The sequence below is a fragment of the Sparus aurata genome, chromosome 13, assembly GCF_900880675.1.
Source record: "Sparus aurata chromosome 13, fSpaAur1.1, whole genome shotgun sequence".
Classification (NCBI taxonomy): domain Eukaryota; kingdom Metazoa; phylum Chordata; class Actinopteri; order Spariformes; family Sparidae; genus Sparus; species Sparus aurata.
The window spans coordinates 33,346,485-33,634,102 of record NC_044199.1 but is presented as its reverse complement, the minus strand read 5'-3'; the positions used below and the strand labels follow the sequence as shown (position 1 = coordinate 33,634,102).

The window sequence follows — 287,618 nt, the reverse complement described above, 5'->3', positions numbered from 1 at the left end:
TCTCTGAAGTACAGTGAGAGACAAGTTTGTGTAGTTCAGAATAGATCTAGTGTACAGTCAATGTACATGTCAAAAGGTCATGTGTGCAGTATGCAGCATCACAGTGCTACAGTAAAGTCAACAATACATACCTCCACATATTCATGCCGCAACCGTTTGACCCTCTCTGAATTCCGCTCAAAAGGCACTTGATACAGTTTTTTCGTTTAGACCTGATTTCTTTTCAGGATGAATGCCAGTGTTGACAGAGAAACCTGATGGACATTATTGAAAATGGCTTGGTCACCAATAATGTTGGCTTGAATTTCTCTGGGCCTGATGACATTATTGGCCAAAACCATGTTTATTACAGTTTTTCTCAATTGTTTTCACACAAAAACTGGTACTTGAGACACAATGACCACAACATGTAACTCATGCACCAACCCCCTGAACCAATTATGCTAAACTACAAGCACAATTCCTGCTTTACACTCAAACTGCAGTTCTAAAACACACTTTTTTCAAAACACTACACACAATTCTCTGCATTTGGCACAACTTTCATGAAGAAAATCTCTTGTTTTCACAAGGATCACTCTGTCATTCAACATTCTAAAGTGAATTACCCTACTATGCACACTGACTCATCACATGGGCAAACACCTGGACACCCTACACAACAGACTCATTCCACCAGAGCAGCTCAGGTACGTTGTCATTTGGGACAATGTAAGTTTCCACTGGGCTGCTCTGGTTCGTAGCTGGTTCACTGCCCACCCACGGTTTTTAGTTGTTTATCTCCCTCCATATTCTCCATTCCTCAATCCTATTGAGAAATGTTTTTCTGCCTGGAGATGGAAAGTGTATGACTGAAATCCACAAATGCGCATACCCCTTCTCCAAGCTATGGAAGACGCATGTGAAGAAATAGCAGTTGATACTTTTCATGGCTGGATTTGCCATGCTAGATGATATTTCCCCCGCTGCTTGGCCGGGAAAACATTGCTTGTGAGGTGAATGAGCTGCTGCGGCCAGACCAGAACAGAGGAGAGCATGCTGCACAGTTTTTTGATTTTATTTTTTTTTTTACTGTAACTGTGTACAGTAAATTCTTCTGTTTTGTATGTAGACCACTGTATGTGCAACGTTGTGTTGGTTGGGATGTACACTATGTACATTGTTTTTGTGGGAAAAATAAAATATATTTGTTACCATGTATTTGTGTGTTCTGAGTATAAAAACAATATTCTCAAATATTTTACAACACACTTGTATGTACTGACTGTAGTAAGTGTAACACTGAACAAAAAAAAGGCCTAAGTCATTATGATGAATGGAGAAGAAGTGTTTTCCATTCATCATAGTGTCTTACATTGTGCACATCAGTGTTCAACTGGTTCTTATAAATGTCTATTCATATGACGGTTTGTGTGTGTCATTTGAAAACAAAATACCATTTTGAGAAGAAATAACATTGTTTTGAATGTAAAGTTTCATTTTGCAGGAGAATTGAGGGGTTTTGCCCATTGTGTGTGTGATTTTTTGATTTGTGTGTAGAGTTCTGAGAGTATGAGGCATGCTTTCAGAAAAGGTGTGTAAACAATCGAGAAAAACTGTATCTCTCTCTCTTGTTCTTGTGTGAATATGTGCCCCCCTCCTCCTTGCCGTTCTCCAGCCTCAATCCTATGTAGATGTAACCTACAGTAAAATGTCACAGGAAGGTGTATCCAAAGTGCTGATATGGTGCATACAATAAGCAGCTGATTACTGTAACTTTAGACATTTTTTTTGTTAGAAACGTCCTTATAACAGATGCCACTGTTTATCTGCTAAGATTTGGCTGAACTCATAGTCCAGCCTCCCTTAGTGTGAATTCATAGTTCTGTCTCTTCTAATTGTATTTTTTATTTTTTTTAGGGACTACGGATGCAAATTAGCAGCTCTGCTATAATCCAGCATGTTTACAGAGACATTTTCGATGTTCATTAATGGGCATTGTCCCTATCCAAAAAAAAAGTATTTATAATAATAACAATAATTATTATTATTATTCACACACTTGGACCTGTGATAACTATCCTTCACACACTTGGGGTGTATCAGTCTGTCGCTGAAGAGCTGCCCAGTGCTGTGATAGTGACCTTTAATTGACTAAGTATAGGTCTAAAGACTGTTGCTCCAAGGTCCAGTGGCTTCTGACCGTTTCGTTAAGTTTCTATTCAAACAGCCAATCAAATTTGCCATTCCTAATGTCACTGATTAACTATTAATATTCATAATTTTCGTTTTATATGCAAAACAGAATTTATCTGGTCTTGAAAATATGATCAAACTTACATTTCTCAATACAAAATTATTCTTAACTACAATATAGAAACAGAACAATCACGTCCATAGAAATGGCTACAACAACTAATTAAAGATGAAATCTCCTTCACAGATCAACACATTTTAATCTTGATTTAAACCTATTAACCTTTTTATAACCTACATGTGTACCACTGTTTATAACTACTCCCAAAGTTCTTCTTTTGGCACAGATAAGCCACGCTCCGACTGATGTTTGACCAGTTTTATTTTCTGCCTTTAACTGGCAAACACCGTGAAAAACTGAAATAAAATGAATATCACAAACATAAAATATTATTAGTACCAGGGTGAATATTACAAAAACAAATATTATTAGTGTAAAATAAAATACAACCACATACCGTGTGCGCCTTCTGTCGAAAAAAATTCGGGGGTGGTTACCATCTTTTTTATTATTGCACTGCTGCTCTTCAGTACCAACTCTTTTCTGTATGTAGCTTGCAACTGAACACACACACTTTCTCTCTAATTGGTAATTGAGCATGTGAACACAGCACGCTGCCCACTCAGTCCTGTTCATTGGCTTGGCCAGTCGGTGTCACCACAAACAAAGGAACCTATATACATTTTCAAAATACCATTTACAATATAAAAAGGGAAACAAAACAAAGGCAATAAAGACATTTAGATGTGTTGAGAGCATATTTTCTGCGACAGCTACACTGTTCTTGAATACTATCTCTTGTTAGTATGACTGCTCATTTTTAGTATCTCAGGCTAACATCTCTCTGGAATTGAAATCAGAGAATAATTGAAGTTACTTATACATATTTTTTACGAAATCAAAACTTGTGTTTTTCACCTATACTGATTTGTATAGATCATAACTGCCTGAGGACATATTAGAGACAAACAGAAATAATAAACCACCATTACATTATGCAAGAAGAACACGTGTTAAATGAATAATTGGGAGACATGTAACAAAGCCAATAACACGAAATCTTTCCATACAATCATCACTTTTGTAAATGTTGAACAAGCACAGATGATTGTTTCTATTATTATTATTACTATTATTATTATTATTATTATTATTATTGTTGTTGTTGGTGGTGTTGTTATTATTATTATTGTCCTTTTTCAACATTTAGAGACATGGTGTCACATGGTAAAAGCAGAGTGTGTATTGAAAAAACATTCCCGTGAAATTGTTACTGGCTCTTTTTTCAGAAAAGTGAGCATCTCCATCTACAGCACAGATTTTGCATGAGGGCAGGCCTGATGGTTTGATCCCTGAGCCCATAGATGAGAGCACTCAGACATCTTGGAAGGATAGTCAGGGACACAAAGCATACAATGTAAATACGTATGAGGGTTAATCTCCTTACTCTTCTAGCAATAGATGTTACAATGGTGGAGCTCAAGGCCCTCTGGCCCGTGTGTAATGTCTGCATCGGTCTCAACAGGACTCGACGCGACACGCGCTGAGGGCAAAGTTTCACGGTACCGAAAAAAAGGTTCTTATCGGTTCTAGTGACAACCTTCAATCAGCAGCAGTGAGCGAGCGGCACGCGTTCCGCAGGAGCGAGCGAGCGAGCTGTGTACACTGCAGTTGCTTGCAGGTGGTGTGCTGCAAGCCCCACCGGGCCAGTGCTTGGAGCGTTCTGGTGGCCCTGACAGTTTTAAAAGTACATCCGGGCCACCGGGCCATTTATATTGTCGACCCCTGGACTTTTTTTGCTGCTATTACTAAAAAAAAAACACAAAATATCCTTTACATATCAATAGACTGCAGCCAAGAACAGCTTCATGAAAACACAAACTGACTGTTAAACCTACAGTGCTGCCCTTGTGTTTTCTTTTTCCTTCTATAACAGTACTGTATATAATGATAGTTATAATTATTATTATAACAATTATAATTGTCATTGTGATTAACTGATATTATACATTATTACATAAAACAATAGTATTTCACATGATACAGTACATTGGATAATGGAAAACAATTCAGTCACCAATGCAATACTTGGGGAACTGGACAGGTTGTTTTTATTGTAATTTTTACTGTATACTGACACAAAGCATGTTGGTACATAGAGATAGACTGGCAAGTGTTATACATACATACTTCCATGTATTCATCCATGCATATATTAATGTAATGTCAGTACATTTGATTACTTGAATACAAGTACTGTACTTGAGTACAATTTTAAGAATCTTGTGCTTGAGTATTTTTTTTGTCAGTTACTTTGCTGCTTATATCAGCATCAGAGCTAAAGAAAACATTTTTTAAAAATAATTTTGCAACTTTATGATGGGAAAAAAACAGATTCTGAAAAGGAAAATGGTATACATGGGATTAGTTTACTTTTAATTACTTCTGACACTTAAGTACACTTACTACCATAATGTTACTAGGTAATTATATTTAGTATGTTTCCCATGCGTAGGTGACTTAGGTGGGCTGACCAGGTATATCAATGGCTGCCCAAGTATATTTTGTGACCCAAATACCTGTACATACTTCTTACACAATTTTACAATTTGTATTTTCATCTATACAGAGTCTACTCTCTGAGGATAGCTCACAGACAAACAGAAATTATGAACGTATGTGACATTATAAGAGCACTTACTAGTCATCACTTTTATGAATGGTAGGCTGCATAAACACAGATTGTTATTATTATTGTTATTGTTGTTATTTTCATTGTCATTTTGAATATGCAGTAGCAGTTGAGTGTGTATTGAAAAAGCATTGTAAATTGTTACTGGCTCTTGTTTCGGAAAAGTGAGCATCTCCATCGACAGCACAGATTTTGCATGAGGGCAGGCCTGATGGTTTGATCTCTGAGCCCATAGATGAGAGCACTCAGGCACCTTGGAAAGATATTCAGGCACACAAAGCATACAATGTAAATACGTATGAGGGTTAATCTCCCTACTCTTCTAGCAATAGATGTTACAATGGTGGAGCTCAAGGCGGAGGTAAGAATCAGGCTCAGCTGAATCAGGTGAAGCAGAAGTGTTTGAAGAGCCTTTCTAGCTGAGGCTTTGTCTGTTGAGGCAGTCCTGGCTACCAGAGCTACACCAATGTAGGAGGCAAAGATTACTACACCAACTGACAGAAAGAGAATGCTGACATAAGCATCTTCAAAATCATTAAAGATTGGTGCAGAAAACATTGCTTCCCTACTGCAAAAGTCATTCATATGCAGATCAAGGGAGATTGTTGTGAACACATATAACAGCATAAAAACTCGAATGAGGATGTGAATAAAACTGAAGGACCACACCAGAGCAATGATGATGCTCAGGGTTCTCATGGTAAAGATGGCAGCATGCCTCAGAGGATAGCACACAGCCACAAATCTCTCAAATGACATCACAGCCAAGGTGAGAGGGGAGATGGTGACAGTTAAAACTGAGAGCAGAACGAGGGGACCACATACATAATATGACATATTTATCCGTAAAGAAGCCAGAATGTAGAGCAGAATGTTCGACACCAGTGTAACAGTATCTGCAAAGAGCAGGTTGAACAGCAGGATGTAACGGGATGTCTCACAAAACACCTGCTTTGACCTCAGGGTGAAAAGCAAAACACTGTTAATGTAGAAGAAAGAGCAGCTTGATCCCACAGATAACGTGCTGAACAACATTATCTCATGTGATGGTAGATACTGCAAATAAGTGGTGATATTAGCCTTTGGCTGCAACACAGACAACATTACAGAACGATATGTGAAGAAAAAAAGACTCTTTTGGCTTGTTGTACCAGTAAACTGCAACATATACAAAGTAAAGTTAATCATGTCAAAGAAGCTCAAAATGATCACCACAAACACCTGTTGAGTTCAGAACGACAAATTATTTATCAAATTGAGCAGTCAAGTTAGCAAGTTAGAGGACATGTTAGTTTGCAGAGACAGCAGAAGTGGTGTGTTGCTGGTGTTTCCTGCAACACAAGGTATATATGCTTTGTCCTCAGGTCAACCCCACATGATGTCATTACATCAGCATCTTGTTCACATCAGAATTTAGTAATGTAACTCCTTACCACTGTCTCTTTCACACTCAACTCATTTTCTCCCACTGCTTACAAGGTCGCGGTCATCTTTATCATACATTTTGTTTCACCATCAGCAGTAATAAAGTCATTACACTAAACTGCAGACTAACAAATCAAAAAACAATCAAACATATTTTATAATGCCATAACATTGGCACAGTGTATCCTCCACATCATGTTGATAAAGCCAGTTTTTTTTATTTTTTTTATTGTTTTAAAGGTCTTTTTTGTAAGAAAAGTTGATTTTTGAGATGTATTCCACACTCATCAATTACTGAAGCTTTGGGGTTGTGACGGACTCCATCGACCATTCCAAAGGGGGGGTATTTGACGAGTTGTTAATGACACAGAAAAATGTACTTTTCTAAAACATGGGACCTTTAAACTAAAATTCTGTCCATATCTCAAAAGTGGCACCTGAGCAACACAAAATGATATACCTCTACCTGCGGGTCGTGACACTGCCAGACAAATTCAAATAATTAGATGTAGTCGATATTGTGATGGAGTGAACGAAATACATTTACTGGATTACTGAACTTATTTTGAAGAACTTGTACTTTACTTTAGTATTTCCCTTTTTTGCTACTTTATACTTCCATTCCTCTACATTTTGGAGGCAAATAAACATCAAGCTTTAATAAACATATTTTATCTATATTGAGGTAAAAATAACAAACGAACAAAACAAAAAATTGCTGCTTCAGATAACCAGAAAAATGCTGACAATAGCACCTGATTATTGGCCAAGATAATAATTAGTCAACCTATAATATACAACACTACATGCATTTAAACATATGTATAATTTACTTTTAGTGGTAGTTTTGATATTTAAGTACATTTAATATCACCACATAGTCAATCAACACTGAGTAAATGAAGCTGTAAGACTTGCAGGCCTCTTTTGAGGACATACATGAGACTAAAGATACATGACAGATCTAGCATAAACAAAGTCTTACCTATTTCTTGTGTCAACAAATGGCTGTAACAGAAAATAACTGTTATCACCAATTAAAGACACAATCTCCTTCACAGATCAACAGATTCTAATCATGATCTCTTGCTCGCCTATTGTATCTCAGACTAATCTTGACACTTTGACACAAGTTGAATGATTTTGTTCTGTCCAAAAATGTCAAATTGAAGAAAACAAACTCTTGAAAAACATGCTGGTGTTTATTGATTAAAAATAGTAAGATCTGTACTATCTCACAACTCAGCACACCATGAAGTTACTTATTTTTACACTTTTTACGTAAATTGAACAATAAGATGAAGACTTTCATGTGATCAAATTATAGTGAGTCTTTTTAAGTTTAGTTCTGGAATAATTTCCTTTTTGAAAACCAAACTATTGATTTCTTGACAAAAATAAAAAGTATTTATTTGGTACTTGTACATAATATCCCTCAGAATACAGCAAAAAAACAAAAAAACATTGAGCCAAGAAAGAATGAAAGAGTAGATGCACTTTATTTTTATTGAAACGTTTTTTACATTCAGCTCATGAAAGAGTCATTTTGCCAGTTTGCTAAATTCGTTAACATCTTTCTTGTTTTGAAGTCAGAGAATATTTTAAGTTACTTGGACGTACTTCTTACAAAATTTAACATTTGGGTTTTTCATTTATACTATTTTGTTTCTGTGTGATTGTCATGATCATAACTGTCTGAGGACATTCACAGACAAACAGAAATAATAAACCACTGTTACATTTTGCAAGAAAAAAATATGTATTGTATAATTAAGACACATGTATTGAAGGCCAATAACACAAAACCTTTCCATACAATCATCTCTTTTTTAAATAACCACAGATTATTGTTTGTGTGATTACTATAACTATTATTCTTATTATTATTGTCATTTTGAAATTGTTAATGGCACTTGTTTCAGAAAATTGAGCATCTCCATTGACAGCACAGATTTTGCCTGAGGGCAGGCCTGATGGTTTGATCCCTGAGCCCATAGATGAGAGCACTCAGACACTTCGGAAAGATATTCAGGCACACAAAGCATACATTGTAAATCCGTATGAGGGTTAATCTCCCTACTCTTCTTGCAATGGATGTTAAAATTATGGAGCTCAAGGTGAAGGTAAGACTCAGACTTAGCTGAATCAGGTGAAGCAGAAGTGTTTGAAGAGCCTTTCTAGCTGAGGCTTTGTCTGTTGAGGCAGTCCTGGCTACCAGAGCTACACCAATGTAGGAGGCAAAGATTACTACACCAACTGACAGAAAGAGAATGCTGACATATGCATCTTCAAAATCATTAAAGATTGGTGCGAAAAACATTGCCTCCATACTGCAAAAGTCATTCATATGCAGATCAAGGGAGGTTGTTGTGAACACATAACAGCATAAAAACTCAAATGAGGATGTGAATAAAACTGAAGGCCCACACCAGAGCAATGATGATGCTCAGGCTTCTCATGGTAAAGATGGCAGCATGCCTCAGAGGATAGCACACAGCCACAAATCTCTCAAATGACATCACAGCCAAGGTGAGAGGGGAGATGGTGATAGTTAATACTGAGAGCAGAATGAGGGGACCACATACATAATATGACATATTTATCCGTAAAGAAGCCAGAATGTAGAGCAGAAGGTTCGATACCAGTGTAGCAGTATCTGCAAAGAGCAGGTTGAACAGCAGGATGTAACGGGATGTCTCACAAAACACCTGCTTTGACCTCAGGGTGAAAAGCAAAACACTGTTAATGTAGAAGAAAGAACAGCTTGATCCCACAGATAACGTCCTGAACAACATTATCTCATGTGATGGTAGATACTGCAAATAAGTGGTGATATTAGCCTTTGGCTGCAACACAGACAACATTACAGAATGATATGTGAAGAAAAAAAGACTATTGGCTTGTTGTACCAGTAAACTGCAACACAAACAAAGTAAAGTTCATCTTGTCCAAAAAGCTCACAGTTATCACCACAAACACCTGTTGAGTTCAGAACGACAAATTATTTATCAAATCGAGCAGTCAAGTCAGAAAGATAGAGGACATGTTAGTTTGCACAGACAGCAGAAGTGGTGTGTTGCTGGTGTTTCCTGCAACACAAGGTATATATGCTTTGTCCTCTAACAGGGGGAAGAGGGAGGGACGGCAGCGAAGATTGACAGCAGCAGTCACAGAGATAGATACAGTGACAGAGACAGCGACAGAGACAGCGAGTTTTGAGAGTTGAGAGATTTGTGACATATAGTGTGTTTGGAGTGTATAGTAAGTGTGTTATGTAGTGTTTGGTGTAGTGTGTTGAGTGTGTAGTGTAGTATTTTTTTTGTTTAATGAGTCAAAACAATGAGGAGACTGCTGAATGTGGAGCAGGCAGGAAGGAGCTGAGGGAGCCCTGAGCCTGAGGCATTACCTGCATTTAAATGTAAATAGTTACATATAACTTTGTACATTTCAAAAACTTGGCCACAAATTTAGCAAACAACAATTTATATTTGCATTATAAGTAATAAAAACGGTTCATTAAACATATCTGTGGTACATCATGATCTCTTTTCTGATTAACAACATATACAGTAGCATAGATTCTGTAAGGACTGGGGCAGTGATTAATGTTTGCATGTGAACATTGTGTGGTTGAGCAAGAGAGAGCAAGCGGCCGACCGCTGCCATTGACTCAGACACATTTTTTCTTAGTGAGGTTTGCTGTCCTTTAAGGAGCCAGAAACACCTTTCATCCTGTGAGGACAGCACCAGTGAATGTAGTGGAGCCTGAAAAGACAGCAAGCCTTACCAGAAACACCTTAGCTTCACTTCCATTAAGGCCATTTTAAGAGTGAAAATCCAAGATGGACCCAAGAGTAATATGATATTACTTGGCTAGGAAATTATGCTTTATTCTCCCATTTTCATGTTTGCATATGATGTATAGACCACTATCAAATAATATGTGCAATGTATTGACTTTAAAGAGAAAACATTTTAAAAAAAAACAACAACAAAAAAATGTTCAGTACGTACAAGAACTCATCTATAACTTTGAAAGAGTAGTTAATCGATGAAATGTTTATGTGAGCAGAGATAACGCCTTACATTGGGACACAACTCACTGACATAATGTTATGCCAATGTTAGCATTAGCATTAGTGAACTTAGACTCAATATGATATGCTGATTATGATGTTGCCTAAGTTAAGGTAAACCTCCCCCTCGTGCACCCCCCACACAAATGTATAAATAGGCCTATTGATAATATTACTTAAATTGGACTACTCTGATGACTGGAAACACGCAATTAACGACTGGAAACACGCAATTGTGATTCCTGTCTTCAAATCTGTAGACTGCCATGTAGTCAGTAATTACACACCCATAAGCATACTCCCAGTAGTCTCTAAGGTTGCTGAGAAAGTGGTGATCAACAACTAACTGACCACATTAACAGCTGCAACCCTGGCCTTCACCCTGCCCAGTTTGGCTTTAGAAAAAACTACTCTACAGAAACAGCCATCTTACACCTAACAGAGCAAATTAGATCAGATCTTGACAAAGGTGGAGTTGTTGGAGCTGTATTCCCAGACTTGCGCGAAGCCTTTTGATACAGTTAACCACAACGTTCTTATATCTAAACTCACCAACTTCAATACAACAGACAGAGAGACAGACACAAAAACAAAACACACCAAGCACACCAAAAGGAGCAAAGTAAAATAAAAACTACATTCACACACATACTGAGCCGGAGGTCAGAGTCACGACCCGCCAGACAAATTCAAATAATTAGATGTAGTCAATATTGTGATGGAGTGAACGAAATACATTGACTGGATTACTGAACTTATTTTGAAGAACTTGTACTTTACTTTAGTATTTCCCTTTTTTGCTACTTTATACTTCCATTCCTCTACATTTTGGAGGCAAATAAACATCAAGCTTTAATAAACATATTTTATCTATATTGAGGTAAAAATAACAAACGAACAAAACAAAAAATTGCTGCTTCAGATAACCAGAAAAATGCTGACAATAGCACCTGATTATTGGCCAAGATAATAATTAGTCAACCTATAATATACAACACTACATGCATTTAAACATATGTATAATTTACTTTTTGTGGTAGTTTTGATATTTAAGTACATTTAATATCACCACATAGTCAATCAACACTGAGTAAATGAAGCTGTAAGACTTGCAGGCCTCTTTTGAGGACATACATGAGACTAAAGATACATGACAGATCTAGCATAAACAAAGTCTTACCTATTTCTTGTGTCAACAAATGGCTGTAACAGAAAATAACTGTTATCACCAATTAAAGACACAATCTCCTTCACAGATCAACAGATTCTAATCATGATCTCTTGCTCGCCTATTGTATCTCAGACTAATCTTGACACTTTGACACAAGTTGAATGATTTTGTTCTGTCCAAAAATGTCAAATTGAAGAAAACAAACTCTTGAAAAACATGCTGGTGTTTATTGATTAAAAATAGTAAGATCTGTACTATCTCACAACTCAGCACACCATGAAGTTACTTATTTTTACACTTTTTACGTAAATTGAACAATAAGATGAAGACTTTCATGTGATCAAATTATAGTGAGTCTTTTTAAGTTTAGTTCTGGAATAATTTCCTTTTTGAAAACCAAACTATTGATTTCTTGACAAAAATAAAAAGTATTTATTTGGTACTTGTACATAATATCCCTCAGAATACAGCAAAAAAACAAAAAAACATTGAGCCAAGAAAGAATGAAAGAGTAGATGCACTTTATTTTTATTGAAACGTTTTTTACATTCAGCTCATGAAAGAGTCATTTTGCCAGTTTGCTAAATTCGTCAACATCTTTCTTGTTTTGAAGTCAGAGAATATTTTAAGTTACTTGGACGTACTTCTTACAAAATTTAACATTTGGGTTTTTTCATTTATACTATTTTGTTTCTGTGTGATTGTCATGATCATAACTGTCTGAGGACATTCACAGACAAACATAAATAATAAACCACTGTTACATTTTGCAAGAAAAAAAATATGTATTGTATAATTAAGACACATGTATTGAAGGCCAATAACACAAAACCTTTCCATACAATCATCTCTTTTTTAAATCGTAAATAACCACAGATTATTGTTTGTGTGATTACTATAACTATTATTCTTATTATTATTGTCATTTTGAAATTGTTAATGGCACTTGTTTCAGAAAATTGAGCATCTCCATTGACAGCACAGATTTTGCCTGAGGGCAGGCCTGATGGTTTGATCCCTGAGCCCATAGATGAGAGCACTCAGACACTTCGGAAAGATATTCAGGCACACAAAGCATACATTGTAAATCCGTATGAGGGTTAATCTCCCTACTCTTCTTGCAATGGATGTTAAAATTATGGAGCTCAAGGTGAAGGTAAGACTCAGACTTAGCTGAATCAGGTGAAGCAGAAGTGTTTGAAGAGCCTTTCCAGCTGAGGCTTTGTCTGTTGAGGCAGACCTGGCTACCAGAGCTACACCAATGTAGGAGGCAAAGATTACTACACCAACTGACAGAAAGAGAATGCTGACATATGCATCTTCAAAATCATTAAAGATTGGTGCGAAAAACATTGCCTCCATACTGCAAAAGTCATTCATATGCAGATCAAGGGAGATTGTTGTGAACACATATAACAGCATAAAACCTCGAATGAGGATGTGAATAAAACTGAAGGCCCACACCAGAGCAATGATGATGCTCAGGCTTCTCATGGTAAAGATGGCAGCATGCCTCAGAGGATAGCACACAGCCACAAATCTCTCAAATGACATCACAGCCAAGGTGAGAGGGGAGATGCTGACAGTTAATACTGAGAGCAGAATGAGGGGACCACATACATAATATGACATATTTATCTGTAAAGAAGCCAGAGTGTAGAGCATGAGGTTCGATACCAGTGTAGCAGTATCTGCAAAGAGCAGGTTGAACAGCAGGATGTAACGGGATGTCTCACAAAACACCTGCTTTGACCTCAGGGTGAACAGCAAAACACTGTTTATGTAGAAGAAAGAACAGCTTGATCCAACAGATAACGTCCTGAACAACATTATCTCATGTGATGGTAGATACTGCAAATAAGTGGTGATATTAGCCTTTGGCTGCAACACAGACAACATTACAGAATGATATGTGAAGAAAAAAAGACTATTGGCTTGTTGTACCAGTAAACTGCAACACAAACAAAGTAAAGTTCATCATGTCAAAAAAGGCCAAAGTTATCACCACAAACACCTGTTGAGTTCAGAACGACAAATTATTTATCAAATCGAGCAGTCAAGTCAGAAAGATAGAGGACATGTTAGTTTGCACAGACAGCAGAAGTGGTGTGTTGCTGGTGTTTCCTGCAACACAAGGTATATATGCTTTGTCCTCTAACAGGGGGAAGAGGGAGGGACGGCAGCGAAGATTGACAGCAGCAGTCACAGAGATAGATACAGTGACAGAGACAGCGACAGAGACAGCGAGTTTTGAGAGTTGAGAGATTTGTGACATATAGTGTGTTTGGAGTGTATAGTAAGTGTGTTATGTAGTGTTTGGTGTAGTGTGTTGAGTGTGTAGTGTAGTATTTTTTTTGTTTAATGAGTCAAAACAATGAGGAGACTGCTGAATGTGGAGCAGGCAGGAAGGAGCTGAGGGAGCCCTGAGCCTGAGGCATTACCTGCATTTAAATGTAAATAGTTACATATAACTTTGTACATTTCAAAAACTTGGCCACAAATTTAGCAAACAACAATTTATATTTGCATTATAAGTTATAAAAACGGTTCATTAAACATATCTGTGGTATATCATGATCTCTTTTCTGATTAACAACATATACAGTAGCATAGATTCTGTAAGGACTGGGGCAGTGATTAATGTTTGCATGTGAACATTGTGTGGTTGAGCAAGAGAGAGCAAGCGGCCGACCGCTGCCATTGACTCAGATACATTTTTTCTTAGTGAGGTTTGCTGTCCTTTAAGGAGCCAGAAACACCTTTCATCCTGTGAGGACAGCACCAGTGAATGTAGTGGAGCATGAAAAGACAGCAAGCCTTACCAGAAACACCTTAGCTTCACTTCCATTAAGGCCATTTTAAGAGTGAAAATCCAAGATGGACCCAAGAGTAATATGATATTACTTGGCTAGGAAATTATGCTTTATTCTCCCATTTTCATGTTTGCATATGATGTATAGACCACTATCAAATAATATGTGCAATGTATTGACTTTAAAGAGAAAAAAATGGTAAAAAAAACAACAACAAAAAAATGTTCAGTACGTACAAGAACTCATCTATAACTTTGAAAGAGTAGTTAATCAATGAAATGTTTATGTGAGCAGAGATAACGCCTTACATTGGGACACAACTCACTGACATAATGTTATGCCAATGTTAGCATTAGCTTTAGTGAACTTAGACTCAATATGATATGCTGATAATGATGTTGCCTAAGTTAAGGTAAACCTCCCCCTCGTGCACCCCCCACACATATGTATAAATAGGCCTATTGATAATATTACTTAAATTGGACTACTCTGATGACTGGAAACACGCAATTAACGACTGGAAACACGCAATTGTGATTCCTGTCTTCAAATCTGTAGACTGCCATGTAGTCAGTAATTACACACCCATAAGCATACTCCCAGTAGTCTCTAAGGTTGCTGAGAAAGTGGTCATCAACAACTAACTGACCACATTAACAGCTGCAACCCTGGCCTTCACCCTGCCCAGTTTGGCTTTAGAAAAAACTACTCTACAGAAACAGCCATCTTACACCTAACAGAGCAAATTAGATCAGATAATGACAAAGGTGGAGTTGTTGGAGCTGTATTCCTAGACTTGCGCGAAGCCTTTTGATACAGTTAACCACAACGTTCTTATATCTAAACTCACCAACTTCAATACAACAGACAGAGAGACAGACACAAAAACAAAACACACCAAGCACACCAAAAGGAACAAAGTAAAATAAAAACTACATTCACACACATACTGAGCCGGAGGTCAGAGTCACGACCTGCGGGTCGTGACACTGCCAGATAAATTCAAATAATTAGATGTAGTCAATATTGTGATGGAGTGAACGAAATACATTGACTGGATTACTGAACTTATTTTGAAGAACTTGTACTTTACTTTAGTATTTCCCTTTTTTGCTACTTTATACTTCCATTCCTCTACATTTTGGAGGCAAATAAACATCAAGCTTTAATAAACATATTTTATCTATATTGAGGTAAAAATAACAAACGAACAAAACAAAAAATTGCTGCTTCAGATAACCAGAAAAATGCTGACAATAGCACCTGATTATTGGCCAAGATAATAATTAGTCAACCTATAATATACAACACTACATGCATTTAAACATATGTATAATTTACTTTTAGTGGTAGTTTTGATATTTAAGTACATTTAATATCACCACAAAGTCAATCAACACTGAGTAAATGAAGCTGTAAGACTTGCAGGCCTCTTTTGAGGACATACATGAGACTAAAGATACATGACAGATCTAGCATAAACAAAGTCTTACCTATTTCTTGTGTCAACAAATGGCTGTAACAGAAAATAACTGTTATCACCAATTAAAGACACAATCTCCTTCACAGATCAACAGATTCTAATCATGATCTCTTGCTCGCCTATTGTATCTCAGACTAATCTTGACACTTTGACACAAGTTGAATGATTTTGTTCTGTCCAAAAATGTCAAATTGAAGAAAACAAACTCTTGAAAAACATGCTGGTGTTTATTGATTAAAAATAGTAAGATCTGTACTATCTAACAACTCAGCACACCATGAAGTAACTTATTTTTACACTTTTTACATAAATTGAACAATAAGATGAAGACTTTCATGTGATCAAATTATAGTGAGTCTTTTTAAGTTTAGTTCTGGAATAATTTCCTTTTTGAAAAACCAAACTATTGATTTCTTGACAAAAATAAAAAGTATTTTATTTGGTACTTGTACTTAATATCCCTCAGAATACAGCAAAAAAACAAAAAAAACAAAAAAACATTGAGCCAAGAAAGAATGAAAGAGTAGATGCACTTTATTTTTATTGAAACGTTTTTTACATTCAGCTCATGAAAGAGTCATTTTGCCAGTTTGCTAAATTCGTCAACATCTTTCTTGTTTTGAAGTCAGAGAATATTTTAAGTTACTTGGACGTACTTCTTACAAAAATTAAACATTTGGGTTTTTCATTCATACTATTTTGTTTCTGTGTGATTGTCATGATCATAACTGTCTGAGGACATTCACAAACAAACAGAAATAATAAACCACTGTTACATTTTGCAAGAAAAAAAATATGTATTGTATAATTAAGACACATGTATTGAAGGCCAATAACACAAAACCTTTCCATACAATCATCTCTTTTTTAAATCGTAAATAACCACAGATTATTGTTTGTGTGATAACTATAACTATTATTCTTATTATTATTGTCATTTCGAAATTATTAATGGCTCTTGTTTCAGAAAATTGAGCATCTCCATTGACAGCACAGATTTTGCCTGAGGGCAGGCCTGATGGTTTGATCCCTGAGCCCATAGATGAGAGCACTCAGACACTTCGGAAAGATATTCAGGCACACAAAGCATACATTGTAAATCCGTATGAGGGTTAATCTCCCTACTCTTCTTGCAACAGATGTTAAAATTATGGAGCTCAAGGTGAAGGTAAGACTCAGACTTAGCTGAATCAGGTGAAGCAGAAGTGTTTGAAGAGCCTTTCCAGCTGAGGCTTTGTCTGTTGAGGCAGACCTGGCTACCAGAGCTACACCAATGTAGGAGGCAAAGATTACTACACCAACTGACAGAAAGAGAATGCTGACATATGCATCTTCAAAATCATTAAAGATTGGTGCGAAAAACATTGCCTCCATACTGCAAAAGTCATTCATATGCAGATCAAGGGAGGTTGTTGTGAACACATATAACAGCATAAAAACTCGAATGAGGATGTGAATAAAACTGAAGGCCCACACCAGAGCAATGATGATGCTCAGGGTTCTCATGGTAAAGATGGCAGCATGCCTCAGAGGATAGCACACAGCCACAAATCTCTCAAATGACATCACAGCCAAGGTGAGAGGGGAGATGCTGACAGTTAATACTGAGAGCAGAATGAGGGTACCACATACATAATATGACATTCTTATCCCTAAAAAAGCCAGAATGTAGAGCAGAAGGTTCGATACCAGTGTAGCAGTATCTGCAAAGAGCAGGTTGAACAGCAGGATGTAACGGGATGTCTCACAAAACACCTGCTTTGACCTCAGGGTGAACAGCAAAACACTGTTAATGTAGAAGAAAGAACAGCTCGATCCCACAGATAACGTCCTGAACAACATTATCTCATGTGATGGTAGATACTGCAAATAAGTGGTGATATTAGCCTTTGGCTGCAACACAGACAACATTACAGAATGATATGTGAAGAAAAAAAGACTCTTTTGGCTTATTGTACCAGTAAACTGCAACACAAACAAAGTAAAGTTCATCATGTCAAAAAAGCTCAAAATGATCACCACAAGCACCTGTTGAGTTCAGAAAGACAAATTATTCATAAGTTGAGCAGTCAAGTCAGAAAGATAGAGGACATGTTAGTTTGCAAAGACAGCAGAAGTGGTGTGTTGCTGTTGTTTCCTGCAACACAAGGTATATATGCTTTGTCCTCAGGTCAACCCCACATGATATCATTACATCATATCATTACAGATGCTTTCATCGTGCTTTCAAGTGTGAATCACTATCGGCAAGTTGTGATCAGCCCTCCTAAGCGAATCTTCAGAAACGTTAAGTACGACATTTGCAGTAACTTTATAGTGCTGATTTGACATGTGGCGTTAGCATGCTAATACTAGTTAGTTAGCCCTGTATTCAGCTTGTCATGCATTTTGCAGCCTGGTGTTATCGACACTGCTGACTGCCAATCACATCCAGGTACGTTATGATCTCTTTTCTTATCAACAACATACTCACTGATCAGGCCTAACATTACCATTGACGGGTGAAGTTAATAACACTGATTATCTCTTCATCATGGAGCCTGTAAGCTGGTGGGATATTTTAGGCAGCAAGCTAACATGTTGTCCTCAAAGTTGATGTATTAGAAACATAAAAATGGGTCAGCATAAGTATTTTAGTGAGTTTACAAGAGCCAAATTGTGATGGCTAGACTACCTGGCCAGAGCATCTCCAAAACTGCAGCTCTCGTGGGGTGTTCCTATCAGGGGCGGTTCTAGGGGGGGGGCCAACAGGGGCCAGTGCCCCCGTAACTCTGAGTCTGGACCCCCCTGACAAGGAGTCTGCATTAATAATACAATGACAGATTTCTTGCAATAACTTTGTTCTGAATGGAAAGGCAGAAATAAGGTGTCTCAGCAGTTTACTACCCAATCAAAATTGTTGAAATTGTAAACACTGCATTGTCTGAATGAGGGATTTATCCTTTTTTCCGGGTTGTATGTGCCCCCTAACAAAAAAACAGGCCCCAACCTGCCCCCCCTATCAAAACTGGTCTAGAACCGCCGCTGGTTCCTATTCTGCAGTGGTCAGTATCCATCAAAAGTGGTCAGAGGAAGGAACAGTGGTAAATGGCGACAGGGTCATGGGCGGCCAAGGCTCACTGATGCACATGTGGAGTGAAGGCTGGCCAGTGTGGTCCGATCCAACAGACGAGCTACTGTTGCTCATATCATATCAAGTTGCTGAAGAAGTTAATGCTGGTTCTGATAGAAACTTGTCAGAATACACAGTGCATCACAGTTTGTTGTGTATGGGGCTGCAGGTGCTTTGCTTGCCTGGGGAATACATGTCACCAGGATGCACTATGGGAAGAAGACAAGCTGGTGGAGGCAGTTTGATGCGTTGGGCAACATTTTGTGGTATCTGGCAGCAAGATGTTAGCAGCAGATCCTTTAAATCCTGTAAGGTGCAAGGTGGGTCCTCAATTGATCAAACTTGTTTGGCTTAAATGTTATTTCGTTTTCCCCCTAAAGTTGAAATCAGATCTTCCACCTGATAATGCATTCATTTTGTAGGTCATTTGTTTATTTCCACAAAAGGGCACGGTCTCCTCAGTCGTCCAGAAGTACTTCAGTTTCACATCATCTGACTTCAAACAAACCACCCTCCACTGTAATATGATAGCCAATCTTCTATCTATCTGTAGTTCATATAGAGCCACCAGATTTAAATTGAGACTGTTTCATGACCAGTTAACAGTTACATGTAGAATGTTTAAATTCTGATTTAAAAAAATTCAAAACTTGTCACAATTAATGTCACGTTTAAACACACTGCCAAACAAATTAAAACAAGTAAATGTTGTAAATACTGTGATGGACTGTAACTAATTACATTACTGAAGTACTTTACTTATTTTGTGGAACTTGTACTTTACTTAAGTATTTATATTGTCTGCTACTTTATGCTTTCCTTCCTCTACATTTTGGAGGCAAATATCGTACTTTTTAATCATTAGATTAATTAAAACAGTAAAGTAACTGGTAACTTTTCTGATTGCATGCTGCACCAGAAAAATGTTGACTATCGCACCTGATAATTGGCCAGGTCCATAATTGATGAACATATAACCTTCACACACTTGGACCTGTGATAACTATCCTTCACACACTTGTGGTGTATCAGTCTGTCACTGAAGGAGCTGCCCAGTGCTGTGATAGTGAGCTGCAGGGGGCGGGACTCCTTCACCAGCAGCGATGACAGCTTCTCCATCATCCTGCTCTCTCCCAACAACTGCACTGGGTCAAGAGGGCGTCCCAGGATGGAGCTGACCTTGATATGTTCATCAAGTCTCTTCCTACCTGCTGTTGAGATGCGCTGCTCCAGCAGACTGCTCTGTAGAAAATGGCTGATGCCACCACAGAGTCATACAACACCGAGTAAATGAAGCTGTAAGACTTGCAGGCCTCTTTTGAGGACATATATTTGATTAGACTAAAAATACCTGGCAGATCTAGCATGAACAAAGCCTTACCAATATTTCTTGTGACAACAAAGGGCTGTAATAGAAAACAACTGTTATCACCAATTAAAGATGAAATCTCCTTCACAGATCAACACATTTTAATCTTGATTTAAACCGATTAACCTTTTTTAAACCTACATGTGTACTACTGTTCTTGAATACTATCTCTTGTTAGTATGACTGCTCATTAATAGAATCTCAGACTAACATCTCTCTTATTTGAAATCAGAGAGTGTTTGAAGTTACTTGTGCACATTTTTTTTTTAACCTACATTCTTTTTATTGTTTTCACAACATTACAAAGAAATTCAAAGAAATACAACTGAAGTAATCTTTGGTGGGCATCTTGAGAACCTGACTGGAAGTATTCATCTTCTAATTTCTTTATTTTGGTTTCTAATGATTTTGTCTTCTTGTAGGTTTCTTTGGCTTAAGAGCTAGTAATGTTCATTATTTGTCCCATAATAAAGGCCTTAAATGATTCCCATATGATACTCCCTCAAGTTTCTATCGTATTTGTTTCATAATAGTATTTAATCTGTTCATCTAAGAAAGTTACAAAGCCAGTATCTGCCAACCATGTTGTTTTAAATCTCCAATTGGGAATATCACTAGACAAATTGGGATCATAATAGACTGAGGAGTTTGGTCGTGGTCTGACAGGAGTATGGCGTCATAGAAACCCCCTTTATTTAACATTTTAGTAGTGTTGAAATCAGAAAGAAATCTATGCAAGAATACGACTGGTGTGTACCAGAGAAACACAAATATTGTTTCCCATTGGGATTATCTTCCCTCAAAACATCAATTAGACTAATTTCTTTCATGAAATGATGAATTACACCCCTGCTTCTCGGATGTGACTGGTCAACTCCCGAACTTTTGTCCTCCTGTGGATCTAAGGTGCAATTAAAATCACCTGCCATAATACAAGCACCAGATAAAGAAGCAATAGTAAGAAATATGTTTTGGAAAAAGTTGGGTTCATCTGCGTTTGGAGCATATACATTTATCCGAGTAACTTGTTCCCTGAGAATCCTCCCCTGAATAATCAAGTATCGCCCTGCCTTACCTTTGATAACGTTATGAATTTGTAGTGGAATAGAGTCATGGATCAAAGTCATGACACCCCTTGCCTGAGAGGGAAAGGGAGCTGACAGAATTTTACCGTTTCACCCCCTCCTCATTTTAAGCTCATCCTCATGTGCCAGGTGGGTTTCTTGAAGGAATACTATATTGGATTGTAATGTTTTAATCCTGTTTATAACTTACTTGACCTTTTTTCATAGCCCTCTGCAGTTCCAGGATGTAATTCTAACCTTAAGATCAACAGACACATTACATAACTGTTTTGAATCTTCCCAACACTTTCAGTAATTTCAGACCAAACAGAGAAGAAAAGAACAAAAAACTAAATTATTCCCCTCGGCCATCATTAATCCACCTGAATGTTACCATCCTATATTGGACTAGAATCCAGAAACTGTCGTATGCACAAAAGAAATCTGATGTATCAAAGTGTGCGTACGCATGGACCCAAGCACTTTTCCTTTGTACATCCCAATCAACGTTGAACTGAGCACACATGTAGAAGTGCTAAACTCCTCCCTGTCCACGCCCCAATTTAAATATGCAAATCAATTGAAATAGGGCCTGCACCGGGGATTCCCTCTCTGCACCATCAGATTTACACGATGAGTAAAGGGAAGAAGCGCAACTTCAACGAGTCTTAGCTCAAAATTCTATTAAATGAAGTGGAGACCCGAGGAGCTGTGTTTTTTGGTAGCCTCTCTTCAGGGATAAACACAAAAAAAAAGAGAAAGTTGAGTGGGAGCGTGTGTGTGAGGCAGTGAACGCTGTGGGGTCAGAGCAGCGCACACCCACTGAAATAAAAAAAACAAAGGTCCGACGTGAAGGTGGAGGTGAAGCGGAGGATTTCGGCCCACCGCTGAAGCGTGACTGTAACGGGCGGGGGGACAGGAGGGGAGGAACTGACCCCCTTTGATCAGAGAGTGGCAGCTATTGTGGGTGACACAGCTCTAACTGGAGTTGTGGGGGCCCATGAAGGCGACACAGATCATCCCCAAGGTACTGTGTTCAACTCAGAAATGTTGTCATTATACTGGTCGTACAATAGGCTGCTCACATTACACATGCTCGTGCATAAAGTTGCCAGGATATAAACACATTGACCTCATGTTTAATTACTTCATTTTTTATTATTATTTCTGAATAGATGATGAGCCAGGAGAGGGCTCCTCCATCTGCACCGCGCGCCCTGGCGTCTCTACCAGCACCTCCACCGGCCCTTTACACCCTGGTGTCTCCCCCGGCTCCTCCACCAGCACCTCCACCGGCACCTCGCACCCTGGCGTCTCCACCGGCTCCTCCACCAGCACCTCCACCGGCACCTCGCACCCTGGCGTCTCCACCGGCTCCTCCACCAGCACCTCCATCTCCATCTGCACCATGCTCCCCGGCGTCTCCACTGGCTCCTCCAGCACCACGTGCCCTGGCCAGCTGCTGACGTCCGCCCGACTGGCCGTGTCCTCACACAGGATGTGCTTGAATCACAGGAGGAAATAGTGAGAGCAATCCGTGGCGTCAGTGATTGTCTAGATCAAATTGTAAATGTCCTGGGAGATATTTGCAATGCAATAAATGCACTTAAAAACTAAATTGTGTCCTTGCCTCTTTACATCGTTGAAAGCAGATGCTGCCAGGCCCGTATCGCTTCCCGGGGTTGGTCGAGGTTGACAGGTCTGGCGTCCGGTTCCTCTGGTGGGGGGATGTGTTCTGGCAGTGGTATGCCATGGCGGTGTGCCACGTTGTGCAGGACACCACAGGCCAGCACAATGCAGCACACCCTCTCAGGTGTGAACAGCAGCATCCCCCCTGACCTGTCTAGACAGCGCCAGCACCCCTTCAATAAGCCAATTGCCCTCTCCACCACTGCCCGAGTTCGAGAATGGCGGTTGTTGTATCTCCTCTCTTGGTCGGTGTCGGGGTTAGTGAGAGGGGTCAACAGCCACGTTCTCAGGGGGGTAACCACTGTCCCCTGGAGGCAAATGAAGGTAGAATACAACATGTGAAATAGATTTAGTTTCCTTTGTTCATGCACCACTTGATTGAATCACTATTACTTTTTTAAAGATTTTTTTTTTATATATAAATAATCACACACACTACCGTTCATGGGAAACAAACAGAAGGACAAAACAACTTCATTACAAGGATTGACAAGACTGATCACACTTATATTAATGAGTGCAGAAGTGCGCCGTGGCTACTGCAGTGTGACATTTCCAACTTTATGCACGCGTTTATTGACACAAATACTGAACACAAGGAGACAAAAAAGGGCTTGTTAGATAGCTCTGCCACTCTATGTTCACCAGGGAAAAACAAATACACATACTTGAATGCACGTGCCCAAATGGGCATTGTGCTGGTTTAAATTTGGGGCACAATTAAACGGATAAATTATTTACTCACTGAGAAGCCACCCACCGTGCACGTGCCAGCCTCCAGCCTGTTACCAACCATGCTATTGGTATGAATGAACGAGTCATGCGTTGAACCAGGCCACCTTGCCACAATGTTGGTGAGCTGCATTTGCGCATCACATATTATTTGAACATTTATTGAATGAAAATGTTTCCTGTTCACAAAAACAAATTCATCCTGTGATGGTGCTTTTATAGCAACATGTGTGCAGTCAATAGCTCCCATTATGTTAGGGAAACCAGCTCTTGCTGCAAATTGCACTTTAATGTTGGCCTGTTCAACAGCATTGTATGGGAATTTGATGTACCTGGATGACATTCTTATGATCCCGTCCCACACAGCTGGCATGGCTCGGCTCAGAGTGGACTGGCACACTCCTGACCGGTCAGTCAGTTCCCTCTGGAAGGCTCCTGTTGCCAGAAACCCAAGAGTGGTCAGCACCTGTGTGGGCACGGACAACCCCGGGCTCCTGGCTGCGTTTCGTTCTAGGGCCGACCGCAGCTCTGCGCACAGCTCCAGTAACACTGGCCTCGGCAACCTAAAACAACTCATGAGCCAGTTGTCGTCATTTGCCAACAGATCTTCCCGTTCTCTAAACACCCTCTCGCATCTGATATAACCATTTGCGATGTCTTCTAACAAGGCCAAGGCTGCCATTGTTAATGCCATTTTTTCGTCACTTTGCAGATGCTTTTATATCCATCCATATGATTGCAAACACATGTGTGTTAATTGTCCATTAATGTGTCTCTGATGTGCACATTAACAGTTTCCCAGCATCACCTCTAAGTGTCGCCAAAGGAACAATAGCTGTAGAAACGTGCTATGTTGATGTAAAAAAAAAAAAAAAAAAACAGAATAAGTGTAACTACTCTGCTACTGCGAAATAAATTTCTTTTAAAGCAACCCAGCAATGAAAAGGGCTTCCACATTTGCTTAATTAAACAGTGCATATTAAACCAGAGTATTATTATTATTATTATTATTATTATTATTAATATTAATATTATTATTTATGATAATAATAATAATAATAATACATTTAATTTTTATAGCGCCTTTCAGGGTACCCAAGGACACTTAATAAAATGGAACAAACAAAACAAAGAATAAATGGATAAACAAAAAATACATATAAGATTAAAAAAATTGAAAAGTTGATTGATTTGGCTGGATCTAGAGCTGATAGGCTTGATTAAAAAGATGGGTTTTTAAGTCTTTTTTGAAAGTCTTCAGAGAAATCTGTTAGCGGATTTCAGCTGTGTGTGCCTGATGAGTGCAGCGTCCGGGACTGGGTGTAGGGGTGGAGGAGGTCAGACAGATATTGGGGGGCGAGGGAATGGAGAGATTTATAGGTCAGGAAGAGAATTTTGTAGGTGATGCGTGATTTAACTGGGAGCCAGTGAAGGCGGATGAGAGTGGGGGTGATGTGTTGCCAGGGCTTGGTGCGGGTGACGACCCTGGCAGCAGAGTTCTGCACATACTGGAGCCTATCCAGGGTTTTGGAAGGGAGCCTGGACAGGACTCCATTGCAGTAGTCCAGGCGGGAGGTGATGAAGGCATGGATGAGGGTCTCAGCCACAGGTTCAGAGAGAGAGGGCCGGAGTCTGGAGATGTTTTTGAGATGGTAAAAAGCTGATTTTGTAATGGATTTTATGTGTGATTGGAAAGATAGTGTGGAATCAAGGATGACACCCAGGTTGCGGACTTCCGTGGATGGGGATATAGAGCAGCTGCCCATCATCCAGGAGAAGATCTCCAACCTTCTGGAGCAGCGCCTTGGAGGCCACAACCATGAGCTCTGTTTTATTGGTGTTTAATTTGAGTAGATTTGATGTCATCCAGAGTTTTAAATCATGTAGGCAGTTGACGAGTGACTGTGGGGGTAGCTGGGTGAATGGTTTGGTGCAGAGATATAATTGAGTATCATCAGCATAAGAATGGAAGTTGAGACCGTGTACGCGAATTATCTGACCAAGGGGAAGCATGTAGATAGTGAAGAGGAGGGGTCCAAGCACAGAGCCTTGAGGCACGTCCTTGTTGACTGCAGCTGAGGTGAACTGGAGTTTCCAATGGTGACAAACTTTTTCTTGTTTGTTAAATATGACTGGAACCAGGAGAGTGCTGTACCGGTGAGACCAAGGTAGTCAGATAGGCGGGTAAGGAGGATGGTGTGGGAGATTGTGTCGAAGGCTCAGTCCAGGAGGATCAGAATACTGATGTGGCCAGAATCTGCAGCGATGAGGAGGTCGTTGGTGATCTTGATGAGGGCAGTTTCTGTGCTATGCCGTGCCCTGAAGCCAGACTGAAGGGGTTCATAGAGCTCATGGTTGGACATGTGCTGCTGGAGTTGGGCGGCAACTGCTCTTTCCAGGATTTTGCTTAGGAAAGGAAGGTTGGAGATTGGCCGGTAGTTATGTAAGTCATCTGGGTCCAGACCTGGCTTCTTGAGGATGGGGGTGACTGAAGCTGTTTTGAAGGTGGACGGTACAATGCCAGATTCTAGGGATGAGTTGATAATTTCCATTATGAGGGGGCATAGGGCAGGCAGTGAAGATTTCACTAGAGTTGTTGGCTCGGGGTCCAGAGAGCAGGTGGAGGCTTTTGCCTGGGAGACCAACTTAGCTACAAAAAATAGAGTCCACAGGAGAGAAGGAGGAGAAAGAGCACTGGGGCAAGCAAACAGTGGGAGGATCAGCTATCTGTGTCAGAGGTGCATGTGGTAGGGTGGTGGCAGATGCTAGGAGTCGCTGGTGAATGGTAGCCACCTTTTCCTGGAAGAAGTCCAGGAACTTGAAACAGAGGTCAGGGGCACCAGAAAGCTGGGGCACATCGAGAGGGCTAAGGAGCCGGTTAATGGTGGGGAATAACATTCTGGGGTTATTTTGCTGGTCTCCAATGAGAGTGGTGTAGTAGTTTGTTTTAGCCTTGGAGAGAGCTTCTTTATAAGACCTAACACGGTCTTTGTAGGCTTCATGGTGGACGGTGAGGCCAGATCTTTTATAGAGCCTCTCCAGGCGGCGACCAGTAGTCTTAAGGGTGCGGAGTTCAATGGTGAACCAGGGGGCAGAATGGGTAAATGACACAGTCCGGGTTTTAAGAGGGGCAAGGGAGTCAAGACCCCAGGAGACAGCAGTATTATAGTGGGCCACCAGCCCATCCAATGAGGAGTCGAGGGGATCAGAGGCCAGGTGGGTTTCCAGGATGTTGGTCAGGGCCAGAGTGTTCACTGTCTTGATGTTCCTGAATGTAATGTTTCGACTTATGCGCTGCTTGGGCACAGGGACAGGAACAGTGAAGAGGACAGCATAGTGGTCAGAAACAGCGAGGTCCAGGCATTGTAGATGGGAGGGAGCTGTGCCAGTGGAGCACACCAGATCCAGTGTGTGGCCTTTGACATGGGTGGGACCTTTAACATGCTGTGTGATGTTGAAACAATCCAGGAGTGACAGGAATTCAGAGGCAAAGGGGCAGCTGGTGGAGTCCACATGGATGTTGAAATCACCAAGCAGGAGTGTAGATGTAGACATAGAGCAGATGGAGGTGAGTAGCTCAGACAGCTCAGACAGGAAAGTGGAGGAGGCTTTTGGAGGGCGGTAGATGAGGACAACCTGTAGCTGTGTATGCCCAGCCACAGAGAAGGCTGCACATTCAAATGAGGTGACACTCAGCACTGGAAGTCGTTTAACCAGGATGTTGGCTCGATGTATGTGCCCACCACCACGGCCCTTAGAGCGGGGCTTCTGAATGTAAACATAGCCTGGGGAGTGGCTTGATTCAGAGTTAAGAAGTCCTGCTGATGCTGCCATGTCTCCGTTAGGCAGAGAAAGTTAATTTTCCTGTCTGTGATGATGTCATGGATGAGTAGTCCTTTTGTTGTTTAGTGAACGTGGATTTAGCAGCATGAAAGCTGCAGTGTTGTTCTCAAAGAGCATTGTTCCTTATCATAGACCGGGGATGGAGAGTGATCAGAACTCAGTGTAACTTAAACTCTTTTAGCTTCTTTTAGCTTAACTCTAACTATTGTGCGCCTCTGCTGTCATGTCTTGGTAGAACCTCGCCGGCTGATTCTTGTAGAGGACCTGCCTTTTCGCCCACACTGCTCTCATAGTGCTTATTTGTCTTTGTAATTAAAAAAACTTCATTATGAGGGTTCTGGGTGCGTAATTTTCTCCCGGAGCAGCACCAGCTCCAGTGCCTCCAGTATCCAGCTCTCCAGGAATCCACAGGTGTCTTCACCCTCCGCGCCCTCAGGTAGATTAACCAGCCTTACATTGGAGCGACGTGAACAAGTTTCTTCCAAGTCTTAATTTTTCCCCACTAGATTTTTCACCTTCCCTTGGAGCACAGTCACATCGTCTTCTGTTGTTGAGGTTCTCGTCTCCGGCTGTGTGATTCTTTTCGAGCAGTCTGTAATGTCTCTCCTTACATTTTCAATTGCGGACATGATGTCATCAAATTTGGGCAAGAACTCAGTCTTCATGGTGTTAATAGCTGCCAGTATTGTTGTCAAGGAGGTACTGGACTCTTCCCTGGCAGTAGTAGTGTCTCCCTCCAGCTGTTTTTGGAGGCTAGCGCTAGGGGCGGGGCGAGTGCTAGCAGTGGGGCTAACGCTAGCTTCGATGGTCTCGTTGTTAGCGGTGAGCTTAGCCTTGGCAGTTGAAATTGTGTAGTTAGTCAGGTCGGTTTGTTGTGTACAGTCGCAATTTGTCCTCCTTTGTTTCATCTGTATTTTCTTGAACCTTAATGTTGCGTTGGGCTGCATGACACATAGAATTAAGCTTTTAGAAAGGATTTGAAGGGTTGAGTATCTGAGCAGTCTTACACGCATCTACTCAGCAAGCCGCCATAAGTCTCCTTGTACATACTTTTTACCCAATTTAACATTTGTGTTTTTCATCTATACAGTTTTATGTCAGTGTGATTGTCATTATCATAACTGTCTGAGGACATTTCAGAGACAAACAGAAATAATAAATCACCATTACATTATGCAAGTAGGACAAATTTGTTAAATTAATAATTAAGAGACATGTAATAAAGCCAATAACAAAACATTTTTCCATACAATTATCACTTTTGTAAATGATGAATAACCGAGGATTATAGTTTTTTTTATTATTGTTATTATTATTGTCCTTTTTAAACATTTAGCAACCAGGGAGTCACATGATCATGGCTGGCTGAAGACGTGTTTTCGCTGAGCTCCCGCTCCCACATGATTTTATTAAATTTGTCTGTAAGTTAGTGCTCCTTTCTGGACCTATCACATCAATATAGTGCTGAAAGATCTAGTGACAAGAAGAAAGGTGACGGTTTGATAATTTACAATGTCGAAACAAACGAAAATTCAGTCACGAAAATGGGCTAATCCTGCAGCTGCTGATGCTAGCCAAGCAACAAACTCTCCACCGCGAGTTGACAAGGCTTCACCAACTACGGAAACCACTGCTTTGATTCACGAGGTAACTCAAAGTTTCAGCGACTTTATGGAGGAGAAACTTTCAAAATTTTCTGAGGCACTGGAAAAAATTTCCACAACTTTAGAGAGCCAGTCCAAACGCATCTCTGCCACAGAGCAGCAAGTCTCGGACGTGGTGGCTGACCTGGAGACCAGGCTCGCCGAAGCAGAAAATAAAATGAAGCAAATGGCTGATAGCATGTATGGCATGGTGAACCGAAGCAGACGAGACAATGTTTGTGTCCTTAATCTAGAAGAGGGTACGGAGGGGAAACGTCTGATACAGTTTTTTTAATCCTGGCTGCCTATAGTACTCGGCCTGACGGCGAGCCCCGAGACTAAAAGCCGCATTAAAATTGACAGCGCTCACCGCAGCCTGGGACCGCGGGGAGCACGTCCCCGGCCAGTGGTTATCAAACTCCACCACCCCAGGGACAAACTGAGGATAATGGCAGCGGTAAGGGGGCAAATTAACTTGGAATATGAAGGAAAGCGGATCTTCATCCATCAGGATCTGTCTCCTGCGGTTCGAGAGAAGCGTTGCGCTTTTAATGGAGTGTACCAAGCCTGAATAGACAAGGGAGTCCATTTCAACATGCGCTACATGGCTAAACTCACCATCAACCACAACGGCACGGAGCATAGGTATGAAATGCAGAGATGCAGAGAACTTTCTTAATAAACTGGAATAATCTGAAGGAGGGCTCTGGACTGTGACTTGTCTACTGTGGGATGACATGACCACACACCAATAGTGACTGAGTAAGTTTACTTGTATTCATACTGAAGTAGCCTATTCTGTTTAACAGAATATCAGTGTTATATAATAAAGAAACGGCACACTCAGTCTGTTTAATACTGTAAAAGGTTTCATAGTAGAAATGACTCAGTTAAAGGAATAGTTCGTGTTTTTTGAAGTGGGGTCATATAAAGTACATATCTATAGTCGATCTGTTTCCTACCGTAATCACCAATCAGCGCAGCCTCAGTTTGGAGAAGTAGAGAGCCGCTCCAGCCCAGAGGCTCAGCTTTGTACTGCAGCGAACAGGGTCCAGGGAAAAAGTGAAATTTAACTACCTAAAACAAGGCTCACGAAGTTTAATCCATTCGAAAAATCTATAAAAGGTGTATGTTTTATAGAGAAAATTCACACCGCTTTACATCGCCGTCAGACTGGCCTTTCTTTTGGCACTACATTTTCTCAACCATAGAGCCTCCGTATCCCTTTATGAGCATCATTTTCCTTTATCACCAGGCAAGTAATCTACACTATGACTAACATAAAAATTGTTACACTGAACCTCAAAGGTATCAATCACGTGGTGAAGAGACGTAAAATACTTTCTATGCTCAAAAAAGATAACGTACAAGTGGCATTATTTCAAGAGAAAATGTGATTGGGTTGGCCAAACAGACTCTTCTTCTTTTAACTCTAAGAGTAGGGGGGTAGCAATACTTATCAATAAACATGTGGCATTTAAACTAGATAAAGTCATACACCATACAGAGGGAAGGTTCCTGGTCATTACTGGGTGTCTGTATGGTGAACATATTCTTATAGGAAGCATCTATGCCCCCAACACCTTTGACTGTTCTTTTTACTCTCAGTTATCGGCCAATATCTCTTCTATTTGTCCTTCACTAGTAATAATTGGAGAGGATTTTAATTGTGTTTTGGCCCCAGAAATCAATCATAGTCCACCTAGTGCCCTACCTCTCTCCAAGATGGCTAGGGCCACGAGGAAGCTCTGTTTTGATCTCGGCCTGTTTGATGCATGGAGGATTATTAATCCACACGAGAAAAATTTTACTTTTTTCTCCTATCCTCATCAGTCCTTCTTAAGAATTGATTATATATTTGTTTCACGATTAGCTCTCGACAGAACCAATGCTCTATTAGCGTATGTGCCCTATCAGCCCATTCATCAGTCACTATCGATTTTATACCACCTTATTATGACCCCACATCCAGACACCAGCATCTAAATCCATATCTCCTGAGTAATCTTACATTTTTAAGATATTTAGAATCACGATGGGATCTTTTTATTTTTTACAAACGTTACACGTGACGTCTCTGCTTCAACCTTATGGGAAACAGGTAAAGCCTTCCTGAGGGGTGCCATAATATCGTATTCAGCTGCAAAGAAAAAAAGGACATCAGGAAAACAAATAGAACTCGAACAGCACATTACATCACTTGATAGAGAGTTCAAAGCTACCTCTTCAATATCTGTTTTTAAAAGATTAGAAGCGGCACGACCTGCTTTTGATCAACTGCTAACCCAAAAAGCAGAATCAGCAACATTCTTTGCTAAACATGGATTATTTTAATCTGTAATAAACCTGGTAGGAAAGTCCCTGGCCCCGACGGATTCAGCCCCGAATTTTATAAGAAGATGGCAAAGTCAGTGGTGGGACCTTTGACCAACATGTTTATTGAATCATTTGAAAGAGGCACGCTTCCACCAACTCTAAATCAGGCCCACATCTCTTTGATTTTAAAGAAAGATAAGTCCCCGGACCGATGTGCTTCCTGCAGACCGATAAGCTTACTCGGGGTTGACGGCAAGTTACTATCAAAACTCCTGGCTAGAAGATTGGTGGAGGTGCTACCTGTTTTAGTTAAACCAGACGAGACAGGGTTTGTTAAAAATAGATATTCTTATTCAAATTTTTGCAGGCTCCTGAACGTAATACAGTTTCCACATAGTCAGCGCCGTCGTATAGGGGGAAAAAGGTGATGACAATTCTAAGGGCCCACAGCCCGCTATAGGGCCCACACACAGCCCCCAGTAGCCTCTATGACAAAATGGTTATGCATACACTTAACTAATATATATTCATACAAATGAATCCGAATTAAAACAAAGCCACAAGTCATACAATATTCTAATTTTAATCATTTCAATAACCCCCTTAGCCCCTTCTTAAAAAATGGTTTGGTCCACACCGTGGTTCATTCTTCCCATGGTTCTTCCTCATCAGAATTAAGTGAGCGTGAGCGAACTCCAGCAGGGTTAGGATACCCACCAAAAAGCACAAGTCCGGACACCAGAAGAGAGTTGAGAAGGAGGCCAGGAGTAGGAGCAGCAGAGCAGGAGCAGCAGAGCAGGGGCCCAGGACATCAACAACTTATTTTCTAAGAATGGTGAGAGTAAAACTACCGAGGGCGGCTGAAACAATTAACCTACTTGTTCATTACTTTAATGTCTGTAACAATACCTTTGACGGGGCGCAGGCTGGAGCCTACGTTAGCTGTCATCTGGCCGCGCTACACTCTGGACAAGTCGCCAGTTCATTGTAGAGCAACGGTTCCTAGAGTAGCTATAACTGAGCGTGACTAATTTAGGGGCTACTACAGTGACTGTGTGTTTCACACATATCACTGTCGGACAGTGCTCCAGTATGCGCCCATTCAGAGGCTGCATTGAATTGTATTATGACGCATTCAAGTTCTACTCAGTGATTATGAGCATCTGACGAAGGTCAGTTACGTTATCATGATGTGTTCAATGTCGTCTTGTAAAATGTGTTATTAGTGGGACACTTGAATAGCCTAAATACAAAAAAGTTAAATGTTCAAAGATTTGTTTGTTTTCATAGCAGTATAAAATAAAAGACACCATAATAGCTGACAACAACAAAGTAAACAAGACTATTTAGAATTCTGGACAGTTTACACCGACTTTTGAATGGTCTAAAAATATTTTTTGCCTGGTAAAGTGAAGCTGTCCACCTAGAGCTATGGTACTAAGAAGCCCATTTAGATTTTGTCCAAGAATAGGTTAGTTCTGCATCAGTTTTTCCATTAAAAATAACATATAATGTTTACAATATATATAATGGAACAATAAACCTTTATGCTCTGCTGCTCCGGAATCAGCAGTAGCTGCTTCATCTGAGTTTGACCCCACAGCAGACGGTCAGCCCAGCAGTCCAATGATGCCTTTGATGGTGTGTGAGTGATGTGATGGGGTTTTATTGGGAGACAATGATAAGAATTTCACTCTAAGCTAATGATGTGTTGCTGTTTATTACTAACCCAGAGAGTTCTATCCCCATCTTGTTATCAAGCATTGGTCAGTTTGTTCAGATTTCAGGGTACAGAGTTAATTATAGCAAGTTGGAAGCTATGCCATTGGGCAACTTTGAAGACCGGGCAACCCTGGCTGTTTTTCCATTAAAAATAACATATAATGTTTACAATATATATAATGGAACAATAAACCTTTATGCCCTGCTGCTCCAGAATCAGCAGTAGCTGCTTCATCTAAGTTTGACCCCACAGCAGACGCTCAGCCCAGCAGTCCAATGATGCCTTTGATGGTGTGTGAGTGATGTGATGGGGTTTTATTGGGAGACAATGATAAGAATTTCACTCTAAGCTAATGATGTGTTGCTGTTTATTACTAACCCAGAGAGTTCTATCCCCATCTTGTTATCAAGCATTGGTCAGTTTGTTCAGATTTCAGGGTACAGAGTTAATTATAGCAAGTTGGAAGCTATGCCATTGGGCAACTTTGAAGACCGGGCAACCCTGGCTGTTTTTCCATTAAAAATAACATATAATGTTTACAATATATAATGGAACAATAAACCTTTATGCCCTGCTGCTCCAGAATCAGCAGTAGCTGCTTCATCTAAGTTTGACCCCACAGCAGACGCTCAGCCCAGCAGTCCAATGATGCCTTTGATGGTGTGTGAGTGATGTGATGGGGTTTTATTGGGAGACAATGATAAGAATTTCACTCTAAGCTAATGATGTGTTGCTGTTTATTACTAACCCAGAGAGTTCTATCCCCATCTTGTTATCAAGCATTGGTCAGTTTGTTCAGATTTCAGGGTACAGAGTTAATTATAGCAAGTTGGAAGCTATGCCATTGGGCAACTTTGAAGACCGGGCAACCCTGGCTGTTTTTCCATTAAAAATAACATATAATGTTTACAATATATATAATGGAACAATAAACCTTTATGCCCTGCTGCTCCAGAATCAGCAGTAGCTGCTTCATCTGAGTTTGACCCCACAGCAGACGCTCAGCCCAGCAGTCCAATGATGCCTTTGATGGTGTGTGAGTGATGTGATGGGGTTTTATTGGGAGACAATGATAAGAATTTCACTCTAAGCTAATGATGTGTTGCTGTTTATTACTAACCCAGAGAGTTCTATCCCCATCTTGTTATCAAGCATTGGTCAGTTTGTTCAGATTTCAGGGTACAGAGTTAATTATAGCAAGTTGGAAGCTATGCCATTGGGCAACTTTGAAGACCGGGCAACCCTGGTTAATTTCCCTTTCAGATAGTCACCTTTGGGCTTCACTTACCTGGGCATCAGAGTATCAGCAAATATTAAAGAGCTGTATAAATTAAACTTAACACCAACCCTGGCAGCAGCAAATAGTGATCTCAACAGATGGTTTGATGTCCCTCTGTCATGGATGGTAGGATTAGACTGGTACAGATGAATGTGCTCCCCAGAATATTATATCCAATGCAAATGTTACCACTAAGGATTACTAGGAGAACTAATTTAGATATCGAAAGATCTCTCTCAAATTTTCTATGGCATGGGAAGAAACCCAGACTAAAGATGAAGACCCTACAATTACCAATAGAAAAGGGGGGTCAGGCCCTTCCCACTTTCTTTATTTTAATTGGGCTTGTCATGCTAGGATAATATCAGGCTGGCTCAAACATTTTATTCATCAGGAGACACACATGGATGCTTGGTGTTGTGCCCCTTTCTCCTCCCTCTGCTTTATTTTAACTGAAATGAGTAAACTTCCTACTGAGGTTAAAGATAATGTCATCATGCTAAGTACGCTTAAGATCTGGTGTGATGTCGCATACTGGCAGGGGAGGTTTCTCAACAGCTTTACAACCTTTAACTCAAAATAAGGCCTTTCCTCCTGGTGAAGGAAAAAGTATTTTCGGTGACTGGTACTCAAGGGACCTGAGATTTATAGCAGACTTATTTGAAAATGGTAATTTTTCATCATTCATACAGCTTCAGACTAAATACAGAATACCACAAAATCACTTTTTTGGTTTCCTCCAGGTGAGACACTTTGTAAAAACTAATCTTATACTCCCAACAGACCAACCAATAGCCTAGTTGATATCTTCCGTATTAATTTTAATTTAACTGCCATGAACAGTAAAAAATTTATTTCCCTGTTTTATGCAAAACTATATTCTGTTAATGTTAATTTCCTGTCATTGTCAGCAGGTATATGGAGCACAACGCACCCCTCACTTTCTCACCAAAATAAATCTCCAGATTTCCCCCATATGTGTGAAGTGTAAAAAAGATGTAGGAACATACTATCACTGTATTTGGCAGTGTCCCTTGATAGCCAGATACTGGAAAAATATCACTAAGAAGCTCAGCTCAATCTTCCACAAAACAGTAAAGCTGGAACCAGACTTATTCCTTCTGAATGTGCCTATGGGGCAGCTTTTATTATCTGCAGGACAGCGAACATTAATGGGTAAACTTCTCCTTTTGGCGAGGAGATGTGTTCTGTTTCAATGGATAAAAGAAAAAACCCCTTCGGTCACACAGTGGTACAGGGAAATATTCAAGGTTTTTCATATGGTGCTATGCCTCAGTGCTACGTTAAAGGGCAATGACAATTTGTTTTATAGTGTATGGCAACCTTTCCTGAATTACCTTCCCGGTGTCCCCATGTAAACTTTTTCTTTGTACGTTGTATAATGTGCAAGTCATGTATGTGAATTAGTGTATTTTTGTTTTGCAGGCTGGCTGTATCTGTGCTGTATGGTTCATTGTTTGTCTTTTTGTAAAATCAATAAAATGTATTACAAAAAAACCAAAAATGTTTAGCAACATGTTGTAAAATTCTGAAAAGCGGAGTGTGTATTGAAAAAGCATCAACTTGAAATTGTTACTGGCTCTTGTTTCAGAAAAGTGAGCATCCCCATCGACAGCCCAGATTTTGCCTGAGGGCAGGCCTGATGGTTTTATCCCTGAGCCCATAGATGAGAGCGCTCAGACATCTTGGAAGGATAGTCAGGGACACAAAGCATACATTGTAAATTCGCATCAGAGCTAATCTCCCGACTTCTCTAGCACTGGCAGTTATAATGGTTGATCCAAAGGTGGAGGTAAGAATCAGGCTCAGTTGAATCAGGTGAAGCAGAAGTGTTTGAAGAGCCTTTCTAGCTGAGGCTTTGTCTGTTGAGGCAGACCTGGCTACCAGAGCTACACCAATGTAGGAGGCAAAGATTACTACACCAACTGACAGAAAGAGAATGCTGACATACGCTTCCTCAAAATTATAAAAGATTGGTGCGAAAAACATTGCTTCCTGACTGCAAAAGTCATTCATATGAAGATCAAGGGAGGTTGTTGTGAACACATATAACAGCATAAAACCTCGAATGAGGATGTAAATAAAACTGAAGGACCACACCAGAGCAATGATGATGCTCAGGCTTCTCATGGTAAAGATGGCAGCATGCCTCAGAGGATAGCACACAGCCACAAATCTCTCAAATGACATCACAGCCAAGGTGAGAGGGGAGATGGTGATAGTTAAAACTGAGAGCAGAATGAGGGAACCACATGCATAATAGGACATTTTTATCCGTAAAGAAGCCAGAATGTAGAGCAGAATGTTCGACACCAGTGTAGCAGTATCTGCAAAGAGCATGTTGAACAGCAGGATGTAACGGGATGTCTCACAAAACACCTGCCTTGACCTCAGGGTGAAAAGCAAAACACTGTTAATGTAGAAGAAAGAACAGCTTGATCCCACAGATAACATGCCGAACAACATTATCTCATGTGATACTTGATACTGCAAATAAGTGGTGATATTAGCCTTTGGCTGCAACACAGACAACATTACAGAATGATATGTGAAGAAAAAAAGACTCTTTTGGCTTATTGTACCAGTAAACTGCAACACATACAAAGTAAAATTAATCATGTCAAAGAAGCTCAAAATTATCACCACAAACACCTGTTGAGTTCAGAAAGACAAATTATTCATCAGTTGAGCAGTCAAGTCAGAAAGATAGAGGACATGTTAGTTTGCAAAGACAGCAGAAAGGATGTGCTGCTGGTGTTTCCTGCAACACAAGGTATATATGCTTTGTCCTCAGGTCAACCCCACATGATGTCATTACATCAGCATCTTGTTCACATCAGAATTTAGTAATGTAACTCTTTACCACTAATAACAGTTACAGACGCTTTCAAGTGTGAATCACTATCGGCAAGCATTGATCAGCCCACCTTAGCAAATCTTCAGAGAAGTTAAATAAGACTTTATAGTGCTGATTTTACATGTGGTGTTAGCATGCTAATACTAGTTAGTTAGCCCCGTATTCATCTTGTCATGCATTTTGGTGCTTGGTGCTATCGACACTGCTGATTGCCAATCAAATCCAGGTACATTATTATTTCTTTTCTCAATAACAACATAGTCACTGACCGTAATCATTATTACCACTGACAGGTGAAGTGAATAAAACTGATGATCTCTTCATCATGGAGCCTGTAAGTGGGCGTGATATATATTAGGAAGCAAGTGAATATGTTGTCCTCAAAGTTGATGTGTTAGAAACATAAAAATGGGTTAGCATAAGTTTGACAAGTGCCAAATGTGATGGCTAGACGACTGGGTCAGAGCATCTACAAAACTGCAGCTCTCGTGGGGGGTTCTAAGAAGGGGTGTCACGATACCAAAAATTCAGTAGTCGGTGCCAATACCAGTAAAATTGCACAAATCCGATGCCAATTTCGAATTTTCTAAGATTCCATGTGCTTGAACTTGAAACATGAATCCCTTTATAAAATATTTGAAAAATATCAAAGAAAGAGGACAGGTATAAAGCACAAGCACTTGCCTGCCCTGCCCTGCACATTGGCTCCAGCCCGCACACACACACACACACACACACACACCTAATATTAGATGCAGTCATTTGAAGTCACAGACAGGTGGTGACAGGTAGTTCATTTTAAAACATTAACATAAAAATCTGGGCTGTCCAACGATTTAAAAAAAAAGCCAGGAATGGGACAGCAGCGCAGCACTTGTTTTCAATTGCAAATTTATCTCCAAACGTACTATCCAATTATCAATTCACTAACACAGACCACGCCACATAATGATATGGATTTAGAATGGTTTATTGTACAATATGAATGTGGTAGAACCGACGTTGTGTAGGAGGGATGGATCGAGGGTCCGGAGAGAGGGATGAACAGTTGGAGGGATAAGAGGTAAGGGTCGAGAGTAGAGGGATGAAAGGATGGGGGTCGAGGGATGGAGGGATGAAGGGAAGAAGGGGGGAGTCAGGGTTGTAGGCGGTTGGATGCGGGAGAAGGTTTATAGACCAGTGTCGGTTGGTGGTGATGGGACGGGAGTTAATCGGGGAGGTCGAGACTCTGAGTGGGAGAGCCGTCTCTCTGCTTCCTCTTAAGGGAATGATCCCCAAGAGAACTTCAGGCAGAAAGGTGTGCGTGGGCATTTCTGATGTCATTTAGGTTGTGGTGAATGTTTGTGAGGTACGTGGGTACCACAGAGCCCCTGAGGATAGTTAAGTGAAGAAGTTAATGCCACTGACATAGACCTTGATTGTAGATGATTTTATCTTGAGGATGGAATGTGCGAATGTGATAAAGTTAGAGAGAGTCAGGATGTCGAATGAAGGGAACGAGAGGCTGTATGAGGCATGGAAAGTTTTGAAGCAATTTCATCTGGTCAGGTACGATGAGAGTGTTCACAGAGCGACGCTATTGAGGATGGCATCTTGGGAAGTGGTAACTAGATGTTCCAATTGTGGGGTCAGTAGAAGATGGTGGCTGAAAATGCCGGGACTGGGGTTGGAATAGGGTCGGAGGCTGGTGCAGATTGTCTGAATCTCTGAAACGAGAAACGAGATAGTGAGTTGGCGACTGAGTTTTTATGGCCTGGATGATGAGAGCCACCTGCCGACATAGTAGCTGCCAAAGCCGGCGGAAGGGGCTGCATCTGTGAACAGCTGGATATCTTTTGGTGACGTGGTCATCATAAAAGAACGAGATGCTGTTCCAGGATGAGAGGAACTGGTGCCACAGTTTTAGCTTCATCTTGCATGCTTTGTCCTGTGGAATGTGGGTATGGCTTGGACAGCCAGGCTCCTTGGCCGGCTAGGTGGAAGAGGGAGATGGCGTGATCGATTGTAGCGTACTGTATGGAGAAGTCTGGGCTGGGAATTAAGCTATTAATGCTTGGGACAGTCGAGCCATGGGGGGATGAGAGGTCTATGATTAGTCTCTTTTTTCCTGAATATTTCCCGGTGGCTATGCCGATCGGACTGATTCTGAATGTCGGGAAAGGTGGACTGGAAAAAGGGCAGATCATGATTGATTCTCTGACTTCCTTATCCAGGAGTTTATTGATTATGTCGGGCTTGGTGATAGCTGACTGTAATTGTGGCATGTGTAGGAGGAATCTAGCATGACCTGCAAACCTGGGTGGAAGCCGTGTGTAAAACCCTAGATGAGGAAGTTAACGAACTGGCGGTCTGGGTGGATCTTTAAGGCGGTCACAAGGGCATTGATTTTAATTGAGGTATTGAGATACGTACACAAGATGTGCTTGGTGGGGTTATGAGGGCAGGTTGGTCTGGAGTGGGCTCCGAGGTATCGGCAACTTGAAGCGCTGCATCATAGATCATTGTAGTTGTTACAGACCATCCTCCGGTCCTGGCAGAGGATTGGTCTTCCTCGCTTATCCACGCCTTTGGGAAGAGGGCTGAGAGGGGTTGGCTGGGTGTTTGCTGGTTTTGGGGTGATAGACGGTGGGAGGGCTGCTGTTGGCAGGCTGCAGAAAACGGCGGGGTTCTGTTTATTTGGAGCTGAGGAGCGAGGCAAAAGAGCGGAGAGGGTGCATGCTGTGGCTGGGTGGGATGGTGCGCCGCACAGGTCACAATGTCTAATGTTCCCCAGTATGTTCCCTGATTAAGTTGCTGCAGGCGTCCGTCAGCTTGAGATGCAAAGAGGATGTGATATGTGTAAAAACCATGACCGCCGAACCACAAGGCTAGGTCTAGGATCAGCAACAAGTAGTTGTCCAGTTCTGACCTGCGGTCGAGGACAACGGAACAGATGATGTCACGGTTAAATGAGAATGTGAATGAGAATTCGGGGAAGGTGGAAAATGAGAAACAGGAGGAAATGGAGGATTTTGGCGAGCAGCACCGGCGTAAATCGCTGTTGAGGGTGCGGTCTGTCTGAGTGACAGTGGTGGCCTGTATCGAAGTCGAAGGAGCTGAGGTGGTCAGGGAAGTTGGGATAGGAAAGGTAAAAGCAAGAGAAGAGGAAAGGATGCTGGGATGGAGGGATGCATGTGCTCGGGTTGTTTGTGAAGTCTGAGGAAAAAAGGAGGAGGGTTGATATAACTCTGGGACAGGAAGAGCTTGTGCAGAGTTTGATTCGACCTGGCCCTTTGGGAGGGCTGATTTGGAAGGCTGAGCATCTTGGGCCGTGTGGCGCACTGTGACGTTGCCGGTGTTGCTGCGGACGCGGCGCTGCGAACCCAAAAGTGCTCGGAAAGCTCGGCGAGGGAGAATGGTGTGTTGCTGTGAGTCCGTGAGGAGCTGGAAAAGTTTTGCCTTCTTGTCAGAGCGATGGAAGGGGATGCTACGTCGGCTGAGTGTGTGTCTGAGACAAGCAACTGTCCAGTCGGATAAGATGTCGGAGAGATGGCGGGGTAAATTCGGGCCAGAGTTGCTTTGCCTGTTGCTTGAGCGCCTGGATGTAGAGCAGGTTGGTGATAGCCTGTGTAGAACGGCCGACATCCCTCAGACGCCGAAGACGGGATCTTCCCCTTAGCCTGCTTGAAGGCGAAGGTCCGACGATGTCGGAGATGTCGGAGGATGAAAGCCGAGAACACCAGGGAATGTGGATAACGGAGCTCCTGGTCCATTTCTGAGGTGAGTTTGTCTCTGCCAGTCTTGTCATGATCAGGGAAGACTGAGTCAAACGAGAAAGAAACGGATGTGGTGTGCTTAAATGCTTCTGGTGCGGAAATGGGACGCATTCAAGGCGTGGTCTTAGTTACGCGAATCTACTTTATCAAACTTCACTTAGGAAGCAACGTTCAGTGTGGTTGCAGCGAAATTGCAGCTCTCTCACTAGGAAATTGACGTTTACGTCGTAAAAAAATTTTTGGGGGGGTAATCATGTTTTGACAAACCAATTGCATATTCATTTGTAACTATGTTCAACTAAGATATTCTGTGAATTTCGCTAGTTTTGAGAAGATACTTGCAAGAGACATGCTCTCGTTCTCTCTCTCCTTCTGAGGCCGCATTACTGCGAGGTAGCTAGTGCTATAACGTTTGTGCTAGGCTAATGTTAAAACTACAGCATAAGCTACGTACATAACATAAACCATAACATATGTGCCCACCATCCCAAACATCATGTAGCGTGTATTTCAGAATGACAGATTAAAAAAAAACAAAAAAACAGTTAAGGTTCATTCTTTGGATGTTGTTAATATGAATCAGAACTCACCCTGAATTCTGTAAACAAATCTGGATGACAGGTGCTTTGCTAAATTGGAAGTATTACTTCCCTTGGTCTGAAGACCACAGTAGCATCGTTTGCATAATGCTTCTGCGGATTAATGAAAATGCCACGTTCATCTGCCTCATGTGCAAAGTACTTCCATAAACAACACAAGTCGAGGTGGGGCTATTGCTGGAGCTGCAGTTGCCATCTTCCACATGTGGATTTTGTTATGCCATGTGTAGTTCCACTTGTTCGTGACCTACTACTTCTGAATGTAAGTATCGACTGGAACACTCTGTTCCAGTCTCTCTCCCCATCAGTACCAGAGGGGGCGCGGCACCGATTCTGACACTGGAATCAGTGCAAGTGGTACTTCGAAAAATGGGCATTGTCTGTTTTGACATTTTAGAATTGAAAGGTATCGCAAGTATCGGTTCTTATGACATCCCTACTTCCCAGTCTGCAATGGTCAATATCTATCAAAAGAGGTCCAAGGAAGGAACAGTGGTAAACGGTGACAGGGTCATTGGCGGCCAAGGCTCATTGATGCAAATGTTGAATAAAGGCTGGCCTGTGTGGTCCACTCCAAAAGATAAGCTACTGTTGCTCAATTGCTTAAGTTAATGTTGGTTCTGATAGAAACTTGTCAGAATACACAGTGCATCACAGTTTGTTGTGTATGGGGCTGCAGAGCCACAAACCAGTCAGGGTGCCCATGCTGACCCTTGTCCACCGCCTAAAGCGCCAACAGTGGCCACATGAGCATCAGAACTGGACCACAGAGCAATGGAAAAATGTGGACTGGGTTTGATGAATCACGTATTCTTTTACATCATGTGGATGGCTAGGTGCTTTGCTTACCTAGGGAACACATGTCACCAGGATGCACTATGAGAAGAAGACAAGCTGGTGGAGGCAGGTTGATGCTTTGGGCAACATTCTGTGGTATCTGGCAGCAAGATGTTAGCAGCAGATCCTTTAAACCTGTAAGGTGCAAGGTGGGTCCTCCATTGATCAAACTTGTTTGGCTTAAATTTCATGTCATTTTATTTATCTATTTTTATTATTTTAAATCTTATGTCGTTTTCCCCCTAAAGTTGAAATCAGATCTTCCACCTGATGATGCATTCATTTTGTAGGTCATTATTTATTTCCACAAAAGGGCACGGTCTGCTCAGTCGTCCAGAAGTACTTCAGTTTCACATCATCTGACTTCAAATAAACCACCCTCCAATTTAGTATGATAGCCAATCTTCTTGCTAATATTTTGGTTCCTTATCTGTAGTTCATATAGAGCCACCAGAGTTAAATTGAGGCTGTTTCATAGCCAGTTATATGTAGAATGTTTAAATTCTGATTTAAAAAAATTAAAAACTCATTAATGTCACGTTTAAACACACTGCCAGACAAATTAAAACAAGTAAATGTATTAAATACTGTGATGGAGTGTAACTTATTACATTTACTGAAGTACTTTACTTATTTTGAGTAACTTGAACTTTACTTAAGTATTTATATTATCTGCTACTTTACGATTTCCATCCTCTACATTTTGGAGGCAAACATTGTACTTTTTTAGTCATTAGATTAATTGAAAGAGTAAAGTAACTCATAACTTTTCTGATTGCATGCTGCACCAGAAAAATGTTGACTATCACACCTGATATTTGGCCAGGTCCATAATTGATGAACATATAACCTTCACACACTTGGGCCTGTGATAACTATCCTTCACACACTTGGACCTGTGATAACTATCCTTCACACACTTGGGATGTATCAGTCTGTCACTGAAGGAGCTGCCCAGTGCTGTGATAGTGAGCTGCAGGGGGCGGGACTCCTTCACCAGCAGCGATGACAGCTTCTCCATCATCCTGCTCTCTCCCAAAACTTGCACTGGGTCAAGAGGGTCTTAGGATGGAGCTGACCTTCTTTATAACTTCATCAAGTCTTTTCCTAACTATTGCCGAGATGCGCTGCTCCAGCAGACTACTCTATAGAAAATGGCTGATGCCACCAAAGAGTCATACAACACTGAGTAAATGAAGCTGTAAGACTTGCAGGCCTCTTTTAAGGACATACATTTGATTAGACTAAAAATACCTGGCAGATCTAGCATAAACAAAGCCTTACCCATATTTCTTGTGACAACAAAGTGCTGTAGTAGAAAACAACTGTTATCACCAATTACAGATGAAATCTCCTTCTCAGATCAACAAATTTTAATCTTGATTTAAACCTATTAACCTTTTTAAAACCTACATGTGTACTACTATTCTTGAATACTATCTCTTGTTAGTATGACTGCTCATTTTCTCTCTGGATTTGAAATCAGAGAATGTTTTAAGTTAGTTGTACATACTTTTTACAGAATTTAACATTTGTGTTTTTCGTCTATACAGTTTTGTTTCACTGTCTGATTGTCATGATCATAACTGTCTGAGACATTCACAGACAAACAGAAATAATAAACCACCGTTACATTATCCAAGAAGGACACATTTGTTAAATGAACATCTAAGAGACATGTAATAAAGCCAATTACACAAAATCTTTCCATACAATCATCACTTTTGTAAATGGTAAACAACCACAGATCATTGTTTATATTATTATTATTATTATTATTATTATTATCATTATTGTTATCATTATTATTATTATTATTATTGTCCTTTTTCTACATTTAGCAACATGTTGTAAAATGCTGAAAAGCAGAGTGTGTATTGAAAAAGCATTCACTTGAAGTTGTTTCTGGCCCTTGTTTCAGAGAAGTGAGCATCTCCATCGACAGCACAGATTTTGCGTGAGGGCAGGCCTGATGGTTTGATCCCTGAGCCCATAGATGAGAGCACTGAGACACCTTGGAAGGATAGTCAGGCACACAAAGCATACATTGTAAATCCGTATGAGGGTTAATCTCCCTACTCTTCTAGCAATGGATGTTATGATGGTGGAACTCAAGGTGGAGGTAAGAATCAGGCTCAGCTGAATCAGGTGAAGCAGAAGTGTTTGAAGAGCCTTTCTAGCTGAGGCTTTGTCTGTTGAGGCAGACCTTGCTACCAGAGCTACACCAATGTAGGAGGCAAAGATTACTACACCAACTGACAGAAAGAGAATGCTGACATACGCTTCCTCAAAATTATAAAAGATTGGTGCGAAAAACATTGCTTCCTTACTGCAAAAGTCATTAATATGAAGATCAAGGGAGGTTGTTGTGAACACATATAACAGCATAAAACCTCGAATGAGGATGTGAATAAAACTGAAGGACCACACCAGAGCAATGATGATGCTCAGGCTTCTCATGGTAAAGATGGCAGCATGCCTCAGAGGATAGCACACAGCCACAAATCTCTCAAATGACATCACAGCCAAGGTGAGAGGGGAGATGGTGATAGTGAATACTGAGAGCAGAATGAGGGGACCACATACATAATATGACATTCTTATCCCTAAAAAAGCCAGAAAGTAGAGCAGAAGGTTCAACACCAGTGTAGCAGTATCTGCAAAGAGCAGGTTGAACAGCAGGATGTAACGGGATGTCTCACAAAACACCTGCTTTGACCTCAGGGTGAACAGCAAAACACTGTTAATGTAGAAGGAAGAACAGCTTGATCCAACAGATAACGTGCTAAACAACATTATCTCATCTGATACTTGATACTGCAAATAAGTGGTGATATTAGCCTTTGGCTGCAACACAGACAACATTACAGAATGATATGTGAAGAAAAAAAGACTCTTTTGGCTCGTTGTACCAGTAAACTGCAACACATACGAAGTAAAATTAATCATGTCAAAGAAGCTCAAAATGATCACCACAAACACCTGTTGAGTTCAGAACGACAAATTATTCATCAGTTGAGCAGTCAAGTCAGAAAGATAGAGGACATGTTAGTTTGCACAGACAGCAGAAGTGGTGTGTTGCTGGTGTTTCCTGCAACACAAGGTATATATGCTTTGTCCTCAGGTCAACCCCACATGATGTCATTACATCAGCATCTTGTTCACATCAGAATTTAGTAATGTAACTCCTTACCACTGTCTCTTTCACACTCAACTCATTTTCTCCCACTGCTTACAAGGTCGCGGTCATCTTTATTATACATTTTGTTTCACCATCAGCAGTAATAAAGTCATTACACTAAACTGCAGACTAACAAATCAAAAAACAATCAAACATATTTTATAATGCCATAACATTGGCACAGTGTATCCTCCACATCATGTTGATAAAGCCAGTTTTTTTTTTTTTTTTATTGTTTTAAAGGTCTTTTTTGTAAGAAAAGTTGATTTTTGAGATGTATTCCAAACTCATCAATTACTGAAGCTTTGGGGTTGTGACGGACTCCATCGACCATTCCAAAGGGGGGGTATTTGACGAGTTGTTAATGACACAGAAAAATGTACTTTTCTAACACATGGGACCTTTAAACTAAAATTCTGTCCATATCTCAAAAGTGGCACCTGAGCAACACAAAATGATATACCTCTACCTGCGGGTTGTGACACTGCCAGACAAATTCAAATAATTAGATGTAGTCAATATTGTGATGGAGTGAACGAAATACATTGACTGGATTACTGAACTTATTTTGAAGAACTTGTACTTTACTTTAGTATTTCCCTTTTTTGCTACTTTATACTTCCATTCCTCTACATTTTGGAGGCAAATAAACATCAAGCTTTAATAAACATATTTTATCTATATTGAGGTAAAAATAACAAACAAACAAAACAAAAAATTGCTGCTTCAGATAACCAGAAAAATGCTGACAATAGCACCTGATTATTGGCCAAGATAATAATTAGTCAACCTATAATATACAACACTACATGCATTTAAACATATGTATAATTTACTTTTAGTGGTAGTTTTGATATTTAAGTACATTTAATATCACCACATAGTCAATCAACACTGAGTAAATGAAGCTGTAAGACTTGCAGGCCTCTTTTGAGGACATACATGAGACTAAAGATACATGACAGATCTAGCATAAACAAAGTCTTACCTATTTCTTGTGTCAACAAATGGCTGTAACAGAAAATAACTGTTATCACCAATTAAAGACACAATCTCCTTCACAGATCAACAGATTCTAATCATGATCTCTTGCTCGCCTATTGTATCTCAGACTAATCTTGACACTTTGACACAAGTTGAATGATTTTGTTCTGTCCAAAAATGTCAAATTGAAGAAAACAAACTCTTGAAAAACATGCTGGTGTTTATTGATTAAAAATAGTAAGATCTGTACTATCTAACAACTCAGCACACCATGAAGTAACTTATTTTTACACTTTTTACATAAATTGAACAATAAGATGAAGACTTTCATGTGATCAAATTATAGTGAGTCTTTTTAAGTTTAGTTCTGGAATAATTTCCTTTTTGAAAAACCAAACTATTGATTTCTTGACAAAAATAAAAAGTATTTTATTTGGTACTTGTACTTAATATCCCTCAGAATACAGCAAAAAAACAAAAAAAACAAAAAAACATTGAGCCAAGAAAGAATGAAAGAGTAGATGCACTTTATTTTTATTGAAACGTTTTTTACATTCAGCTCATGAAAGAGTCATTTTGCCAGTTTGCTAAATTCGTAAACATCTTTCTTGTTTTGAAGTCAGAGAATATTTTAAGTTACTTGGACGTACTTCTTACAAAATTTAACATTTGGGTTTTTCATTTATACTATTTTGTTTCTGTGTGATTGTCATGATCATAACTGTCTGAGGACATTCACAGACAAACAGAAATAATAAACCACTGTTACATTTTGCAAGAAAAAAAATATGTATTGTATAATTAAGACACATGTATTGAAGGCCAATAACACAAAACCTTTCCATACAATCATCTCTTTTTTAAATAACCACAGATTATTGTTTGTGTGATTACTATAACTATTATTCTTATTATTATTGTCATTTCGAAATTGTTAATGGCACTTGTTTCAGAAAATTGAGCATCTCCACTGACAGCACAGATTTTGCCTGAGGGCAGGCCTGATGGTTTGATCCCTGAGCCCATAGATGAGAGCACTCAGACACTTCGGAAAGATATTCAGGCACACAAAGCATACATTGTAAATCCGTATGAGGGTTAATCTCCCTACTCTTCTTGCAACAGATGTTAAAATTATGGAGCTCAAGGTGAAGGTAAGACTCAGACTTAGCTGAATCAGGTGAAGCAGAAGTGTTTGAAGAGCCTTTCTAGCTGAGGCTTTGTCTGTTGAGGCAGACCTTGCTACCAGAGCGACACCAATGTAGGAGGCAAAGATTACTACACCAACTGACAGAAAGAGAATGCTGACATATGCATCTTCAAAATCATTAAAGATTGGTGCGAAAAACATTGCCTCCATACTGCAAAAGTCATTCATATGCAGATCAAGGGAGATTGTTGTGAACACATATAACAGCATAAAACCTCGAATGAGGATGTGAATAAAACTGAAGGCCCACACCAGAGCAATGATGATGCTCAGGCTTCTCATGGTAAAGATGGCAGCATGCCTCAGAGGATAGCACACAGCCACAAATCTCTCAAATGACATCACAGCCAAGGTGAGAGGGGAGATGCTGACAGTTAATACTGAGAGCAGAATGAGGGGACCACATACATAATATGACATTCTTATCCCTAAAAAAGCCAGAATGTAGAGCAGAAGGTTCGATACCAGTGTAGCAGTATCTGCAAAGAGCAGGTTGAACAGCAGGATGTAACGGGATGTCTCACAAAACACCTGCTTTGACCTCAGGGTGAACAGCAAAACACTGTTAATGTAGAAGAAAGAACAGCTCGATCCCACAGATAACGTCCTGAACAACATTATCTCATGTGATGGTAGATACTGCAAATAAGTGGTGATATTAGCCTTTGGCTGCAACACAGACAACATTACAGAATGATATGTGAAGAAAAAAAGACTCTTTTGGCTTGTTGTACCAGTAAACTGCAACACATACAAAGTTAAGTTCATCATGTCAAAAAAGCTCAAAATGATCACCACAAGCACCTGTTGAGTTCAGAACGACAAATTATTCATCAGTTGAGCAGTCAAGTCAGAAAGTTAGAGGACATGTTAGTTTGCACAGACAGCAGAAGTGGTGTGCTGCTGGTGTTTCCTGCAACACAAGGTATATATGCTTTGTCCTCAGGTCAACCCCACATGATATCATTACATCATATCATTACAGATGCTTTCATCGTGCTTTCAAGTGTGAATCACTATCGGCAAGTTGTGTTCAGCCCTCCTAAGCGAATCTTCAGAAACGTTAAGTACGACATTTGCAGTAACTTTACAGTGCTGATTTGACATGTGGCGTTAGCATGCTAATACTAGTTAGTTAGCCCTGTATTCATCTTGTCATGCATTTTGCAGCCTGGTGTTATCGACACTGCTGACTGCCAATCACATCCAGGTACGTTATGATCTCTTTTCTTATCAACAACATAGTCACTGATCAGGCCTAACATTACCATTGACGGGTGAAGTTAATAACACTGATTATCTCTTCATCATGGAGCCTGTAAGCTGGTGGGATATTTTAGGCAGCAAGCTAACATGTTGTCCTCAAAGTTGATGTATTAGAAACATAAAAATGGGTTAGCATAAGTATTTTAGTGAGTTTACAAGAGCCAAATTGTGATGGCTAGACTACCTGGTCAGAGCATCTCCAAAACTGCAGCTCTCGTGGGGTGTTCCTATCAGGGGCGGTTCTGGGGGGGGGGGGGGGGGGGGGGGGCCAACAGGGGCCAGTGCCCCCGTAACTCTGAGTCTGGACCCCCCTGACAAGGAGTCTGCATTAATAATACAATGACAGATTTCTTGCAATAATTTTGTTCTGAATGGAAAGGCAGAAATAAGGTGTCTCAGCAGTTTACTACCCAATCAAAATTGTTGAAATTGTAAACACTGCATTGTCTGAATGAGGGATTTATCCTTTTTTCCGGGTTGTATGTGCCCCCTAACAAAAAGACAGGCCCCAACCTGCCCCCCCTATTAAAACTGGTCTAGAACCGCCGCTGGTTCCTATTCTGCAGTGGTCAGTATCCATCAAAAGTGGTCAGAGGAAGGAACAGTGGTAAATGGCGACAGGGTCATGGGCGGCCAAGGCTCACTGATGCACATGTGGAGTGAAGGCTGGCCAGTGTGGTCCGATCCAACAGACGAGCTACTGTTGCTCATATCATATCAAGTTGCTGAAGAAGTTAATGCTGGTTCTGATAGAAACTTGTCAGAATACACAGTGCATCACAGTTTGTTGTGTATGGGGCTGCAGGTGCTTCGCTTGCCTGGGGAATACATGTCACCAGGATGCACTATGGGAAGAAGACAAGCTGGTGGAGGCAGTTTGATGCGTTGGGCAACATTTTGTGGTATCTGGCAGCAAGATGTTAGCAGCAGATCCTTTAAATCCTGTAAGGTGCAAGGTGGGTCCTCAATTGATCAAACTTGTTTGGCTTAAATGTTATGTCGTTTTCCCCCTGAAGTTGAAATCAGATCTTCCACCTGATAATGCATTCATTTTGTAGGTCATTTGTTTATTTCCACAAAAGGGCACGGTCTCCTCAGTCGTCCAGAAGTACTTCAGTTTCACATCATCTGACTTCAAACAAACCCCCCTCCACTGTAATATGATAGCCAATCTTCTTGCTAATAGCGTTGTTTCCTTATCTGTAGTTCATATAGAGCCACCAGATTTAAATTTAGACTGTTTCATGACCAGTTAACAGTTACATGTAGAATGTTTAAATTCTGATTTAAAAAAATTCAAAACTTGTCACAATTAATGTCACGTTTAAACACACTGCCAAACAAATTAAAACAAGTAAATGTTGTAAATACTGTGATGGACTGTAACTAATTACATTACTGAAGTACTTTACTTATTTTGTGGAACTTGTACTTTACTTAAGTATTTATATTATCTGCTACTTTATGCTTTCCTTCCTCTACATTTTGGAGGCAAATATCGTACTTTTTAATCATTAGATTAATTAAAACAGTAAAGTAACTGGTGACTTTTCTGATTGCATGCTGCACCAGAAAAATGTTGACTATCGCACCTGATATTTGGCCAGGTCCATAATTGATGAACATATAACCTTCACACACTTGGACCTGTGATAACTATCCTTCACACACTTGGACCTGTGATAACTATCCTTCACACACTTGGACCTGTGATAACTATCCTTCACACACTTGGGGTGTATCAGTCTGTCACTGAAGGAGCTGCCCAGTGCTGTGATAGTGAGCTGCAGGGGGCGGGACTCCTTCACCAGCAGCGATGACAGCTTCTCCATCATCCTGCTCTCTCCCAACAACTGCACTGGGTCAAGAGGGCGTCCCAGGATGGAGCTGACCTTGATATGTTCATCAAGTCTCTACCTACCTGCTGTTGAGATGCGCTGCTCCAGCAGACTGCTCTGTAGAAAATGGCTGATGCCACCACAGAGTCATACAACACTGAGTAATTGAAGCTGTAAAACTTGCAGGCCTCTTTTGAGGACATATATTTGATTAGACTAAAAATACCTGGCAGATCTAGCATAAACAAAGCCTTACCAATATTTCTTGTGACAACAAAGTGCTGTAGTAGAAAACAACTGTTATCACCAATTAAAGATGAAATCTCCTTCACAGATCAACAAATTTTAATCTTGATTTAAACCGATTAACCTTTTTTAAACCTACATGTGTACTAATGTTCTTGAATACTATCTCTTGTTAGTATGACTGCTCATTAATAGAATCTCAGACTAACATCTCTCTTATTTGAAATCAGAGAATGTTTGAAATTACTTGTGCACATTTTTTTTTTAACCTACATTCTTTTTATTGTTTTCACAACATAACAAAGAAATTCAAAGAAATACAACTGAAGTAATCTTTGGTGGGCATCTTGAGAACCTGACTGGAAGTATTCATATTCTAATTTCTTTATTTTGGTTTCTAATGATTTTGTCTTCTTGTAGGTTTCTTTGGCTTAAGAGCTAGTAATGTTCATTATTTGTCCCATAATAAAGGCCTTAAATGATTCCCATCTGATACTCCCTCAAGTTTCTATCGTATTTGTTTCATAATAGTATTTAATCTGTTCATCTAAGAAAGTTACAAAGCCAGTATCTGCCAACCATGTTGTTTTAAATCTCCAATTGGGAATATCACTAGACAAATTGGGATCATAATAGACTGAGGAGTTTGGTCGTGGTCTGACAGGAGTATGGCGTCATAGAAACCCCCTTTATTTAACATTTTAGTAGTGTTGAAATCAGAAAGAAATCTATGCAAGAATACGACTGGTGTGTACCAGAGAAACACAAATATTGTTTCCCATTGGGATTATCTTCCCTCAAAACATCAATTAGACTAATTTCTTTCATGAAATGATGAATTACACCCCTGCTTCTCAGATGTGACTGGTCAACTCCCGAACTTTTGTCCTCCTGTGGATCTAAGGTGCAATTAAAATCACCTGCCATAGTACAAGCACCAGATAAAGAAGCAATAGTAAGAAATATGTTTTGGAAAAGGTTGGGTTCATCTGCGTTTGGAGCATATACATTTATCAGAGTAAATTGTTCCCTGAGAATCCTCCCCTGAATAATCAAGTATCGCCCTGCCTTACCTTTGATAACGTTTTGAATTTGTAGTGGAATAGAGTCATGGATCAAAGTCATGACACCCCTTGCCTGAGAGGGAAAGGGAGCTGACAGAATTTTACCGTTTCACCCCCTCCTCATTTTAAGCTCATCCTCATGTGCCAGGTGGGTTTCTTGAAGGAATACTATATTGGATTGTAATGTTTTAATCCTGTTTATAACTTACTTGACCTTTTTTCATAGCCCTCTGCAGTTCCAGGATGTAATTCTAACCTTAAGATCAACAGACACATTACATAACTGTTTGGAATCTTCCCAACACTTTCAGTAATTTCAGACCAAACAAAGAAGAAAAGAACAAAAAACTAAATTATTCCCCTTGGCCATCATTAATCCACCTGAATGTTACCATCCTATATTGGACCTCCAAAAAGCAAAGAACTGGGGCCTCTACTAAGACTTGCATGGATTTCCTACTGAAACATGGCGTACGCTAGAATCCAGAAACTGTCGTATGCACAAAAGAAATCTGATGTATCAAAGTGTGCGTACGCATGGACCCAAGCACTTTTCCTTTGTACATCCCAATCAACGTGGAACTGAGCACACATGTAGAAGTGCTAAACTCCTCCCTGTCCACGCCACCATTTAAATATGCAAATCAATTGAAATAGGGCCTGCACCGGGGATTCCCTCTCTGCACCATCAGATTTACACGATGAGTAAAGGGAAGAAGCGCAACTTCAACGAGTCTTAGCTCGAAATTCTATTAAATGAAGTGGAGACCCGAGGAGCTGTGTTTTTTGGTAGCCTCTCTTCAGGGATAAACACAAAAAAAAAGAGAAATTTGAGTGGGAGCGTGTGTGTGAGGCAGTGAACGCTGTGGGGTCAGAGCAGCGCACACCCACTGAAATAAAAAAAAACAAAGGTCCGACGTGAAGGTGGAGGTGAAGCGGAGGATTTCGGCCCACCGCTGAAGCGTGACTGCAACGGGCGGGGGGACAGGAGGGGAGGAACTGACCCCCTTTGATCAGAGAGTGGCAGCTATTGTGGGTGACACAGCTCTAACTGGAGTTGTGGGGGCCCATGAAGGCGACACAGATCATCCCCAAGGTACTGTGTTCAACTCAGAAATGTTGTCATTATACTGGTCTTACAATAGGCTGCTCACATTACACATGCTCGTGCATAAAGTTGCCAGGATATAAACACATTGACTCATGTTTAATTACTTCATTTTTTATTATTATTTCTGAATAGATGATGAGCCAGGAGAGGGCTCCTCCATCTGCACCGCGCGCCCTGGCGTCTCTACCAGCACCTCCACCGGCCCTTTACACCCTGGCGTCTCCCCCGGCTCCTCCACCAGCACCTCCACCGGCACCTCGCACCCTGGCGTCTCCACCGGCTCCTCCACCAGCACCTCCACCGGCACCTCGCACCCTGGCGTCTCCACCGGCTCCTCCACCAGCACCTCCATCTCCATCTGCACCATGCTCCCCGGCGTCTCCACTGGCTCCTCCAGCACCACGTGCCCTGGCCAGCTGCTGACGTCCGCCCGACTGGCCGTGTCCTCACACAGGATGTGCTTGAATCACAGGAGGAAATAGTGAGAGCAATCCGTGGCGTCAGTGATCGTCTCGATCAAATTGTAAATGTCCTGGGAGATATTTGCAATGCAATAAATGCACTTAAAAAGTAAATTGTGTCCTTGCCTCTTTACATCGTTGAAAGCAGATGCTGCCAGGCCCGTATCGCTTCCCGGGGTTGGTCGAGGTTGACAGGTCTGGCGTCCGGTTCCTCTGGTGGGGGGATGTGTTCTGGCAGTGGTATGCCATGGCGGTGTGCCACGTTGTGCAGGACACCACAGGCCAGCACAATGCAGCACACCTTCTCAGGTGTGAACAGCAGCATCCCCCCTGACCTGTCTAGACAGCGCCAGCACCCCTTCAATAAGCCAATTGCCCTCTCCACCACTGCCCGAGTTCGAGAATGGCGGTCGTTGTATCTCCTCTCTTGGTCGGTGCCGGGGTTAGTGAGAGGGGTCAACAGCCACGTTCTCAGGGGGGTAACCACTGTCCCCTGGAGGCAAATGAAGGTAGAATACAACATGTGAAATAGATTTAGTTTCCTTTGTTCATGCACCACTTGATTGAATCACTATTACTTTTTTAAAGATTTTTTTTATATATATAAATAATCACACACACTACCGTTCGTGGGAAACAAACAGAAGGACAAAACAACTTCATTACAAGGATTGACAAGACTGATCACACTTATATTAATGAGTGCAGAAGTGCGCCGTGGCTACTGCAGTGTGACATTTCCAACTTTATGCACGCGTTTATTGACACAAATACTGAACACAAGGAGACAAAAAAGGGCTTGTTAGATAGCTCTGCCACTCTATATTCACCAGGGAAAAACAAATACACATACTTGAATGCACGTGCCCAAATGGGCATTGTGCTGGTTTAAATTCGGGGCACAATTAAACGGATAAATTATTTACTCACTGAGAAGCCACCCACCGTGCACGTGCCAGCCTCCAGCCTGTTACCAACCATGCTATTGGTATGAATGAACGAGTCATGCGTTGAACCAGGCCACCTTGCCACAATGTTGGTGAGCTGCATTTGCGCATCACATATTATTTGAACATTTATTGAATGAAAATGTTTCCTGTTCACAAAAACAAATTCATCCTGTGATGGTGCTTTTATAGCAACATGTGTGCAGTCAATAGCTCCCATTATGTTAGGGAAACCAGCTCTTGCTGCAAATTGCACTTTAATGTTGGCCTGTTCAACAGCATTGTATGGGAATTTGATGTACCTGGATGACATTCTTATGATCCCGTCCCACAGAGCTGGCATGGCTCGGCTCAGAGTGGACTGGCACACTCCTGACCGGTCAGTCAGTTCCCTCTGGAAGGCTCCTGTTGCCAGAAACCCAAGAGTGGTCAGCACCTGTGTGGGCACGGACAACCCCGGGCTCCTGGCTGCGTTTCGTTCTAGGGCCGGCCGCAGCTCTGTGCACAGCTCCAGTAACACTGGCCTCGGCAACCTAAAACAACTCATGAGCCAGTTGTCGTCATTTGCCAACAGATCTTCCCGTTCTCTAAACACCCTCTCGCATCTGATATAACCATTTGCGATGTCTTCTAACAAGGCCAAGGCTGCCATTGTTAATGCCATTTTTTCATCACTTTGCGGATGCTTTTATATCCATCCATATGATTGCAAACACATGTGTGTTAATTGTCCATTAATGTGTCTCTGATGTGCACATTAACAGTTTCCCAGCATCACCTCTAAGTGTCGCCAAAGGAACAATAGCTGTAGAAACGTGCTATGTTGATGTAAAAATAAAAAACAAACAAACAGATTAAGTGTAACTACTCTGCTACTGTGAAATAAATTTCTTTTAAAGCAACCCAGCAATGAAAAGGGCTTCCACATTTGCTTAATTAAACAGTGCATATTAAACCAGAGTATTATTATTATAATAATGATAATACATTTAATTTTTATAGCGCCTTTCAGGGTACCCAAGGACACTTAATAAAATGGAACAAACAAAACAAAGAATAAATGGACAAACAAAAAATATATATAAGATTAAAAAAATTGATTGTTGAAGTTGATTGATTTGGCTGGATCTAGAGCTGATAGGCTTGATTAAAAAGATGGGTTTTTAAGTCTTTTTTGAAAGTCTCAAGAGAAGTCTGTTAGCGGATTTCAGCTGTGTGTGCCTGATGAGTGCAGCGTCCGGGACTGGGTGTAGGGGTGGAGGAGGTCAGACAGATATTGGGGGGCGAGGGAATGGAGAGATTTATAGGTCAGGAAGAGAATTTTGTAGGTGATGCGTGATTTAACTGGGAGCCAGTGAAGGCGGATGAGAGTGGGGGTGATGTGTTGCCAGGGCTTGGTGCGGGTGACGACCCTGGCAGCAGAGTTCTGCACATACTGGAGCCTATCCAGGGTTTTGGAAGGGAGCCTGGACAGGACTCCATTGCAGTAGTCCAGGCGGGAGGTGATGAAGGCATGGATGAGGGTCTCAGCCACAGGTTCAGAGAGAGAGGGCCGGAGTCTGGAGATGTTTTTGAGATGGTAAAAAGCTGATTTTGTAATGGATTTTATGTGTGATTGGAAAGATAGTGTGGAATCAAGGATGACACCCAGGTTGCGGACTTCCGTGGATGGGGATATAGAGCAGCTGCCCATCATCCAGGAGAAGATCTCCAACCTTCTGGAGCAGCGCCTTGGAGGCCACAACCATGAGCTCTGTTTTATTGGTGTTTAATTTGAGTAGATTTGATGTCATCCAGAGTTTTAAATCATGTAGGCAGTTGACGAGTGACTGTGGGGGTAGCTGGGTGAATGGTTTGGTGCAGAGATATAATTGAGTATCATCAGCATAAGAATGGAAGTTGAGACCATGTACGCGAATTATCTGACCAAGGGGAAGCATGTAGATAGTGAAGAGGAGGGGTCCAAGCACAGAGCCTTGAGGCACGTCCTTGTTGACTGCAGCTGAGGTGAACTGGAGTCTCCAATGGTGACAAACTGTTTCCTGTTTGTTAAATAGGACTGGAACCAGGAGAGTGCTGTACCGGTGAGACCAAGGAAGTCAGATAGGCGGGTAAGGAGGATGGTGTGGGAGATTGTGTCGAAGGCTCAGTCCAGGAGGATCAGAATACTGATGTGGCCAGAATCTGCAGCGATGAGGAGGTCGTTGGTGATCTTGATGAGGGCAGTTTCTGTGCTATGGAGTTGTTGGCTCGGGGTCCAGAGAGCAGGTGGAGGCTTTTGCCTGGGAGACCAACTTAGCTACAAAAAATAGAGTCCACAGGAGAGAAGGAGGAGAAAGAGCACTGGGGCAAGCAAACAGTGGGAGGATCAGCTATCTGTGTCAGAGGTGCATGTGGTAGGGTGGTGGCAGATGCTAGGAGTCGCTGGTGAATGGTAGCCACCTTTTCCTGGAAGAAGTCCAGGAACTTGAAACAGAGGTCAGGGGCACCAGAAAGCTGGGGCACATCGAGAGGGCTAAGGAGCCGGTTAATGGTGGGGAATAACATTCTGGGGTTATTTTGCTGGTCTCCAATGAGAGTGGTGTAGTAGTTTGTTTTAGCCTTGGAGAGAGCTTCTTTATAAGACCTAACACGGTCTTTGTAGGCATCATGGTGGACGGTGAGGCCAGATCTTTTATAGAGCCTCTCCAGGTGGCGACCAGTGGTCTTAAGGGTGCGGAGTTCAATGGTGAACCAGGGGGCAGAATGGGTAAATGACACAGTCCGGGTTTTAAGAGGGGCAAGGGAGTCAAGACCCCAGGAGACAGCAGTATTATAGTGGGCCACCAGCCCATCCAATGAGGAGTCGAGGGGATCAGAGACCAGGTGGGTTTCCAGGATGTTGGTCAGGGCCAGAGTGTTCACTGTCTTGATGTTCCTGAATGTGATGTTTCGACTTATGCGCTGCTTGGGCACAGGGACAGAAACAGTGAAGAGGACAGCATAGTGGTCAGAAACAGCGAGGTCCAGGCATTGTAGATGGGAGGGAGCTGTGCCAGTGGAGCACACCAGATCCAGTGTGTGGCCTTTGACATGGGTGGGACCTTTAACATGCTGTGTGATGTTGAAACAATCCAGGAGTGACAGGAATTCAGAGGCAAAGGGGCAGCTGGTGGAGTCCACATGGATGTTGAAATCACCAAGCAGGAGTGTAGATGTAGACAAAGAGCAGATGGAGGTGAGTAGCTCAGACAGCTCAGACAGGAAAGTGGAGGAGGCTTTTGGAGGGCGGTAGATGAGGACAACCTGTAGCTGTGTATGCCCAGCCACAGAGAAGGCTGCACATTCAAATGAGGTGACACTCAGCACTGGAAGTCGTTTAACCAGGATGTTGGCTCGATGTATGTGCCCACCACCACGGCCCTTAGAGCGGGGCTTCTGAATGTAAACATAGCCTGGGGAGTGGCTTGATTCAGAGTTAAGAAGTCCTGCTGATGCTGCCATGTCTCCGTTAGGCAGAGAAAGTTAATTTTCCTGTCTGTGATGATGTCATGGATGAGTAGTCCTTTTGTTGTTTAGTGAACGTGGATTTAGCAGCATGAAAGCTGCAGTGTTGTTCTCAAAGAGCATTGTTCCTTATCATAGACCGGGGATGGAGAGTGATCAGAACTCAGTGTAACTTAAACTCTTTTAGCTTCTTTTAGCTTAACTCTAACTATTGTGCGCCTCTGCTGTCATGTCTTGGTAGAACCTCGCCGGCTGATTCTTGTAGAGGACCTGCCTTTTCGCCCACACTGCTCTCATAGCGCTTATTTGTCTTTGTAATTAAAAAAACTTCATTATGAGGGTTCTGGGTGCGTAATTTTCTCCCGGAGCAGCACCAGCTCCAGTGCCTCCAGTATCCAGCTCTCCAGGAATCCACAGGTGTCTTCACCCTCCGCGCCCTCAGGTAGATTAACCAGCCTTACATTGGAGCGACGTGAACAAGTTTCTTCCAAGTCTTAATTTTTCCCCTCTAGATTTTTCACCTTCCCTTGGAGCACAGTCACATCGTCTTCTGTTGTTGAGGTTCTCGTCTCCGGCTGTGTGAGTCTTTTCGAGCAGTCTGTAATGTCTCTCCTTACATTTTCAATTGCGGACATGATGTCATCAAATTTGGGCAAGAACTCAGTCTTCATGGTGTTAATAGCTGCCAGTATTGTTGTCAAGGAGGTACTGGACTCTTCCCTGGCAGTAGTAGTGTCTCCCTCCAGCTGTTTTTGGAGGCTAGCGCTAGGGGCGGGGCGAGTGCTAGCAGTGGGGCTAACGCTAGCTTCGATGGTCTCGTTGTTAGCGGTGAGCTTAGCCTTGGCAGTTGAAATTGTGTAGTTAGTCAGGTCGGTTTGTTGTGTACAGTCGCAATTTGTCCTCCTTTGTTTCATCGGTATTTTCTTGAACCTTAATGTTGCGTTGGGCTGCATGACACATAGAATTAAGCTTTTAGAAAGGATTTGAAGGGTTGAGTATCTGAGCAGTCTTACACGCATCTACTCAGCAAGCCGCCATAAGTCTCCTTGTACATACTTTTTACCCAATTTATGGGTGACAATTTATGTCAGTGTGATTGTCATTATCATAACTGTCTGAGGACATTTCAGAGACAAACAGAAATAATAAATCACCATTACATTATGCAAGTAGGACAAATTTGTTAAATTAATAATTAAGAGACATGTAATAAAGCCAATAACAAAACATTTTTCCATACAATCATCACTTTTGTAAATGATGAATAACCGAGGATTATAGTTTTTTTTATTATTGTTATTATTATTGTCCTTTTTAAACTTTTAGCAACCAGGGAGTCACGTGATCATGACTGGCTGAAGACGTGTTTTCGCTGAGCTCCCGCTCCCACATGATTTTATTAAATTTGTCTGTAAGTTAGTGCTCCTTTCTGGACCTATCACATCAATATAGTGCTGAAAGATCTAGTGACAAGAAGAAAGGTGACGGTTTGATAATTTACAATGTCGAAACAAACGAAAATTCAGTCACGAAAATGGGCTAATCCTGCAGCTGCTGATGCTAGCCAAGCAACAAACTCTCCACCGCGAGTTGACAAGGCTTCACCAACTACGGAAACCACTGCTTTGATTCATGAGGTAACTCAAAGTTTCAGCGACTTTATGGAGGAGAAACTTTCAAAATTTTCTGAGGCGCTGGAAAAAATTTCCACAACTTTAGAGAGCCAGTCCAAACGCATCTCTGCCACAGAGCAGCAAGTCTCGGACGTGGTGGCTGACCTGGAGACCAGGCTCGCCGAAGCAGAAAATAAAATGAAGCAAATGGCTGATAGCATGTATGGCATGGTGAACTGAAGCAGACGGGACAATGTTTGTGTCCTTAATCTAGAAGAGGGTACGGAGGGGAAACGTCTGATACAGTTTTTTTAATCCTGGCTGCCTATAGTACTCGGCCTGACGGCGAGCCCCGAGACTAAAAGCCGCATTAAAATTGACAGCGCTCACCGCAGCCTGGGACCGCGGGGAGCACGTCCCCGGCCAGTGGTTATCAAACTCCACCACCCCAGGGACAAACTGAGGATAATGGCAGCGGTAAGGGGGCAAATTAACTTGGAATATGAAGGAAAGCGGATCTTCATCCATCAGGATCTGTCTCCTGCGGTTCGAGAGAAGCGTTGCGCTTTTAATGGAGTGTACCAAGCCTGAATAGACAAGGGAGTCCATTTCAACATGCGCTACACGGCTAAACTCACCATCAACCACAACGGCACGGAGCATAGGTATGAAATGCAGAGATGCAGAGAACTTTCTTAATAAACTGGAATAATCTGAAGGAGGGCTCTGGACTGTGACTTGTCTACTGTGGGATGACATGACCACACACCAATAGTGACTGAGTAAGTTTACTTGTATTCATACTGAAGTAGCCTATTCTGTTTAACAGAATATCAGTGTTATATAATAAAGAAACGGCACACTCAGTCTGTTTAATACTGTAAAAGGTTTCATAGTAGAAATGACTCAGTTAAAGGAATAGTTCGTGTTTTTTGAAGTGGGGTCATATAAAGTACATATCTATAGTCGATCTGTTTCCTACCGTAATCACCAATCAGCGCAGCCTCAGTTTGGAGAAGTAGAGAGCCGCTCCAGCCCAGAGGCTCAGCTTTGTACTGCAGCGAACAGGGTCCAGGGAAAAAGTGAAATTTAACTACCTAAAACAAGGCTCACAAAGTTTAATCCATTCGAAAAATCTATAAAAGGTGTATGTTTTATAGAGAAAATTCACACCGCTTTACATCGCCGTCAGACTGGCCTTTCTTTTGGCACTACATTTTCTCAACCATAGAGCCTCCGTATCCCTTTATGAGCATCATTTTCCTTTATCACCAGGCAAGTAATCTACACTATGACTAACATAAAAATTGTTACACTGAACCTCAAAGGTATCAATCACGTGGTGAAGAGACGTAAAATACTTTCTATGCTCAAAAAAGATAACGTACAAGTGGCATTATTTCAAGAGAAAATGTGATTGGGTTGGCCAAACAGACTCTTCTTCTTTTAACTCTAAGAGTAGGGGGGTAGCAATACTTATCAATAAACATGTGGCATTTAAACTAGATAAAGTCATACACCATACAGAGGGAAGGTTCCTGGTCATTACTGGGTGTCTGTATGGTGAACATATTCTTATAGGAAGCATCTATGCCCCCAACACCTTTGACTGTTCTTTTTACTCTCAGTTATCGGCCAATATCTCTTCTATTTGTCCTTCACTGGTAATAATTGGAGAGGATTTTAATTGTGTTTTGGCCCCAGAAATCAATCATAGTCCACCTAGTGCCCTACCTCTCTCCAAGATGGCTAGGGCCACGAGGGAGCTCTGTTTTGATCTCGGCCTGTTTGATGCATGGAGGATTATTAATCCACACGAGAAAAATTTTACTTTTTTCTCCTATCCTCATCAGTCCTTCTTAAGAATTGATTATATATTTGTTTCACGATTAGCTCTCGACAGAACCAATGCTCTATTAGCGTATGTGCCCTATCAGCCCATTCATCAGTCACTATCGATTTTATACCACCTTATTATGACCCCACATCCAGACACCAGCATCTAAATCCATATCTCCTGAGCAATCTTACATTTTTAAGATATTTAGAATCACGATGGGATCTTTTTATATTTTACAAACGTTACACGTGACGTCTCTGCTTCAACCTTATGGGAAACAGGTAAAGCCTTCCTGAGGGGTGCCATAATATCGTACTCAGCTGCAAAGAAAAAAAGGACATTAGGAAAACAAATAGAACTCGAACAGCACATTACATCACTTGATAGAGAGTTCAAAGCTACCTCTTCAATATCTGTTTTTAAAAGATTAGAAGCGGCACGACCTGCTTTTGATCAACTGCTAACCCAAAAAGCAGAATCAGCAACATTCTTTGCTAAACATGGATTATTTGAATCTGGTAATAAACCTGGTAGGAAAGTCCCTGGCCCTGACGGATTCAGCCCCGAATTTTATAAGAAGATGGCAAAGTCAGTGGTGGGACCTTTGACCAACATGTTTATTGAATCATTTGAAAGAGGCACGCTTCCACCAACTCTAAATCAGGCCCACATCTCTTTGATTTTAAAGAAAGATAAGTCCCCGGACCTATGTGCTTCCTACAGACCGATAAGCTTACTCGGGGTTGACGGCAAGTTACTATCAAAACTCCTGGCTAGAAGATTGGTGGAGGTGCTACCTGTTTTAGTTAAACCAGACGAGACAGGGTTTGTTAAAAATAGATATTCTTATTCTAATTTTTGCAGGCTCCTGAACGTAATACAGTTTCCACATAGTCAGCGCCGTCGTATAGGGGGAAAAAGGTGATGACAATTCTAAGGGCCCACAGCCCGCTATAGGGCCCACACACAGCCCCCAGTAGCCTCTATGACAAAATGGTTATGCATACACTTAACTAATATATATTCATACGAATGAATCCGAATTAAAACAAAGCCACAAGTCATACAATATTCTAATTTTAATCATTTCAATAACCCCCTTAGCCCCTTCTTAAAAAATGGTTTGGTCCACACCGTGGTTCATTCTTCCCATGGTTCTTCCTCATCAGAATTAAGTGAGCGTGAGCGAACTCCAGCAGGGTTAGGATACCCACCAAAAAGCACAAGTCCGGACACCAGAAGAGAGTTGAGAAGGAGGCCAGGAGCAGGAGCAGCAGAGTAGGAGCAGCAGAGCAGGGGCCCAGGACATCAACAACTTATTTTCTAAGAATGGTGAGAGTAAAACTACCGAGGGCAGCTGAAACAATTAACCTACTTGTTCATTACTTTAATGTCTGTAACATTACCTTTGACGGGGCGCAGGCTGGAGCCTACGTTAGCTGTCATCTGGCCGCGCTACACTCTGGACAAGTCGCCAGTTCATTGTAGAGCAACGGTTCCTAGAGTAGCTATAACTGAGCGTGACTAATTTAGGGGCTACTACAGTGACTGTGTGTTTCACACATATCACTGTCGGACAGTGCTCCAGTATGCGCCCATTCAGAGGCTGCATTGAATTGTATTATGACGCATTCAAGTTCTACTCAGTGATTATGAGCATCTGACGAAGGTCAGTTACGTTATCATGATGTGTTCAATGTCGTCTTGTAAAATGTGTTATTAGTGGGACACTTGAATAGCCTAAATACAAAAAAGTTAAATGTTCAAAGATTTGTTTGTTTTCATAGCAGTATAAAATAAAAGACACCATAATAGCTGACAACAACAAAGTAAACAAGACTATTTAGAATTCTGGACAGTTTACACCGACTTTTGAATGGTCTAAAAATATTTTTTGCCTGGTAAAGTGAAGCTGTCCACCTAGAGCTATGGTACTAAGAAGCCCATTTAGATTTGTCCAAGAATAGGTTAGTTCTGCATCAGTTTTTCCATTAAAAATAACATATAATGTTTACAATATATATAATGGAACAATAAACCTTTATGCTCTGCTGCTCCGGAATCAGCAGTAGCTGCTTCATCTGAGTTTGACCCCACAGCAGACGGTCAGCCCAGCAGTCCAATGATGCCTTTGATGGTGTGTGAGTGATGTGATGGGGTTTTATTGGGAGACAATGATAAGAATTTCACTCTAAGCTAATGATGTGTTGCTGTTTATTACTAACCCAGAGAGTTCTATCCCCATCTTGTTATCAAGCATTGGTCAGTTTGTTCAGATTTCAGGGTACAGAGTTAATTATAGCAAGTTGGAAGCTATGCCATTGGGCAACTTTGAAGACCGGGCAACCCTGGCTGTTTTTCCATTAAAAATAACATATAATGTTTACAATATATATAATGGAACAATAAACCTTTATGCCCTGCTGCTCCAGAATCAGCAGTAGCTGCTTCATCTGAGTTTGACCCCACAGCAGACGCTCAGCCCAGCAGTCCAATGATGCCTTTGATGGTGTGTGAGTGATGTGATGGGGTTTTATTGGGAGACAATGATAAGAATTTCACTCTAAGCTAATGATGTGTTGCTGTTTATTACTAACCCAGAGAGTTCTATCCCCATCTTGTTATCAAGCATTGGTCAGTTTGTTCAGATTTCAGGGTACAGAGTTAATTATAGCAAGTTGGAAGCTATGCCATTGGGCAACTTTGAAGACCGGGCAACCCTGGCTGTTTTTCCATTAAAAATAACATATAATGTTTACAATATATATAATGGAACAATAAACCTTTATGCCCTGCTGCTCCAGAATCAGCAGTAGCTGCTTCATCTAAGTTTGACCCCACAGCAGACGCTCAGCCCAGCAGTCCAATGATGCCTTTGATGGTGAGTGAGTAATGTACACACTGGTTGGCTGTTTTGGTTTATTAGTGACCCACTACCTATTTGTTGAGTGGTTAATTGAAAATGTATTTGCAATCAGAGGTGTAATAACGTGTTGCAAATCAGTGAAATGAGAATAAGACAACTAATAATACATCATTTACATAATCATACTCTGACTTGTTAAGTCGTTAATTGTAAAAATGGAAACAAATTGGGTGTATTACACCAGGCAATGTCAAGAATACTGAAAAACAAGAAAATTGAAGGTGGCAATGAATGGGGTAGAGGGGCCCACACCGATATTCTTTCAGGGGGCCCAGAATTCCTAGCAACTGCCCTGCACATAGTACAAAGGAAAAGGTCCTCGCCGTTTAATTAGATGCTGAAAAAGCATTTGATTACGTAGAGTGGGAGTATCTTTTCAATGTTCTTTATAGGTTTGGCTTGCGCTTGAGTTTCGTTGAATGGATTAAACTTCTATATAAATCTCCTACTGCTAGAGTTCATGTGAATGGCTCCATCTCTCATATTTTTGACTTGAGTAGAGGCACACGACAAGGCTGCCCCCTCTCACCACTATTATTTGCACTTGCACTGGAGCCATTGGCCGAAACTATTAGGAGCCACCATGGTATTTCTGGGGTTTTATTGGGAGACAATGATAAGAATTTCACTCTAAGCTAATGATGTGTTGCTATTTATTACTAACCCAGAGAGTTCTATCCCCATCTTGTTATCAAGCATTGGTCAGTTTGTTCAGATTTCAGGGTACAGAGTTAATTATAGCAAGTTGGAAGCTATGCCATTGGGCAACTTTGAAGACCGGGCAACCCTGGTTAATTTCCCTTTCAGATAGTCACCTTTGGGCCTCACTTACCTGGGCATCAGAGTATCAGCAAATATTAAAGAGCTGTATAAATTAAACTTAACACCAACCCTGGCAGCAGCAAATAGTGATCTCAACAGATGGTTTGATGTCCCTCTGTCATGGATGGTAGGATTAGACTGGTACAGATGAATGTGCTCCCCAGAATATTATATCCAATGCAAATGTTACCACTAAGGATTACTAGGAGAACTAATTTAGATATCGAAAGATCTCTCTCAAATTTTCTATGGCATGGGAAGAAACCCAGACTAAAGATGAAGACCCTACAATTACCAATAGAAAAGGGGGGTCAGGCCCTTCCCACTTTCTTTATTTTAATTGGGCTTGTCATGCTAGGATAATATCAGGCTGGCTCAAACATTTTATTCATCAGGAGACACACATGGATGCTTGGTGTTGTGCCCCTTTCTCCTCCCTCTGCTTTATTTTAACTGAAATGAGTAAACTTCCTACTGAGGTTAAAGATAATGTCATCATGCTAAGTACGCTTAAGATCTGGTGTGATGTCGCATACTGGCAGGGGAGGTTTCTCAACAGCTTTACAACCTTTAACTCAAAATAAGACCTTTCCTCCTGGTGAAGGAAAAAGTATTTTCGGTGACTGGTACTCAAGGGACCTGAGATTTATAGCAGACTTATTTGAAAATGGTCATTTTTCATCATTCATACAGCTTCAGACTAAATACAGAATACCACAAAATCACTTTTTTGGTTTCCTCCAGGTGAGACACTTTGTAAAAACTAATCTTATACTCCCAACAGACCAACCAATAGTTAGCCCAGTTGATATCTTCCGTATTAATTTTAATTTAACTGCCATGAACAGTAAAAAATGTATTTCCCTGTTTTATGCAAAACTATATTCTGTTAATGTTAATTTCCTGTCATTGTCAGCAGGTATATGGAGCACAACGCACCCCTCACTTTCTCACCAAAATAAATCCCCAGATTTCCCCCATATGTGTGAAGTGTAAAAAAGATGTAGGAACATACTATCACTGTATTTGGCAGTGTCCCTTGATAGCCAGATACTGGAAAAACATCACTAAGAAGCTCAGCTCAATCTTCCACAAAACAGTAAGCTGGAACCAGACTTATTCCTTCTGAATGTGCCTATGGGGCAGCTTTTATTATCTGCAGGACAGCGAACATTAATGGGTAAACTTCTCCTTTTGGCGAGGAGATGTGTTCTGTTTCAATGGATAAAAGAAAAAACCCCTTCGGTCACACAGTGGTACAGGGAAATATTCAAGGTTTTTCATATGGTGCTATGCCTCAGTGCTACGTTAAAGGGCAATGACAATTTGTTTTATAGTGTATGGCAACCTTTCCTGAATTACCTTCCTGGTGTCCCCATGTAACCTTTTTCTTTGTACGTTGTATAATGTGCAAGTCATGTATGTGAATTAGTGTATTTTTGTTTTGCAGGCTGGCTGTATCTGTGCTGTATGGTTCATTGTTTGTCTTTTTGTAAAATCAATAAAATGTATTACAAAAAAACCAAAAATGTTTAGCAACATGTTGTAAAATTCTGAAAAGCGGAGTGTGTATTGAAAAAGCATCAACTTGAAATTGTTACTGGCTCTTGTTTCAGAAAAGTGAGCATCCCCATCGACAGCCCAGATTTTGCCTGAGGGCAGGCCTGATGGTTTTATCCCTGAGCCCATAGATGAGAGCGCTCAGACATCTTGGAAGGATAGTCAGGGACACAAAGCATACATTGTAAATTCGCATCAGGGCTAATCTCCCTACTTTTCTAGCACTGGCAGTTATAATGGTTGATCCAAAGGTGGAGGTAAGAATCAGGCTCAGTTGAATCAGGTGAAGCAGAAGTGTTTGAAGAGCCTTTCTAGCTGAGGCTTTGTCTGTTGAGGCAGACCTGGCTACCAGAGCGACACCAATGTAGGAGGCAAAGATTACTACACCAACTGACAGAAAGAGAATGCTGACATACGCTTCCTCAAAATTATAAAAGATTGGTGCGAAAAACATTGCTTCCTTACTGCAAAAGTCATTCATATGAAGATCAAGTGAGGTTGTTGTGAACACATATAACAGCATAAAACCTCGAATGAGGATGTGAATAAAACTGAAGGACCACACCAGAGCAATGATGATGCTCAGGCTTCTCATGGTAAAGATGGCAGCATGCCTCAGAGGATAGCACACAGCCACAAATCTCTCAAATGACATCACAGCCAAGGTGAGAGGGGAGATGGTGATAGTTAAAACTGAGAGCAGAATGAGGGATCCACATACATAATATGACATTTTTATCCGTAAAGAAGCCAGAATGTAGAGCAGAATGTTCGACACCAGTGTAGCAGTATCTGCAAAGAGCAGGTTGAACAGCAGGATGTAACGGGATGTCTCACAAAACACCTGCTTTGACCTCAGGGTGAAAAGCAAAACACTGTTAATGTAGAAGAAAGAACAGCTTGATCCCACAGATAACATGCCGAACAACATTATCTCATGTGATACTTGATACTGCAAATAAGTGGTGATATTAGCCTTTGGCTGCAACACAGACAACATTACAGAATGATATGTGAAGAAAAAAAGACTCTTTTGGCTTATTGTACCAGTAAACTGCAACACATACAAAGTAAAATTAATCATGTCAAAGAAGCTCAAAATTATCACCACAAACACCTGTTGGGTTCAGAACGACAAATTATTCATCAGTTGAGCAGTCAAGTCAGAAAGATAGAGGACATGTTAGTTTGCAAAGACAGCAGAAAGGGTGTGCTGCTGGTGTTTCCTGCAACACAAGGTATATATGCTTTGTCCTCAGGTCAACCCCACATGATGTCATTACATCAGCATCTTGTTCACATCAGAATTTAGCAATGTAACTCTTTACCACTAATAACAGTTATAGACGCTTTCAAGTGTGAATCACTATCGGCAAGCATTGATCAGCCCACCTTAGCAAATCTTCAGAGAAGTTAAATAAGACTTTATAGTGCTGATTTTACATGTGGCGTTAGCATGCTAATACTAGTTAGTTAGCCCCGTATTCATCTTGCCATGCATTTTGGTGCTTGGTGCTATCGACACTGCTGACTGCCAATCAAATCCAGGTACATTATTATTTCTTTTCTCAATAACAACATAGTCACTGACCGTAATCATTATTACCACTGACAGGTGAAGTGAATAAAACTGATGATCTCTTCATCATGGAGCCTGTAAGTGGGCGTGATATATATTAGGAAGCAAGTGAATATGTTGTCCTCAAAGTTGATGTGTTAGAAACATAAAATGGGTTAGCATAAGTTTGACAAGTGCCAAATGTGATGGCTAGACGACTGGGTCAGAGCATCTACAAAACTGCAGCTCTCGTGGGGGGTTCTAAGTAGGGGTGTCACGATACCAAAAATTCAGTAGTCGGTGCCAATACCAGTAAAATTACACAAATCCGATGCCAATTTCGAATTTTCTAAGATTCCATGTGCTTGAACTTGAAACATGAATCCCTTTATAAAATATTTGAAAAATATCAAAGAAAGAGGACAGGTATAAAGCACAAGCACTTGCCTGCCCTGCCCTGCACATTGGCTCCAGCCCGCACACACACACACACACACACACACCTAATATTAGATGCAGTCATTTGAAGTCACAGACAGGTGGTGACAGGTAGTTCATTTTAAAACATTAACATAAAAATCTGGGCTGTCCAACGATTTAAAAAAAAAAGCCAGGAATGGGACAGCAGCGCAGCACTTGTTTTCAATTGCAAATTTATCTCCAAACGTACTATCCAATTATCAATTCACTAACACAGACCACGCCACATAATGATATGGATTTAGAATGGTTTATTGTACAATATGAATGTGGTAGAACCGACGTTGTGTAGGAGAGAGGGATGAACAGTTGGAGGGATAAGAGGTAAGGGTCGAGAGTAGAGGGATGAAAGGATGGGGGTCGAGGGATGGAGGGATGAAGGGAAGAAGGGGGGAGTCAGGGTTGTAGGCGGTTGGATGCGGGAGAAGGTTTATAGACCAGTGTCGGTTGGTGGTGATGGGACGGGAGTTAATCGGGGAGGTCGAGACTCTGAGTGGGAGAGCCGTCTCTCTGCTTCCTCTTAAGGGAATGATCCCCAAGAGAACTTCAGGCAGAAAGGTGTGCGTGGGCATTTCTGATGTCATTTAGGTTGTGGTGAATGTTTGTGAGGTACGTGGGTACCACAGAGCCCCTGAGGATAGTTAAGTGAAGAAGTTAATGCCACTGACATATACCTTGATTGTAGATGATTTTATCTTGAGGATGGAATGTGCGAATGTGATAAAGTTAGAGAGAGTCAGGATGTCGAATGAAGGGAACGAGAGGCTGTATGCGGCATGGAAAGTTTTGAAGCAATTTCATCTGGTCAGGTACGATGAGAGTGTTCACAGAGCGACGCTATTGAGGATGGCATCTTGGGAAGTGGTAACTAGATGTTCCAATTGTGGGGTCAGTAGAAGATGGTGGCTGAAAATGCCGGGACTGGGGTTGGAATAGGGTCGGAGGCTGGTGCAGATTGTCTGAATCTCTGAAACGAGAAACGAGATAGTGAGTTGGCGACTGAGTTTTTATGGCCTGGATGATGAGAGCCACCTGCCGCCATAGTAGCTGCCAAAGCCGGCGGAAGGGGCTGCATCTGTGAACAGCTGGATATCTTTTGGTGACGTGGTCATCATAAAAGAACGAGATGCTGTTCCAGGATGAGAGGAACTGGTGCCACAGTTTTAGCTTCATCTTGCATGCTTTGTCCTGTGGAATGTGGGTATGGCTTGGACAGCCAGGCTCCTTGGCCGGCTAGGTGGAAGAGGGAGATGGCGTGATCGATTGTAGCGTACTGTATGGAGAAGTCTGGGCTGGGAATTAAGCTATTAATGCTTGGGACAGTCGAGCCATGGGGGGATGAGAGGTCTATGATTAGTCTCTTTTTTCCTGAATATTTCCCGGTGGCTATGCCGATCGGACTGATTCTGAATGTCGGGAAAGGTGGACTGGAAAAAGGGCAGATCATGATTGATTCTCTGACTTCCTTATCCAGGAGTTTATTGATTATGTCGGGCTTGGTGATAGCTGACTGTAATTGTGGCATGTGTAGGAGGAATCTAGCATGACCTGCAAACCTGGGTGGAAGCCGTGTGTAAAACCCTGGATGAGGAAGTTAACGAACTGGCGGTCTGGGTGGCTCTTTAAGGCGGTCACAAGAGCATTGATTTTAATTGAGGTATTGAGATACGTACACAAGATGTGCTTGGTGGGGTTATGAGGGCAGGTTGGTCTGGAGTGGGCTCCGAGGTATCGGCAACTTGAAGCGCTGCATCATAGATCATTGTAGTTGTTACAGACCACCCCCCCGGTCCTGGCAGAGGATTGGTCTTCCTCGCTTATCCACGCCTTTGGGAAGAGGGCTGAGAGGGGTTGGCTGGGTGTTTGCTGGTTTTAGGGTGATAGACGGTGGGAGGGCTGCTGTTGGCAGGCTGCAGAAAATGGCGAGGTTCTGTTTATTTGGAGCTGAGAAGCGAGGCAAAAGAGCGGAGAGGGTGCATGCTGTGGCTGGGTGGGATGGTGCGCCGCACAGGTCACAATGTCTAATGTTCCCCAGTATGTTCCCTGATTAAGTTGCTGCAGGCGTCCGTCAGCTTGAGATGCAAAGAGGATGTGATATGTGTAAAAACCATGACCGCCGAACCACAAGGCTAGGTCTAGGATCAACAACAAGTAGTTGTCCAGTTCTGACCTGCGGTCGAGGACAACGGAACAGATGATGTCACGGTTAAATGAGAATGTGAATGAGAATTCGGGGAAGGTGGAAAATGAGAAACAGGAGGAAATGGAGGATTTTGGCGAGCAGCACCGGCGTAAATCGCTGTTGAGGGTGCGGTCTGTCTGAGTGACAGTGGTGGCCTGTATCGAAGTCGAAGGAGCTGAGGTGGTCAGGGAAGTTGGGATAGGAAAGGTAAAAGCAAGAGAAGAGGAAAGGATGCTGGGATGGAGGGATGCATGTGCTCGGGTTGTTTGTGAAGTCTGAGGAAAAAAGGAGGAGGGTTGATATAACTCTGGGACAGGAAGAGCTTGTGCAGAGTTTGATTCGACCTGGCCCTTTGGGAGGGCTGATTTGGAAGGCTGAGCATCTTGGGCCGTGTGGCGCACTGTGACGTTGCCGGTGTTGCTGCGGACGCGGCGCTGCGAACCCAAAAGTGCTCGGAAAGCTCGGCGAGGGAGAATGGTGTGTTGCTGTGAGTCCGTGAGGAGCTGGAAAAGTTTTGCCTTCTTGTCGGAGCGATGGAAGGGGATGCTACGTCGGCTGAGTGTGTGTCTGAGACAAGCAACTGTCCAGTCGGATAAGATGTCGGAGAGATGGCGGGGTAAATTTGGGCCAGAGTTGCTTTGCCTGTTGCTTGAGCGCCTGGATGTAGAGCAGGTTGGTGATAGCCTGTGTAGAACGGCCGACATCCCTCAGACGCCGAAGACGGGATCTTCCCCTTAGCCTACTTGAAGGCGATGGTCCGACGATGTCGGAGATGTCGGAGGATGAAAGCCGAGAACACCAGGGAATGTGGATAACGGAGCTCCTGGTCCATTTCTGAGGTGAGTTTGTCTCTGCCAGTCTTGTCACGATCAGGGAAGACTGAGTCAAACGAGAAAGAAACGGATGTGGTGTGCTTAAATGCTTCTGGTGCGGAAATGGGACGCATTCAAGGCGTGGTCTTAGTTACGCGAATCTACTTTATCAAACTTCATTTAGGAAGCAACGTTCAGTGTGGTTGCAGCGAAATTGCAGCTCTCTCACTAGCAAATTGACGTTTACGTCGTAAAAAATTTTTTTGGGGGGTAATCATGTTTTGACAAACCAATTGCATATTCATTTGTAACTATGTTCAACTAAGATATTCTGTGAATTTCGCTAGTTTTGAGAAGATACTTGCAAGAGACATGCTCTCGTTCTCTCTCTCCTTCTGAGGCGCATTACTGCTAGGTGCTAGTGCTAAACGTTTGTGCTAGGCTAATGTTAAAACTACAGCATAAGCTACGTACATAACATAAACCATAACATATGTGCCCACCATCCCAAACATCATGTAGCGTGTATTTCAGAATGACAGATTAAAAAAAAAACAAAAAAAAACAGTTAAGGTTCATTCTTTGGATGTTGTTAATATGAATCAGAACTCACCCTGAATTCTGTAAACAAATCTGGATGACAGGTGCTTTGCTAAATTGGAAGTATTACTTCCCTTGGTCTGAAGACCACAGTAGCATCGTTTGCATAATGCTTCTGCGGATTAATGAAAATGCCACGTTCATCTGCCTCATGTGCAAAGTACTTCCATAAACAACACAAGTCGAGGTGGGGCTATTGCTGGAGCTGCAGTTGCCATCTTCCACATGTGGATTTTGTTATGCCATGTGTAGTTCCACTTGTTCGTGACCTACTACTTCTGAATGTAAGTATCGACTGGAACACTCTGTTCCAGTCTCTCTCCCCATCAGTACCAGAGGGGGCGCGGCACCGATTCTAACACTGGAATCAGTGCAAGTGGTACTTCGAAAAATGGGCATTGTCTGTTTTGACATTTTAGAATTGAAAGGTATCGCAAGTATCGGTTCTTATGACATCCCTACTTCCCAGTCTGCAATGGTCAATATCTATCAAAAGAGGTCCAAGGAAGGAACAGTGGTAAACAGTGACAGGGTCATTGGCGGCCAAGGCTCATTGATGCAAATGTCGAATAAAGGCTGGCCTGTGTGGTCCACTCCAAAAGATAAGCTACTGTTGCTCAATTGCTTAAGTTAATGTTGGTTCTGATAGAAACTTGTCAGAATACACAGTGCATCACAGTTTGTTGTGTATGGGGCTGCAGAGCCACAAACCAGTCAGGGTGCCCATGCTGACCCTTGTCCACCGCCTAAAGCGCCAACAGTGGCCACATGAGCATCAGAACTGGACCACAGAGCATTGGAAAAATGTGGACTGGGTTTGATGAATCACGTATTCTTTTACATCATGTGGATGGCTAGGTGCTTTGCTTACCTAGGGAACACATGTCACCAGGATGCACTATGAGAAGAAGACAAGCTGGTGGAGGCAGGTTGATGCTTTGGGCAACATTCTGTGGTATCTGGCAGCAAGATGTTAGCAGCAGATCCATTAAACCTGTAAGGTGCAAGGTGGGTCCTCCATTGATCAAACTTGTTTGGCTTAAATTTCATGTCATTTTATTTATCTATTTTTATTATTTTAAATCTTATGTCGTTTTCCCCCTAAAGTTGAAATCAGATCTTCCACCTGATGATGCATTCATTTTGTAGGTCATTATTTATTTCCACAAAAAGGCACGGTCTGCTCAGTCGTCCAGAAGTACTTCAGTTTCACATCATCTGACTTCAAACAAACCACCCTCCAATTTAGTATGATAGCCAATCTTCTTGCTAATATTTTGGTTCCTTATCTGTAGTTCATATAGAGCCACCAGAGTTAAATTGAGACTGTTTCATAGCCAGTTATATGTAGAATGTTTAAATTCTGATTTAAAAAAATTAAAAACTCATTAATGTCACGTTTAAACACACTGCCAGACAAATTAAAACAAGTAAATGTATTAAATACTGTGATGGAGTGTAACTTATTACATTTACTGAAGTACTTTACTTATTTTGAGTAACTTGTACTTTACTTAAGTAATTATATTATCTGCTACTTTACGATTTCCATCCTCTACATTTTGGAGGCAAACATTGTACTTTTTTAGTCATTAGATTAATTGAAAGAGTAAAGTAACTCATAACTTTTCTGATTGCATGCTGCACCAGAAAAATGTTGACTATCACACCTGATATTTGGCCAGGTCCATAATTGATGAACATATAACCTTCACACACTTGGACCTGTGATAACTATCCTTCACACACTTGGACCTGTGATAACTATCCTTCACACACTTGGACCTGTGATAACTATCCTTCACACACTTGGGATGTATCAGTCTGTCACTGAAGGAGCTGCCCAGTGCTGTGATAGTGAGCTGCAGGGGGCGGGACTCCTTCACCAGCAGCGATGACAGCTTCTCCATCATCCTGCTCTCTCCCAAAACTTGCACTGGGTCAAGAGGGTCTTAGGATGGAGCTGACCTTCTTTATAACTTCATCAAGTCTTTTCCTAACTATTGCCGAGATGCTCTGCTCCAGCAGACTACTCTATAGAAAATGGCTGATGCCACCAAAGAGTCATACAACACTGAGTAAATGAAGCTGTAAGACTTGCAGGCCTCTTTTAAGGACATACATTTGATTAGACTAAAAATACCTGGCAGATCTAGCATAAACAAAGCCTTACCCATATTTCTTGTGACAACAAAGTGCTGTAGTAGAAAACAACTGTTATCACCAATTACAGATGAAATCTCCTTCACAGATCAACAAATTTTAATCTTGATTTAAACCTATTAACCTTTTTAAAACCTACATGTGTACTACTATTCTTGAATACTATCTCTTGTTAGTATGACTGCTCATTTTCTCTCTGGATTTGAAATCAGAGAATGTTTTAAGTTAGTTGTACATACTTTTTACAGAATTTAACATTTGTGTTTTTCGTCTATACAGTTTTGTTTCACTGTCTGATTGTCATGATCATAACTGTCTGAGACATTCACAGACAAACAGAAATAATAAACCACCGTTACATTATCCAAGAAGGACACATTTGTTAAATGAACATCTAAGAGACATGTAATAAAGCCAATTACACAAAATCTTTCCATACAATCATCACTTTTGTAAATGGTAAACAACCACAGATCATTGTTTATATTATTATTATTATTATTATTATTATTATTATTATTATTATTATCATTATTGTTATCATTATTATTATTATTATTATTGTCCTTTTTCTACATTTAGCAACATGTTGTAAAATGCTGAAAAGCAGAGTGTGTGTTGAAAAAGCATTCACTTGAAGTTGTTTCTGGCCCTTGTTTCAGAGAAGTGAGCATCTCCATCGACAGCACAGATTTTGCGTGAGGGCAGGCCTGATGGTTTGATCCCTGAGCCCATAGATGAGAGCACTGAGACACCTTGGAAGGATAGTCAGGCACACAAAGCATACATTGTAAATCCGTATGAGGGTTAATCTCCCTACTCTTCTAGCAATGGATGTTATGATGGTGGAACTCAAGGTGGAGGTAAGAATCAGGCTCAGCTGAATCAGGTGAAGCAGAAGTGTTTGAAGAGCCTTTCTAGCTGAGGCTTTGTCTGTTGAGGCAGACCTTGCTACCAGAGCTACACCAATGTAGGAGGCAAAGATTACTACACCAACTGACAGAAAGAGAATGCTGACATACGCTTCCTCAAAATTATAAAAGATTGGTGCGAAAAACATTGCTTCCTTACTGCAAAAGTCATTAATATGAAGATCAAGGGAGATTGTTGTGAACACATATAACAGCATAAAACCTCGAATGAGGATGTGAATAAAACTGAAGGACCACACCAGAGCAATGATGATGCTCAGGCTTCTCATGGTAAAGATGGCAGCATGCCTCAGAGGATAGCACACAGCCACAAATCTCTCAAATGACATCACAGCCAAGGTGAGAGGGGAGATGGTGATAGTTAAAACTGAGAGCAGAATGAGGGGACCACATACATAATATGACATTCTTATCCCTAAAAAAGCCAGAAAGTAGAGCAGAAGGTTCGACACCAGTGTAGCAGTATCTGCAAAGAGCAGGTTGAACAGCAGGATGTAACGGGATGTCTCACAAAACACCTGCTTTGACCTCAGGGTGAACAGCAAAACACTGTTAATGTAGAAGGAAGAACAGCTTGATCCAACAGATAACGTGCTAAACAACATTATCTCATCTGATACTTGATACTGCAAATAAGTGGTGATATTAGCCTTTGGCTGCAACACAGACAACATTACAGAATGATATGTGAAGAAAAAAAGACTCTTTTGGCTCGTTGTACCAGTAAACTGCAACACATACAAAGTAAAATTAATCATGTCAAAGAAGCTCAAAATTATCACCACAAACACCTGTTGGGTTCAGAACGACAAATTATTCATCAGTTGAGCAGTCAAGTCAGAAAGATAGAGGACATGTTAGTTTGCAAAGACAGCAGAAGTGGTGTGCTGCTGGTGTTTCCTGCAACACAAGGTATATATGCTTTGTCCTCAGGTCAACCCCACATGATGTCATTACATCAGCATCTTGTTCACATCAGAATTTAGTAATGTAACTCTTTACCACTAATAACAGTTACAGACGCTTTCAAGTGTGAATCACTATCGGCAAGCATTGATCAGCCCACCTTAGCAAATCTTCAGAGAAGTTAAATAAGACTTTATAGTGCTGATTTTACATGTGGTGTTAGCATGCTAATACTAGTTAGTTAGCCCCGTATTCATCTTGTCATGCATTTTGGTGCCTGGTGCTATCGACACTGCTGACTGCCAATCAAATCCAGGTACATTATTATTTCTTTTCTCAATAACAACATAGTCACTGACCGTAATCATTATTACCACTGACAGGTGAAGTGAATAAAACTGCTGATCTCTTCATAATGGAGCCTGTAAGTGGGCGTGATATATATTAGGAAGCAAGTGAATATGTTGTCCTCAAAGTTGATGTGTTAGAAACATAAAAATGGGTTAGCATAAGTTTGACAAGTGCCAAATGTGATGGCTAGACGACTGGGTCAGAGCATCTACAAAACTGCAGCTCTCGTGGGGGGTTCTAAGAAGGGGTGTCACGATACCAAAAATTCAGTAGTCGGTGCCAATACCAGTAAAATTACACAAATAAACGAATTTTCTAAGATTCCATGTGCTTGAACTTGAAACATGAATCCCTTTATAAAATATTTGAAAAATATCAAAGAAAGAGGACAGGTATAAAGCACAAGCACTTGCCTGCCCTGCCCTGCACATTGGCTCCAGCCCGCACACACACACACACACACACACACACACACACACACACACACACACACACACACACCTAATATTAGATGCAGTCATTTGAAGTCACAGACAGGTGGTGACAGGTAGTTCATTTTAAAACATTAACATAAAAATCTGGGCTGTCCAACGATTTAAAAAAAAAGCCAGGAATGGGACAGCAGCGCAGCACTTGTTTTCAATTGCAAATTTATTTCCAAACGTACTATCCAATTATCAATTCACTAACACAGACCACGCCACATAATGATATGGATTTAGAATGGTTTATTGTACAATATGAATGTGGTAGAACCGACGTTGTGTAGGAGGGATGGATCGGGGGTCCGGAGAGAGGGATGAACAGTTGGAGGGATAAGAGGTAAGGGTCGAGAGTAGAGGGATGAAAGGATGGGGGTCGAGGGATGGAGCGATGAAGGGAAGAAGGGGGAGTCAGGGTTGTAGGCGGTTGGATGCGGGAGAAGGTTTATAGACCAGTGTCGGTTGGTGGTGATGGGACGGGAGTTAATCGGGGAGGTTGAGACTCTGAGTGGGAGAGCCGTCTCTCTGCTTCCTCTTAAGGGAATGATCCCCAAGAGAACTTCAGGCAGAAAGGTGTGCGTGGGCATTTCTGATGTCGTTTAGGTTGTGGTGAATGTTTGTGAGGTACGTGGGTACCACAGAGCCCCTGAGGATAGTTAAGTGAAGAAGTTAATGCCACTGACATAGACCTTGATTGTAGATGATTTTATCTTGAGGATGGAATGTGCGAATGTGATAAAGTTAGAAAGAGTCAGGATGTCGAATGAAGGGAACGAGAGGCTGTATGCGGCATGGAAAGTTTTGAAGCAATTTCATCTGGTCAGGTACGATGAGAGTGTTCACAGAGCGACGCTATTGAGGATGGCATCTTGGGAAGTGGTAACTAGATGTTCCAATTGCGGGGTCAGTAGAAGATGGTGGCTGAAAACGCCGGGACTGGGGTTGGAAGAGGGTCGGAGGCTGGTGCAGATTGTCTGAATCTCTGAAACGAGAAACGAGATAGTGAGTTGGCGACTGAGTTTTTATGGCCTGGATGATGAGAGCCACCTGCCGCCATAGTAGCTGCCAAAGCCGGCGGAAGGGGCTGCATCTGTGAACAGCTGGATATCTTTTGGTGACGTGGTCATCATAAAAGAACGAGATGCTGTTCCAGGATGAGAGGAACTGGTGCCACAGTTTTAGCTTCATCTTGCATGCTTTGTCCTGTGGAATGTGGGTATGGCTTGGACAGCCAGGCTCCTTGGCCGGCTAGGTGGAAGAGGGAGATGGCGTGATCGATTGTAGCGTACTGTATGGAGAAGTCTGGGCTGGGAATTAAGCTATTAATGCTTGGGACAGTCGAGCCATGGGGGGATGAGAGGTCTATGATTAGTCTCTTTTTTCCTGAATATTTCCCGGTGGCTATGCCGATCGGACTGATTCTGAATGTTGGGAAAGGTGGACTGGAAAAAGGGCAGATCATGATTGATTCTCTGACTTCCTTATCCAGGAGTTTATTGATTATGTCGGGCTTGGTGATAGCTGACTGTAATTGTGGCATGTGTAGGAGGAATCTAGCATGACCTGCAAACCTGGGTGGAAGCCGTGTGTAAAACCCTGGATGAGGAAGTTAACGAACTGGCGGTCTGGGTGGCTCTTTAAGGCGGTCACAAGAGCATTGATTTTAATTGAGGTATTGAGATACGTACACAAGATGTGCTTGGTGGGGTTATGAGGGCAGGTTGGTCTGGAGTGGGCTCCGAGGTATCGGCAACTTGAAGCGCTGCATCATAGATCATTGTAGTTGTTACAGACCACCCCCCGGTCCTGGCAGAGGATTGGTCTTCCTCGCTTATCCACGCCTTTGGGAAGAGGGCTGAGAGGGGTTGGCTGGGTGTTTGCTGGTTTTGGGGTGATAGACGGTGGGAGGGCTGCTGTTGGCAGGCTGCAGAAAACGGCGGGGTTCTGTTTATTTGGAGCTGAGAAGCGAGGCAAAAGAGCGGAGAGGGTGCATGCTGTGGCTGGGTGGGATGGTGCGCCGCACAGGTCACAATGTCTAATGTTCCCCAGTATGTTCCCTGATTAAGTTGCTGCAGGCGTCCGTCAGCTTGAGATGCAAAGAGGATGTGATATGTGTAAAAACCATGACCGCCGAACCACAAGGCTAGGTCTAGGATCAACAACAAGTAGTTGTCCAGTTCTGACCTGCGGTCGAGGACAACGGAACAGATGATGTCACGGTTAAATGAGAATGTGAATGAGAATTCGGGGAAGGTGGAAAATGAGAAACAGGAGGAAATGGAGGATTTTGGCGAGCAGCACCGGCGTAAATCGCTGTTGAGGGTGCGGTCTGTCTGAGTGACAGTGGTGGCCTGTATCGAAGTCGAAGGAGCTGAGGTGGTCAGGGAAGTTGGGATAGGAAAGGTAAAAGCAAGAGAAGAGGAAAGGATGCTGGGATGGAGGGATGCATGTGCTCGGGTTGTTTGTGAAGTCTGAGGAAAAAAGGAGGAGGGTTGATATAACTCTGGGACAGGAAGAGCTTGTGCAGAGTTTGATTCGACCTGGCCCTTTGGGAGGGCTGATTTGGAAGGCTGAGCATCTTGGGCCGTGTGGCGCACTGTGACGTTGCCGGTGTTGCTGCGGACGCGGCGCTGCGAACCCAAAAGTGCTCGGAAAGCTCGGCGAGGGAGAATGGTGTGTTGCTGTGAGTCCGTGAGGAACTGGAAAAGTTTTGCCTTCTTGTCGGAGCGATGGAAGGGGATGCTACGTCGGCTGAGTGTGTGTCTGAGACAAGCAACTGTCCAGTCGGATAAGATGTCGGAGAGATGGCGGGGTAAATTCGGGCCAGAGTTGCTTTGCCTGTTGCTTGAGCGCCTGGATGTAGAGCAGGTTGGTGATAGCCTGTGTAGAACGGCCGACATCCCTCAGACGCCGAAGACGGGATCTTCCCCTTAGCCTGCTTGAAGGCGAAGGTCCGACGATGTCGGAGATGTCGGAGGATGAAAGCCGAGAACACCAGGGAATGTGGATAACGGAGCTCCTGGTCCATTTCTGAGGTGAGTTTGTCTCTGCCAGTCTTGTCACGATCAGGGAAGACTGAGTCAAACGAGAAAGAAACGGATGTGGTGTGCTTAAATGCTTCTGGCGCGGAAATGGGACGCATTCAAGGCGTGGTCTGAGTTACGCAAATCTACTTCATCAAACTTCATTTAGGAAGCAACGTTCAGTGTGGTTGCAGGGAAATTGCAGCTCTCTCACTAGCAAATTGACGTTTACGTCGTAAAAAAATTTCTTGGGGGGTAATCATGTTTTGACAAACCAATTGCATATTCATTTGTAACTATGTTCAACTAAGATATTCTGTGAATTTCGCTAGTTTTGAGAAGATACTTGCAAGAGACATGCTCTCTTTCTCTCTCTCCTTCTGAGGCTAGCTAGTGCTATAACGTTTGTGCTAGGCTAATGTTAAAACTACAGCATAAGCTACGTACATAACATAAACCATAACATATGTGCCCACCATCCCAAACATCATGTAGCGTGTATTTCAGAATGACAGATTAAAAAAAAAACAAAAAAACTGTTAAGGTTCATTCTTTGAATGTTGTTAATATGAATCAGAACTCACCCTGAATTCTGTAAACAAATCTGGATGACAGGTGCTTTGCTAAATTGGAAGTATTACTTCCCTTGGTCTGAAGACCACAGTAGCATCGTTTGCATAATGCTTCTGCGGATTAATGAAAATGCCACGTTCATCTGCCTCATGTGCAAAGTACTTCCATAAACAACACAAGTCGAGGTGGGGCTATTGCTGGAGCTGCAGTTGCCATCTTCCACATGTGGATTTTGTTATGCCATGTGTAGTTCCACTTGTTCGTGACCTACTACTTCTGAATGTAAGTATCGACTGGAACACTCTGTTCCAGTCTCTCTCCCCATCAGTACCAGAGGGGGCGCGGCACCGATTCTAACACTGGAATCAGTGCAAGTGGTACTTCGAAAAATGGGCATTGTCTGTTTTGACATTTTAGAATTGAAAGGTATCGCAAGTATCGGTTCTTGTGACATCCCTACTTCCCAGTCTGCAATGGTCAATATCTATCAAAAGAGGTCCAAGGAAGGAACAGTGGTAAACGGTGACAGGGTCATTGGCGGCCAAGGCTCATTGATGCAAATGTCGAATAAAGGCTGGCCTGTGTGGTCCACTCCAAAAGATAAGCTACTGTTGCTCAATTGCTTAAGTTAATGTTGGTTCTGATAGAAACTTGTCAGAATACACAGTGCATCACAGTTTGTTGTGTATGGGGCTGCAGAGCCACAAACCAGTCAGGGTGCCCATGCTGACCCTTGTCCACCGCCTAAAGCGCCAACAGTGGCGACATGAGCATCAGAACTGGACCACAGAGCATTGGAAAAATGTGGACTGGGTTTGATGAATCACGTATTCTTTTACATCATGTGGATGGCTAGGTGCTTTGCTTACCTAGGGAACACATGTCACCAGGATGCACTATGAGAAGAAGACAAGCTGGTGGAGGCAGGTTGATGCTTTGGGCAACATTCTGTGGTATCTGGCAGCAAGATGTTAGCAGCAGATCCTTTAAACCTGTAAGGTGCAAGGTGGGTCCTCCATTGATCAAACTTGTTTGGCTTAAATTTCATGTCATTTTATTTATCTATTTTTATTATTTTAAATCTTATGTCGTTTTCCCCCTAAAGTTGAAATCAGATCTTCCACCTGATAATGCATTCATTTTGTAGGTCATTATTTATTTCCACAAAAGGGCACGGTCTGCTCAGTCGTCCAGAAGTACTTCAGTTTCACATCATCTGACTTCAAACAAACCACCCTCCAATTTAGTATGATAGCCAATCTTCTTGCTAATATTTTGGTTCCTTATCTGTAGTTCATATAGAGCCACCAGAGTTAAATTGAGACTGTTTCATAGCCAGTTATATGTAGAATGTTTAAATTCTGATTTAAAAAAATTAAAAACTCATTAATGTCACGTTTAAACACACTGCCAGACAAATTAAAACAAGTAAATGTAGTAAATACTGTGATGGAGTGTAACTTATTACATTTACTGAAGTACTTTACTTATTTTGAGTAACTTGTACTTTACTTAAGTATTTATATTATCTGCTACTTTACGATTTCCATCCTCTACATTTTGGAGGCAAACATTGTACTTTTTTAGTCATTAGATTAATTGAAAGAGTAAATTAACTCATAACTTTTCGGATTGCATGCTGCACCAGAAAAATGTTGACTATCACACCTGATATTTGGCCAGGTCCATAATTGATGAACATATAACCTTCACACACTTGGGCCTGTGATAACTATCCTTCACACACTTGGACCTGTGATAACTATCCTTCACACACTTGGGGTGTATCAGTCTGTCACTGAAGGAGCTGCCCAGTGCTGTGATAGTGAGCTGCAGGGGGCGGGACTCCTTCACCAGCAGCGATGACAGCTTCTCCATCATCCTGCTCTCTCCCAAAACTTGCACTGGGTCAAGAGGGTCTTAGGATGGAGCTGACCTTCTTTATAACTTCATCAAGTCTTTTCCTAACTATTACCGAGATGCGCTGCTCCAGCAGACTACTCTATAGAAAATGGCTGATGCCACCAAAGAGTCATACAACACTGAGTAAATGAAGCTGTAAGACTTGCAGGCCTCTTTTAAGGACATACATTTGATTAGACTAAAAATACCTGGCAGATCTAGCATAAACAAAGCCTTACCCATATTTCTTGTGACAACAAAGTGCTGTAGTAGAAAACAACTGTTATCACCAATTACAGATGAAATCTCCTTCACAGATCAACAAATTTTAATCTTGATTTAAACCTATTAACCTTTTTAAAACCTACATGTGTACTACTATTCTTGAATACTATCTCTTGTTAGTATGACTGCTCATTTTCTCTCTGGATTTGAAATCAGAGAATGTTTTAAGTTAGTTGTACATACTTTTTACAGAATTTAACATTTGTGTTTTTCGTCTATACAGTTTTGTTTCACTGTCTGATTGTCATGATCATAACTGTCTGAGACATTCACAGACAAACAGAAATAATAAACCACCGTTACATTATCCAAGAAGGACACATTTGTTAAATGAACATCTAAGAGACATGTAATAAAGCCAATTACACAAAATCTTTCCATACAATCATCACTTTTGTAAATGGTAAACAACCACAGATTATTGTTTATATTATTATTATTATTATTATTATTATTATTATTATTATTATTATTATTATTATTATTATTGTCCTTTTTCTACATTTAGCAACATGTTGTAAAATGCTGAAAAGCAGAGTGTGTATTGAAAAAGCATTCACTTGAAGTTGTTTCTGGCCCTTGTTTCAGAGAAGTGAGCATCTCCATCGACAGCACAGATTTTGCGTGAGGGCAGGCCTGATGGTTTGATCCCTGAGCCCATAGATGAGAGCACTGAGACACCTTGGAAGGATAGTCAGGCACACAAAGCATACATTGTAAATCCGTATGAGGGTTAATCTCCCTACTCTTCTAGCAATGGATGTTATGATGGTGGAACTCAAGGTGGAGGTAAGAATCAGGCTCAGCTGAATCAGGTGAAGCAGAAGTGTTTGAAGAGCCTTTCTAGCTGAGGCTTTGCCTGTTGAGGCAGACCTTGCTACCAGAGCTACACCAATGTAGGAGGCAAAGATTACTACACCAACTGACAGAAAGAGAATGCTGGAATGCGCTTCCTCAAAATCATTAAAGATTGGTGTGAAAAACATTGCTTCCATACTGCAAAAGTCATTCATATGAAGATCTAGGGAGATTGTTGTGAATACATATAACAGCATAAAAACTCGAATGAGGATGTGAATAAAACTGAAGGACCACACCAGAGCAATGATGATGGTCAGGCTTCTCATGGTAAAGATGGCAGCATGCCTCAGAGGATAGCACACAGCCACAAATCTCTCAAATGACATCACAGCCAAGGTGAGAGGGGAGATGGTGATAGTGAATACTGAGAGCAGAATGAGGGGACCACATACATAATATGACATTCTTATTCCTAAAAAAGCCAGAAAGTAGAGCAGAAGGTTCGACACCAGTGTAGCAGTATCTGCAAAGAGCAGGTTGAACAGCAGGATGTAACGGGATGTCTCACAAAACACCTGCTTTGACCTCAGGGTGAACAGCAAAACACTGTTAATGTAGAAGAAAGAACAGCTCGATCCCACAGATAACGTGCTAAACAACATTATCTCATCTGATACTTGATACTGCAAATAAGTGGTGATATTAGCCTTTGGCTGCAACACAGACAACATTACAGAATGATATGTGAAGAAAAAAAGACTCTTTTGGCTTGTTGTACCAGTAAACTGCAACACATACAAAGTTAAGTTAATCATGTCAAAAAAGCTCAAAGTTATCACCACAAACACCTGTTGAGTTCAGAAAGACAAATTATTCATCAGTTGAGCAGTCAAGTCAGAAAGATAGAGGACATGTTAGTTTGCAAAGACAGCAGAAGTGGTGTGCTGCTGGTGTTTCCTGCAACACAAGGTATATATGCTTTGTCCTCAGGTCAACCCCACATGATGTCATTACATCAGCATCTTGTTCATGTCAGAATTTAGTAATGTAACTGTTTACCACTAGTAAAAGTAACAGATGCTTTCAAGTGTAAATCACTATCGGCAAACTTTGATCAGCCCACCTTAGCAAATCTTCAGAGAAGTTAAATAAGACTTTATAGTGCTGATTTTACATGTGGCGTTATACTAGTTAGTTAGCCCTGTATTCATCTTGTCATGCATTTTGCAGCCTGGGGCTATTGATACTGCTGACTGCCAATCAAATCCAGGTACATCATGATCTCTTTTCTTATCAACAACGTACTCACGGATCAGACGTAACATTATTACCACTGACAGGTAAAGTGAATAACGCTGATTATCTCTTCATCATGGAGCCTGTATGTGGGTGTAATATATTAGACAGCAAGTGAATATGTTGTCCTCAAAGTTGATGTATTAGAAACATAAAAATGGGCTAGCATAGGTTTGACAAGAGCCAAATTGTGATGGCTAGACGACTGGGTCAGAGCATCTCCAAAACTGCAGCTCCCGTGGGGGGTTCTAAGTAGGGGTGTCACGATACCAAAAATTCAGTAGTCGTGTCATTACCGTAGCACCTGCCTGCCCTGCACATTGGCTCCAGCCCGCACGCACACACACACACCAAATAGTAGATGCAGTCATTTGAAGTCACAGACAGGTGGTGGCAGGTAGTTCATTTTAAATCATTAACATAAAAATCAGGGCTGTCTAACTATTTTTTTAAAAAGCCAGGAATGGGACAGCAGCGCAGCACTTGTTTTCAATTGCAAATTTAACTCCAAATGTACTATCCAATTGTCAATACAGAAGCAACGTTCAATGTGGTCGCGCTAAATTGCAGCTCTCTCACTCGCAAATCGTCTTTTACATCATAAAAAATGGGGGGGGTAACCATCTTTTGACAAACCAATTGCATATTCATTTGTAACTATATTAAACTAAGATGTTCTGTGAATTTCGCTAGTTTTGACAAGATACTTGCAAGAGACATGCTCTCTTTCTCTCTCTCCCTCTGAGGCCGCATTACTACAAGGTAGCTAATGCTATAACATTCGTGCTAGGCTAATGTTAAAACTATAGCATAAGCTACCTACGTAACATAAGCAATAACAAATGTGCCCACCACCCCAAACATCATGTAACGTGTATTTTAGTATGACAGATTACAAAAAACAGAAAAGGTTCATTCTTTGGATGTTGTTAATATGAATCAGAACTCACCCTGAATTCTGTAAACAAATTTGGATGACGGTCTTTCAGGTGCTTTGCTAAATTGGAGGTATTTCCTCACTTGGTCTGAAGACCAAAGTAGCATCGTTTGCATAATGCTTCTGCGGATTAATGATAACGCCACGTTCATCTGCCTCATATGCAAAGTACTTCCATAAACAACTCTTTGTGCCTTTTTTATCATCAAGTCGAGGTGGGGCTATTGCTGGAGCTGCAGTTGCCATCTTCCACATGTGGTTTTTGTTTTGTCATGTGTAGTTCCACTTGTTCGTGACCTACTACTTCTGAATGTAAGTATCGACTGGAACACTCTGAGGCGTATACTGCCCCCATCAGTACCAGAGGGGGTGCGGCACCGATTCTAACACTGGAAACGGTGCGAGTGGTACTGTCTGTGTTTTGACATTTTAAAACTGAAAGGTATCGCAAGTATCTTGTGACATCCCTACTTCCCAGTCTGCAGTGGGCAATATCTATCAAAAGAGGTCCAAGGAAGGAACAGTGATAAACGGTGACAGGGTCATGGGCAGCCCAGGCTCATTGATGCAAATGTGGAATGAAGGTTGGCCTGTGTGGTCCGATCCAACAGATTGTTCTGTTGCTCAAGTTGCTGAAGAAGTTAATGTTGGTTCTGATAGAAACTTGTCATAATACACAGTGCATCACAGTTTGTTGTGTATGGGGCTGCAGAGCTACAAACCAGTCAGGGTGCCCATGCTGACCCTTGTCCACTGCCTAAAGCGCCAACAGTGGCCACATGAGCATCAGAACTGGACCACGGAGCAATGGAAGAAGGTGGTCTGGGCTGATGAATCACGTTTTCTTTTACATCACGTTGATGGCCACGTGCCTCCCTTACCTAGGGAACACATGTCACCAGGATGCACTATGAGAAGAAGACAAGCTGGTGGAGGCAGGTTGATGCTTTGGGCAACATTCTGTGGTATCTGGCAGCAAGATGTTAGCAGCAGATCCTTTAAATCCTGTAAGGTGCAAGGTGGGTCTTTAATTTATCAAACTTGTTTGGCTTAAATTTCATGTCATGTTATCCCCAAAGTTGAAATAAGATCTTCCACCTGATGATGCATTCATTTTGTTAGATCACGTGTTTATCCCACAAAAGGGCACGGCCTCGTCAGTCGTCCAGAAGTACTTCAGTTTCACATCATCTGACTTCAAACAAACCACCCTCCACTGTAATATGATTAGGGATGGGAATCAAGGACCGGTTCTTCTTCAAAACCGGTGCCCAGTGAGTCAATTCCTCGGAATCGTTAGCATGCCCGCTTAACAATTCCGCTTATTGGTTCCGCTCGTAGCAAATGCATCATGACGTCATGACGCATGACGCTGCGTTGTTTTGGTTAAGAGCGCAGCAAACATGGCTTCGAGGCAGAGGTGCTTTAGAGTTTGGTTGTATTTCACACGAAAAGACGACAATTCAGTCACTTGCAACACTTGTAAAGTTTCCATTTCATCAAAGGGGGGAACTACCTCTAGTATGCATAACCATTTTTCCACGCAGCAATTCATTTGCAGGACTGTCGCGTCCTGATACACTACTACTTAGCGACGCAAGTGAGACAAGCAGCAGCAGAGCTAACGAGATGCCATCTGTTATTAATGCCGAAGGTAACTTTAAACTCTCCAGGCAGACTGGGCTCTGTCTACTTATTTATAATGTGAGTGCCATTTCAATGTGTAAACTTCTACTACACGAATAATCTCCATTGTCATTGTCCGTCAAATTTAGATGATGTTGACGGCCAGAGTCTGGCTGGCTCAGAGGCTGCAGCAGCTCTCGTGCACTTCTAGCTTCTCCGTTCACAGAGGCAGGGTTACTTAGGTAAGGCACTCTTGATCATCTGTCAAGGCACACCCTAGCGTAGAGTTTAGATTCTCTGCCCGAGCCCAACCCTACCCGAACCTCGGGCTTGTTTGTGTTTGTGTTGCTGCGTGGGGTAAACGTGAGTTTTCCTCATGCTGAAAACGTGACTTGTGGCATACGTCACATCACTCCCCGAGACGTGAGAAGAAAGCGAAAATATACATTTATACTTCGAAAAATAACAAAAATAATAGTAACGCACAGTGATTTGAATAAGTAACTTCAATCTGATCACTGTTTTGGAAGTATAAGCGCTTTAGATTACTCGTTACTGAAAAAAGTGGTCAGATTAGTAATGCCGTACCAGCACTACTGATTGTCTAGCTTAACTGCAACATGGAGCTTGAAGATGTAAAGAAAAAAATTAAAACAGGAGAATTAACTTTTAACAAGGTTGGAGGAAAGTCGGAGGTATGGAACCATTTTGAACAAGTCGTGGGCCGTGACAACAACTCATAATTACAGTTGATGCGTTGGGCTGGCCGGGCTCGGGTCGGGCTTGATTTTTTGGGCCTGATCTAAGCTCTACACTAGCATGCCATGGCATACTGGTTCAGAAACACTGCCCTAAGCTATGAGTCCCTGCACTTTACTTTGAGAAGTAGCTCACCTACTTTTAGGTTTGTTCTGAGGTTGCTACACATAATTTTTGTATACTCTGTGCTGTGTCTTCTGATCAGATATTAAAGGGAGTTAATACAAACAAACAAATTCATACTTATTCCCTCACCCAATGAGAATCGATAAGAGAATTGATAAGGAATCGGATCGATAAACAATATCAATAATGGAATCGGAATCGTTAAACTCTTATCAATTCCCATCCCTAAATATGATAGCCAAACTTCTTGCTAATAGTGTCATTTCCTTATCTGTAGTTCATATAGAGCCGCCAGTGACTGTTTCATAACCAGTTACATGTAGAATGTTTAAATTCTGACTTTAAAAAATGTAAAACTTTTTAATGTCACATTTAAACACATTGCCAGACAGATTAAAACAAGTAAATGTAGTAAATACTGTGATGGACTGTTACTAATTACATTTACTGAAGTACTTTACTTATTTTGAGTAACTTGTACTTTAGGTGTGACAACAAAGGGCTGTAGTAGAAACTAACTGCTATCACCAATTAAAGATGAAATCTCCTTCGCAGATCAACAAATTTTAATCTTGATTTAAACCCATTTACCTTTTTAAACCTACATGTGTACTACTGTTCTTGAAAACTATCTTTTGTTAGTTTGTCTGCTCATTTTTAGTATCTCAGACTAACATCTCTCTGGATTTGAAATAGAGAATATTTACTTGTTACTTGTACGTACTTTTTACACAATTTAATACAAGGGCGGAGTGGGGCACCAAAATCCACCGGGGAATTTCTGACCGCACTGGCCCATCACCGGCCCTCCCATATATCAACAAGACAAACTCATAAACAAAAATGTATGTCAGTTTAAAATATTAAATCTATTTTTTTAATCTGGATGAAAACCCAGATTAGGTCATGTTTCCTTGAGTGGAATTCCTCCATCTGATCTAACGCCAGCCAAGTCTTCGTATTTGGGAAGGACTTAACGGATATTGAAATCTGACCACAACATGGCACTAGGCAAACGCACAATATTGACAAAAAAGTGTAGGTTTAAAGCTTTTATGGGTTTTCTGTTAATAAATAGATGCTGAAATATTACATCAAAATGAAATAATAGAACTACATTGTATGACAGACCTATATCAACAACAGAACTTATAATCTGTAATTTTCGATCACTTTGATGCATCCCCCTCCAGCATCCGTTCCATCTTCATTATGGCCTTTTCGGCCCCTCCTTTCTCCTTTCTCTTTTGCCTTCCATGTGTAAAACAACAATCATCTACTCCTCAAATCATCAAATCCTTCAACTGTCAAAAATCTTGTACTTTCTTCGAACTTGCTTGCTTTCTCTCTGTCTGAAGAATGTCATTATCTTGTAGGATCATGCCATTAGACGAGGGGCTGCTCATTTATTCCCCTACATTTCTGTAAATAGACTTGACCTGCAATCGGTTCATTGGATAAATGCATTTCCAATTCCCAGGAGGCTTTGCCCCATTCTATGTTAATTTAAGAACAAACAAACAAATTAAATTGCAGGTTGTTTTTTTTTTATTTTCAATAACAATAATAATAATACATTTTATTTGATGGCGCCTTTCAAGTCACCCAAGGTCACTTTACATGGAGTAAAAGCGTAAATTACAACACCACAGATTATTAAAACCAAACATTGACCCTAAAAAAAAGAATTAAAGAAAATAAATGATAAGTTTGTGACCATGAAAGTTCTGTTACACCTGAATAAGAAGAATTAAATTAAGAAGGCTACACGAAAACAAGTAGATTGATGGGAGAGATCAGAGATGAGTGTGCAGGGTAACCATGACTGAGATATAGAGAATGAGCAAGTGGTATATATATTGGTTGGACTGTTACTTCATCATTAATATAGTAGATATTAGATATTTTCACAGAGAATTTAAACAACATCAGTAATTTTGATGAGCCCAAGGGGCAGCCATGTATGTTTCACTCAGAATGATCTGTGGACCGTTTTGCGGGAATTCATCAGCTGGCCAGCGGACCTGGAAAACTCCTGATCATCCTGATTGCCACTCCGCCCCTGATTTAACACTCGTGTTTTTCATCTATATTGTTTTGTTTCATCGTCTGATTGTCATGTTCATAACTGTCTAAAGACATTCACAGACAAACAGAAATGATAAACCATCATTATGTAAGAAGAACAAATTTGTTAAATGAATAATTAAGAGACATGTAATAAAGCCAATACCACAAAATCTTTCTATACAGTCATCACTTTTGTAAATGGTGAATAACCACAGATGTTTTTATTATTATTATGTTATTATTATTATTATTATTATTATTATTATTATTATTGTCCTTTTTCTATATTTAGCAACATGGTGTAACATGCTGTATTGAAAAAGCATTCACTTGAAGTTGTTACTGGCTCTTTTTTCAGAGAAGTGAGCATCTCAATCTACAGCACAGATTTTGCCTGAGGGCAGGCCTGATGGTTTGATCCCTGAGCCCATAGATGAGAGCACTGAGACACCTTGGAAGGATAGTCAGGCACACAAAGCATACATTGTAAATCCGTATGAGGGTTAATCTCCCTACTCCTCTAGCACTGGCAGTTATAATGGTGGAGCTCAAAGTGGAGGTAAGAATCAGACTTAGCTGAATCAGGTGAAGCAGAAGTGTTTGAAGAGCCTTTCTAGCTGAGGCTTTGTCTGTTGAGGCAGACCTGGCTACCAGAGCTACACCAATGTAGGAGGCAAAGATTACTACACCAACTGACAGAAAGAGAATGCTGGAATACGCTTCCTCAAAATCATTAAAGATTGGTGTGAAAAACATTGCTTCCATACTGCAAAAGTCATTCATATGCAGATCAAGGGAGATTGTTGTGAACACATATAACAGCATAAAAACTCGAATGAGGATGTGAATAAAACTGAAAGACCACACCAGAGCAATGATGATGCTCAGGCTTCTCATGGTAAAGATGGCAGCATGCCTCAAAGGATAGCACACAGCCACAAATCTCTCAAAGGACATCACAGCCAAGGTGAGAGGGGAGATAGTGATAGTGAATACTGAGAGCAGAATGAGGGGACCACATACATAATATGAAATTCGTAGCCCTAAAAAAGCCAGAAAGTAGAGCAGAAGGTTCGACACCAGTGTAGCAGTATCTGCAAAGAGCAGGTTGAACAGCAGGATGCAACAGATGTAATGTAAATGTAAGTCTTTACCACTGTCGATTCACACTTGCCCCATTTTCTCCATCTGCTTATAAGGTCAAGGTCATTTTTATGATCCTTGACTGGTGATCTATTCAGCCTTCATTTTCATGAAAGATTTTGTGGCATATAGAATAGTTAAGTGAAAGTGAGGTTCTATGGTATGATAGATGGTAGATGATAGGGAGAAAAGGGTACTGGCAGCTTATTTGAAGTGCTGGTACACAAACAAGGTTTGTGAAGGAGCAAAATGCAAAAGTGCTGGTCCACTTCAAGAACTTGCAGGGACCCATCACTGTTAAAAACTATTTGTTCTGCATCTCAGCAGATTATATCTGCAACAAGACAAAAGCAACTTAGACTCACAGAACAATGGTTTACAAGGGTCAGCCAGGACTGACTGATGTTTCCTCGACGTGGCCTGAATAACGTATTGCGTCAATACCTAAAATTCAGGTCATTGCTAGGGTAGGCCATGGCTTGTTGAAAATATTCAACTTTTAGGAAAAATCTGTATGTGTTGTGTGTGGAGGACCAGGAAGTGGCATCTTCTGCTCAGCTGCTCGAAGCTGTCTGGCTCTGCAGGGTTCCAGTGCAGAGCCAGATCTTCTGGAGGAGTAAACATCAGTGTACATACAACCGCAATGCGAAAATTCAAGTTTGTCGGTTTTAATTGTGTTTTCTGCTGTTATTTACCACTTTGTTGTGCTGTAAATCCCAAGTCTGCATAGGGTCTTTTACTTTGAAAATTTACCAAATGCTCTATATCATTTTTTTCATTGCATCTGCCGACCTGGCTCTACTTGGTTTGACTCCGTGTGGCTTGAAGGTGTGTATCAAACCAATGATGTGCTTGTCTCGATCCCCGTCGTACTATCAAAAAATCACCACTAACAAAGTTGCTCCACTAATTCAGTTACAATAATGTTTGATTTACTATAACTTCTTCACATTAAAAGTCATTTAAAAGATTTCATGATGAACGTCATGTTTTCACCAGCAGTAACTGAGCAATATACATGACTCCTCAAACAGATTTAGCTTCAGTTAGAACCTACACAAGTATTGAAAGCTGAACACAAAATTTATTTTTCTTGTAGGTGTCCTGCACAGACACGAGGTGACTATGCATTATTATATCAATGTTAGGGAGAGACGGTGTATGTTAAGAGTTGCAGTAGCCAGACATCACCGCAGCCCACTTACAGACAGGGTGACCACAGCTTGGCCCTTCTCCGGATCAGGTCCATTAGGGGCGTGGCTCAACTCAACTGGGTGCAGTCAAACTGGTGTGGCAAAAGGAAATCAGCGTGGCTTGTTTTGACTCTGACTTCCTGCTTGGCTCAATCTGCTTTTGCTGCATGATGCAGCTATTGTCTGTTTCTCTCAAAAATACACCTAGCGAGTCTTCTCCACAGAGCAGAGTGGAGAGCCGCTTCTGGAATGCTTCTGAAACGTACTGTTGCAGGTATGGTGGAAACACAAGCATCAACAACAATTGACGTGCTCTGTTGTGAATATTATATTCCATTCCTGCTAAAGATCACCCTTAATCCTGCAGGATGGTCCTTTAAACGCATGTACTTGATTGACAGATGCCTCAGCAAAACCATTTCATTTTCTTCTGTAAAGGCCAAATTTGGATATGATATCTGATGGCCATGTGCTGTTTCTTCACCAGTCTTTAAAACTGTATGCTACTATATATTAGATGAATACATTAGGTTTTATTGTATTCTACTTTAACTTCTGACCATCCAGAACAAACCAGAAAACAGCCTGAGATGCAAGATAGTAAAAGTTAAACTTTGGTGAACTAGAATGATGAGGAGTGTTTTTGTTGCTATGGAAATATTGTTTTTGTTTGTTGAAATACTCTGAGGTACAACAGAGAGAAATCCCCACATCTCAACCAATCCCCTGATAACTCATTTAGAGGCATTAAACATTCAGACCTGTACACATAAATGTTTTCATTAAATATTGATATAATTAGTGCCTCTTGTGTTTGTCTTTCAGTAATCTCAGTGGAAAGAGGCTGATGTGTGTGGCAAAGTTCAACAAACATTAACAAGTCCAAAGGTAATAGAGGAAACTTCCACCATCATGTCTGTCTTACGAAAGCTAACATGAATCTTAAATGTTTGCACTCGTAAATACGTATAACTATGATTAACTCATTTATATTACTTAAATAATTTTTCACATTTCAAGCTGCCCTTCATTAGACTATTGTTGAAAAATAAAAACTGTCCTCTAAACTAGTGGTTCCCAACCTTTTTTTGTTTCCTGAAGCCCCCCTTGCCTGTGTCCAAGACAAGCCAGGCCCCCCCGACCCCAACCTGCATACACTAAAAGAATAACGTGATTAATTACAGACTTTTATTTGAAAAAATAAACAACAGTTGTAGGTTTTTGCTCTTATTCTCCTTGTCTTACAATGTATATAGGTACTTTCTTCCTTTTTTGTGTCATCGGGTGTATCACACACAAACACACACACACACACACACACAGTTTAATTTTTGACCAGAATAGGCTTACCTCATCGGGGTGTTGTTGATAAATAGCTTAATGAATTAAAATGTGGACCAAAAATACGTTCAATTTGGATTATACAGAGTTTTGTCTATCCGGTTGGGTCTGTTATTGGGATTTTATAAATTTAATGTGCACAAATACAATTTTGGTAAACTCACAACCTCAGAGCAGACAAAGTTGTGCGCACCCCCTGCGATCTCTGGCGCCCCCCTAGGTTGGGCCCGGACCCCAGGTTGGGAACCACTGCTCTAAACCCTGAGCAGGGCTTGGACAGTGACAAACATTGGCTGGTACTTACTTAGACTGTTCATTGTTCATTTGCCAGCCCAGTTCTCTGTAGTGCACTATTTGGTAAACTTTACAAAGTAATGAAAGCAAAGTATGTGTTATTTGGAGTAAGTAGGGTACAGTATTTATGAATGTAACAGTGGCTGCATAGTTTTTTGCTTAGTTAGGGTGATACAACAAAGATCTCAAAGTCTTCTGAGCTGTTCCACCTTCAAGTCAGATCCAGTAAGAACGGGAATACCCAAAGAAAATGAGACGCAAAAGTCTAATCCTTGGCTTCATTGGCATCTGGCTTTGATGTACACTCCTGGTCTCACCCTCTCCCACATTGACCACTAAAACATGAAAAGGCCTTCTAGTGTCAGTCTCAGTTTGTGGATTTACTTTCACTCTTCACTTAGCTAGGTTGGTAGCTTCCTGTTGAGTCGAGCTTGGTAATAAGCTAGGCTTGCTTTGGCTCAAACATCCATCCACAAGTTTGCCCATTTTGATTAGCTGGTATTTAGGTGGTGTCAGGCCCTGCCAAGATGGTGACGGCTGCTACTACCGACTTTGAGCTTCATTTTGGCTGTTAAAAAACCTGTGGGTGATGTCGCGGTGACTCTGTCCACTATTTGTACAAAGCCACAATGATTTTCTGTCATTTATATATCGGCACTTAATTCCACCTGCTCGCGTTAAACTGTTAAAATACAGTTTATTGTGTTATTTGGATTAGCATTTTTTTGTAATATTCATATCAGAGTTTACAACAAACAGGACTACATGTGCATTTTAAAGGGAAAAAAAGGAATGTAATGACTCTTTAATGACTTTAATGACTGTATTACCTCTAATGTTCCTACAAAATATCTACAACTGCAAATGACTGTTGAAACCACTGCTGTAAAGCTGTAGATCCTCTTATGGTCAATGGGCACTTTAATCAATCAAAAGATCCTTTGAATTATATCTTGAAATACAAAATAAACAAATAAATGGAAGGTGAAGGTATCTGTTGTTGATTTCACCTCTGCCCATGTGGATTTTTTTCCCTAAGTTTAGAATTGCTGGTCTTCATGCTCTGGGACATGTTTCTTTAATTGACTGGAGCCCTGTCATAAATCTCAGTGTAACTGTTGTAGCAGCAATGTTGTTTTTCAGCCTCTGAAAACACTCTGAGGTGATAAATCCTCCCATCTGACCTAGTCTCCTGATAACTCATTTAGACACATTAAATATTCAAACCCTACTCATTAATGTTTTCAGTAAATATTGACATGATTAATGGTTCCTGTGGGTGTTTATTAGGACTCTTCTTGGAGACATGATGACGTACCTCTGCGGAGACAAATGATGGCAAAGTTTACCAAGTTAATCAAGTCCAAAGTAAATAGAGAAAACTTAACTTCTGTCTTCAATACATGGACATAACACCTTTTTGTTTAAAATTGTACACCAAGCTGCACTTTACCAAAAATAAGGCAAAAAAGAAACTACTTAAAAATGAAATAAATACCCCCACCAAATCTCATATTACATTATGGTTTCTCAGTTTTTGATAGGTTTGAAAGTAATGAAATAGAGAGACAGTGACATCAATTGTACCAAAAGTAAAGTAGTCCTCCTCTTGCTGGGGTACAGAAAAACCACTGTGACAAATCATATGTATAACTGCATAAAAAAAACAATATACCAGGAACACTATCAGGAACTCCTAAATCCAATCATACCTTTACTAGGGAAGCTGAGCTGGAAGAAATCTGTCTGGGATCATTAAAGTAATTCTATTCTATTCTATTCTATTCTAAATAGGGGAATGGTAGCCAGTCTCTCAGAAATAGGTCAGTGAGGCAGTCAAAAAGCACCTTGCCAGTATTATAATCAGTGCATTTACATGCACAGCTTAGTCAGATTACAGCCATAGTTCGACTATGCTACTCAACCAGACATCTGCAATTATCCGAGTATACATGCCGTTGAGAAAATCTGATTATTGGGCCGCCGTCGTCTATCTACTTCTGGCTCACGGCCCCGAGGAAAAAAATCTCACGCCTGCACAGATTGCAAAATCCGATCCGATCTGATGGAACGTATACATGCAGGAGTAATGCGACTATTAATCGAATAATCTGGGTGCTTTAATTCGACTATGAGAAATCCAATTCGGTCTGATTTTAGTCAGACTAAGGTGTATACAAGCATCTTAAAGAGCTGTTCCTAGGGGCATGCAGGTGGTCGAGTGGTTAGAGTGCATGCCATAATCACAGCCAACCCCGGTTCGATTCCGGCCGGAGGTCCTTTGCTGCATGTCACATCCCCCTCTCTCTCCCTTATTTCCTATCTGTCTACTTAATAAAGGTGTCTATACCAGAAAAAAATCTCTAAAAAAAACTGACCCGTTCATAGTCAGACTAACCCAGTAATTCAGTTTTCTTGAGTAAACGCACTGATTGTCATCAGTACATAGTGGAGAGACTTCCTTGCTGTGTGGCAGTTAGTAGGCTCATTTCTAAAGAAGCCTCTTGGATGAGAGGTGAAACATCATTCAAGAAACTGAAACAAGTCCAGTTGCCTACAATACAGCACTTAGATTCACCATGGCCTGGATGACTGAGAACCTTCATCAACATCCACCATAGTGATAACTCTCACCATCCTGGAGAAGGACGTTCACAGACTGTTCAAGAGACAGAACCCCTGTAAACTGAGTCACTATGATGAACAGCTACGCCCAGGGGGTTCAACATAACTCTGCATCAGGTTCACTTACTGACCTACACACTAACCATATAAGGTTCCTTATAAGGTTCATATAAGGCTTCCCCTCATAGGAGAACCCTTTTTGGCTCCAGATAGAACCTTTTATAAAGGTTCCACCTGGAACCCTTTTGGAGGGTTCTACAAAGAACCCATACTGGGGGTTCCACCAAGAACCCTTTCGTTTTCCAAGGGTTTCATCTAGAACCCACACAGGGAGTTCGACCCAGAACCCCTCATTAGAGATTCTACAAAGAACCCATGCAGGGAGTTCCACTAAGATCCCTTTCGTTTTTCAAGGGTTACGTCTAGAACCCACACAGGGAGTTCCACTAAGAACCCTTTCGTTTGTCAAGGGTTTCATCTAGAACCCACAAAAGGAGTTTCACTAAGAACCCTTTCGTATTTCAAGGGTTTAACTAGAACCCACACAGGGAGTTCCACTAAGAACCCTTTCGTTTGTCAAGGGTTTCATCTAGAACCCACACAGGGAGTTCCACCAAGAACCCTTTCATGTTTCAAGGGTTTCATCTAGAACCCACACAAGGAGTTCCTCTAAGAACCCTTTCATTTGTCAAGGGTTTCATCTAGAACCCACACAAGGAGTTCCACCAAGAACCCTTTTATGTTTCAAGGGTTTCATCTAGACCTCACACAGGGGGTTCTAAAAACTAAAAACAAACAAGGTTTTCACCAATAACCGTCTTGTCTTCTGAGGGTTCTATAAAGAACCATATTGTATTCTACAGATCAGTTTAGTTCATATTATATTGTGGTCATTTATCATGTTGACATTGAACAAACATTCAAAACATTTTAATGAGAAAAACATTTATTTAAAGATAGTCCAACAGAACAGGAGAGGCTGTGTAGGTCCCAGGGGAGAACAGGTCAAAAGTCAGCATAGGTCCAGTGGAATCAGCAACATGACAGGCCAGACACATCATGCTGTCCTCAATAGGTGAATTTGTGTAATCTCCAACAATGGTGACATGGCAGAAAGGGGAGACAAAAAAAGAGTTTTAGTTCCACCAATCCAAGGTGCACTTACTGCATTCACTGCACCTTATTGTAAGCCATCTACAAACAATAAAATAATGCATGGTCCAATGAAAGGAATCAGAGTACATACTGTATGTACTAATTGTGACAGTGGAACAGAATCATGAGAAAGTCAGGGAACCCCACAAAGTTTTCACATTGATTTAAATAATGTTGAAATACTTTTCAGTGTTATGTAACAAGTACTCAAAATGTTACGTATTGTAACAGGAAATAATGGAAATCTAGAGACGTCAGTATGCCAACATCAAACAAAATTTATTGATCCAAAATATGTATTAAATAAGGGATATTTATTATCAATATGTACTAACATAAAGGGCAGCAGCAGGAATTTGACCATTAACAAGAACATAAAGCATGAAATCCCATGCTGCAACACATCTACTCACTACTCCCCACTTCCCACACAGTTGTATAGTCTCTTCACTGAAATGGGTACAACACTGTGGTCCTTGATCCCCAACACAAATCTTTCAATGAAAATCTGAGTTTTTCACAGTTCTTTTGGGTACTGGACAGCAAAAACAAAATAGAGTGACATAAATGCACTCATAGCACATGATATGTCCTTGCTGCTGTCCTCAGTCAAAACCTGTATACCATCCAGGTATAGGGTTATCCTTTGTGCCTGCAAAGGGTTCCCCTCTTGTGTGTTATGGAGCATGATTGCTGGAGTAGGCACGTTTGGCTCCTATGCAATAAAAACAGATACATATCAGTAAATAAAACCTGCTGTGAAAACAGCAAAATGACACAATGTTAACATAATATGGATAATGCTAATTCCTAATTGTTGACCTTAAATACAGTATTTACCTCCTGTAGAGTGTATAGAAAGGATGAGTCCTCTCTGAAGATGGAAGGCAGCAGTAAAATTGCTGCATCCCTAATGAGTCCTGAGGAAATAAAATTATTCTGTAATATTTTTTGTTTTCAGAAATACAGATTGTAGCTCCTATAGATACACATATAGGCCTAGATACCTCGTCTTACTGAATCATCTAGGCAGTCATTGATTTCCCTCTGGCAGCAGTCCTTTAGGTCACACATGGATGCTCTTTGAACAATCTTGCCATTCGATCCAGCTCTGTGACCATTCTGCGATCAGCTTCTACAAGGAATTGCTCCTTCAGTGTCATCTCAAAGTGTCATCTCAAAATACTTGATGATCATAAATGAAATAATACACATAAACTTAAATATGGTCAATTCAATGCTTGAAGATACCAACTATTTTAGGAAGCTTCAGTGCGGGAAACCTTTCTTCAGGAAAGGGTTTTTCAGAAGCAAATGGTTCCAGGTAGAACTTCAGCCCTGGTAGAAGAACCCTTTTGGAGCCCTTATTTCTAAGAGTGTATAGAGGATCCCTAGATAGAGGATTTCTAACAGTTCAACTTGCTCTGGTGGATCAACATAAGACGTTTTAAGCCTGTTCCACTTAAAATGAAACAGATTGTTGCATCCTCATGGATAAGCTAAAAAGGTTAGGAATCTATCCATCCTAGTTTTACATAATAGGGGCCCAAAAACAGCATATTGGATAGGGCCCTCAAAAAGACAGAAACGGTCCTGGGTGGAGCTATTCCTTGCATGTCGAGCTCAGAGCCCTGACTCACCAGTCCAACGGTCTCTGTTGGCACAGTCAGCCCTTTAGACCAATTGAGCATGCTGGATCAGGACGGAGCCAGATAGTGAGAAAATAGCTGACTGTTCAGTCTGCAAAAGGTGAAATGGAAAGAAATCATTGAAAGCCTGAGCCTGGCGCTACAGTAACCATTGATTTCACTCATTTAGTTTCTTTATTGTTTGTCTCAACCTCTACCAGTGCCATTTCCAACTCTGTATCAGACACAATTAATATACTGTGTACAGAATATGGTTAACAATAGATGAATAGATAGATATATACTTAATTTATCCCAAGGGAAATTCAAGTATCCAGTAGCATACAAAATACAAAACGTACATTAAACATACATTTAACTAAAATTAAAAACCCTAACCTTAAGAATAGAATTGAAAATAAAATAAAATATCAAATATAAAGCATTTTATATTTATATAATAGATAAAATTAACAGTAGCTACAGGAAACAGTGCAAATGTAGTGGAGTGTAAATGGAAGTAAAACAGTGCAAATGGATGTGCAAATAGAGGTAAAAATTGGCCATTGTCTATTATCTATTGTCCTCCCTGCCTTGACTGAGAGCTGTTTGAGTCTGATGGCCACAGGGACGAAAGAGTTTTTGAGTCTGTTGGAGCTGGACTGGGACAGCAGTCTGCCACTGAACACACTCCTATGCCTAGTGAAGGAGTTGTGCAGAAGGTGGTGGGTGTCCGTTTGTCCGGGGTCCTTCTTTCTGCCACTGTCACCAGAGAGTCCAGCTCTGTGCCCACTACTGAGCCAGCTTTCCTCACCAGTCTGTCTAGTCTCTCTTCCTGCTGCTTCCTCCCCAGCAAACCACAGCATCAAAGAGGACATCGGCAACCACAGACTGTTAAAACATCTGCAGCAGTTTTTTGTAGAAGTTGAAGGACCCCAGCCTTCTCAGGAAGCCCATACGACTCTGCCCTTTCCTGTGTAAAGGTGGTATGGAGAGTTTTTCATTTCACATTGATGCAGAACATACAAGCTGGTTGGCTGTATTGGCTCTAGTCTTTGCAGTGTGTTCAAGTGGCACATGGGATGCGAGAAGATGAATTAGACGGCAACACACACTGGCTCTGTTTACTACAGTGTAACATTGTTTTTGGACGGTAAAAACTGCAGGGGATCAAAACGACCTTTTGAAAAAGTGCAGGGGACATGTCCCCTGTGTCCCCCCCCCAAATTATGTCCGTGCACGCACACACACACACACACACACACACACAGTGTGTACATCATGTATTTCATTTAAGACAACTCAGGAACTGCTTAGTCTGATTCTGCATTTATATTTATCTTTACAGGCCATTTAACAAAGTAGGCTTACAATGCATTACACATGCGTTTTATTAACTGTTTTTACTAACTAACCCTCTCTCTATCTCCAGGAAGTAGACTCACAATATGGAAGCAGCGAGGAAACAAAAAAAAAACACTCACTGCTTCCTCATTATTTCTCACAGGTCTCTTATGACGTGATTGTGTCACGTGGACTTGGTGTGAGGACAGGGATCATAAACAATACATGAGGTATGGGAAACCTTGTAGAACAGCTCTGCCTGTTCATGGCCTCTAACCTGCTACCTCTCTGCACAGGAAAGTGTGTTTGTGGATGTGTTTGGATCTTCAATCTTTCACCAAAATAAACTGGACAGAAATCATTGTGCTTTTAATGCTCCTTAAGTAAGTATCACTCGAAGATGTCATATATAGATCAGTCTCAGATGAACTTCACTGCTGGAGTGCAGTATCAGGGGTTCCTGGGATTTCTGTTTGTTTCCACTGTGACTATGACAGCATGTTGTTCATTCCTCTTTATTAATTGGACTTTAATTTTCACCTTGAGGAGTAAATCTGTGTTTCGTGAGACTTCCTGTTACATTCTTCTGTTTAATCTCCTTTTTGCAGACACTGTACAGATGGAAACGAGTCAGGTACTGTTTATACTAGCTTGTTGTAGCATAACACTAACATATCCTGTGTGTGGTGTCCTTATCGTGCTCGTCAGTGTTGCAAGTGGAGTCTCTCCTCTCACATTGGTGGTGATGTCTCTAGAAAGATATGTAGCTGTGTGTTACCCACTGAGGCATGCTTCTATCATCACCATCAAAAACACAAGGGTGGCTATCAGTGTGGTTTGGACCTTCAGTTCACTAAATGTCCTCGCTCGACTTCTTCTGCTGATACATTTTCCATTTGAGGACCTGCAGATGAAAGATTTCTGTTCTATAGTAGCTATGTTTCCTGGGCCAATGTCTGATCTTTATGATAAAGCCTACACTTGTTTCTTGTTTATATCAGCTGGTATGGCAGTCATTTCCTCCTATATTGCTGTGATGGTAGCAGCCAGGTCAGCTTCCACAGACAAAGTTTCAGCCCATAAGGCTCGAAACACACTGCTGCTGCATCTGGTGCAGCTGGGCCTCAGTCTCTCCTCAACTATATACAGGCCAATACTCACAGCTATCTCAATAAATGCAACAATGATGAAACGTGCGGAAAACCAGGTTATTTTGTATGTGTTTGTTTCGCTCTTCCCCAGATGTTTGAGTTCTCTCATTTATGGAATAAGAGATCGAACCATCCGACCGGTCCTCATGTACAATCTCTGTTGTCGAATAAAACAATCCCCCATCTCAGCAAAGGCTAAAATATAAAGCTTTGTCCAGTCTTCATGGAGGTCTTTTTGTTGGCTATTGTGATTGAGCAGGACAGAAACTGGACTGCTTGAAATTCACTGAGGTTGCATTCAGCTGTCTAAATACATGTACTGCATTGTGTGTGGTAATCAGTTTTAATTTATCACATTTTATAGTTCAATGTGGCATGACAGATTTATTATTTTCAAATTAAAGTTGTTTTGCTACACCAAACAGGTTTATGTGTCAGTTTAAATTATTTGTGATTAAAGGAAACAACAATACAAAAAAAGCACTTATATCCTCAAAGAACATAAAACTACATTTATTGGTGATACTTTTTTATTTGAAGGGGATGTGCATAAGGCTGACATGACACCGGTCATAGACATAAAAGATTCTTAACAATGTTTCTATTGATTATTCTCATGATTTATTTGGTAAGTTATGTTGTTTCATAATGCAAAGTTAACATTGTTGGAGATGTGTTTTTTTGACACCCTGACATTAACTAAGACAACATAAGCTGTCATAGCAGGCCTAACTATAGTTGTATATCATGAGACAATTGTAAATGAGTCCTAAATAATTTTCTTGACTTCATGTAGTTTGACAGTTTAGACTTGCCAAGAAGAAGTCGTCAAGTGTTACACACAAATTGTTATGTATGTTATATGCATAGTTGTGATTTCTAACATTTGTTACTGTGGGATGCTTTAGTAGGAGGAAACTTGGAGCCTCACTAGATATTTAATCGAAAAGAAACTGAGGAAGAGAACTTGTACTGTTGTATAATGATAACATATAGTAAAATCACATGGTATAAGTGTAACAGGTTATTAAATGGATAATTTACATAAAATTGTCACTGCAGCATTCATTTGTTGATGTAATGAGAGCCTGGCCAACTTAGGCTGCCCCCACTTTGCTATAGGTGCAGCTGGAATGAATGACACTGTACAGGGCAGGAAATGACACATTCAGATTATATACTGTAAAGTTTAAACACTTTGCTGTCAAGAATAATTTAAGACAGTTGAATGCAAAAGAGATGTTATAGAAAGAAATAGATATCTTAAAGATAAGCCTGCAAACTCCTGAGACTTGCGGAATAATAAAATCAGAAACTAAAACAAACAATAACAGAACAACAGTTAACCCTAGCCCTCTATCCCAATAAGAATTGAGACACCTGAACTCTAGGCATGAACAGGCAAAATGGAGGGGTAGGTCCAAGTGGTGGAGGCAAGGAGTGTATTGGGATTGGGCCTTGGACTCGGGGATGAATTGATCGAATTTGAGTGGTCAAATATTAAGGTCGCTGTGACCATACAATGATTATGATAAACATTTCAAAGAAATCTCTAGCAGGATGAAATAGTGAAGTGACTCTATCCATATAAGGTCAAAGGTCAACTTGACTGTGACATCACAACGTTCTGCACAAACACTTTTCTCTGCCGGAAAACAGTGGATTGATCCCTCTTAGTATGCTGCCCTGGCATTCACGGTGTGTCCACTGGCACAATCTGATGAGAAAATCACTTTGGCTGCCCCGTATATAAGAAGTGAAATGGAAAGAAAAGACTGGAAGTTCTGAGCTTGTTGTTGTGGTTTCCATTATTTCACCCATTTAGCACTTTTCTTGTTTGCAACTACCTCTGCCAGTGCCATTTACAACCCACTATCAGACACCGTTATTATAGTGTGTACATACATCAATCAAACATAACATTATGACCACCTGCCTAATATTGTGTTGGTCCCCCTTTTGCTGCCAAAACAGCCCACACCCATCGAGGCATGGACTCCACTAGACCCCTGAAGGTGTGCTGTGGTATCTGGCACCAAGATGTTAGCAGCAGATCCTTTATAAGTTGTGAGGTGGGACCCCATGGATAGGATGTATTTAATTAACACAGATACATACACATACGTCCTTTTTACCCAACACAAACATATTTCAACTAATAATAATACTATAAAGAAAGAAAAAGAAAAAAAAAGCAGAAAGCAAAACTCAAGCAGACAAAGAAATAGCACGCTTCCAGTCCATTCCAAAAAAAAAACACCCCCCCACCCCTAAATGGTCTCAGGCACTATAACTACAAACTTCATGAGCAAACTCAAAAGAAATATCGAGAGGACAAAAACTTGTACATCACAACGACATCAAATAATTTTCCATTGGAGCCCAAATTTCAACATAGCCCACATCATTATTTTCCAAACTAAAGGCTACTTTCTCTAAATTCACTGCCTCCATTGCCTCAGTGACCCACTCCCTCTCCGATGGAGTTTTGGCACAGATCCAGTTATTGATGATCACCTTTTTTGTGATCATGCATAAAGAGAGGAACACTTTCTTGTCCTTTGGTGGAACTTTATTAAAATTATGTAGATCTTCTAATATACATGACTCTGGTGTTAGTGGAATAGTTATGTTAATGTGGTTCATAGCGTGTTTTCTTATACCAAACCAAATGTATTTTATTTTATGGCAATCCCAGAGTAAATGAAACAAAGTTCCATCAGTATTGCCACATTTTAGACATTTACCGTCTTCTTGTAAGCCCATTGTAAATAGTTTTGACGGTGTGTTGTATAATCTGTTGAGTATTTTGAATTGTCTTAGTTTATTTTTTATACATCGAAAAGGTTGCCTTGCATCTTTCCATATACCATTCCAGGACAGCTCTTCCTCTCGTTTATGCAGATCTCTGGCCCATTTTTTTTTGTACAAACATCAAATTGATCACCAATGCTGTCATTCAGAGTTGAATACCATAATTTAACTGCATTTTTATTTGGCAGGTTATTACTGTAAAGAATTTTTTCAAATGTGTGTACGCAAATTCTCAGCTTTTCTATCGACACACCTTTTTCAATAGAGTGTTGTAAGGTAATAAAGTTCAAATACTCACTCTTTGGAATATTATAATTAGTGATTAACTCATCAAAGTTTTTAAAACAATTGCAATTATTATTGTTAGAAAATATGTGACAAAGCCTAGTCACTCCACTTTTTCCAATTAATAATCTTTTTGTACACTGTTATATTTGGATTCTGCCATATTGGCTGATTTATATGGAGGACCAAACCTGACATAAGTATAAATAAAGAAATAAATGCATAAATGCATAAATAAATACATAAATAAATAAATACATAAATAAATGCTGAAATAAATAAATAAATGTATAAATAAATAAATGCATAAATAAATAAATAAATGCATAAATAAATGAATAAATAAATAAATGCTGAAATAAATGTATACATAAATAAATAAAAGTATAAATAAAAGAATAAATGCTTTTTATTTATTTCTACATTTCTGTTCACCTACATGTATTTATTTCTGTATTTCTGTTCACCTACATTCATTTATTTCTGTATTTCTGTATTTCTGTTCACCTACATTTATTTATTTCTGTAAATGAGGAGGTAGTAGGTCCTAACCTCAGTCAAGAGCATGATTGGTCAAATCGGAGAGCCAGACAAAAGCAAACGATTCCTGATCTCAAGCCTCACTCTCTGTAACATTGTAAAACAGCTCCAGTTAGCTTAATGGCCTCGACCAGTGTGACAGGTTAACTGGCGTTCATTTTAACTTGCGAGGGTCCCAGATGTGCTGGTGGTGTGGTTTGAGAATCCTGTCTGGAGAGCCATGTCCGCTAACCAGGAAAAACATTTTGCTCATCGCTCCAAGTCATGTATACGTGTATTCGTTTTGATGTGGCTTGAACACTTCTATCCACACGGAGAAGCCGGGGCTGCGACTAGCAAACCACTGCTAGACGAGCGCTACAGAGCACAAATCGTCCAAAAGTGCATGTTGTCGGTCTCATATCTTTGTCGTGAATCTCTGTACTCTCAAACAACTCATGTGTGGAACAGTATTAAGCATTTGCGGCGTGGACACCACTGTTAGCAGTTAGCTGCTAGTTAGCTTTTAGCTGCTCGCTGTAGCGCTGAGAGCGTAGCGTCCAGGTTAACTGTTGACACATTTTACCACGAGAGTGAGATACATGTCTGGGCTTTCCTATGAACCATTGTCGCTACTGGTGTTTGTATCACAGGTTGATCTGGACGTCTCACGATTTGCCACAGCTGATTGACCTCACGCTGAGCTCGGGCTGGATGTCAACGTACTCTGCAGACTGTTTGACCAGCAGGCTGTATGACAGTGTACAGTTTTAGCACTGACTTAGCTTCAGCTTAATAACGATGTATGCGGCTCGGAACGATGGCTTTAAGCGACCATTTGAACAGTGCGGAATGAAAAATACCCGATGGTAACCGGTGTCACAAGGTAGCCTGGACGCTGCGCTACAGGGAGCAGCTAACAGCTAACATAAGAGCTAAAAGGGGTCTCCACTCCGCTCTCGAGCTGCTCGGCGTGAACTAATGCCTCGGCCTGTTCCACACATGAGTTCTTTGAGAGTACAGACATTCACAACAAAGATATGAGACCGACAACATGCACTTTTGGACGATTTGTGCTCTGTAGCGCTCGTCTAGAATACACATATACTTGAGTGATGAGCAGAATGTTTTTCCTGGTTAGCGGACATGGCTGAGGACCCCTCTCTCTCCAGACGGGATTCACAAACCACACCACCAGCACACCTGGGACCCTCGCAAGTTAAAATGAACGCCAGTCAAATTCATAACTAAACCAGAGCTACATGAACAAATGTCAACAACTGCAGCTAACAGTTAGCTGAGCGGGCTTGCTGGTAGCCAGCAATATTCCTGTACAGTGTACAGGAATCAGCGCTGCTAGTAAGGCAGAAGTAGTAGACCCTCATCGAGCACACTCCTGTAACCAATCATGCTCTTGACTGAGGTTAGGACCTCCTACCTCCTCATTTACATATGGACACAGAAATACAGAAATAAATATATGTAGGTGAACAGAAATACAGAAATAAATAAATGTAGGTGAACAGAAATACAGAAATAAATAAATGTAGGTGAACAGAAATGTAGAAATAAATAAAAAGCATTTATTCTTTTATTTATACTTTTATTTATTTATTTATACATTTATTTCTGCATTTATTTATTTATTCATTTATTTATGCATTTATTTATTTGTGCATTTATGAATTTATTTAATTATTTCAGGGTTCGTACGGGTGCTTGAAATCCTTGAAAGTGCTTGAATTTCAATGTTGTGTTTTCAAGGTCTGAAAAGTGCTTGGATTTTAGTTTAAGTGCTTGAAAGTGCTTGACATTATAACTCTGTGTCTTTTACAAAATTGGGATCAGACTGGATAATCAATTTCTGAAGTTTTTGCTATTATAGAATACAATTTTAGATGTTTACAGCATAATACAATGTACATAATCGTGATAAAAAGTGAAGAAAAAAATCACAAGTATATATATTCCTTTAGATACGTATTTTACCCCAGCAGTAAGGTGCTGGAAAATCTTAAAAATTACCCTTAAATGTGCTTGAAAAAGTGCTTGAATTTGACCTCGAAAAATGTGTACGAACCCTGTTATTTATACTTATGTCAAGTTTGGTCCTCCATAGATTTATTGAAGTATCTGTGTCAATTCTTAAAACCTTTGCACATGACTTTAAAATGTTGAATGACACTTCAATGGGAGTTCAAATCAGTACCATAGGAAGTGTTTTCATACAATAAAGACATCCTGAGTCAATATTCAAGCTTTGTAAGATATTCTCCTCAATGGTTTTCCAGTCTTTAATCACACCAGGATCCAAAAACATATTTACTTGCTGACAACCAAATGATAAATAATAATAAAGAAAGTTAGGGTGCTGCAGACCGCCTTTTTTGTATGGATCAATATTTGCTCTTATTTTGTTATAGGTTTGAGTGAGATTAATATCTCTTGTTTGATTAATAATTTTTAGTCCCAGATATGTTAATTCTGTTTGTTTCCATTTTATTTTGGTATTCCATACACATGTGATAGTACAAGTTTTATTCAAGGCATCAATTCACATTTCTCCCAATTCACTATTTACTATATCTACTAATGATCTGTGTGAGATGAAGAAGAAGGATTCTACATCTATTAGATACAAAATTATGTCATCACAGTACAATGATATGTTATATGTTTGACTTCCAATATATATGCCTTTAATATAATTTTCAGATCTTATTTTCTCAGGTAATGGCTCAATAACCAAATTAAATAGGAGACCTTAAATTGGGCACCCTTGTTTTGTGCCTCGATGTAAAGTGAATGGTTTTGAAAAGAAGTCATTCGTTCTTACTGAAGCCGTAGGATTGTGGTAAAGCATTTTGATCCACTGTATAAAGTTGGTGCCGAACCCATATTTCTGTAGAACACTAAACAAGAACGACCATTCAATGCAGTCAAACGCTTTTTCATCATCAATAGCACACATTGCAGCTGACAGAGGAAGCTTTTTTGAATGTTGTATGACATTAAATAATTTCCTTGTAATATCAGACAAGTATCGTTTCTTCATGAAACCAGTTCATGAAACCACCTTTTTTATGGATTAATGTAATATGTGAATGATTAAATAACGGTGAGAAACTTACATTTTCATATGATGCTTGCTTCATCTGCAAAAGGAGGGGTGATAGATCCCCACTGAATTCTTGATAGAACTCTGCATTATAGCCATCAGGCCCCAGAGATTTATTTTTAGCAAAAGAATTTATGGCCTGATTTATTTCAGATAGAGTAATGGGTTGTTCTAATGTGTGTTTTTCCTCTTCTATTAAGGAGGGAAGCTTTACATTATTAAAAAACTTTTCTAGTGACTCAGGGTTATCATCACCTTCAGACTCATAAAGGTTTTTATAAAATTCAGTGAAAGTTTTGTTTATTTGATCTGGATCAGAGGATATTCAATCATTTAGTAATCTGATACTAGAAATTTTATTTTTTGTCATTTGTTTTTTCAGTCTTGAGGCTAACAGCTTTCCTGCCTTTTCCCTACTTTCATAATCATTTCATTTTGCTCTCTTTAGTTTATATTCAATTTTTTTTCCTATAATGTCATCATAAGTCCTTTTTAGTTTGCACAGTTCCGTCCATATTTCAATCCATCAGTAGGACTTGTTTGTCCAGCACATCCCACAGATGCTTGATTGGATTGAGATCTGGGGAATTTGGAGGCCAGGTAGAGACCTCAAACCCGTTTTGAAGAATCTAAAATATAAAACATGTTTTGAGTTATTTCACACCTTTTTGCTTACTACATAATTCCATATGTGTTCATTCATGGTTTTGATGCCTTCAGTGAGAATCTACAATGTATATAGTCATGAAAATAAAGAGAAAACATTAAATGAGAAGGTGTGTCCAAACGTTTGACTGGTCGTGTATATCTATCAGTGTTTCCTCTACATTCATTTAGGAGTGGCGGGCCGCCATTCCTAAATCCTAGGCGCTGCTCATTCAAATTTCTTTTTTTTTTTCCTTTTTTTAAAATTGTAGCATATACACCACCGCCGCATCATATCTCCAGCTTCACAGCAGAGTCCTGCACTGGGTCAGGTGTCGCGAGTGCTGAGGTAGATAACTATCTTGCTCAGTAACTACTCCCCCCCAAGAACTTACTGGTGGTAATTACTCGCGAGAGTGTGGCCTTGAAAGTGACATCACATCAAGCACCCATCATCACCCGTCATTAGCCATTTACTGACTCAAATGATGATGGTTAGGTTAAAAATTGTGTTCACACTTGTAATGTGTAGTGATGTGAGTGTAAATTATCTAACGTTAATGTTTTATGTAATCGTATAAGACAAGTAACATTAGACAGGGAGGAGCAGTGGAACAAAGTGAAGGAGAGCAGAGTACAGCAGGGGGAGAGCCGAGTGAAGGAGCAGGAGAGAGAGATGAGAGTAGAAAAGAAAAACCTGAAGGGAAGCACGGGCAGTCAGGCTGGGACCCTAAATTAAATTAAATTTAAATTTAATACTTTTTTTTTATTGTTGTTTTTTTTTTTGTTATTATTTTCTATTTTTACATTCAGCCTTTAAAAAGCCATTTTCCATGCCAGCCATTCAATAAAAAGGGGGATTATGCTGGGCATACAAGTAAAATCTGCAGTCAAGTGTCATTTGTTTACGCTGCCACGGCTCCCCGGAGAGCCTGCCCCCGCTGCTGAAAAAAATCCTAGAGGAAACACTGTATATATATATCTATTAGGGGTGGAACGGTACATCAAAAAAATCCGTTCCGTCCGGTACCCTTGTCATGGTTCGGGGCCCGTGTGTACCATTTGGTTCATAGGCATGTGCAACTTCTTTTTCTCATTTACTAACGAGGCGAAGCGTGTACATTCCAGAGCAGCAGGTGGTGGTACTGAGCTGGATGCCAACCGCCAGTAAACAAGAAGAAGAGGCTCGCAAGCTACAGCATCGAGGCTTGCAAGCTAGCCCGCGAAACACAGCAGACTTGTCATAGCACTAGCTCGCGAGCCGCAATGCTAGAAACCGCCACGACTCAAGTCAGAGCAGGATAGCGCAAACAGCCGGCTACGTTCTGAATCAGTAGCAGACAAGCGAGTGAAGTCTCTGGGATAGACTTCCTCGAGTCAGCATGAAAAACACATCCCTGTCATAGAACAGCAGAAGCCATTCTTCCACCTCTGAAATAACATAATGTTACGCAATGTTCGGCTGGTAGCCTAGGCTACTGTAGGTTTGGTGTATAGATGTAGCATAATAAAATAAAATTAGGTCAGCGATCTTAGCAAAAAAAAATATCTTATATATAGATATTATATATAAATATTAAGAAGTATATTGTAAGGAGGCTATTATTATCTGTATTTGGGAACTTTATCCATTTGCACCATTCCTACCTCAGTACTCTATTATTTATTTGTTTTATTTTATTTTATTCTATTTAAGTATCTCTTTTATTTTTCCAATCATGTATATAATGTTTTATTGCACTGTACTTTTTACTACATTAGTGGTTAAGGGACAATGAGCTAGGACTGAGTTTCCATGGTGATTAGGCAATACTGCCTCAAGTGACTCGCACAACCTGGTTCAATCTAGTGAGTGACTCATAATGACTCGAATCCTTAAAAGGAACCGTATTTACCAGCTCTACTCCAGGGCTTTTCAAAGTTTCCTGACTGTGATGGCCCATTGCATTAGCATTTATTAAAGATAACTTTCTCTGCCAATTAAATTATATATATATATATGTATATATATATATATATTGGCTCCCCCGTGCGCATTGGCTCCCCATGCTCCCTGTGCGCTTCAGGATCGATTTTAAGGTTCTTTTACTGGTTTTTAAATGTCTTAACGGCCTTGCGCCTTCCTACTTATCTGACCTGCTTTTACCATATCAACCCTCGCGGACCCTGAGGTCCTCCAGCTCTGGCCTTTTATCCCTACCAAAACCAAGAACTAAAACCCACGGTGAGGCAGCATTTAGCCACTATGGCCCCCGCTTGTGGAACAGCCTGCCGGAGAACCTCAGGTCTGCAGAGACTGTTGATATTTTTAAGGGAAGGTTAAAGACACACCTTTTTAATCAGGCTTTTAACTAATATTTTAAATTCTTATTCCATTCTTATGTGGTTCTATCGTATTTTAGTTGTTGTTCCTATCTTGTTTTTTTTTTCCTTTTTTTTAAACTATTTTCATCTTAAATTTTTTTTTTTTTTTTTTTTTTTTTATTATTATTATTCATCTTCGATACTATTTTATTTTATCTATTATTATTTTATGCATTTTATCCTTTTAACTGTTCACTTCATTTAACTATCTTTTGTCAGGGTTTTTATCCTATCTTATGTTTTTAGTTTTTAAGGGTTAACTCCAGAGTTTCCTCAGGGGGGTCCTCCACACTGGGAGCTGTGTCTGGGATGCTGCTGGGGGTGCTGTCCCTGTGTCCCTTTGGCCCAGCCAGTTGTTGTCTGTGAGGGTCGGGGGGCCTGGGCACTGGTGCCCCCCGTGGCACAGCCTGTGACTCCTCCCAGTGTGGACGGCCCCAAAGGTGGCGTTTCCTCAATCCTCAGTGCCTTGCCATGCCTCCTTATTTCCTGTAGTAAGAGTGTGTGTGTGTGTGTGTGTGTGTGTGTGTGTGTGTGTGTGTGTGTGTGTATGTGTGTGTACATATGTGTGCATGTATATAGTACGGAGGGTGGGAGGGAGGGGCTTTCTTTATTATTGTTTTATGTTTCCTGTGTAAAGCACTTTGTGCTACATACTCATGTATGAAAAGTGCTTTATAAATAAAGTTGATTGATTGATTGATTGATACATATATATATATATATATATATATATATATATATATATATATATATATATATATATATATGTATATATATATTGTCAAAATAGTTGAGATCCATTTACTCCTGTCTAATATAAATACCAGTATGTACACACACACGGAGACAGTGTCAAGAAAGTTGAGAGTCATACACTCCTGTCAGACACAAATACAATAAAGGGACATTATACTTAGTCCTGAAATGATTCTGCAGTTTATCAAAACTTTGCGTGCTGCATTGTCTTTGCCATAAATTCATTGGAAAGTGTTAAAACATTACATTAAAGGTGTGTTGAAATAGGAAGTGAAGAGGAAAGGGCAACACGGGGTGTCTGTGAAAAAGAGGAAGTGTTACACTCAAGGCTCTGTCTGTCATTCTGTCTCTGATGATCATTTTTGACTTAGTATTAACTTTGCAAAGTTAAAGGAGGTGTAAGGTGTAACCATGATGTATTGAAGTTTAGAGATCTAATGAAAATCAGTAAAGAAACAGTGCTGAGCATAGGTCATGAGAAAGTGTTAAAGAACTGGTCAGGTCAACGTGAGGCCAAAAGGAAGTGTCGAAATCTGATCACGCTTTGGACACGGGCACAGACCGTGACCGAGGCATGTTGGATCATTATGAAATCGTCAGCCGTCATTAAGGGACTATTAGTCATTGAACGGAGAGATAGTGGGAAAATGTCCTAATAAGGACATAAAACCGTGCCACCGTCCAAAGCAAGAGAGAAGCATTATGAAATCTTAGTCAAGGGGTTATCAACCAGTGAATGGAGAGATGCTGAAAACATGTCCTACTAAGGACACAAAACCAAGCCAGTGTCCGAAGCAAGAGTGTATATAACCTGAGGAGCACGGACTAAAGTTCGTTCTTCCACTCGCTCAAGCCTTGAAGAAACACCTAAGACGGAGAATGTGAGCAGCCTAAACATCGCAGAAAGGACTTCAAGAAATCTTCAGCAGAAACAGACAAAGGAATTAAGAGCACAACGGATGAATCATTTTTGCCAACATGCTGTGGATTACAATTTGGATATTGGAGTACTTTTGTTCACGCTGCTGGCGTGAAGTTTGGACTTTGAGGAAGTTACGAGACCTCCGGCCGGGTTGGTGATTTGCCTCAAGGACTTGGACTTTCAGCAGGAAGGGAAAGGCAAGCCACTGGATAGACCTGACCCTCTCCATCTCACCTAAATTTAAGTATTTCTAACCAAGCCTCAGCTCTTTTAGATTAATTTGTTATTTGAAGTATTGTGATTTATCAAGAAGTATTTTTGATAATGAGTGATAGTAATTGAAATAAGTATTGCGCTGTATGCTTTGCCCTTGCTAAAATCTATGCAATAAAACCTACATAATATAGTTAAAGTTAAAGTTGTGGACATTGATTTTATGTCTCTTTGATTGGAAGTAAAAGTCAGGTGTTAAGTGTGCATAATATCTTAAAGGTTCTTAAAGGTTACTCTAGCCTACCAAATTGAAATATAGGCCCTTAGGGTTTACCAAAAGCCCTTAAAATCAAACCTAGCACCATACCAAGAGCCCAGATCGTTTAGAGGAGAGCTGCCATTAATGGGCGTGGCTGGTGGCTGTATCTGACTCAAGGGCTATTCATGTCAGGTGCCCAACCAGAGGAAGCAGGGAAGGCGTTCGGATTCAGGCAGTTAGAAGCTAGGCGAGTCTCCTCATTACCAGCTTAAAATCCCTATTTAAAATTCCCACTTTTTAGCAACCTTTTATAGGTTATAGGGATCTAACCCTTTATAACGGAGAGCTGGTCGAGTAAATCCTGGACAGGGGTAAAGCTCGGGATCTAACTATATATATATATATATATACATATACATATACATATATATATATACACATATAGATATGTGTATATATATATATATATATATATATTAGGGCTGTCAAACGATTAATTTTTTTAATCACGATTAATCGCATTTTGTCCATAGTTAACTCGCGATTAATCGCAAATTAATCGCAATTTTTTTGGCACATTTTTTTCTGTTCTAAATGTACCTTGATGTATTTTTTAATGTTCTTAATACTTTTAACAACATAAGAAAGGGCAAATATGCTTGCATTATGAACATTTTTGGCGGGGGGGGGGGGGCTCTCTGCATCTGCCCTGTGTTTGGCTTGCAAGTGATATTTGAGACTCAATGTACTTCGATGGTAAGTCATTTCATGTCGATAGTACATGCAGATAACTTTTGTCCTATCGACCGAACCATCTGGCAGTGTTTCGAAAGTAGTTTGCCGTTCATACCGTAAATGACCAAATAATACGGGTTTCAATTATCCACAGGGTCCCTTTAAACGCCGGTGCAGATGTATATTTTGGTAAATAACCGCCGGTTCCAAATAAATGTCGGGTCTAATTTTTTATTTTTTTAAAAATTAAGGAAGAAGAGGTGTCCACTGACACTGCACGTTTTTCTTCTTCGCCTTTTTCACGCAGTGTGCTGCTTTCTGTCAGTCAGTATCACACTGATGATCGCCATGGCTCCGGTGCAGCAAAACAATAAAAAGTACCACTTGAAATTCAAACTTTCTGTTAAAATATGCAGAGGAAAACTCGGGAGAAGCAGCCGCTAGATGTTTCTCTGTCGACCAGAAGAGAGTGAGAGAAACGGAGCTTGAGCGTCTGTCCGAGGAGGACATCAACAGGGCCAGGCTGCCTGCTGGAGGGAGGAAGAAGGCTAGAGAGGAGCCTGAGATAAACATGCGGGGATGAGTTATCAGCAAACGGGCACGCCACGAGAGAGTGTCCCGCAGAATGATCAGGACGATGGAGAAACAAATGTCCGCCACCGTGAGTGACAGCAGAGATGAGGAGTTTGCAGCGAGTGCTGGTTGGCTGAATCGTTTCCTCCGCCGCAACAACTTCACTTACAGGAGGATGCCAGAGAATTCACAGAGAAGCTGGAGAAGTTTGTAATGTTTTCATCCAGGATTATTGTGAGGAAGGAATTAAACGCCTGTCCCAAATTGCCTTTTGGTCTGTTAAGTGATTGAAACAACTAAACCCCCCGGCTATTATTTGGTATTTTACGGTAAGTCCTTTCTCCATTTCCTCACTTTTCAGTCCACCGTGTTTTTCCCGAACCGCCAACCCTGCTGCATCTTCTTCTGATTCCCTTTCTGCCACCCTCTGGATCAAGACTACAGGTGCCACTGACGGCCGTAAATCTTTCAATGCGCGTTTTGTTTTTTGTTTTTTTATACCGAGCGTTAATCGCGCGTTAAAAAAATTAACGGCATTAAGAGGATGTTGCGTTAACGCGTTATTAACGCGCGTTAACGCGTTATTAACGCGTTAACTTTGACAGCCCTAATATATATATATATATATATATATATATATATATATATATATATATATATATATATATTTATACACACACACACACACACACACAGTATATCTTTAACAACTCACCATCTACTTAGTCTGTTCATGCATTTATATTTATCTTCACAGGAAATTTAACAAAGTCGGCTAACAATTCATCACACATTTGTTTTATTCAAAGTATGATCAGTAATGTTTCCTACAGTGGTCAAGTCAATGTAAAGAGGACAGAAGGTTTGGACCAAATTCAGACTCCCTCTCTCTATCTCCAGGAAGTAGACTCACAATATGGAAGCAGCGAGGAAACAAAACAAAAAAACACTAACTGCTTCCTCATTATTTCTCACAGGTCTCTGGACTTGGTGTGAGGACAGGGATCATAAACAATACATGAGGTTTGGGAAACCTTGTAGAACAGCTCTGCCTGTTCATGGCCTCTAACCTGCTACCTCTCTGCACAGGAAAGTGTGTTTGTGGATGTGTTTGGATCTTCAATCTTTCACCAAAATAAACTGGACAGAAATCATTGTGCTTTTAATGCTCCTTAAGTAAGTATCGCTTGAAGATGTCATATACAGATCAGTCTCAGATGAACTTCACTGTTGGAGTGCAGTATCAGGGGTTCCTGGGATTACTGCTTTTATCCACTATGACTATAGTACCATGTTGCACATTCCTCTTTATAAATGGGACTTTAATTTTCACTTTGTGGAGTAAATCTGTGTTTTGTGAGACTTCCCGTTACATTCTTCTGTTTAACCTCCTTTTTGCAGACACTGTAGTATTGGCACTGAGTCAGGTACTGTTTATACTAGCTTGTTGTAGCATAACACTAACATATCCTGTGTGTGGTGTCCTTGTCATGCTCGTCAGTGATGCAAGTGGAGTCTCTCCTCTCACATTGGTGGTGATGTCTCTGGAAAGATATGTAGCTGTGTGTTACCCACTGAGGCATGCTTCTATCATCACCATCAGAAACACAAGGGTGAAAACACAACCCATCAGGGGGGCGCCGTGACATTCCGACACCTCTCCATTGCGAACACCACCCTTCCGAAACACCCCCACTCCGAAACACCGCTGTTCCGACCCTCCCCTCAAAACACCGCCGTTCCGAAATTAAATACCGCTGTTCCGAAATTGATTTTCAAGTTTACATTACTTCCTACATCAAACACTGCCGTCCGCTCACCGGCTGCACTCACACATCTCATTGCTTTTTATTGCTAATAGGCCTATGTCACTATCTTCATTTATTATATAGTATATTTTCGCTTGCAGCAAACACATTTAAACGTTTGTCTAATCTTTTTACACGCACTATCCGTGGTGCTGAAATCCCCACTTCCAGCCGCACTCGCACAATTCTGAAATAAACTGTGGCCCATGGGTGCGATCTGCCGGGGAATGACCCCTCTGCTCGTTCGTTTTAACATAACTTGTCTTTGTGGAAGGTTAAAAATGTATGAGTGGATTGAGCACTGCTGCTAAGTTTGTCTTTGAAAAAAAAAAAGCAATTCAAAAAAGCATTCAATAAACATTACATGAAATTGATTGTGTATCCATCTCTTATAGCCATAGACGGATTATCATGACCACGGGCCTACACACGCAAACTGTGCGCACGCAAAGGTGCTGTAAGGCAAGGGCGCAAAGGCTGTTACATAATTACATTGAATGTAATAATGTCCGCAAACGTAATAAACCTCAAACACCTACTAATAATACTGACCGTGCGTGCAAAATTCAACTGCTGACCCTCCGCTCTGCTGTCACACTACGGATCCCCCGTCCGCGCTCCCTCTCTCTTGCCCGAAAAATAATTTCCATGAAGAAAACATCGCCTGACATTTAAATTTAAATTCCCATTGAAAGTACAAATCTCAAGAAATCTGGATGTATTGCTCATTTGTAAACACAACACTTGTCAGTCTATAGGCAAGAATCTAAAGGTTTATTAATGCAATTCATTTCAAATTCGCTTTATTGGCATGAATGCCACAACAACAATATTGCTCCAAGCACCAAGAACCACGAAAAGAATACCTAGCACAGTAAATAATAATAATAATAATAATAATAATAATAATAATAACTTTGAACATTATCACAATTAAGTTATCAATCTGCGATGTAAACAAAATGCAAACATTACAGACTTCTAACCATTTTTCTACAAGTGTCTGTATTTTAATTGAGAATAGTTTTTATATAAATTACACAAAAGGAAAAGAAAATATGATTTGTTTTACCTATTTCAGCCATAAGCGGTCATATTGACCGCACATCATTTCGCGGGATTTCATACATTGTCTCTCTTGTCTCTAACTTTGTTAGCGGTCTCCAGCTGTGCGACTGTAACACAACTTTATATGAAGAAGGACTAACACTAATAGCCTAATTGATTGTTATTTCTTACACTTACAGAACTGTTTACGACTCGAAACAATGTTATTATATATGACGTTTCTGACCAAATGTCGCGGCTTCAAATGCATCAAATTCCCACATCCAGTTACGCAGGCAGCTGTCCAGGGTGCTGAACCAGGTGACAGACAAAGGCTGCACTCTGCGTTCTGATGTTTGCTGGGCAGATCTGTCCCCCTTGGTTTCTCATCCACTCTGTTGTGGGAGATCTCCCACAGAGCAAAAGTAATACACATTTTTTCTCTCCCCGCTCGGCTCGAGCCCGGCTGAACTCTGGCTTGAGCCCACTTCACCCAGGCGCGAGCCTGCAGCCCCGCTCCTGCTGACAACAGACCGGGGGAGAAAACAGACATTCCTTTGCTCAGAACCCATATCAGGCTGTGTCTGAATATGTCCGAACATCGGTATAACACATTGGAGCAATTTTCATACAATTTCGGATATTTAGCATGATAAAGTAATATCAATTCAACATAGCCATTTTTCCAGCTGAAGCATAATGAGCATTATGTCATTTATATGAAGTAGGCTTGTTTTGCGGTTAATCAGCCACCTGATCCGTTTGAACCCACAAAGAAAAAAAGGATAAATGCGCAGCCTCCGTTTCCTTTCTGATTGAGTCCGTTCGGAGTGGGGGGGTTTCGGAATGGAGGGGTTTCCCCAATAGACTTTTCGGAATAGCGGGGTCTTTGAAAAAAAGGGAAACCCCGCCATTACGATGAATTGAAGTCTATGTTCGGAACACCGGCTTTTAACACAAAGAAAGCGACAGAATGGATACAAATCGGAGGTGGATACGCAGTACATATGTTTTAATAAGTCGTGAGGACAGTTCTCACAGTGCCTCGCCCGTCAGTTCTCACGGAGTGGGCAGATGACATGAAGCATTAGCCCGACGTTAGCTACATCGACATCGATGTAGCTAACGTCGGGCTAATGCTTATCTTATATTTTCTGAAGGTGTTGACGGCGGAGAATTACGCAGTTACAAACGCACAGAAGCATACAACTACCTGCACAGTGACAAAATAGGGAAAGTACTGTTGAAGAAACACAGCAAGTTTATATTTCTGAAGGCAGCAGTAGCACCCAGCCAGAGTGTCAAACAAGCTAAACATACAGCGTGGATAATGCTGAAGGAAAGTGGAGTCGTGGAGACAGGCGGCTGCTCGGACATTGCCAGGTTAGGGACGTCATACAGTCATGCAGCAGCTACACTGTGGAAGATATTCATAAACCCAAGTATTTATTTTAATGTCAAAGCCGCGAGCCACGCTACTATCCGTTCCTCCTTCCTCAGCATGGCGTGTAGGGCGCAGGGCACGGATAAGTTTGTCTAAGTGGTTGATGTACTACACAAGACATTTCTGAAAAAAACTTCAATTTTCATGAATTGTTGTGGCAACCAACAACAGCACATGTTGTACCTGAGCTCATTTTAAAAACAATTTAGCACTTATGACCTAACGCTAGTTGTTTAGGGCTAGCTTAGCGGCAGCGGTCAGTCATGCAGTTGCAAGGCAACCGGAAACAAAAAAACGCCTGCGGAAGTAGTTATCTGTCATGGCAGCACCCATAGGCTTCTGAGGAAACAGGTGGATATATATAAATATACATATATATAGTGATGTAGTGAAAATTACTAGGCTTCAGTGCTGCAATTAAGTAGGGTCTTGTTGTAATTGTGTTGAGTATTTCCTTTTTCTGCTGTTTCATACTTCCACTCAAATACATTTCGGGGTTGTGGACAGGAATCAACAGGAATCTGTCTAAAAACTTTCTTTTTTAGTAAACTCTGTGTACATAAACAATGTTCTCAATGCTGTCTTCTTGTAAAATCTCTGCTTTCAGAGGAAGTGCTCACTTTGTCTCAGTTGTCCTGACAATTACTAAAATCAGCAGCAATTAATCGAGGTGATTTCTTAACAAATCTCCATTTAAAATAGCCTCTACACCCTTAGTTGTTTACTCATACTTAATCAAACATTAAGTTGAATCAGTGCAGTAGTTTCAGTAATTGAAAAACCACAGCAGCACACTTTAGCATTTGACTCAGGGATGAACTGATAAGATTTAGGTGGTTTAAAGGTCCCATATTATGGTCATTTCTGCTTCTTGACATGGTTCCTTGAAGTCAAAATGGAATGTTAATAACATGCTTTGGTCGAAATAAGCTGAAGGATTGAGCACAGCAGGGTTCTTGAAACACCAGTTTCACAGCCCTGCTCCAGGTGGCTGGTTTCAGTGCCTTTCCCTTTAAATGCTAATGAGCTACTGCGTGCGCCGCCCACGGTGCTGCCCACCTCTTCCTGCCTGCGGAAGACGCGAGGACGGCATCATGTGACCATGGCAACAGCGGAGTTTCCGGAAGTAATGGCCCCCGGACATCAGACTGCGGTCCGACCCAGAACAAGAGGCTCCAGAAGAAAGCAAGCTGCCAAGAATGAACATGTATGTTTCTCAGTGGTTAGTAGTTAAGTTTGTTACCTCCACATTACTTTTATGTTACTGCAGACTAACAAAAGTTTTACGGGCTTACTGGCCGTCTGCCCCGCGTTGTTACAGATAACAGCCCCCTTCTTCTGCCTCGAGTGTTTACATCATAAAGCTTAGCCAAACCTCAGCTGGTGTTTACTGCTGTTCAGTTGCAGTAACGCGGATGCAATTTAGCAATGGCCGTTACAAGACAAAAGCGTAACCCCATATTATCATTCACCTTTATGTAGCCAGGTAAGTTGATTGAGAACCTGTTCTTATTTGCAGTGACGACCTGTAATGAGCTACTGCCAGCAATTTTCAACAACTAATTTTCAATAAGCCACAGTTGCCTCCCATCACCTCTCTACCAGCAGAATAGTTTTTTAACCAGTTACAACGGTTTATAAACTTTAGATATATTACCAAAGACACAACGTGACATGATTAGTGATCATAGTTTCCAATGAATAATAAAAATTCTGCATAAAAGCAGGTGTTCCTGTGACAATTGTAAACAAATGCCTACAGAACCTGAGAATATCTGCTGTATGGAAATACCACAATTAAGTGTGAACACTGGGCAAACATGGTTGTTATTTTGCAGTCTATCTTTTCTCTCATCTATTGTCACTCACTTACCTTTCATCATTTCTAGGTTACACGAAGACTACAGCAGCATCCTGAGCCACCATCATGCATGGTGGACCCTCCTGGCCTGTAACCTGTCTGCCTGAATGTATCTGCACTGCAGAATGCACTGAACATTTATCAGACAGACTATGGAGCTTTACGTCTGAGGGGAATAGTGCAGTAAGCTTTTAGTCACATAAATACTATTCATTTATCGCAAAAGTGTTATGATGAAAAGTACATTACTGATTCCTCTATCTTACATTGCTTATAGTTTATCTTTTACTTACTACCATGAAAATTACATATCAAACAATAAAAACACAGAACAGTTAGGAAAGATGTTTTATTGTAAGAAACATTTGTAAACATGTGTTGACATGAATTAAATAATAACAAGAACAAGAAAATAAATATCTGAAGTGAAACATTTTGACTTTATATATTAACTTCAATATTAATATGAAAATAATAACAAAAAAAGTATCTAGTTGCCATGGGTGTAAACATTCAGTGCTGACTTTATATTGAATTGTGTTCAGTCAATATAGCCTACAGAAGCTTTGTAAGCTGGTGCTGGGGCCCCCTGGGGTGGAGAGTGAGAGTTGTGCTGCCTGTCTGTGTGGTCCGAGAGGTCTTCAGGGATTATGAGTTTCAGCACCTCGTTCACATATGGGGCAGGGTCCTGGAAAACCTTCTCGAGATCAGGTCCAACAGTGCATCACCTCAGTCTGCAGTGCAATAAACAAAAATGAATGTTTACAGGAAAATTGCAGTAGAACCAAAAAGCCTTGTGCTGCAGTGTTGTAAAGTTTCTCTTACTTCTCCTAATTACTTCATATTTATACATTCTTCTTATTATTTATTTTGAAAACCAACTTAAAAGAATTCAGATTTTAAGTGCTTGTGTTTTTTTTTCAACCTTTTGTGTGATGCCTGTGTGTCCATGTTTATTATAATTTGAGAAGTTCAAATAAAAGATTGTAAAACTTACAGAATGTCATGCCTGGATGGATGACTGTTTTAGCTCTGCACTCTCCCTTCCTGGACTTTGGAAAGCTCAGCTTGAAAAGAGGATCTCCTGATGATGTGGTGGCTTGTCCTCTATCAGCCTTCTCACTGTAATGCAGTGCAGCCAGGTAGAGTCTTGAACAGTAAAAAGACAATCAAACATGAAAACAATTTCAAGAAATGGGCAAATGTTCTCAAAAAGTAATCATAGTTTAATTATTCTGCACAACATTCCCAGATATGGATAGGAGTAACACATGACAGCACTGTTACAGTATAGTTCAAGCACTAAAGGCTGCAACGCATTATGTTACTGTAACCTGACCTCTTTATTTCAGTAACGAGTAATCTAATGCATTAACATTAACAAACAAGTGATCAGATTAAAGTAATTTATTCAAGTCAGTGTGCATTACAATTATTTTTGTCATTTTCCTTAGTAATAAAATATATTCTTGCTTTCTTCTTGCGTCTCGGGGAGTGATGTCACGTACGTCTGAAATCACGTTTTAGCCATGAGGATAACTCACGTGTAACACCATGCAGCAACACAAAAACGTTTTCAAATGCATTATTTCACAAAATCCTGAAAATTTAGACCCGGGGGAGGGTGTGTGTATGTACCGCTTGACCGACCGGGTCTCTGGATTTGCATGTGGAGGCCGCGTTGATCGCTAACTAGAAGCGCGCGGTTAGCGTTAGCTAGTACTATGTGACACTGCTTGGTTAGTTTGTGTAAAATTACTAAATAAACACAGCTAAATACTTGCACATGCAGACATTTCCCTAGGACATCGACGTCGACAGCCGCAGCAAATTTGACTCGTGTATCTGGAAACTGCAGGCAAGACCCCTTCAGAAATCTGTATCTCACTCAAAAAAGCACGGACAGTCTTTTTTCAAAGTTTCTAGGTGTGTGGCAGCACCATAGACCCACAATAACACCCCAAATCCCAGAAAAAGTCAGTTTTTCATAATATGGGACCTTTAAAGGTAAAGGTCGTTTCGACCATACAATGATTACAACAAAAAATTCAAAGAAAATGTCTAACAGGTTAAATAAATGAGGAGTAATTAAGTTTTACTTCTGTCTATATAGGGTCAAAGGTCAACTTGACTGTGGCATCATAACGTTCTGCATAAACACTTTTCTCTGACGGAAAACAGTGGATTGCCCTCTCCTGTTGGAGGGTGACCTCCCACCCCATGTGTATGAGTATAATGTCATTTATCCACTAGGACTTTTGGTTGCACTGAGTCAAGCCGAGCCACGCTGATTTCCTTTTGCATCAGCAGTTTTACTGGTGCCACACCAATGAAAGACGTTCCTCGGAGTAGCCCCAAGTTGTGGCTGCCAAGAGGGCCGCGGTGATGTTGCTTCTAACCGAACCTCTTCAGTTTCTCTCATCCTGTTCTTTCTTTCAAACATCTGCTGTGTTTTACATTTTTCATTACACACTTTCAGCACTTTCAGCTGTTTCAGGAGTCAATTCAGTTCCTGCTACTAAAACCACAACATTTTCTGTATTACTGATGACTGGGGGCCTTTATTGTCAAGAAGTTAGAGTAAATGAAATGTGTTTGTAACTGAATTAGTGGATGCACTTTGTCAGTGGTGATTCTTCGATACTCCAGTAGGCTCACCATCCACAGGAGGGTTCAGAGGGGAACGGTGCAGTGTGATTTGGGTGGCAGTCAATGGCAGGGGCCCCGATGACCCAATCCTCGGACAGTGACTCTAGCCATGGGGACATGGAATTTCATCTCGCTGAAGGGGAAAGAGCCTGAGCTAGTGCGGGAGGTTGAGCAGTACTGGCTAGAGATAGTTGGGCTCACCTCCACGGACAGTCTGGGCTCTGGAACCAATTCCTTGAGAGGAGCTGAACTCTCTTCTATTCTGGAGTTGCCATCGGTGAGAGGCGGCGAGCTGGTGTGGGCTTGCATATAGCTCCCCAGCTAGATAGGTCTAGATAGGTCTCTCACTGTTGTTTCGGCTTATGGGCCGAACAGCAGTGCAGAGTACCCGACCTTCTTAAAGGCCCTGGGAGGGGTACTGGAAAGTGCTCCAACCGGGTACTCTGTCATTCTACTGGGGGACGTAAATGCTCACGTAGGCAGCAACAGTGTTACCTGGAGGGGTGTGATTGGGAGGAACGGCCTCCCCGATCTGAACCCGAGTGGTGTTTTGTTACTGGACTTCTGTGCCAGTCACAGTTTGTCCATAACAAACACCATGTTCAAGCATAAGGGTGTTCATATGTGCACTTGGCACCAGGATGCCCTAGGACGGAGGTCAATGATCGACTTTATAGTCGTATCATCTGACCTCCGGCCGTATGTCTTGGACACTCAGGTGAAGAGAGGGGCTGAGCTGTCAACTGATCACCACCTGGGGGTGAGTTGGATCCGCTGGCAGGGGAGGAAGCTGGACAGACCTGGCAGACTCAAATGCATCATGAGGGTCTGCTGGGAACGTCTGGCGGAACTATCTGTCAGGGAGGTCTTCAACTCCCACCTCCAGGAGAGCTTTGACCAGATCCCGATGGAGCCTGGGGACATTGAGTCCGAATGGACCATGTTCTCCACTTCCATTGTTGACGTGGCTGTGCGGAGCTGTGGCCGTATCCCGGTGGTGGACACTGGGAGTAAGGGATACTGTCAAGCTGAAGAAGGAATACTATCAGGCCTGGTTGGCTCGGGGAACTCCTGAGGCAGCTGACGAGTACCGACAGGCCAAGCGTGCAGCAGCACGGGCGGTCACGGAAGCAATAACTCTGGTCTGGGAAAAGTTCGGGGAGGCCATGGAGGAGGGCTATCGGTCAGCCGCGAAGAAATTCTGGCAAACCATCTGGTGCCTCAGGAGGGGGAAGCAGTCCTCCACCAACACTGTTTACAGTGGAGGTGGGGACCTGTTGACCTCGACTTGGGACATTGTCGGGCGGTGGAAGGAATACTTTGAGGATCTCCTCAATCCCACTGACACGCCTTCCATAGAGGAAGCAGAGGCTGGGGACTCAGAAGTTGACTCATTCATAACTCGAGCCAAAGTCACTGAGGTAGTCCAGAAGCTCCTCAGTGCCAAGGCACTGGGGAAGGATGAGATCCGCCTTGAGTACCTCAAGTCTCTGGATGTTGTGGGGTTGTCTTGGCTGACACGTCTCTGCAGTATCGCGTGGCAGTCGGGGATAGTGTCTCTGTAATGGCAGACTGGGGTGGTGGTCCCCCTATCCAAAAAGGGGGACTGGGGAGTGTGTTCCAACTATCGTGGGATCACACTCCTCAGCCTCCCTGGGAAAGTCTTTTCCAGGGTACTGGAGAGGAGAATTTCGGCCTATAGTCGAACCTCGGATTCAGGAGGAACAATGCAGATTTCGTCCTGGCTGCGGAACACTGGACCAGCTCTATATCCCCGCAGGGTGCTCGAGGGTTCATGGGAGTTTGCCCAACCAGGCCACATGTGTTTTGTGGACTTGGAGAAAGCATTCGACCGTGTCCCTCGTGGCATTCTGTGGGAGGTGCTCTGGGAGTACAGGGTCGGAGGCCCTCTATTAAGGGCTGTACGGTCCCTGTACGTACAGAGCAGAAGCTTGGTTCGCATTGCCGGCAGTCAGTCAGACCTGTTCCCAGTGCATGTTGGACTCCGGCAGGGCTGCCCTTTGTCACCGGTTCTGTTCATTATTTTTATGGACAGAATTTCTAGGCGCAGCCACAGGCCGGAGGGGCTCTGGTGCGGGAGCCACTGGATCTCATCTCTGTTTTTCGCAGATGATGTGGTCTTGTTGGCTCCTTCGAGCCAGGGCCTCCAGCATGTCCTGGGGCGGTTTGCAGCCGAGTGTGAAGCGGCTGGTATGAGAATCAGCACCTCTGAGTCCGAGGCCATGGTTCTCGACCGGAAAAAGGTGGCTTGCTCCCTCCGGGTTGGGGAAGAGCTCCTGCCTGAAGTGGAGGAGTTTAAGTATCTTGGGGTCTTGTTCACAAGTGAGGGAAGGATGGAGTGTGAGATTGACAGCTGGATCGGTGCAGCGGCCGCAGTAATGCGGTCGTTGTATCGGTCTGTCGTGGTGAAGAGAGAGCTGAGCCAAAAGGCAAAGCTCTCAATTTACCGGTCGATCTACGTTCCTAGCCTCACCAATGGCCATGAACTTTGGGTCATGACCGAAAGAATAAGATCCTGGAGCTGGAGGAAGTGTTCGGGGAGAGGGAAGTCTGGGTGTCCCTGCTCAGGCAGCTGCCCCTGCGACCCAGCCCCGGACAACGCGGAAGAAGGATGGATGAATTTTTCGATAATACTACGGTGATAAGGACAAGCACATCATTGGTTTAAGACGCACCTCCAAGCAAGTAGGCAAGTTGTGGTGGAAATGCAAATCACTGCTGTGCAGTACTTGCACAAGCTCGATTGGACTTTGGGGGTGTAAATAAGACCTTTTCAAATCTGTTTTGAGCTCTTGGGGCTTCCAGAGACTAGGATTACTAAAGCCTTCAAATCAGACTAAGATAAAGAAATATTTTTTTATTTCATGAAAAGAAATCATTCTATGTAAATGTGGACCGAAGGCTACGCTGTGCAAACTAAGAGTCTATCATGTATCTACCTGTCATTGACATGATAGAAGATTTGTTTGTTTGTGAAAATCTGTTCCCCAGTCAAATGATGTTGGCATGCTGCAAGAATTGTGTTTCCTGCAAAGCCACCAAGCACTGCAAGTTGGGGTCGGTGAATGATACACATATCAGTGGGCAAACAAACAGCAGGTAGAAATAGAGGCAGATAAATGAAGAATAAAATGTAATTTAGCTCTGTTGTTTAATCAATTCTGACTCAGATAGATAGATAGATAGATAGATAGATAGATAGATAGATAGATAAACTGTATTTATGTACGTCATCATCGCAGCAGGTACATTCAATTATAAATACAATCAAAATATAAGGCCAAATATAGAAAGAATATTAAATTATAAAGTACTATATAAAGTACTATAAACAATAAAATGCTTATGCAGTTAAAAGAGAACATACTGAGGTATTGTGGAGTTAAAGGTAAGTGGAAAATAAGGTATAAGAGAAACAGACAACAGATTACATCATGTATTGCTGTTAACCATGCTGACATGTGATGGTGTGACGTGTTGTGTTGTTGTAGGGCAAAGCTGATATACAATGAGTGACACCGGTTAGATCTGCTGTGATCACACTGATAACAGGCAGAGACTCTAATCTGACAGTAAGGGAGGATGTTTGTGGACAATTTGGTGTTGTGGACAGAAATCAACAGAAATCTGTGCTTAAATGACTTTTTCATTTTCTTTTCACTGTTCTTTGAAAACAAACAGGAGGGTATTTATTGGGTTTTTGTGTTTCAATAACATCAACAGGTTCATATTGTCATTTCTGTTTGTCTGAGATGTCCTATGCAACTCCATCTCAGAACAATATCACTGTTGGCCCGGGATTCCTGGAGAGGGTGATGCTTTCTACTCTGATGACAGTAACCTGCTGTATATTTCTCTTCATTAATGGCACCATGTTGTTCATCTTGAGGAGTAAATCTGTGTTTTGTGAGACCTCCCGTTACATTCTTCTGTATAACCTCCTTTTTGCAGACACTGTACAGATTGCACTGAGTCAGTTACTGTACATACTGTCTTCTTCTAGAATAAGACTAACGTATCCTGTGTGTGGACTTCTAGTCATGCTCGCCAATCTCACAAATGAAGTCTCTCCTCTCACGCTGGTGGTGATGTCTCTGGAGAGATATGTAGCTGTGTGTTACCCACTGAGGCATGCTACCATCATAACCATCAGAAACACAGGGGTGGCTATTGTTGTGGTTTGGACCTTTTGTTCACTAAATGTCTTCACTCGGGTTCTCTTACTGTTAAATTTTCCATTTGAAAACTTGGAGAGCCTGCAGATGAAACAATAGTGTAACGCCCCTGGTGGACTGTGGCACAAGGACTTGTGGGTATTCTGTTGTTGTCATTGTTTATGGTTAATTATGGTTCATGAATGTGTTCTGGAATTAGATGATGTTTAAGACGCTTGCAGGTTAATGCACACTGGTTGTTCTGTGGGTAAATTGTGATGAGTAACAAAGATGATAAAATGTGGCACCGTGAATGAGGGGATGTTTGCCAGGAGAGACTCTCCGTCTGTTAAGATGTTGGTGTGAGAGTTAAATAAATGGCTGAAATCTGACCAGAGCTTGCCAAACTGAACACGGCTGACTTCTTATTGCTGGCCCATTACATTGGTGTCAGAAGTGGGATAAGTCATGATGACTTCCTGTAATGAAATCGACGCCCTTATCGCCCAGATGGAAGAGAATGGACTGATACGAGAGAGAAGCAGGGTGAAGAGTTATGGCGAGCGGCCAGACGGTCAGAGTGATCTCCGGAGTGAGCGACGTGTGATAAGGCTGCTACGGGATGCCGGAGCCGATGTGATCTTATGGGTCGCCCACCGCGGGACACGATCCTCGCCAGTGACACTCGCCGGCAGCCCAGCCTCGGCAAGGCCGGCATCGCCCCGCCCCCAGCAGCGATCCCCGGGACCACCTCCGCTGGCGTCATCGAAGCATCCAGGATGGTGGAGCAGCCTGAGAATCTCCGGCGGGCGGCACTGAAAGAGCCAGCAGACACCTATCTGATCCAGGTTCAGCTAGCAGCACAGATTAATGCCTGGACAGCGAAAGAAGTTACCGGTCATGTTGCTCTCTCCCTGGAGGGAAAGGCTTTACAGCTGCTCGCTGACCTCAGACCGGAAGAGCTAAGAGACTGGATGGTGCTGAAGACAGCAATTCAACGTCGATTTGGATGTCACATCCACGCCGACAACGCCAGAGATCTACTCTCCAAGCGCAGGAGGGGAGTTGGTGAAAGCCTGGGCACCTATGCTGCAGATCTACGCACCTACGCCCGGCGTGGACACCCCAGCTTTAGTGAGGCTGTTTAGGAGGAGCTTACCGTCCAGGCCTTATCAGAGGCCTCCAGCCTGAATGTCTGAAGGAACATCTCCGACTGCATGCCCCCAGCACACTGACAGTAGCCCTGTAAGAGGCCGAGCGAGTGGAGCACATCATATGCCCCGAAGGACATCGACGCAGTGATGCCTTCAGAGTGAGCCAGACCACCTGCGAGAACAGCGACGAGGAGGAAGTTGTGCGTCAAGTCATCCCCTCTACGGCAGCGCCGCCAGAGGGGGTTTGACGAAGGCTGCTACAGGTGCGGGGTTCCTGGCCACATCGCCCGAAACTGCCCAGCTCCAACACCGAGGAACCAGCTATCGGCGGGGTTGTCAAACTAGACCGGGGTAGCAGTGCGGGGGAACTGTTGCCCACTAGAGTTGTTTCTACCCCCAACTCCTTTTCACCACGAGTTGGACGCCTGGGTCGGTCACATGGACTATATCTGGACTGTGCCCTTGAGGGAGTCCCCTGCTGAGCCCTGGTGGACACTGGGTCCACTATCTCTCTGGTCCGCCCAGGGATCCTGCCGAACTCCAGCATATCACCGCCCCAGGGGTGGAGCCCCACAATGCAGAGCATCACTACTGTCACTGGTGACCGTGCCAAGATGATAGGAACCAGATCGCTTCGAGTGATGGTGGGCGGCCAGCAGAGACAGCACCAGTTCTGGTTGGCTAACATCCAGGATCCCTGCATTGTCGTCCTCGACCTCCTGGGCAAGTGGGGGGCTGTGGTGGACGTGTCCAGGGCAACACTCTCCCTGGGCACTGAAACCATGGTCCTTCATGAGTCCAGCGACTGTGACACCCCAACCCCAGCATCTGAGCCACCAGTGAGGACCGCTTCAGCAGAGAGGACTACACCACCGTGGCCTCGAGTGTTAGCAGACCCCCCTTTCACCACCCAGTCGCGGACCACGGAGGTCAAGGGGGCTATCGACGACCTTTTCAAAAGAAGCTGTCAGGATTTGAACAGAGAGCAGCAGCAAAAGCTTAAGGACTTACTACAGACCGTCAGCGACTTTTTTGCTGTTAGGGACGAGGACTGCACCCACACCAACCTGGTCCTTCACGATATAGACACGGGGGAAGCCCGCCCCATCCGCCTCCGCCCACGGCACCTCCCCCTTGCCAAGCGGGAGGCTGCCCAGCAAAAGGTCAAAGAGATGCATCAGGCAGGTATCATCGAGCCCTAGAACAGCCCCTGGGCAGCCCCAGCAGTCCTGGTACGTAAGAAAGATGGCACCTGGCGGTTTTGTGTGGACTACAGGCGCTTAAATGATGTCACACGCAAGGACTCTTATCCTCTGCCACAAATTGATGATGCCCTGATTACATTGCTGGCTCCTCCTGGTTCAGCTCCCTCGATTTACGCAGTGGTTATTGGCAAGTGGAGCTGACACCAGAGTCCCGCCTTAAGACAGCTTTCTCGATCGGCCAGGGGCTGTGGCAGTTTAAGGTGATGCCATTTGGACTGTGCAACGCCCCTGCAACCTTCGAACGCTTAATGGAGAGAGTCCTGGCCGACATACCCCGAAACCGCTGTGTGGTGTACCTCGATGACCTCCTAGCCCATGCTGCAGACTTCCAGGGGGCACTACAGAACCTCCATGATGTCCTCCAAGCCATCCGCCGAGCTAGACTTCGTCTCAACCCCAAGAAATGCCACTTATTCCGCCGGAAGGTCTCCTTCTTGGGCCATGTCATCAGTGGAGAAGGTGTCGCCACTGACCCGACCAAAGTGGCTGCAGTTCGAGAGTGGCCAGCTTCAAGTAACTTGGCAGAGCTTCGCAGCTTTCGGGGTCTAGCATCGTACTACAGGAGGTTCATCAAAGGTTTTGCCACCATCGCTGCCCCCCTGCATCAGCTGACTCAGAAAGGCCGGGATTTCCAGTGGAGCAAAGACTGTGCTACAGCATTCTCCCAACTTCGCTCTGCTTTGACGGAAGCTCCAGTGCTGGCTTTCCCAGACCCAGAGAGGATCTTCATTGTCGACACAGATGCCAGCAACACGGGTGTGGGCGCTGTGCTGTCCCAGGAGGGGGAGCACGGTGAACAGGTCATCGCCTACTTTAGCCGCACACTCAGCAAACCAGAGAAGAACACTGTGTCACTCGCCGAGAGCTGCTGGCTGTTGTCCTGGGCCTTCGCCACTTCCGACCATACCTGTATGGGCAGCGGTTCATCCTGCGGACTGATCACGCTTCACTCACCTGGCTGCTGAACTCAAGGAGCCAGAGGGCCAACTGGCCAGGTGGGTGGAGATCCTCCAGGACTACGACTTTGACATCCGGCACCGGGCTGGCAGACTCCACAACAACGCAGATGCGCTGTCCCGGCGGCCATGTGAGGGGGAGAGGTGTGGGTTCTGCCAACGTGTGGAGGATCGTCACCTACCAGGCCCCAGGGTGGCTGCTTCACAAGTTGCGGGGGCATCCGACAATGGCGACTGTGAGACCATCGATCCCCAGCAGCTCCAGAGGGACCAGCAGCAAGATCCTGTCCTCTCCAAGGTTCATGCCTGGATTGGGGGCCGGGCAACGACCAGAGTGGGCAGCAGAGTATCGGCGCTAGACCCGGAGGCCAAGGCGCTGCATTCCCAGTGTGCCCTGCATCATAGCCCAGGACGGCATCCTATACCGTCGCTGGGATCTCCGGCAGGCCCATCGTGAGGTTCTGCAGCTTCTGGTTCCTCGCAGCCTGAGGAGCCACGTCCTCAAGCTGGTCCATGGTTCAGCGGGGCAGGACATTTTGGTGTAGCCAAGACCCTACACCGGCTGAGGGGGCGATTCTATTGGCCAGGCTGCCGTCATGATGTAGAGCAGTTTGTCCCCGGCTGTGATGCCTGTACCGCCAAAAAGGTCCCACAAGGCAGTCACACGCCCCCTTGCACCAGTATCGGTGGGGGCACCGTCGAGAGGGTGGGCGTGGACATCCTGGGCCATTTCCCACGACCGACCAGGGGAACCACTACGTCCTTGTGGTTTTAGACTATTTTACAAAATGGCCAGAGGCGTACGCGGTCCCTGACCAGAGTGCCACCACCACTGCAGAGAAACTAGTCGACGAGATGTTCTGCCGGTTTGGAGTTCCCGAGGAGCTGCACAGTGACCAGGGGCGGAACTTTGAGGCCAGTGTCTTTCAGGAGGTGGTGGCTGTCCCCTGGGGTTGAAGAAGACTCGGACTACCCCCCTGCACCCCCAGAGTGATGGCTTGGTGGAGCGATTTAACCGGACTCTGGGTTACACAGTTTGCTATTCTAACTGAAACCGCCACCAGCGAGACTAGGACCGTCATCTGCCCCTGGTCCTGTGGTCTTATCGACAGGCAGTGCAGGAATCAGCCAAGTGCACCCCCGCAGCCTTGATGTTTGGGCGTGAACTGCGAACCCAGTGGACCTGGTGTTTTGGGCCCCCCTCCGGAACAGGAAGTGAGGGGAGAACCGGGGCTGGACTATTACTACCACCTCTGTGAGCGACTGAGAGTGGTACATGAACTTGCCAGGCAGTCATTGGCGGAGGCCGGGGTGCAGCAGAAACGAGCCTATGATCTCCGCACAAAAGGGGAGACTTTGTGGCTGGTGCGCTTCATGTGGGTCTACAACCCAGTGCGGAAAAAGGGACGTTCCCCTAAGCTAGACAGTCACTGGGAGGGGCCCTGCACCGTCCTGAAGAGGCTGTCCGATGTTGTGTATCGGGTGCAGTTGCAGCGGAGGGGCCGGGTGGTGGTGTCCTTCACAGGGACCGCCTGGCACCTTACCGACCATTGGCCTCGGCCACAGAACATCCGAGGAGGGGGAACAGCTAGTCTCACCACCCAGTCCCCCACAGGTGACTGGAGGTTGCCCTCGACGTACAACACGTCGGCGGTGTCAGCTTCCACAGCACCTTCAGGACTTTGGTTGTTTATACATGGCTTGCTGAGGACAGCTAATCCAGTGTAACGCCCCTGGTGGACTGTGGCAAAAGGACTTGTGGGTATTCTGTTGTTGTCATTGTTTATGGTTAATTATGGTTCATGAATGTGTTCTGGAATAAGATGAGTTTAGACGCTTGCAGGTTAATGCACACTGGTTGTTCTGTGGGTAAATTGTGATGAGTAACAAGATGATAAAATGTGGCCACCGTGAATGAGGGGATGTTTGCCAGGAGAGACTCTCCGTCTGTTAAGATGTTGGTGTGAGAGTTAAATAAATGGCTGAGTCTGACCAGAGCTTGCCAAACTGAACACGGCTGACTTCTTATTGCTGGGTCCATTACAATATTGTAATACACTTATCATGTTTCTTGATACAATATCTGATCTTTATGATAAAGCCTACATTTGTGTTCTTTTGTATCGCTGGTATGGCAGTCATTTCCTCCTACGTTGGTGGTGATTGTAGCAGCCAGGTCAGCCTCCACAGACAAAGCTTTAGCCCGTAAGGCTCATAAACACTGCTGCTGCATCTGGTGCAGCTGGGCCTCAGTCTCTCCTCAACTATACATAACCCAATGCTCATAGCTGTCTCAAAAGTTGTAGAGTGTAGATCTTGTGCGCATACAGAATATTTCTATGTGTGTATCATCCTTTTACCCAGATGTCTGAGTGCTCTCATCTATGGACTCAGAGACCAGACTATCACGTCCTTGTGCACTATTTATGCTGTCGACTGACACGTCCCAGTTAAGGCTGAGGCCTAAAATACATGAATTGAATGAATACGTCCATATATTGTTCAACTCGTGCTGTCCTCAGACAGGGCTTCGGCATATCCAACATTGTTAATAGAGCAGGAAAGACATTTAAATCAATTGGCCAAAAGATTTGTCTTTTGATATTCAATGGTAGTTCTGGTCAGTATTTATCCAAGTCAACTTATAGAAGCCTGTCAAAATAATCATTCTGACAACCATCAGAAGCTGATTATATAAATATATACAGTGGTGTGAAAAAGTGTCGCCCCCTTCCTGATTTATTGTTTTTTTTGCATGTTTGTCACATTTAAATGTTCGGATCATCGCACAAATTAAATATTAGTCAAAGATAACACAGGTCAACACAAAATGCGGTTTTTAAATAAAGGTAAGGGGGAAAATATAATATTAAAGGGTCGGTGTAATACGCTCAGCGTGCTTTGTTGTCTGTTTTGTTTTTCTGAAGCTAGAAGAATTAAGTAAATTTATGTCAATCATCATATCTACCAGTGTATTGCATTTTTACAGGCTGGAAAATGATCGAAATAAACTAAATAAGTGTACATGAAGGTACTATTGACCTACACTGCATGTATACACCAGAAGGTGGAGCAAGAGAGCCATTATGGTTATGAGAATAGCTTCCATGTAAGAGGAGACCTGACAGCCAACACAGAAGACATTAATATAATATATAGATAGAGTATATATATAGAATAGATATAGATATATATATTATAGATACATACACACAGCACACACACACACATATCCACCTTATTCCTGACTTCATGAGTTTACCCATGGTTCATAGCGGTAATCGGTTATGCTCTTCCGGTTGAACTGGCTGACCTCTGTGTTTACGCTAACGTAGCTGTCATGCTCGCCCTATAAACCGGCTTTTAACGCAAAGAAAGTGACAGAATGGATAAAATCGGAGGTGGATACACAGTACATATGTTTTAATAAGTTGTGAGTGTTAGGGATTTGTGTTGGATCAGGACCCAAATGCACGACTCGACTCTGGTTCAAAGTGCAACAATCAGTTTTTTAATGTTCAAAAGGAGCAAGAATAGGTGCGAGGTGGAGGGGTGGTGCGAGGTCCCAGGATCCTGATGTGGGTGGTGAAGTCACCGGGGAGTGCGTGGGTGACGTGCGTGACGTTAGCTACATCGTCGATGTAGCTAACGTCGGGCTAATGCTTATCTTATATTTTCTGAAGGTGTTGACGGCGGAGAATTACGCAGTTACAAACGCACAGAAGCATACAACTACCTGCACAGTGACAAAATAGGGAAAGTACTGTTGAAGAAACACAGCAAGTTTATATTTCTGAAGGCAGCAGTAGCACCCAGCCAGAGTGTAAAACAAGCTAAACATACAGCGTGGATAATGCTGAAGGAAAGTGAAGTCGTGGAGACAGGCGGCTGCTCGGACATTGCCAGGTTAGGGAAGTCATGCAGTCATGCAGCAGCTATACTGTGGAAGATATTCATGAACCCTAATATTTATTTTAGTGTCAAAGCCGCGAGCCCGCACTATCCGTTCCTCCTTCCTCAGCATGGCGTGTAGGGCGCAGGGCACGGTCAAGTTTGTCTAAGTGGTTGATGTACTACACATGACATTTCTGAAAAAAACTTCAAATTTCATGAATTGTTGTGGCAACCAACAACGGCACATGTTGTACCTGAGCTCATTTTAAAAACAATTTAGCACTTATGACCTAACGCTAGTTGTTTAGGGCTAGCTTAGCGGCAGCGGTCAGTCATGCAGTTGCAAGGCAACCGGAAACAAAAAAACGCCTGCGGAAGTAGTTTCTGTCATGGCAGCACCCATAGGCTTCTGAGGAAACAGGTGGATATATATAATATACATATTATAGTGATGTAGTGAAAATTACTAGGCTTCAGTGCTGCAATTAAGTAGGGTCTTGTTGTAATTGCGTTGAGTTTTTCCTTTTTCTGCTGCTTCATACTTCCACTCAAATACATTTTGGGGTTGTGGACAGGAATCAACAGGAATCTGTCTAAAAACGTTCTTTTTTAGTAAACTCTGTGTACATAAACAATGTTCTCAATGCTGTCTTCTTGTAAAATCTCTGCTTTCAGAGGAAGTGCTCACTTTGTCTCAGTTGTCCTGACAATTACTAAAATCAGCAAGCAATTAATCGAGGTGATTTCTTAACAAATCTCCATTTAAAATAGCCTCTACACCCTTAGATGTTTACTCATACTTAATCAAACATTAAGTTGAATCAGTGCAGTTGTTTCAGTAATTGAAAAACCACAGCAGAACACTTTAGCATTTGACTCAGGGATGAACTGATAAGATTTAGGTGGTTTAAAGGTCCCACATTATGGTCATTTCTGCTTCTTGACATGGTTCCTTGAAGTCTAAATGGAATGTTAATAACATGCTTTGGTCGAAATAAGCTGAAGGATTGAGCACAGCAGGGTTCTTGAAACACCAGTTTCACAGCCCTGCTCCAGGTGGCCTGTTTCAGTGCCTTTCCCTTTAAATGCTAATGAGCTACTGCGTGCGCCGCCCACGGTGCTGCCCACCTCTTCCTGCCTGCGGAAGACGTGAGGACGGCATCATGTGACCATGGCAACAGCGGAGTTTCCGGAAGTAATGGCCCCCGGACATCAGACTGCGGTCCGACCCAGAACAAGAGGCTCCAGAAGAAAGCAAGCTGCCAAGAATGAACATGTATGTTTCTCAGTGGTTAGTAGTTAAGTTTGTTACCTCCACATTACTTTTATGTTACTGCAGACTAACAAAAGTTTTACGGGCTTACTGGCCGTCTGCCCCGCGTTGTTACAGATAACAGCCCCCTTCTTCTGCCTCGAGTGTTTACATCATAAAGCTTAGCCAAACCTCAGCTGGTTTTACTGCTGTTCAGTTGCAGTAACGCGGATGCAATTTAGCAATGGCCGTTACAAGACAAAAGCGTAACCCCATATTATCATTCACCTTTATGTAGCCAGGTAAGTTGATTGAGAACCTGTTCTTATTTGCAGTGACGACCTGTAATGAGCTACTGCCAGCAATTTTCAACAACTAATTTTCAATAAGCCACAGTTGCCTCCCATCACCTCTCTACCAGCAGAATAGTTTTTTAACCAGTTACAACGGTTTATAAACTTTAGATATATTACCAAAGACACAACGTGACATGATTAGTGATCATAGTTTCCAATGAATAATAAAATTCTGCATAAAAGCAGGTGTTCCTGTGACAATTGTAAACAAATGCCTACAGAACCTGAGAATATCTGCTGTATGGAAATACCACAATTAAGTGTGAACACTGGGCAAACATGGTTGTTATTTTGCAGTCTATCTTTTCTCTCATCTATTGTCACTCACTTACCTTTCATCATTTCTAGGTTACACGAAGACTACAGCAGCATCCTGAGCCACCATCATGCATGGTGGACCCTCCTGGCCTGTAACCTGTCTGCCTGAATGTATCTGCACTGCAGAATGCACTGAACATTTATCAGACAGACTATGGAGCTTTACGTCTGAGGGGAATAGTGCAGTAAGCTTTTAGTCACATAAATACTATTCATTTATCGCAAAAGTGTTATGATGAAAAGTACATTACTGATTCCTCTATCTTACATTGCTTATAGTTTATCTTTTACTTACTACCATGAAAATTACATATCAAACAATAAAAACACAGAACAGTTAGGAAAGATGTTTTATTGTAAGAAATTTGTAAACATGTGTTGACATGAATTAAATAATAACAAGAACAAGAAAATAAATATCTGAAGTGAAACATTTTGACTTTATATATTAACTTCAATATTAATATGAAAATAATAACAAAAAAGTATCTAGTTGCCATGGGTGTAAACATTCAGTGCTGACTTTATATTGAATTGTTTCAGTCAATATAGCCTACAGAAGCTTTGTAAGCTGGTGCTGGGGCCCCCTGGGGTGGAGAGTGAGAGTTGTGCTGCCTGTCTGTGTGGTCTGAGAGGTCTTCAGGGATTATGAGTTTCAGCACCTCGTTCACATATGGGGCAGGGTCCTGGAAAACCTTCTCGAGATCAGGTCCAACAGTGCATCACCTCAGTCTGCAGTGCAATAAACAAAAATGAATGTTTACAGGAAAATTGCAGTAGAACCAAAAAGCCTTGTGCTGCAGTGTTGTAAAGTTTCTCTTACTTCTCCTAATTACTTCATATTTATACATTCTTCTTATTATTTATTTTGAAAACCAACTTAAAAGAATTCAGATTTTAAGTGCTTGTGTTTTTTTTCAACCTTTTGTGTGATGCCTGTGTGTCCATGTTTATTATAATTTGAGAAGTTCAAATAAAAGATTGTAAAACTTACAGAATGTCATGCCTGGATGGATGACTGTTTTGGCTCTGCACTCTCCCTTCCTGGACTTTGGAAAGCTCAGCTTGAAAAGAGGATCTCCTGATGATGTGGTGGCTTGTCCTCTATCAGCCTTCTCACTGTAATGCAGTGCAGCCAGGTAGAGTCTTGAACAGTAAAAAGACAATCAAACATGAAAACAATTTCAAGAAATGGGCAAATGTTCTCAACAAGTAATCATAGTTTAATTATTCTGCACAACATTCCCAGATATGGATAGGAGTAACACATGACAGCACTGTTACAGTATAGTTCAAGCACTAAAGGCTGCAACGCATTATGTTACTGTAACCTGACCTCTTTATTTCAGTAACGAGTAATCTAATGCATTAACATTAACAAACAAGTGATCAGATTAAAGTAATTTATTCAAGTCAGTGTGCATTACAATTATTTTTGTCATTTTCCTTAGTAATAAAATATATTCTTGCTTTCTTCTTGCGTCTCGGGGAGTGATGTCACGTACGTCTGAAATCACGTTTTAGCCATGAGGATAACTCACGTGTAACACCATGCAGCAACACAAAAACGTTTTCAAATGCATTATTTCACAAAATCCTGAAAATTTAGACCCGGGGGGGGTGTGTGTATGTACCGCTTGACCGACCGGGTCTCTGGATTTGCATGTGGAGGCCGCGTTGATCGCTAACTAGAAGCGCGCGGTTAGCGTTAGCTAGTACTATGTGACACTGCTTGGTTAGTTTGTGTAAAATTACTAAATAAACACAGCTAAATACTTGCACATGCAGACATTTCCCTAGGACATCGACGTCGACAGCCGCAGCAAATTTGACTCGTGTATCTGGAAACTGCAGGCAAGACCCCTTCAGAAATCTGTATCTCACTCAAAAAAGCACGGACAGTCTTTTTTCAAAGTTTCTAGGTGTGGGCAGCACCATAGACCCACAATAACACCCCAAATCCCAGAAAAAGTCAGTTTTTCATAATATGGGACCTTTAAAGGTAAAGGTCGTTTCGACCATACAATGATTACAACAAAAAATTCAAAGAAAATGTCTAACAGGTTAAATAAATGAGGAGTAATTAAGTTTTACTTCTGTCTATATAGGGTCAAAGGTCAACTTGACTCTGGCATCATAACGTTCTGCATAAACACTTTTCTCTGACGGAAAACAGTGGATTGCCCTCTCCTGTTGGAGGGTGACCTCCCACCCCATGTGTGAGTATAATGTCATTTATCCACTAGGACTTTTGGTTGCACTGAGTCAAGCCGAGCCACGCTGTTTCCTTTTGCATCAGCAGTTTTACTGGTGCCACACAATGAAAGACGTTCCTCGGAGTAGCCCCAATTGTGGCTGCCAAGAGGGCCGCGGTGATGTTGCTTCTAACCGAACCTCTTCAGTTTCTCTCATCCTGTTCTTTCTTTCAAACATCTGCTGTGTTTTACATTTTTCATTACACACTTTCAGCACTTTCAGCTGTTTCAGGAGTCAATTCAGTTCCTGCTACTAAAACCACAACATTTTCTGTATTACTGATGACTGGGGGCCTTATTGTCAAGAAGTTAGAGTAAATGAAATGTGTTTGTAACTGAATTAGTGGATGCACTTTGTCAGTGGTGATTCTTCGATACTCCAGTAGGCTCACCATCCGCAGGAGGGTTCAGAGGGGAACGGTGCAGTGTGATTTGGGTGGCAGTCAATGGCAGGGGCCCCGATGACCCAATCCTCGGACAGTGACTCTAGCCATGGGGACATGGAATTTCATCTCGCTGGAGGGGAAAGAGCCTGAGCTAGTGCGGGAGGTTGAGCAGTACTGGCTAGAGATAGTTGGGCTCACCTCCACGGACAGTCTGGGCTCTGGAACCAATTCCTTGAGAGGAGCTGAACTCTCTTCTATTCTGGAGTTGCCATCGGTGAGAGGCGGCGAGCTGGTGTGGGCTTGCATATAGCTCCCCAGCTAGATAGGTCTAGATAGGTCTCTCACTGTTGTTTCGGCTTATGGGCCGAACAGCAGTGCAGAGTACCCGACCTTCTTAAAGGCCCTGGGAGGGGTACTGGAAAGTGCTCAACCGGGTACTTTGTCATTCTACTGGGGGACGTAAATGCTCACGTAGGCAGCAACAAGTGTTACCTGGAGGGGTGTGATTGGGAGGAACGGCCTCCCCCGATCTGAACCCGAGTGGTGTTTTGTTACTGGACTTCTGTGCCAGTCACAGTTTGTCCATAACAAACACCATGTTCAAGCATAAGGGTGTTCATATGTGCACTTGGCACCAGGATGCCCTAGGACGGAGGGTCAATGATCGACTTTATAGTCGTATCATCTGACCTCGGCCGTATGTCTTGGACACTCAGGTGAAGAGAGGGGCTGAGCTGTCAACTGATCACCACCTGGGGGTGAGTTGGATCCGCTGGCAGGGGAGGAAGCTGGACAGACCTGGCAGACTCAAATGCATCATGAGGGTCTGCTGGGAACGTCTGGCGGAAACTATCTGTCCAGGAGGGTCTTCAACTCCACCTCCAGGAGAGCTTTGACCAGATCCCGATGGAGCCTGGGGACATTGAGTCCGAATGGACCATGTTCTCCACTTCCATTGTTGACGTGGCTGTGCGGAGCTGTGGCCGTATCCCGGTGGTGGACACTGGGAGTAAGGGATACTGTCAAGCTGAAGAAGGAATACTATCAGGCCTGGTTGGCTCGGGGAACTCCTGAGGCAGCTGACGAGTACCGACAGGCCAAGCGTGCAGCAGCACGGGCGGGTCACGGAAGCAATAACTCTGGTCTGGGAAAAGTTTCGGGGAGGCCATGGAGGGGCTACGGTCAGCCGCGAAGAAATTCTGGCAAACCATCTGGTGCCTCAGGGGGAAGCAGTCCTCCACAACACTGTTTACGTGGAGGTGGGGACCTGTTGACCTCGACTTGGGACATTGTCGGGCGGTGGAAGGAATACTTTGAGGATCTCCTCAATCCCACTGACACGCCTTCCATAGAGGAAGCAGAGGCTGGGGACTCAGAAGTTGACTCATTCATAACTCGAGCCAAAGTCACTGAGGTAGTCCAGAAGCTCCTCAGTGCCAAGGCACTGGGGAAGGATGAGATCCGCCTGAGTACCTCAAGTCTCTGGATGTTGTGGGGTTGTCTTGGCTGACACGTCTCTGCAGTATCGCGTGGCAGTCGGGGATAGTGTCTCTGTAATGGCAGACTGGGGTGGTGGTCCCCCTATCCAAAAAGGGGGACTGGGGAGTGTGTTCCAACTATCGTGGGATCACACTCCTCAGCCTCCCTGGGAAAGTCTTTTCCAGGGTACTGGAGAGGAGAATTTCGGCCTATAGTCGAACCTCGGATTCAGGAGGAACAATGCAGATTTCGTCCTGGCTGCGGAACACTGGACCAGCTCTATATCCCCGCAGGGTGCTCGAGGGTTCATGGGAGTTTGCCCAACCAGGCCACATGTGTTTTGTGGACTTGGAGAAAGCATTCGACCGTGTCCCTCGTGGCATTCTGTGGGAGGTGCTCTGGGAGTACAGGGTCGGAGGCCCTCTATTAAGGGCTGTACGGTCCCTGTACGTACAGAGCAGAAGCTTGGTTCGCATTGCCGGCAGTCAGTCAGACCTGTTCCCAGTGCATGTTGGACTCCGGCAGGGCTGCCCTTTGTCACCGGTTCTGTTCATTATTTTTATGGACAGAATTTCTAGGCGCAGCCACAGGCCGGAGGGGCTCTGGTGCGGGAGCCACTGGATCTCATCTCTGTTTTTCGCAGATGATGTGGTCTTGTTGGCTCCTTCGAGCCAGGGCCTCCAGCATGTCCTGGGGCGGTTTGCAGCCGAGTGTGAAGCGGCTGGTATGAGAATCAGCACCTCTGAGTCCGAGGCCATGGTTCTCGACCGGAAAAAGGTGGCTTGCTCCCTCCGGGTTGGGGAAGAGCTCCTGCCTGAAGTGGAGGAGTTTAAGTATCTTGGGGTCTTGTTCACAAGTGAGGGAAGGATGGAGTGTGAGATTGACAGCTGGATCGGTGCAGCGGCCGCAGTAATGCGGTCGTTGTATCGGTCTGTCGTGGTGAAGAGAGAGCTGAGCCAAAAGGCAAAGCTCTCATTTACCGGTCGATCTACGTTCCTAGCCTCACAATGGCCATGAACTTTGGGTCATGACCGAAAGAATAAGATCCTGGAGCTGGAGGAAGTGTTCGGGGAGAGGGAAGTCTGGGTGTCCCTGCTCAGGCAGCTGCCCCTGCGACCCAGCCCCGGACAACGCGGAAGAAGGATGGATGAATTTTTCGATAATACTACGGTGATACGGACAAGCACATCATTGGTTTAAGACGCACCTCCAAGCAAGTAGAGCAGTTGTGGTGGAAATGCAAATCACTGCTGTGCAGTACTTGCACAAGCTCGATCGGACATTGAGGGATAGTAAATAATACCTTTTCAAATCATGTTTTGAGGCTCTTGGGGCTTCCAGAGACTAGGATTACTAAAGCCTTCAAATCAGACTAAGATAAAGAAATATTCAAATGTGGGCCTAGGGCTATGCTGTGCAAACTAAGAGTCTATCATGTCATATTACTGACGCAATAGAAGATTGTTATAATACTGTGTGAACATCTGTTCCCAGTCAAATGATGTTGGCATTTTGCAAAAATTGTGTTTCCTGCAAAGCCGCCAAGCGCTGCAGTTTGGGTCGGTGTAAATGTTACACATATCAGTGGGAAAACAAATTCTGGACAAAAGCAGATAGAAATAGAGTCAGATAAATGAAGAATAAAATGTAATTTAGCTCTGATGTTTAATCAATTCTGATTCAGATAGATAGATAGATAGATAGATAGATAGATAGACTGTATTTATATAGGTCATGATAGCAAGAGGTACATTCATTTACAAATACATTGAAAATATAAGATCAAATGCAGAAAGAATATGAAATGATAAAGTACTATATACAATATGCAAAAAACAATAAAGTACTATAAACAATAAAATGCTTATGCAGTTAAAAGACAAAATACTGAGGTATTGTGGAGTTAAAGGTAAGTGGAAAGTAAGGTATAAGAGAAACAGACAACAGATTACATCATGTATTGCTGTTAACCATGCTGACATGTGATGGTGTGACGTGTTGTGTTGTTGTAGGGCAAAGCTGATATACAATGAGTGACACCGGTTAGATCTGCTGTGATCACACTGATAACAGGCAGAGACTCTAATCTGACAATAAGGGAGGATGTTTGTGAATGATTTCGGGTCGTGGACAGGAATCAACACAAACTTTTTAATTTTCTTTTCACTGTTCTCAGAATACAAACAGGAAGTATTTATTGGGTTTTTGTGTTTCAGTAACATCGACAGGTTCATATTGTCATTTCTTAATGTTTGTCTGAGATGTCCTATGCAACTCCATCTCAGAACAATATCACTGTTGGCCTGGGATTCCTGGAGAGGGTGATGCTTTCTACTCTGACGACAGTAACCTGCTGTATATTTCTCTTCATTAATGGCACCATGTTGTTCATCTTGAGGAGTAAATCTGTGTTTTGTGAGACCTCCCGTTACATTCTTCTGTATAACCTCCTTTTTGCAGACACTGTACAGATTGCACTGAGTCAGTTACTGTACATACTGTCTTCTTCTAGAATAAGACTAACGTATCCTGTGTGTGGACTTCTAGTCATGCTCGCCAATCTCACAAATGAAGTCTCTCCTCTCACGCTGGTGGTGATGTCTCTGGAGAGATATGTAGCTGTGTGTTACCCACTGAGGCATGCTACCATCATAACCATCAGAAACACAGGGGTGGCTATTGTTGTGGTTTGGACCTTTTGTTCACTAAATGTCCTTCACTCGGGTTCTCTTACTGTTAAATTTTCCATTTGAAAACTTGGAGAGCCTGCAGATGAAACAATAGTGTAACGCCCCTGGTGGACTGTGGCACAAGGACTTGTGGGTATTCTGTTGTTGTCATTGTTTATGGTTAATTATGGTTCATGAATGTGTTCTGGAATTAGATGATGTTTAAGACGCTTGCAGGTTAATGCACACTGGTTGTTCTGTGGGTAAATTGTGATGAGTAACAAAGATGATAAAATGTGGCACCGTGAATGAGGGGATGTTTGCCAGGAGAGACCCTCCGTCTGTTAAGTTGTTGAACTGTGTGTTAAATAAACAGCTGAACTCTGACCACAGCTTGCCAAACTATATACTGCCTGCTCCTTATTGCTGATCCATTCCATTGGTGTCAGAAGTGGGATAAATCATGATGACATCCTGGAATGATATCGATGCCCTAATTGCCCAGATGGAAGAGAATGGACTGATAAGAGAGAGCGGCAGAGTGAAGAGTTACAGCAAGCGGCCAGACGGGCGGAGTGATCTCCGGAGCGAGCGACGTGTGATAAGGCTGCTACGGGATGCCGGAGCCGATGTGATCTTATGGGTCGCCCACCGCGGGACACGATCCTCGCCAGTGACACTCGCCGGCAGCCCAGCCTCGGCAAGGCCGGCATCGCCCCGCCCCCAGCAGCGATCCCCGGGACCACCTCCGCTGGCGTCATCGAAGCATCCAGGATGGTGGAGCAGCCTGAGAATCTCCGGCGGGCGGCACTGAAAGAGCCAGCAGACACCTATCTGATCCAGGTTCAGCTAGCAGCACAGATTAATGCCTGGACAGCGGAAAGAAGTTACCGGTCATGTTGCTCTCTCCCTGGAGGGAAAGGCTTTACAGCTGCTCGCTGACCTCAGACCGGAAGAGCTAAGAGACTGGATGGTGCTGAAGACAGCAATTCAACGTCGATTTGGATGTCACATCCACGCCGACAACGCCAGAGATCTACTCTCCAAGCGCAGGAGGGGAGTTGGTGAAAGCCTGGGCACCTATGCTGCAGATCTACGCACCTACGCCCGGCGTGGACACCCCAGCTTTAGTGAGGCTGTTTAGGAGGAGCTTACCGTCCAGGCCTTTATCAGAGGCCTCCAGCCTGAATGTCTGAAGGAACATCTCCGACTGCATGCCCCCAGCACACTGACAGTAGCCCTGTAAGAGGCCGAGCGAGTGGAGCACATCATATGCCCCGAAGGACATCGACGCAGTGATGCCTTCAGAGTGAGCCCAGACCACCTGCGAGAACAGCGACGAGGAGGAAGTTGTGCGTCAAGTCATCCCCTCTACGGCAGCGCCGCCAGAGGGGGTTTGACGAAGGCTGCTACAGGTGCGGGGTTCCTGGCCACATCGCCCGAAACTGCCCAGCTCCAACACCGAGGAACCAGCTATCGGCGGGGTTGTCAAACTAGACCGGGGTAGCAGTGCGGGGGAACTGTTGCCCACTAGAGTTGTTTCTACCCCCAACTCCTTTTCACCACGAGTTGGACGCCTGGGTCGGTCACATGGACTATATCTTGACTGTGCCCTTGAGGGAGTCCCCTGCCGAGCCCTGGTGGACACTGGGTCCACTATCTCTCTGGTACGCCCAGGGATCCTGCCGAACTCCAGCAGATCACCGGCCCAGGGGTGGAGCCCCATAATGCAGAGCATCACTACTGTCACTGGTGACCGTGCCAAGATGATAGGAACCAGATCGCTTCGAGTGATGGTGGGCGGCCAGCAGAGACAGCACCAGTTCTGGTTGGCTAACATCCAGGATCCCTGCATTGTCGTCCTCGACCTCCTGGGCAAGTGGGGGGCTGTGGTGGACGTGTCCAGGGCAACGCTCTCCCTGGGCACTGAAACCATGGTCCTTCATGAGTCCAGCGACTGTGACACCCCAACCCAAGCATCTGAGCCGCCAGTGAGGACCGCTTCAGCAGAGAGGACTACACCACCGTGGCCTCGAGTGTTAGCAGACCCCCCTTTCACCACCCAGTCGCGGACCACGGAGGTCAAGGGGGCTATCGACGACCTTTTCAAAAGAAGCTGTCAGGATTTGAACAGAGAGCAGCAGCAAAAGCTTAAGGACTTACTACAGACCGTCAGCGACTTTTTTGCTGTTAGGGACGAGGACTGCACCCACACCAACCTGGTCCTTCACGATATAGACACGGGGGAAGCCCGCCCCATCCGCCTCCGCCCACGGCACCTCCCCCTTGCCAAGCGGGAGGCTGCCCAGCAAAAGGTCAAAGAGATGCATCAGGCAGGTATCATCGAGCCCTAGAACAGCCCCTGGGCAGCCCCAGCAGTCCTGGTACGTAAGAAAGATGGCACCTGGCGGTTTTGTGTGGACTACAGGCGCTTAAATGATGTCACACGCAAGGACTCTTATCCTCTGCCACAAATTGATGATGCCCTGATTACATTGCTGGCTCCTCCTGGTTCAGCTCCCTCGATTTACGCAGTGGTTATTGGCAAGTGGAGCTGACACCAGAGTCCCGCCTTAAGACAGCTTTCTCGATCGGCCAGGGGCTGTGGCAGTTTAAGGTGATGCCATTTGGACTGTGCAACGCCCCTGCAACCTTCGAACGCTTAATGGAGAGAGTCCTGGCCGACATACCCCGAAACCGCTGTGTGGTGTACCTCGATGACCTCCTAGCCCATGCTGCAGACTTCCAGGGGGCACTACAGAACCTCCATGATGTCCTCCAAGCCATCCGCCGAGCTAGACTTCGTCTCAACCCCAAGAAATGCCACTTATTCCGCCGGAAGGTCTCCTTCTTGGGCCATGTCATCAGTGGAGAAGGTGTCGCCACTGACCCGACCAAAGTGGCTGCAGTTCGAGAGTGGCCAGCTTCAAGTAACTTGGCAGAGCTTCGCAGCTTTCGGGGTCTAGCATCGTACTACAGGAGGTTCATCAAAGGTTTTGCCACCATCGCTGCCCCCCTGCATCAGCTGACTCAGAAAGGCCGGGATTTCCAGTGGAGCAAAGACTGTGCTACAGCATTCTCCCAACTTCGCTCTGCTTTGACGGAAGCTCCAGTGCTGGCTTTCCCAGACCCAGAGAGGATCTTCATTGTCGACACAGATGCCAGCAACACGGGTGTGGGCGCTGTGCTGTCCCAGGAGGGGGAGCACGGTGAACAGGTCATCGCCTACTTTAGCCGCACACTCAGCAAACCAGAGAAGAACTACTGTGTCACTCGCCGAGAGCTGCTGGCTGTTGTCCTGGGCCTTCGCCACTTCCGACCATACCTGTATGGGCAGCGGTTCATCCTGCGGACTGATCACGCTTCACTCACCTGGCTGCTGAACTTCAAGGAGCCAGAGGGCCAACTGGCCAGGTGGGTGGAGATCCTCCAGGACTACGACTTTGACATCCGGCACCGGGCTGGCAGACTCCACAACAACGCAGATGCGCTGTCCCGGCGGCCATGTGAGGGGGAGAGGTGTGGGTTCTGCCAACGTGTGGAGGATCGTCACCTACCAGTCCCCAGGGTGGCTGCTTCACAAGTTGCGGGGGCATCCGACAATGGCGACTGTGAGACCATCGATCCCCAGCAGCTCCAGAGGGACCAGCAGCAAGATCCTGTCCTCTCCAAGGTTCATGCCTGGATGGGGGCCGGGCAACGACCAGAGTGGGCAGCAGTATCGGCGCTAGACCCGGAGGCCAAGGCGCTGCATTCCCAGTGGCCCTGCATCATAGCCCAGGACGGCATCCTATACCGTCGCTGGGAATCTCCGGCAGGCCATCGTGAGGTTCTGCAGCTTCTGGTTCCTCGCAGCCTGAGGAGCCACGTCCTCAAGCTGGTCCATGGTTCAGCGGGGGCAGGACATTTTGGTGTAGCCAAGACCCTACACCGGCTGAGGGGGCGATTCTATTGGCCAGGCTGCCGTCATGATGTAGAGCAGTTTGTCCCCGGCTGTGATGCCTGTACCGCCAAAAAGGGTCCCACAAGGCAGTCACACGCCCCCTTGCACCAGTATCGGGTGGGGGCACCGTTCGAGAGGGTGGGCGTGGACATCCTGGGCCCATTTCCCACGACCGACCAGGGGAACCACTACGTCCTTGTGGTTTTAGACTATTTTACAAAATGGCCAGAGGCGTACGCGGTCCCTGACCAGAGTGCCACCACCACTGCAGAGAAACTAGTCGACGAGATGTTCTGCCGGTTTGGAGTTCCCGAGGAGCTGCACAGTGACCAGGGGCGGAACTTTGAGGCCAGTGTCTTTCAGGAGGTGTGCTGTCCCCTGGGGTTGAAGAAGACTCGGACTACCCCCCTGCACCCCCAGAGTGATGGCTTGGTGGAGCGATTTAACCGGACTCTGGTTACACAGTTTGCTATTCTAACTGACCGCCACCAGCGAGACTAGGACCGTCATCTGCCCCTGGTCCTGTGGTCTTATCGGACAGCAGTGCAGGAATCAGCCAAGTGCACCCCCGCAGCCTTGATGTTTGGGCGTGAACTGCGAACCCCAGTGGACCTGGTGTTTGGGCCCCCTCCGGAACAGGAAGTGAGGGGAGAACCGGGGCTGGACTATTACTACCACCTCTGTGAGCGACTGAGAGTGGTACATGAACTTGCCAGGCAGTCATTGGCGGAGGCCGGGGTGCAGCAGAAACGAGCCTATGATCTCCGCACAAAAGGGGAGGACTTTGTGGCTGGTGCTCTCATGTGGGTCTACAACCCAGTGCGGAAAAAGGGACGTTCCCCTAAGCTAGACAGTCACTGGGAGGGGCCCTGCACCGTCCTGAAGAGGCTGTCCGATGTTGTGTATCGGGTGCAGTTGCAGCGGAGGGGCCGGGTGGTGGTCCTTCACAGGGACCGCCTGGCACCTTACCGACCATTGGCCTCGGCCACAGAACATCCTGAGGAGGGGGAACAGCTAGTCTCACCACCCAGTCCCCCACAGGTGACTGGAGGTTGCCCTCGACGTACAACACGTCGGCGGTGTCAGCTTCCACAGCACCTTCAGGACTTTGTTGTTGATACATGGCTTGCTGAGGACAGCTAATCCAGTGTAACGCCCCTGGTGGACTGTGGCAAAAGGACTTGTGGGTATTCTGTTGTTGTCATTGTTTATGGTTAATTATGGTTCATGAATGTGTTCTGGAATAAGATGATGTTTAAGACGCTTGCAGGTTAATGCACACTGGTTGTTCTGTGGGTAAATTGTGATGAGTAACAAAGATGATAAAATGTGGCACCGTGAATGAGGGGATGTTTGCCAGGAGAGACTCTCCGTCTGTTAAGATGTTGGTGTGAGAGTTAAATAAATGGCTGAAGTCTGACCAGAGCTTGCCAAACTGAACACGGCTGACTTCTTATTGCTGGTCCATTACAATATTGTAATACACTTATCATGTTTCTTGATACAATATCTGATCTTTATGATAAAGCCTACATTTGTGTTCTTTTTGTATCAGCTGGTATGGCAGTCATTTCCTCCTACGTTGGTGTGATTGTAGCAGCCAGGTCAGCCTCCACAGACAAAGCTTTAGCCCGTAAGGCTCATAAAACACTGCTGCTGCATCTGGTGCAGCTGGGCCTCAGTCTCTCCTCAACTATACATAACCCAATGCTCATAGCTGTCTCAAAAGTTGTAGAGTGTAGATCTTGTGCGCATACAGAATATTTTCTATGTGTGTATCATCCTTTTACCCAGATGTCTGAGTGCTCTCATCTATGGACTCAGAGACCAGACTATCAGTCCTTGTGCACTATTTATGCTGTCGACTGACACGTCCCAGTTAAGGCTGAGGCCTAAAATACATGAATTGAATGAATACGTCCATATATTTGTTCAACTCGTGCTGTCCTCAGACAGGGCTTCGGCATATCCAACATTGTTAATAGAGCAGGAAAGACATTTAAATCAATTGGCCAAAAGATTTGTCTTTTTGATATTCAATGGTAGTTCTGTCAGTATTTATCAAGTCAACTTATAGAAGCCTGTCAAAATAATCATTCTGACAACCATCAGAAGCTGATTTATATAAATATATACAGTGGTGTGAAAAAGTGTCGCCCCCCTTCCTGATTTATTGTTTTTTTTGCATGTTTGTCACATTTAAATGTTTCGGATCATCGCACAAATTTAAATATTAGTCAAAGATAACACAGGTCAACACAAAATGCGGTTTTTAAATAAAGGTAAGGGGGAAAATATAATATTAAAAGGGTCGGTGTAATACGCTCAGCGTGCTTTGTTTGTCTGTTTTGTTTTTCTGAAGCTAGAAGAATTAAGTAAATTTATGTCAATCATCATATCTACCAGTGTATTTGCATTTTTACAGGCTGGAAAATGATCGAAATAAACTAAAATAAGTGTACATGAAGGTACTATTGACCTACACTGCATGTATACACCAGAAGGTGGAGCAAGAGAGCCATTATGGTTATGAGAATAGCTTCCATGTTAAGAGGAAGACATACAGCCAACACAGAATACATTAATATAAATATATATATATATATATATATATATATATATATATATATATATATATATATATACATACACACATACACACACACACACATATCCACCTTATTCCTGACTTCATGAGTTTACCCATGGTTCATAGCGGTAATCGGTTATGCTCTTCCGGTTGAACTGGCTGACCTCTGTGTTTACGCTAACGTAGCTGTCATGCTCGCCCTATAAACCGGCTTTTAACGCAAAGAAAGTGACAGAATGGATAAAAATCGGAGGTGGATACACAGTACATATGTTTTAATAAGTTGTGAGTGTTAGGGATTTGTGTTGGATCAGGACCCAAATGCACGACTCGACTCTGGTTCAAAGTGCAACAATCAGTTTTTAATGTTCAAAAGGAGCAAGAATAGGTGCGAGGTGGAGGGGTGGTGCGAGGTCCCAGGATCCTGATGTGGGTGGTGAAGTCACCGGGGAGTGCGTGGGTGACGTGCGTGACGTTAGCTACATCGTCGATGTAGCTAACGTCGGGCTAATGCTTATCTTATATTTTCTGAAGGTGTTGACGGCGGAGAATTACGCAGTTACAAACGCACAGAAGCATACAACTACCTGCACAGTGACAAAATAGGGAAAGTACTGTTGAAGAAACACAGCAAGTTTATATTTCTGAAGGCAGCAGTAGCACCCAGCCAGAGTGTAAAACAAGCTAAACATACAGCGTGGATAATGCTGAAGGAAAGTGAAGTCGTGGAGACAGGCGGCTGCTCGGACATTGCCAGGTTAGGGAAGTCATGCAGTCATGCAGCAGCTATACTGTGGAAGATATTCATGAACCCTAATATTTATTTTAGTGTCAAAGCCGCGAGCCACGCAACTATCCGTTCCTCCTTCCTCAGCATGGCGTGTAGGGCGCAGGGCACGGTCAAGTTTGTCTAAGTGGTTGATGTACTACACATGACATTTCTGAAAAAAACTTCAAATTTCATGAATTGTTGTGGCAACCAACAACGGCACATGTTGTACCTGAGCTCATTTTAAAAACAATTTAGCACTTATGACCTAACGCTAGTTGTTTAGGGCTAGCTTAGCGGCAGCGGTCAGTCATGCAGTTGCAAGGCAACCGGAAACAAAAAAACGCCTGCGGAAGTAGTTATCTGTCATGGCAGCACCCATAGGCTTCTGAGGAAACAGGTGGATATATATAAATATACATATATATAGTGATGTAGTGAAAATTACTAGGCTTCAGTGCTGCAATTAAGTAGGGTCTTGTTGTAATTGCGTTGAGTTTTTCCTTTTTCTGCTGCTTCATACTTCCACTCAAATACATTTTGGGGTTGTGGACAGGAATCAACAGGAATCTGTCTAAAAACGTTCTTTTTTAGTAAACTCTGTGTACATAAACAATGTTCTCAATGCTGTCTTCTTGTAAAATCTCTGCTTTCAGAGGAAGTGCTCACTTTGTCTCAGTTGTCCTGACAATTACTAAAATCAGCAAGCAATTAATCGAGGTGATTTCTTAACAAATCTCCATTTAAAATAGCCTCTACACCCTTAGATGTTTACTCATACTTAATCAAACATTAAGTTGAATCAGTGCAGTTGTTTCAGTAATTGAAAAACCACAGCAGAACACTTTAGCATTTGACTCAGGGATGAACTGATAAGATTTAGGTGGTTTAAAGGTCCCATATTATGGTCATTTCTGCTTCTTGACATGGTTCCTTGAAGTCTAAATGGAATGTTAATAACATGCTTTGGTCGAAATAAACTTAAGGATTGAGCACAGCAGGGTTCTTGAAACACCAGTTTCACAGCCCTGCTCCAGGTGGCCTGTTTCAGTGCCTTTCCCTTTAAATGCTAATGAGCTACTGCGTGCGCCGCCCACGGTGCTGCCCACCTCTTCCTGCCTGCGGAAGACGTGAGGACGGCATCATGTGACCATGGCAACAGCGGAGTTTCCGGAAGTAATGGCCCCCGGACATCAGACTGCGGTCCGACCCAGAACAAGAGGCTCCAGAAGAAAGCAAGCTGCCAAGAATGAACATGTATGTTTCTCAGTGGTTAGTAGTTAAGTTTGTTACCTCCACATTACTTTTATGTTACTGCAGACTAACAAAAGTTTTACGGGCTTACTGGCCGTCTGCCCCGCGTTGTTACAGATAACAGCCCCCTTCTTCTGCCTCGAGTGTTTACATCATAAAGCTTAGCCAAACCTCAGCTGGTGTTTACTGCTGTTCAGTTGCAGTAACGCGGATGCAATTTAGCAATGGCCGTTACAAGACAAAAGCGTAACCCCATATTATCATTCACCTTTATGTAGCCAGGTAAGTTGATTGAGAACCTGTTCTTATTTGCAGTGACGACCTGTAATGAGCTACTGCCAGCAATTTTCAACAACTAATTTTCAATAAGCCACAGTTGCCTCCCATCACCTCTCTACCAGCAGAATAGTTTTTTAACCAGTTACAACGGTTTATAAACTTTAGATATATTACCAAAGACACAACGTGACATGATTAGTGATCATAGTTTCCAATGAATAATAAAAATTCTGCATAAAAGCAGGTGTTCCTGTGACAATTGTAAACAAATGCCTACAGAACCTGAGAATATCTGCTGTATGGAAATACCACAATTAAGTGTGAACACTGGGCAAACATGGTTGTTATTTTGCAGTCTATCTTTTCTCTCATCTATTGTCACTCACTTACCTTTCATCATTTCTAGGTTACACGAAGACTACAGCAGCATCCTGAGCCACCATCATGCATGGTGGACCCTCCTGGCCTGTAACCTGTCTGCCTGAATGTATCTGCACTGCAGAATGCACTGAACATTTATCAGACAGACTATGGAGCTTTACGTCTGAGGGGAATAGTGCAGTAAGCTTTTAGTCACATAAATACTATTCATTTATCGCAAAAGTGTTATGATGAAAAGTACATTACTGATTCCTCTATCTTACATTGCTTATAGTTTATCTTTTACTTACTACCATGAAAATTACATATCAAACAATAAAAACACAGAACAGTTAGGAAAGATGTTTTATTGTAAGAAACATTTGTAAACATGTGTTGACATGAATTAAATAATAACAAGAACAAGAAAATAAATATCTGAAGTGAAACATTTTGACTTTATATATTAACTTCAATATTAATATGAAAATAATAACAAAAAAAGTATCTAGTTGCCATGGGTGTAAACATTCAGTGCTGACTTTATATTGAATTGTGTTCAGTCAATATAGCCTACAGAAGCTTTGTAAGCTGGTGCTGGGGCCCCCTGGGGTGGAGAGTGAGAGTTGTGCTGCCTGTCTGTGTGGTCTGAGAGGTCTTCAGGGATTATGAGTTTCAGCACCTCGTTCACATATGGGGCAGGGTCCTGGAAAACCTTCTCGAGATCAGGTCCAACAGTGCATCACCTCAGTCTGCAGTGCAATAAACAAAAATGAATGTTTACAGGAAAATTGCAGTAGAACCAAAAAGCCTTGTGCTGCAGTGTTGTAAAGTTTCTCTTACTTCTCCTAATTACTTCATATTTATACATTCTTCTTATTATTTATTTTGAAAACCAACTTAAAAGAATTCAGATTTTAAGTGCTTGTGTTTTTTTTTCAACCTTTTGTGTGATGCCTGTGTGTCCATGTTTATTATAATTTGAGAAGTTCAAATAAAAGATTGTAAAACTTACAGAATGTCATGCCTGGATGGATGACTGTTTTGGCTCTGCACTCTCCCTTCCTGGACTTTGGAAAGCTCAGCTTGAAAAGAGGATCTCCTGATGATGTGGTGGCTTGTCCTCTATCAGCCTTCTCACTGTAATGCAGTGCAGCCAGGTAGAGTCTTGAACAGTAAAAAGACAATCAAACATGAAAACAATTTCAAGAAATGGGCAAATGTTCTCAACAAGTAATCATAGTTTAATTATTCTGCACAACATTCCCAGATATGGATAGGAGTAACACATGACAGCACTGTTACAGTATAGTTCAAGCACTAAAGGCTGCAACGCATTATGTTACTGTAACCTGACCTCTTTATTTCAGTAACGAGTAATCTAATGCATTAACATTAACAAACAAGTGATCAGATTAAAGTAATTTATTCAAGTCAGTGTGCATTACAATTATTTTTGTCATTTTCCTTAGTAATAAAATATATTCTTGCTTTCTTCTTGCGTCTCGGGGAGTGATGTCACGTACGTCTGAAATCACGTTTTAGCCATGAGGATAACTCACGTGTAACACCATGCAGCAACACAAAAACGTTTTCAAATGCATTATTTCACAAAATCCTGAAAATTTAGACCCGGGGGAGGGTGTGTGTATGTACCGCTTGACCGACCGGGTCTCTGGATTTGCATGTGGAGGCCGCGTTGATCGCTAACTAGAAGCGCGCGGTTAGCGTTAGCTAGTACTATGTGACACTGCTTGGTTAGTTTGTGTAAAATTACTAAATAAACACAGCTAAATACTTGCACATGCAGACATTTCCCTAGGACATCGACGTCGACAGCCGCAGCAAATTTGACTCGTGTATCTGGAAACTGCAGGCAAGACCCCTTCAGAAATCTGTATCTCACTCAAAAAAGCACGGACAGTCTTTTTTCAAAGTTTCTAGGTGTGTGGCAGCACCATAGACCCACAATAACACCCCAAATCCCAGAAAAAGTCAGTTTTTCATAATATGGGACCTTTAAAGGTAAAGGTCGTTTCGACCATACAATGATTACAACAAAAAATTCAAAGAAAATGTCTAACAGGTTAAATAAATGAGGAGTAATTAAGTTTTACTTCTGTCTATATAGGGTCAAAGGTCAACTTGACTCTGGCATCATAACGTTCTGCATAAACACTTTTCTCTGACGGAAAACAGTGGATTGCCCTCTCCTGTTGGAGGGTGACCTCCCACCCCATGTGTATGAGTATAATGTCATTTATCCACTAGGACTTTTGGTTGCACTGAGTCAAGCCGAGCCACGCTGTTTCCTTTTGCATCAGCAGTTTTACTGGTGCCACACCAATGAAAGACGTTCCTCGGAGTAGCCCCAAGTTGTGGCTGCCAAGAGGGCCGCGGTGATGTTGCTTCTAACCGAACCTCTTCAGTTTCTCTCATCCTGTTCTTTCTTTCAAACATCTGCTGTGTTTTACATTTTCATTACACACTTTCAGCACTTTCAGCTGTTTCAGGAGTCAATTCAGTTCCTGCTACTAAAACCACAACATTTTCTGTATTACTGATGACTGGGGGCCTTTATTGTCAAGAAGTTAGAGTAAATGAAATGTGTTTGTAACTGAATTAGTGGATGCACTTTGTCAGTGGTGATTCTTCGATACTCCAGTAGGCTCACCATCCGCAGGAGGGTTCAGAGGGGAACGGTGCAGTGTGATTTGGGTGGCAGTCAATGGCAGGGGCCCCGATGACCCAATCCTCGGACAGTGACTCTAGCCATGGGGACATGGAATTTCATCTCGCTGGAGGGGAAAGAGCCTGAGCTAGTGCGGGAGGTTGAGCAGTACTGGCTAGAGATAGTTGGGCTCACCTCCACGGACAGTCTGGGCTCTGGAACCAATTCCTTGAGAGGAGCTGAACTCTCTTCTATTCTGGAGTTGCCATCGGTGAGAGGCGGCGAGCTGGTGTGGGCTTGCATATAGCTCCCCAGCTAGATAGGTCTAGATAGGTCTCTCACTGTTGTTTCGGCTTATGGGCCGAACAGCAGTGCAGAGTACCCGACCTTCTTAAAGGCCCTGGGAGGGGTACTGGAAAGTGCTCCAACCGGGTACTTTGTCATTCTACTGGGGGACGTAAATGCTCACGTAGGCAGCAACAGTGTTACCTGGAGGGGTGTGATTGGGAGGAACGGCCTCCCCGATCTGAACCCGAGTGGTGTTTTGTTACTGGACTTCTGTGCCAGTCACAGTTTGTCCATAACAAACACCATGTTCAAGCATAAGGGTGTTCATATGTGCACTTGGCACCAGGATGCCCTAGGACGGAGGTCAATGATCGACTTTATAGTCGTATCATCTGACCTCCGGCCGTATGTCTTGGACACTCAGGTGAAGAGAGGGGCTGAGCTGTCAACTGATCACCACCTGGGGGTGAGTTGGATCCGCTGGCAGGGGAGGAAGCTGGACAGACCTGGCAGACTCAAATGCATCATGAGGGTCTGCTGGGAACGTCTGGCGGAACTATCTGTCAGGGAGGTCTTCAACTCCCACCTCCGGGAGAGCTTTGACCAGATCCCGATGGAGCCTGGGGACATTGAGTCCGAATGGACCATGTTCTCCACTTCCATTGTTGACGTGGCTGTGCGGAGCTGTGGCCGTATCCCGGTGGTGGACACTGGGAGTAAGGGATACTGTCAAGCTGAAGAAGGAATACTATCAGGCCTGGTTGGCTCGGGGAACTCCTGAGGCAGCTGACGAGTACCGACAGGCCAAGCGTGCAGCAGCACGGGCGGTCACGGAAGCAATAACTCTGGTCTGGGAAAAGTTCGGGGAGGCCATGGAGGAGGGCTATCGGTCAGCCGCGAAGAAATTCTGGCAAACCATCTGGTGCCTCAGGAGGGGGAAGCAGTCCTCCACCAACACTGTTTACAGTGGAGGTGGGGACCTGTTGACCTCGACTTGGGACATTGTCGGGCGGTGGAAGGAATACTTTGAGGATCTCCTCAATCCCACTGACACGCCTTCCATAGAGGAAGCAGAGGCTGGGGACTCAGAAGGTTGACTCATTCATAACTCGAGCCAAAGTCACTGAGGTAGTCCAGAAGCTCCTCAGTGCCAAGGCACTGGGGAATGGATGAGATCCGCCCTGAGTACCTCAAGTCTCTGGATGTTGTGGGGTTGTCTTGGCTGACACGTCTCTGCAGTATCGCGTGGCAGTCGGGGATAGTGTCTCTGTAATGGCAGACCGGGGTGGTGGTCCCCCTATTCAAAAAGGGGGACTGGGGAGTGTGTTCCAACTATCGTGGGATCACACTCCTCAGCCTCCCTGGGAAAGTCTTTTCCAGGGTACTGGAGAGGAGAATTTCGGCCTATAGTCGAACCTCGGATTCAGGAGGAACAATGCAGATTTCGTCCTGGCTGCGGAACACTGGACCAGCTCTATATCCCCCGCAGGGTGCTCGAGGGTTCATGGGAGTTTGCCCAACCAGGCCACATGTGTTTTGTGGACTTGGAGAAAGCATTCGACCGTGTCCCTCGTGGCATTCTGTGGGAGGTGCTCTGGGAGTACAGGGTCGGAGGCCCTCTATTAAGGGCTGTACGGTCCCTGTACGTACAGAGCAGAAGCTTGGTTCGCATTGCCGGCAGTCAGTCAGACCTGTTCCCAGTGCATGTTGGACTCCGGCAGGGCTGCCCTTTGTCACCGGTTCTGTTCATTATTTTTATGGACAGAATTTCTAGGCGCAGCCACAGGCCGGAGGGGCTCTGGTGCGGGAGCCACTGGATCTCATCTCTGTTTTTCGCAGATGATGTGGTCTTGTTGGCTCCTTCGAGCCAGGGCCTCCAGCATGTCCTGGGGCGGTTTGCAGCCGAGTGTGAAGCGGCTGGTATGAGAATCAGCACCTCTGAGTCCGAGGCCATGGTTCTCGACCGGAAAAAGGTGGCTTGCTCCCTCCGGGTTGGGGAAGAGCTCCTGCCTGAAGTGGAGGAGTTTAAGTATCTTGGGGTCTTGTTCACAAGTGAGGGAAGGATGGAGTGTGAGATTGACAGCTGGATCGGTGCAGCGGCCGCAGTAATGCGGTCGTTGTATCGGTCTGTCGTGGTGAAGAGAGAGCTGAGCCAAAAGGCAAAGCTCTCAATTTACCGGTCGATCTACGTTCCTAGCCTCACCAATGGCCATGAACTTTGGGTCATGACCGAAAGAATAAGATCCTGGAGCTGGAGGAAGTGTTCGGGGAGAGGGAAGTCTGGGTGTCCCTGCTCAGGCAGCTGCCCCTGCGACCCAGCCCCGGACAACGCGGAAGAAGGATGGATGAATTTTTCGATAATACTACGGTGATAAGGACAAGCACATCATTGGTTTAAGACGCACCTCCAAGCAAGTAGGCAAGTTGTGGTGGAAATGCAAATCACTGCTGTGCAGTACTTGCACAAGCTCGATTGGACTTTGGGGGTGTAAATAAGACCTTTTCAAATCTGTTTTGAGCTCTTGGGGTTTCCAGAGACTAGGATTACTAAAGCCTTCAAATCAGACTAAGATAAAGAAATATTTTTTTTATTTCATGAAAAGAAATCATTCTATGTAAATGTGGACCGAAGGCTACGCTGTGCAAACTAAGAGTCTATCATGTATCTACCTGTCATTGACATGATAGAAGATTTGTTTGTTTGTGAAAATCTGTTCCCCAGTCAAATGATGTTGGCATGCTGCAAGAATTGTGTTTCCTGCAAAGCCACCAAGCACTGCAAGTTGGGGTCGGTGAATGATACACATATCAGTGGGCAAACAAACAGCAGGTAGAAATAGAGGCAGATAAATGAAGAATAAAATGTAATTTAGCTCTGTTGTTTAATCAATTCTGACTCAGATAGATAGATAGATAGATAGATAGATAAACTGTATTTATGTACGTCATCATCGCAGCAGGTACATTCAATCATAAATACAATCAAAATATAAGGCCAAATATAGAAAGAATATTAAATTATAAAGTACTATAAACAATAAAATGCTTATGCAGTTAAAAGAGAACATACTGAGGTATTGTGGAGTTAAAGGTAAGTGGAAAATAAGGTATAAGAGAAACAGACAACAGATTACATCATGTATTGCTGTTAACCATGCTGACATGTGATGGTGTGACGTGTTGTGTTGTTGTAGGGCAAAGCTGATATACAATGAGTGACACCGGTTAGATCTGCTGTGATCACACTGATAACAGGCAGCGACTCTAATCTGACAATAAGGGAGGATGTTTGTGGACAATTTGGGGTTGTGGACAGAAATCAACAGGAATCTGTGCTTAAACGACTTTTTCATTTTCTTTTCACTGTTCTCAGAATACAAACAGGAAAGTATTTATTGGGTTTTTGTGTTTCAGTAACATCGACAGGTTCATATTGTCATTTCTTAAATGTTTGTCTGAGATGTCCTATGCAACTCCATCTCAGAACAATACCACTGTTGGCCTGGGATTCCTGGAGAGGGTGATGCTCTCTACTCTGACGACAGTACCCTGCTGCATATTTCTCTTCATTAATGGCACCATGTTGTTCACCTTGAGGAGTAAATCTGTGTTTTGTGAGACCTCCCGTTACATTCTTCTGTATAACCTCCTTTTTGCAGACACTGTACAGATGGCACTGAGTCAGTTACTGTACATACTGTCTTCTTGTAAAATAAGACTAACGTATCCTGTGTGTGGACTTCTAGTCATGCTTGCCAATCTCACAAATGAAGTCTCTCCTCTCACGCTGGTGGTGATGTCTCTGGAGAGATATGTAGCTGTGTGTTACCCACTGAGGCATGCTACCATCATAACCATCAGAAACACAGGGGTGGCTATTTTTGTGGTTTGGACCTTTTGTTCACTAAATGTCCTCACTCGGGTTCTCTTACTGTTAAATTTTCCATTTGAAAACTTGGAGAGCCTGCAGATGAAACAATTTTGTAGTACACTTATCATGTTTCTTGATACAATATCTGATCTTTATGATAAAGCCTACATTTGTTTTCTGTTTATATCAGCTGGTATGGCAGTCATTTCCTCCTACGTTGGTGTGATTGTAGCAGCCAGGTCAGCCTCCACAGACAAAGCTTTAGCCCGTAAGGCTCATAAAACACTGTTGCTGCATCTGGTGCAGCTGGGCCTCAGTCTCTCCTCAACTATACATAACCCAATGCTCATAGCTGTCTCAAAAGTAGTAAAGTGGATAAATCTTGTGCGCATACAGAATATTTTTTATGTGTGTATCATCCTTTTACCCAGATGTCTGAGTGCTCTCATCTATGGACTCAGAGACCAGACTATCAGACCCGTCCTTGTGCACTATTTATGCTGTCGACTGACACGTCCCAGTTAAGGTTGAGGCCTAAAATACATGAATTGAATGAATACGTCCATATATTTGTTCAACTCGTGCTGTCCTCAGACATGGCTTCGGCATATCCAACATTGTTAATAGAGCAGGAAAGACATTTAAATTAATTGGCCAAAAGATTTGTCTTTTTGATGTTCAGTTGTAGTTCTGTCAGTATTTATTAAGTCGACTTACAGAAGCCTGTCAAAATAATCATTCTGACAACCATCAGAAGTTGATAATCACAGTGGTTTGAAAACAGTTACTAAGTTTCATTTCACATTGAATTCTGGCCTAAAATTTGTGGTGTGGTTGCAACCCCTCTATTTCCTTGAAATAGAGGGGTTGCATGCGTCCGCGGCCATCATCAAAAACATCCATGCTAAGTTAGATTTCAGAGGGAAATCATGTACTTACTACATTTGTTTGATGATTTAAGTTACTTGGTATTTCCCAGATTAAAATTATAAGTACTAAAATCTAATCAAGCAAATTATAATGTACTATTATAATTGAAGTACCTAGCAGTATATAACATAAATTAAAATCAACTCGGCCATCACCATCTTATAATTCTTATAAGGCGTATACTTTTTTACTTTGAAAGGAAACACGGTACTTTCTTTTGAATTCATGACTTCTACTTAAAAACAGAGTATTTCTACACTGTTGTATGTCTAGTTATAATGTCTAAGTAGCTCCTTCACTGCTCACCTGCCTGGAGGAGATTAGAGTCTGGATTATAGAGGCAGCCCCGTCTCTGGCCACCGATATTCACCAGCACTTGCTGAATCCAAAAGGCACTGACCTCCCCTTACATAAGAACTGCTTTTTACTTGACACTGTATAATTTTCTTGGAGAGAAAATATGTTGTATTATAAAGGTTTGGTCCACAGTGGCTACTCACCAATGAACAATACTTATACTTATACTAATAATACTTTAAATAATTTCCCAGTCTGGGATCATTAAAGTAATTCTATCTATCTAAACATAATTTACACATAATTGATAAAAGTATAATTCAGTGAAGTTGTAGATCTCAAATAGCATCACTGATGTACAAATTATACAATAACATGTTGTCAGACTGTATCCAGAGGTTGTTCCAAATAACAAAATGTCCAAATGAGCTGAGGGTGAACTGTTTGTTCACAAAAAAAAAAAAGAAAAGAAAAGAGACCAAAGCTAATGTAAAACAAAGATGTGTCTCAGTATATGGAGTTCATTTGTGGAATGATTTTGAAAGGAAACTGAAAGTGTGTAATACACACAACAGATTAAAAATATGATTTAAACACAAAATGATTAACAAATATAAAACAGAAGTATAAACCCCAGAGTGTGCATAAAATCACTTTGGATTGAAAAATGTGTATATTCTTAATTGCTGTTAATTTCTTTTATTACTCTGTAGTTTAAAGGTGGCTGACAACATATAATTAATGTTAAAAGAGTCGCTGTAATAAGTTTAGCCTGTTTTGTTTTTTTGGTTTTTTTGTTTGTTTGTTTGACTTGTTTTTCTGAAGATAGACAGAATGAAGTAAATGTACATAAATCATCACATCTACCAGTGTATTTGCATTTTTAAACGAGGGTACTATTGACCTACACTGCACGTATACACCAGAGGGTGGAGCAAGAGAGCCATGTTATGAAAAAGGCTTCTATGTTTAGGGAAAGACCTGCATCCAACACAGATATCTGTACATACACACATACACACACACACACACAAACACACACACACATATATAGTGATGTAGTGAAAATAAGTACACTTCAGTGCTGTAATTAAATACGGTCTTGTGTTATTACATTGAGTATTTCCACTTTCTGCTGCTTCATACTTTCATTTACATTTTGAAAGCAAATATCGTAGAGTTTGCTTTTAAAATGTAGTTGAATTAAAGAGTTTTACTACATTCATTTGATAACTTTGGTTATCTGATTGTATCAGTGCATTTTTGAATGATCCTTTTTTTCCGACAGTCAGATAAAAAGAAAACACTGATTATTAAGATAATCTGAAAAAATGCTGAATTTCGGATTCAGGCCGATAATCAGTCAACTCATTGTATACAATATTAACATACGTGTAAATATATGTATGAATAACTTTTGCTTGTACTTTTGATACTTAAGCAAATTTAATATGAGATACTTAAAGACTTTTATATTCATATGATTTTCACTTTTACCAAAGTAATATTTTAACACGATATTTTTGCTTTTACCCAAGTAGGAGTTTGGGGTACTTTAAACATCACTATACATAAAATGCTGCTATGAACAACATCGTACCTATCCGGCCCAGTTCTAAACTGGTTCAGAACCTACCTACAGGACAGGCAGTTCTTCGTGTCCATTGGAGACTTTGTCTCAGACAAAATGGGTGTTATGTGTGGAGTACCCCAAGGCTCGATTCTTGGTCCGTTACTATTTAATCTGTATATGCTCCCACTCACACATGTTATAAAGAAACACAACATAAAGTACCACAATTATGCAGATGACTCTCAACTGTACTTATCTCTATCTCCGGATGACCTACATCCCATTCACTCCCTAACTCAGTGTATTAATGATATCAATCTGTGGATGTCACAGAACTTTCTACAACTGAACAAAGATAAAACAGAAATACTCATCCTTGGTGCAAAGGCTCAGAGACAGAGAACTGCAGCTTATCTCAGTTCTCTGTCCCTGGAGAGCAAAAGCGAAGCTAGAAATCTGGGTGTAATCATAGACAGTGATCTAAACTTTAAGAGCCATATCAATCACATCACAAAATCAGCTTTTTATCATCTGAAAAATATTTCAAAATTAAGAGGCTTCCTGTCAAAGCAGACTCTGAAAAATTAATCCACGCATTCATAACAAGTAGACTAGACTACTGTAATGGTCTATTCACTGGCCTCCCAAAATCTGCTGTACAGCGATTACAGTTAATACAAAATGCGGCTGCACGCGTTCTTACTGGAACAAAAAAATGTGAACACATTACACCTGTTCTTAGATCTCTACATTGGCTCCCTGTCAAAAATAGAATTGATTTTAAGATTCTGCTACTTGTCTACAAAGCTCTAAACGGCTTTGCACCTCAGTATATAAAAGACATGCTCATTAGATATGAGCCAGCAAGAACCCTCAGGTCCACCGGCGGTGGTCTTTTAACCATCCCTCGCACTAACTCTAGAGCAGGGGAGGCTGCCCTCTGTATCTATGCCCTGGAACACCCTGCCTGAGGACTTGAGAGACTCTCCTACACTGAGCACTTTTAAAAGCAGGCTAAAAACCTTAATTTTTTCTTAAGTTTATGACTGAGTGTGTGTGTGTGTGTGTGTGTGTGTGTGTGTGTGTGCGCGTGTCTGTTCTGTGTATTGTAAGATTTGTATAGGCTGCTTGAGCTGGTTCTTTGTATAGTTGCACAAACTTTTTGCACTTCTCCTTTAATCATATTGTTGTTTATGTGTAAAGCACATTGTGTTACATTGATTTGTATGAAATGTGCTATAGAAATAAAGTTTGATTGATTGATTGATTGATACAATGTCCATCTACGAGTAAACTGATGCTGTAAATTGTAAACAGTTACAGCTAGTGCGTTACGTAATAATCTAATCTTTGAAATACAGACGAAGATGTCTTCTTTAGGATAATAATGATCAAATTCACGTTGATACAATATTATTAAAACTGAAAGAAATTAAGCGATAATTAATAAAATAAAGGTTTTGGTTTTCAAATGCAGCACTCGTAACGTCGCCGTCATGACGTAAGACGTTCGAAAGTGCGTAGTGACGACTGAGACGTTAGTCGACAGTTTTCCCTCCTCGCTGACAAAGCTATCCGGCTATGCCGACGTTTAGCTAAAGATACTTTTATCGCTGAATATTTTTGACTCTTTACCTTTAACATAGTAGGAGGAAGGTCGACAAAGAAACCGAACATCCATAGCAAAGTAGTTAAAGGTAAACGTTTGTAATATCGAGTATTCTTTATCTGTCTTGCTTTTTGTTTTGCTAACGTTTACGTAGCAACGCTAAGTAGTTAGCTGGAGAGCTAACGTTTGCTGCTAACTTAACATTAGCCACACGAAATTTCTAACTAGTAACTGCGATTCAAATAATAACTGCCACATAGCAGGATGTTTGTATAATGATTAAAAGCGTGTTTTGTCCATTAGGAAAGAGGAGTGGACTCGTCGATAGCTCGCTGTGCGATGAAACCGTAACGCTAACGTTGTCATGTTGTTAGCTGACGCGGACATTATGCTACGGGTATGTCAGTGTTAGCTGTCTCTGCGTGTGTTGATTTGCGGTTCATAACTGGTTTTGTCTGGCTTTGACTTGCTAATGAACGGGTTTGATTTCCATGTAGATTAAACTCACCTACCAGGGCCTATCGTTAGGGGTGTGTTTTGGATTAACGGCTATAACTGATGGCAAACCGGTTAGCTGCACGTGGAGTCGGGGGTCAGCGAGGGTCGGCTGGGGTTGTTCTCCGCGATAACTTTACTTTGCGCTTCCAGAGTTTAGACCATGGCACCCTGCTTTGATTTTGAAACAGTTCACCTGATCCAGTCACCATCATACAGCCACACCTTCTACATCTCAGTTCAAAGTTGGTCTTAAGCAGATCCAGCCGGACGTGTTTGACAGTGAAGACACAGAGCTAGCAGTTCCTAAAAACCTTACTTTTTACTATTGGAATACAGTTCTATAGTGTTTGGAGTAATATATGTGGAGGGAGGTGTGGGCATAGCATCAGTTGTGAAAGAAAGATTTGCAAAATACCAACCAGCATTAATTGAATTTCGTATTCAAGTGTTGTATTTCAGCCCACAGCAGCACTTCAGATGTGTGGTCCAACTTAGAAATCCCACTTCAGTAGAGAGAAGGTGATACATTCTACAAATCTAAACTTGATCTACTCGGTACAGACGCAGGTGGTGTTTACTCTCTCCCCACATCTACAAGACAAGATCCCCTGCTCTTGAAATATTGTGATTTTGTTGCCCAAAACTTCATGTAATCCTCTAGCTGTAATAATTCTTGGCCTTTTCCAAACACATCATTTTTACATTAAAGAAGAAACTGTAATTGCCTCCAATTAATTTCTCACCATGGAACTGTTTTGATTTGAGCTCAGTTTGTGGTTGAGAATGTAAAACGGGTTAAAGAAATTGTGAAATTTGGGGATTCTGTCTACTATTCTGGGTTGTATAAAACATGATTATGATTACGGTTGTCAAATTTTACAGTGCTCATAATCTAAGATGATGTATAATCTAGTACTATAATTGTCAGTTTGGCTGAATGTAAACTATTCTGATGACACATTTTGCCTGTTGATTTAATTATCTTGCCATTTTGGACTGCAGAATATAAACAGAGCAGACGTTGCTATAGAAATGCACTTGTTTAACTTGCTATTTATATTGTTTGTCTTCAAACAGAAGACATATGCGGTCCTGCTAGCAGGGCAAGATGTTCAACAAGTCATTTGGTACTCCCTTCGGTGGAGGAACAGGGGGGTTTGGCACCTCATCGACCTTTGGAGCACAAAGTAAGTCATCTAATTTATTTGTTTAACTTTAAAATCTGTGAATTACTGACCAAATTATCCAATTGTGGACCTAAATGTACTAATTTTGTGTCTTTCACAAAATTCACTATCTGAATATCATTATGCATTTCCTCAAGGAAAACTCTTGTGCAAAGGCAGTTTAAACGTTGCTTTAACATGCACTTTGGTGATCTTGAGTTGATATTTTATGTCATACAGTGATACCCTGAATTTAACACAACACCACAACAAGCAGTGATATCTGGCCAGACGTATGACAGGTGTCCAGAGACTTAAACTGTCCATGCTGACATTAACCAGTAAAAGCAGTCATTCTTGAAATGATCCAGAATGGGGCAGGGCCATTAATTATTAATGAACCCGATCACGAACAAATTTATGTACATTTTGGTGATAAGCCTTATACATTTTTACTCAATATGGATAGATCTAAGAGCCTTTCACTTGGCAAAAATAAACGCCACCACAGCCAGGGACCAGTCGGGTTAAATTCGAGTCTAGCGCCCAGCTATCTTGAATTGAGGTAAATCTATGTAATCAGGCTGTTCTTCTACACTTTCCAAATTTTATTGGAGCAAATGTCTGAAATTCTGCCACTAAAACTGGTCATTTCACAGGGGTTGTGAGGCTCAAAAACAACTGTTTTACAGACACTTCTTTCACAATGTTAGCTTGTGGGAAAAAGTCTTTTTGGGCCTGACTGCATCACACAACGATGTAATTACACTGTTTGACAAATAAGAAAACAGGCTCCAATGCCGACACCCTACCTGAGATTTGATCTCGATGATGGGGCCAGCTGTCATCTTTGCAGAGGAAGTTCTGGTCAAGCCAGCAATGTTTGTTGCTACTCCTCTTCTTCTTTGGTTTTACCAGAGGACTAAAAACCACACCGCTGTCCACTGTATCGGAGTATATAACATCAATGGGAATCCCAGCTTCAAAAGTAGAAAATCAATTATGTGGTGGCAAATGTAGATATTGTGGCGGACCACCAGAAGAGATTAGATTTTTTTGCCATACCACCTGGTCCTAAGACAGAATGAGGAAAGCAATAATGTACTACTACTTCTCCTATTTTATTATTTCTGATGTGAATTTGACATTTTTCTATGATGTAGATTTAAGGTTTCAGTATTCTAGGTTTTTATTCCTGGTGAATGAAGTTGCAACATTGAGTCAGTCTGTCATGTTGCCTCTCCTCACGTGAACTCACGTGCCACTACAGATGCAGGTTTTGGGGCGGCAGGAGGCTTTGGGACGTCTGCGTTCGGGGCCACCACCAACGCTGGAGGACTGTTTGGCACCACACAGAATAAGCCTGGTTAAGTTTTGTTAATAAAACAATCCAATGTCTGTATTTCAATGTCTGGGTAAAGTTTCACCTGCTGAGATGACATCAGCCTGCAGCTTGTCTCAATCCAGTTCTGCAGTGAGGTTTAGATTGATCAAACCTTCTGTTCTGTATTCAAGCGTTGAGTAGTTATTTAAAAGTCTGTTCAGTTTTGTTATGCAGAAAAATATATATTAATATAGAAAATAACCTTCTCAAGATTTATAAATAAATGTTTTCCAATCTGTCCCTGCTCTTTCCAGCGGGCGGTCTGTTTGGAACCAGTACATTCAGTCAACCAGCAACTTCCTCCACCAGCACCGGTTTTGGTTTTGGTGCAGCGAGCGGCACTTCAACAAGCCTGTTTGGCAGCAATGCGACGGGCACCACTGGGGGACTCTTTTCCCAACAGAACAATGCTTTTGGAGCCAACAAACCCACCTCTTTCGGAAGTGAGAACCCTCTTTATGTCTCTGTTTTTCTGCACAGATTGCAACTTTAGACGCATTAGAGAAAAATGTATTAACTCAGTTTGGTTCATCACAATATCCATGAACAGAGGTGAATATCAGAAAGCTAAAAGCACCAGAGAAATTAAGCAAATGTGTAAATATGTCATAGTATAAGTAGTGTATAGTACAAAATAAAACCACAAAAAGCAACATCTTTTTGCTTGAAATATGTCTGTCTAGATAAACGATGTTCTGTAACTACAGATTTGTTTCCAGACTGCTCAGTTGAGTTGTCACATTGCTTTGTTGATCTAATGAAAGTCTTTTTCACTTTGTGTCCTTCAGGCTTTGGGACGAGCACCAGCAGCGGCGGGCTGTTTGGGGCGACCAACACCGCCTCCAACCCTTTCGGTGGAGCAACCTCCCTGTTTGGAGGCTCTGGGTTCTCCGCTGCACAGCAGCCAGGAACGACCGTAAAATTCAACGTGAGTACTTTGTGGACAGGGTATAGAAGCATGCTTCCATCCTGCTGTAAAGTGACTTATTGTCTGTAGCCGTGACCCAGTCAAACTACAGACTGATCAGTATTTATCCCAAAAATATGTAAGGTGATTTTTTTTTTATGTTATATTTTTGAATTGTATATAAACCTTGGGAGTGGAGGTGCTGCTCATAGCTGGACAGCATTATGTCTGAACATAAAAAGTTTTGTGAAAACATTTTGCAGGGTCTTTGTAAACATTAATTGGCAGCCGTGATCTGAAGTTACAGTTCGACTTCTGACACTTTTTGTATTTTTATAACTTCCCGTCAGTAACAAAGCATTAGCATCTTGATCTAGGGTGCACAATGCAAAAACACTGTACTGTAAAGAAGATGGTATAAATCACAGAAGGAATACAGTGACTATGTAGGGAGCTTTTTTTAATTGAAAATGGGCAGACACAAGTGTGTTTGTGTTTTGAACTTTTTACTTTTCTTTCCCCATCAGCCTCCCACAGGAAGTGACACAATGGTGAAAGCAGGCGTGACCACAAGCATCAACACCAAGCACCAGTGCATCACAGCCATGAAGGAGTACGAGAATAAATCTCTGGAGGTGAGTTTGGTGCTGCACCTGACCAAAATCCTCCTCTGAGCTTTGCAAACTGCTGTTTGTTTTTTAATAGTGCTTTAGTTTCTCTTTGTCACTATTTATGGAAGAATGACACTCGATTTATATCTAAATATGCTTAATACTTAAGATATCACAAACAACTTTTTCCTAATAGTTGAAGCAGAAACAGACAACAACATTTTTAACTGCACTTGCTCAAAGTGTTTCTCCGTGTCGCAAAGACAATGTTAACAACATGGCTACTGTTAGCAGTCCAGAAACTCTCGAAAACAAAAAGCTAAGAGGAAACGCATATCAATGAAGAATTTCAGCCAAAAAACCTGCAGAGCTCCAAGCTAGCAAGAGATGAGCAGGCAGGTGTTTCGGTCCCTAATGGTTGTCGGCATGCTGCTCATTAAGTTAATAGTGAAAATTTAGTACAGTTGAGTCAAAGTGAAATTGATTTCAAAAAGTGGAGACGTGTGGAATAAACGTTATGTTTTTTCAAAAGTTGAAGATTATTGTTGGAGCAGCTGAGAACAGATCAGTTTTACCCATCTGTTGATCTGCACTACCTTTTGTTGAAATAAAGCATATTTGTCTGTTGATCGTTGTTTGTTTTTTGGTTGCGTTCTCTCAGTTTTTCCATTTCTCTTCGTGTCTGTCTGCAGGAGTTGAGGCTGGAGGACTACCAGGCAGGCAGGAAAGGCCCGACCAACCCAATGGCTGCAGCAACAGGCAGTTTGTTCGGGTCAGCTCCAGCCACATCCAGCACCGCTACCGGCCTGTTCGGTGCCGCTGCCCCCAACAGCAGCTTCTCCTTCGGACAGACCAAGAGCACCTTTGGAGCAGCACGTACGTGGTGACAAAACAAAAAAAGACAAAAACAACAGTAAGTGCTAACCGGAGTGAATGAAGCAACATGCTGTGTGTTTGTCTCTAGCTGCAGCCGCTGGCGGGTTCGGTACAGCCACGGGCGGTCTGTTTGGTCAGGCTGCGCAGCCACAAGCCGCCAGCCTCTTCAAGCCCTTCGGTCAGGCCACCACCACACAGAGCACCGGCTTCTCCTTTGGCAACACCAACACGATGGGACAGGCTAACACTAGCAGCATGGTGGGTTGTTTTGTTTCTCTACACAGCTTCGCTCACAAACACTTAGAAGGTTTAACTGTCTTTGAATAAGTCCTTGGAGAATAAGTATATATCTTAAATTCAGTTTCAGAGGACACTATATATTTAAACCTCAACACTAGATCTGTCCCATAGATATCCATTAATGAACTTTGAGTCCATTTCTAGAACTATGCACCTTTTCAAGCTGCATACAGAACAGTGAATGCATTAATGAATTTGATTCTGCGGGAGTGGAAGAAAAAAGATGAAACTGTCTTTAAATCTGCAGTTTTAATGCAGTATGAATCAAAAAGCACTGACTGAGTTTTGAGGATGTTTTACGATTCCCTCGTCCTCTCCTGTGATTCAGGGTCTGTTTGGTAACACGGCAGCGCCTCAGGCGAGTGGGTTGTTCGGCGCCGCTCAGACGAGCACCGCCACTGGCTTTGGGACGGGTACCGGGCTGTTCGGACAAACCAACACTGGATTTGGAAATGTCGGCACTCAGGTATGAAACGCAATACTGTTGCAAATAAGATGAGCGATAACCCATCACATACACCAACAAGACGGGGCATTTTATAACCTGTATAAAGTAACAGACGATCAGGTTTACTGTGGCTGTTTTCTTACAATATCATGGAAAAACACAGCTTCATAAAATGGACAAGATAAACTCATAAAGATGTTCTTGGATCTCTGAAAGCAGGGAACTAAACAATACACTCAAATGTCAACAACAAAAACATTTCCAATTCAATTTTCACAGAGAGCAGAACAATATAGAGTTGAATGCTTATTTTAGAAAACATAACCGCCACAAAACAAGCAGCAATTTCAGTTTTATTTCTCTTTTTTAAATGTACTTTGTTCTCTCATTGCCGCTCTATCTCATTGTGGTCATGAATTCATAAGCTCGCACCATTGCAGCTTCTGTTCTTCTTCGGGTTTTAATGTTATGAATCACGTGTCCTGACAGTAAAACCAGCTGGTCGCAACACTTCACACTCCCCCTGAGCTTGTCCTGTTTTTACACCGGGGGTGACACTGCTGTCAGTGTGTGTGAACATCATTGTAATGTTACGCTGTGTCTTTGTCTATTACAGCAGAGTTTATTTAATAAGACAGCTGGGTTCGGCACCACCACCACCAGCGCTCCATCCTTTGGCACCGGCACCGGGCTGTTTGGCAACAAGCCCACCCTCACTCTTGGGACTGGAACCAACACATCCACCTTTGGTGAGTCTGCTGGTGTTCTGAGTGCAGATGGGTGTAAACCAGCCAAGTGAAACACCTGATGAAAGCAATTAGTTAAAGTGTACAGATGCTTCAGGCTACTTTAGTGTTAAACTTGATTTATTTTGATTATTGATGAGTGTTTTTCTGTTTCGCAGGTTTTGGTGCAAACCCTGCTGCAGGGAGTCTGTTCGGGAACAAGCCAGCCACTGGAGGACTGGGGACTGGACTGGGAACCAGCTTTGGAACAGGTACTGGAGCCTCAGTGATATCAGGAAGGGTTAAATCATGAGCAGACTAAAAGCAAGATGTTAAAATGTGAAAAATAAACTGTACTTATGACTTCCTCCATGGTATTGCATGACTGCTTTCACATCTGAAGGATGATTAGAAACAGTGACAATAAGGAGTTGAACTTTTTGGAATTTGGAACAAACCCAAACTTGGCCTGAATGGATTTTGCCGGTCAAAGGTTACTGCAGCCTCACTTTTTGTGAACACTACATCTCAAGACTGCCTAAAGGGAATTTCTCCATATTTATTACATAGGTCCACTTCGACTAAAGGATGAAATGATTCCATTTTGGTTGTCAAAGGTCAAGCTAACTAAGGCGTTGTGTATCAAGAAAGCAGAATCTCATTGAATGCCCTTCGACTCGAGGGTGAGCTGATAACATTTTGGAGGTCAAAGGTCACTGCAACCTCTCATATTGTGAGTTCACAGTGCCCATATTGTACCTTCTTAGGAGCTTTACCTTATATTGAGCAGAGGCATATAACCACCAGGCTGCAATTTTTGTTTCTTTTTCTTTCTTTTTTTGCCTCACTCTCGATATTATTTTTCCAAGATAAATCCCCTTTAACATGATCAATCAATTAACTGCTTACAATGTGCAGCAGACCTGTCAATCAGGGAGGTTACAGCTGAGGAGAGACTGTTAACATGCAAAGAGAGTCCTCACAAAAATATTGATACAAGATTTTGTGTGATCAGCAGTGGGCACAGGGCAGGCGACTCTGTTTGGGAACAACCAGAACAAACTGGGATCCACACTGGGAGCAATTGGAACGTTTGGAGCAACCGGATTCAACAGTGGAGCCGGCACGCTGGGCTTCGGAGCTCCACAGCAGCCCGTTGGTGAGCAGCTGGAAACTGACTGTCTGATCCAATCAGAGAGGCTGAAAGGCTTTCATAGCTACACTTGCATGATATTAATTTGTGGGAGTTTATGATGATTCCTGTGCAGTTTTTACATGTTTATCAGCACTCAGAGCAATGAGGAAGACTTTCCTCAACGGGTCTTTTTCTTTGTTCTCCAAACATTTTTCTCTGCAGCATCAGGAACAAACTTCACTTTCATGTCACAGAGGATCTAATTGTACTTTTAACCTTCTTTAGCTACTCCCACTGAGCACACCTTACACCTGCATAACTGTTCAATCTCAATTATGTGACAACTATTCCTTCTCCTGTCTGCTGAACCAGCTGGTGGGAATTTAAACTTCCGACCAATAAAACAAGCCAGAATTGAAAATCTCCCTTGTTCTCCTGTCAAATCAAACGATATCTCTTTGATTGATTTCGCCTGACACCATCAGTGATGGTGCTACATTTGACCTCTCCCACGACAGGTGGAGCAGCTTTAAACAGTTTTCCATATTTGTTCTGCAGCTCTCACAGATCCAAGTGCAGCTGCTGCCCAACAGGCCGTGCTTCAGCAGCAGCTCAGTATTCTGGCGTACTCGCCGTATGGAGATTCGCCACTGTTCAGAAACCAGCTATCAGACCCCAAGAAGAAAGAGGAGGTGAGACAACTCCAGTCTAAGTTTGTCTTTAGTAACTGAAGCAGCTGCGCTTGTATGTACTTTCTTGACACGTGTTTGTTTTCAGAATGATGACCTTCACATACACAAACAAAACATTTCAATAACATTTCATCAAAGATGTAAAAATACATTTCTGATGATTCAGTATTCAATCACAACTTCTGTGCTCTAACAGCGTTTGAAACCAACAAATCCCACGGCCCAGAAGGCTCTGACCACACCCACTCACTACAAGCTGACCCCTAGACCTGCGACCAGAGTCCGGCCCAAAGCGCTGTCGTCGTCAGGTGCCTCCAAGTCGCAGCTGTTTGACGGCCTTGATGATGACGAACCGTCTCTGACAAACGGAGCCTTCGTACCCAGGTAACCATTTAGTTACCATGGTGACAGTATCTGAATGTGCTTTGTGACATCATCTGGTATCAAACTCATTTATTCATTGTACGGTCATATTAAAACATGTTCAATGAAAAGACTTTACTTGGATAATGCGTGAAAGAATGTTGCCAACATGAGGATGGAGTAACTCGCAGGTTTTCCCACCATTATAACACTGATGAGTTTTTACATATTTCAGTTATTGTTTTGATTGTGTTGTTTGATTCATTTATGATTTATTGTATTTTGGATGATTTGTTTTTTCACATTTTCAGATTCTAATGTCTGAATTTAAAACATTTAGAGTTAAATGGTGGTTGACGAGTGCAATTGCGTTATACTGTTAAACTGACAGTTACATTGTTGTTCGTAGTTATTTCTGGGACAATAAAACAAAAAAATGTAGGAAAATTTAAATCAGCAAATTAAAAACTAACAAAACAAAGTACAATCAGTTGTAATAAAATAAAATCCTACACAACCAGTGTATGATACACCAGATCCAGCCAGTATGTTGTGGTGACTGAGTTTGTGTTTCGTTCACAGGAAGAGCATCAAGAAACTGGTGCTGAAGAACCTGAACAGCAGTCAGTACAACAGTCCAATCAACAAAGAGACAGACGACCTCGCCTCCCCATCAGAGTACCCACAGAATGGACACAGGTCTGAACACACACACACACACACACACACACAGCCTCTGACGCTTCAGGCTCAGCAGAACAGTCACAGCTGCTCTTTTGTAAAAGGTATTGCGTTGCTTGAAGACCTTTCTCATTCAGCATTTTGCAATAAGATAATTCATTTCTTGTTAAAGAGTCTAGGTTGGAGCTTATCAACTGGCATCCTGTGAACTGAAAAAAAAAGAAGAAAGAAATGGAAAGCACGTTGTTTTAACATATTTAAATTCTGAGCTTTACAGGTCAGACATGGAGAATGTAGAAGTCCGACCCTTTGGTGCTGTACTACAAGTAGTTGAGTAGGCCTGGTCGAGGTGTATATAGTATACAGGTATAGACTTGTTGCCTATAATTTAGCGGGTGGGTGGAAATGTTCCCTCGTTGTTTTCTTAATTTCGATAGAGGTCGACTTCACCAGAGAGAAACAATCCTTCACTTTCTTAACAAACTGATGACAAACACACTTTGAAATATGCAGGATGATTCAAATAGCGCTTTTCTATTCTGCAGTCATATGATGGAGGAGGAGGAGCTGAGGGAGGAGCCGGGTCCCGGCCGTGCAGATGACGACCCGGAGGTCACCCAGTTCTACGTCAACCCTATCGCCAAGCCCATCCCACAGGGCCGAGTCCAGACCAGCCTGCAGGACACCATCAGTGACCTCAACATGCACAAACAGGCCAGGAATGGACTCGAGGTCAGAAGCAAGAGATTCTGATGTTCATGTGTCAGTTCAAAAAGCACTTGGCCTGTAACAGTTTGATGAGCAGAGGAAGCTGAGAGGGCAGAGTTGCAGCAGTTGACATCCTTATAAATTTGTCTGTGTTTATTTCAGGAGAATGTTTAAATATCTTGAATGAGAACAGAATACAAGTATCAGCATAGAAAGCCCCCAGAAGTTTTCACATATGGTAGATTTTTATTGAGTCAGAAACATTAAGAGTCCAGAAGGTTTGACTGTTCTGAAACCTCAAACTTTAGTGCATTTGTTCAGTGTTCTGATTTTTTCTTGAATTATGATTTTTCCATAGCTGAGCAGTGAAGATGTGTCGGCGTCCCTGGGGGAGGAGTCCCTGCAGGAGGACAGAGAAGAGGAGCAGCAGGAGACCCAACAGGCTCCTCACCCAGCAGGTCAGAAACACTTTGGCACTCCTGTTAGACTCCACAAACTTCAGACTTATTTTACCCGAACAAGACCATGATTTTCTGCTGAGTGGCTGCTGAATAAATGAGATGTTGTTGTTTCTGTTTTTTCAGGCATCGTTCTGAACCGTGTTGGTTATTACACCATCCCCTCGATGGAGGATCTTGCTGACATGGTGGATGAAAATGGAGACTGTGTGGTGGAAAACTTCTCTATTGGCAGGAAAGGTAACGCAAAACTGTTCAGATGTTTCCGCTTTAAGTTCAATCCAAACAGGACAGCTCAAAATGTTATGAAAAATGCAGACAAGAAAAATGTCCAGTTCAGCTGCTGGGCCATAAACTGAGCTGCTTGTTGCCATGCAACTCTTAATTGGGCAAACATGTTCTGATTGGTCCTAACAGGCTACGGCTCCATCTTCTTCCCTGGCGAGGTGAACGTGACAGGACTGAACCTCGACGAGATCGTCCACTTCAGACGCAAGGAGGTCATTGTGTACCCAGACGACAAAAACAAGCCAGTGGAGGGGGAGGGGCTTAATAGGTGAGCAACAGGAGAGCAGGTGAAGTCAGCGACTGTAACGCAAAACATTTGTGATGGTTGACTTGTCGTTGGGTTGTCTGTAGGATAAAAGGATTTATCTCAAGCTGGCCAGTTACATGTTGCTAATCTAGTCCCCGATCCTATCGTAGGCGGGCCGAGGTGACGCTGGACGGCGTGTGGCCGAACGACAAAACAACCTGCACTCAGATCAGGAGCCCCGAGCGTCTGACTGAGATGAACTACGAGGGTCGGCTGGAGAAAGCCTCACGCAAACAGGGAGCTCGATTCCTGGAGTACAGACCTGAGACCGGATCCTGGGTGTTTGAGGTCAGTTACACACACACCTTTCAGAAAAAAGAAAACCTCAGCTTATTTACTTCCAGTAAACCTAAAAGTCCCCTGAAGTTGTGTTTTAAAGCTGAGAACACTTTGAATATGGATGTTATTTAAAGTAAGATCAATCACCAACTCCTCCCCCTCTCTCTCTCAGGTGGCCCACTTCTCCAAATATGGCCTCCAGGACTCTGACGAAGACGAGGACGTCCCGCTAAAAACCGACCCAAAGAAGCTGAAGACGATGTCACTTCCTCCCTCCAGGCTGCAGCAGCAACTGCCCCCCTCCCAGCAGCAGGTGGCGCCACAGGCTCAGGTAGAGCAGCCTGCCACCATCTACACTAATCATCATCATCATCATCCTCACTGACACGTCTGATGATTAAAGGAGCCTTTCACTCAAACTTGTGCTTATATTCAGCTGTTTGGTCGTAGCGGAGTGATTCAGCTGCAGCTGCAAAAACATAAAAAGGATTCATCTGCTTTCCTCTCCAGTGACGGCACTTTCTATCCTTAAATATTTTCCTGGTTATATCATTTTTATGCACAATGCTAATCCAAAAGCAAGTGTCTTGAGTTTTCCCACAAAAGCTTCACACTTTTCAGTGTGTGAAGTCATTATAACGCCGTGTTTTTTGTGATAAGGAGCTTTTTTTTTGTGCAGCGAAGCAATAATGATCCGTTTGAATCGATTACTCAACCAGCTTGAAAAGATGAGACAAAAGTTATATTCTGATGCAGTTCAGTTTATGAGTCTTTTTGAAAGTTAAACAGGTGTCAGAATGTCGTCGGCATACAGAACAGTGAACAGAGTGAGAGCTGTAAATGATCTGAGGTCAGACAGGGTTTTACTGATGCACTTTATCACAGGTGTCTGTTTCCAGCAGGTGTACAGGAGCCTCTCTTCTGATGTCTTTTGGGTAGGGCTGAACAATCAGTTGGAATTGTGCAATATACAAATCAGCAGAGCTACATGTTTTTATAATTGTAAAATGTGTCACAACATACTAAAGTTCTCAGTCCAGACAAGAAGGGAGCATTCTGGTTTGTTACAGACCTCAGTAAAGAAAAAAGATTTGAATATTTTTTTTTGAATGGGAAACGATGCTGCAAAAGTTACCTTTCCTGCTACAATATATCATTATAATCACCATAAGACTAAAAAATATTTGCGTTGTTTTTATATTGCCTTACTTTGAGTCAAGTGTTAATGTCATGAAAGTAAAAACAAATCTGTGTTTGAACAGAGATTGTAGAAAGATGGACAGCAAAGAAAACTGCAACAGAAACTATAGAAGGTGTTTCTGTGATATGAGATCAATCATTCCGCCTCAACAGTCGGACTGATGTCTGTACTGCTGCAGTATAATAATCCAAAACGGATTACTTTACAGAACACATTGTGGTTGTTCCTTCGGGTTAAAACCCACGGCTGCAAGGAGAGATTAGTTCTCCGTACCAATTAAAGGACCAGATTAATCATTAGCATTGAAGTGAACAGGGCTCCTTCAAATGCCATGATTGGAAGAATTCAAGGATAATCAGTTTACTGTGATAAAAAACAGAGAATCTTCACATTTAACAGGATGGAGAATGTAAATTTCACGTTACGTTGATCAAAAATGCCTTAAAGTCATCGATTACTGGACCACCAGTTTCATCTTAAATTGGAACCACACATCCATCTGTTACATCACACATCAGTTCTGGTTTCTGCAGTTGGACCACAACGAGATTTCAGTCTTTGAGTCACTTCAGTGATGTGAAGGAGAGGAGAGGAAAATTAACTGTTGTTGTTTAGCAGACAGAATTTACAGTTTTCTCTCGTCATAGTTCTGAATTCTGTCTACACATCTGACGCTGTGTTGCTGCCAGCTGTTCTGTTGCAGATCTGATGCTGTTGAATTATCCTAACATGAATATTGAATATTAAGGGAATTAATGTTATCAAATGGGTGAAAGTCTCTTACGTTATTGTAAAACTAACAGTTTAGCTTTGCGTCTCTGCAGAATGAACAGAGGAAACAGTTTATAACTGCATCCGTTTTTATCGTTCAGCAGCTCTGATTTCACCGCTGCTTCAGCTTTAAGTCGAACAGAGAAAAGAGGAAAATATTTTTTACTATTTAGGAAACTAATGAGACGTTTTATAATGAGGTTTGTGCATGAGTTCATACAAAGAATGGCTGTGTTGGTGTTATTTTATTAGTACATTTTAATGAGCTTATATCCTGTTCAAAGTTGGTGAATTATATTAGACTCTAACATGCTTCTAGATTTGTGACGTAAGCTGTACTTAATTTCATTTTTCGAGAAAAACTAATAAAGTTAATGAAGATGATAATTTAATCTTTGGTCTGTTAAGTTTCTGTTAAGAGCTTTGTGGTTGATAACAGGATGAAATCTGAGCTGGTGGGAGAGTTTCAGCATGAACAGTTTCTTGCTGAACTTTTAAATTATTAGTTCTTTAAAGTGTGAAATGTGAGTTTTTAATCTGGATCAGATGATGTATCTAAACATGCATCCAGAGATCAGAAGAGGGTTTATACACCGACCTCCATCAGCCGTCAGCAAACATTCACACTGAGAAGACTCCTGTAGCCCTGAACACAGTCAAAGCATCTGTGGGTTGATGCAGGTCAAGCAGCAATTAATTTAATGTGTGTTACGTATTAAATAAAGTTATTCTTCTGCAAAGAACAAGCCAGAAAGAGATGACATATAAATGAAAGAATGAGTCATTGATGATAGATAGATAGAATTACTTTAGTGATCCCAGACTGGGAAATTATGTAAATAAATAAACTCTCAGGTTAATTTTTCTCTGAAAAAAAATAATTGATGTGACTCAAAATGAAGCAGATTGTTCGTCACTCACTCTGAGTGTGTGTGTGTGTGTGTGTGTGTGTGTGTGTGTGTGTGTGTGGTGTGTGTGTGTGTGTGTGTGTGTGTGTGTGTGTGTGTGTGTGTGTTCAGTCCACCGTTGTCGTGGATCTTCCGGGTGGTATGGCGGAGCTGGACAGCGACATGGCCGACATCACCCAGAGCTTCCCGACAGAGAGCATGCTGGGAGGAGAGGAGGACGGTGACCTGCTGGCGGGGGAGATGGACACGTCAGGCGGGAAGCTCGGAGGTTTGCTCTCTGCGGAGCACGACGGCATCTCTGCGTCCAGCCACATCGCGTCCTCGCTGGGGATCAACCCGCACACCCTCCAGGTAGAGCCGCGGCCCTCGACCACAGACAGGAAGTGCATCACTTCGTCACACTGCCGTCGGAATAAAACCATCAAATCTTCTCCCATTCTGTCGGCAGATCATGAAGGCGTCTTTGTTTGCGGAGGATGAGGAGGAGAGCGAGATGTTTCAGGATCATGGAGCAATGAAGGTCGCCCCGGATGTCTCGTCCCCCCGCATCATTCTGCCAGGAACCCAGAGCCGATCGTCCGGTAGGAAACACAAGCCTCCTTTATTCCCCACCCAGAATCATCCTGCAGGTCCGAATCAACAACCCATAAAAGTCAACCTGTGTTTTGCCAGTTAAACACTATAATTGTTAAGATGCAGCAGTAGGAAATGTTTAGTTTTCATTATGTAAATTGATAAAGTGCTCGACAGATGATGCAGTGAGCGTCCTGTTAAAATGTCCGCCAATGTTTATAAACTGGTGGGAAAATGTCCTCAGAGTGCATTCCCTCCCCGTTACTGTTGTGGTAAATCCACTAACATCAGCGATTCCAACCAACAATCAAAAACAGAAAGATATGAAATTATTCCTGTATTCTAAAATAATTATGGATCAGCAATGATGCTGATAGATTGATTTTGATAGAATTCAGTCCTTCAGTTTGTTGTATTTGTGCAGATGAGAATGAGAACATGACCTACAGTTCGTCTCTTCGACAACAACTCCAGCACAAATGTTTGATTTATTCAGCAAAGTTAAACCACATGAAAAGTAATCAGGATGAGCACGTTTTTCCCTGGAACCAAAAGAAAAATGTATTTGCAAGCAAACACATTATTAACGTGTTATATTATTGTAAAGAAACGTTATGACAGAATGTCTCTCTCTCTCTTTTAGTGGGAGGTCTCCTTCAGGCTCGTTTTACCTCTGGACTCCTTTCTCAGCTGTCAGATTCTCCTCGCCCTCCTCCGTCTCGGGGGTCTCCAGCAGCTGTTGAAACCCCTCGTCAGTTACACTGGGCTGGGCCGGGCCCATCATCCTTTGTGTTGCCCCCTCGAGCTCCAGAGCCTTCGATCAGGACGGTTGGCGTCCGGCGACTGGGTGGCCCTGTCCCCCTCAAAGAGTCGGTGACTCAGGGGAAGGTTGGTACTGATTTAGTTTCATCTGATGTCTGAATGGGCCTCAGATGTTTCTCTGGGCAGTTTACTCTGACCTTAAACATGACACAAAACGAAAAAGAAACCGAGATAATTCATTTTGTGTTGTTGTTGTTTTGTAGGGGAGTTTGTTGATGGACGCTGGACTGTTTGTGGGTCGTTCCTTTCGGGTCGGGTGGGGTCCCGGCTGGACACTGGCCCACTGTGGCCAGCGGCTGACCGCGCCGATGGGCAAACAGCTCGAGCAACAAGAGCTGATGGCCAAAACTGACTTCAGCTTCCCACCAAAACCTGCCAGGAGCAAACCGTAAGATACAGACCTGGCCTTAAAAAAAAACAGAATCCAACAGTTCTTCTGAGCAACTTACTGTAAATATGAAGCATGAAAAAAGTTCTGTAAAAACATAAAGCCAAAAAACATCAATTGCAGTGAACAAAATGGGCTGAAAGTTCATGTTAAGTTGTCTCCTCCTGCAGACTGATGGATAGCTCCTATAAGGTGACGTTGGAGCAGCTGGTGGGCCTGGAGGCTCCAGCAGTGAAGACCAGTGAGGAAGAGGAGGAGGACGAGAGCCAGGAGGTGCTGCAGCGCCCCCTGGAGATCTGCCTGAAGCACAGCACTGTCGACACAACAGAAGCCTCCGCCTGCCCTCTGGTTCGACCACAGACCGGCGTGGCGGCGCTGCACGAATACGCTGAGTGGATCACCGAACTGAACGACAAGCAGGGCGAGGCAGACTGTAAGAGACAAATGTACAGCGATCACGATAATTGGTTTGGAGTTCATGTTAAAATGTTTCTTCAGAATTTCTGAATATTTTTTTTGTACAGTATTGTGTGTGGTGGACTTATTTGGGTAAAACTCTTAAGTTAACACTTAAATAACTCTGTCAGCTTCTTCTGATCCTCCATCCTGAAACATATTCTGTTAATGTTTAATTTTAATAGTTAAAATTAGTCTTGACTCGAGGTTACCCTGTATACTATCAGTTCTTTACAGACACACGGCCAAACACATGCTAAACAATGAACCAGCAGGTCTTTTCTTGGGAATTGGGAGCAGATTTTGACTCATCTCTCTCTCATCAGGCTTACTGGGTTACTGGTCTGAGGTCTGGACCTTGTGTGAGGCCTTATGGGGCCGGTTGGGCCCAGCAGACCAGGAGGACGATGTCGAGACGCCCAGCGAGTATGAGCAGCAGCTGGAGAGGAGGCAGACCTTCTCGGCCTGGCTGTCCCGCGGAGCCACCTCCAGGGTGGAGGAGGAGGTGGCGCTGGCGGGGAAGGGCAGCCACACAGAGGCCATCTTCAGCTACCTGACTGGCAACTGTATCAGTGAGGCATGTCGACTGGCACAGAAGGAAGGTGAGATTTATAACGAGACAAGACAGAGGAGCTGCTTCATACATTTTTTTTTTAATATAAATTCAGCACAAGGAAATGTCAAAGCTAGACAGTGGATAGTCCAGATACAAGATTAAACTAATACAAAATAAGTAAATGGATTAACTGACCGATAACAGTATAAGCTGCTGTCACAGTACATTTTTTCAACTTCACTGGATGCTTTAAGAAGTGGAACAAGTTGGAGATGCTACATGTTAAACAGACAAACATGAGGCGGTCAGTTAATAAAATGTTTCATTGAATGTCTGTTAAAACTACCAGCCCGGCTAACATCCAGCTGTCTGTCCTCAGGAGACCACCGTCTGTCCCTGCTGCTGTCTCAGGCCGTCGGCTCTCAGTACTGCCGAGATCTGCTCGCGCTTCAGCTCGCCGACTGGAACCGCATGCAGACCGACTGCTACCTGCCCGAGGAGCGACTGCGCATCTTCTCGCTGCTCGCCGGGAAACCTGTAAGACAACTTGTCCAGAAGAAACGCTTTTACTGGCTCAGAGAGATTCAGTTTGTTGAGATTCACAACACAAGTTTGTTGTAGTTTGATGGTGATGGTGTTTCCTGTCCTTTCCTGCAGGTGTGGCAGTCGTCAGACTCTGTGGTGAACGTCTGCTCCGAGTTGGACTGGAAACGCTCCGTGGCCGTCCATCTCTGGTTCATGTTGCCTCCGACTGCCTCGGTGGCCGACGCTCTCGCCAAATATGAAGCTGCCTTCCAAGTGAGCTGCTGCCTGTCAAACTGCAGTCACATGATGGTTTTACTGTGTTGTTTCACTCTGTTGACCATCTGGTCGCCCACTGAACATCATTATTTCTGTCCTGCAGGGCTCATGTGAGGGGGGAAAGTATGCCTGCCCCCCCCTGCCTCCGTACATGGAGGCGGAGCAGCTCGACATGGAGGAAGAGGAGGAGGAGGAGTCTAAACGGCCACTGCATGACCTCTGCTTTCACCTGCTCAAACTCTACAGTGACAGGTAAACCAGCCCCATCATCACTCACCTGCAGCAGGAACAATGTTCATATGAATGAGGACATAAGACGCATCAATATTATTATTGTTATTATTATTGTTAACAACAGACTTGTGTTTTCCTGAACTGGATAAAAAATTCTGAATGATGAAGAAACCCAACATGAATTTCTAACAGATGTTCGTCTCGTCTGGTCCATCTGTGCAGCATCAGATTTAAATTCTCCTCTTTCAGCCTCAACTTGGTTGAAGGTTCAGGTCAGCACATAAAATGTCAGTACATTTCAAAATCTGATGGGTGGGCACGAAAGATCACCAGCATGTGAAAACATCTCAGAAATATTCTAAGAAAGACAAAAATACAACTCCAGCATTTTTGAAATGAGCTCGATACAGCTTCTTACAAGACTTCTAACAGCAGCCATGGTGGAAAATCTGATCCCAGAGTTGCTCAAACTGCAGAACGTCCGACCATCAACTGATCTGACTGAAGTTTTTATCAAGTTTTACCCATGATAGTCAGCCTCAGCAGAGGCCGACAAAATATGTGCTTTTAGTCCCTGATATGATTGAAAACTGAATGAAATATACTGGATGGATTAGCCGCTAAAATGTAACAAATCTCAAGATCACATTTTTCAATCTAAACTTCTAAAATAAGTCAATAAGTATTCCTGATTCCCTGAAATGTGTTTCCTGCTTCTCTTTGTCTCATTTGATTTAAAAGTGACCGTTGGTCCAACAAAACAAGACGTTTGAAGACATGGTGGAACCTTTTTTTTTAACGTTTTATAGACAAAAAAAGAATCAATTAATCAAAAAAATATCCAGCAAATTAATTGATAATGAATTTGCATCTCCTACATTTTGCCTTAATGCTGCTTAAAGTTTATCTCACAACGTCAGATTTGTAACGCAGGCCTGCTGTTAAACATTGTTAGTTTCAACACCAAAGATGACTGAGGACATCTCTCAGACTTCATCAGGGTTACGATGATGAGTGATAAACAGATCTCTGATGCTCCAGTTGTTCCTGTTTCCTCATGCAGACATTACAGCCTGCCGCAGCTGTTGGACCCGCTGACCGTCACCTGGGAGCGGCTGGATTACCGTCTGAGCTGGCACCTGTGGGGCGTCCTGCAGGCGTTGAACTACAGCCACCTGAGCGCCTCGCGGCAGGGACTCATCCACACCAGCTACGCTGCACAGCTCGAGAGCGCCGGGCTGTGGCACATGGCCATCTTCATCCTGCTGCACATCCCTGAACACTCGTACGTTTTAAATCTTCAAACTCGATTTAACAGTTTGTTCTGTTTTTTTTCACCTTTCAACACCGGTCCCTTCTACATTTGTTAGATTGTAATTTGGATTAAATCCTAAATGTATCTGCTGATGTGTGAAGAATATTGATCACTTGATTATCAAATTGTAAAGAGGAGTGATTGTGAAGTTTACAGACTGTAACTAGAAGAATGTCGGTTTAATTTCAGCATCAGTGAGATTTTGTCTCTTTTCGTCATGTCTCGTCTTCTTCACGTCCTTCTTTTTCTGATTCTTCATAATAAGTTTGTTTAGTAGGATAAACCCCTTGAGATGTACCATCTCGTTTTCAAGGGGGTCCCAACATGTAACACAATCACTACATTACAGAGACGTGACAGAAAAATAAAATAGTAGCTAGATAAAGATAGAAATAATAATAGTAATAAAGTAAATAAAAATAATATGCAGAAACAAAACAAAACAACAAAAAACACACATACAGTAAATTCATCAAAACAATAGAACAGTACAACTATACAACCAGTAGGTGGCCAAAATGACCAGTAATAATTCACAGGTGTGAGTGGATCAACAAATACGATCAAGTATAAACAGCAAGTATAGGCAGTGACAGCTTCACTGATAACAGGAGCAGTCTATCTTAAAGTGAGAAGACAGGGCATGCTTAAACATACCAAGTAATGAAATGGATCTAATTTCAATAGGTAAATTATTCCAATCTGCAGAGGCTTTAAACTTAAAGGCTCTTTTGCCAATTGTTTTTTTAGCACGAGGGACATAAAAATAGAGCTGAGCCGAGTGCCGAACTTGGTAATTTAAAGTAAAATGTACAAGATGCTGTTGTAAATAAGGAGGATAGTTGAAATAGATACATTTGAATATAAGTTGAAGCCAGTGAGTGTGTCTTCTTACGTTTAAAGATGGCCATTTAAGTCTCTCATACATTGTACAATGAGTGAAAAAAGGACATCCAAGGACAAACCTGCAGAGTCTATTTTGGTACTTGTTTCATCGTCTTTAACTTTTATTGTCCTCTGGTGTCTCCACTCGTCCTCTCTGACCGTAAAATAATCTTCATTCTTCTTCACTGTGATGTTTTTGTGTCTTCAGTCAGCGGGAGAGAGCGGTGAGGGAGATGCTGACCCTCCACTGCCCCCTGCAGGAGACAGACGAGTCGGTCCGGAGGGAGCGCTTCCTGACCGAGAGGCTGCTGATCCCGGAGCAGTGGATCCACGAGGCCAAGGCTACCCGAGCCCGCCGCGATGGCGACAGACACCAGGAAGCGCTGCACCTCTACCGGGCCGGATACTGGAGCCAGTGTCACCGGCTGCTGATCACACACCTGGCCTCAGGTCCGCACACTCTGAGGGACTCTGTGTACCCTGTTTTAATGAACAATACAAAAAAACTGATCAGTTTCGACTGGTTTTCAGTTTCATGCTCATATGGATCAGTGTCGTGTTTCTAACTGTCAGGAGACGCACTTGAACTCAGTTTGCAGGAATCAAGTTTTTCTTGTGATGAAAATAATTTGTGTTAAATAAAAAAGTGTCTGTTTCTGCAGGAAAAAAGTGTGTTTTTCTAATTTAATTATATTTATGGACTCTATCATCTGGATAATCCCTCTGTAGACTGCATCATCAACGACAACCATGACTACCTGCTGGAGTTCCTGGAGGGGCTGGCGATCCCCGAACACAGCGCCACCATCCAGGACTGGGACACTGCAGGGAGGGTTTACCTGGACTACATCCGAGTCATCAAGACTCTGCAGGACATCCAACAGGTACGCCCACGGTCTCTGTTTCTAAATGGCTTCAAATATAAACGTTATGTGACACTTTGACAACTCAAGTAAAGAATAAGTCCGTCGCTGGCCAACGTGTTGGCATGCTGCTAATGCAACACTTCCTGAAGCTGCCCTCAAGCTAAGGAAATCTAAAGCTAAGTTGATGGCTTTTATTATTATTTTTTGATTGTTATTAAAATGAACAGAAATAAAAGTTAGAATATGACAAGATGGATGTACGCTTCAAATTAATTACTTGAATAAAGGTGACAAAACAAAACAATGGAAATAAGTAGTTCCTTCAAAAAGGTGTTCAAAAGTGTTGACAGCAAAATGTACTTTAACAACAAAGCTACTTTTACATAAAGCAGAATGAATACTGTAGAAGATATCAAGTGATCTTGTGTTTTATATGGAAAACTGTTATCTGTAAACTAACTAGCTGTAAAATAAACATAGGACTATGAAAAGTATAATGTGCCATAAAATGAAAATACTTAGTTAAAGTCAGAGTAACTGAGTAAATGAACTTGGTTACATTCCACATCATCAACATAAATAGGGATGTTTGGATGTTGGATGTTGGAACTCTGATGTTTGTGTCCTCGCTGACAGATGGACAACGCCGGTTATGAGCTGGAGCGTCTTCACACCGACGTGATGTCTCTCTGCAGCAGAATCGAGCTGCTGCCCTGCAGCACCGCCAGAGACCGCCTCGCCCAATCAGGTAACAGCACGACTGCTTCATGTTCATCAAGTTCAACCAGCGACGACACGCTGACGTCCAGAAACAACAACAGCAGCTGGATTCACTCACACATCTGTCCTGATTGGCTGACGTCAGATTTAAGACTCATGTCAGTGTGAGATTATGTTGAACTCTGTCCTCAGTTGATCTGATGGCTTTTTGAAAACAGACCAGAAGTAGATCATCTGAAAAAAGTGCCACAACGTGAGGCTGCAGTGTCTGAAGTGATGAAATGTGAGTTTATAGATGAGAAGGAGATATGACGGCGAGTATTTACCCTCAGGAGGTTCTGCAGGTCTAGTGAGATTTTTGAAGACAGGAAAAGTTTCAGCTGACTGAATCGAGTTCACTCACTTGAGGGAACACAGAAGAAGAGTTGGTGTTGAGACTTCCTGCCTCACAGTGACGGCAGGAAGTCGTCATTTGTTTGCAGATCGTAGTAAACAAGAAGTTCAGGTAGGTGAGTGAAGTCAGCTCTTGTTTTTGGATGAGAATGAAAACCTGCAGACGTTTCCACGACACACCACCTAACCAAGCTCCACCCCCACCCCCGGCCCCCCTCCCTCCTTGCAGAAATGGCGAAGCGTGTGGCCAACATCCTGCGCGTGGTGCTGAGCCTGCAGCAGGGCGACGCAGCATCCGACTCCCTCAGCATCCCGCTCACCCAGCTGGCGCCGCACATCACCCGCCTGCCAATGCCGGAGGACTACACGCTGGAGGAGCTGCGAGGCCTCACGCAGTCGTACCTGCTCCAGCTCATCGTCAGCCAATAAGAGCGCACGTTGTCAGGTGTTCGAGACTTCAGATGCTCAAACATCCCAAAACTCTGATGCAGAAAAAGGAGCGAAAAGAAAGTCTGCCGTCTTTAACTGAGGAGAAGAACAGTTTGAGAACTTCATCCTGGAGTTTATTCACTTTGAGCTTCTGCAGCGCCTTCAGATTGTCCAGAAAACAGCAGAGCTTCGATACGTCATTCCTCATTATGTGTTTGTGTGCGTGCGTGCGTGTGTATGCGCGCGTGTGTGTGTCTTCAGAGGAGCATTTTAAAATGAAGCAACAGTCAATGTAATGACTCTTAATTTGAACCTCCTGACCACCAGTGAAGTTTTATTTACAACAGTCTACAAATCTCACATTCTGAACGTCAAACGTTTAAAAACACGTTTTACTGGTTTCGGCCAGCGGTTCCCAACCTCAGGGTCCAGACGCCAAGAAGACACCTGTATGGTGTAAATTAAAAACATTCAGAGAAACTGCACGTTGTAGCGAAAAATCAAATCACTCAAACTTGAACAGATCATAACTGACTGGTTTCATCTTAAAGGGGTCACAAGATATTTAACAAGATAGTTGCAGCTGCAACTCAAGATTATTTCATTGTCTGTTATTCTGTCGACCATTTTCTGGATTCATCGATTACTCTGGGGAAAAAATCACAAAATGGTAAAAAATGTCAATCAGTGATTTGTCCAGAAATGTCTCGTTCTGTCCACAACTCAGATATTCACTTTTACTATCACAGGGGAAAGAAACCAGAAAGTATATCTGTCAGACTCACCAATCAACTATCTTCCTCCAGAATCACCGTCCCTACCTTTTTTAAATAGTTGGCAACTAATCGATAAACCGGATGAGCATTGCAGCTCCAGTTTCTCCTCATTTCTGTTCAGTATGAAAATCAGTCACTGTGTTTATAGGGTCCATTATTTATATCTATGTAAAAAAAACACTGACATCGTAATCATTTAACTGTAAACATGTGAGATGAAACAAAAAGAGAATCAAGACAGATCAAAGTCTTCACAGCAGATCTTATGGTCACACCTGAGCTTTATTTATTTTCAGACAGATTGGAACAAAGATTCAGGAGCAGAACTTAAAGGAAACCAAAGGCTGACGTCAGACGGCAGGAAGAACATCTAAAATATGAAACATGTAGAGTTTGTAGACACACTGGTGCGGTCGGACCGAAAGTATATTAACACTGAGTCATTTCTGTTCCGTGGTTGTTGATTATTCTGAAATGCTCCCTGAAAACAGAATTATTTCCATCTTTAGCAGTTTCTTTCTGTTTGAATAGCGTCTTTGACACTGTGCATGTGAGTGTGTTAATGTGACCCTCAGTCACTCGTTTGATCTCCGACCCCAAAGAAAGCTCCAAGATGTTGATGAGCTCTGACATAAAGAGGTTGGAGGGCAAAAATCCTCTCCGACTGCTTGTTTTTCATTTAAAGATTTGGATTTAATAAGCAAATAAAAGCAGCTGTTAGCTTAGCGTAGTGTGACTGTAGCATCTGTTCATCTGTCGATATGTGAATAAAGACGATTATCTTAATATTAAAGACGAGCGGTGATGTCGTACAAACGGGTTCGATGTGCACAAAGTTTAATTTTTGGAGACGACTCAGAGGAAAGCTCAACATGCAAAGTGTAAAATGCCTAATGGTCTATTTTTGTAGGTTTCTTGTTTTTCTGTTTGGTTTGAATGTTAAATCAGAAGTGTGTGTGTGTGTGTGTATGTGTGTGCACGTAAACCAGATATAAATGACAAACAAGCGTGTTATTTTTTATTAGCACTTCATCAGAGTTAGTGAAGAGTTTCCTTCCAAAACGAGCTGCCAACCAGAGATTTCGCTGCATGTAATTATATAAATATTGTATATTTTTGGAAAATCAAACAGGGAATATCAGGTCGTTTTTATCCTCCACCTTTAATTATTCATAAATTGGATGCAAAGAGTTTTGGAATGAAACTCTTCACTGATCGATCGATGGATCATCTTTCTTTTGTCCTGTAGAGTAACTGTCCGCTTGCCAAGAATGTTTTTTTTTTTTCCCTTCAAAATAAAATCAGTTTAGTTGTTTTTCGACAAACAGGAAGCTCTATATGATGTCTGTTTTTTCTGCTGTCGAACAGAAACTATGTGTGTGTGTGCGAGCGTGTATGTGTGTTTGTGTGCATGTTTCTGGATGATTTTGTTGATATTTTTTAATAAAGTCAAGTAGAAATAAAGTTGTTTTTTCATGTCTTTTCTTTTCAGCTAGAAAAGATGATTTTCTTAATAACTATTAAACTTTCTGTGCTGCTTCATTTAGGAAACATGGAAGTTCAGCTTGTTAGTAGAATTCGTATTGGGACAAGAGGTGAACATTTATTGTTCTTTCTAAACTTAGTAGAGTGTAAACCTGCGCCAAGGCTCAACAGTCTCCCCTTTAATTCAATGAAGCCTAATCTATCATTAATAAAACATTTTTGAATCCGCTAGATCCAAACTCAGTCGCTCCAAGTCACGTCGTACTCACTCAGAGATTCCAGCCACCTAGACACACCTGATTTTCTTCCTGAAGATCCAATGCGTCCTGGATCACTCAGCCTGTCACCTGTTGTGGAAACTGAAGTTTCCAGCAAGGTCCCAAAATTTAAAGAAAATCTGAAAAGCAATCTCAATCTCCGTCATTGTTCTCTGGGTTCTTTAGATGCCGCAGGAACAAAAAGTTCCTGTTTTAGTTCCTCTGGTTCCTCAGTTCCACGAGCCTCGATCAAAAAAAGGCCTCAACAATCAGAACAGGTTACCCGCCACAGATCGCTTTTTATTCAGTGATAAGTCAAACAAGAGAAATGGAGAGGACACACAGTCGAGACAACACCCAACAAACACATGTATGCTTTTTCTACAGTTTTTCACAATCGCTTAAACACGTTTCCTGAAACTAAAACTCAGCTTCTCTTAACTTTATTACAAAAAACTAAACAGACAGCAGTTAAATGTTCTTTCAAGCCTGATTCGATCCACTGAAACAGAGTCTCTCCTACCATTGACCAAAATATTTCTACTGTGCACCTTTTTTAATGTAACTTTTATTCCTTTTTACTACAGTTGATATCAGTTAAACAGTCTGAGCGAAAATCTTTGAAAAGATTTGTCCCACTGCTTTTTATGACAGCATGGACTCCTCAAGTTGGCACAGAACCTGATGAATGATTGGCTTACTCCGTCTTCAGGTGCCGCTATAAATGTTCACTGTTACACATATCACAGCACCACTCACTTATTTTTAAATAATGCAGTGAAATCTTTAGTTTAATCTTTATGACGGAGGAATTGTGCAGAGAGTACATCAGTCTGGAGTTATTTTGATAGATGGGCTTTGGTTTCCAGTTTTTGAGCGTTCACAATGGAGAAAATCTGAGATGTTTGTAACTTTGTTTGATTAAAACCTCCAGGCGAGCGCTCTTCTAACTGGCCTTCTTGATTCCTGCAGTTTTCTTTGTCCCGGGCTGGACAGCAGCACTCTGAGCCTGCAGGAGGACAGATTGAGACTCATAGTGAGACCAGCTGAGAGGTACAGAACACAACTCCCTCAGATAAAATGGTGGAATTGTCCACTGGTCTCAGAGTGGGTGTGTTAAGGACGGGCAACAGGAGGTTTTACAACATTTTCATACAGGAAATAAGCGATAAAAAGTTCCATCACAGTGAAAATGTGCTGATGGATGAGATGAGTCCATCTCAGCCCTGAAAACAGTCTGAGACGTGCAAACCTCAAAATATATACAGCTCAACACTTTGGGTCGGCGCGTTTGATGATCAATTGACTGTCTTTTTACAGAAAGTTACATTTTCTTGCTTTATAAAATAAGAGATTTAATGTCTCTTTAACAGAGTCATTATGGAATATAGACTCAATGTTTTTATTTAACAGGTATTTATTTAAAATGTTTTGGTCAACTCTGTTGGTTGATAAATTTTTTAAATTAAAACATATTTCAGCTTCAGTACAACAGAGACGACCTGCAGCTACCTTGGAGGTTTTGATGGATCCGTTCGAATCTTTCTTCTCGGGCTTCTTCGGTTTGGGCTTCACAGATCCAACAGGATCAGCCTGAACAAACCAGAAACACAACATTTTAAAATAATCAGATATATCGTGTTCATTGATGATGACCTTTAAACAACACAGTTCATCAGTGGAGGATTTTACTTTTAAAGTACTGACGGACATCCTGTTGTAGAAAATGGGACACCTCAGGGAAGTGTGTTCGGTCCTCAAATCTTCTGATTAAGACTGATGTTAACGATAGAAAAGTGTTTGATCTCCTCTCCAGTCAGCTTTGTTTGTTTACTAACATGTTGGCTCCAGTAGAATCTTCCTACCGTGGAGGTTTTGGTGGATCCAGCAGGTTTCTGGGACAAATCTTGCTTCTCTGTCATCTTCCGTTTGAGCTTCACAGGTCCAACAGGATCAGCCTGAACAAACCAAAGAGCTGTTAAGACTCACAGATGGATAAAGCTACATCTGTCACTCACTTCAGGTGTCACGCCTTGTTGCTGTTCTTCCCGAAACCAATCACATTTGTGTAATCTTGTAGCTTTGTGGTTTGGGAGAATGACCGGGAAAAATTGGGAGAAGTTATCACGTGGATAAATTTTAGCCACATCCATCGACTCCTAAGTTTTCAACAGACGACTCAAAAAGAAACTGGAGGAAAGTGTTTCTATTCTCTTGTCAGGTGTTCTCTCTTCATCGGATTCACATTTCAGGTTGTTCGACCTCAGGTGTGATTAAACTATGTTGACTTTAAAGGCGGGTTCTGAGTTACTGTATATGTTTATCTTTATTTTATGAGACTTACTCTTGTGCTGCTACTTATTTCCCTTTGTACTGCTGTGTGACCTGCAAGCAGCGGGGGAACATTACTTTATTTATCTTTATCTTTCACTGCCGCCTCTCAGATTTCCTTCTGGATACAAAAGGAGAAGGTAAAGAAACGATAATAATTCTAATTAGTATAAAAATAATAGATGAATACGACTGTGTGTCAAGTGTTTTTTAATAATCTCATCTGGTTTCTTTCACTCACCTTTTCAAGTTTGCAGCTCTTCTTTTGACCTTTAAGAGAAGAAACAAACGTCGCTGTGTTGATGGTCTTCAGATGAAACTGTTTCTGTGCATCGTGTTTAATGTAAAAGATTTTAGTGTTCAGCTGATGAGTCGTGATTACAGAACAGACTGCAGGTATGACTACTGTAAAAACAACTTTATTCTCAGTGACGACCTTCTTTCCTCAGTGTGTCCTTAATACTGTCACAGTAATACTGAACAGACACACCCATGATGTGTTCACTGCCCTGTCAAAGTATTTGATATCTGAAGTGGTTCAGCGTGTTTTGACTCACCAGCTGCATCTTTGCTCGCCGCCTCTGAAAAAGATGTTTTAAAAGGTAAAACAGAAATTTAAAGAGCCTTACATGTCGAGTGTAAATAAAACCAGTCTGCACTTTGATCGTAAAGTTTCTGGCCCTGATGAAACAAACTCACCTTTTTTTTTCTGCTGCTGTTTCTTCAGTTTGTCCACAAACGGACGCAGCTTGTCCTGGACTGCAGCGTCCATCCTCGGTATCTGCTTCATTTCTTTTTCCACCACAGTGATTGACCCTTCAGTCCCGAAGTACTGGATGATGATCTGAGGGATCTCCTCTCTCACCTTACCGCTCTTCACACCCTGGGGGATTTTGTCCAGATCAAACAGCATCTTTTTGAACTCTGACTCGGTCAGTTGCTCCAGAATGGAGGTCAGGGCTGTTTTCCACCTGGTCTCTAAAGCCTTTAATGACATCTGCAACACAAATTAAACACAGAAATCCGACAGAGTGAAGAAACACTGGTGGATTAACCAGATCAATACATAAGTAAAGTCTTTAAAAAACACTTACCGTCACTTTCTTTGCAGATCTTTTGTTCCTCTCTGTCCTCAGGAGTGTTTTTCTTTTTATGGCGGGAGGATTTAGTCATCTTCCAGGGTGGAGGACAGGTAACAGACTCCAACTTGAAACATCTCACCGACATGTTTGCAGCTCTCTTTATCTTGATTACATGTTTTTTGTAATATGTGGACAGATTTTTCATCATCAAACATTTATGTATTTTTTTACCTTTGATTGTTAATCATCTTAATATCCAGTTTCACAGTTCAGTCACCCCTCCTTTCAACAATGGTTTAGCCCGCTCTGAATTCCAACAAGTCAACACAACAATGAACCACAGTTGGTTTCAGTTTCAGTTATTGTGAAGTCATTATGAGAGCAGACTGTCTTCTGGACCGTACTGTAAAAATACACTGTTAATAGTACTTAATTAAAAATTGAGTTTTTTATACATATTGCCCTATTGTACACACTATAAAGGAGCCACACTCGGCTCTTTATATATTTTATTTACATTACTGAATTATTTTTTACTGATGCATTCACATGTATGCAGGCAGCAGCATGTTGATGTGGCTCGTCTCTTTTCTTTCACTTTATTTCACACAGAACAGTCACAGTGAAGAGAACGACTCGCTCTCTTATGATGACAGATGGACAAAAGAGAATATCATTTTAAAAGAATTATATTTCATATTCATCATGTAGATATGAAAAATGACAACTATAAACAAACTTAAACACATACACACCCATCAAAAGCAACATGACAATAGTTCCCAAAAAGTTATAAACCAACGATGTTTTAGCCCAAATAAAGTGTGAAGAATAACAAGAATGTCACTTCAATGTGCACTGTGTATTGTTTAAGCAGATAAATTTGGTCTGTGAAGAATTTTCTCTTATTAAAATCACTTCAACAAAACAACAGAGAGGACAAAAGTTCCCAAACCAGCTAGAAATACAAAGAGCAGCGGTGGCCTTTCTTTCCTGTACAGTTATTCTCTGTGCCACTAAAATCAGGTGGCCCAGGGGTAGAACCAGCACCTTGTTATTGAAAGGTTGCTGGTTCTATTCCCCCAGTCTACTGAAGATACTGAACCCCAAACTGCTGCTGACGTGCTGGTCAGCACCATCCGTGTATGAATGTATGTGTGAATTACTGTAAATCGCTTTGGACAAAAATGTGAAGGTAGTCGAGTCTCCTGTGCTGTCTGAAGAACCACATGAGGGATTCAATCTGTAAATCATTCATACAGGTGAAATGTAAAGTTATGGATAATATCAGATACATCAAGACACACAACGCAGAACTTTGAACTGAAGGGAACATCATTTACAAAAACAAAGAAAAAGAACATTATTTATAAAAAACTATCAACACTAGGGGGCAACAAAGCTCGGTACTGAAGTTCTTATCACAGGACGAGATGTGAAAGTTTTAAATGCTTTTTGTTTCTGAGTGTTAATTGAACAAATGTGTTTGAACTGTTTGCTGTAACCACACGTTTCTGTAGATTTAACAACAACCTTCACTTGTTGCTCAACTTTATGGAGCTTCTGCCTCCACTTTAGTTAAAAACTGTTTTCAGTCTCACGATCAATAAAGTAGCACAAAGAAAAACAGAAGAATCAACAAGTCCCACATTTTTTTCAAAAAGTTAACAAAATAAAAAGTATAAAGTATGTTGATTTCAACACGTTTACATGTAAAAATACTTAACATAATTCTGCACGGACATTTTTATTAACATTAATGTGAATCTTGCATCCCTATGTTTGACACAACGACACTGAAAAAACATTAATGCATCTCAAAACAGTAAAAACAAGAAGAGAAGACAACAGAAGATGTGTCACAGTACTTTGCACTGAAACACACACAGTTACATTATCAGCATCATTAATTATTTCACTGGAGCGGCTGTGAGTTCTTTTATTTGACCTCCTTGTATTACTGCGTCTGCAGACATTGGAATGATTTCCAGGAGCTTTTCTTTTATATCACCCTCCAGTTTGAAGCCAAAAGCCTTTGCCAGAAGTGGAGAAGCCACAACACACCTGTGCATCTCGTCTCTGAAAAATGCGTCCAGGTGAGTCTCCTTCTTTGTGGCTTTTGCGATTCCTTCAATTTCAATTCTCTCACTCTGGCTGCCACTTTGAACCTGTGTACAGATCAACATCCACGGTTCAGGAGACGCTTAACAACACTTTTAAAGTCACTGAAATGATTTAACAGTTGCCAGCTCAGAAACTTTGCAGTGAGGAGGTCGTTTAAAGACCATCAGAGACATTGTTGGTGCCTGACAGATGAGTAACATGTTGTTTTCTTCCTTTTCAACTCATTTTTTACGGGTTTAGGATACTCAAAACCTTCCCCAAAATGACATGTGTGTCAAAAGCGTTGCAAATTAAAATATCTGATTATGGGTCCTATGATTGGGTTTCGCAAGATGGCTCAACAGCGTCCCCCCAAAAAGATTTCACTGTAGTAACCACAACGGTACATTTCTACCAGATACACAAAATTCTAAAGCGCCTCACATTTAGATTCACAAAAAGCCTCTTGCTGCCACTCTCACCAAACAGGAAGTCAGCCATTTTGTTGCCAGTTACCTCGTGGAGTATTAGATTGATGAGCTTTACATTGAGTTGGCTCATTGTAAACACTTAAACGATGTAAAGTTATTCAACTTTTGTGTTGGCTGTGTGCTGAATAATGATTTTTCACTATGAAACAGGACATTGTTGCAACTTAAATACACAATGTTGAAGTGAAACTCTCGCCAAAATGCAACCTGGGGTCTTTTTGTGAATGTAAATGTTGGTTTAAAAGCCACTTTTAAGATTGACCTTATTTTCGTTTTCAGGTCAAAATCATTTCATGTGTAGAGACCCTGGTGATACTACAAGCAAAGTTTCATGTTGTGTCGAGCCTTCTCATTGTTTTAAAAATAGAGATTTTGATGCTAACATAGAATTTGCCCCGTAGCACTCCCATTGAAAATGAGCTTGACCTGAAAACGAAAATACGGCAAATCTTTAAAGTGCCTCTTTTGTCGTAATTATTCTTTTACACGCAGGTTTGACTCATATACATTCACAAAAAAGGCTAGGTTGCATTTTTGCGAGAGTTTCACTTTAAGAATGTTAACGATATTAAACAAAGAAAGCTGGATGGAGAGGAAATCAAACACTTCTCTAACATGTTGGCTCCAGTAGAATCTTCCTACCGTGGAGGTTTTGGTGGATCCAGCTGGATTCTGGGACAAATCTAGCTTCTGTGTCCTCCTCTGTTTGGGCTTCACAGGTTCAACAGGATCAGCCTGAACAAACCAGAGATAAAAGATTTTAACACTATTAGAAAGAGCATTTCTAAGTGATTTATTATTCAAATATTGGAAACAGTTTAAGACCATATAATTCTTTTCTACAAAAACATCACAACCTTGATGATGACAGAACTTATCAAACTTTTGATTATTTAATTCTGGTAACTGGAGTTTGAGTTAATTTTTAAATCTTTGTTTTTATATACTTTGATTAAATTAATAGGCATATTGATATTATATCATAATTGTTATATGAGACTACAGATCAGGATGTACCGACTATCAGGGCTGATGTTCAGCATCTTTTTGCTTCTTGGTGTCAGTGATTTTTCTGTCAGATTGCAGATAAAATAAACAACTTTAAAAATGTGCTGTTTGATTACTCAAGTCATTGAATGAATGCAGTGGAGAAGAAGTATAGAGTATCAGAAAAATAAACATATTCAAGTAAAGTATCTAAAAATGTAATTGTGTAAATTGAGTTTTGACAAATATTTAATTTTTACTGCAAATCAATATTGGCTCTACATATCAGTCATCTGTCTCCTTGGTTCCTCACAGTCGGCGTCAGTGATGAAAAATTACTGTCTGTTGACCCCCAATACTTTTAACCACTTAGTAATGATATCCAGATTATTAATGATGATGATCAAAAATCTCATTGTGTTCATATTTTGTGAATGCGTCAGTAGTACAGTATAATAGGAAATCAAACACTTTTCTAACATGTTGGCTCCAGTAGAATCTTCCTACCGTGGAGGTTTTGGAGGATCCAGCTGGTTTCTGGGACAAATCTTGCTTCTGTGTCTTCGTCTGTTTGGGCTTCACAGATTCAACTGGATCAGGTTCTAACATGTTGGCTCCAGTAGAATCTTCCTACCGTGGAGGTTTTGGTGGATCCAGCTGGTTTCTGGGACAAATCTTGCTTCTGTGTCTTCGTCTGTTTGGGCTTCACAGATTCAACTGGATCAGGTTCAACAGGATCAGCCTGAACAAACCAGAAACAACATTAAAAATAATGAGATATATCGTGTTCATTGATGATGACCTTTAAATAACACAGTTCGTCTATGGAGGATTTTACTTTTAAAGTACTGACGGAGATCCTGATGTAGAAAATGGGACACCTCAGGGAAGTGTGTTCGGTCCTCAAATCTTCTGATTAAGACTGATGTTAACGATAGTAAACAAACAAAGCTGGATGGAGAGGAAATCATACACTTCTCTAACATGTTGGCTCCAGTAGAATCTTCCTACCGTGGAGGTTTTGGTGGATCCAGCTGGATTCTGGGACAAATCTTGCTTCTGTGTCCTCCTCTGTTTGGGCTTCACAGGTTCAACAGGATCAGGTTCAACAGGATCAGCCTGAACAAACCAGAGATGAAAGATTTAAACACTATAAGAAGGAGCATTTCTAAGTGATTTATTATTCAAATATTGGAAACAGTTTAAGACCATATAATTCTTTTCTACAAAAACATCACAACCTTGATGATGACAGAACTTATCACACTTTTGATTATTTAATTCTGGTAACTGGAGTTTGAGTTAATTTTTAAATCTTTGTTTTTATATACTTTGATTAAATTAATAGGCATATTGATATTATATCATAATTGTTATATGAGACTACAGATCAGGATGGACCGACTATCAGGGCTGATGTTCAGCATCTTTTTGCTTCTTGGTGTCAGTGATTTTTCTGTCAGATTGCAGATAAAATAAACAACTTTAAAAATGTGCTGTTTGATTACTCAAGTCATTGAATAAATGCAGTGGAGAAGAAGTATAGAGTATCAGAAAAATAAACATATTCAAGTAAAGTATCTAAAAATGTAATTGTGTAAAATGAGTTTTGACAAATATTTAATTTTTACTGCAAATCAATATTGGCTCTACATATCAGTCATCCGTCTCCTTGGTTCCTCACAGTCGGCGTCAGTGATGAAAAATTACTGTCTGTTGACCCCCAATACTTTTAACCACTTAGTAATGATATCCAGATTATTAATGATGATGATCAAAAATCTCATTGTGTTCATATTTTGTGAATGCGTCAGTAGTACAGTATAATAGGAAATCAAACACTTTTCTAACATGTTGGCTCCAGTAGAATCTTCCTACCGTGGAGGTTTTGGTGGATCCAGCTGGTTTCTGGGACAAATCTTGCTTCTGTGTCTTCGTCTGTTTGGGCTTCACAGATTCAACTGGATCAGGTTCAACAGGATCAGCCTGAACAAACCAGAAACAACATTAAAAATAATGAGATATATCAAGTTCATTGATGATGACCTTTAAATAACACAGTTCGTCAATGGAGGATTTTACTTTTAAAGTACTGACGGAGATCCTGATGTAGAAAATGGGACACCTCAGGGAAGTGTGTTCGGTCCTCAAATCTTCTGATTAAGACTGATGTTAACGATAGTAAACAAACAAAGCTGGATGGAGAGGAAATCATACACTTCTCTAACATGTTGGCTCAAGTAGAATCTTCCTACCGTGGAGGTTTTGGTGGATCCAGCTGGATTCTGGGACAAATCTAGCTTCTGTGTCTTCCTCTGTTTGGGCTTCACAGATTCAACTGGATCAGGTTCAACAGGATCAGCCTGAACAAACCAGAAACAACATTAAAAATAATGAGATGTATCAAGTTCATTGATGATGACCTTTAAATAACACAGTTCGTCAATGGAGGATTTTACTTTTAAAGTACTGACGGAGATCCTGATGTAGAAAATGGGACACCTCAGGGAAGTGTGTTCGGTCCTCAAATCTTCTGATTAACACTGATGTTAACGATAGTAAACAAACAAAGCTGGATGGAGAGGAAATCATACACTTCTCTAACATGTTGGCTCAAGTAGAATCTTCCTACCGTGGAGGTTTTGGTGGATCCAGCTGGATTCTGGGACAAATCTAGCTTCTGTGTCCTCCTCTGTTTGGGCTTCACAGGTTCAACAGGATCAGGTTCAACAGGATCAGCCTGAACAAACCAGAAACAACATTAAAAATAATGAGATATATCGTGTTCATTGATGATGACCAACTTCGGTGTATTGAAACCGTAAGAAGCACTACCACGGAAGAGCCTGGAGTGTCGGCTCCTACCTCCCCCTATTCCCAACGGAACAGCGAATATATGTAAATATATGTTCATTTTGAAAAATCAGCAAACTCTTTTTGAAAAATCAGCGAACTCTTTTTACATGAGTGTGTGAGTTTGTGCAGTAAAGATAGCTAGCAAGAAGCTAGCTACTTGACAGCCATGGCTTCCGACAACACCACCCTCATAAAAGCAAATAAACAAATATCTGACCTCAAAGATGACATCCGTCGACTCTCCCAGGAGTTGCAGAAGAAACAGGCCCTGTTGACCTCCTGTCTGGACATTGCCCATGAACAATCCATGCAAATAGTCTCACTCAAAGCGGCCCTCCAGGATACTGCTCCATGGGATACCTCCACCTGTCCGCGGCCTTTCACTTCCTCAACCCCCAGCCTCCAGTCATCCTGGGCTGAAGTTGTGATCCGCGGCAGAAAGGGAGCCCAGGATACGACTGTCTCTCCTCCTCGCCTGAGCCTCTCCAACCGCTTCGACGCCCTGGCCGACAATCCAGATCTCCGCCCGGTCCCGGGAGGCCCCGCCACCTGCTCTCTACACACGGCTGCTGGCTCCGGGGGCTGCCTGCTTCAGGGAGCCGCTGGCCCCTCTCCGCCTGCGACCGCTGGTGCTCCGGACTCGGTCTCAGGCGGCTCCACGTCCAGGATGGCTGGCCCTACACCTGCGGTGAGGGAGGTTAGCTCCCCCGAGGCTAGCTCCTCCCTGCCGTTACCCGCCGGTGACCGGAGCCGCTGTGCTTCGGTCACGGATCGCCAGCTGTCTTCCAGGACAACCATCTCTACTTCTCGCCGCAAATTCCTGAAGGAAGCCGTTCTCCGACGCTCTGGAGGCGTGCGCCACCCGACGTCGCTGGCGGACTCTCTTCCTCCTGGGGCCGGGGCGGCCGACCCACCGCAACACCTGTCCTGCCGGGCACCGTCGCCGCAGACGCTGGATCACCACTATCCCTCCCGGCTCAACCTCATCCTCGCCCACTCTTTCCACCAACCACCCTGATCATTGGGGACTCCATTACACGAAATATCCGCTTTTTCAACGCCACCACCTGTTGTCTCCCCGGTGCCACAGTCCTGGATATCCTGGAAAAACTTCCTCGGCTGCTGCAGTCTCTCCCGTCCTCCATTACCCGACTAGTTATGCATGTAGGGACCAACGACACGGCTCGGGGTGCCTCTGAATTGACAAAACGTGCTTTTATCTCCCTCCTGGACTTCCTTCGCACTTGTGGAAAATCTGTTTTTATTTCTGGCCCCATTCCCACATTTGGTCGCGGCGACGTGCGCTTCTCCAGATTATTAATGCTCAACACCTGGCTCAAACCTGCCTGCTACATCCGAGGTCTTAACTTTACGGACAATTTTAATCTCTTCTGGAACCGCCCCTCCTTTTTTAAATCCGAAGGCATCCATCCTAGCACCACAGGTGCTCGCATGCTTGCAGCCAATATCCAGTATTCCGTACATCATGCTCCACGTGACTGACTATTTACACCACACACCCCCTCCTTTGACATTCTTCCTCACCCCATGCCAGCAGCAGTACAAAGCACAGTCCAGCTCTCTAGCGCCCCCGTCCCTCCCACTCAGCCCATAAAATCCATCTGGTCCAACTCCCGTCCCCCTTCACGCAACACTGGCCGGGCCGTTGACCACAGTGTCCTAGCCTCCCTGCCCCGGTCGGCTAGTAGCACTGCCAATTGTGAAAGCACCACTGTCAACTTCGGTTTACTCAATATCCGTTCACTCACGAGCAAGGGCCATCTTATCCAGGATCTCATCACTGACCATAAGTTTGACTTTTTCTGTTTAACTGAAACCTGGCAACAATCCAACGACTTCTCCCAACTCAACGAATCTACTCCTCCGGCATTTACTTACACCTGTCAACCCCGTGGCACCGGCCGGGGAGGGGGTCTCGCAGTAATCCAACACGAGAAGTGGAAAGTCTCGCCGGTGCCTACCCCTGCTTTCACCTCCTTCGAATCCACTGTTTGTCAGCTCTCTGGACCGACTCCCACCATCATTGCTACTGTTTACCGGCCCCCAAAACCAAATATTGACTTTCTACATGACTTTGCTGCTCTGCTCACCCACCTATCCACCCTTTCACCAAACAACATAGTACTGGGAGATTTTAACATTCACATGGACAATACCAACAACCCACTTACCAAAGACTTTACATCCTGCCTCGACAGTTTTGGATTTCAACAGCACACCGATACCCCCACTCACTCCAAGGGTCACATTCTGGACTTAATCTGCTGCTCTGGTGTTTCCCCTTCCGATCTAACTGCAGTTGAACTCCCCATAACCGACCACTTCCTCCTCTCATTTAATGTAAAACTCTCTCTCTCCACTACCAAGCTCCCCCGTCTCATTTCTTTTCGCAATATTAAGGATATTAACTTAGATTCCCTCTCCTCCAGCATTGACTCCCTCATGGCCACTCAGAACTCACTCACCCTCGAACAGCTGGTTTCACACTACAACACTGGACTCCAACAGATACTCAACTCCCTTGCTCCGCTAAAAACCAGATCTGTCTCCTTCTCCCTTTCCGCTCCCTGGTTTACCCCCGAACTTCGACTTATGAAAGCTAAAGGACGACAACTCGAGCGGCTATACAGGAAAACTGGACTTCATATTCACAAAGACATTTACAAAAATCATATGTTACATTACAAGAACTGCATTACCCAAACCAAATCCAATTATTACACTGCTATAATCTGTTCCAACAAAGGTAACACTAAATCACTATTCTCACTGTACAAGAATATTACCCAAGCCCAAGAATCTCTACCATCTCACCTCTGTTCAACTGCTTTCTGTAACTCCATCATGTCATTCCTCAGTCAGAAAATCCAGATGATCCACCAACATCTCAGCTCACAAACCACCCTCAATGTCATATCCGAACTTCCTCCTCCTACCCACTTTTTCTCCTGCTTCCAGCTCCCCACCTCCGCAGAAATTTCAGATCTTATCCGCAAGACCAAGCCATCCACCTGTCAGCTAGACCCTCTCCCCACGGTTCTGGTCAAAGCCTGCCTCCCTTCCCTGGTCCCTCTCATCTCTGCCATTATCCACTCCTCTCTCTCCACTGGAACTGTTCCTACACCATTCAAGACTGCTGCAATTACCCCAATTTTGAAAAAACCCGGTGCAGATCCCACGGACTTCAATAACCTACGTCCAATCTCTAATCTCCCCTTCATTTCCAAGATTCTTGAAAAAACAGTAGCAACTCAACTCCATTCTCATTTATTCAACAACAACCTGTACGAACAGTTCCAGTCTGGTTTCTGCCCTCTCCATAGCACAGAAACTGCACTCTTAAAAATAACCAACGACCTCCTCATGGCAGCTGATACTGGTTTACTCTCCATTCTCATCCTCCTCGATCTCAGTGCAGCCTTCGACACCATCTGTCACACCACCCTCCTCAAGAGACTGTCCTCCCTCGGTATCACTCATACTCCTCTAAACTGGTTCAAATCATATCTCTCCTGCCGTACTCAGTTCATCCAGCTCAAAACCTTCACATCCCAACCTTCCCTTGTCACCTCTGGTGTGCCTCAGGGCTCTGTCCTGGGGCCCCTCCTCTTTATCATTTATCTCCTTCCCCTTGGCAATATCTTCCGCAAACATAACATCACTTTTCACTGTTACGCAGATGACACCCAGCTCTACCTCGCCAGCAAACCCACTTCCAACTTCCCTCCCTCCTCCCTTACCGACTGCTTAACTGAAATAAAATCCTGGTTCACTTCAAATCTACGAAAACTCAACTCTGACAAAACTGAGATCCTTCTCATTGGCACACAGTCAACACTTTCCAAAACCGACAGTTTCCCCCTCATCATTGATAACTGCTCCGTTTCCCCCTCCCCACAGGTTAAGAGTCTGGGTGTCACCCTCGACAGTACACTCTCCTTCCAATCTCACATCAATAACATCACCCGGTCTGCTTACTTCCACCTTCGTAACATCAACCGCCTCCGCCCCTCCCTTACTATCCATACCACTGCTATCCTCGTCCATAGTCTCATCACTTCCCGTCTGGATTACTGCAACTCCCTCCTCTCCGGTCTCACCCACAAATCCCTGCACAAACTTCAACTGGTCCAGAATTCAGCTGCCCGTGTCATCACCAGAACCCCCTCCATCCACCACATCACTCCCGTCCTACAGCAGCTCCACTGGCTCCCGGTCAAGTCCCGCATTTACTTCAAAATCCTTTTGCTAACATTCAAGGCCATTCACAATCTTGCCCCCCCATATCTTTCCAATCTTCTCCATATCGCCACTCCCTCTCGCACCCTCCGTTCATCCTCCTCCATTCTGCTGACTGTCCCCCCTGCCCGTCTCACCACCATGGGGAGCAGAGCTTTCAGCCGCTCTGCTCCCCGGCTCTGGAACTCTCTGCCACCCGAAATAAGGAACATCACTACACTATCTGATTTCAAGTCCAAACTCAAAACACACCTGTTTAAGATCACCTTTCTTAGTTAAATGAATTTTCTGTCAATTTTTACTGTTTTCTTTTCTTGTGTACTTTGTGGCTTAAATTGTCTTTGTTTACTGTAAGGTGTCCTTGAGTGACAGAAAGGCGCCTATGAAATAAAATGTATTATTATTATTATTATTATAAATAACGCAGTTCGTCAATGGAGGATTTTACTTTTAAAGAACTGACGGAGATCCTGTTGTAGAAAATGGGACACCTCAGGGAAGTGTGTTCGGCCCTCAAATCCTTTGATTAAGACTGATGTTAACGATAGTAAACAAACAAAGCTGACTGGAGAGGAAATCAAACACTTTTCTAACATGTTGGCTCCAGTAGAATCTTCCTACCGTGGAGGTTTTGGTGGATCCAGCTGGTTTCTTAGACAAATCTTGCTTCTGTGTCTTCCTCTGTTTGGGCTTCACGGGTTCAACAGGATCAGCCTGAACAAACCACAGACAACATTTAAAAATAATGAGATATATCGTGTTCATTGATGATGACCTTTAAACAACGCAGTTCATCAGTGGAGGGTTTTACTTTTAAAGTACTGACGGAGATCCTGATGTAGAAAATGGGACACCTCAGGGAAGTGTCTTTAGTCCTCAAATCTTCTGATTAAGACTGATGTTAACGATAATAAACAAACAAAGCTGACTGGAGAGGAAATAAAACACTTTTCCAACATGTTGGCTCCTGTAGAAAAATTACTGTCTGTAACAGTTGATCTGTAAAGTATCTATTTTATTAACTGATGACCTTTCACACTCACTTCCAACTGGAGGGTTTTAAAGTATTGACAGAGATCCTGTCCAGAGCAGAGGCCGTCTGCTGTGACCTTGGAGGATCCAGCTGGTTTCTGGGACGAATCTTGCTTCTGTTTCTTCGTCTGTTTGGGCTTCATAGGTTCAACAGGATCAGGTTCAACAGGATCAGCCTGAACAAATCAAAGAGCTGTTAACACTCACAGATGGATAAAGCTACATCTGTCTCTCACTTCTGGTGCTAGCCTTGTTGCTGTTCTACCTGGAACCAATCACATTTGTGTAATGTTGTAGCTTTGTGGTTTGGGAGAAAGACCGGAAATATTGGGAGAAAATAATGATGTATCGTGTTTAGGGGTGTCACGATTCTCCATATCCTCAATTCAATTACATTTTCTATTCTAAGGTCATGGTTCGGTTTGATTCGATTCTCGATTTCTACATTTAGTATGGCATTTTTAGACTAGACTTTTATGCAATACAATATCTGACCTTTGTTCGCAATGTACCACACTACATTGTCAAATTTTAAACATTTATTAACAACATAATATAACAATAACTTATGTCTTCAGTCAATTGGACACTTAAACAAAATAACCTGCCATCTAGTTTCTTTAGAGCTTGCAAACTGTGGCTTTTTCGTCGACAACACAAACGTTGTCAACATAACTCACTGGAAATCCAAAATACTTCCACACCGGCGACTTCATTGAGAGAGGAGGGGGCTCAAGTTCTGTCGATGGGTCTCCTGCATCTGCAGTTGCCATTGTTGTAAGAGTTGCGTAGCCCCTTTCAGGAATAGGGCGGTGCGTGAGGTGTGTGTGCGTAAGGTGTGTGAGGGCAAGCGAGAGTGAGGGAGCGTGCGTACGTACGGACAGTGAATAAATGGCAGAGGAAGGAGAAGCGAAAGGAGTAGCAGTAGTAGCGATGGCAATAAATTGTACAATATAGGCTGCAGTTTGGCTGTGAATAAAGGCGACGGCTTGATACAGCAAAGCTCCCTGGTATTATTTCCTGACCAGCTTAACACGTGAAAGGGAGTTCACCCCGAAGGTAAACATAAACTTCGGCCCTGAAGAAAATCATCTCTCCTGTGCTTCCCGACCACGGTCCGGGAGCTGAACAGGAATGGTGTAACACCATGCTATCGTTTGGCTGGCTGGAGCTAATAGCTACTGGCTTAGCTAGTAGTTAATTTAGAGGAGGTTGACTCGCAGCACTTCAACACGTGTGTGTTTTTTTCCACTTGGCCAGCCGACTGGATGTGACATGGGGGTGTGGCTGCATTGACGATTCCTTTTTTTAATTCCAAGTTCGAGATTGTGACTTAATTTCGGTCGATTTCAATTTAAAATCAAAATCGTGACACCCTTAATCCTGTTCATTGATGATGACCTTGAAACAATGCAGGTTTGTCAAAAGTAAAAGGGTTTTACTTTTAATGTACTGACGGAGATCCTGTTGTAAAAAATGGGACACCTCAGGGAAGTGTGTTCAGTCCTCAAATCTTCTGATTAACACTGATGTTAACGATAATAAACAAACAAAGCTGACTGGAGAGGAAATCAAACACTATTCTAACATGTTGGCTCCAGTAGAATCTTCCTACCGTGGAAGTTTTGGTGGATCCAGCTGGTTTCTGGGACAAATCTTGCTTCTGTGCCCTCCTCTGTTTGGGCTTCAAAGGTTCAACAGGATCAGGTTCAACAGGATCAGCCTGAACAAACCAGAAACAACATTTAAAAATAATGAGATATATCGTGTTTATTGATATTGACCTTTAAACAGCGCAGTTTGTCAACGGATGGTTTTACTTTTAAGGTACTGATGGAGATCCTGTTGTAGAAAATGGGACACCTCAGGGAAGTGTGTTCGGTCCTCAAATCTTCTGATTAAGACGGACAAATTGGGAGAAGTTATTACGTGGAAGAATTTTAGCCATATCCATCTACTCCTAGGTGTGTTTTAATTCTCTTGTCAGGTGTCCTGTTTTCGTGAGTTAAACGACCTCAGGTGTGATTAAACCGGACATGTTGACTTTAAAATAGAGTTCTGAGTTACTGTATATAGTATGTTAATCTTTATTCTAATAGTTTTATTTTGAGACTTACTCTTGTGCTGCTACTTATTTCCCTCTGTACTGCTGTGTTACCTGCAAATTCCTCCCCAGGTTGATCAATAAAGGAACATCTTTATTAGGGCCCCAGTTGGGAAACCTGCAAGGTCCCTATTATTTTTGTAGTGATGACTTTTTGGTCCCAAATGATCACATTTTTCACTGCCTGAACATGCACCAAAACTCACCAAACTTGGAATATACTTCACACCTGCCGAAAGATTTCATAATCTTTTGTCGTCCTGAATTTCCACCACTAGGTGGCACTGTAATCAAGGAAAGTACGTTTTGGCTTATAACGCCCATATACTTTGTCGCACATTCAATATCCACACGTTCAGTGAATTTTGCTGAATCTCATGATATAGGCCACGCCCATTTCCGCCTCAGTTTTTTTTTAAGTAATTCGCCAAATGTCGCAAACCTACTTTTTCGAACTCCTTCCAGGCAATTTCAATGATTTGCAAAAGAATTTTGATAATCCAAAGAATACTGAAGTTATTAAATAACAACTTCCTGTACATTTCTGCTCAAAGTGTTGCATATCTCCACATTGGTCTGTCCGAATGACATGAAACTCAGGTTACTACTTCCCCATGAGCCCCTGAGGCTCTGCAAAATTTTGGCCAATGACCACAAGGTGTTGCTGTTTGAATTGAATTATTTTATATCTCCGCATCGGTTGGTCAGATTAAGACAAAACATGGTACAATTTTGCCAATGCCCTCTGGAGAACAACTGACTAAACTGTTACCAATCCGCCACTAGGTGGCGCTCTGGTGGAAGTCTAATTGAATATTAGGCACTGTGCCCAAACCATAATTATTATGGCAATGAAATTCATAGGGCTGGTACAGACTGGCCCCTGTAACTCACACAATAAAAATGACCAGCAGGTGGCGCTATTATCAAGGCGAAGCGTTTTTGCCCAATAACGTTTTTAAACCTCATGTCTATGTGTTCCCTAAATTCAGCTGAATTGCGTGATGTAGGCCACGCCAACTTTCTATTCACAGAATTGCCTAAAATGAAAAACGTACTTTTTCCAACTCATCCTAGGCCATTTCACCGATTTGTACCACACTTTGCAAACAGCATCTGTGGACAAAACTTATCAAAAGCTTTCACCTACGTCGCATCTGGTGGCTGTGGTGGTGCGTTCCATTTTGATGCTTTGCCATAAAACCATCAAGTCATTGTAACTTCCACAATTTGCCATCTACTCCAATTTGCTCAAACATGTAGAGGGTGTTGCCCAGAATACGTCAATGCTGCACACACCGACGGCAGCATGCCCGACACGCGTGGACTGCGAGGGTCGGTTCATCGCTGCTTGCAGCTTTAATTTATCTTTATCTTTCACTGCCGCCTCTCAGATTACAGATGTTTTACCTCTGGATATAAAAGGAGAAGGCAAATAAACGTAAATTCTAATAATATAATAATAATAATAATAATAATAATAATAATGATAGAGAAAAGAATAAGACTGTGTGTCAAGTGTTTTTTAATAATCTCATTTGGTTTCTTTCACTCACCTTTTCAGGTTTGCAGCTCTTCTGATGACCTTTAAGATAAGAAACAAATGTGGGTGTGTTGATGGTCTTCAGGTGAAACTGTTTCTGTGCGTCTTGTTTAATATAAAAGATTTTCTGATTTTGCTGATGAGTCATATTGTTCATTTGTCAGTTTTGCAGATGAAAGAACAGACTGCAGGAATGACTACTGTAAAAACGACTTTATTCTCAGAATGACGACCTTCTTTTCTCAGTGTGTCCTTAATACTGTAACAGTAATACTGAACAGACACACTCATGATGTGTTCACTGCCCTGTCAGAGTATTTGATATCTGAAGTGGTTCAGCGTGTTTTGACTCACCAGCTGCATCTTTGCTCGCCGCCTCTGAAAAAGATGTTTTAAAAGGTTAAACACAGGAATTTAAAGTGTATTTGCAATCTAACCACAAAACTGCCACTTGAGGGAATTTGAAAATGTTGAAGTCATTTCCAACACGTCGTCGTGCACAAAATGAGGTCTGCCATGGTGTGTGCATTGTACCATTTATGTTATGCAGAGAAAAAATATTTAGATAAAACTGGCTGTGTGAATGACTAAATTGAAACCAATATGTAAATATGACGGAAAACCAAAAACACTAATGTTATATAACAGATAAAACAGAAAAACATCTCAGACGAACACACACACATACGTACACAACACAACACAGGGTTTCCACAGGGTCTTAAAAAGTCTTAAATTTGACAATTTCAATTTTAGGCCTTAAAAAGTCTTAAATACGTCCATATTTTGCATATAGGTCTTAAATTACATTTAGTTAGATCTTAAATATGTACGTTCATTTACTGCCTCACCGTCGCTTTTTTTTGTTTTTGTTTTGGGGAAATGTGGGAAAGTTCCATGTGTTGTACTTTCTGAAGTATCCTGGAATGTAAGAGGCATTTTTTCAACAGCCTGGTCGGAAGGTTTCACCGTGCAATTCGCATTTCCGGAAGGACTTCGGCAGCGAAATCTGCTACAAATACTGGAAAGTGTAAATTTAACAAGTGTTGGCTTAAACAACCAGAAGTCAACTGTGGATTAAAGGTCGTACCGCATACTGAATCTGAAGCCCAGTGTACGCTCTGCAGGAGGGGCCTCAGCTTGGGCAAACTCGGTGTGGAAACGCTGGTGTCACACACAAAATCGTAAAAACACCAGTTAGCTCCTAAAAGTCTCCAGCGAAGTCACACTGTCACACACCTCTGTACGCCTTTGTCCCCAGTTCCCAGTCCAAGGTCAGCCAGTTCTGCTCGACCAGAACTTTGCACCGCCTCTGCTGTCTCGCAGCCAAGTGACATTCAAACCATCTTTGGCTCGATGTTGAAAGGGGAGGGGCTTAGGATTTTGAACACCATTGCAAAACATTTTGGCAACAGATTTGCTTGTAAAAACTTGTGCCCCTCTCTGCTCCAGTTTGATGTGAGGAGCGGCATGTGACAGCCCGTCCTGTCCTTTGCTTTCCTGCAGCCTCTCGTCTTCCACTGTTGAATAAACTGAGTGGAACTTGTCTCACACACACGAGGGTTATTATAGTTAACTACAATTCATTAAGTTCCCAGATAAATCACTTGTTAAACTAATTAAAACTAAACTGAAATTAAAAAAAATAATAAATTAAGATAAAACTAATGAAATATAATAAGCAAAATGAAATGAAAACTAATGAAACTATAATAACACTGACACACACTCACTCACTCACTCCATTCTTCATTATTTTGAGTTCTGTGAATGGCAATAAATTTGGTTATTTTGAAAGTAATTCTGGGACTGCATTTTTCCATACTTTTTCGTACTAAATTTAGTTCTTAAATTTCACTTGTTCAAACCTGAAGAAACCCTGTAACATATTCACACGTCAAAATTGGCTCCAACAGAAAGTGTCGACATGTCGAGTGTAAATAAAACCAGTCTGCACTTTGATCGTGAAGTTTCTGGCCCTGATGAAACACACTCACCTTTTTTTTTCTGCTGCTGTTTCTTCAGTTTGTCCACAAATGGACGCAGCTTGTCCTGGACTGCAGCGTCCATCCTCGGTATCTGCTTCATTTCTTTTTCCACCACAGTGATTGACCCTTCAGTCCCGAAGTACTGGATGATGATCTGAGGGATCTCCTCTCTCACCTTACCGCTCTTCACACCCTGGGGGATTTTGTCCAGATCGAACATCATCTTCTTGAACTCTGACTCGGTCAGTTGCTCCAGAATGGAGGTCAGTGCTGTTTTCCACCTGGTCTCTAAAGCCTTTAATGACATCTGCAACACAAATTAAACACAGAAATCTGACAGAGTGAAGAAACACTGGTGGATTGACCAGATAAAAACGTATGCAAAGTCTTTAAAAAACACTTACCGTCACTTTCTTTGCAGATCTTTTGTTCCTCTCTGTCCTCAGGAGTGTTTTTCTTTTTATGGCGGGACGATTTAGTCATCTTCCGGGTTGGAGGACGGGTAACAGACTCCAACTTGAAACATCTCACCGACATGTTTGCAGCATGGTTTTGCCCACTTAGCTCACCACAAGGCAACAGATCAATGAATCACAGTTCAGTTTCAGTTATTGTGAAGTCATTATGAGAGCAGACTGTCTTCTGTACCGTACTGTAAAAATACACTGTTAAAAGTACTTCATTAAAAATAGAGAAGTGTTTTTTTTTTATTGTACACACTACAAAGGAGCCACACTCGGCTCTTTATATATTTAATTTATATTACTGAATTATTTTTTACTGATGCATTCACATGTACGCAGGCAGCAGCATGTTGATGTGGCTCGTCTCTTTTCTTTCACTTTATTTCACACAGAACAGTCACAGTGAAGAGAACGACTCGCTCTCTTATGATGACAGATGGACAAAAGAAAATGTCATTTTAAAGAATTATATTTAATATTCATCATGTAGATATAAAAAAATGACAACTACAAACAAACTTAAACACATACACACCCATCAAAAGCAACGTGACAATAGTTCCCCCCAAAAGATATAAACCAACAATGTTTTAATCCAAATAAAGTCACTTTAATGTGCACTGTGTATTGTTTAAGCAGAAAAAAAATCTCTTATTAAAATCAGTTCAACAAACCACAAGCACAAAAAACCCAAGACACACAACGCAGAAAATTGAACTGAAGGGAACATTGTCTCTCTATAAAAGCAAGGAATCTCTGTCGCGGACAACAAAGTGGAATCGGAATCTGTGGATGTTCGTGTGTAGCTAGCTGCTAGCCGTTAGCTACACGGCCCACCTCCCAAGTCAACGGACCGGACGCACCGGCACGTCCAAAACCGGACCTAGGGTAAATAATGTCGGCCGCGCTTTTTCGCGAACATCGCCGTCACGTTGGCTTTGTGTCTGGTGCAGGAAGAAACGGAAAAAAAGGGCTTTTGTCACGAAAGCAACCAAAAAGGGATTTTAGGTCCATTGTGTTAATACAGTATGTCAAAATAAGGTTTGTCAAAAAAAGGTCTAAAATATGTATGTTCATTTACCGCTTCCGTTGTCGCCTTTTTTGTTTTTTTAATTCGGGGAAATGTGTTGGTGAGATTCACAGTCAGCTCCGTGTGTTGTACTTCTGTCTGAAGGATCAGGAACTTAAGTGGCATTTTGCCAACAGCCCGGTCGGAATTTATCGCCGCACACTTCACCAGTTCCGGAAAGACTTTGACTGCGGAATCTGCTACAACTACAGCTACAATTCAGCTGGTTAAAAGACCGTACTTAATAATGAATCTGAAGCGCAGTGCACGCTCTGCAAGAGAACCTCAAATTGGGCACACTCGGTGTGAAAGCACTGGTGTTACACATAAATCGGAAAAACTCTGGTTAGCTTCTAAAAGTCTCCAGTGAAGTCATGCTATCACACACTTCTGTATGCCTTTGTCACCAGTTACCGGTCTAAGTTCGTCCAGTTCTGCTCGACCCGAACTCTCGTAGTCAAGCAACATTCAAAGCTTCTTCATCTCAACTCGGACGTTGAAATGGATTTTGAACACCGTGTGTGTGTGTAGTTTTTGTGTGTGTGTGTGTGTGTGTGTGTGTGTGTGTCCTGGTGTATCTGTACAAAATAAATAAATAAATATATAAAGAAAAAGGGTTACTATAGTTAATAAATTAAATTCCCAGATATAAACTAAAGCTACTTAATCACTTGTTAAATTAATTCAAACTAAACTGAAATAAAAAGCAAACTGAAAAAAAAAATTAAAATAAAAACTAATGAAGTTTTAGAACTTTAATAACTCTGACACACTCACTCCTCTCTTAATTGCTTGAGTTGCTCTGTTAATAGCAATAAATTGTTATTTTTTAAAGTGATTTGGGGACTTTATTTTTCCTTGCTTTTTCGTAGTTCGTGTAGGTCTTAAATTTTGTTGAAAGTGGTTTTAAAAAGTCTTAAATTTGACTTGTTCAAGCCTGCAGAAACCCTGTACTTAACCTCCCACTTTTCTACAGGAATACATATTTCCTACAGGCACTGCACTAGTCATTTACAAAAACAAAGAAAAAGAACATTATTTATAAAAAACTATCAACACTAGGGGGCGACAAAGATCCGTACAAAAGTTCTTATCACAGGACGAGATGTGAAAGTTTTAAATGCTTTTTGTTTCTGAGTGTTAATTGAACAAATGTGTTTGAACTGGTTGCTACAACCACACGTTTCTGTAGATTTAACAACAACCTTCACTTGTTGCTTCACTTTAGTTAAAAACTGTTTTCAGTCTCATGAAGGTCGATAAAGACACGTTTTACATGTAAAAGTACTTTAACATAAATCTGCACAGACATTTCGTTAACATTCATGTGAAACGACACAAAAAAAAACATTAATGCACTTTCAAAACAGTAAAAACAAGAAGAGAAGACAACAGAAGATGTGTCACAGTACTTTGCACTGAAACACAAACAGTTACATTATCAGCATCATTAATTATTTCACTGGAGCGGCTGTGAGTTCTTTTATTTGACCTCCTTGTATTACTGCGTCTGCTGACATTGGAATGATGTCAAGGAGCTTTTCTTTTATATCACCCTCCAGTTTGAAGCCAAAAGCCTTTGCCAGAAGTGGAGAAGCCACAACACACCTGTGCATCTCGTCTCTGAAAAATGCGTCCAGGTGAGTCTCCTTCTTTGTGGCTTTTGCGATTCCTTCAATTTCAATTCTCTCACTCTGGCTGCCACTTTGAACCTGTGTAAAGAACAGTCATGATTTAGGGGATGATTAAGAATACCTTTACAGTCTCTTCTCTCATCTCATCTCATTATCAACCGCTTATCCGTGAGGGTCGCGGGGATGTGATCACTTCGACCCCTTTTACTAGGGGACGCGGATGTTACTGGAGCCAATCCCAGTTATCTCTCTGGGCGAAGGCAGGGTTCAGCCTGGATGAGTCGCCGGCTCATCGCAGGGTCACCTTTATCGTCATTTAGAAAGTTTGGCTGGGTGAGGAACATCTTGTTTTCTTCCTTTACACACATTTTACGGACTTAGGATACTCAAAAAACCCAAAACAACATACGTGTCAAAAGCGTTGCAAATTAAAATATCTGATTATGAGCAAACCCCCCCCCCCCCCCAAAAAAAATAAATAAATAAACATTTACTGTAGTAACCACAACGGTACATTTCTACCAGATATACAAAATTCTAAAGCGCCTCACATTTAGATTGACAAAAAGCCTCTTACTGCCACTCTCACCAAACAGGAAGTCGGCCATTTTGTTGCCAGTTACCTCGTGGAGTATTAGTTTGATGAGCTTCACGTTGGGTTTGCTCATTGTAAACACTTAAACAATATAAAGTTATTCAACTTTTGTGTTGGCTGTGTGCTGAATAATGATGTTTCACTATGAAACAGGACATTGTTGCAACTTAAATACACAATGTTGAAGTGAAACTCTCGCCAAAATGCAACCTGGGGTCTTCATAGTGTGATTGGCAAAGGACAAAAAAGCAGGAAAATATACGGCACATTTCGCTAACAACAAAACAAATTATCCTGCATTTATATGGAACTAAGCTTTAGGAGCGTTCCACCTTAACTGTCCTCCAGGTTACGTCACATTCTGAGATCGACACTTCTCCACTGGCAGGACGGCGGCGAGCGGAACAAGCTACTGCTAACGTGAGTTGTTCAAAAACCTTCTTTTTAGTAAACTGTGTACACAAGTTTCATGTTGTGTCGAGCCTTCTTAGTGTTTTAAAAATAGAGATTTTGATGATAATATAAAGTTGCCCCTAGAACTCCCATTGAAAAAAATAAAAAATAAAAAATAAGGTGAATAAAGTGGCGTTTTCGTCGTAATTATGCTTTTAAGCTAAATTTTGACTTGGGTACATTCACAAAAAGACCCTAGGTCACATTTTGGTAAGAGTTTCACTTTAATTCTAATCCACCCCAAATGTACGTGTTTGATAAGAAACCCAGCCTGAGGACAGCTACGTGTGTTCGAGGCTGTTTGTAGCTTTAATGTTTTAGTTTTTTCCAGCACCACATGCAGATGTGCCTCATTCCTCCCACATAAACCACAAACAGCAGCAGATCACTGCAGCTACCTTCTGAATTTTGGTGAATCCAGTTGAGTTCAGCGAGATTGTGCCATAGTACCGGTTGGTCTTCATGTTGGTAGCCTGGATGACATCACCCACTGATAATCCTTTGCACTGCCTGGTGTCTTCACCCCACATGCAGATGCTGATGGAGTCGGTGTCGTCTTTTATCTGGAAACGCTGCGTCGTCTTCTGTTTTGTCTTCCCTGTAGCTGGTTCGATGGGATCAATCTGAACAAACCAACAGCACGTGATTCAAACAACAATGGAATAAAAAGACCACCAAGTTTTTCACAGATTAGAAAAAACTGTTTCTTTGTTAAAAATGTGGCTCCATTAGTGCTGCACTGAGTGTTTTCACTAGTCTGACTTTAAGATCAAGTATCATGTAATCAACAACTTTGTCTTAGTTTCACTTCAAATTAGAAAAAGGCTGATCTGTGTATCATCTGTTCATTCAAAGCCACTGAGCACAATCTGCTGAACAACAAACCACAGACAGACACATAACGAGACGAGCTGGTGAACATAGAGGAGTGTTAAGAGGCAGATATTTCCCTCGGCAGAAGCTGGAGGCTAAAATCTGATCTAAAACAGAGAGAATGCCGAGTTCTCCGGTTTTAACTCACCTTTGTAATGGTTCCTGTAACAGTCACACGGATGTCAGTAGACAGTTTGGCTTCAGCAATGGAGTATTCTGGACTCTTGGGATAAATCAGCTCCCGAGCTTCCGTCTCAAGCTCGTCTGGAACTTGAACAGGTTTCGTCTCTGAGTATTTACTCTGTGAGCGAAACTTAAAAACGTTCTCATCTTTGGTTAGCTGCCTGAACATGTAGGTCTTCTCTTCCATGATTTGTTTATAGAATGGTTTTCCATACACCATCAATTTCATGCTGGCCGTCTCATCAGCGACTGCCAGATAAAAAAAATACTTTTTAACATTTTCTTTGGTTCGATAACTGCGCACACCAGATTTCTGAACAACTTTCCCAACAATGCCATCAGTGTCAAGAAGTGCACTGCTGGACTTCAGCTCACGGATGGATTTCTTCTGCATACAAACAAGAGACAGAAACATCAAAGAAACATCAGTACAAACATTCAGGTTGTGAGCAGTGAAAGAAAAATTCAAAGAAAACCACTCACCCAACGATCAGCGTTTGTCTCCTGGAAAACAAACATTTCATTAATGCTCAGTTCTCAATAACGTGGGAACAAACATGAATACTGAACTCTCTCTTCATAAACATGTTACACCTGCATCATTCTCATCAGTCCTCGTCTTCAGCTACACAGTCAGAGGCATCGTGTGTTTGAAATATTTAGATATTACATCTTTTATATATGCGTGTAAGAGTGCATGCAAGGGGATTAATTGAGCAGGTTAATTTAAAAACTCCTACCTTGACAAGCTGGCTGCTCTTTTGACCTGTAAAAGGAGAAGCAAACATCAGTCAGTGTTTCTGGGTGACGTTCTGAATCAGCATGTGAGGCTGTAGAGTGTTAAAGCTCAACTGAAATCAGCTTTAATACTCTACAACCTCACATGCTGATTCAGAAAACTGGTTTGTTAACGAGCTGGTCGTCTGATTGTTCCTCAGCTCAGATCTCTGATATTAACTTGAATTTTTTTTTCCTTGTAGAAATTATGGATAAAAGCTACAAAAGTGAGACCCTGTTTGACATTAATCAGAGTTTTCTATTGTTAAATATCTAAAAAATGACACAAACAAGTGTAAAGAGATGTTGGGACCAGATCTTACAGCTGGTGAAACCTTCGTACCTTCTGCAGGCTTATTTTCCTCCTCCGCTTGATCACATTTATTCTTCTTCCCTGAAAATGAAACATAAACTGTAAATGAAAACACAAACACAGACTAGATACTACAACAAAAGTAGGTTCAGTAGAAATGACACTAAAATAAACAAACAGGAAAGCTGATTTTCAGCCAGTGTTGGTAGTAGATGCAACTGAACAATGCTAAATTTCTCATCTCTTTAAATCCTTCCAGTGACATGTTTTACATCCTCTGGTGGATTTTAGGGCCGTTGTAACAACCTACAGGTCAACTGATGCAACGAGTACCGTCAGACGGAGAGAGAGAGAGCCGCCAGGCTGTCTCACCAAACTCTGATCAAACTGTCTAAACTAGGTTGTGCAGAAAAAACTATAAACCTAGATGATATGACTAAAAACTGCATACTTCTGCCCAAAATATTTTCAGAAACATACTTTGGTGTTTTGTTTAGATACAGTAGAGAAAAATGTGTCCTGGAAGTCAACGTCATATTGTTTCTGTGTTGTGAAAACAGAGGCTGAAAAATCTCTGATCAAACTGTAAAACAAGGCGGTGCTGATATTAACCACAATAATATTCCACTGCTGCGACAAACAAATTTCCCCGTCTGCGGGACATTAAAGGATTTCTGATTCTGATTCTGAATCCTGTTCAGTGAGTTTTAGCTTCAATGGTGTTTGTTAGCAGCCAGTCAACTACGGAGCAAAACGAAGCAGCACCATCCATCAGTGGAAATATATTATTTATTTTGGTCTGGTGCAGTGCATTCTGGTTGTTGTAGGTTTTCTGTCTTTGGAGCAGAAGGGATACCACAGCCTTTTATCTCTGTTCATCACACTACTTTCAAACATATTAGTGTCTTTCTGCTGCAGAGACGAACCAGTTTCATGCACGAGCCAGCAGTGAAACACTTCTCTGAGTGATGTGTTGTCTGGTAACCTACCTGCTGGAGGATTGTCTTCCTTCTCCACTGGATCACACTTTCTCTTCTTTCCTGTAAAATAGATTTGACACTAAATGTGAGTTTAGTTCCTGAGACACCTGCTGTCCACTCAGTGTCCATGCTTCACTTTGACAGTGTGAACAGTTTAAAAGCTTCACAGCTGTTTCCTGCAGCCAGACGTGTCTCTGCTAAATAAAACCTGAAGGTGAATACTTAATCACTTATTTGGGGTTCAGTATTTGTATTTATTGTTGAGATATTGGTTTACATCTTGACATTAGAGTATTTATACATCCTCCATTCATGTTTAAATGAAACATTTAAAAAGTCCAGTATTTAAAAACTATTATTATATGAACTCACCATTTCCCCCTTTTTCATTTTTGCTCCTCAGTTCTTCGACAAAGGGGCCCAACAGTTCCTGCATCCTCGGATCCTTCCTCGGTATCTCTTCCATCATGATATCATGTATTGCAGAAATTGATTCGTCATGTCCGTAGCACTCAATGATTCTTTGGGCCATCGTTGCTTTAGATCCGCTTCCCTTCTGGCTTCCGGGGATTTTGTCCAAATGTTCCATTGTTTCTTTGTATTGTTTTGGTTTCAGCTCCTCCAGGATTTTAGTCAGAGTTGCTTTCCACTTTTTCTCTGAAGTATCTGACATCTCTGTGACACAGAAACATGACAGAACAGAAACATGAGAGACTGTTCCTGCTGTTTGTTCTGATGTGATGTGAACACCCTCAAATTAAAGATGGAGGTTATCACATTATCGTTGTCGTCTTGAGTTATTCTCAGCTAACAGTCGGCTGTATTTTCTGTACACACATGCTACACATGCTACACGTTGCTCTGCCCTTAAATGTGTCCTGAAGTGAAGTAATTGAGTAAATGTATTTGGTTAGAAGTTACAGTTAGAGCTGCCCTAAAAAAATATTTTTCTAACGATTAATTTTTCGATTAACAATTCATTTTTCAGTTAAGGATTATTTCACATTACTTGATCAATGTAACTATTCACACAATATGGATATCAACACATTTCTTGTTAACGTTTCAATATTTATTGAACATTTCTTTAACATGGCACTTAGAGCAATTGTGCAAAATAATGCATTCTGATGTCAGATGTAGTATCTAACAAAAATCAAAACCTTAACTATGTATGTCTAGCCTATGTAAAATAGGGAATTGAACAGCAAATCTCAGGACACATAATCTCATGCTCTTTGGCCTAAACATTTCTATATTTAAACACTTAAACACTGCAGATCATTCAAAATGAAATAAAATGCAGAAAAATCTGCGTTCCAACATAAACGATCAGAAACCTCACAGAAGCATTTTGTTCTGGTAAGTTTGCTCAACATACTTTAAATGTCGGCTCTTCACCCTGCTGGAAAAACCAGCATAGGATGCTTGTGACCAGCTTCATCAGCAACTTCACCAGCAAGACTATGCTGGTAGGCCAGCATAGTTAATGGGACCTTGAGCTTCATCATGCTGGTGGACCAGCATAATGAAGCTGGTCCACCAGCTAAACCAGCACTAACCAGCATAGATGCTGTTTTTTTCAGCAAGACAGATTGTAATACGGTTATTTGCCTACTGTGCGACTGAAAGACGCAGGCATAATTATGTCAGTGTTGGCTTCCCTACAACCGGACATGCTAAAAATAGTAGTTGAGCCTGTTATGCCTTGTTTTGTTTATGTAGAAAATTTAGAAAGTACATGTTGGCACAGGATACATGTTATATAAAGTTATGGGATTTCAAAAAAATCCCAAATTAATGGGCGTTTAATGGGGCTAGCGAAGGGTTGTGTTACCAGGGGTGTCAATCTTACGGCAGGGTTTAATTAAGCCCGCGAGATGATTTTGCAAAGTGTAAAAATAACAGAAAAGTCTGCAATTTTTCAATAAAAGTAACTGCTATTTCAAATGTGTCCACTGGGAGTCGCTGTTCATGCTGGAGCTGGTTCTACGAAAGGCCCGTCTCTGTTCATACGTGCTCGTTTGGTGTCAACTTTACCCTCTGTCGCACCCTCATTACCCAAAATGGCTTTGTCGAAAAAGAGAAAAGTGGACACAGAGTGCAGAGTTTTCCACGAAAAATTAACCTTTTTCTATTTATTCACGGAGGTGAATGGGAAACCTGTGTGTTTGGTCTGTTCACAGCAAGTTAGTACTGAAAAATATAACATTCGACGCCACTATGAGACTCATCATGCCAAAAAATATACCAGCTTGCAAGGACAACTGAGAAGAGAGAAGATAAATGAATTGTTAGCGGGTCTGAAGAAACAGCAGTCTGTTTTTACCCATAGCCGAGATATCAGTGATGCAGCAGTGAAGGCTAGCTACCTTATTGCTAGTGAAATAGCAACATCATCAAAGCCGTTCTGTGAGGGTGAGTCCGTGAAAACATGCATGCTGAAGGCGGCCGAGGTCGTGTGCTCTGAGAAGCGGCAGGCTTTTGCTAACATTAGACTGAGGAGAAACACCGTGGCAGATAGATTTTGGATCTTTGGGCAGATTTGGACAGCCAGCTGAAGCACAAAGCCAAGTCGTTTGTTGCATTTCTGGTTGCAATTGATGAGAGCACGGACATTACAGATGTTGCCCAACTCGCCATATTCATTCATTGATAAGACTTTGACTGTCACCGAGGAGTACCTGGAGTTGGTGCCTATGACAGATACCACAACAGCAGATGACATGTTCAACTCTTTCGTCGGAGCGCTGGACAGGGTCGGAGTGGACTGGGCCCGTGCTGTCAGCCTGGCTACAGATGGCGCGCCATCAATGATTGGGATATTACGTGGATATTACAGAGCACTTGAATAATCTGAACAAAACACTGCAAGGCCGCAAAAAAGTTGTCACACAGTATTATGACAGCATAAGCGCGTTCAAGTTGAAGCTGACTTTGTGGGAGACACAAATTTCAGGTGGTGTCCCTGCTCATTTTCCCGGTTTAAAAGATGTCTGAGCGCCCAGAGTTAATGTTGACATGACTCGGTACAAAGATAAGATCACGTGACTACTGCAGGAGTTTGAGCAACGGTTTCAGATTTTTGTCTATCTTAAGACAGATTTCACAGTTTTTTGCTTGCCATTCACAGTCGACGCCTCTGATCCGCCAGTCAACATCCAACTTGAAATAATTGACTTGCAGTGTGATTCAGATTTAAAGGACAAATTTGCCTTGGCGAGCTTGCGCACATTTTATCAGTTTCTCCTGCCAGGTTACCCCAAACTGACAGCCCTTGCTGCTAAAGTTTTGTCCATGTTTGGGACTACCTATCATTATGAACAAGTTTTCTCTGTAACTAAGCTGCGCTCAAGGCTCACACACATGCACTTAAATGACATCCTGAAATTGGCTGCTACTCAGGATATGACGCCTGATATTGATGCACGTGTGAAGGCTAAAAGATGCCAAGTTTCAGGAGCAAATTAAACAGTGAGTTACCCTACTTAATGTAAAATGCTGCTTCGGACACTTTTGCAGCCTGAAGAGTTCTGTGAAAATGAATGCTTGCTGTGGAAATATACTCTGAACATTGTAGGGGTGGGGGAAAAAATCAATTCACATAAGAATCGTGATTCTAATCATCCACAATTCTGAATCGATTCATAAACTTAAAAATCGATTTTTTTATTAACGTTCCCCCGTCTCTCAGTGCGCCCCCACAGGCTTCCGTACACAGTGTAGCAAGCTTGGGGAAAGAAAGACAACGAATTTGTCTTCAAAATAAGAGCTTTACATTGCACCCCATTGGAATTTAAAACTGAGTTCTTAGCAGGGGGCTTTTAATTTGAAAGTAGCGACCGTTCCTAGCTTGCCGACACAACAACAAGCTAACAGTGAAGACAGCTTCAGAGACCGAGGAGACGCTAGCATCTCCTGGATCTCAGCGGCTGTCCACTTGATCCATCTTAATGTCCGCGGGTGAAGTGATGGACTGACTGCTGTGATCAGCTGTTTCCTGGTTTTAAAACTCCCCGGCTGTGGGTCGCACAACAGTGCCGGTCATCCACACCTCCGCCCACCTCACGCAGAGGCCGGCATAATGACGTCTCGGATTTAGATCGGAATGGAGTTGGATGCCTCCGAGGTGGCAAATTGGCGGACCAGGACAGACCCCCAATTTACCGGCTTCTGTCTAAATCCGCGGACCGAGCTGCAAAAAAGGATGGTCAAATTGGCGGCTTGCTGCCCAGTATAAAAGCGGCTATTAACTATGCAAACAAGGGCAGCCATGCACTGCAGGCACAATGTCAAACAGAAGTGCACAAATAGAAGGTGCAGGTCAAAACATCCACACTCAGTGTAGCCAGCACCTTCCTTCCAAGCAGAGAGACAGCAACTTTTTCAAAATCCATATTCATCTAGTGAAAACACACTCTTTAAGTGCTTGCTTTTTTCATTCTGCACCAGATTGCGCTATTAAAGTTGTGCTGTTGCGCATTTCATGAGACAAGTTCTCATTTCTTATATAGCATAATGTGACCATAGATAGATGTCACCTTTTGCCTTAAGTTTGCTTTTGTGTAAGTGCAGTGCCCGTAAGAAAAATGTATTTCTATAAAAAAGTGGGAGGTCAAGTAGCTTTTTCATGGATGGCCAAATGAGGCTGTGTTTGAAGGTGGGACGTCAGGGATATTTAGGTTTGTTGTGAAATCCGATATTCCAGGGTATAATTTGCTGTTTTTGACTATTAAAAACTATTTACTTGGTGTCATTATTTTCAGAGTTATTTTTTTATTTTGACATACTGTATTAACACAATGGACCTAAAATCACAAAAAAACATAAAATCCGAGTAGAAAAAGTTAGATTTTTTTACTGTGAAAACCACAAATATGTTTACAAACCATTTTTTATTACTTATAATGCATATATAAATTGTTGTTTATATTATATGTGAATACATTTTAAAAATGTACAAAGTTACATGTAACTATTTACATTCAAATGCAGGCAATGCTCATTCAGCAGTCTCCTAATTGTTTTGACTCATTAAACAAAAAACCGACTCCACTACACACTAAACTAACTACACACTCCAAACACGATAAATGTCACAAATCTCTCAACTCTCAGTATCACTGTCTGTCATTCATCTGCTTACGTCCCTCCCACAACTTCCTGTTCCTCAACAACCAAACTTGCTGCTTGGACACTTTCGTGACAAAAGCCCGTTTTTACCGTTTCTTCCTGCACCAGACACAAAGCAAACGTGACGGCAATGTTCGTGAAAAAGCGTGGCGGACATTATTTACCCTAGGCCCGGTTTTGGACGTGCCGGTGATTCCGGTCCATCGCCTCGATCGGGAGGTGGGCAATGTAGCTAGCGGATAGCAGCTAGCGGCTAGCAGCTAGCTACACACGAACATCCACAGATTCTGATTCCACTTTGTTGTCCGCGCGTCTCCAGATCTCCTCAGACCCGAACAGACTCGATCCGGACTCTTTTAGTCTCATTAATCCACAACAGTCAGTTTAGATGCACAGAACAGAACGGGACCGCACCACCGGCAAAATCCCAGTCCAGCTCGCGCCGCAGCAGGTATAAATCTGCTTGTTTCTTAAGGTGGGGGGTCGTGGTGGGCTCTGCAGTGATTGGCTCTGGTGCGCACGTGACTGTGGTGGCTCCGGTGGACAATGCTCGTGGAATTTGTAAAGCATTTATGAAATAATTTATTAACGCTATCATTGCAGTCCAAACAAATGCAAAATAGCACACCCTTGAACCACGCAGCAGCCATGTTGAAACTCTCAGGTCAGTCTGATGCTGATCTGCAGAGATATTTGAGGAATACACACACACACACACACACACAGACAGAGGTTATTCGCTTACATCATTGGAATCAGTTTATTTATAAATCACACTATCTTATACACTGTATTGTTTTGATGCCATAATTTCCCCTAACACACTATGCATTGTATCAATTTTTGAATCGAGAATCAGTTGAATCGAGAATCGATTCTGAATCGAATCGTGACCCTAAGAATCGGAAACGAATCGAATCGTGAGACACCCAAAGATTCACATCCCTAGAACATTGTGCAATATCATGTCAGTCAGCAGCAAAGAGTTTGGTTTGGTGGGACCCAGTTGCTCATGCATTGCCACAACTGATATAGTTATATTAGATATAGTATTGTCGTATAAACTGTATGTACAAGGCATTGGGATAACTCAACCTTCTTTAATAGTTCCCACCCACTTTTGTACGTTTGGATTACACAGATGTGGAAATGAGAGCAAATTTAAAATAAGTTCTAGATCTTGACAAGTTGTTTGATCATAAAGTAAAATACTTTATTGGTCAATTCCAGATACGTGTGACTAAATATGTTGTGCCTTTGTAGATACACTGTGACCTGTAAGTGCTAATTCACATGAGTAAATGATAAACTGAGGCATTATATTGTTGAAATTGCACAAATTCTTCTTAAAAATGTTAGGTTGTTAAAAATGTTTTTTTAAAAAGATTGTTCCTTAAAGATGAGCATTTACAGAATGTACTACTTTTTTGCACTAAAATAAAGGGGAAAATTTGAAGTTGTGCCATGATTTTAGAGAGATTAAATTTGGCTGTATGTGGCCCCTGACCTAAAATGAGTTTGACACCCCTGTGTTACACTATTCCTGTTCACCTCCAGACCGTGGTCGGGAAGCACAAGCTTATGTTTATCTTCGTGGTGAACCCCTTTCCATGTGTTAAAGGAGAACGTAGGCCATTTTTAACTCATATCCCTGTTGATGGAGGTTACAGAGTGCTGTCAGTAGGAAAAATAACGTGAATTCTTTGCACAATATTGACCAGATATCAGGACGGCAGCTAAAGGGAACCTATGGGGGCAGACATCCTTAAAGGCAGGAACACACCGGCCCAACCGTTGGACGTCTGAAGCGTTTGGAGAGGCTCGGACGAGGTCGGCAGCAAATATGTTTGGTGTGTTCAGCTGCGTCGGAAGCTTTCGGAGCCGCGCGGACGTTGTCGGATCCGACTGAGCATGCGAAGTCTGAGGAGGAGGGCCGTCGGACGTCTGAGCCATTGGATTCTCTGATTGGTTGTGTGCCAGCTGAATAGCCGTTCTGATTGGCGTTGTGCTAGCGAATCAGCGCGGTGTGTGGGAGGGACGGAATACTGTGTGCGCTTTCGGTTATGTCTGCCCCCATAGGTTCACTTTAGCTGCCGTTCTGATACTCGGTAAATATTGTGACAAATGTTCTCGTTATTTTTCCTAATGACAGCACTCGGTAACCTCGATCAACACAGATATGAGTTAAAAATGGCCGGTGCTCTTCTTTAAAGCTCCTGTTTGAAAGATGGTAAAACTGACGCGTTGGGTTTCCCAACTCGTCAGATACTGACGCTTTAGGATTGTAGGTCGGGTCGGTCACCATCTGCAAGCGTCTGTATCTGACAAGTTGGGAAACCCAACGCGTCAGTTTTACCATCTTTCAAACATGAGCTTTAAGCTGGTCGAGAAAAAATACTAGACAGCTTTGCTGTATCTTGACGAGCTGTCGCCTTTATTCACAGCCAAACTGCAGACTATATTGTACACTTTATTGCCATCACTACTACTGTTACTCCTTTTGCTTCTTCTTCCTCTCCCATTCATTCACTGTCCGTACGCTCCCTTACTCTCTCTTGCTTGCCCACTCACACCTTGCACTGCGCTCCCTGCTGGAAAAACCAGCATAGACCAGCATATGTTGTGTTTTGGTGCTGGTATGTGTTTTGGTGCATGTAGCACACATGCACAGGATGGCAAGAATGGGAAGCTGTTGATGGGATGGTGGTCACCAGCATCTCATCAACAGCAACAGCAGGAAGCAGAATAAACGTCACAGCACATGAAAATATTACAATTTGCCTTTATTTCATGTATGCTACGAAAATATATAAGGTTAGGTAAGGTAACGGTAAAAGTAATTCAAAAATGACAGATTATTAATGACACAATAACAATATTCCCCCCAAAAATACAATCCAACAGGCCAAAGTGCTGAACCATTATAAATTATAGAACAATACAATAAAACAATGCCAAAAGAACAAGCCTGCAGGATGAGGCAACTCATCTCTGGTACAAAAGCGAATGCTTCTCTATCTCCTTCCGTACGGCAGCAGGATGAACAGGCTGTTAATATTCTGTGGGCTCTGTGTAGACACCTCACCAATATCACTGATGCTCGGCCCAGCATCATTAATGACACCTTGCTGGTGGACCAGCTTCTTCAGCAACTTCACCAGCTCATGCAAGCACTACCCAGCATAGACCATTATGGAAATCATGCGGGTATATGTTGGTTTTTCCAGCAGGGCTATTCCTGAAAGGGGCTACACCACTCTTACAACAGTTGATATTCTCAGCCTGTGCGGGTCTTACCACTTACGGATATTTGCCAACCCCCTTGGTAGTTTGGGACAACATTATTCATGTCGACGAATTCATGTCGTTGATTACGTCGAGACGTGGTCCCAACCCTAGTTACAGTTTAGCTTTTATTATACTTCATTATGTCCTCATTACTTTTTATATCTTTTGCCTTGTTGTGAGAGCTTAAAGTCAACAAACACATCAGCACCAGTGACGACTAGCAGACCTGTGACTGTTGCACATGAACGAGTACAGACGAGAAAAGAGATGCTAACAATAAACCATCCGCTCCTTCAACCTTTAATCCGATCGTAGTCCAGCTAACAGCTAACAGGGAGCTAGCATCAGCCATCATTCAAACCGGAGAACAAAGAACAAACAAATCCTCCTCACACAGTGTTTGATGTTCAGCACAAATATTAGTTTGGTCATCAAAGTATTAAAGGTTTTATTTCACAATGCATTAATTTTTCAAAAGAAACACGTCTTAAATTAATACTTAAAATAGTATTTTTTAATAATTCATACTCACTTCCTTAACAGCTTGTTTGCGTCCCAGACCTGTGAAACCTATCTGACGTTCAGCAGCAGGAACAGGAAACATGGCACATACCAACTTAAATCATGTGTTACTGACCCGCCTGCTGCTCTGCTTATCAACAATACATTCAAAAATATAAAAGACGACAGTGTTTTAATCTCCATAGATTTGATTGTTCCCAACTTTGATGGTTAATCATCATTACATCCAGTTTCAGGGCTCACAGGTCACCCCTCCAGTGAACAATGGTTCAGCCCACTTCATCCCGCCTAAAATCCGGTTTGAACCAACTCAACAGAAGTGGTTTCACTTTCAACACAGGTGGACAAAGAGACGCAGGGCATCAACACCACCTGTTTACAACAGTGTAAAATTATATAAAACTCATTTATAACTAATAAAAGTTTGACTTTGACTTTGAGGAGGAGAGCTGCAGGATAGAACATAACGTTTTCTTTATGTTTATACAGAATAAAACAACAGTACCAGGATCAGTATCTGATCAGTGCAGCACAGGAAACATACACATATGAACAAGTATTCAAATATAATATGGACCTAAATATAAAAACTGCCACAGTTAACAAACATGTACAGCTGACTGATAGATAGAAAAACAGAGTCCTAGAATGTATCTCGTAATCAAGATGAGAAGATAAATAATAAACACAATATGTGTTCATGTAAACTGATGCACAGCAGTTAATGTGTAATAAAAATAATTTCTGCACGGCACTGTAGTTATCACATGGTTGACTGAGTGAAACATGGGTATTTAAAAGAAAGGTCACAATTTCATAATAAGAGTGATGTAAAAAATCTTTTTAATAATATGTTAATAATAAATATTTTATTATATAGTATAAAGTCTCTGCTGTGAAAAACATAAATAAAACAATGTCATCATTTCTTAATCATTTTCCTCTTGTATTCTATTTCATTGAAAAGTTTACATATTTCCTACTATTATATATTCACTGATTCAAGTATTTATCTGCTTATTTGGACTTTGACAGCAGCAAGTTGAGCAATTGTTTGTTTAATAATGAGGTTTTAAACAACATCCCAAGTTTTTTCCAGTCTGGGTTTATTAACTATAAATGTAAGTGAACAGTACTTCTTATCAGTACATTCACTTTAGTACAATTGTGAAGTAGTTGAGTATTTCCATGTTCTTCAGCGTGACACTCGCACCACTCCACTACATTTATTTGAGAACTTTACAGATAGTTTATATAAAAACATGATTTGTCAACTCAGCGTCTCTGTCAGACTCCACAGACTGAACTTTACACTCATCAAAAACTGCTTCCTGGTGAAACATTCAGTGTTTATTATGAAAAAGTTTATTAATTAGTTAACTGTTGAGCCATAAAATCAAAAAACTGTTTAAATGTAACTAACAGGAGACTTCACACCAGCCTTCATTCAAACAAAGAACGATTTATTTAATTCTATAAATAAAGACAATTATCTCTTTGTTTACATTCACACACACTTTATTGCAAAGGATCATCCACCATAATGTTTGTAACATTAAACATCTTTCAGTTTGATCCACAGCAGCATTAATAACAAACAGCCTGAACACACGTTAACATTTGTGTTTCTTCTGAAGGTTTCTGGAGTCGACACCTTGACGTGTTTTCTTAAAAAACGAACATAATAAAAAGTTTAAGTATAAAGTATCTGACATTTTCATTAACATAATTTAAATGTTGCACCCGTATGTGTGACACAACGACACAAAAAAACATTAACACATTTATTTTAAAAAAACATTAAAAGCGAAAAGAGAAGAAGTGTCACAGTACTTTGCACTGAAACACACACAGTTACATTATCAGCATCATAGATTATTTCACTGGAGCGGCTGTGAGTTCTTTTATTTGACCTCCTTGTATTACTGCGTCTGCTGACATTGGAATGATGTCAAGGAGCTTTTCTTTTATATCACCCTCCAGTTTGAAGCCAAAAGCCTTTGCCAGAAGTCGAGAAGCTACGACACACCTGTGCATCCTGCTTCTGAAAAATGCGTCCAGGTGAGTCTCCTTCTTTGTGGCTTTTGCGATTCCTTCAATCTTAATTTTCTCACTCTGGCTGCCACTTTGAACCTGTGTACAGATCAACAGTCATGGTTCAGGAGATGATTAAAAATACCTTCATAGTCATTCCGTTTTTCACAGATTAAAAAAACAGTTGCTTTGGTAAAAATGTGGCTCCATTAGTGCTGCACTGAACGTTTTCACCAGTCTGACTTTAAGATCAAGTATCATGTAATCAACAACTTTGTCTTAGTTTCACTTCAAATTAGAAAAAGGCTGATCTGTGTATTTTCTGTTCATTCAAAGCCACTGAGCACAATCTGCGGAACAGCAAACTGCAGACAGACACAGCTGGAGGCTAAAATCTGATCTGAAACAGAGAGAATGCCGAGTTCTCCGGTTTTAACTCACCTTTGTAATGGTTCCTTTAACAGTCACACGGATGTCAGCAGACAGTTTGGCTTCAGCAATGGAGTAATCTGGACACTTGGGATAAATCAGCTCCCGAGCTTCCGTCTCGAGCTTGTCTGGAACTTGAACAGGTTTTCTCTTCTTTGAGAATTTACTCTGTGCGCGAAGCTTAATAAAACCTTTCTCGTCTTTTGTTAGCTTTCTGAACATGTAGGTCTTTTTTTCCATGATTTGTTTATAGAATGGTTTTCCATACACCATCAATTTCATGCTGGCCGTCTCATCAGCGACTGCCAGATAAAAAAAATACTTTTTAACATTTTCTTTGGTTCGATAACTGCGCACACCAGATTTCTGAACAACTTTCCCAACAATGCCATCAGTGTCAAGAAGTGCACTGCTGGACTTCAGCTCACGGATGGATTTCTTCTGCATACAAACAAAAGAGACAGAAACATCAAAGTAACATCAGTACAAACATTCAGGTTGTGAGCAGTGAAAGAAAAATTCAAAGAAAACCACTCACCCAACGATCAGCGTTTGTCTCCTGGAAAACAAACATTTCATTAATGCTCAGTTCTCAGTAACGTGGGAACAAACATGAATACTGAACTCTCTCTTCATAAACATGTTACACCTGCATCATTCTCATCAGTCCTCGTCTTCAGCTACACAGTCAGAGGCATCGTGTGTTTGAAATATTTAGATATTACATCTTTTATATATACGTGTAAGAGTGCATGCAAGGGGATTAATTGAGCAGGTTAATTTAAAAACTCCTACCTTGACAGGCTGGCTGCTCTTTTGACCTGTAAAAGGAGAAGCAAACATCAGTCAGTGTTTCTGGGTGACGTTCTGAATCAGCATGTGAGGCTGTAGAGTGTTAAAGCTCAGCTGAAATCAGCTTTAATACTCTACAACCTCACATGCTGATTCAGAAAACTGGTTTGTTAACGAGCTGGTCGTCTGATTGTTCCTCAGCTCAGATCTCTGATATTAACTTGAGTATATTTTTATTACTGGTAGTTATTATGGATAAAGCTACAAAAGTGAGACCTTGCTTGACATTAATCAGAGTTTTCCATTGTTAAATATCTAATTTTATTAAACAAACAAGTGTTAAGAGATGGGGACCAGATCTTACAGCTGGTGAAACCTTCGTACCTTCTGCAGGCTTTTTCTTCTTCTTCTCCACTTGATCACATTTCCTCTTCTTTCCTGAAAATAAAACATAAACTGTAAATGAAAAGACAAACGCAGATTGGGTACTATACCAAAAGTAGGTTCAGTAGAAATGACACTAAAATAAACAAACAGGAAAGCTTAGTTTCACTACAGTGTTGGTAGTAGGTCCGTGTATCTTTTGGTCATTCGATTTTCCTGTCAGAAATGGGTATTAAAAAACTAAAAACTAGTGGCTATTTGATTTTCGTTTTAGAATATAAAAATTAAACTTGAAATACAAGGCGTTTTTCTTTTTTATGGTCAAAAAGGGATGAGCGAAATCATAAAAAATGATTACATTTTCATTTTCTATTTCATATAACAAAAAGTAAAATCACTAGAAAACAGAAACGGAAAAAAGGTCTGTTTATTCATATTCTGAGACCGGATGTTGTCATTTACACGACGGTGTTGTGTAGAAGAAACAGTAGGCTTGTAGGCTACGGCGGGGCAATCTACCGTGACACATGGACATGGAACTGCGGTCAAGCCAGCCATCACCCCGATCTCCGTGGTCAAATCAGCTGCACTTAAATTTCGAGTGTACAAGTACTGTCAGCATTATGGTAAATGCGGACTTTCGGTTTTCAAAATAAAGGTATTAAGAAAAGACAGCTATAATTCGAACCCACATTCAATAAAATATGTTACATTAAAGCGTTTCATGACCCCATGATGAATAAAAAACACTTAATATCAGGTAGCTATCTTTACAGCACCAGTGTGAAAAATGCCAAAATAAAAGTCCCATGTTCATGCCTCCAGTTTGCATATTTGACCATATTTGAGGTGCTGTAAAAACACTTCGCTCAATATTTCCTTGCTATGGATGGTATATTTGACATCTACACATATAAGACTACTATTATACTTGATATCAAGCATTTTTTACTGAACCAATGTGGATAAATTCAACAATAAAATTCCCCATTTGTACCTCCAAGTGGCATATTTTCATATATTTAAACTACTGTAAAAACACTTTGCTCAGTAATTCTTTGCTATGGATGGTATATTTGACTTCTACACATATAAGACTACAACTATAATTGATATCAAGGAGAAATTCAAAAATAAAAGTCCCATATTTATGCCTGGAGATTGCATATTTGACCATATTTGAGCTACTGTAAGAACACTTGTGTAAAAGTCAGATATATCACCCATAGCCAGGAACTATTGAGCAAAGTGTTTTTACAGTACGTCAAATATATGAAAATATGGAATCTGCAGGTATAAATATAATTTTTTGTTGAATTTATCCACATTGGTCCAGTAAATTTGATATTAAGTGTGCTTGTAGTCTTATATGTGTAGAAGTTAAGTATACCATCCATAGCATGTAATTATTGAGCAAAGTGTTTTTACAGGAGCTCAAATATATGAAAATATGCCACTTGGAGGTACAAATGGGGAATTTTATTGTTGAATATCTCAACATCCGTGCAGTAAAAATGCTTGATATCAAGTATAGTGGTAGTCTTAGATGTGTAGATTTCAAATATACCATCAGTAGCCAGAAATATTGAGCAATGTGTTTTTACAGCACCTCAAATATGGCCAAATATGCGAACTGGAGGCATAAATATGGGACTTTTATTTTGGCATGTCTCTACTGGTGCAGTAAAGATACTTGATATTAAGTGTTTTTTTCTTCATCATGGGCTCATGAAACACTTTAATGTAACATATTTTATTTTAAATGTTGGTTCGAATTATAGCTTACTGTTCTTAATACCTTTATTTTGAAAACCTAAAGTTAATACGCTGTTTCTCCGCGTTTACCATGATGCTGAGAATACTTGCACACTCGAAATTTTAGTGCAGCTGATTTGACCACGGAGATCGGGGTGACGGCTGGCTTGACCGCAGTTCCATGTCCATGTGTCACGGTAGATTGCCCTGCCGTAGCCTACAAGCCTACTGTTTCTTCTACACAGCACCGTCCTGTAAATGACAACATCCGGTCTCAGAATATGAATAAACAGGCCTTTTTCCGCTTCTGTTTTCTAGTGATTTTATTTTTTGTTATATGACATAGAAAATGAAAATTGAATCATTTTTATAATTTCACTCATCCCTTTTTGACCATGAAAAAGGAAAAACGACTTGTATTTCAAGTTTAATTTTTATATTCTAAAACGAAAATCAAATAGCCACTAGTTTTTAGTTTTTTAATACCCATTTCTGAAAGGAAAATCGAATGACCAAAAGATACACGGACCCAGTGACATGTTTTACATCATCTGGTGGATTTTAGGGCTGTTGTATCAACCACAGATCGGCGGACACAACAAGTACCGTCAGATCAAGACTAGGAGCCAAAACTAAGCACAGCCATCCATCAGCGGAAGTGTTTTTTTGGTCTGGTGCAGTGCATTCTGGTTGTTGTAGGTTTTCTATCTTTGGAGCAGGAGGGATACCACAGCCCTTTATCTCTGTTCATCACACTACTTTCAAACATATTAGTGTCTTTCTGCTGCAGAGACGAACAGTTTCATGCTCGAGCCGGCAGTGAAACACTTCTGAGTGATGTGGTCTGTTAACCTACCTGCTGGAGGATTGTCTTCCTTCTCCACTGGATCACACTTTCTCTTCTTTCCTGTAAAATAGATTTGACACTAAATGTGAGTTTAGTTCCTGAGACACCTGCTGTCCACTCAGTGTCCATGCTTCGCTTTGAGAGTGTGAACAGTTTAATAGCTTCACAGCTGTTTCCTGCAGCCAGAGGTGTCTCTGCTAAATAAAACCTGAAGGTGAATACTTAATCACTTATCTGGGGTTCAGTATTTGTATTTATTGTTAACATATTGGTTTACATTTTGACATTAGAGTTTTTATATATATACACTAATAAAACATTTAAAAAGTCTAATATTTAAAAACTTTTATTATATGAACTCACCTTTTCTCCCTTTTTCATTTTTGCTGCTCAGTTCTTCGACAAAGGGGCCCAACAGTTCCTGCATCCTTGGATCCTTCCTCGGTATCTCTTCCATGATATTATGTATTGCAGAAATTGATTCATCATGTCCGTAGCGCTCAATGATTTTTTGGGCCATCGTTGCTTCAGATCTGCCTTTCTTCTGACTTCCGGGGATTTTGTCCAAATATTCCATCGTCTCTCTGTACTGTTTGTTGTCCAGCTCCTCCAGGATTTTAGTCAGAGTTGCTTTCCACTTTTTCTCTGAAGTATCCGACATCTCTGTGACACAGAAACATGACAGAACAGAAACATGAGAGACAGTTCCTGCTGTTTGTTCTGATGTGATGTGAACAGCCTTGAATTAAAGATAGAGGTTATCACATTATAGTTGTCGTCTTGATTTATTTCACAGTTCTGCAGCACAGAGATCAGCTGACAGTTGGCTGTACTTACTGTACACACGTGCTGTTGTTCTAACTGTAAATGTGCACTTAAGTACAATACTGTATGAAACTGAACAATGCTAAAATTCTCATCTCTTTAAATCCTCCCAGTGACATGTCTTACATCATCTGGTGGATTTTAGGGCTGTTTTATCAACCACAGAGAGCTGCCAGGTTGTCTCACCAAACTCTGATTAATCCATCCATCCATCCATCCATCCAATATCATCCGCTTATCCGGGGCCAGGTCGCGGGGGCAGCTGCCTGAGCAGGGACACCCAGACTTCCCTCTCCCTGGACACTGCCTCCAGCTCTTCCGGGAGGATCCCAAGGTGTTCCCAGGCCAGCTGAGTGACATAGTCACACCAGCGTGTCCTGGGTCTTCCTCGGGGTGTCCTCCCGGCGGGACATGCCAGGAACACCTCCCGAGAGAGGCGTCCCAGGGGCATCCGAAACAGATGCACGAGCCACCTCAGCTGGCTCCTCTCGATGTGGAGGAGCAGCGGCTCTACTCTGAGCTCCTCCCGGGTGACAGAGCTCTTCACCCTATCTCTAAGGGAGCGCCCTGCCACCCTGCGGAGGAAACTCATTTCGGCTGCTTGTATCTGGGATCTTATTCTTTCGGTCATGACCCAAAGTTCATGGCCATAGGTGAGGGTCGGAACGTAGATTGACTGGTAAATTGAGAGCTTTGCCTTTCGGCTCAGCTCTCTCTTCACTACGACGGACCGATACAATGATCGCATTACTGCGGCCGCTGCACCGATCTGCCTGTCAATCTCACGCTCCATCTTTCCCTCACTCGTGAACAAGACCCCAAGATACTTAAACTCCTCCACTTGAGGCAGGAACTCACCTCCCACCTGGAGGGAGCAAGCCACCTTTTTCCGGTCGAGAACCATGGCCTCGGATTTGGAGGTGCTGATTCTCATCCCAGCCGCTTCACACTCGGCTGCAAACCGCCCCAGGACATGCTGGAGGTCCTGGCTCGAAGGAGCCAACAAGATCACATCATCCGCGAAAAGCAGAGATGACATCCAGTGGCTCCCGAACCAGATCCCCTCCGGCCCATGGCTGCGCCTAGAAATTCTGTCCATAAAAATAATGAACAGAACCGGTGACAAAGGGCAGCCCTGCCGGAGTCCAACATGCACTGGGAACAGGTCTGACATACTGCCGGCAATGCGAACCAAGCTCCTGCTCCGGTCGTACAGGGACCGTACAGCCCTTAACAGGGGGCCTCCGACCCCGTACTCCCGGAGCACCTCCCACAGCCTTCTCCAAGTCCACAAAACACATGTGGACTGGTTGGGCAAACTCCCATGAACCCTCGAGCACCCTGCGGTGGGTATAAATCTGGTCCAGTGTTCCACGGCCAGGACGAAAACCGCATTGTTCCTCCTGAAACCGAGGTTCGACTATCGGCCGAATTCTCCTCTCCAGTACCCCGGAATAGACTTTCCCAGGGAGGCTGAGGAGTGTGATCCCCCGATAGTTGGAACACACCCTCCCGCCCCCTTTTTAAATAGGGGGACCACCACCCCGGTCTGCCAGTCCAGAGGCACTGTCCCCGACTGCTACGCGACACTGCAGAGACGTGTCAGCCAAGACAGCCCCACAACATCCAGAGACTTGAGGTACTCAGGGCGGATCTCATCCACCCCCGGTGCTTTGCCACTGAGGAGCTTCCAAACTACCTCAGTGAATTCGGCTTGGGTGATGGATGGGTCAACCTCTGAGTCCCCAGCCTCTGCTTCCTCTATGGAAGGCGTGTCAGTGGGATTGAGGAGATCCTCGAAGTATTCCTTCCACCGCACAACGATATCCCCAGTCGAGGTCAACAGCTCCCCACCTCCACTGTAAACAGTGTTGGTGGAGGACTGCTTCCCCCTCCTGAGTCCCCCAGGCCAGCCAGGCTCGGTAGGACTCCTTCTTCAGCTTGACAGCAACCCTTACTTCCGGGGTCCACCACCGGGTTCGGGGATTGCCGCCGCGACAGGCACCGGAGACCTTACGACCACAGCTCCGGACAGCTGCGTCAACAATGGAAGTGGAGAACATGGTCCATTCGGACTCAATGTCCCCAGCCTCCCTCGGGATCTGGTCAAAGCTCTCCCGGAGGTGGGAGTTAAAGATCTCCCTGGCAGAGGGTTCTGCCAGACGTTCCCAGCAGACCCTCACGATACGTTTGGGTCTGCCAGGTCTGTCCGGCTTCCTCCCCCGCCAGCAGATCCAACTCACCACCAGGTGGTGATCAGTTGACAGCTCAGCCCCTCTCTTCACCCGAGTGTCCAAGACATATGGCCGGAGGTCAGATGACACGACCACAAAGTCGATCATTGATCTCCGGCCTAGGGTGTCCTGGTGCCATGTGCACATATGGACACCCTTATGCTTGAACATGGTGTTCGTTATGGACAAACTGTGACTAGCACAGAAGTCCAGTAACAAAACACCACTCGGGTTCAGATCGTGGAGGCCGTTCCTCCCAATAACACCCCTCCAGGTAACACTGTCTCTGCCCACGTGGGCGTTGAAGTCCCCCAGGAGAACGACGGAGTCCCCGGTTGGAGCACTCTCCAGTACCCCTCCCAGGGACTCCAAGAAGGTCGGGTACTCTGCACCGCTGTTCGGCCCATAAGCCGAGACAACGGTGAGAGTCCTAACCCTGACCCGAAGGCGCAGGGAAACGACCCTCTCGTTCACCGGGGAGAACTTCAACACATGGCGGCTGAGCTGGGGGGCTATAAGCAAGGCCACACCAGCTCGCCGCCTCTCACCGCGGGCAACTCCAGAGTAGAAGAGAGTCCAGCCTCTCTCAAGGAGTTGGGTTCCAGAGCCCAGACTGTGCGTGGAGGTGAGCCCAACTATTTCTAGCCGGTACCGCTCAACCTCACGCACCAGCTCAGGCTCTTTCCCCCCCAGCGAGGTGACATTCCATGTCCCCATGGCTAGAGTCACCATCCGGGGATTGGGCCGCCGGGGCCCCCGCCCACGACTGCCACCCATATCCCACTGCACTGGCCCCTTCTGAACCCTCCCGCGAGTGGTGAGCCCACGGGAGGGCGGGCTCACGTTGCTCGTTCGGGCTGCGCCTGGCCGGGTCCCATGGGCACAGACCCGGCCACCAGGCGCTCGCCTGCGAGCCCCAACCCCAGGCCAGGCCTTTAAAATCTGATTAAACTGTCTAAAAAACGGTTGTGCAGAAAAAACTATAAACCCAGATGGTATGACTTCAACTGCCTACTTTTGCCCAAAATGTTTTCAGAAACATACTTTAGTGTTTTGTTTAGATACAGTAGAGAAAAATGTGTCCTGGAAGTCAACATCATATTGTTTCTGTGTTGTGAAAACAGAGGCTGAAAAATCTCTGATCAAACTGTAAAACAAGGCGGTGCTGATATTAACCACAATCCAGTTCGGAGACTGTTTTTGTTTCTGTTGTTTATTAGCAGCCAGCCGACTACGAGCCAAAATGAAGCAGCACCATCCATCAGTGGATGTTTGTTTTTTTTGGTCTGGTGCAGTGCATTCTGGTTGTTGTAGGTTTTCTATCTTTGGAGCAGAAGGGATACCACAGCCTTTTATCTCTGTTCATCACACTACTTTCAAACATATTAGTGTCTTTCGGCTGCAGAGACGAACCAGTTTCATGCATGAGCCGGCAGTGAAACACTTCTCTGAGTGATGTGTTGTCTGTTAACCTACCTGCTGGAGGATTGTCTTCCTTCTCCACTGAATCACACTTTCTCTTCTTTCCTGTAAAATAGATTTGACACTAAATGTGAATTTAGTTCCTGCGACACCTGCTGTCCACTCAGTGTCCATGCTTCACTTTGACAGTGTGAACAGTTTAAAAGCTTCACAGCTGTTTCCTGCAGCCAGAGGTGTCTCTGCTAAATAAAACCTGAAGGTGAATACTTAATCACTTATTTGGGGTTCAATATTTATATTTATTGTTAACATATTGGTTTACATCTTGACATTAGAGTATTTATACATTCTCCATCCGTGATCAAATGAAACTTTAAAAAATCCAATATTTTACAACTATTATTATATGAACTCACCTTTTCTCCCTTTTTCATTTTTGCTCCTCAGTTCTTCAACAAAGGGGCCCAACAGTTCCTGCATCCTCGGATCCTTCCTCGGTATCTCTTCCATGATTTTATGTATTGTAGAAATTGATTCGTCATGTCCGTAGCGCTCAATTATTTTTTGGGCCATCGTTGCAAAAGATCTGCCTTTCTTCTGACCTTTGGGAACTTTGTCCAAATATTCCATTGTCTTTCTGTACTGTTTGTTGTCCAGCTCCTCCAGGATTTTAGTCAGAGTTGGTTTCCACTTTTTCTCTGAAGTATCCGACATCTCTGTTACACAGAAACATGACAGAACAGAAACATGAGAGACTGTTCCTGCTGTTTTTTCTGATGTGATGTGAACACCCTCAAATTAAAGATGGAGGTTATCGTTGTCGCCTTGATTTATTCTCAGCTAACAGTCGGCTGTATTTACTGTACACACGCTACACGTTGCTCTGCCCTTAAATGTGTCCTGAAGTGAAGTATTTGAGTCAATGTATTTAGCTGAGAGTTACAGTTAAGCTTTTATACTTCATTATGTCCTCATTACTTTTTATATCTTTTGCCTTGTTGTGAGAGCTTAAAGTCAACAAACAGGTCAGCACCAGCGACGACTAGCAGACCTGTGACTGTTGTACATGAACAAGTACAGACGAGAAAAGAGACGCTAATAATAAATCATCCGCTCCTTCAACCTTTAATACGATCGTAGTCCAGCTAACAGCTAACAGGGAGCTAGCATCAGCCATCATTCAAACCGGAGAACAAAGAACAAACAAATCCTCCTCACACAGTCTGTTTAATGTTCAGCACAAATTTTTGTTTGGTCAATAAGGTTGTAAAGGTTTTATCTCACAATGCATTAATTCAAAAGAAACACATCTTAAATGAATACTTAAAGGAATAGTATTTATTATCAATTCATACTTACTTCATCAACAGCTTGTTTACATCCCAGACCTGAAGGTTATTTGTCAGTCTCCCAGAGGCGGGAGCAGGAAACACGGCACATACCAACTTATATCGTATCACCGACCCGCCTGCCGCTGTGGTTATCAACAATACATTTAAAAACATATACGACGACAGCTTTCTTATCACCATAGATTTGATTTTTTCCAACTTTGATTGTTAATCATCATTACATTCAGTTTCACGGCTCACAAGTCACCCCTCCAGTGAACAATGGTTCGGCCCGCTCCTTCCCGCCCAAAATCCGGGCTGAACCCAGAGAGACGGAGTTGCGACACTCTTTGATGTCGCTGCTGGGGCAGTCACGTGGTTCATGTAAGCCCCAACAGCAGCGGTTGCATTATTGAACGGTAAATATCAAAAATAAAAAAAAACACACAACCAGCTGTTATTGCATTTTGTAATGTCAGTTTTGCATTTTGAGAGGCAGCCCAGAGGAAACAAAAATTGGAAAAGAGATCTCAGTAGTGTCTCATTCATTTCTCCTAGACAACTATGAGATCTCTGTGAGACCAAAGTGAGGCTGTGGCTGATTTCTCCTGTTTCTCAATTGTTTCTCCTGAGAAACAGCTGCAGAAAATCTCAACTTGGGCTCCCTGTAAGTTTCAAAGGAGATCTCATCAAGCTCTCAATGAAGTTTCAGAATGTCTCCCCAGTGCTGGAAAGGAGCAAGGTTTAAGCGGTAAAGTCTCAAGTCTCACCTATTGCTCCTAAGGAATTTTAGGAAAAAATGTTTGAGACCAAAAAAGACTACAATGAGACTGAAATGAGAACTCTCATTGAGCGAGCAAGCTTTGAGCAGTAACATTTTCCTCTGGGAGGGTGACAACGAAAAGCTGTGTATTACTTGTATCTACTTACATTTTTGGAGGGAAAAGCTAAGTGTTCATGTTTAACTTTTCTATTCCATATCATTCATCTGTTGATAGACGTCTCATGATTTTCATTTTAGCGCAACTGGGCTACTTCCCGTGATTTGGCTAATAAATTCCGATTCAGCCATTAGCTTACCTTCGTGGTGCCGTGGTCCGTTCAGCATTCACCGAGCAGCTAGCTCACTTCTTCTGATTTGATTTGATTGATTTGATTTGTCCCGTAGGGAGATTTGTCTTCACTGACAGTACATTACACATCTTTGATGACAACGGACACTACATACACATCAACAAACAAACAAAAAAAGAGAGAGATATACATAGCAACAATAACAACAAAGACAACTCTGATGAAAGTGGCCATCCCCAGGAAACATGATCACGTTAAAACTAAGAATATTACTAGAATATTTAAGATTAAGACACACACATATTATCAAAACTATTAAGGAATAAAAACTAATTTACCCTTTTTATGTTTGAGTCTAAAGGTAAGTGCAGAGCTATTAACATGTTTCTCTATGGCTCTGGGTTAGTGCACAGAGTAACGTTAGCTGTAACTCAACCCAACTTAAGCAATTAACTATTATAACAAAACACTTGTAACTCCTATTTACAGTTATTGAGACATCAGTGTAAGGATGGCTGATACAAATGAAGGTTGTCAAAGAAAGTCTTTTTTATTAAACAATGACAGACAACAAGAATGTGTGTTTGTGTGTGTGTGTGTGTGTGTGTGTGTGTGTGTGTGTGTGTGTGAAAACAAGAAAAACAAAAACCAGGGGCAGGTGATCCATGATCGCCTCCCCACCAGCAGCAGCCGCTTAAAATAAAGTGCAGTAGCCGACATGGAAGACAGTAACCATGTTAAAAAATTGGTACGCTCTTTCACTGCTCACAGAGACGTTCATCTTGGGACAGAAGGCCACAGTGTCACAATTCCCACCTTGAAGTAAAAGTGGATGTCAAAGAAACACTGCTGTGCTGCTAGATGTCTTTTCAGTGTTTAATGAAATATACTGTTTATACAAATACACAATTATGCCCACAGTAAGACCATAAATCCATGTAAAATAAAGAGCTCCTCACCAAAGTGGCACCTTAAAGTATGAAAAACAGAGAGAACGAGAGAGAGAAAGATAGAGAGAGAGGTGCAGAGACAGACAAAGGAAAGAAAGAGAGCAGGGATCAGTTAAGGTACATTTTTAAATAATGTTTAGGTGAACAGAGAGATGGTTGCATTCATTACAGTCACTCTGTAATAGCAGTAGGCTTTATGACCATCCAGGCGGGATCACAGCAGTATACAGTACAAAGCTACAAATGTGAAGAATGCCTGTGAAGTCCACACCAGTGAAAGTCACATCAGAAAGAGTCTGACAGACAAAAAGAGTGAGTGATACACACCAGTTGCATTATAACAGGACTAATGACAGAGAAAGAGAGAGAGGCAGGAATGTTAATTTCACTAGTATTATTTCTCTGGTTACCTACCAATGATAAATCATCCATCCATCCGATTCATTACCGGACGCTTACGTTACCTTCACAACTAGCTGGCAGGCAATGCTTGAAAAGTGGTTGTAACAACCAAGATAAACTACAGATAATTACGCTGTGAATATACAAATGAAGACCAGTATAATCATCACAAAGGGCCTCTGATACAATATAGACAGTTGACAATTCAAATAAGGTCGATATTTCAGCAACTTACCTCTGGAGCTACTCGACACGCAGCAATAAGTGAATGCTTCAGACTCCACAGACTGAACTTTACACTCATCAAAAACTGCTTCCTGGTGAAACATTCAATGTTTATTATGAACAAGTTTATTGTTGGTTAACTTCTATACCTGAAGTTAATTATCGAGCCATTTAATAAAAAATTTTTATTGTAGCTAAGAGGAGACTTCACACCAGCCTTCATTCAAATAAAGAACAATTTCTACAATTCTATAAATAAAGACAATTATCTCTTTGTTTACATTCACACACACTTTATTGCAAAGGATCATCCACCATAATTTTTGTAACATTAAACATCTTTCAGTTTGATCCACAGCAGCATTAATAACAAACAGCCTGAACACACATTAACATTTGTGTTTCTTCTGAAGGTTTCTGGAGTCGACACCTTGACGTGTTCGTTCAACAGGTACAAAATAAAGACTGACTCAGTTTACAGCGTCAAGATGTTCAGTCAGCCGACAGAAAATCCAACATTTACTTTCATTTCTAATTTCCCCGTTAATTGAAATCTAATTCAATGATGAAATAATTGTGACGTTTCAGGAGTTTTGAAGCTAAAGTGAATCAACAGTTGGTCGTTTTCATGAGAAAGGAATGATGCAACGTTTCATTCAACAACAACAACAACAACAACAACAACACACACATCACAGCAGACGACAAACACATCGAGGATTTTTTCTTTAAAATAAATAATTCCGGTGCCGCCTGACCGCCGTCACATCGCCCTGAACTGAGATTTAAACGACTCTCCGGTGACTTCAGCTGCTGATCGGTCGGCTTTAAAAGAAACGTAAACTTCATGGACAGAAAACGACCTCCAGCTGCTGACGTCAGGTCCTCGGAGGGGTCAGAGGTCAGATCCCGGCTGATTATGTCACCATGTACTCCTGCCGTTTGTTGAGGCGGACCTGGCAGAGCGACACGGCGCCCACCGCCACGTAGATCCCTGCGGCGATGAAGCAGTTGATGCCGACCTGGTTGTAGAGACCGTAGATGTTCCCGGGAGGATTTTGACTGCAGGAGAGAAGAAGAGACGAGTTAACAAAACTGTTCGTCTGAAAACCTTCAGCTGAAGTCAGACACGAATATATGATGAGGAATCCTTTAATATGTTGACTGAAGAGCTGCAGAGGAGCCGGATGACGTCACATCACGTGTGGTCGAGCTGCAACGAGCGATTACTGACATGATTTTGAATATAAAATAACAAAGTTGTAGTTTCCGACAGTCTTTAAACATTCACTCAAAACTACAAAGTTGTTCAGACAAAGAAAATAACTGAATCTCTTTAAGAAGCTGGAGCCTTTCAACAGTTTGGTGTCATAAGGCTTCCAGCTGATTAAACTGTCGACAGAAAACAAATCATTTCTCATCAAACACGGGTTTCCTTCTGAAAACATTTTAAAATCTGATTGTATTCATGTCTGCACATCGCTGATCAACATTCATGTGGGAGAAGAAAATATTCTGACCGACCTCGATGTCAGCAGATTCATCCTGCATGTGGATTTACTGAATTGCAGCAGTTTTTCTTTTTATATAGATATTTATTACGGCTGAAACACTGATACATAATGTAGCTGATGGAAACAGTATTTTGTTTTATTTTGTGTATGTAAATACAATAAAGTGGATCTGAACGCTGCAGCTCGTGGACAATCAATAAGAGAAGTAAAGAGTGTAAACTGACGACAGTACGGTCGGATTATTAATATGGAGGTATTTGGTCAATATATTGTGATGTTTGATTTTGTCTCCCAGTCTGATGTTTCTGAAGTTATTTTGAGGAGATTTCAAGGTGTCAAGATCAGTATTGTGTATCAGATACAGCCTAAAAATATTGAAATATTCTTTTTAAGGACACGTCGAACAGCGCTGGGATCAGCTGATATCTTTATACAACAGTGATCTGAACATCATCCTGTTGATTCATCTGCTCTGAAACTCACTAATATTATCAGACATTATTGGCCCTGTAAGTAATTAAACTCCCCGTGAAGTTTAATGCTGTTTAACTCAGATATCCTGCCTCTGATTTGTATCTTTGTCACAACTGGAAAATGTGTGTTTGTCGGCCGATATATAAATATATTGGTATTTTTTAACTTCCTCATATCAGCGTTAGCAACAGCAACAACGTCGACTCACTCGCCACGGATGTCCTCCTCAGTGAACGGGACGTCCTCGATCAGCACGGCCGACTTCGCGCTGAAGAAGATTCCCAACATCGCCTGAAAGAAAAGAGCAGAGCGGATCAACACGAGGCTCCAGCTTTCACTTTAGATCAGCTGCTCGTGTTTGTTTATTTGAGAAAAGTACATTCCACTGGTGTTTTATTAAAAAAAGCTTCATATATTTCAGTCAATAAAGAACTCAGAATAACTCTGACCTCTTTACAGGTGAACACATCATCAATATTTAAGAACTTCTACATCTCTTTGTGCATTTCAATGATCCATTTATTCAGTTTTGATGGATGAGTTCAACATGTGAGAATGCAGCCTGATGAACAAATAACTAACATTTAATCCAAGGCAGTCTCATGAAGTGCCGAGTGAAACAAGTAGAAAACTTTTTTAACTATTTTATTTTAATAATCACTGATAATATTTATATAGTGCTTTTAAATGATACTTTACAAGATTACATAAGAAAACATCATCAGACAAACTGCTGAAGTCATTTCCATGTTTATGTTTTTTGCCTTTATTCTACTTTAGTAATCGTTTATCTGAAGTTAACAGTCTTTATCGAGCTTGTTTCTGACAGTCTGTGTGTGCAGACAGTAAAGTGAAGGCCTTTGGTTTCAGCCAAGACAATTTATATGAAAAATAAGAAATACATGAATTCATAATCAAACTGATCATTAGTTTCATCTCAACTGTTCAGACAACATCCTCCTTCACTTTACATCATGATCTGAGTCTTCATGTGTTCTGACATTCTGACTTCCTGTTCTGAAACATCACATGAGGCAGAATGAGAGTCACATGACTCAGTCACAGAAAAACACAAAATCACTTCATATACTTTAATATCCTGTCATCAGCAGATCACATGATGAGTATGTATGTCCTGCTGATCGATAACAACATGATCCGTGTGTGTTTGAGTGACAGCTGTCTTTAACGGCTGACAGGCTGTCATGTGATCAGAGACCCTCGCTACCGTTTATCTGACTGAAACACCAGGCTGTAGTCGGCTCCATCACGTTTATTACACAGGCACAGATGCTTAATTCAAGCTAATTGATCGAAGTAGACATGTATTGATTACTAGTGCAGTATTGTTATCGTACATACATTTAGCTCGGCCTGCACGGGCTCCGTCTATGTACCGGAGACCGGACAGACGGTTTGCTTTGGTCATTTTTTAACGTCACACGAACTGCAACTTGTATATGAGGTCATATAAATTAGTTTTAAAGAGATGTGTGGTTTATGGTTAAAGAAGAAGTCAACATCACCACGAACGGTTCGCTAGCTAACCAGTATAAATCCAGGAAATAGTCGGCACCGCTGCCGGAGCTCCGTCAGTCTTACCAGCATGATGACGCCCCAGATACTGATCACGATCCCGCACGCGGCCATCTTCGGCCCGCAGAACAGCAGCGACGGCATGTCTGTGTTCGAACTTATCGATCGATCAGAAGAAGGATTTTAATTTTGATTCACTAAACTGAGAAATGATCCATCGAAGGACGAACGAGCCTGACGGTCAGCTGATCCTCATCACTCGGTTACACTCGGTGAAAGTCGACTGTTATCGTGACACGCAGCGCTCGACCAATGAAAACGTCTAACGCGCTGGCCCCGCCTTTTCCTGTGAGACTGGCCAATGGCGTTCAATCTCAAAACTCGCGCAGCATTTCCTTTCAGCCGTCACCTTTGTTGCACGATATTTATATTTTCCTTCTGAATATGTTGAATATAAATAATCCAAAAGTGTTTCACGGTGTTTGAACGCACGCGGACCCTTCAAAGCTTCGTTTGTACAAATCTTATCGAGTTCTCTATGGAAGCCCGCTAACAATAGCGAGCTAGCTAACGTTACAGGAGCTAACTTTAGCTAGCAGCTAGCTGTGTGTTTTCGTGTTTTTGTTGAGTGAAGAATAAGTTTTTTAAAAAGAGCTTCGACCCTTTTACTAAAATGACGTCTGCCTCAGCGAAGGTGAGTTCTTACCTGGTCATCACCTGGTTATATAGACTTAGTTGTGAGTAAATCCTAACTGTTGGAAAGCAGGTCATACATCTGTACACAAAACTCCGTTCAGAAATCTGCCAGTTTTAAGCATTTCCTCATAACTAAGATATAGACTTAGTGAAAATTGCTTTAACTTTTTTCTCGTTAATAAACCAAATGTCGTGGTAGATTCGGCTTACAGTTAAAGCACCAAACAGTTAATATGAGACAGAAATACAAACTTGATTAGTTGTACTAGCTAGTTGTGGTCTGATGAATATACTATCATGTTTTATGTGGCTTGCTGCTCTTCTATTTATTATATTTATTCTGTTTTTCTGTGCTGTGTAAAGTGTCCTTGGGCGCTTATAGATAAAATGTGTTGTTGTTATTATTATTATTATTACACCATCATATTACTCCTGCACAGATACAGTAATAAAGTCACATCTGTCTGTTGATTGCCATCATTTTAACCTTTAACCTCTAATGAATCAAACCAACACATCGTCCTCTTCACTGCAGGTGGGAGAGATTTTCTCAGCAGCAGGAGCTGCTTTCACCAAGCTGGGAGAGCTGACCATGCAGCTGCACCCGGTGTCAGACTCCAGCCCTGCAGGGTCAGACACACACACACACACACACACACACACTCACACTCACTCACACACACACACACCTTTTATTCTCTAGTATATTTATTAATTGTAAATTTGTCTGTATTAGAATCATTTTTATATAAGGTAGCATTAAGCTTGACACTTTATCAGCATCTCTTTTTAAGGTTAAGTTACGATTATCTACCATTTTATAAGACGTTTAGTTGAATCCCCTGCTGCAGATCACTGGTGTTGTGAGCAGACGGACCTGGACTGTATTAGTTTGAGCAGGTGAACCTAATAATCAGGGCACCGCGTGTTTGCTGAGGCTAGTAGTTCAGATTGTGTTCACAGTGTGATGACGATGCTGCAGAAATGTTCTTGTTGCTCAGTAATTCAGTCTTCAGTGATGACGCAGCACAGATGAATGTATTCAGTAGTTAATGAGCTGATCAGTGAAGCAGAAGCTGACGTCCTCTCTGTGTCTTCGTCCTCAGAGCCAAATGGACAGAGACAGAGATCGAGATGCTGCGTTTGGCAGTGCGTCGATTTGGAGACGACCTCAACAACATCAGCACTGTGATCAAAGAGCGCACCGTGTAAGTCATAAAGGAGCAGTTCATCTATTCTTCTTGTGTTTTAAATATACTTTTTAACAAGTTTTCTGGACATTTAAGGTGAAAAAGCAGCGATAACTTCAGATCTGTTGGATAAATACTCAGATGGTTTGTTCAACAAATGTACTTATGAACATTTTTAGTAGAATGTATGATAATTGGTGTATTATTTAAGTTTTAAGCAACTAATTAATGTATTTTTTAATACATTAGTTGCTCGTTAAATAATTACAAAACTACAGCAACCTTGTAACATTTTACCAGATCTGTTGCTAGAAAATGAAAATAACTTAAAGGAGATTTTCAGAGATTTGATAATAATTGGAAGAGGAACAGTTGCCAGGCAACAAGCAGTGACTCCAGGAAGTCCAGACATAATAACTCTCTTAAAATGTTGATTTGTTGTGTTCATCAGTGAGCATCAGAGTGGCTGGTCGTTGGATCTTGTCAGTGTTGGACAGAGCCAGGTTACCTGTTTCCAGTCTTAATGCTAAGCTAAGCTAACTGCTATCTAGCTAACTAGCTGCTGCTGTAGTTACTGAACACATGAGGTTCAATCTGAACATCTAACTCAGCAAGAAAGAAAAGAAGTTGTACTGGACAAAACATTGAAACCCTCAGAGTGTGTTGTGGGGTTGCCAGGTTTGATCTCTGCTCTCACCACAATCAGCTGACTGCAGGACAGACTGCGGACTCACCTGTACCTGCAGGTCAGGTGTCCTCATGTTGTTCATGTTGTCCTCCTGCAGAGCTCAGATAAAGAGCACCGTGAAGAGGAAGTTGTACGAGGACAGCAGAGTCCCCATTTCCTCTGAGTCCCCGAAGAAGACTGTCAAGAAAACTGCTGTTGCCATGACGCAAGCGCAGACTCCCGCCGCTCCCGCCATGATCGCCGTGTCGACATCACAGGTCGTTGTGGCAACAGGCATGCAGAACAGCCCCTCACTGGCCCCGCCCATCAAGAAACAGAAGACGGCAGGTGAGAGGCGACAGGAAGTGACTTCTGTCACATCAGATCTAGACGTGATGATGACACTCTTCCTCTTCCTCCTCCTTCTTCCTCCTCCTCCTCCTCTTCCTCTTCCTCTTCCTCTTCCCCCTGCAGACGTGACGCTCAGCGCTCTGAACGACTCGGACGTGAACAGCGACCTGGTGGACATCGAAGGACTCGGCGACGGCTCGTCCAACAAGAAACTCAACTTCGATCAAGGTTATTTTTATTATTAATTATTTTTAATTGTCTATTAATTGTTTATAAAATGTCAGAATGAGACGACGTCCTCCGATGTCTGTTTGGACCCTCAGCACAAACTATTTAATACATTTCTTATATTTTTACTTCTTCACTGAGTAATTTTACTTTAGTGAATAGTTTCCCAGGTTACACTCACGTCACTGCTGCCCTGTTGAAGCGCTGTGGTTCTGTGTAATCGGACCTGCGGACCGTTCTTCTCTCAGCTCTTCTGTCTTATTTAACTTTCTGTGAATGTGATCGAACGTCTTCAGTGTTTGTTGTTTCTGTGCCGGCGTGTCACATGACTCCAGTCGAGGCCGTCACGTTAACGACCGGCCATGTGTGTGACCTAAATTAGCTCATTGCTAACTCTGGTACGGAGCAGAAGCTGCGCACCGTCTCCGTCAACAAACCAAAGACATAGATAAATAAATAAATAAATCCATGAGAGGACTGAGCCTCCTGCACTCAGGCTCAGCCACAGTGTGAATCTAACTCGTGTCTCCTGTTCCCTCAGAGAGCCTGAACCTGGACTCCAGCCTCATCATGAACTCCAGTGACCTCCCCCTCCTGTCCCGCTGACCTTTGACCTCCAGATCATCCTGCGGCTTCACGTCGAGCCGCCTCTCAAACATGTACATTTTTACAAAGCCTCTGTTACCGTCCTGTCACCTGAAGCTCACCTGTTCATCAGAAGTTCCGCCTCCACGTGTTTCAGCTCAGATCCGAGCTGAAGGCAACAAATTCACAACAGTTTAATTTTCTTTTTAAAGAACGCGATGAGCTTCAGGTCAGGATTTAGTTTGTTGCTTTTTGTTTAGCAGAATCATGTTTCCATCAGATTTTAGTTTCTGAGTTCTGAAACGTTTTTAGAAATCAGACAAAAAAGTCTCAGAAGAGAAACATCAGTCAGTTTTTTACGTCCTGTGTTTATCGTGCAGAATAATCTGCTTTAAAGACGCTTTAATGTGAAGAGACAACGTGTCGGCACGGAGACGATGAACTGTTCACTCAGATCAGTTGTTTGTGCTCAAAGTACTTATTTCATCTTTAATAATTAATCCCTCGTTTTAATTATGGTGCAGATATGAAGCGTCGCTGTGATCACGTGTCGCCACCTGAACATCTGAGTCACAGCTTCTGTTCTCATGAAAAAAACCAAAAAGATTTTTATCCAGAATCCTCAACGACTCTTTGAACCGTCCAGAGAAAAAAATAATAAATACTCCTTTTACTTATTTCACTTTGTTTCAGTTCAGATGTCGGCTGATGTCTTAACATCAGAAGTTTTTACTCCCTCATATCGGCACCGAACCCGGAAACAAAACCAGGTTAAAGAGCGTTTGAGGATTGTGGAACCTGGATGTTCAGCGCGATGATGTGAATGTGACAGAAACACAGGAGAGGCTCAGAACAGTCGGTTATCCTGTAAAATGTGTTCAACAGACAGAAGGTGGATTTTCTCCACATGTCAACCTGTTAAAGACTTCAGATGGAGGACGAGCTGATGATTAAAGCGAGGGAATAAACAGACGACTGACTCGAGGGGACAGTTCATCAGATGTTCTCCAGAGACGAGCTCGACTTTAAAGTGTCACTCTGCTGTTTTTCTAGTTTTATTTTAGTCAACAAATCTCATGAGGAGACTCAAACCAACAACACGTGAGTCCCGACTTCCTGTCTGACGCTCGCAGCTCATTGGCTCCTCCTGAAGATGTAAATCTTTAAAATCAACTCACAAATATGTCGTTTCTAAAGAAGAGCTGCTGCCTGCAGGTTTAAATCAGTCGTTACTCAAACAGGATGGATAATACGTGCTGGGTGTATTTTCAGCGGCGGCCACAGTTTTCAGTTTGAGTCTGAAGTTTAGTTGTGCTAAAGATAAAATGTAGAAACCAGCAGACGTTTGTGTCAGTGTCCTGTGTTGGTGATCATGAAGGTAGCTGAGATAGAAATCAGGTTTTTGACTTGAACATGTTCCTGATCAGTGGCTGAGTGACGTACAAACACGTTTTGATTATGTTAGTAAAAGAAAACAGAACTCAGATCAGCGTGTTCGTCTTTATTTGTCTGTGTTGGAGGATGTTTGATGGAGTTTTCATGTGTTTCTCTCTTTTTTTCTCCATGTGTTTCACAGAATTTTCACACAGAGAAAAACAATTTGGATCACCAAAATATACAATTCTTCACTTTCCCTTCAGGGCTTCCGTAGTTTAACACCAGGCACCCACAGATCTGTCAGCTGCGGCTACCAAGTGTCATTGTTTGACCTCATTAGACTGAAAAATTTTGCAGTTTGATTCAAATAAGCGCGACACACTGATGTAAAAACTTCTTCTGGAGATTATTTATGAATTAAAAGGTTCCAGTTTAGAAGAAAACAGTTTTCATATTCAGTGAATCCAAAACCCAAAAGATAATCAGTTTCAGTTGAAGTCTAAAAATCCCTAAAAACATTTTTCCGTCTGTGAAAACACAAGTTTTTGTTGTTTTTCTTAAACATATAAATTATTACAAAATATTGATTTCAATTATTTGTTATTAATTCTTTCTTCATAATGTTTTTCATGCTCAGATTCTCCTGATAATTTTTTTTTTTCACATATTTTCAAAGATGTAAAGAACAAAAGAAGGAACTAAGAGATTATTTTACCAACCACAAAACTGTAATAATACAGAAAAACAGATAATAAAGAAAATGACACAAAACCACAAAACTAAATGATTCTTCTGACCCGAGAAGGAAAACACAGGCTCTGATATGATACAGACTTTGTTTTATTGGTAGTTTTTATACAATATAATATATATTTATAGTTCGTAGATGAATCGTCTCCACTAAAAACTAAAAAGTCATTCTGCGTCATTTTTACAGCCACGAGCTCATCAGGAGGGAATGAACACTTGAATATAGACTTTTATTTTACAGTTGCATAAAAATACATCATCTCATTTGTGTATGAAGAGAATTTGTCCAAAAGAAAAGAGAAAAACTATTTACACTTTGAAAATACTTGTGTGAATGTTTTTATAGATGTGCTTTTAGTTCCCTTTAGTTTATCACCTCACTAAAACTCTAGCAGCCCTTTTTTTAAAGTGGAATCTCACTCTGACACGTCGGCCAAACAGAGAACTGTTTCAGAACAGAAGAACGTCTGAGGGAGAAGATTTAACGTCTCTGATGTCTTTTCGGCTTTTTTAGGGAAAATTGATTTTTGTTTTCGCCGTCACAAAACGTATAAAGTGCTTAAATATTTCAGACTTCACGTCCTGACAGAAGTGAAGCCGACGCAAAACTTAAAAACATTAAGAGTTTGATGTTTTGGGAAAACGTTTTATTTGCTTTCTTACAGCGAGTTCAATAGATCTCACAGCTAGTTAGCTTAGCTTAGCATAAAGACTGGAAACGGGGAAACAGCTAGAACTTTTCTTTTCTTACTTTTTAAAGCTTTACAATCTAAACTTTACAATTTTGTTTGAAATCACAGAAATTAACTACAAAAGACGATTTGGGCCGTGAACAAAACTCAGAATCCAGATTCAAACCTCCGACATCAGTTCTGACTTTAGTGACTGTTTGTAGTTTAATCTAAAAAACTTAACATTCAAGATTTCATAGTAACAAAAACACTTTTTTCTTAAGCATTTAAACATTATGATCACGATTCTTTTCCTCCAAATTAAAATATCTTTTGCACAACAGAACATTTTCACGTTGAGGTGACGAGATCACTTTTTTTCTGATTGTGATAAAACAACAAATCAAATGTTTTTAGTCTGGAGGTTTATTTATAACAAATGAATCTAAACTTGAGGACGGAGGATCGTCGTCCTCGTCATTCGTCCTCCACGACTACTACGTGATCTCCTCTCAGTGATTCTGACTGTGATCTGATCTTTACATCATGACGGTCAGTTTTGGTGTTTTTTGCGTATTTGTGCTGAGAAATCATCGTATTTTGTCAGAGTGAAATGTCGCTTTAATACTGAAAAACATTGACTGGTTACTCGCTACATGCTCGTACTTCTGTCTCAGTGACGACAAACTGAAAAACACAAAGAGAGAACAGACATCAGGCTCGACTCCGACACCTGCTCAAAGCCTGAAGTGTAACTGGTGTATAACTGAAGTATAACTGAAGTATAACTGGTGTCAGGTGGAGAAAAGGTCAAGTTTATAACAAAGAACAACCTGAACAGAAAAACTTGAACGTGTAAAGTCTTAAATCCACGTTTGTAAAGAAGCTAAAGATAAAACGGGCGCTGAAAAACTCCTGGAAAGAGTTTCTGAGGGAGAAGAAAGTGTCACGAGGACCAAAGTCATTAAAGAACATACGACTCCAGTGTGAGTGCAGAGCTGATGGATACAGATAATGTTCCATACATCAGTTTTATCTTCTTTAGAGCTGCAACTAATAATGAATACATAGTTTAGTCTGTAAACCAGGCTGATGTGTTGACGTGTCTCTGATATTCAGTTTAAGATGATCAACAGACTGTTCTACATCGTGTCCCGGACAGACTCCAGCTCAACATCCAAACACTGTCATTTGATATGCTAATTGTTAGCATTTACACCCAGATTAGCATCAGAGTTCGAAATCACACTGGAGATGTACGTTAAATAACAACTGGACTTAAAATGATTTGAGCCTGGAGACACAAACCAGGAGCAGTGAATCCAGAGGAGACGCCGGCTGAGAGAAAACTGTTCGTCTCCTCTGTTGGAACGTTCTGACTAAACTTTTGCATTTTGCTGATTAATTTTTGGCTTTAAAACTTCTCTGAAGCAGAAAGAAACCAAACGAGCAGCAGAGTGCAGATGAGTCCTCGTCTGGTCGTGACCCGGCTACATCAGAGCTGCTTCTCTCTCGCTGTGTGGGAGGCGAATGTGCAAAGGTAAAAAAACGACAAACAGAAATTGTCTTAAAGCTACAGTTTGTGTCTGTACAGCTGAGCAGTTTGGCAGCGTGTTGTCACTCTGAGGAACGTCTATCCTGCTTCTCTCCAGTTCAAACTCTGATTGTTCTCATGTCAGAGAAAGATTCTGTTCTCTGACGGGTTCAAGGTTAAACTTGACCTGTAGCTGGATGTTTACAGTGTATTACTGTACAAAAACACATGAAAACAATCAAATTGTGTCTGAAACTCTGAGCTAAATGTCTGCTCAGGTTTATCATTTGATGTCTTATTTCTTCATATTTAATAATGAGAAATTCTTTTGGACTCTAAGTGCATCTTATAGAAACAGGATAGACTCAGAGAGACGGTAACAAGTCAAGACATAAAGCAGGAAAAACAGAAGAAGCAGCAAAACTTAACAGCATTCTTTCATGAAGATTTGTTACTGATCATGTAACAGAAGAAAGATTTAAATGGTCGAACTAGAATTGTGCAAAGTCATGACAACGGAACACGACAACTCTGTCACTAACAGGTTTGGAAACACGGCGACGAGCTCGGCGGGACCGACTCGCCCACTCGTACATTTTTTTGGGGGCGTAAAGACACTTATATATAAAAACAGCTTATAGAGACTCTATGTACACACATCTCACAGGTGGCAGGTCGGGTGAATAGAAAAGACCAGGTCGTCAAAAACAAACAAAAGGATTCCTGTCGATGTCGAACTGATGAGAACCGACCTGGACCCGAATATGACGACATGTCGAGGCACAATGATGAGTGAGAATACAAAACTGTACAATACTGTGCAAGTGCAAAAGTTGGAAGCAGAACTGCAGCTCATTCCTGACCCTCATACCCCCCCCGACCCCCCCTCTGACCCCCCCCCCCGACCCCTGACCTCAACCCCTGACCTCCGACCTCTGACGACACTGCGAGCGTCCCGACTCACCAAAGTCGTTTTTGTGCACTCGTGTTGATTCTTTTACAATAAATCCAGACAAAAGATAATAAAAATCGGACGTTAATATAATTGTCATAAATCCACATTGTGAATTGTTTATTAAAATGATGTCTGTGCGAGGGATTCAGGTTGTCACGGTAACCGCAATGTAAATTTTGATGGGACACGACAGAAGAAGTCACTGAATATCTGTAATAATGTGAATATCTGCAGGATCGGAACCTACAGAGGAGGATCAGAGCCACTGTTAAACTTTAATAAATGTTTACTAAAAATTTAAGAAAGATGGCTAATAATCAGACTAAAATTCTTTAAAAAGAACTTTATCCCCAAAAATTCTTAGACAAAATTTGACATTTTTCCTCCAATTTTGCAGTTTTTCAAAAAAATTCTGACAATATTTTCTTTTTCCTCTGTTTGTTTAACTCTGAGATAAAGTCAGAATTGAGAGGGACACAAAGTCAGAAGCTCTTGTTTCTCAGCGGTTCTGATCCTCGTCCATTATTATCTGATTATAGATCCTGTTAGCACTTTGGCTGCGCTCAGCTCGGATGATCTGGATCTTCACTCTGTGTTTCTGTGCCCAGTCCTCCATTAACATCCACTTTATTTAAAGAGTTCTTTTGATTTTAAATGAAGAGCATTTCTTTTAAGTGCAAGAGGAAAAACAAACCAGGACACAAAAACTGAGGTCTTTAAAAATCTAAAGTTTAAACTAACTGCAGGTTCGACTCGCTGTCTGACGTATCAGAGATATTTCAGGATGAAACGAGGACATGAGGGCGACTTCTGACTGGCTGTGTGACAAACAGGCAGTAAAGCAGGCGGAGTCATGTTTTCTGTCTTTAACCAATCAGACGACCTTCATGAACAACAGTGAGGCTGATTCAAGTAAGAAGAATGAAGTCGGTCAGAGAGAAAGTGAAGTGGGAAGTGAGAAGTCGCAGTATAAATGCAGCTTCAGGAGGAACGAGAGCGCTCGCTTCCTGCAGATTCAATATGTACAATCAAACACTGCAGCCTGGAGAAAACTGAGCACTTATCAGCTGCTCAGACTGTCCATATTCACATATAGATACACTATTAACAAACACTCGGCTGCTGACTGGGAGCCAGTTTGTAAAACCAGTCTCTCAAAAACCTCCAACAGTGAAACCATCAGTTTAACAAACTGTGACTGTCAGTTTCTCCTGGTGGAACCAGAAGGCTGCAGTCACTCAGTCGCCACAGACGACTAGAACCTTTCGTTAAAACACAAAAATCTTCTGCTTCAATGACTGAAACTTTGTTCACGGCTGAACTTTGTCAGGTTTTCGCTGGTTTGGGCTCAAAAACACTGACAAAAAATACTCAACTAGCAGTTTTGGCCTCACAGAAAGCTTTATCCCCTTCATATGGTTTTAGAGTTTGGACAGAGAATCCTCTGCTGTGTCGACTGAAGATGAAAAATCATCTTGAGCAGATTCTAAATATATTTTCTGTTAAGTTTAATAGAAACGATACGAGGCACAAGAAGTGCAGAACCCTGGTTCACTGTTAGAGGTGCTGGCAGAGTCCAGATGTTCCTCCACAGATCCAACAACTCAAGACTGGATCTGAATAATCAGCTGACGGAGAAATCAGTACGTTACGTACGTGAGTGTCGTCTGGATCACTGAAGGTGGAAACAAACGCTCCTGAAAGTCCTCCACTCCTTCAGAGATTCTGATCGACAGTCTGGGAACATTTTGTCGTCTTGATTACAACTCAAGACCTAACTAGAACTTCTTCAGAACCTTAATCAGAGATCAAGATCTGGAACTTCATTAACAGCTGATTGGACCGGAGCTGCGTCCTCGACGAGCAGCACCGAGATGTCGTCCATCCAAGAAGCAGCAAGACGAGCTTTAATCCATTCTGGGCTTGGACTCCTTCCACATCTGCAGAACCGGTTTGACAGAACCCATTCCATGTTCTCAGAGAGCTGCAGCCAAACGAGACGGAACGAGACGTCTCCCGGCTGCACATGTTTATGTGCTTTATGCTTTTATCAGAACAACTTACACAACAATTGTGTTTTACTTCTCTCTCCAATGAATCGGACACGTAGCTGGACTGAGGTTCTGGTCTCCGGGACAAGTTGAGATGCGTTTCCTCGTTTATTCCCACAGATGTTTTATTCTCGCCTCGTGTCGTCAGGTCACAGAACTTCTTTGTGACCGTGCGATGATGCTGATGATGAATCCTCTGTAAACCATTTAACTCCAGGGATCGAAGGAGGCCAAGAATGTGACAGCAGACGTCGGTCCTTCTGCCCGAGCACAGTCCAACATGGTGAGATCTGTGAAGGATTAATTAACTGAAGAGTGATGGAACTGTTAGAAAGTTCAGCTGGTTAAATATCCAACCAGCCAATAGAAACAGCGGAAACTCGCTGCAAAAAAATAAATAAACTCGAGGGATCGAAAAACAGGAAACCCGGCAGAAGAGTTTCACGTTGGGATGATGCAACCTTGAAATCATGATTTCTTTCCTGTGACTCTTCTGACGATCCAATGAGCTCGCAGGAGGAGGAGGCGGGGCTTACAGTGATGCTGGCAGGTGATTGGAACAGAAACGAGGTCCGATGGGGGATCGATGTTCCTCCAGGTTTCTTTTAATGTCTCTGGAGCTGCTGGTGGTCGGTCGGCACCCACAGTGACAGGGTCGTGTTTCTGGGTGAGGAGGAGGGCGGGGGTGGCGTCTAGTGTCCGGGGTGCTGGTGGGAGGTGAAGGGGGTGAAGGCGGGGGGAGGAGAGAGGGAGAGAGGGCTGGACTGAGGACTGACACCACCTGCAGGCGGAGAGTCGGCCACCGACTGAGAGACACTGAGAGGAGGAACGACAGGCGGGATCAATAAGATATAATCATCATCTGACATTTATATTTTTATATTTACATCTATAGAAGACGATTCAGGCCACCGGCAAACACACAGAGTTCTGACTCAGTTGTCTCTGAGTGGCTCTGACCCGCTTCAGTAAACATGGCGACCCTCACCTGACTGTGTAGCTGCTGCGGTTGGTGGGATCTGTCACCCCGGCAACAAAAAGCTTCTTCGGGGGTCCGTCTGACTCCACCCCTCCTGAGAGGAAGACAATCACAAGTGTTGACAGAGAAACACTGACAGGGCTGAGGACGAGCTACAGCAGGATGACGTTAAAGCTGACGGTTCATTTTAAAAGTTTTCTACTTGCTTCTTTGCTCTTCTGGTTTTAAAAAATATGTTAATTATCTAATAACTGTGTGTTGTGGAAGAAGAACGTGATCGAGCGTTTCAGATTTCATCACTACAACATGTTCTGTTAAAGGTCTAACAGCTGGACCCTCCGCGGGCTCACGTCACCTCCGACTTGTTAAACGTGACTTTAGGCATCAGATGAGAAGTCGGACGTGAAGGAAGCTGAACGAGCTCCAGCAAGATTATTCACTGTCTTCTGTTTCTCCCATGATGCAACACTACTTCATGACATAATCAAACTACAATTTTTGTTTTAACTGAGAAACCAAAGTTACACACTGCAAGTTTAAATGAATCCACGTGTAATAAATAAAAACATCATTTATAGTTGACGCAGAGCTAAAAGGTGAGTGAATATTATAAAAAAGCCATCAGGTGAAAACAACACGTCCAAATATTGATAATGTTGCTCAGCAGCTGCTGGAGTGAAACTGTTGGCCAACGATCAAACACATCAACACGATGCGTCTCTGTTGTGTTTAAGCTCGTGTCCAGTACAAAATGTTTTATTACCTTTTCTCTTGAGCGGAGTGAGTGCAGGCCACCTCACAGTGGCACTGACGGCTGGTCTGCAGGACAACAAACACATGTGAGTTCAAAAGCTCAAAGTGAAAAACAACCTGAAGAAGAGCTTTTGTCTGCTCGTGTACCTGAACCTCCTGGTGGGACTTGGTGAGGAGTTGGGCGTGACGCCGCTGTCCTGTGACTGGAACCACTGAAGAAGAAGAAGAAGAAGAAAGTGAACTCGGAGTGTTAATGAATCTGATCTAGATCCATCTGAACCTTCTATTCAGAGTCTAAATCCTCTGATCTGGATTCTAGTGGAGAGGACTTCTGTTTTTCTGTTGATCCATTCAGATGATCTAAATTGTTTTCTCTTCTGCATTTATGACTTGATAAGTCTTAGCTTGATGAAAAAAGGGTTTTGTTTCACATTATTTTAATCTGTCAAAACATATGGGGGGAAAAAACATGAAACTGGCTGAAAAAAAAAGTTGTTTTTGTGCAAAAGAACATTTTTCTTTCCATTTGTCAACTGAGTGAAAAAACTTTTAGGAGAAAAATAAATTAATGTTTGAACAGAGAATGTTTTTTCACACATTGTTCTCCTTAAAAACATTTCTTCCACGTGGTTCAAACACCAAACAAAGTCACTTGAATTTTTTTATTTTCTATTTACACGATTCACACATTGAAAAGTGTTTTGCTAACAGAAACATTTTTCCCCTCGTGTGAAACCAAACTACACTTTACTGCCAGTTATTTTTTTACATGTGCGATCCAAGTGGGAAAATAAATTCTCCTGAAAGAAATGTTTTTCACCAGATTAAACACAAATTCTTCTCTTTCACTCTCCAGAATGTTTATGTAGTAGTTCACACATGACACAAACGTAATTTAGGAGAATTTTTATTTGTTATCAAAAAGTTTGTTCTTGTTTTCTCGTCACTGAGAAAGAAACATTTCAGGAGAATATTCTTTTAGGATTTTTTTTTTCCAGTAAGACTTTCCTTAGTCACTCTGAAATGACTTCTTTTCACTTTGTTTCACACATGGAAAAAAGAAAAAGAAATGTAAGGAACTTGGAAAGTTTATCCTGGCAGAACGTTTTTCCACCAGTTCTCAGTCATAAACACAGAAGAGAAAACACCTCAGGTCAGATTTAGAGAATGAGTCACCAGCAAAAACATTCTTCATTTGACCCTCAGGGCTTCCGTAGTGTCAGTCTAAAGTCTAAAGTCAAATATGTACAATTGGTTAATCTTTCCTTCCCACCCTCATGTCTACACCTCTGATTGGTGGATGGGATTGCACTCAATACTACATTACCCATGAGCCTTAGCTTTCTAGATATGAACTTGGTTAGAAAAGCGTCTTAACTGACAGGAAGCACCTCCAAGAATCCATCAAAATAAGAGTCAGGTAGTGAAGAAGCAGGAGTGGAGATGCTCACCACTGACGCGTGGTCGTGCCACTGACTGACTGGAGGAACTGGGATCAAACTGGAAGAACTGGGACAGAGAAACGAAGAGTTAATTAGACTTTTGTTTCTTGTTTGAACATCAGACTGCTGGAGAGTGATGTATACACTGTGTACCTCAGCCTCTGCAGACTCCCTCTGAGCGTCATCTCCATGTTCTCCTCCTGTATTCACCACAAACAGCTGTTATTAACCTTCATGTTGAATCAGCGACTTCCTGTCTTCACTGTCAAATTAAACACTTTGTAATGAAGGGAACAAACATCACCCAGAACAGAGTCTGTGTCGGGTTAATTTGAATGTTAAAGACTTCTAAAACCCAACGAAGACTGAAGCTGGTCTGGATTTAGTGTTCAGAGTCTCATGTAGATCAGTCTGAATCCTACAGGAGCTCCGAGGAGGACTGAAGGTTACGACCTGAGAACTGGTGGAAATACAAGTTCTACCAGGATGATCTTTCTTAGTTCCTTATTTGTTTTCCCCTTCTGGGAAAACATGTTGAAAACAAATATTCTCGGGGCAAAGAGGATTCTCTTTTTCATCTAAAAAACTGATAAAAGGTTTGTTTGTTCTTCCAGGAGGAAAATTATTAATAATTTTATTAACATTCATGAACCAAATTAAGTGTAAAACCAAGTGAAAACCTTTTCTATCATCAGGTTGGTCTAAACCCTCTGATCTGGACTCATGAACACTTCCTGGGTGATTGTTCCCACAGTGGAGAGAAGAAGAAGAGAGATGTTTCTGTCCTCACCTGTCTCTTGTGGTCGTGTCTGTCTCCGGTCAGGGAGAAAGGTGAGAGAGGAACGAGCTGCAGAAGAAGAGGAAGAAACGATGGATGAGAAACTGAAACAGACAGTAAATATATCACCACTGATAATCACACCGACCTGTGACGGGCAGCTGGGGTTGATGGAGACGCTGCTGCGTCTGTATCGAGCCGAGGACACGGGACTGAAGACCGTCATCCCGTCACTGAGAGACGATCACAACAGATTCACACAAAATATAGTTAAAAACATATTAATCATATAATCTTCTCAGCTGTTCTTAGTGACTGTAGTAAACAAAGTTTCACTCTCAAATGAACATGTGGCTTTTAAAACATTTTCTTCATGTGTAAAACCAGATGACATTTTAAAATTTTGGGATGTCAGGATTTTTTTTTTTTTTCCCAAAACTTAATTTTTTGGGAAATTTAAAGAAAAACTTGGGAACTTTCTTTGGAGAATAAATTTCGGGAGACATTTTTTTTTGTAAAAAAATATATTTTTTCCAATAAAGATGACACCAAAAATGTGAGTTTTTTTTTTTAAATTCACATGGCTTCAACCATAAAAATAAAAGATTTCCTCAATTTTTTTACCAAGAAACTATTTATTAATCATGATTCCATGATTTTGATTTTATATTAAAAAAATTAGGAGAATTGTTATTGTCATCCGTGAAAACGTGTAAATATTTCCAGAAAAAAAAAATCTGCTGAAATTAAATGAAAAACCGGGCAGTTAGTTAGAAAATGTTTCTCCTATTTTAGCGCCTTTTTTCTTTACTTGATTTCAACAAATTCCTCTAGAAAAGTTTTTTAAAAAAGAAAAAAGAAAAAAACAGAAAAATCCATTTCACAGCTGGAAAAAAATAATCTCCTCACTTGCACCTCGGGGCCTTCCTACTTATAAACTTAAAATTGCAGCTATTGCATATTTATTTTACATAATAATCAGGATTATTTGGAAATGAAGCATATTTGATGTTATTGGTTGATTCAGGATTTATGACTGATTTTAGGAACAGAGACGAATGTTTTTAAATATTAACTTTGTCAAAATGGACATGTTCTTAAATATGAGAGCTGATCACAGAACAGTAACACAACCAATCAGAGACATCTGTGAGGGTCACAACAGCCTCGTAACTAATAACATAACATATATGGGATTTGGATTTTATTCTTAACTTACAAAGTTCTGCTTGATGTGTTCAAAGCACGCCGAATTAAAGAGTGGCGCCATTAGATTAATAAAATATCTAAAGTAAGACTGGATGACATGTGATTGGCTGTCTGTGAACAAAGCAAATATAAAGGGAATGTTTTTTAATGGAAGTCGGTGTCTCCCCGTTGGGTGTAATACCACTGACCTGACACTGGTGATCATGGGGGCGCTGTTCGATCTACGGAGTGCCCCGCCTCCTGCCCCGCCAGCTGCGCCTGCGCACTGGTCCACTTCCATCCGTTCCATACCTCGGTCCGCAGGCCCGGCGGTGGCAGCGCCAACTGCCGGCCTCCGACCTTTCGATGGCGGCGTCGGGTTCTACTCGAGCCCGGTGGAAGCCTGACCCGCAGGCCTCACGAGCAGCAAACCCAGAGCCGCCAAGTCAGCGGGCCGAACACCGAAGCTGTGTCCTCTCTACCGCATGTCCCGCAGAAAAACAGCGTATTCGTGTGAGACTGCGGGTCAGACCGTCATTTAAAACCCACAGCTACGCTTCACTTGCTGCTGTCTCAACGCGAATATAATGGCTGCGTGAGAGCGAGATAAAACACGAACCCCGCGCAAAAACACTCGAGACAAAGTTTTGACCGCGCTCACCCTCCAGACTCACCCGGCGGCCCGAACCAGCGGACGAACTTTTAATTCGAGTCCGCACAGGTGACGTGACTTTTAGGATTAGCTGTTGAGCTAACTTGGTTGGCAGTAAAACCTCCAGTCAGGGATCAGAAACCCGCTAACAGCTGTCCGAAACAGTCGACCCGGGCCGGCCACACAGTCCTCGGGGAGAGTCGGTCACACGGTCCCCGGGACACCGAGCGGATCTCCAGAAGAGTCCCAGAACCAGAGAAAAGGAACAGTTAGAAAGATTTTTTACAACATAGTCCTTGACCAAATAGAGGTAGTTCACCAACTGTGAAAACAGCGCCGCCGCCCGGCCGCCCGGAGCAGCGCAGCGCAGAGAGGGAGCGAGGCAGGTCCGCTGAACACACACTCACTTTATCATGGTTTAACACTCAACAACGTTCAGTTTGTGTTTGTTTTACACTTCATAACGTTCATCTTAAAACTCTGCTGGGCTTAAAGTATTTATGTGGATGAACTCTGGTGTAGTTCTTGATTGATCTTCTTATAATTTATTCTAAAATATAACTTTTGATAAGTATTTATTACGTCTTGTCGATTTTTAATTTTTTTTTAAAATTTATATTATATGGAATAGATATGAAATAGTAAAGTGCTTTGTTTATTAGCCAAAATAAAACTTTTCCTTTTTTAGTAAACACACTGATATACTTATTCCCTGGATTTAAATGAGGGGTGCAACGAAAGACTAAATTAATGATTGATTAATTAAACGATGATCAAATCAATCCATGAATTTAGATTTTAGTCAGAAATTCAGTTTAAAGTGAAATAAAACGGAGAAGGGCATAAAATCCTCCCACTGGAGACGGAAACATGAAATATTTTGTATTTTTTGCTTGAAAAAAAATCAATGAGCAGTTTTTCTATTGATCGACTGATCAGTTTATTGACTGACTGTTGAGGCCAGTGAAAAAAACAAAACTGAGGAAATATATTTTTTAATTTGTTTCAATCAAAAATTAATAAACTAAACAAACTCACCATAAAGAACAATATCATTAACATAAATAATCAGACTGTATGTATCGCAGTAATAAACTGATACCTGAGCAGATGAAGTTAAATTAGAACTATAAATAAAACTATAAATCACAGACATGAGGACTCAGAACAGGAATGAAATTGTACAAACTGAAGCCAAGAGTGACTTCAGGTGGTTATAATCTCCTCAGAGTGAAGAAAGAAGATTATTGGAGGGTTTCTGTGTTTCCTTTGTTGTTGTGACACTAAACTGTCTGCTGTTCTCCCAGAATCCCCAAAAATCCTCCATCTGCTTTGAGTCGTCATCTCTAAAAAATGGTGAAACAGGACACCGGGAGGCTCGGCCGTTAACCCCTTCACTGCCTCTGAGACACGCCAGTCAGAAACCAGAGAGCAGCCTGGAGACGAGATATGAACCATAAAAACATCATCTATCTTCACAGAGGCTTTTCTTTATGTTCGTTAACTTCTTCTGTGAACAAAGAGACAACGACAAACACGCTGTGACCAGAGGTGGAACGTAACTGAGTACATTTACTCGAGTACGGTACTACAGTACTTCTATTTATACCCACATGAAACAATTACTGAACATTTGCTGCATCTACGACATTTATCTGACCGCTTTAGTTACTTTGAATATTAAGATTTTACACACAAAACCATCAAAATATTACAAGTTATACATTTAATCAGCCGGCAGTGTGTGAAACATAACAAGTTAGCACTTTCCCTCTAATGACAGCACAACATGTGTCAGTTATAATAATTAAATCATATAATATGAAATTAAAATAACACTCAAAGATTATTTTTGTGTGTTATTACTATTCCAACTGAAGTTAAGGATCTTCTTCCACCACTGACTGTGACTTACAGTCATACTGCAGTTATAATAACTACAGAAATGCAAAAAGACAACAACTGTACAAATATTTTATTAAGAATTTATTGTTATTACCAAAGTTACAGGTTGTTCATGACATATTACTTTGTACTGACGTGACCGTGGTCGTAAGACTCTTCTTGTTTTTGTTTTGTTCTTGTGATCATGTTTGTTTGTTTGTTTGTTTGTTTGTTTGTTTACCTGGATTCAGTGTTCTTTAACTGTCGATAAATAAAAAGCTACAGTAAACCTTTACATGAGTGTTTCCATTGTCTGCTACTTCATTCTTCCACTCTGCTGCATCTTGGAAGTACAAACATTGCACATCACTGCATTTATCTGATAACTCTAGTTACGAGTTACTTTGCAGAGTGCATCAAAGCTAAAGTATCACACTTTTATAGTATTGTATTTTATCACCAGTCAGATAAATAAAAACAAAAATACACAATTCCAATAATCTGTATATCTTTGGTACACACTGAACTGTATACAGAAGCTAAATATATGCTAACTATAATTTTTACATTTTTATATTTTGATTTATTGCCAGACATTTACTTTCGATACTTTAATATGTTTGATAGCAGATACGTTGAGACATAATATCTTTACTTTTACTCAAGTATGATCTTAGAGTACTTTCTGTAACAATGCCTAAAATTACATGTTGGATTATCATGACAGTTGCTGATATGAATAGTAGGTTGGGACAGGAAATACTTGAGTAAGTCTTAATTTATCTGATATTTCTTGCAGTTATGTATCAAATGTAATTTCTGCAAATAAATCAAAATGTAAAATTAAATAGTTCCACATATATTTAGCTTCCATATACAGGTCAGTGTGTACTACAGATCTATAGATTATTGGAATTTTGTACTTTTGTATTTATTTATGCACCTTTTGGCATGAATGCATCATGTAATCTGCAAAGTAACTACTTCCTAAAGTTATCAAATACATTTATTATCTAAAACTTGCACGTCAATGGGGACAGAAGTACTTATTTTAAGGGTTTAATGTTACATCCTCAGTTCTGACAGAAGTACTTGTTGTAACGGTTTAATGTAACGTCCTCGTTGTGACAGAAGTACTTGTTGTAACAGTTTAATGTAACGTCCTCGGTTCTGACAGAAGTACTTGTAACAGTTTAATGTAACGTCCTTGGTTCTGACAGAAGTACTTGTTGTAACAGTTTAATGTAACGTCCTCGTTGTGACAGAAGTACTTATTGTAACGGTTTAATGTAACGTCCTCGTTGTGACAGAAGTACTTGTTGTAACAGTTTAATGTAACGTCCTCGGTTCTGACAGAAGTACTTGTAACAGTTTAATGTAACGTCCTTGGTTCTGACAGAAGTACTTGTTGTAACGGTTTAATGTAACGTCCTCGTTGTGACAGAAGTACTTGTTGTAACAGTTTAATGTAACGTCCTCGTTGTGACAGAAGTACTTGTTGTAACGGTTTAATGTAACGTCCTCGGTTGTGACAGAAGTACTTGTTGTAACGGTTTAATGTAACGTCCTCGTTGTGACAGAAGTACTTGTTGTAACAGTTTAATGTAACGTCCTCGTTGTGACAGAAGTACTTGTTGTAACAGTTTAATGTAACGTCCTCGGTTCTGACAGAAGTACTTGTAACAGTTTAATGTAACGTCCTTGGTTCTGACAGAAGTACTTGTTGTAACAGTTTTAATGTAACGTCCTCGTTGTGACAGAAGTACTTGTTGTAACGGTTTAATGTAACGTCCTCGTTGTGACAGAAGTACTTGTTGTAACGGTTTAATGTAACGTCCTCGTTGTGACAGAAGTACTTATTGTAACAGTTTAATGTAACGTCCTTGGTTCTGACAGAAGTACTTGTTGTAACAGTTTAATGTAACGTCCTCGTTGTGACAGAAGTACTTGTTGTAACGGTTTAATGTAACGTCCTCGTTGTGACAGAAGTACTTGTTGTAACAGTTTAATGTAACGTCCTCGTTGTGACAGAAGTACTTGTTGTAACAGTTTAATGTAACGTCCTCGTTGTGACAGAAGTACTTGTTGTAACAGTTTAATGTAACGTCCTCGTTGTGACAGAAGTACTTGTTGTAACAGTTTAATGTAACGTCCTCGTTGTGACAGAAGTACTTGTTGTAACGGTTTAATGTAACGTCCTCGGTTGTGACAGAAGTACTTATTGTAACAGTTTAATGTAACGTCCTCGTTGTGACAGAAGTACTTGGTGTAACGGTTTAATGTAACGTCCTCGTTGTGACAGAAGTACTTGGTGTAACGGTTTAATGTAACGTCCTCGTTGTGACAGAAGTACTTATTGTAACAGTTTAATGTAACGTCCTCGTTGTGACAGAAGTACTTATTGTAACGGTTTAATGTAACGTCCTCCTTGTGACAGAAGTACTTATTGTAACAGTTTAATGTAACATCCTCCTTGTGACAAAAGTACTTATTGTAACAGTTTAATGTAACATCCTCCTTGTGACAAAAGTACTTATTGTAACAGTTTAATGTAACGTCCTCCTTGTGACAGAAGTACTCAATGTTTGTGACAACCTGTCACAATGGTTGTGACACAAGTAGTGCTTGTAAGCTTGTACCGAGGACGTTACATTACACCGTTACATTACACCGTTACATTGAGTACTTCTGTCTCAACACGGACTTGAACTAACCCGACACAGTACTAATGTCCGCCGGCAGCGGGCTGCTGAGCCCCGGTGCAGCCCGCCGTCTCCTCCGTCGCTCCGCCGAAGACAAGAGGTTAAAGTGGGAAGAGCGGAAGGGGGGAGGCGGGGGGAGGAAGGAGGAAGGGACGGTCCTGCCTTCCTCCTTCACACGGAGTCAAACTACTTTCAGGCCACTTTTACAAACTTTAATGTTTCAGTAAAACGTCCGCAGCTTCGCAGCGCGGTCAGTCGGCGGGCTGAAGGGACCCGCGGGGTGACGGACGGCGACATGTCGGAGGGATCCGGGGCCGCCTGGATGTGACTGGTAGGTGGGAGAAAACTCCGAAGCCTCCCCGCTGCTGGTAAACAACTGCGGGCAGGACAGGAGCGCTGCAGCGGGGCAGCACAGCTCCACAGCCCGGAGACTGAACTGAGCTTACACCCAGAAAAGAGTGTTTAGTCAAGATAGATAGATAGATAGATAGACTGAGGACAAATCAGTGTTTTGTTTCTAATGTAAGAGTTAAGTAGAATCACTAACTGAAACACTCTGACTTTATTGACTAAATGTCTTTAATTTGTGCGTTAAATCCACATGAATCCTCTATAAGAACCCTTCTTGGTTGGTATGTTGGAGTTTTAAGAGTCTCTAATAACCGGTTCTGTTTAATAATAGTCAATAAAACTGACTAGTCTGAGTGTAATAACAGGTTGATTCTTGCGGGTTCAGTATTTAAAGGATCTTGTGGATCACTATAATGTTCAGTCAGACCTTTACTTTGCTGCATTATTGGTATAAATGTTCTGATGTTCTGGACTTTTACTTGATATTTGTTTTAATGCAGGAGATTGAAGGTTTGATGTGTTCTTAAATAAATCACAAACTAGTTGATGTGAGTCATTTTTCAAGACAAAAAAAGCCTGAATTCTGTGATGTCATCTTGTCACATGTGAATATTTCCTGGTTTCTTTCCTCCTCTGTAACAGTAAACTGAAAATCTCTGTGTTGAGGACAAAACAAGACGTTTGTTGACGTCGTCTTCAGCTTTGGGAAGTTCTGATTAATCTTTTCGACACTTCTTAAATGTTACATATTGACGGATGATAATTGTTGACTTACTGGTGATAACAGGCTGATAATAAATCATTTATATTTCCACAAACAGGACGAAGGTAAAACTCATGAGTACAGTTCTTATTTGTTTATTTCACTGATATATTTTTGGGCCTGTTTCCTTTAAAGTTTTTAATATTTGGTCTTGTTGTTTATTTGCAGAGAGGAGGATGGAGGGAGAGAAAGAGACGGCCGAGGAGAAGGAGGAGGAGGAGGAGGAGAAAGAGCTTCTTCACATCGCTGCGGCGACCTCTGTGGACTACCCGGACCTTCCCATCATGCACTGGGAGGACCTGAGCCAGCGGATAGCTGAGTTGGAGAAACAGGAGCAGGAGAGGATGGAGAGGTCAAAGGTCAGCCATGAAGACACGAGTGTTTCCAGGGTTCAGTTTTCTGAGCGAGGTTAGCTGTTGGTGGTAATAGTTCTCAAAAGACTACATTTCCCATGAGGCTTAGCGCCCTCTGCTCCTGAGCAGTGTAAACGTTGTCAGCTCTGTTTATTGAAGACGAATCTTTCAGGCTTCATTCAGACGTTTCCTCTCAGGTTCTGCTGGAGCGTCTCAGACTGAACCTCACAGAAGCTGTGAGGTCAAATGTTCAGTTTGAATTCAGAGTCGTTTGTGTCGTTGCTGCCGAGCGTCTGATGAGACGAAATAGAACCAGATATTTATTTTTGTTTTGGTGAGACATCCTTGTATTCATCCTTGTTGTTGGTTTTGATTTGTGGCTTTTGAATCATCAAAACAAAGCAGATATATTATTTTTGTGAGGACATGTGATCGCTTTATTAAGTCTGATCTAAATTATTTTCTCACCAGTGTTTCAGACGTGAGAACTGGTGTGAAAATGATAAGTTTTGCTTGGATAATCTTTCTAAGTTACATAATTTTGTGAGTGAGTCATTTTTCATGTCTGTCGTCCTTCATGTGATCGACATATGAATTAGCAGCTCCTGTTTGAAGTATAAAAAACCTGAACTAGCCCTTTAAATAACTTCAGAGAATCCGGACTGAGGTTCAACAGCACCGAAACAGGAAATGACATCACAGTAAGTCTCGGAGCTTCTGTACAAACCTGTGTGATGTCACATCGTCTTCATGGAGCTTCAGAGTGAGTTCAGCTCATCGTTGATCCGTCTGACACAACTTCATAGTTCTGGTTCTGTGAGCGCTGCAGACGGTCCGAGCGCCGCCTGCTGAGCAGCAGACAGACGAGTCACAGACAAGCTGCTGATGTTTCAGATATTTCAGGAGAAAATCTTCCTGTGACTCATCAGGTGACACGAACACGACGCAACATTTAAAACATGACGAGACGTTCGTGTTGTGTTCACTGCTCGTTCAGCTCAAAACACAAAAACAGAGAGAAACAGGCACTCCACCCTCACACTGTACAAGCTTAATGACTTCAGTTGGATGCTATGCAGTTGCATTGTGGGAAATGTAGGATTGAGTGTGCTTGGACCGGATCTCGGCCTCTGGAGTCCAGATTCTTCACCCCTCCTTCAGGTCTGACGTCTGTCCTCTGTTTGTCCCGCGTGTTGTTGTTTCTGTCTCCGTCTGATAACATTCCTGACGATGAGAACATGTTCGTCTGTAAATCCTCCAAACAGTTTTAATCCTGCTGCAGCGAGCCGAGTGACAGGCCGCACAGAACAGAGACGCTGTGTGGAGCTCTGCTGCATATTTCTACATTTCTGGGTGGTATAATGATAACTTTTACTGTGAGAACTCCCCAACACAGACGTCCTCTGCGCTCCAGTAAACAACCTCAGATCTGAACTGTCTGAGCTTTAGTTCAGGCTCTTTGCTGGTTCGAGGCGGATCACAACTTTAATCACTCTCCAGATTTGTAGCGCCTTCGTTTCTCTACACAAGCTTTCAGAAATGAACCGGTCTAACTGATGATTTGTTGTCTGATGATCCGGCTGTGATCTCACTGTGTTCATCTCTCTGTCTCCCTGCAGAGGGGGACGGGGGTGAGGGTGGAGGAGAGTCAGGGGGGAGTGTGGAGAGACGTCTGGGAGGAAGAGGAGGAAGACTTCAGGAGGTGTCGAGTGACGCAGAGGTAACACAGAGACACACAGGCTGCAGAGAGATTCAGCTGAAGCTCATCGAGTGTTTCTGAATCTCGTCTGAGGCTTTAACGCTGGAGGACACTCGTAGTGATTTAAATATTCAGTATCAGAGTTTCATCTTCCAAACATAAAATGTTTCATCTTCTATTTCTTTGAAGCTTCATTTGGAAAATGTTCTTCACACTGAAGTGGAGAAATGAAACGAGGATGAAGCTCTGATGTGAACTAAACAGCAGAGGACAGGATGATGTAAACACGAGGAGCTGAGTGAGCTCTGACGCTCTGTTCTCTCCTGCTGGAGCTTCAGGATGTTTGTTATCTGTTAACAGATTTCACAACCACAGAAACCTGCAGCTGTGCTTCATCAACAACAGCGACAGTGAAGACGAGGAGGAAGGAGGCAGCAAAAAGGTCACTTCTGTCTCTTCTTTAAGTGTGATGTGAACGTTTCTAAACTCTTCTAAAGAAGTCTGGAGAAATGTCTTCAGGATCAGTTCACACGTCCTCAGATATCCCTGAATGTCAAATAACATGAAGAAGTAACATAAAGAGTTCATTTCTTATCTTCATGCATGTTTGACAGAATTGTTCAGAAAGTCTATGTTTCAGTTTTATCTCATAAAAGACAGCAAACTAAAAATCATTTCCCGTGCAGTCGTCTGACCACTGACCTTACATCACCGTCAGGTTTCCAAGGGAACGGGTGGCAACGGTTGCCATGCCGCTGGGCTAAAACAGGAAGTGGCCACGGCTCTGAGGGCGCTGAGAGACAAACTGCTGGCTGAACAGAAGGAGAAGGAGGTGAGAGGACGGAAAGAATGAAACTATGAGACGTGTCGAAGACTTAAAGACAAAGACAAGAAAGAAATGTAATCAACAAAGAGTGTGTGTGTGTGTGTGTGTGTGTGTGTGTGTGTGTGTGTGTGTGCATGTGTGTGTTGCAGCATCTGGCCGGCAGCAGCAGTGTTTCCAAGCGGAAACATCTGGAGCGCTGGGAGCTGCAGGAGTGTTCAGAGCAGCAGCTCAGCAGCTTGAGAGCATCACTACAACAGGACGTACACGGTACACACACACACACACACACACACACACACACACACACTGCAGTCTTAAAGGTGTCTCTGAGGAAATCCAATCAGAAGCACCAAAAGGTCCAGACGAACTTCTCAAACATCTCCTGCATTTTCATCCAGCTGTGAAGTTTGAGAACAGACAATAAAACCATCAGAGTGTAAAAAGATGTAACTCTCACAGAAGTGCAGATATAAAGAGACGGTGAAGCAGCAGAGAGCAGCGATCCACAGGAGCCCAGAGGTCTGACGGTCCACAGCCCACAATATGTCAACAGAAAGAAATCACTGTGTGTAAATATGGAGATCATAGTTTCCTACAGAAGTTGATAACAGAACATGAATCCTCAGAGCTTTTAAAGACTGAAGTGATGTCACACTTTCTGCTGGAGTCGAGCTTAATATCACATTACAGCTGTTTGTGTTTATTATTCACACACAGACAGGTAACAGTGGTGACATCATGTCCTCTTTGACTCTGTCCTCTTGGTGTTCTGCAGCTCTGAGCTCCGAGCTGGTGGCCCACCTGTTGGTACGAGACCAGCTGAGGACGAAGCAGGACGCCATGCTGCTGGACGTGCAGGACCTGACCTAACATCAGGACCACACACACCACCAGAACATCCGTCCACTCTGGGACCAGGACGGGCTGCTCGTCCACGTCAGACCAGGAGACTTCAACAAAATGTAAGCAGACCTGCTAATTAATGGAAACTGACAAATCACCAGCAGTCTGGACAACAAAGAGGGAAACACGACTCAGATTCAAAGGAAATCACCTAAAAAAACACAAAAGTCATAATGACAATTCTGTTCTGAGATCAACGACAAATAACCAACGTGAAACCAACAGGAGTTTGATCACAGACTGACGACACTTCAAGGAAACACCTGTTAAGTTGTCGGTGTGAGTAGAAACCTGAAACTGACAGGAAGTCAGTGTTAAAACCAACAGAGGAACAAAGATTCAGTTGGATTGTTTGGAAGCTGAATCCAAACGTCTACAATCAGCTTCGGTTGGAAGAGATAAGACAAGAAGGCAGAAGAGGGCTGGATGCTTCCAACATCTGACAGAACGTACGACGCTCAGAACATCACAGAACAATCAGTCCAGTTTCTATAGACGGGTCGGGCCGACACACATCAACACACACCGACACACAGCGACACACACAAACACACACCGACACACACCGACACACATCAACACACACCAACACACACCAACACACATCAACACACACCAACACACACCAACACACACCAACACACACCAACACACATCAACACACACCAACACACACCAACACACACCAACACACACCAACACACACCAACACACATCAACACACATCAACACACATCAACACACATCAACACACATCAACACACACCAACACACACCAACACACATCAACACACATCAACACACACCAACACACACCAACACACATCAACACACACCAACACACACCAACACACATCAACACACATCAACACACATCAACACACACCAACACACATCAACACACACCAACACACACCAACACACATCAACACACACCAACACACACCAACACACATCAACACACACCAACACACATCAACACACACCAACACACACCAACACACACCAATCAGACTTCATGTGAAACTGAATCTGATGACAGGTGCAGCTATTATCAATCAAATCTGACAAAACTTTACAGCCTCCAGGATCATTTTCACACTGGCTGCACTCGTTAAGGTGCGCCAGCGTATAATTGAGGAGGATCCAATAAATCAAATGCAAATAAATGCTTAATTTTATCATTTAACATGATAGAAGACACATTTGTGAATCAGGTTTTCAGGGGTTTTAAGATGCACTCGAGAAATGATCGATGATGAAATCTTCAGGCACGTAGAAAAAGGAGCGAAGTGGACATAATAATAAAAACCTCTCATAAGCTACAATTTTATTAAACAATGTAGACGCGTCTTCACGAGTGTAACCGTTTGAGACAGGACACGTAGACGCTGTGAAGTGTTTGGTCTCTGAGTGATTCTCCTCAGGCAGGACGAACAGCAGCAGGTGAACTCGGTGAACTAAAACCAGTCGAGCTCGTTGAGCGACTGTTTGGAGGAAAGTAGCTGATTGTATTTTAGAGAAAAGTCCACGTTGTGTTGAACTCTAACTTTAATTTCCCTCCAGCTCAGAATGTTTCAGACAGAAGTGAGACATGGAAGACGTTCTGTTTGTGGGGCCGCTGGTGTAAATCTACATTTATATGCAAACGAGGGATTCTAACTTATCTTATTTAAGTTTTATTGTGTTTACTTACTCGCTTGTTATAATAACGAGGGAACATTACACTCATACAGCATGTGTAGCAAGACGAGCTCAACATAACTGATGTATTGATGTTTTTGTTGTTGTATTTTTATTTTTCTGAGAAACAAAAAGAGGAATTTCGTCAAAATGTGCAGCAGATAAAAGATAAAAGATATACACAGATTTATTTTGAATGTTGTTATTCAGTATTATTGAACCTTAGATTAAAACAAGAGAAATCAGGAGCTGCAACAATGATATTAATTAACCACCAATTATTTTAATAATGAATGTTTTGGTTTGAGAAAATTCTGAAAATTGTGAATATTTTCTGGTTTCCTTTTGTTGTGGACAAAACAAGACGTGAGGATGAAACACTGATCGACTGTTTAAACCATTTTCTGACTAATCAATTCTGACTAATGGAGAAAATAATCAATTAATTGACAATAAAAAGTATAATTAGCTGCAGGTCTTAATAGAACTATAAAAAATGGGAAAAATAGGAACACGACCGTCCTTCTGTTTTCAAAGTGTAGAAGAAGTCACAGTCGGTAAAACGTGTTGTTACGTTGAATTTTCGTTTTGGTGGCATCGCTCTTTAACTGATGCTCAACTCTTCAGGTACCGTCAGAGAAACAACAGTGTTTACTCGTAAGAAATGCAAACAGAATAATGCACAGAATATATTGAACAGTCGAGTTTATGTGATGATGCGCCTGAAATATCGCTGACCTGTTTGATTTCTGTCGTCCATTAACTTCATGTTTATGTCGAACAGAAGAGGATCAGAGCGACCGTTAGAAAACTAAGTTTTGAGTGTTTTTTCCTCAGAATTTTACTTTAAACTCGGAATTTTAACTTTAAACTTTGGAATTCTGAACTTTACACTCAGAATTCTGATTGTAAACTTTGGGATTCTGACTTTGAACTTCAGAATTCTGACTTTAAACTTGGAATTCTGTTTGTAAACTTCAGAATTCTGACTTAAGTTAAATTGTCAGAACTCAATTATCATTATTATTGTTGTTTTTTACAGTGGCCCTAATCCTCTCTGTGATGGCACCTAAACGTCACACTTTCTTTAGTAACTTCCTGAATGTTTGTAAGGATGGAAAGTTTTGTTCTGACACTATTTGTGGAGATTTAGATGATTTAAAATGTGTCTTTTTTTAAACCACCACTAGCGATGTCCTCCAGTGCCTTACAAATAAATTATATTTTGATACTGATTAATTCTTTTTTCTCTCATATTGATCTGTGATAAGGAGCTGAATTTCATATTCATGGAAGGGAATGTACTGTAATGGAAATGTTTGTTACTTTTTTATTCATATACTTAAAGTCACACTGAAATGTTGTTTTACGGAGAGTTTAATGTGTTTTGTTTTGAAACATGTTTGTGGAGGACGTAACACAGCGAGGGAGAGTTAAAGTATAGTAAGAGTAATATTTTAATCTTTTAATGGTCCAAAACAAACTGAACAGATGTTTTTTCATTTCAATGTGACTTCAAGTATTTTGAGATGTATTTTAAAATGTAAATAAAATTAATTGCAAATGTATTTTTAAATGTAAACATTAATTCTAAAATATATTTTGATGACTTGCTACAGTTTTATTTTGCGTCCACTTTATTGCTTCAGTGTTTTATGTTCTCAGTATATTCATTACAGTATTTGAGTAAAAGTTTTCTGTTATCGTCCTTCCCCACAGTTTTTTTAAGTTTTTCTAAAATTGTATGGCTTGATTGATAACTGCGTATTGTTCTCAGTCAGAACTTCAGCTTCAGATACATTTTTAAAGTTAAAAGTGTTTGAAAGAATGGATTGGAAGTGTTTATGTGTGTTTAGCATCAGCAGACGTCCAGAAAAGGGCTTGAAATGAAAAGCGGCCATCTTGAAAAGCCAGTTTTCTTTATACATCTGAGGTTAGCTAGCATGTGTTTAGCACAAGTCAGGCTTGCTTGCTTACAGAGTATATAACAGGTGGTATTGAGACCATATTAGATTAGAGTTTATTGTCATTATACAATATACAAAAAATTAAAAGGTCCTCACATTAAGGTGCACAAGAATACAGACAAGAACAACAAAGACAACACTGCACGGTTCAAAGTCATAAAGCTCAGCAGTGTGTGCTGATATTGTAAAATATTTGCCATAATTTAAAATGTATTTGCCACCTTGCCAAACACATTAACACATGTGAAGCAGTATGTGTGCTACACTTCTAAACATAAACGAATATTGTAAGTTTGCTAGCTATGTTAGCAGGCTACAAGACGACAAGTAACAAGTGGTAACAGAAAAAACAGCTAACATGATACATAACAAAACTAACTTACTACAAACTAATATAAATTAATATTCTAAGGTTTGCTAGCTGCGTTGGCAAACTTGGCTAGCAAACTGGAAGAAGACAAGAAACATGTGATAACAACAGCTAACATGCTAGCTAAAAAATGCTGATTTACAAAGAAATGAAAACAGTCTTTTCTTTTGATGCCTGGCTAAGTTGGACGGGGTGTGTTGTAACGGTCAGATAAAGAGGAGTTTTGTTAGCAGGTATTTGAAAGCCAGTGTTAAAGTTTATAAAAGTGCTGAGCTAAAGAAAAGCTAGTTTCTTGGGAGCTGTGACTCTACATACGGTGGTAGAGCAGTATTAGTGTGTAACTTTGGCAGATAGCCTTTTCAGACTGGCAGCTAACAGGTTCGCTAACGTAAAGAACAAAACTGTAATTTCTTCAACAAAACGGTGGATGAATTGTGTTGTACAGTCACAAGAGAGAATATATTTGTTTTTTTGCAGCAGGTATTGATTTTAAATAAATGTCAGATTGATTTGACGTCCTAACCCTCTCTGTATTTATTCATACCTCTGCTACCTGCGCGCTGTTCGGCCGCCAATTGTGTTGCCGTGTTTGATTTACACTCACACTATCACATGTTCAAACACACACGCAGTGCTTTGTGGTTCAGCTCTTTGACTGTGTGTCCACGCAGTATTTACTGTCTGAATCAGAGTTGATGATGTTGATGATGGAGTGAGCAGAGGAAGAAGAGGAGGAGCTGCTGCGTTCACTTTGGTTTTCCTGAAGCCTCAGATAACGAGAGGAAGAGCAGAGAGTCCCACGTTAAAGCCTCAGCAGCCTCTCTGGAGGAAAAGGTGAGAGATTTAATACCTTTAGAGAAACAGATTGATTTAGCTTTACGTCTCAACTGACCAGATTTATATCATGCAGCAGTTATTGATTCAAGATCTGTGCATGATTATTTGTGATTCAAAAAGATTAAGTCATAGCGATCCAAATTTTCTATGGTTTTAATGCGATGTTCTCGAGAGCTCAAGAACATTAAATCTTTTGATTTTTAGTGTCATATTTTGTGTTATAAATATGTAAAGACTCCATGATTACCTTCTCTAAATTAATATCAGTGGTTTGGTTTATTTAGCGAGGACCAGGTGTGACAGCAGGGTTAGCATCAAGCTTATTTGCTGATTTCTATTTATTATCTGGACATTAAAATGTAATGATATAAAAAGGAACTCAATTGTAATTGAATAAAAGGTGAATATTTGTGGAGAATTATTTTGCAGAAATACAATTTGAACACAAAAGATCTCAGAGTAAAGCCTTCAGATCTTTGTAGTGTTTTTTTTATTTTCATATGTGTATTAAAAGTGAACAACACGTAGCTGCACTGTGAGCGCCTCCGCCTCCTCCTCATCTGCAGTCCCTGTATTGGGTTTCATTCCTGCAGTTCTGACTGAATGAACGCTGATCAATTATTTACAGAGAAGCTGAAGGTCAGAGGAGAAACCTCGAGAGACCCTTCGGCCCCGAAACAGACACTTCTGAGCCACAACTCCACCGACGAGACCGAGAGGACGACAGGATGAGGAGGACGACTGGAGGTAAGACCGGACTCACCTCTGATCAGGATCAAGATGATGTTATGAACCTGAAATACTCACAGCTGATTGGCCAAAAGCAGCAGTTTTGCTTAATTCACACAGTTTTGATTCAGATCTAGTCGAGTCTTTACAGGTCAGGTGTTTCGTGGACTGATTTAGGGTCAGTTAGGTCAGCTGTGACGTCTGATCAGATCAAACAACTCAATCAACAGAAAACTGGAAACAATTGGTTTCTTGAATCATGTAACATTTGGGTTTTCTAGTTCACAGTTTCTTCAATGTGAGGATCTGTCTCTTTATTTTTTATGAAACTAAAATGAAGATATTTCAGTTTCTTGTGTGTTCGTCAGACAACACAAGACATTCATCCATGACAAATATCGACAAAAAGAGCTACAGTCCCAAAAGATATTTTCTTTTTTAAATGTAATGCACACAGCTGGAGTCAAACATCACATTATTATTGTTTACTGTAATGGATAACAAGAAACACAAACAAGTACACACACAATCTTACACAAAACATCTTCTTCCTTTCCTTCAGTCGTTTTATTTCCCTTCATCAGACAGAAATCTACACAGATTGGTACATTTGATAGAAACTCATGATTAAACCAAATTATGACTTTGAAGTCTTGAGAGTCAACATGCCAGCAGCTGTGAGGCTGTACTGCTTTTACCTAAATGCTAATGCTAGCATGCTAATGGGAACATCTACTCATAAAGAACATGTTCATCAGTTGATTCCTACAGCTCTCATGTTTCTGTGATGAACGAGTGAACAAAAACTACTTTTGTCACAAAAACATTCATGAGGTCCAGTAATGAATTTATTGTAGGTCGTCTGAAAATGTGACCAAATCTGCTGGATCATAAATAAACAATAAGTCATTCTAATAGTCGGTTAAATGTCTCTTTGCCATTTTCACCTCAGTCCGGTGCTTCTCATATCCAGCCACAAGCTTCTGGTCGTCCTGAATTCGCTGAATTTTACTCCACTCCTCTTGACAGAACCGGTGAAGTCCAACTTCATGTGTTGGCGTCCTGGTACAGACTTGTTTCTTCAGCACAGTCCACACGTTCTCGACGGGGTTCAGACCTCAGTTCTGCTCAGTGTCCTGTTTGAACAACCAACTGAAGCCAAAAGCCAATATTCTACTGATGATTTTAGGTTTTCCTGAAGAATTTGGAGATAATCTGAAGATCCACTGGCAGCAGAACCGCCCCACAGCACCATGCCTGACAGTAGGTTTGGTGTTCTCGGGGTTAAAGCCTTCACCTTTTCTTTCTGTTTCATCTGACCAGAGTTTTCCTCCAGAAGGTTTTTTCTTTGTCCATGTGATCAGCAGCAAACTTCAGTCCAGCGTTAAGGTGTTGTGTCTGGATCTGGAGCTTCCTTCATGTTCAGCAGCCTCTCAGCCCATGTTGGTGTAAAACACACCTGACTGTGGACACTGACACCTGTCCAGCAGATTCTAAATCATTGTAGACTTTCCTTTTGGTGTTTTTTGGTCAACTCCTGACCAGTTTTCTCTCAGCAGCAGGTGATAGTTTGTGTTTTCTTTCTGATCGTGGCAGTGACACAACTGGGCCATGCACTTTATACTTACAAACACTTGTTTGCAGTGATGTGCACAAGGGGGGGCCCAATTGTTGAACAATGCACGCTAAAGTGCCCTCCTGGGAACCAAAACATGTGCTAAATTGCCCTCTTGGGAGCCAAAAAAGCATGCCAAAGTGCCCTCATGGTTGGCAAAACACACTAAACTGCCCCCTGAGCTGGTTAAAACATGATAAAGTGCCCTCTTGGGAGCAAAAACACGTGCTAAAGTGCCTTCTTGCTAGCTAAAACATGTGCTAAAGTGCCCTCTTGGGAGCCAAAATGCGCACTAAAGTGCCCTTCTTTTCGCCCCTGCCCTTCAAAAAGTCTGTGCACGCCACTGCTTGTTTGTACCGTTGATCTTGGGACCTGTAATTGCTTCTGAAATAGTTTTGATGTTGTAGTGTGACAGTCTTTTACACAAGAGCCACCGTTTTGCTGAATCCTTGAATGCATCTCAACACAAACTGCAGCAGTTGTTGTGACGTTATTTGACAGGATGAATTTAAACCCTGAACCCTGAACCAGACCACCAACCCGCCGTACAGAAAGGCTACATGAATGGAGAGAGGTTTCCGGAAAGCTTCGTTAATGATTGAGGGGCTAATTGAGCGAAACGCAGTCTTCATCAGCAGAACAGCGGCGGTACATTCTGAACGAGCTTTCCTGAACTAATGACATGTTTTTTCTTCCCCTTCTCTGTCACAGAAACTCCTTCTACATGCCTGAGACATGTCGACGTGAACAGAGGTTAGATAGATAGATAGATAGATAGATAGATAGATAGATAGATAGACAGATAGATAGATAGACAGATAGACAGATAGACAGATAGATAGATAGATAGATAGATAGATAGATAGATTGGATGAAGGACAAATGAAGGAAACATCAGTGAGTGAGAAGACTTGAATCTGGAAGCTAAGATGATGCTAGAGGAACCTGAACCGGTCCAGCTCTGCCAGAAATAGCCTCCATCATGGGACTGAGCCAAGCCTCCAACATCACCCCAGACATCGGTTTGGCGGCAGCAGCAGCGGCGGCGGTGGTGAGCAACCACCCCAACACCTCTGGCACCTCCACCCTTCCTCCGTCGTCCTGCAGCATCGATGAATCCTATAAGTACGTCTTCCTGCCCGTCTGCTACTCGCTGACCTTCCTCTTCAGCCTCACCCTCAACTCCGTGGTGCTGCTGCGCTCCTGCCGCCACCACGGCGGCTGCTGCAGCGGCATCAGCGGCGGTGGACGGCGCTGGAACACCTCGCTGATCTACATGGTGAACCTGGCCACCACCGACCTGATGTACGGACTGTCGCTGCCCTTCCTGGTGGCGAGCTACGTGCTGAGGGACCGCTGGGTGTTCGGGGACTTCATGTGCCGCCTCGTCCGCTTCCTCTTCTACTTCAACCTCTACTGCTCCATCTTCTTCCTCACCTGCATCTCTGTGCACAGGTAAGAAACCCTCCGCCCAGTCAGAGAGGAAGTGACCACAGGTGCTCTCAGCTGATTCTTCTGATAAAATCACAGCTTTTACTTTTGAGACTTTTGAATTGGTTTTTAAACTTTAGTCTCAAAACAATAAGTTGCTGCTTTGTTTAGTCTTTTTTTATCCGTTATCTGTTCACTCGGCTCTCCATTCTATCTCTTATGCAGTTAACAACAGTCAAACTTCTACTCTGAATAATTAAACTTCAGGCACGTTAAGATAAACATTTGGTGGAGTAAATTCAGCTGCTGAATGTAATCAAGTCCTTCCAAAAGTCTTTCTGCAGGTTAAATCAGAACCTCCGTGGTCGCCTCAGTGTTTCTGCTGCTCGTATATTTTGCTGCTAACGTTAATTTTTGACACATGTTATTTGAACTCTGACTTTCTTACATAAAAGTGACACATACTACAAATCTTAAAGTTTGGAGGCTAGCTGATTCTCCTGACCTTTGAGCCAATCAGAAGCTTTTGAAATGTTAATAAAAGGGTCAAGTTAGCTGATTTCTTGTTGACTTCAGAGAGTAAGACGAGTTCTGGTTCACACACCCCAAAGTTGCTGACCTGTTTCTTCACTCTGTCACACAAACCTACAACAGGTATGGAAGTTCATTAGTGACAAAACAGTTAATAATCTATAAATTCAGATTGAGGCAGGTTAGTGAAGAACGGGCTTAAAATGCAAACAAATGATATGTGTAACACCAGGCTGCGTCATCAGCTGTCTAATGAATCTAAAAACATTTAAAGGTCACATTGAAAACATTTTTATGAGGACAAATCTTTTTCTCTCCTTTGAGTAAACAACAACAGTCTTGGTAGTTGCAAGGTGGCGGAAAAATAAAATAAAATGGTTGATTTCTATAGTATGCACCCAGTATGATGTTAACTAGCGACCACTGGCTGTGAAAAACTGTATAAATATGTAACACAAAGAGAGATGTGCATTAGGCCTGCTGAATCAGTACCCCATTTTTACTCACTTCTTAAAACACACTTTCAGAAAGCTGCTTTTAACACCTGATTAAGTTGATTTCTCGATCCAGACTGTACTTACTTTATTTCCTCATATCAGAAGGCTGAAAGTAATACGCAAAGTGGAAGGAGGTTGTCTTTAGACCCCTAATTAGTCGGTTCTCTAAAAGTTCTTTTACAAATCAAAAGATCTCACACACAGTTTAGGTTTGGAGTAAAGCAGCTGTCCTCTGGAGAAATCCCGAGCTCCATCAGAGCTGTCAGGAGTTCTGAGTTTCCTCTGTCTTGTCAGGTTTATGACTACAGCCTTTAGTTTTGATGCTTAAATGTATAAATATTTGCTGCAGTGACATTACTGCACGCATGGAAATGTTTAAAAAGACTGTAAGCAGCCTCTCTAATCATTGAACCAGCCTCTGAGACTCTTTTTATGTTTTAAACAAGAATGAGATTAAGGTGATGGATTTGAACTCACCCCTGGTCGTCCGTCCTCAGGTACCTGGGGATCTGCCACCCAATGAGGACCATCACTCTGGAGAGTAAGCGGGTGGTGAAGGCGACCTGTGCACTGGTGTGGGTGGTGGTCTTCATCCTCACCTGCCCCATCTTCAGGTTCGCGCAGACAGGATACGTCAAGAGAGGAGGCGGCGGGGTCATTGAGCCTGGAGGGCCGAGGGAAGGCTGGAACAGTTCTGGATCTGAGTTGGACGACCAGGAGGGGTACATGAACTGCTGGGATGACGCCATCGATAAGGAGTTTGCCGATTACGTCCCATACGGCATCGTCCTCCACCTGATTGGCTTCTTTGTGCCCTTTGTGATCATTGCCTGGTGCTACTCTCAGGTGGTTAGGACGATATTTCGGACCCTGCGGTCCCCTCCCAGCTCGATAGAGGGCGGCGAGGACGGTCCGGTGGGAGACGGCGCTACAGAAGGAGTTAGAGATCGGGAGAGAACCTCGGTCTCCATCTCCGGATCGCAGTACTCGCACTACATACGGCGGCGACGGAAATCCATTAAAACCATCGTAACCATCACGCTGCTATTCGCGCTCTGCTTCCTGCCCTTCCACGTGACGCGGACGCTCTTCCTGCTCCTGCGGCGGGGGCAACTCGGCGGCTGCAACGTCATGAAGACTGTCTCCATCTGCTACAAAGTCACCCGGCCGCTGGCCTCCTGCAACGCCTGGCTCAACGCACTCCTTTACTTCCTGACGGGGGATAAGGGCGCCCCCTGCTGCTGGCCGGCAGAACCGACTGTCCGCAGAGACCGCCGGAGCGGCTCCCTCTGGTGGCCATTGAAGATTCTGAAAAAAGACGGTGTGGGAGAAGACGACCAGGAGGCAGCAGAGAAGGTTGAAAGAGAGGTGCACATGGAGAACGAGTCCAAGTCTTCCCGGGTCATCTTCTAGACGGTTTTAGAGCCATTTCTTTATTAAAAAAGACTTGAAGTGATGTGTGATGCACCAGGAAACGATCCGGCAACTCCACAGGAAGCTGCTCACTATTCCTGGATGTTCTCTCCAAATTAAGACCAAATAAGTAATTTCCACAACATCGGTGAAGGAAAATGCGAATTCATGCACTTTTAAATCTACTATCGTTATGTGAATGTGTTGTTGGAAGAGGTCCAAAGCTCAAATGATGGAAAACATGATCATAAACTGACATTTCTGTGAGTTTATGTATTAATGTGAGGAAGGTTACGTCTCCTGCCAGCTGCCAGCACTACTGAAGAAACATTTTAAGATCTCACATGCAACTATACTCCAACTCCAGCTCTGAAAATGTTGGGATGGTGTGTAAAAATACAATAAAAACAAAATGCAGTCTCGTGCAAATGAGCTGTTTATCGATGGCTGTTGTACAAATTGTTTCTGAGCTCATGTAGAGTAAGAAAATATTTACAAGAACCAATGAAGATGGTGAATTAAACATTAAATATATTGTATTTGTACTGTTCAGTTGAGTAAATGTCAGAAAGGATTATCAAATTAAATTAATTCTGTTTCATCTTATTTTACACAGCATCCAAACCTTTTGTCTTGGAACTGCTGTCCTCAGATCAGAAAGAGCAACATGTCCTGAATCTTAACCGTGTGGAGTCTGAGGGAACTGCCCTCAAATAACTCATTCACAGACTCAGCTTTTGCTCTTTGTTCCCTTAATGTTGTCATTTGTAGGCTTCAATTGCTCAACTCACATCCTCAGAATACAGAAATTGTTCCCTTAAATCAATTAATTTCCTCAAATTAAAAGAATTGTAATAAAAACCCTTTGTCCTCCCGACACTCTCAGTGCAGATTTATCTGACATTTATTCAGAGATTTGTGGATATACTTGTTACAAACAAACTCTTTTACACTGTAAAATCTGACAAAATTACTTAAAGTAACCAACGATTTCAAGTTGTTCCAGTTTTTTGGGGGGTTTTCCTGACATTTTGAAAGTAAAGTCAGCATTTTAAAATGTACAATGTGTAATCATTGAAAGCAAAAATTAAGTAAAATCAGGTATGAAATCAGACAGGATGCAAAATAATGATGGTCAATTTGTTTGTGTCCTGTGATGAAACTGAGCACAAAGGAAAAGGAAGAGCTGCTACAGCTGCAGGTTGTTATGAGAAAATGGTAATTATTTAGAGATACAGAATTAGAGATTTATCTGGTCGTACATTCTGTATAGGAAGGATTTCAGACACTCTGAACGTTGGTTGTGTTGTGAAGAAATTAATGATTATTCTGTTGATTATTAGAATCATATTGGTGATGATTTATGTACAAATATTTGTCAAGTAGGTGGTGATGTGATCAAATGTCTTGTTAATTCTGACTAAAAGTCCAAAATCTGAAGATATTCAGTTATTCAGCAACGACAACTGACAAAAAAAAATTCAGCAGATAAAAGACTTCAGAGAGATTTGACTATTAACATATCGATAATCAATTAATTGAAAAATATTTTCCACACTTCTTTAGCTGTAATTATTATGTCTGAGCACACAGATGATTAATTTGAAAGAATAATTTTCACCTGATTTCCTGCTCTGTAGCAAACCAGTGAATTAAAGGCTCAGTGCACATTAAATGAAAAACCCTGTAAAGACTCAGTGAACGTTCACCGTCTGCTGCTGTTAGCCGGCAGCAGGAAGTTGACCTTTGACCCTGTTGTGTAATATCTGTCTGATCTGTTGAATATTAACCAGCTGCTGACTTTGTGATATTTTTCCTCATGTTGGTGACGATGAACTGAACCTGTTATTAATGTCGGCCCTCCTCTGTAGATGTTAAACCCTGAATGGCGGCCATGTTGCCTGAATGTATCTCCTTCACAGAGCAACGCTGCACGCTCCTGCTTCATGTCATCTCGTTGTTGTTGTTGATCTTGTTGTTGTTTTGGAGCTCAGGTCAGTCTGTTGTCAGACCTCATATTTTTCAATCGTGTATTTTGACGTTTTGTGGCGCAATATCCGGATTAAAGTCTGTTGTTGATCAGCTGTTTGTGTCTCCGGCCTCGTTCATGGTTAACCAGAGGATCCGCTCGTTCTCAGAAGTGATGAATCAGCTGAACGATCACATCACTGCTGAACTGAGACACACGATGTATCTCACACCAGTCTGGTAATTCATTCATATACCACTCAGCTGTCAACCTTTAGTATTCCTAACATGATCTAATGAGGATGTTGTTGTCGTTCTGAAGAAGCTGCTAAGATCTCCTCATTTTTTGTTTCACTTATTAAGATTTGAGCTGAGTAAAGATTCTGTGCAAAAGCTTTTAAAATAACTCAGCTACTGAACACAAAGGAACAAACTGATTGGCTCTCAGTTTGATGGACAAGTACAAAATTAACAAAATAATCCACAGAAAAAACTTTAATAAAATCAATGAGGTAGTTCAGAATGTATAATGATGTTCATTCAGACAAAAATAATGCAAGAATTTCAATTTCTGAGGAAATTTCCCCTCAGCTGTACATGTGCATGATTATATTACTTACAGTCAAAACAAGCTAACATAAGACATAGCAACCCAGCTAATGTTACTGACTAGTTCAGCAGCAGGGGGGTCGGCTCTGCGTCAAGCACCTTTTACTTCATCAGTCTTTCTCTGAACAATGAGACAGGAGATCAAACCCTCCGCCTCAGGTTACACAGTGACAGGTCAACCGTTTGGGAACGCAGACTTTGGATCAAAAGATGAAATTAGCAAGAATTTCTCAGAGAAAGCCAAAAACTCTTCTATAAGTTTATGATGTTTCCCCAAAATCAACAACTCACTAAACTGACACATTTGTTAAGGGAGTCTGGGGACTTTCTCCACGGGGACAAAGAAGTAGCCTATATTGTTCCTGTTTAGTGTCTTTGTAACATGTGACATGTTTAGATCAATAACATGTTTCTTCTTTCATAAATGGAGTGTAAATGGTGAAATCAGTGTAAACAGTGTGTGCAAACAGCTGATCGATGTTGGCAGGTAAGACTTCGTCGTGACGTTTGTTTGGTTTCTCCTCATGAAACAACTCTTAAAATCACATGATTTGTTAATGGAGTCTGGTGATGTTGTGGTTTAGTTCCATGACTAGAGTCGTTGAAACTGTGTTCGAACAGCTGCTAAATGTCGGCAGGTGAGTCTGTAACTGATTCAGATGTGTCGTTTTTAAATTCAATGATTTATATTAATTTAAGTATTAATTATGATAATAATCATTGAGGCAAAAAATGAAAGAAAGTGACGTCTACCAGTATTTGTTTACAGGGCAGACCTGCCACATCCAATATGGCGGATGAGCTGATATATTGAGCCAACAGGCCAACACAGTCTTTTGATTTCAGTTTCTCCACAGCAGCCCGGCGGTGTGTCAGGAAGGTGTTCATTCAATCAAAGGTCTGGAAATATGAAACACGACTTCATCTGTCGGAGCGCTCACAGCTGACAGCTTATAAAATGAGCGTTGTGGTGAATCAGCGGCTCGGATGAAGCTGCTGTTTAAAACATTGTGTTGTGTCTTGTGGTGATTCTGTGATTTTCTACACCTGCTGTCT

General features: G+C 42.0%; 17 protein-coding genes, 3 long non-coding RNA genes and 2 pseudogenes across 30 annotated transcripts; 8 read left to right on the top strand and 14 right to left on the bottom strand.

Annotated features, from left to right (window-relative positions):
* Positions 1–5,069: 5,069 nt before the first annotated feature.
* On the bottom strand, positions 5,070–5,963 carry LOC115593867 (odorant receptor 131-2-like). Its single transcript, XM_030437540.1, has one exon. The coding sequence runs from the start codon at positions 5,961–5,963 to the stop codon at positions 5,070–5,072; it is 894 nt and encodes a 297-aa protein (XP_030293400.1).
* Positions 5,964–8,271: 2,308 nt separating this feature from the next.
* On the bottom strand, positions 8,272–9,148 carry LOC115593866 (odorant receptor 131-2-like; annotated as a pseudogene).
* Positions 9,149–12,536: 3,388 nt separating this feature from the next.
* On the bottom strand, positions 12,537–13,430 carry LOC115593864 (odorant receptor 131-2-like; annotated as a pseudogene).
* A 22,844-nt stretch (positions 13,431–36,274) lies between these two features.
* Positions 36,275–37,141, bottom strand: LOC115593863 (odorant receptor 131-2-like). The gene has a single exon (XM_030437539.1). The coding sequence runs from the start codon at positions 37,139–37,141 to the stop codon at positions 36,275–36,277; it is 867 nt and encodes a 288-aa protein (XP_030293399.1).
* Positions 37,142–44,652: 7,511 nt separating this feature from the next.
* On the bottom strand, positions 44,653–46,340 carry LOC115593862 (odorant receptor 131-2-like). The gene is made up of 2 exons (XM_030437538.1): positions 46,326–46,340; positions 44,653–45,582 (listed from the first exon to the last, which is right to left on the bottom strand). The coding sequence occupies exons 1-2, from the start codon at positions 46,338–46,340 to the stop codon at positions 44,653–44,655; spliced, it is 945 nt and encodes a 314-aa protein (XP_030293398.1).
* A 21,002-nt stretch (positions 46,341–67,342) lies between these two features.
* On the bottom strand, positions 67,343–68,209 carry LOC115593861 (odorant receptor 131-2-like). Its single transcript, XM_030437537.1, has one exon. The coding sequence runs from the start codon at positions 68,207–68,209 to the stop codon at positions 67,343–67,345; it is 867 nt and encodes a 288-aa protein (XP_030293397.1).
* Positions 68,210–75,743: 7,534 nt separating this feature from the next.
* On the bottom strand, positions 75,744–82,077 carry LOC115593860 (odorant receptor 131-2-like). Its single transcript, XM_030437536.1, has 4 exons — positions 82,062–82,077; positions 80,655–80,831; positions 80,297–80,532; positions 75,744–76,673 (listed from the first exon to the last, which is right to left on the bottom strand). Exons 1-4 carry the CDS (start codon positions 82,075–82,077, stop codon positions 75,744–75,746), a joined length of 1,359 nt encoding a protein of 452 aa, XP_030293396.1.
* Positions 82,078–84,123: 2,046 nt separating this feature from the next.
* Positions 84,124–85,071, bottom strand: LOC115593859 (odorant receptor 131-2-like). The gene has a single exon (XM_030437535.1). The coding sequence runs from the start codon at positions 85,069–85,071 to the stop codon at positions 84,124–84,126; it is 948 nt and encodes a 315-aa protein (XP_030293395.1).
* A 6,437-nt stretch (positions 85,072–91,508) lies between these two features.
* On the bottom strand, positions 91,509–92,773 carry LOC115593858 (odorant receptor 131-2-like). The gene is made up of 2 exons (XM_030437534.1): positions 92,742–92,773; positions 91,509–92,310 (listed from the first exon to the last, which is right to left on the bottom strand). Exons 1-2 carry the CDS (start codon positions 92,771–92,773, stop codon positions 91,509–91,511), a joined length of 834 nt encoding a protein of 277 aa, XP_030293394.1.
* A 6,641-nt stretch (positions 92,774–99,414) lies between these two features.
* Positions 99,415–99,825, bottom strand: LOC115594553 (uncharacterized). Its single transcript, XR_003986515.1, has 2 exons — positions 99,746–99,825; positions 99,415–99,620 (listed from the first exon to the last, which is right to left on the bottom strand). It is a non-coding gene; the product is annotated as an uncharacterized LOC115594553 (long non-coding RNA).
* Positions 99,826–102,268: 2,443 nt separating this feature from the next.
* On the top strand, positions 102,269–103,234 carry LOC115593856 (odorant receptor 131-2-like). The gene has a single exon (XM_030437533.1). The coding sequence runs from the start codon at positions 102,278–102,280 to the stop codon at positions 103,232–103,234; it is 957 nt and encodes a 318-aa protein (XP_030293393.1). The 5' UTR covers positions 102,269–102,277.
* A 57,579-nt stretch (positions 103,235–160,813) lies between these two features.
* LOC115593854 (odorant receptor 131-2-like) lies at positions 160,814–161,749 on the top strand. Its single transcript, XM_030437532.1, has one exon. It carries the CDS (start codon positions 160,814–160,816, stop codon positions 161,747–161,749), a length of 936 nt encoding a protein of 311 aa, XP_030293392.1.
* A 3,791-nt stretch (positions 161,750–165,540) lies between these two features.
* Positions 165,541–192,573, top strand: nup98 (nucleoporin 98 and 96 precursor). 7 transcript variants are annotated; one of them, XM_030437628.1, is made up of 36 exons: positions 165,541–165,721; positions 166,591–166,650; positions 167,209–167,318; positions 168,568–168,663; positions 168,936–169,124; positions 169,470–169,609; positions 170,116–170,223; positions 170,892–171,075; positions 171,164–171,333; positions 171,704–171,841; positions 172,440–172,572; positions 172,728–172,820; positions 173,564–173,707; positions 174,242–174,375; positions 174,572–174,759; positions 175,321–175,437; positions 175,965–176,151; positions 176,486–176,585; positions 176,712–176,825; positions 177,003–177,141; positions 177,291–177,468; positions 177,632–177,790; positions 180,451–180,690; positions 180,788–180,920; positions 181,556–181,800; positions 181,938–182,122; positions 182,293–182,555; positions 182,905–183,180; positions 183,514–183,671; positions 183,792–183,932; positions 184,039–184,187; positions 185,233–185,454; positions 186,578–186,819; positions 187,099–187,253; positions 187,872–187,983; positions 188,578–190,880. In XM_030437628.1, the coding sequence occupies exons 3-36, from the start codon at positions 167,240–167,242 to the stop codon at positions 188,775–188,777; spliced, it is 5,511 nt and encodes a 1,836-aa protein (XP_030293488.1). In that variant the 5' UTR covers positions 165,541–165,721; positions 166,591–166,650; positions 167,209–167,239; the 3' UTR covers positions 188,778–190,880. The 7 variants fall into 7 exon arrangements, 5 of the variants coding, with proteins under 5 accessions (XP_030293488.1, XP_030293487.1, XP_030293490.1 ...); XM_030437627.1 differs by having other exon boundaries at positions 166,578–166,650; XR_003986389.1 differs by lacking the exon at positions 166,591–166,650 and having other exon boundaries at positions 187,872–188,460; positions 188,578–188,719.
* LOC115593930 (pollen-specific leucine-rich repeat extensin-like protein 1) lies at positions 191,571–211,260 on the bottom strand. Of its 2 annotated transcripts, XM_030437633.1 has the most exons (15): positions 211,175–211,260; positions 210,439–210,460; positions 210,098–210,126; positions 208,053–208,160; positions 206,449–206,613; positions 206,027–206,119; positions 200,922–201,029; positions 200,545–200,652; positions 200,168–200,275; positions 199,301–199,408; positions 198,924–199,031; positions 197,945–198,037; positions 193,161–193,253; positions 192,808–192,888; positions 191,571–192,304 (listed from the first exon to the last, which is right to left on the bottom strand). In XM_030437633.1, exons 5-15 carry the CDS (start codon positions 206,578–206,580, stop codon positions 192,242–192,244), a joined length of 1,095 nt encoding a protein of 364 aa, XP_030293493.1. In that variant the 5' UTR covers positions 206,581–206,613; positions 208,053–208,160; positions 210,098–210,126; positions 210,439–210,460; positions 211,175–211,260; the 3' UTR covers positions 191,571–192,241. The 2 variants fall into 2 exon arrangements, with proteins under 2 accessions (XP_030293493.1, XP_030293494.1); XM_030437634.1 differs by lacking the exons at positions 191,571–192,304; positions 192,808–192,888; positions 193,161–193,253; ... (4 more) ...; positions 210,439–210,460; positions 211,175–211,260 and adding exons at positions 195,277–196,876; positions 201,363–201,776.
* A 755-nt stretch (positions 211,261–212,015) lies between these two features.
* Positions 212,016–220,192, top strand: LOC115593935 (uncharacterized). 2 transcript variants are annotated; one of them, XR_003986392.1, is made up of 3 exons: positions 212,016–212,335; positions 215,168–215,245; positions 215,451–215,540. It is a non-coding gene; the product is annotated as an uncharacterized LOC115593935 (long non-coding RNA). The 2 variants fall into 2 exon arrangements; XR_003986391.1 differs by lacking the exon at positions 215,451–215,540 and adding an exon at positions 219,817–220,192 and having other exon boundaries at positions 212,021–212,335.
* LOC115593929 (uncharacterized) lies at positions 214,559–240,530 on the bottom strand. Of its 2 annotated transcripts, XM_030437631.1 has the most exons (11): positions 240,438–240,530; positions 239,495–239,794; positions 239,133–239,183; positions 234,961–235,260; positions 234,607–234,657; positions 231,996–232,049; positions 231,615–231,640; positions 231,358–231,378; positions 230,832–231,260; positions 216,686–216,910; positions 214,559–215,317 (listed from the first exon to the last, which is right to left on the bottom strand). In XM_030437631.1, exons 2-11 carry the CDS (start codon positions 239,790–239,792, stop codon positions 215,060–215,062), a joined length of 1,713 nt encoding a protein of 570 aa, XP_030293491.1. In that variant the 5' UTR covers positions 239,793–239,794; positions 240,438–240,530; the 3' UTR covers positions 214,559–215,059. The 2 variants fall into 2 exon arrangements, with proteins under 2 accessions (XP_030293491.1, XP_030293492.1); XM_030437632.1 differs by lacking the exons at positions 214,559–215,317; positions 216,686–216,910 and adding an exon at positions 230,154–230,489.
* rnasekb (ribonuclease, RNase K b) lies at positions 229,853–246,914 on the bottom strand. 2 transcript variants are annotated; one of them, XR_003986390.1, is made up of 4 exons: positions 246,651–246,914; positions 245,257–245,339; positions 243,491–244,122; positions 229,853–230,010 (listed from the first exon to the last, which is right to left on the bottom strand). XR_003986390.1 is itself a non-coding variant. In XM_030437637.1 (3 exons), exons 1-3 carry the CDS (start codon positions 246,726–246,728, stop codon positions 243,978–243,980), a joined length of 306 nt encoding a protein of 101 aa, XP_030293497.1. In that variant the 5' UTR covers positions 246,729–246,914; the 3' UTR covers positions 243,333–243,977. The 2 variants fall into 2 exon arrangements, 1 of the variants encoding a protein (XP_030293497.1); XM_030437637.1 differs by lacking the exon at positions 229,853–230,010 and having other exon boundaries at positions 243,333–244,122.
* A 5-nt stretch (positions 246,915–246,919) lies between these two features.
* Positions 246,920–251,026, top strand: bacc1 (BPTF associated chromatin complex component 1). Its single transcript, XM_030437636.1, has 6 exons — positions 246,920–247,278; positions 247,816–247,910; positions 248,387–248,488; positions 249,256–249,485; positions 249,612–249,716; positions 250,258–251,026. The coding sequence occupies exons 1-6, from the start codon at positions 247,258–247,260 to the stop codon at positions 250,320–250,322; spliced, it is 618 nt and encodes a 205-aa protein (XP_030293496.1). The 5' UTR covers positions 246,920–247,257; the 3' UTR covers positions 250,323–251,026.
* Positions 251,027–258,188: 7,162 nt separating this feature from the next.
* Positions 258,189–263,119, bottom strand: LOC115593931 (protein FAM122A). The gene is made up of 9 exons (XM_030437635.1): positions 262,989–263,119; positions 261,740–261,824; positions 261,604–261,660; positions 260,967–261,013; positions 260,823–260,880; positions 259,519–259,583; positions 259,382–259,437; positions 258,628–258,712; positions 258,189–258,455 (listed from the first exon to the last, which is right to left on the bottom strand). Exons 1-9 carry the CDS (start codon positions 263,087–263,089, stop codon positions 258,332–258,334), a joined length of 678 nt encoding a protein of 225 aa, XP_030293495.1. The 5' UTR covers positions 263,090–263,119; the 3' UTR covers positions 258,189–258,331.
* A 559-nt stretch (positions 263,120–263,678) lies between these two features.
* Positions 263,679–265,610, top strand: LOC115593936 (uncharacterized). Its single transcript, XR_003986393.1, has 2 exons — positions 263,679–263,817; positions 264,739–265,610. It is a non-coding gene; the product is annotated as an uncharacterized LOC115593936 (long non-coding RNA).
* Positions 265,611–269,415: 3,805 nt separating this feature from the next.
* Positions 269,416–273,531, top strand: LOC115593853 (schwannomin-interacting protein 1). Its single transcript, XM_030437530.1, has 6 exons — positions 269,416–269,490; positions 271,104–271,204; positions 271,544–271,625; positions 271,902–272,015; positions 272,159–272,276; positions 272,785–273,531. The coding sequence occupies exons 1-6, from the start codon at positions 269,416–269,418 to the stop codon at positions 272,877–272,879; spliced, it is 585 nt and encodes a 194-aa protein (XP_030293390.1). The 3' UTR covers positions 272,880–273,531.
* Positions 273,532–277,699: 4,168 nt separating this feature from the next.
* Positions 277,700–284,992, top strand: LOC115593576 (P2Y purinoceptor 6). Its single transcript, XM_030437150.1, has 4 exons — positions 277,700–277,766; positions 278,398–278,516; positions 280,825–281,568; positions 283,070–284,992. The coding sequence occupies exons 3-4, from the start codon at positions 281,096–281,098 to the stop codon at positions 283,983–283,985; spliced, it is 1,389 nt and encodes a 462-aa protein (XP_030293010.1). The 5' UTR covers positions 277,700–277,766; positions 278,398–278,516; positions 280,825–281,095; the 3' UTR covers positions 283,986–284,992.
* The last annotated feature ends 2,626 nt before the right edge of the window (positions 284,993–287,618 follow it).

Excerpts from the sequence above, each read along its gene's own strand:
- LOC115593931 (XM_030437635.1), bottom strand. The coding sequence starts at position 263,089 with ATGGAACGGATGGAAGTGGACCAGTGCGCAGGCGCAGCTGGCGGGGCA. Across the intron at positions 259,584-260,822 it reads GGCACGACCACGCGTCAGTG|TGGTTCCAGTCACAGGACAG; the intron begins GTGAGCATCTCC and ends CTTCTTCTTCAG. Across the intron at positions 258,713-259,381 it reads CACTCCGCTCAAGAGAAAAG|GAGGGGTGGAGTCAGACGGA; the intron begins GTAATAAAACAT and ends TCTTCCTCTCAG.
- LOC115593860 (XM_030437536.1), bottom strand. Across the intron at positions 80,533-80,654 it reads GTCTTCGGCGTCTGAGGGAT|TTGCTTGTCTCAGACACACA; the intron begins GTCGGCCGTTCT and ends CCGACTGGACAG. Across the intron at positions 76,674-80,296 it reads CAGCCCTCCCAAAGGGCCAG|CCAAAGGCTAATATCACCAC; the intron begins GTCGAATCAAAC and ends TCTGTGTTGCAG.
- LOC115593867 (XM_030437540.1), bottom strand. The coding sequence starts at position 5,963 with ATGTTGTTCAGCACGTTATCTGTGGGATCAAGCTGCTCTTTCTTCTAC.
- LOC115593858 (XM_030437534.1), bottom strand. The coding sequence starts at position 92,773 with ATGGCCTACCCTAGCAATGACCTGAATTTTAG. Across the intron at positions 92,311-92,741 it reads AGCAATGACCTGAATTTTAG|TGGTAAAGACTTACATTTAC; the intron begins GTATTGACGCAA and ends GTGAATCGACAG.
- LOC115593930 (XM_030437633.1), bottom strand. The coding sequence starts at position 206,580 with ATGAAGCCCAAACAGACGAAGAAACAGAAGCAAGATTCGTCCCAGAAA. Across the intron at positions 206,120-206,448 it reads TTAAAACCCTCCAGTTGGAA|GCTGATCCTGTTGAACCCGT; the intron begins GTGAGTGTGAAA and ends TGGTTTGTTCAG. Across the intron at positions 200,653-200,921 it reads GATCCACCAAAACCTCCACG|GCTGATCCTGTTGAACCTGA; the intron begins GTAGGAAGATTC and ends TGGTTTGTTCAG.
- LOC115593863 (XM_030437539.1), bottom strand. The coding sequence starts at position 37,141 with ATGTTATCTGTGGGATCAAGCTGTTCTTTCTTCTACATTAACAGTGTT.
- LOC115593861 (XM_030437537.1), bottom strand. The coding sequence starts at position 68,209 with ATGTTATCTGTGGGATCAAGCTGTTCTTTCTTCTACATTAACAGTGTT.
- rnasekb (XM_030437637.1), bottom strand. The coding sequence starts at position 246,728 with ATGCCGTCGCTGCTGTTCTGCGGGCCGAAGATGGCCGCGTGCGGGATC. Across the intron at positions 245,340-246,650 it reads TCTGGGGCGTCATCATGCTG|GCGATGTTGGGAATCTTCTT; the intron begins GTAAGACTGACG and ends CTTTTCTTTCAG. Across the intron at positions 244,123-245,256 it reads GAGGAGGACATCCGTGGCGA|TCAAAATCCTCCCGGGAACA; the intron begins GTGAGTCGACGT and ends TCTCTCCTGCAG.
- LOC115593576 (XM_030437150.1), top strand. The coding sequence starts at position 281,096 with ATGGGACTGAGCCAAGCCTCCAACATCACCCCAGACATCGGTTTGGCG. Across the intron at positions 281,569-283,069 it reads ACCTGCATCTCTGTGCACAG|GTACCTGGGGATCTGCCACC; the intron begins GTAAGAAACCCT and ends GTCCGTCCTCAG.
- LOC115593854 (XM_030437532.1), top strand. The coding sequence starts at position 160,814 with ATGTCCTATGCAACTCCATCTCAGAACAATACCACTGTTGGCCTGGGA.
- LOC115593929 (XM_030437631.1), bottom strand. The coding sequence starts at position 239,792 with ATGTCGGATACTTCAGAGAAAAAGTGGAAACCAACTCTGACTAAAATC. Across the intron at positions 235,261-239,132 it reads GGAAGACAATCCTCCAGCAG|AGATGTCGGATACTTCAGAG; the intron begins GTAGGTTAACAG and ends TCTGTGTCACAG. Across the intron at positions 216,911-230,831 it reads TTAAAGGAACCATTACAAAG|ATTGATCCCATCGAACCAGC; the intron begins GTGAGTTAAAAC and ends TGGTTTGTTCAG.
- bacc1 (XM_030437636.1), top strand. The coding sequence starts at position 247,258 with ATGACGTCTGCCTCAGCGAAG. Across the intron at positions 248,489-249,255 it reads GTGATCAAAGAGCGCACCGT|AGCTCAGATAAAGAGCACCG; the intron begins GTAAGTCATAAA and ends GTCCTCCTGCAG. Across the intron at positions 249,717-250,257 it reads GAAACTCAACTTCGATCAAG|AGAGCCTGAACCTGGACTCC; the intron begins GTTATTTTTATT and ends CTGTTCCCTCAG.
- LOC115593853 (XM_030437530.1), top strand. The coding sequence starts at position 269,416 with ATGCACTGGGAGGACCTGAGCCAGCGGATAGCTGAGTTGGAGAAACAG. Across the intron at positions 271,626-271,901 it reads AGGAAGGAGGCAGCAAAAAG|GTTTCCAAGGGAACGGGTGG; the intron begins GTCACTTCTGTC and ends CATCACCGTCAG. Across the intron at positions 272,277-272,784 it reads ACTACAACAGGACGTACACG|CTCTGAGCTCCGAGCTGGTG; the intron begins GTACACACACAC and ends GGTGTTCTGCAG.
- LOC115593856 (XM_030437533.1), top strand. The coding sequence starts at position 102,278 with ATGTCATATATAGATCAGTCTCAGATGAACTTCACTGCTGGAGTGCAG.
- nup98 (XM_030437626.1), top strand. The coding sequence starts at position 167,240 with ATGTTCAACAAGTCATTTGGTACTCCCTTCGGTGGAGGAACAGGGGGG. Across the intron at positions 167,319-168,567 it reads ATCGACCTTTGGAGCACAAA|ATGCAGGTTTTGGGGCGGCA; the intron begins GTAAGTCATCTA and ends GTGCCACTACAG. Across the intron at positions 170,224-170,891 it reads ACGAGAATAAATCTCTGGAG|GAGTTGAGGCTGGAGGACTA; the intron begins GTGAGTTTGGTG and ends GTCTGTCTGCAG.
- LOC115593859 (XM_030437535.1), bottom strand. The coding sequence starts at position 85,071 with ATGTTGTCTGTGTTGCAGCCAAAGGCTAATATCACCACTTATTTGCAG.